We start from the raw sequence: 288,358 nt of genomic DNA, 5'->3' as shown, positions 1-288,358 counted from the left end.
TAGTCCCAGGAATTCCTGGAACTTTATGGTGTCCTTGGAACTTGCATTATCCTGCCACGCCGGTTTGACACTTTGACCTAAGAATACCTCTCGATAGCTGTTTCTTAAAGCCTGTTCTGAAGTTCTCCAGGCTAATGCCTTTCCCCCACTCAACGAATAGAAACATCTGTCCCCATTCTCTCATGCAGGATTTACCAAACAATCCTTTAATGTATTGATTTTCACCTGAGTTTCACCTAGCAGTTTTAATTCTCAAAACAATTAATACATTGCTTTATAGTTTATATTTTATGATTTTTTTTAAACTTTGAGTTGGTCCCCAAGCTGACTAATAACATTTCAGAACCTGAGACTTTGAGAGCTATTTTACGATCAATATATAGGTCGTGCAACCATGTCAACTTTGTAGTTGGTGGTTTTTGTCTTGAATACCAGGTGATTCTTGGAAATGCTGCTGGTTCTCAAGGAGATGTATATGGTAAGTTTACATCCTTACAAAATACCCACATATTATTTTGCTTCTTGTATATCTTATTCACATCCTTTTATTCCACATTAATGGTAAAAATCTTAAGATATAAACTAAATCCTTCAGTACATCATTTATTTAGTCCACACTGAATGCATAGTATATATAAATCCTAATGAATATGCCTTCATTTGAGGTGAACTTTGCATTACTTGGGGAAAGAGCATATCTGTAAGGCTTATTTAACCTATGCTTGCATCACCTATGGAAAATACTCAATGCTTTTTATTTCTTTCTATTCTTTTTTGTTTTATTCTATTTTGTCTTCCATTCTATTTTGTCTTAATTTTGATGAATAGGAATTCCTTATTTCCTTCAAATGTGAAACTAAGTTTATTGCAGTGTAGTTACCAGTGACTTATCTTTCTATATGACAAGTAGCTGTTTCAGTTCAGTTCCTGGTCCTCAGCTCTCACAATTACATCATTCATTTCTGTAAGTATTTCTTACTGTAGATGCTGCATTTAAAAAAGGAAAATGCAGTAAACTTAATTTCATTCTATTTAGTCTATACAACCAATATTGCTACCATTACAGCACATGACAGGCTTAAATCATTAATAAGGTGCCTTAGTTTATTTTGTTTTGGTTTTGTTTGTTTTTTCTGGAGAAATATCAATTTGCAATCATTTCTCCTCTTGATTCAGTGTCTCCTACCCAAGGTAACTTGGAAATGTTTAGAGATTGGGTGTCTAACATAAAGCTCATCAGAGAGCGACTGGCTATAAGCTGGTTGCTGAGATCTCTATGTGCTCTGCCTTATCTATATTCACATCCTCCAAGTAGACCCCACCTTCTTTGTTGTCCCCACATCTCCTGTGGGGACATAAGGCCTTATGTGCCTTATACTTTTTCTGGCCTTGGTAGTCTTAGGGCTTCCCTTCTGCACTTGCTCTCTCCATGTGCTCAGAAGTTAGTCAGATTTTTTTTTTCTTACAAATTCCCCAAAGATTCTTAAAATTCAGTTATAGAAACTGCTGGTCTATATTTCTGAATGAAATTTAGATGCACCAAGATGGGAAAGATGTCTTCTTCAACGCTGTCAAATACAAATAGCCAAAACATTAAGAATGTAACATTTATATAATCCCTGATTATTTCATAGTTCTTCTTGCCATGGGTAATACATATACATATACATATATATATACATATATAACAAATATAAAAAAATTAAAGTATGTGAACAAAAATAAAATAATTTTAAAAAAGAAACTCCTGGCCTTTCTTGAGCCAGAGGCCTAGAACATGTGTGCATCCATGTTGCTGACTGATTGCATTAAAGTGAACCAAGTACCAGCATAGATTTCAGCTTCTGGATAATGCACAAAGGCATAAACACCAGATGACATGACTTACTAGCGGACATTTTGGAGATCAGCATTCGAGGTGTGAGTGAGCCTCTCAGTAAATGTTTATGGCTCATCTTTTCCTTTATACTACAAGTGCCAACATCATATCCTATGATTCATTTGCCTCATGCTTCTACTACCAAATTTTACATATACAATAATAATGGTAATTACAATAAGCAGGCTGGATTAATGGAAAGCTATCTTGGTGAATTCCTAATGCGTTTCACAAAGATTATCACTGGAAAATCTTCATAATTGTGTGTTGTTATCTTAAGTACCAAATAGAGTGAAATTAAAAGGCAGGCCCAAGCATGGCTCACCTCATAAATTAAGAAGCTGGAAGGCAAATTTCACAGGCTTCCTGTTACCCAGCCCCTACTCACTGCTTTTAAGCCATTTAAGTGTTGAATTTATTGAGTCACACAAATTTTTCAGACAGAAAGGAAAACAAAATACAAAGAAGAAAGAGGCACAAAACTTTCCATGAAGGTGTCATGCTTGTTGCATATAATGCAATCTAATTAACTCAAGCTCCCTACAGTCCATAGTAATCACATTTTCTGTATGAAATGTCTTCATTCTCTTCTGTCTTACTCTTCTTTGCTCTCAATGTTGCCCTTTTTCTGATGGATGAAGTCCTGGTGGGTACTTGAAAACCTCTCTCAGTTTCCACCGGTTTCCTTTTAGAAGCCTCAGTGACAAGGCTCTGTCCAATCACCCAGGCATTCAGGGCTTTTGCTGCTGACCTCAGGCTCGTCCTCCTTTGTAATCAGGGAAGCGTTCTCTGTGACATTACTAGGTCCCTGAAACTTGATATGTTTGCATTCCATATTTTTCTTAGGGAAAGAAATCAGCTCTGACAAAGTAATGACCTCCACATAATTGTCCTTAACAAAAAGGTTACAGTGTTCTCACCAGTGCCAGAGTCAGGAATCAGTGGACATTGTACTTTGCTCTCAACTCTTTAAAACATAACAAATAATCATGCCTTATTAAGCACCTGCTCAATAAGACTGGGAAATCAGACTATGGCCACATTAAATTCTGCCCCTTGACCTCCTCTGTCAGATGCCAGAATGATTATTTCCACTGATCTTGGCTTGACGTTAGGGTGCAATTGGCTGAGCCTCACACTCTTCAAACTTGCTCTCAGGTCTCCTGCTAATGTCTGTCTTGTACTATGTCTTGGATTTATTATGATTTATTTACCATGTGGGGAAACAGTATCTCCTTTTATCTTTAAAAGGAATCATGTCTATATGGTTCTGTGCAGTAGTTCTCAAGGGAATGCAAGAAAGAAGTTTGAAACTTAAATAGGCTTTTATCTTTTTGTTTGGCTTCTTTTGCTGAAACAGAATTTAGTCAAGTAGAGATGGGTGAGATGAAAGTGTTTGAGTAAAATTATTGGTACTCCCACTTGCAGGGAATGTTGTAGGAAAAGAAATGTGAACTTGAATAGTTTTTCCCAAGAGTAGACTTAACATGCGTGTGTTGAAATGGAATCTCTTAACTATTAGTGTTTTTATAACAGAGTTGGTGTTGATATTGTCTTTGAGTTACAAGCTTGAGGAACATCAAAATTGTAAGTGATGTTAACCCAGTTTATGCTCAGAATGAAGTATCATGGTAAAAAAAAATTGTGCTAGGTCTGGAAGGAAGAAAAAACTTTCAGGAGATTATTTACTCCAAAAAATATATAAGAGCAAATTTCAGATTACTGGATCACCTGTTCTGTTTGAAACACTATGGTGAGGATACCAGAAATGAGAATTTGAGCAATGGCTGAAGAAAATGAGCTAGAACAGAAATATCAGAATAGAATAGAATGAAGACAACAGCATTGAATTGATGAGTTTATTCCAAAATCTGAGAAAATACATATATGTATCCATGAACATTTAAGTGGAGTACAGAGTGTTTTCTACTTACGGCAAGAGTTGGATCAAGTTAATGAGGTGACCATGTCTTTGGAAGCCATGCAGGGAGCCACAGCATTTCTATTGTTTACTACCACAAACTGAAATTGATTCACAATTCTGAATTTAGGACTTTCTGCTCCTGTTGATCTTCACAGTTTAATTTTGATTGATAATACCATAGGGTGACATTGGTAAATAATGAAGGGATTGGATACATAGCAACTGCCTTAGAGAAGAGAGAGAGAAGACAAAGGAAGAGCATGTGTAGAAGACCCTTTAGGAGACACATAGTGGCTACAATGAGAAATTACCAGAAAGGCAGAACTAATCAAAGCCAGAGGAAATAAAATGAGGCTAGTATGATACTAACCAAATTGGTGTTCATTTTTGGTTTTAGGATGGTTTATATTTATTTTATTTGTTTATTTCCTTCCTTCACTCTACACACCCCCCAAAAAAAAAAGAAAAAAAAAATGTCAAGACTGAAGTTCAATTTGGAAATGCTTTCATTGCATTCAGATATTTTTTTTAAAAAAAACTCAAAGAAAATCATTTAAAGTGAAAGTTCAATGGATTTGGTTTCAATTGACACATGTTTTAAATGTTGGGATTCACACAAATACCTACGAAGTAAAAAGAAATTATTTGGGAAGTTATAAATAAAAGTTTGCTTTCCTGGATTTCAGCATGGAAATCTAGTTGTGCACTATATTTACAAAGTTAGTGTTGAAGTTTTATCTTACCACATAAACACAGTAGTTATTCAATTATTCGTATGCAATACATCTGTAATGATGGTAGTGGTGCTGATAATGGTGAAAGATGGTGACAATCAAACCTACAGTTAAGGCATTTGACACTTGATGACCCTAGGGATTAAAATGCTAAAAGAGTTTTAGAAGAGTTTTAAGATAGTATCAGAAAAAATAAACTCGGAAGAGTATTGCATGAGATATTAAAAATAGAGAAATCCAGGGGCTATGGTAGGCTCTAAGGCATTGAGTTCAGATATTCACCAGAACCAGGTATATCATGAAAAACAGATACTGCCTGAATATCAGCATTGTTTTAATTCAGAGAGAATTGAGCTTTTTAATGCTACTACAGGTTAGTGAAATGTTAGATAACAAGGTTAAGTGATGCATTTTTTTCTACCTGGGATGTATTGATTTGTGTTCAGGATTTTCAGTCGTTACTGGGCCGGTAAATGACGGACAGGTGAGGTTCTGAGCACCTGTGTAGTTTGTAGACTATTTCCTGGGAAAGAACCCACCCCCACCCACCCACCCCCATATATGAAAACAATTGAGGTCGACAACTTTTAAAGTCTGACAGCAGCCTGTTCTGACCAGTGTGCTCACTGAATCAATGGAGCTTTTGCAGATCAAAATGTTTCCTTTTCTCTGGGTGGATGCAGGTTGACGGGACAAAATCCAAACATTGGCCAGCAACAAGCATGCTGTATTCAACCCTGAGGCTGAACTCATTCACCCGTTGCGTAACCATATGTCTTATATTTACACTTTACTATCGGCATTTTTCTCAGTTAATTTCATGACTACTCCAGTCAAATGGTTCCTTGGACTTATTACACTTCAGAAGTTGTTAGGTATATTCTTTGTCAGCATGAATTCTCTCTTTGGTCAATTTGTTACTTTACGTATGTTTTAAAGAAGAACATAAAAGTAGAAACTTTCCTCCCCTTGTGATATTTTATGTTATTAGTTTTATTTTTATATATTTCCTCAAAAACTAACTCATAAAGAAGTACATCTTCTGATGATTCACAGTGGTTTCAAAGCTGAATGTCCTTGACATACAAAACCCCACCTGTTGCATTTATTTCCTTTGCTACAGACACATGGGCTACCTAAAATATAAGCTTTGATGTAGTCAATTCCAGTAATTTTGCTTAGTCTGCATTATTCCAAGACAGGATTAAGAAGGCAAAATTTCTTTTTACTGAACAGTGTTAGGAGCAGCTGTTCAGTGGCAGAGTGCGTTAGGTAATCTTTTATTGAACTGCTGAGGTTATTAGCACCAATCTAGAGCTGTCATTGCCCTACAAAACAAAACATAGTCACTCCTTTTGTAAAATAGACAAAACATTATGAATGTAACATTTATATAATTACTAATTGTTTCATTGTCCTTCTTGATGTATGTAATTTATTGTGTATATTGTAACAATATAAATGTATATGTTAAGAGTAGAAAACAGTAAAAATATATAAACAAAAAGGTTGCTATTTTTGTAGTCGATTGTATTTTTGTAGTTACCTCTCCTTTATTTCAAGAATAAATGTAGAGGAGTCTTATTGTTTTTGTCAATTACAGTCTTCAAGGGTCTAGATCTGGTCATCATTTGTAGTCGGCAGTGGTAATTAATGCTCTTTGGAAGCACTACACCTAGCTACCAGCAGTCACCTGTCCATGAACTATCTTTTTCAATATCTAATCTTTTTTGAATGGTAGCATTCTCTGCTTGCTCACACCTCTTCATAAGAGATCTTCTAGAACTTGAGATTATTGACTACTAATCAAGGGACATGTGGAAGGTGGAATCCTGTTAAACACTACATTGGGTTTCTCTCTGATAAAAATATAGATACTATAACACACATATTGTATGGTATCAAAGATCCCAACTAGAGAGCACAGATAATGTCAGCATCAAAAAGTTATAGATGAGAATTTTCTCTGAGAAGCCTACTGATGACCTAACTGACCCTTTGGTGAGTGTGAGCACACAACTCAAGAATACATTCTCCCATTCCTCAGGATGGGCTAACCATTGAGATGTAATAAGAATAAATTAATAAAATATTAATAAAAAAGAAGAGGTAAATGTTTATGGACCAGTTACATTTACAAATAAAGTTGATTTATATTATTAGCAGAAAAAATAAGAATACATCAAGTATATTCTTTCTTGATGGATTACTCCAATCAGTTTGTTTATACTTTATGTTTTTTCTCTTGCATAAGTGATATTAGTGAGGCTTATTCTTCATAAATTTCCTCCTAATTGAAATAATAGGGGAAATATCAAATGCTTGCTTTATGGTATATCTCAAAATTATCAGCGGTCTAGGGACGTAATCCCCCTCAAGAACAGTCATAGGGGAGGGGAATAATGGGAAAATGGGGGGGGGGGGAGGAATGGGAGGATACAAGGGATGGGATAAACATTGAGATGTAACAAGAATAAATTAATAAAAAAAAAAAAAAAAAGAAACTACAGAGTATCTGGAAGGTGTCCAGTCACAAGAGTTTTTGTTTTTTATTAGTGTTGTTCCTTATTATTTTTATGTTATCTTGGTAATTTCTATTAAAACCAGTGAGGAGGGATGAGAATTTCATCATCTACAGAAATATATACAATTTCTAAAGATGGAAATCAGATACATTCATAATGCTTATTTAAATTTTTATAAGTAAATAGTTTTAGGTTCATAGTAGTTTTAAGATAGCCTACAAAATGGTATGGTTTAATGTAGCATCTTCTAATATTTTCTTGAAAATTTAATAAACTCCAAGTTCTTTGAGTTAGATGTACTCTGTGCCCCATTTTCTCAGGTGAGAAGAAAGTAGGCTTAAGAAAGAGACTTAATGACTCTGTTAGCAAGGCTGTTTGAAAAAAAAAAAAACTCAGTTATTACACAACCCAACAAGTCAGACATTGACTTTCCAAGAGACAGCATGTAGCTAACTGAAGACCTATGGCCTTTTTCTAAATGAAAGGTTTAGTCAATAGGAAATAATCTGATCTCATTCTTCAAACTGCCTATTGAGTGACCCTTGACACCAACTAGGGCACAGCAAAGAAACTTAGGCATTTTAATGACATTCCCAGAAAAAAAAAAACCACACAATTCAGTAGTAATAGAGGGACTCTACATATTTTGCAACCATTAGTGCCTGATGAAAACAAAATAACTTAAGATCATCCTTATTTCTGACATTATTCACTAATTGGAAGAGAGTGACAAGCGACACGTCATATGGGGTCTTTATGTTGTTTTTATTTTTTTAACATGAATTATCTTTTTTGAATTTTTATTAAATATTTTAAATTTTTACATATACATTTATATTATTACACACATATATAAAAACTACCTATAGCAAGAAGAACCATGACTCAATCAGAATTTATATAAGTGTTACATTCTCAGTGTTTTTGCTATCTGTATTTGACAGCCTTGAATTAAACATATTTCCTATCTTGGTCTTTAAACCCAGAACCATAAATTTTTTTCAAACTGAGGCAGATGTTAGAGGTCTTCTAGCTTACAAATGTTTTAAAAAGAAGATTTTGAAAAAGTTCCATCTTCAACTAAGTTTTTTAACTTTATAATCCACACCAAGAGTTAATTACAGCTTGAATTTACTTAGATTCTAATTTCTAGATAGGATCTGTGAATTTTAATATATAATAAAAAATGCAGATTCTGGATTTTCAGTTTACCCATCAATACCTTTTCAATTTCATGCATATTGGACTTTCCTATAAGAATATTTTGGAATGCGCTGTTAAGGAAATGCTATGCCAATCCTTGAATGAAACATTGGAGAGATAAGATACATGATGTGTGCATAGGCTGTGAATGTCAGTTCCTAGAATATATTCAGGATCTGTTTTCCAGACTAACTTTTCCAGTACATTACACAGGTCACACAAGCATCCATTACAGCATGAGACGGCCATTGTGAAGCATTCTTATATCCAGAGAACTGTCCTGTATATCTTTTTCTCTAGCGTATACAACAGATTTTTATATTCATATATGAATTGTATATTCACAAAATGAACTGAAACTGGAAAACTTGTTTTGCCTTTATCTATGTTTATCTATTTTTACGTTTATAAATACAAACTTATATACAAGTAAAATGATTAATAGGATTCTGAATCTAACATTGATCCATTGTGTAATGGAATGAAGTATGGGATGAAAGCTCTTGGTGAATTCATAATTTTGCTGTTAATCAAGGTAAACATTTCAATATCATACAAGTCATGCTAGTATTCTGAGGGAAAGTATCAGCTGTGAAAGTACGAGGAGCACTTGGCTCAGCAAACAAGACCAAACTGTAACTGCAACTGATAAAGACTGAGACAAAGGAGGAAACTGATAACATGTTTCTGCAAAATACATGAACATTCTCTTGGAGACCTTTTTATAACTGCATAGTAAATTAAATCGTAAATAAATTTCTTACCAGAAGATAATATAAAATACACTAAAAGTCTTATTGTTGTTATCAACAGGGACTGGGTTTTAAACCAAGATACAATTTTCATTAACTTCATTATCCTATACAATAATTGAATTATTGTCAAGTTTTTCAAAGGGAATATATTCTCTATTGTTTGTTTAAAAACAATAATTTGTAAGTGAGCACCATAAATTAACCTCAAGGAAAGGAAAGATTATCGAATGCCAGTAAAAGTTTAGTAAAGAACCATTTACTTTTCTCTTTTGGAATTTAAAGCAATGAAATTTCCAGTTCCTAAAACCCAGTAGCAGGCAACAAGCGGAGCCCAGAACCTTTCTCTCATGTGTCTTCTTTAATAGGTTCCTCCTCCCTTGCTATTAAGGTTTCCTTCTATGTGTTATATTTTCTTGCCTCAGCTGCGGATAGATGTTAAAGGAATTTAACATTTACCTATTCCATACTTCATTTCTTATGATCTACGTATTTAGCTCTATGAAGAGGCACTATCAATGGAGACCACTGGTATGATTCCCAAGGCCATAAATTAAGAGGAAAATTTTTTTAAAAACCACTCACACAACTAATTGTATTAAGTGTGCTGGGCTGTTCTGAAGAGGTCCATAAGGAGGGACTACCTGAAATTCACTCCCCATAAACAAGGCTACCAGGAAATGGATCTTTGATTTGTGTGAACAGTGGATAGTCCTTAAACACAGCTCACGCAATCTTATTTAACAAAATATACTGTGCTTAGACCCAAACTGCTTAATAAATAGTGTTAATACATGATTGTAGTTAATGCAGTGGTTCACAACCTTCCTAATCCTGAGTCCCTTTAAAATAGTTTCTCATGTTATAGTGACCTCCAACCATGAAATTGTTTTGTTGTTACTTCATATGTAATTTTTGCTACTGTTATGAACCATAATGTAAATATATGATATGCAGGATATCTGATATGTGATCTCCGAGGGGGTCACAACCCATAGGTTGAGAAACACTGTTCTAAGTAGAATAATGGGAATGTCTAGCAATGCAGCTCAATGATATAGAACTGGCATAGTATTTGCCAGGTCCTATATTTTAGAAGAGGGGAAAGAGGATGAGGAAGAAGGCAGGCAGGCAGGCAGTACACAGATGGACTAGATGGATGAAGTGAGGGTTCAGCTGCTAAAGCAGTTACTGTCCAGTGATGAAGGTCCAAGTCCAATTCACATAAAGAACTATGTGTGGTGACACACATTTGTCACCAGACTGGTTTAGAGGATTGAAGAGTTTCCCAGCATACCACAAAGCATATTGGAATGGGATGTCTCTCTTTTCCTTTATCTTTCATTCTTAGGTTTGGAGATAGTGGTTGAAAAGAAAGAAGGAAGAATATGGAGATATATAGGGATGGTAGGACAATAAGGGGATTAGCAAATCTAGTCCTCAACTTAATGCCGTAATTGCTACTCATGAGGTTATTTTTAATTCACTGGTATGGAATTTTGTACATAGATACAAAATGAGTTTAATTTTTGATACATTGGTATAGAACTGAAATTTAAGGTTATTCTTCATGCACATTGTACCCATACAACTTAAGTAGAATACAAGGATTACTTTCAAAAATTTGACAGTGCTATTGCAGGCTCTTTAGGATAAGTAAGTTATACCAGTTAATTGATAGTTGATCAAATCATGGTCAAATCAATTACTAGCCTATTTTTATACACCCTACGTTTAACAGATAGATATGAATCTATAGAAACATAATGTAAAATAGTTAGATAAGGTACTTAAAAACCTCAGAGCCATACAGAATATGGCATTTAGAGATGTTTTTATTTTTTTTTAAAGATTCATTGACAATGAGACAGGTTAACCCTAGGCAACACCCAGCCAAACTCAAAGAAGATGATGAGCATTAAAGAACCTCCTTATGGAGATGGCTTTGAATGTGGCAAACCAGCCAGTGGGTAAAATGTCCTCATTTCTACCATAGACATTTTAGCTTTCCTTGAACACAGGAAATACAAGACACAGAAGGAGAAATCAAAACTCTTAAGTGGATCTAAATGGAGGCAGGGCTTGATTCGTCCCTTGCATCAATATTATATTTGATCACTTATTTTATTTATATTTCCCAACTTAGTATTTTTATTGACTTTTTGGAAATTTTCTACAATGTATACCAATTATACTCAGCAATCCTCCCAGGTCTACCAGTCCACCTTGTATCCTCTCCAGTAAAAGCAGAAAAGAAAACAAATATACCAAGTCCAAATTGTGTGCCAATATACTCACTGAAGCATGGTCAAGCTACCAGTGACTAGCTCCTTAAAGATAACTGAGTCCTTCTGCACTGCCACCCAACCCACATCGGAATTCATCATGTGTAAAAAGAATCTTTACCAGAAACTTTAAAGACTCTCTTTAATGCATTCCTATCTGGACTGTTCCTTTTTAAAATTTCTTTTGGAGGGGAGTTGCCACAGAAGCCTCTGCTGGCTAACATTCTCAATTATGAGTCTTCAGTCATTGATATACCTGCAAAAGATGCTTTCTTGTCCATAACAGTCAGCAGCAGCATGGATCATCAAATCCCACACAGTTTCTGGTGGCTGTATGGAGCACGGAATTCCAGAACATGGATTTCAATATGTTCCCCAGTGTCAGCACAGACCACGGACATCAACATGTGCTATTACCAAAGGCCAGGTTGATGTCTGTTGTCTATGTTGCTGCCAGTAACCATGTTGGTTTCCATGGTCTGTGCTGCCATATGAGACCATGTTAATGTTTGTGGTGCTTGCTACTCCTGGAAGACATGGGACACCCATGGCTTGGGATGCCATGTGAGGCCTTGTTGGTCATTTTCTTTAAATTTCTCTGAACTCACAGGCTGTTGATCCAGTTCCTTCCCAACTCAACTCATGACTCTTTTTGTTTGTTTGTTTGTTTTTTGTTTTTTGTTTTATGTAGCCCAGGCACTCTCAGTATACAGACATCCTGAAAGGAAGTTTTGTTTGTGGCTCTACCTTTAAGAATCTCTTATATTATGTGGCTAATAGCTGCTTATGATTAAGTATATACCATATTGGGTTAGCTCACTCAGGATGACATTTTGTAGTTCTATCTATTTGCCTGCAAATTACAAGATTTCCCTGGGGTTTTTTGTTTGTTTGTTTGTTTGTTTGTTTATTTTGTTTTGTTTTTTAGTTTTTTGAGACAGAGAAACAGCCTTGGCTGTCCTAGACTTGCTTTGTAGATCAGGCTGGCCTCCAACTCACAACGATCCATTTGTCTCTGCCTCCCGAGTGCTGGGATTAAAGGTGTGCACCATGATGCACTGTGATTTCCTTGTCTTTAAAATAGCTGAGCAGTATTCCATTGTGTAAATGTACCACAGTTTCTTTATCTTTTCTTCAGTTGGGGGGGGGGCATCTAGATTGTTTTCAGATTCTGGTTAATATAAATAAAACTATTATGAACATGATTGAGCAAATATCCTTGTTATATGGTGGAACATCTTTAAGGTATATGCCTTGGCATAGTATGGCTGGGTCTTGAGGTAGAATTAGTCCTAATTTCCTGAGAAAGTGCCAGATTGATTTCCAAGGTGGTTATACAAGTTTGCACTCCCACCAGTAATGGAAGATTGGTCCTCTTTCTCCAAATCCTTGCCAACATGTGCTGTCACTTGAGTTTTTGATCATAGCCATTCAGATCGGTGTTGGTGGAATCTCAGAGACATTCTGATTTGCATTTCCCTGATGACTTAGGGGTGTTGAGCATTTTTTAATGTGTTTCTCAGCCCCCCTCTGTTGAGGATTTTCTAGCTCTGTACCCCTTGAAGACTAGATAGTTTAATTTTACAATTAATACTAGTTTTCTAGGGGTTTAGATTTTTTAGGTCTATATAGATGTTTTAAGTTGATAGAGATGAGATATGACCGATATTGACTTATATTCAGAATGTTAGAAGCACCAAGATAAAAAAGATATTTCTTCAAGGTTGCCAAATACAAATAGACAAAGCACTATGAATGTTTTACATAATGCCTGATTGTTTTGTGGTTCTTCTTGCTGTAGGTAGTTTATTGTAAATATTTGTAATAATATAAATGTGTTTGTAAAAAAAGATTTATTAAAAGGTCTCTCTCCCTCTCTCTTTCTCCCTCTCCCTCTCTCTCTCTCTCTCTCTCTCTCTCTCTCTCTCTCTCTCTCTCTCTCTCACACACACACACACACACACACACACACACACACACACATACACATATACATACACACACAAGATTTTGAAAGATATGGTTTAGTGATATTTTTTGCAGATTTGAAATAATCAGCTGTCCTGGCAGCATAATGTCACATTGTGACAGAGTTGGCTGATAAGTTCAAAATCCCAAACTTGACTTATTTTAGAGTAAAGCTTTCTATAGTCCAGGTCCTGAGTATGAATTGAAGTTCAACACCAATATCAAAATATGATACAGGGCAATGGAGGGTGTCATCAAAGGATGGAGGCTAATCTACAGTTTGTTTTAAATGCTATGATTATATTTAACAGCTTGTATTCTAGTATTAGTAAGCCATGAAATTATCTTTGAAAGATAATATTTGAAAGAATCTCTTCCTCCCCTCTGTTTATATCTTGCTCTTTCTTCAGTGATTATTCTCAGAGTAAAATGAAGTCATCATTTACTCTAGTTCCAGTACATACACATTTTCATAACATTTTTTAATAAATATTTTGACCATAAATGTGTCAGAGGGCAAATGAACATAACTTGCAAGCCCAAGGACCTGAGTTGCTACTGGATTCCACAAAAAAAAAAAAAAGTCAGATCTTATGGTACACTTCTGTAACTTCATCACTCTGTGTGAAATGAAAGATGGAGACAGTAGAACTGCCTGGAAGGAACTGGACTAGAGTAAAAAATGTGGCAGAAATAACAAGAGAAAGCCTGCTTCAACTCGATGGATTGCAAGATGGACTCTCAGTAATTCTCCTTGGACCCCCACATTCATGCCACAGTATGTGTCTGCCTCCATCCCACTCACACATCTCTCTCTCTCTCTCTCTGTCTCTCTCTCTCTGTCTCTCTCTCTCTCTCTCTCTCTCTCTCTCTCTCTCTCTCTCTCTCTCTCTCTCTCTCTCCATCTCTCTTTTTCCTCTGAATGTTTTTAGCAATATATTATGTGTCAAAAATTTTAAAGCCTTAGTAAATGGATAATCCAAAGAATAGAGTAACACCAACTAAAATTTACAGATTTAACTTACATTATTGGTCATATTAGCATTATATAAAGTCATTGTGAACACTATTAATTATTACTGACCCATGGCTCCTTTGGCAACATAGGGTTAGGGTCATAAAAATTTTTAATAATAATAAAGTTTTTTTCCCAATCAGGCAATATATTTTAATGTATTTTTAACTTAATATAATAGTTATTATATTATTATTATTTTAACACTGGACACTTGGAAACTAGGTTTATAATACAAGTCATTTCAGCACAAGCTTATTCATGTAACCACATTAAGTGAAGAAAAATGTTGTGAGCATTGACGTAAGTGCTACAAATAAGTTCTTTAAGTACATCAGATCCCAAATCCAAACTCCACAAATAATAAGAATTCACTATAAACTTCTATAAACATATTTTGTGAAAGAAGATTATCTCTAAGGATGATGTCTTGAGAGCTCAGGAAAGAATTCCATCATAAACGAATATTTTTTACATGAAAACATGGAAATTGGGCAGTCTAAATATAATAAATAGTATGTTTATAGTGGAGGAGTCAATGAAGAGGAACTTCATGCACTCTGATTGGGCAAGACGGGGGTCAAAAAGAATCCTGACTCCCATGTTTCCATGCTTATTGTAGAAATATTTATAATAATCAATGCATGAAATCATCCCATGTCTAATAGTGTATAAATGAATAAAGGAAATGTGGCACATATACATAATGCATTGCTGTTCTACCTATTTTTTTATTCTTTTTTCATTAATTTATTCAGATTAAATCTAAATTTTTATCCCCTTGCTTGTCTCCTCCAGGTCCTCCCTCCCTCCCTCTTTCACCCTATTCCCATCCCCTAGGTCTGTGACAGAAGGGGACCTCCTCCCCCACCTTATGGTCACAGCCTATCAAGTCTCATCTTGGTAAACTTCTTATTCTTTTTCTGGGTGCTACCCGGCCTCCCCACCAAAGGGAAGTGGTCAAATATGGAGCACCAGAATTCATGTCTGTGGATAATGTCCTGTCCCTTGGCTAGATCTGAGTAGGAGTTCAATATTTACTGTATGTATTGTCTTTGGTTGGTGGAGTATCTTGAGAACACACCCCCAGGTCCAGATTTGCCTATCATGATGTTCTTCTTGTAGGTTTCTAGGACCCTCTGGATCCTTCTATTTCCCTATTCTCCTGTACTTCTCTCACCCTAGTTCCAATAGGAGGTCTCCAAATCTACCCAATCTCCTGCTAAGTGAAGACTTTCAGGGGACATCCCTGTTGGGCTAGTGTCCAATTATAAGTGAGTATATACAACCTGAGTCTTTCTGAGTCTAGATTAACTCACTCAATATGATCATTTCTAGTTCCATCCATTTGCCCACAAATTGCAAGATTTTCTTGTTTTTAATAGCTGAGTAGTATTCCATCATGTAAATGTACCACAATTTCTTTATCCATTCTTTGACTGAGGGGCATTTAGGTTGTTTCCAGGTTCTGGCTATTACAAATAAGGCTGCTATGAACATGGTTAAGCATATGTCCTTGTGTGTGGTGAGGCATCTTTTGGGTATCTTCCAAGGAATGGATAAGCTGAGCCTTGAGGTAGCCCTGTTCCCAGTATTCTGAGAAAGTGCAAGATTGATTTCCAAAGTGGCTGTACAAGTTTGCATTCCCACCAGGAATGAAGGAGTGTTTCCTTTTTCCACATCCTCACCAGCATGTGCTGTCACTTGAGTTTTTGATCTTGGCCAGTGCTGTTCTGATCCTTAAATACTTGTGACAATATTCATGAACCGAATGGGTTTTATACTGTTGAAGAAAATAAGCAAAACAGAAAGACTAATACTATATAGTGTCATTTATAGATGAGATATAGAAAAGTCACATGTAGAAGCAGGGTGTATAAAGGTGTTATTAGGGGTTTGGTTAAGATGGGAACTTCAGAAGATATCGGTGAAAGAAAAAATAGTGAGATAAGGGAATAAGTTCAAGAGAATTACTGTAGAATATGGTAACTACAGTTAATAATAATGTAATATATATTTAAAATTGATGATTAGATTGTAATTGTTGTCAACACAGAAAAAGAATGTGAGAGCGATAATGGATGTGAAAATTTAGGATTTTTTAGCCACTCTATGTAATATACATATATAATCTAATTTAGGTTGCATACTAAAAATAGGTAGTGATTTTGTTTCATGTTATAAAGAATTGATTATAATAAAAAAAAACACATTTTATTCAAATCAAATGTGAAATTCATTCTGTTGCAGATACCAATCTCCGGTTTGTGGTAAGGGAACAAAACAAGACAGAAGAAAATATCCCTGTTGGACAGGCTTTCTCTGGTATGAAAAATGTAAATAATAAAAATGTGTCCCAATTTGTAGTGATTTCACCTTGGAAACACAAGATGGTCGAGGCTATGGCCAGAGTATTAGTCACTGATGTGGAAAACGAGACCTTTCAAAAGGCTAAAATGGATGACTTTGAAACTATGAGCAGACAGCATCAATTCCAAAGCATGTTTTAAATAATTCAGAATATATCTAGGTATAATACAGGTCAAGAGGAAGTTGAAAAATCTGTACCTGACAGATTTTCTATTACTTTGGGGAATGAAAAATGAATCATGTTTGTGTTTTAAAATTCTAGGGAGAAATATAAAAACCCTTGCCCTCTTTTTAAAACCCCCACATTTTTAATTTTGGAAATGCCTAAACATGGCTAGTGACTAGAATAGAAAGCTCCTGGTCAGGGAGGGGTGCTTGTCCCATATCTTCCCACCATGCTCTCAAGATTCATGAACCAAAGCTATAAATAAGTAGATCTTTTCTTAAAAAAACTAAGGTATTTTGCATAAAATAAAAATCAGTGCTTGCGAGAATTTGCTCATGGTGCTTTATTTCAGTAGTTCCGAAACAACCAAGACACTTGTCTAATGGGGAAGCATTTGGGAAGCATTACTTGTGTCTGCATATGCTCAGGAGAAAGCTAGAACACCACACTAAAGCATCAAATCTTCACTTGGTCATTTGTCTTTGGCCAGTCTGATTTCCTCTTCCTCCCACAGTTTTGATGTTGATGGTACAACAGCTAGACAATGCTCTTGGGGAAACAACTGAAAGCTTCAAACTCTGACAAAGCTGGCCAAGATAAAATTACCCATTAAAGTCAGCCTTTCTGCTCTACTAAAGACATTGCAGACTGGGACCTGTCCAAGTATGCAAGCAGAAAACACTGACTCATGCATTACCAACAGAATATAAGAGATGGAAGAGATAATCTCAGGCACTGAAGATATTATGGAAGAGACACATCAAAGAAAATGTTAAATCTAAAAGTTCCTGACACAAAACATTAAGTAAATCAGTGACAACATCAAAATACCAAAGTTAAGGATAATAGCAATAGAAGAAGGAGATTACAAACCCAAAAGCCCACCTAGAAAATATTTTCAAAAAAATCATAGAAGAAAAATTTCCTAATCTAAAGATGCCTATAAAAGTTAAAAAAAAAAAAAACTTACAGAACAACAAATAGACTGATTAAAGAAATTAAATCAAAGACCCAGATGTAAATCCGCACACCTACGTACAGCTGTCTATTTTAATAAAAGAATCCAGAATTACCCAATGGAAGAAAGAAAGTATCTTCAACAAACGCTGCTGGTCTAATTGAATGTCACCATGCAGAAGAATGCAAATTGACCCATATCTATCATCCTGCACAAAACTGAAGTTCTAGTGGATCAAAGACCTTAAGAAAAAACAAAATACCAGATTAGATAGAATAGAAACTGGAGAATAGCCTTGAAGGCATTAGCACAGGAGACAACTTTCAGAACAGAAGAATAGAGGGGTAACTAATATCACAATTAATAAATGGGACCTCATGAAATTGAAAAATTTTTGTAAGGCAAAGGATATCATCAAAAGAACAAAATGGCAGCCTGAAGAATAGAAATGGATTTTTACCAATGCTACATCAGACAGTGGACTTATTTTTAATATATATAAAGAACACAAGAAACTAGACAACAACAAACCAAAGAGTCCAATTTAAAAATGTGGTACAGGTCTAAAGAGAGAATTTTCAACAAAGGAATCTCAAATGGATGGCTGAGAAGCACTTGAAGAATTTTCAACATTCTTAGCCATCAGAAAAATACAAATCAAAACGACTCTGAGATTCCATCTCACAATTGTCAGAACGACTAAAATCAAAAACACAAGTGACAGCTGGTGAGGATGCAGAGCAAGGGTAACACTCCTCTATTGCTGGCAGTAATGCAAATTTGTACAACCATTTCAGAAATCAATCATGCTACCTCAAAACCAGCTATACCACTCCTGGGCATATACCCAAAAGCTGTTCCACCATATAACAAGGACATTTGCTCAACTATGTTCATAGTGGCATCACTTGTATAGCCCAAATTGGAAACAACCTAGATGTCTTTCAACTGCAGAATGGATAATGAAGTGGTATATTTACACAACAGAGTATTACTCAGCAGATAAAAACAATGACATCATCAAATTTTCAGACAAAAAGATGAAACTAGAAAAAAAAAAACCTGCTGAGTGTGGTAACCCAGTGTCAGAATAACAAACATGGTATCCATTCAATTATAAGTGGATATTAACTTCAAAGTAAAGAAAATCATGCTACACTCTACAGACCCAGAGAGACCAAGTAGCTAGGAAGGCTCAAAGGGGAATACATGGATCTCCCTGGTAGGGAGAAATAGAAGAGATATTGTCAGTAGACTGGGCGGGGGGGATGGAGACAGAAACATGAAGGTAGGGAGAGGATGGAAGGAGAGAGTACTGGGAAAGACAACTGGAATGGGGGGGGCAATTTGGGAGTAGTTAGAAACTTAATACAATGGAAACTCCAAGAAATCTATTAGGATGGCCCTAGCTAAGACTCATAGTAATGGGGGATACAGAGCCTGAACCAGCCATCTCCTACAACTACATAACATACCCACTGAGAGTTTAAGACACCAACCCATCCACAAAACCTTGGACCTAAAATCTGTCCTGCCAGCATGATGTTATGGGGTAAAGATGACACAGAAATTGTGGGAGTTACTAACCAGAGACTGGTCCAACTTGAGACCCATGCCATTAGAGGAAGCCTAGCCATGACAGTGACTGAAAGACCAGAAACCAGAAGCCCAATGGGACAGAAACCAAACATATTAGCACGCACATACACAAAAGGTCAATGAGAGGATGCCTAATGATATTCCATACTCATAGACAGGAGCCTAGCATAATCACCATCAGAGGGACTCATGCTTTGGCTTTACCTATTTCTTCTTGTTCTTCCAGCAGAGGTAAATTGCTTTCTCTAGAGGGCATATCCAAGGTTTTGATGTTGTGACATAAACATATCATCATCTACAAAGTTCATTATTTACAATTGTACAATTGATTACAAAAATAAATTTTAAAAATCTCATAATGTTTTACTTAAGTTTAAAAATTTGCATTTGGCCATAGTTATGGATAGTCTCTATGAATCCTTGGGCCAAAAGTTGAATATGCTTGTCAAAGTAAAAGGCTGTATTCATGCTAGCTCAATCAAAGTTGATGTATTTTCCATATTGTCGTCTGAAGTGCTAGTCCCCTGCTTATAATATGCCCACAACATCCTAAGAACTTAAGCACCGGATTTGAGGTCTTTGTTTCTTCCTTGCATTTAGCCTGGCTTCTCTCCCACCTCTGTTGTGTCTAAATGTAATTTCTTAGTTTCGCCAAATTTATTTTATTTTCCTCTTCCCCTTTCTCTACTCACTAGTCTTTAATTCTACTGGAATTCTTACAATGGTTAACATTTACAACACCTATTAGATGAGATTATCTTATACAGGTATGTGGTAATATGGTGGACAATAACACATGTAACTGATTATCTTCAGTAGATTCCATCATGTTCATCTTAGGAAAGTATGAGTTTTATAGAATTAATGTTGTGTCTCCTCTAAATTCATATATTGAAATCCTGTTTCCACTTTGAAGATATTTCAATGTGGGATCTTTGGGAGGTGATTAAGACTGAGAGCATAGCCTTCATGAATGGTACTAATACTTTTATAAGGAGGCCTGAGAACTCCTTTGCCCCTATCCTCCTTAGGTACAGGGAGAATATTGTGGTCTATGAGCAAGAATACCTGACTCTACCAGTCAACAAATACGCTGGCAATTTTGAATTGAGATGTTGTATTCTCCAGAAGTGTGTAAGTTTGCAATGTGATACTTATTAGTTGCAGAGTCCATAGGACCTTATTATTGAGGACCAAATGAACTAAGACAGGATGAAAAAACCAAATGAATGTATTGTTGAACATTTGCAACTTGCTAAACTTTGGAGGCACAGGCATAAAAAATACATAGCAAGAATATGTTAGAGGATCACACGGGAAAATATCAAGAAGAAGCCTCTGTCAAATGCTTGTTAAACTCAGATCTGCACAAAGAAGAAATTTCTGATTCCTTTGCTTGAGCAGATTCCTTTGTTGCTACATACATACACACACATACACACACACACACACACACACACAGCAGAGAGGGCAAAAAGGTAAATGAACCTTTTCTGTAAACAGTCTCACACAGTCTTATAGACATGTTATTTAAGAGTTGAGGGTCTGCCTCCTGTGGGAAGCAGGTCTAGTCCCATTGCTTTGGGACATCTCTCAATCTACAGAGTGTGGGAAATTTTCACATAAAAGTCCAAGGGGAAAGTGGAGACATAATTTAATATGTTTGTCTGTTACTTTGGTAAGTTTTCTAGTATTGGAGGATTTAAAAAAAAAACATTAATTCACAATGTATACACATAATGCATTCTTATTACATAAAACAATGATGGAGACAATTTGGAATAAAGAATAAAATAATGGTGAAAAATTGCCACATGACCACCACTACTAGAGAATCATTTATGACATTATTAGTCACCATCCTTATATAATTTCCCCCCTAGTTTTGCTCTAGTAAGTTGATGTCTCAGAACAAAGAATTCCCCTCCAGTCCATTGTTTTAAAAAATATGTGTTATATAAATACCTGTCACTTTCTTACAAAATCCACTTTTCTGTGTGTAATCAATTGAGTTTTCCCAGTCTTATACCATAGTTAGAGAGGAATACATTCATGAAGATGTGTATAATGTTCTTGAGAAACACACATCCTGCCCTCACTAATGGCATTGCTGACAAGCATCCTGCTTAGAAACTTGGCTTTCTTGACAGCCAGTGATCTATGCCTAGGCTGAGAGTAGAATTAAGTTTTCCATGCTTCCAGCAGAGGTGTACAGTATAATATGTCTCTTAAAGTAGAGTCATAATTCATTTAACTTCTACAGTTACTCTTATTCTTTAATTCTAGTCACAAGAGCAATAACTTTTAACCAACAGACATTGTCAGAGTTGACAAGGAACCTTTATCTGTTATTTATTTGATATTCATTCTGGATGATACAAGTGAGTTACAAAAAAATAATGTTAAAACAAAAGCAACTGAACATTAAAGAGAATGCCTGCAACTTTATCGATGTGGATGAAAAATGAAACAGAATATTAACAGAATTTGTTTTAAATATTTTACTTAGTGCCATATCTATTATCCTGTTTACTGCATATTATGTTTTTAACATCTATGGGAATGAAATGGTACAAAAAATAATCAGATAGTATGTAGGTAGACAAGGAAGTAAATGGACAGAGTCAGGGGATATTGTATGAAACATGTCTGTGTGTGTGTGTGTGTGTGTGTGTGTGTGTGTGTGTGTTGGATAATTATATGTGCTTTATTGTTTGTCAGTTGGATACAAGCTAGTGTTATGTGAGAAGAGGGAACCTCATGCCTTCATAAGACTGACCCATAAATCATTTTCTTGATTAACTTTTGATGTCTGAGCATCTAGACCATTTAACATTTATTGTTGTCTTTAGTACTAAACGGAGATTCTACAGTGTTCTCTGAACTTTTTAAGGTCTGCAGTATATATATTTTTATCATTTCACTATCCTATACAATACCATAAAAGAGCCTCATGCTATCTAATTGTAACTCAACACTTATTGGTCAACTTTTCCTTATGCCTCCCTCTCCAGAATATCTACTCTGCAAATTATGCTACACCCAGCTTCTATGAGACCAACTTTACATTGCGCACATCATGGAGACACTACTTTATTGTTCTTTTCTGACTTATTTCACATACATGGTGATCCCCACTTACTTCTATGGTGCTGAAAATAGCAGAAGTTAATCTTTTTGTGGCTGTGTATATGTGATGTTTCTTTGTTTGTTTTGTTGTTTTAAATTTTGTGAAAACTTATTTTATTGAAACAAAAAAGAATAGAAAAAATAATGACAACAGTAAATTCCTGGGAAGACAATAAATCAATCACACACTTCATTTATCATAAAACAGCAGTATATGTAAGTCAACATTTCAATAACACTGGCTATTAAACTGTTAACTACTCAGGTACATACACTTCATATTATTTCTTAAATGTATTTTCTCATACAGTCATATTGACATTTATCAAGCAAACCACACTTTGGTTAAGATGTTAATCCAATGCAGAGTCAGCTTCAGAACCGTTATTCAAACTAGAACTTCATGGACATGCATAGACTTTGGATCTAGTTAAGTTTGGTTTGCAAGTTTTTTATGATAAAGTTTATAAAATGTTATCAATGATAAAATAATCCAGTCTTAAATATAAATTGAAACGTACAAAGGCCTGCTTGATATTTATCTCAAGTCTCCACAAACAAGAATCACCTGAGTAGGTGGCCTCAATTGACCAATTACCCTGAGGGCCTTAATTGGTATTGGATGACCCACATCAAATATTCCCCCTTTGGCTGGCCTGGCGTTCCCTTTTGGCTTTCAGCTAATCTGCTCTTTGGCTGCTGCTGCTAGTAGAAAATATCAGTGTTTCTAGGCTTTCTTACATGACTGAAGACCAATGGCTTTCCAGAAAAAGCCCAGGTCTTTGACACCAGATTAGGACTGTGGAGGAAGAAAAAAATTAGACTGGGTGAATACCAAATTCCTGGCCTCTCTAGTGTGAGACAGATACTCTGAGTGAGGAAACACCCACCATCAAGGATGAGTAATATCTTCCAGATTCTCAGCTTATCAGGTGTAACTTAGTAACTGTTGCTATTTCAAAAGATGCTTTAACAAATCATTTCAATAAACATAACAATTATGTATACATTAACAAGTATATTGTGCACATTTACCTTATGAGCTTTGTTGTCTAGAGAACCTTGATTAGTATAAGAACCACATTTTCTTTATACATTCATCAGTTAATGTGAATTTAAGATGTATCCGCAATTTTGGATGTTGTGAATAGTGTCAGAGTAATTGTTTAAACTGGTACAGTATTTGTGGGCATTTCACAAACATTTTTAAACTATTGTTATTTTTCCATTTTTATTCTGATATTTTTTTATCTGCATACAACTTCTTCACAGTGTTGCACAAATATTGTTCTAGCTTATCAACATAGTCACATAACTTCAATTATGTTAATTACAGAAAATTATTAATATTTTATTTTTCTCAGAATTTATTTTTATTAAATCTTATTCATAAATATTGTTTACTATAAGTCAGATTTGTACATTTAATGCATTTTAAAATATTATAATTTCAGTTTAGTATTTTTATGGACCTCCTGAGTATGTGAAGGAGTGAGTCTCTGATTCTTGTGTCTTTGCTTGGAGCTCATTTCCATCTGTTAGCTTATTCTGTCCAATTTTGATGTGATGGTTTTCCTTTTCTCCAATTATATTGTATTTTATTATACAATAGAAACTTCTATGTTGAATACTCATTCTTTATATTTGTTTTCTAGCTTATATTTTAAATACCTGTTCTTATTAAATAATGATGCAAATTTGTTTCATAAACTTTGCTTCAATTGACCAGAGAACAACAGAACTGGCCAGAAAAGGCACAGTCTGCCCTAGGCCATTTGCATCAGGACCCCAACCCCCAACACTGCTCATTAAATATCTCTCAACATCAATGACTTCAACTGTCCCCAAGAAGGCTAACAGAATGGATGCAAAAACAGGACCCATCATTCAGCTGCATATAACAAACATACCTAAGGAACAAAGATAGACATTACTTCAGAATAAACGGATAAAAAGGGCTTTCCAAGCAGAGAGACCCAGGAAGCAAGCTGCAGTAGCCATTCTAGTGTCTAATAAAATAGACTTTCAACCAAAACTTCTCAAAAGAGATGGGATAGACACTTCATATTCATCAAGGGAAAAATACACCAAGAAGACATCTCAGTTTTGAAAATCTAGGTCCCAAATGTAAGGGTACCCACATTTATAAAAAAAAATTACTAAAGCTTATATCACACATCAAACCCCAGACATTAATAGTTGGAGACTTCAACACCCTACTCTCAACAACAGACAGATCATTGAGACAGAAACTAAATAGAGAAACAATAAATCTAATAGAGGTCATGAATCAAAATGACCTAAGCAATATCGACAGAACATTTCACTAGAACACAAAAGAATATACCTTCTTCTCCACACCCCTAGGAACCTTCTGCAAAACTGACTATATACTAGGTCACAAATCAAACTTCAATATATACAAGAAGATTGAAATAACACTTTATATCTTATGAGAGCAATATGCATTAAAGCTAGAACTCAACAACAACAGAAAGCTTTAAAACTCATGGAAACTGAATAACTCTATTCAGTGACCACTGGATCAGGATAAAATAAAGAAATTAAAGACTTTCTAGAATTCAATGAAAATGAAGCCACAACATACCTAGACTTATGGGACATAATGATAGCAGTGCTAAGAGGAAAGTTCATAGCACTAAGTTCTTTAATAAAGAAACTGGGTAGTTCCCATACTAACAACATAATAGCACAACTGAAAAAACTAGAACAAAAAGAAGCAAAGCCACCAAAGAGGGGTGCATCAAACTCATCAAACTCAGAACTGAAATCAATAAATTAGAAACAAAGAGAAAAATACAAAGATTCAATAAAACCAAGAGCTAGTTCTTTGAAAAAAATCAACAAGATAGACAAATTTTTCGCTAAAACCAACTAAAAGGGAGAAGGAGAATATCCAACTTAACAAAATTAGAAATGAAAATGGCATAACAACAAACTCTGAGAAAAATGAAAGAATCATTAGATCTTATTTCAAAAGCCTGTATTCCAGAAAATTGAAAGAATTTTAAAGAAGTGGATGATTTTCTTGATAAATTTCACTTACTTGAGTTAAATCAAGATCAGGTATACAGTGTAAACCATCCTATAAGGCCTGAGGAAATAGGAGCATTAATCAAAATTCTCCTAACCAAAAAAATCCCAGGGACAGATAGTTTTAGAGCAGAATTCTATCAGACATTCAAATATTCTACAAAATAGGAACAGAAGGAATATTACCAAACTCATTCTATGAAACCACAGTCACCCTGATACCTAAACCACACAGATACTTAACAAAGAAAGAGAATTTCAGATCAATTTCCCTTATGAACATTGATGCAAAAGTATTCAATAAACTACTCACAAACTGAATCCTAGAACGCATCAAGTATACTATCCACCATCATCAAGAAGCCTCCACCCCAGGAATGCAGGGATGGTTCAACATATAAAAATCCATCATTGTAATGTACCGTATAAAAAAGCTGAATGAAAATAAAATCACAAGATCATCTTATTAGGTACAGAAAAAGGTTTTGACAAAACCCAACACACCTTCATGATAAAAGCCTTAGAGATATCCTGGATACGAGGCATATGCCTAAACATAATAAAGACTATATATAGGAAGCCAATAGCTAGCATCGAGTTAAATGAAGAGAAACTCAAAGCAATTCCACTAACATCAAAGACTAGAAAAGGCTTCCCACATTCTCCAGATCTCTTCAATGTAGTACTTGAAGTTCTAGGTAGAGCAATATGATAATGAAAGGAGATCAAGATGATCCAATTGTAAAGGAAGAAGTCAAACTATCACTATTCACAGACGATATGATAGTATACATAAGTAATGCCAAAACTTCCACCAGAGTACTCCTATAGCTAATAACAAAACCTTGAACAAAGCGCCTGGGAATAAGATTAATTTATATAAAAAAAAAAATCCCTCCTGTGTACTAATGGCAAATGGGTTGAGAAATATTTTAACGAAACTATACCTTTCACAGTAGCCACAAATAATGTAATATATCTTGGTGCAACTCTAAACAAGCAAGTCTAAGGCCCACATGACAAGAACTTTAAGTCTCTGCAGAAGAAAATTGAAGAAGATATCAGAAGACGGAAAGATCTCCCATGCTTGTGGATTTACGAGATTAACAGTAAAAATGGCCACCTTACCAAAAGCACTCTACAGATTCCATGCAATCCCCATCAAAATACCAGCCTAATTCTGTACAGACCTTGAAAGAACAATTCTAAACTTCACACAGAAAAAACAAAACAAAAAAAACCCAAATTAGCTAAAACAATCCTACACAATAAAAGAACTTCTGAAGGTATCTCCCTCCCTGACTTCAAGCTATACTATAGAGCAATTGCTTTAAAAAAAAAAAAAAGCTGCACAGTGCTGTTGTAGAAATAGACAGGTTGATCAATTGAATTGAAGACTCAGAAATAAACCCACACATTATGGACAGTTGATTTTTGACAAAAGAGCTAAAACCATACAATGGGGAAAAAGACATCATCTTCACCAAATAGTGCTGGTAATTGGATGTCTTACGTGTAGAAAAATGAAAATAAATCCATATTTATCACCACGCACAACAGTCTAGTCCAAGTGTATCAAAGAACTCAACATAGAACCAGATACACTAAATCTGGGAGAGAAGGTGGGGGTAAAGGCTTGAACTCATTTGCAAAGGAGAGATCTTCCTTAACACAACATCAACAATTCAGGCTCCAAGATCAGCAATTAATAAATTAGATTCTTGAAACCGAAATTTTTCTATAAGGCCAAGTACACTGTCAATAGAATGAAATTACAGTCTACAGAATGAGACAAGCTCTTCACCAATTCCATATCTAACAAAGGGCTATTATCAAAATATATAAAGAACTCACCAAATTAAACACAAACAAACAAAATAACCCAATTTAAAAAATGGAGCACAAAGCTAAACAGAGAATTCTCAGCAGAGGAATCTCAAATGGTGATAAGCACTTAAAGTAATGCTCCATGTCTTTAGTCAGCAGGGAAATGCAATTCAAAATGATTCTGAGATTCCATCTTACACATGTGTGAATCACTAATATAAAAAACTCAAGCACATGCTGGTGAGGACATGGAGAAAGGGGAACACTCCTTCATTGCTGGAGGAAGTGCATATTTATACAACCACTTTGGAAATCAATCTGGTGCTTTCTCAGAAAATTGGGAATAGGGAATAGTGTTACCTCAAGCCCTAACTATACCACCATACAACAAGAACACTTGCTCAACAATGTTCATAGCAAATTTATTCATAATAGTCAGAATCTATATACAACCTAGATGTCTCTTAACCAAAGAATAGATAAACGAACTATGGTACATTGAAACAATGGAATACTACTAAGATATTAAAAACAAGGAAATCATGAAATTTGCAGGATGGAACTAGGAAAGATCATCCAGAGTGACGGAACCCAGATCCAGAAATGGACAGATGATATATACTCACATAGTGGATTTTAGCATTATAGTACAGAATAACCACACTTATAGTATCCACAGACCCAAAGAGAATAAATAACAAGGAAGATTCAAGGGAGAATACTTAAATCTCATTTAGAAGAGGAAATAGAGAAGGCAAAGGTAGTGGTTAAAGAGTGGGAACAAGATAGGAGAAGAAACACCAGATATGAAGGAGAAGATAAGAGCTGGGGAGAGCAGGGATAGGAGGACAAAAGGCCAGTAGAGAAAAGAGAAACTGGAGCTGTGGCATCTCTGTGACAAGCTGAAGACCTAAGTCAGAGTACGCTCCCAAGGACATATGAGAGGGACTTTAACAGAGACTCCTTGTAGCAGGAGCCATAGAGACTGAAGAGGATAACCTCTAGCTAGACAAGTGTCCTAGTAGAGGGAGGGGATCACCAGCCCATCCACAAAAACAGACTCAAAATTTACCCTGTGTACAAGATGTGCAGGGAGAGGGAGAAAGATCGAACAGATAGAGAAGAGATTGAGGGAATGTCCAATCAATGCCTGGCCCACTTCATGGGATAGAACCAACTCCTGACACTATTAACAATACTCTGCTGGGCTTTCAGACCAGAGCCTACCAGAGTTGTCTGTCCTCTGAGATGCTCCACCCAGAAGTACCTCGAAACAGATACTGAGACTCACAGCTAAAGTGATGCATAGAGAGCCTTGTGGGAAAAAAATGGTAGGGGATGGAATGAGGAGAAAAGGACCTGGAAGTGACAGGAGCCTCACAAGGAGACAAACAGAGCCAACTAACTAGGGCCCAGAGGGGCTAGCTGAGACTGAAGTACCAACCAAGGACCTTGAGTAGACCAGACCTAGGCCACCTACAGAGATGTAACAGATGTGCTGCTCCTGAGGCTTCAAGTGGATCCTCTAGTAAAAGGAGCAGGGGCTCTCTCTGACATGGACTCTCTTTCCAGCTTTTCAATTACTTCTCCCTGGTTAGACTGCCTTGCCAGGCCACAGGGGAAGAGGACATGCTCAGTCCTGATAGGTCTTGATAAAAGCTGGTGTAGATAGGAAAGGGGGTTCCCATTTTCTAAGGAATAACAGACGGTGATGGGGAGAGGGATGTAGGTTAGGACTGGGAGGCGAGGAGAGATGGGGCTATGACCCGGATGTAAAGTGAGCAAATAAATAAATGCTACATTTAATTATAAATATTTCTTAGTGATCATTATTTTTCATACTTAGCAAATAAATGTTTCCCAAATGTAAGACTTTTAAATATGTTTAATATTTTCTAGTTTTTATTCATTTATACTTAAAAGGTTAGTCTGTAGATATCAATCCTGGACATTTTTGAAATTTCTCTATAGATTAATGTTACATATTCTTGCATGCTTAAATGTGTATATTATCACTGGTTTTGCTATAATATTCTATGTTACATAGTTCACTGTATTCTACATTTAACTTTTGATTGCTGTAATACAAACTCCTTGGAACAATGTTCTCTATTAGCCAACAAAAAGTACAGATCCATGTTTTTTTTTTTATTTTACTAGTTATAAAATTATCATATGGTATATAATTCATGTAGTTTCAAAAAATATGTTCATATTTATATCATTATTCACAAATGTAAAGCTATTGTTTTCACTTATAACACATTAAAGCTTCTCCACTAGTAAAAGTTTAAAAGAACAAAGGTAGAACAAGAACAGTATATTAACAACCCTACAACCATTATATAGACTGAAAACAATTATTTCAAACATGGTTCCCAGTATGGTGTATTTACAGTCTATAATGCAACTCTGAGTTGCCAAGCTATGTGTAATCACAGTTGCCATGATAGCATCAGATTTTAATTTCCTTTCGACTAATTTTTCCCACTTTTTAATAGATGTTTTTACCAGTTTCATTTTTTTTACCAGTTTCATTTTTTCTATCACTTGTGCATAATTTCTTGATGGGAGCTTTTAAACCCCATCCTGATTTTTTATTTTTTTTAATTGATGACTCTATGTTTTATATTTATATATACATATATATATATATTAGAGCATGCTTAAGTTGTTTTATTTAATGTTTGAAGCATATGTCTTCCTTCTTTTTCTTCTCTTAGTTTTCCTTAAGTAAGAGTAATTTTCTCCTGTTGGTCCAGGTGAAGTTTCATTTTGTCTTCAGGACACACATCTCTGTGTAATCACTGTCCCTGTGTCCCTATGCTCATTAACATCTGTATTTGTTCATCAGTGTAATGAGAATTTAGTACTAAACTTCCTTTGTTCCCTATAATCTATTACACCATCATTTTCATATTTTCTCATGAAGTGTCCTTAGGGGGAACAGGAAGCGATAAGCCAGACCCTTGTCCAGTTTGCTGTGCTGGCATGAGATGCCAGCATTGACTTTTATAGGATTTGATTTCCTCAGGTGAGATTAAATTAGAAACAAAGATGAATTGTCTAAACATGTGCAGTGCAGAGCTCCTTTTCTGACTTCTCAGGTACATGTCAACATCCTATAAATCATAGACATGTCTTGACATACCAGATGGAATAATTCTACATATTTTTAAGTATTTTTGTTGTGTTTTGTTTTTATAGTTTTTTTGAGACAAGGTTTCTCTGTGTATCCTTGACTGTCCCGGACTCACTTTGTAGACCAGGCTGGCCTCAAACTCATAGCGATCTGCCTGCCTCTGCCTACTGAGTGCTGGGATTAAAGGCATGCGCCACCATGCCTGGCTTTTTTAAGTATTTTTATACTTAATATAAACAGTGCTTTATAAAAAAGGTTTGTAACCTTAAAGAATATTAAATGTAAAAGGTTGAATTATTTTGATCATTTTATTGTCCTTATAGAAACACAAAATAAAAGCTAGCCAAGTTTTATGAATGGCTAGGAATGTTTGTTTCTAAGTGACAGTCATAGAGCTTATTGGTCCTTATTACCTAATTGCAGGCATCCTTCGGGGTGCAAGTAAAGTCCAACTCTTTTGCACTAATACCTCACATTAGAGCTCACTTAACATAATGCATGTGAGTAGTTGTTAGGGAAGGAAAGTAATTGCACTTTATACTATTTAACCTGGAACTGTGTACATATGAATAACATGCCTAATTCAAATATATATTTAGACAACATAAATACACGAAAAATGTATGAGAAACAGTGCTGCAAGCTTTAGCTGGCACTCATTCAGAACCATAATTTGAAGGGCTTGTTTAATATTTATCTCAAGAAAATTCTGTAGTCCAAGACACAAAGTCTCCTTTAGATACAGAAGGGAAGTTGAGGAGAGTTTATCTGCTTGTGAGAGCACTTATACTCTGAACATCATCCCAGCTAAGGATTTCAGAGGAAAGGCTATAAAACAGGGGAGGAGGGGGGAGGAAGATAAAAGTGAGAGTACTACAATCTGGATGTAATGTGAATAAATTATAAAAAAAGAAAAAGAAAATAGAAATAAACACACACACAACTGAAGAAAATACAATTTTATTTGATGGAAAAATTAAAGAAGAGGAAGAAACAGAAACCTTTAATAGAGTAAAAATGAAGAGATACACACTGGAGGTTGCACACTGAGAAAGAGACCTGCATCCCCAGGCCCTTCTTCATTCATTTTAGTGTTTATTGAAAACATAATTGTCCTACTCCTGGGTGACAGGAGCCCTGTGTGCAAACTAGAATTTTTCATCCAGACCACAACCTTAATATTCTGGTAGTTTCCTAAGAATTGCTTATGTGACCTGATCTCAAAATGCATCTAAGGTAGGAAGGGATAATAGCTAAGTACGTTTATTTGCATCAGTTTACCCTTTTCAGCTTCTTTAACTTCAAGGAGAGAAGGAAGCCTTAATTCTGTTTCCTGTTGTCAGCTTACTCTTTACTTTAGAACCAGCTTAAAGCCTTCTCCCACTTTAAATCTTATAATGATCTTGGAAAGCTGTATGGCTTTAACATCCACTGCAAAACCAGTGAGAGTCACTTTTTAACATAGGAAAGAAAGCCAATGCATGAAGAAGAGCAAAAGGTAGGCTGGAAATTTTTCTCCTTTTCTCCTATTGGACCAGGTGAAGTTACATTTTATCTTCACGACACACATTTCTATGTAGTCACTGTCCCTGTGTCTCTGTGCTCATTAGCATCTGTATTTGCTGATCAGTGAGATGAGAAGTCTGTTTCCTTTTCTAAATCGCTGCTTCCTTAGTTCTCCTAACAAGGCAAGAATCACATGGGTAGAGATTTGAGGCAGAGCATATAAAGATACATACCTTATTAAAAGGACACTTACCTTTTCCATTTTTAATCCTCAAATATACTGTTACCTTTTCATTTTTGACTTTAGAATGATTGTTCTCTATAAGGGAAGAAGTTCCTCATCTTCTGGCTAGATGTTAGAGTGAGACACCTACTATAGGTGAATGTAGAAGGAGTTACTGACCACTGACCATGCCATGTGTGTCAGGGCATATTGACATACTGATATTCATATATACCAAGTGGCGCCTGGGAACCAGATGGCTGCAATGGCTCTTTCTCCTCTTTCTTCCTGCTTAACTTAACTGCTCAGTTCTATTCAAAACTTATGTGCCCTTGAAGGTAAATCAAACCAGAAAACACTAGGGCAAAAATAAAACAATTCAAAATACTAGGCAAGGATTGTCAGAAAAAAAATCTATCTGAACTTGAATGTGCCATGAATTTCAAGCTACAAAGCTTCCTTCAAAGACTGCTTTTAAGTGCCTATGTATAAAGAAAAATCCATTACAAATTATATGGACCTTTTGTCTATCAGGTTGAAGGTAGTTTATAGCCCCAAGTCCACCTGAATCAAAGGGAAGAAAGCAGAGAAGACAATAATACCATTTTATAATTGTTTTCTTTAAAACAGATGAATGCCTAAAATGAAAATAGGCCTTCATCAATTTACCGATTTGATTTAAAAAGAAGCACATGCGGAAGGAATTTTTAAAAATGTTTCCATTTGGTGGATTTTTTTCCTTAGTCATTTGTTAAATTATGAATCCTAATAGTATTGAGTGAACCTCTTTGCTACTTTGCCTCATGGTTCCGCTGTCATTTGTTGTAGAAACTGAACTAGATATCAAAAATAGAGATGTGCTCTCTAAGAATTTGTTTCCATTACTTAAAAAAAATCAAACAGAAAAAACTCCTACATTTTAAGCACTTTGATATCTTAAGGATATCGAAAATAAATAACGTATCTAAATATGCACTCTAATTTAGGTCCTATGTCCACTGGCCGTTCATTTCCTCTTTGCTTCTGTTCAGTGGACTCACTATTACATTGCTTGGGTTATTTAGAAGCCAGTGACCACAAACTCACCCTTAATTTCTATCTCTTGAACAGGAGCAACACTCCTCACATCACAAGCATAAGAGTCCATGACCTCCTATCTCTAATTCGTTTCTCTACTGTGTTTCCTGTTATTTTTAAAGCAAAGTGGCAATTCATGGAGTTGCAGAAGGTGGACATCATGGAGTCATTTTCACTATTTTGTGCTTATTTCTTATATGTAGATGGATAAATCTCCTTATGTCATGTGTTAAAAAATACCAACATGTCTTTATCTATAAAATTAAATTCAATGTAGGCTTAGAACATTCTTAAACAAAGCCTTGCCTTGTTGCTTAGTTTTCTGTAATTTGAATACATAAACTATGTGTAGGTAGTCTCAAGTCCAACTTTGCCTCTGGCCACCGAGTGCCTGAAAGACTACATGAAACACAGATCACCATGAGGGAGTCAAAGTATTTGTTTATCTTTCAATAGCAAAAACAACCAATAAGAGAGGGAGGTAATTATAATATAATTAAATAATTGGAGAAAATTGCCCAATAGTAGTTTTTTCAATATATTAAAAGTGTAGCCGTATGTGGCCAGGAAATAACCCCTTTCCTGATCTGGACAAGTGAGGTAAATATTTTCAGTTTCTTCTCAACTAGGGTTACATACTTTATAGCATTTGTCCCAAGTACATGAATTTACACTGTGCATTTATCTCTGCTAAATTCTCACCAACAGGAAGCATGAAACCTGAGAATTTGAAACATGGAAACTTTTAGAATATTTAGCCTATTCCTACACATAAGATATTTACCGCGGATCAAAAAGAGGAAGCAACATACATTCCTTAAGAAAATAATGATCTAGCCATGTATAATGGCACGTGCCTTTAATCCCAGCAGTCAGGGAGGCAGAGGCAGGTGAATAACTGTGAGTTCAAGGCAAGCATGGGCTACATAGCAACTCCAGGACAGCCAAAGCTACACAAAGAAACCCTGCCTTGAAGAGTAATAATTAATAATTAATAATAATAATAATAATAATAAATCTGAAAAATCATTTAAAGATATTTACCTAAGTGTAGATATGTTCCTACACCCTTACACAGAGTATACATTTTTTCTGTATTTTCTATATGAACCAGGGAAAAGAGATTCTATATTTTGAGATCATACTTGAATCTGAAATCCTACCAGTTCATTTTTGTGATTCATACACCATATTAAATGTGTAGTGTTGCATTGTGCATGCCTTAAGTATTCCCACAACAATAGGGTGGTACTTAGATGAATGGCTTATCCTGGGTCTGGATTCCTAAGGCCACTGAGATCCCAACTGATACACTTTTAAGATAGCCAGAGGTCAAGGAAAATCCTGTGTTGCAAGGCCATGTTTACAAAACCATGACTGCAATACAAACATTTTTGAATGAGCTTCTTTCCTCTCTTTACTTTCCTTGAACATTCTAAAGTTTACTGTAGAGGGATTTCTATTTTTATTGATATTTCTAACTCTGACCTACCTTTTGTCTCTATTACATATATAATTTACTTTCTAAATGCTATTCAAATACATAACATTGTATTCAGAATAGATTTTTTTAGGCAAAAGCCAATGTAGATGCTTCAACATTTTACTGTGTTAAATTTGGACATTTTTTAAATTAATGTATCTGAAAATGTTATACCTTCTTGTATTTTCATTCTCTGCTTTACATCTTAGTGGAAACTCTGGCTCTAATTAACTTCACCAGAAATTTTTTATATGTTTACTACTTGCATATGAATATTTACATATAAATGTAAATATTCATAAGCAGTATCATTTGCTTTTCTAAACTTGATAAATATTGTAAAATTCTGTTTGCATTTCTAAGATGTTTGAGTTGCTTTCCTTTGAAGTTGTTTCTGAGATCTTTTTGTTGATACATACAGCACTTCTTATTTAAATGCATGTACCCACTGAAAGACTGAACTTAAACTTATGCATTCTGCTTTACATGAACAGTGAGATCGTTCTTTTCTTGTTCTTATACTTAATCTTAAAGTATACATTCTTGAAAGTATCTACCATCCTTCATGTTGGAAAGTTCCTCCAAGTTGTCTATTACTTTTGGAAAGTTGATTCTTGGATTATGTTCACTCTTCACCAGTGAACACTACTCATTCTCCAAGATATGTTGAAGGCAACATATACTAATATATCTATATGGTATTCTCTATTAATAACCAGGGAGCCATAGTTTCCTCTTCTGAGTAAGGCTTCCTCAATGACTAAGGTCATGTAATACAAGCAGTGGATTGCCTGTAAATCCTTTCCATTCTCAACTTAATATTATACTTCTTTCTAGAGAATATCTAAATAACTTAATGTTTCAAGCTAACACTGAATGGAATGTAGGCTGTGCAACAAGGAAAACTGGCTTGGATCTACAGAGAAGTTGAGATGTGTTCCAACCTCAAAAATTTCAATCTTGAGAATCAGGATCTTTCCCTCCCTGTTCTGTGCCTGCCTGCCCCTGCCCAATAGCCCTGCGACCTTCTCCAGGCTGTGACATAGCCTAGTACGTGGAATTTCTCTCTATTCAAATGAAGCATTCCTAGTACCTGGGCCATAGTCAGTGATGTTTACCTGCCTGGAAAATGTCACCAATTTCTCCAAGGTTTATATAGCCTTTGTACCCACCAATAAAGAGCTGCTGTACCCTGAAAGGGCTGTGCTGCAGTCTCACTGGGAGAGTTATGACATTAAGATGACTGTAATACTAAAAGAGCTATTTCACTGAAAACACCTTGGAGAAGGCTTGCCATTCAATGTTGTACTGGAATTCTACAGACCATCCCACCCAGCTATGCTTCATTCATTTGAGCCCAGCACCTATACATATCAAAGCCTGGACATCCCAAAGAGAAGAAGTGGACCCCGGGTGCTGGGCAGACAAAACACCACTCACTTTTCTCAATGATTAACCTCATATCTTATTTACAGAAATATTTTATGCCTGATGTAAGATTTGAGAGTTCTGGCACATAGGAAATGTACCACCCAAGCTCAGCTCAGATGTTGAAATGCTAACTTCCAAATGATGGTATTAAGATGCTGGAAATGTTGTGAAGTGATTAGCTCATAAGTGTGAAGTCCTGAAAACACAGTCAATGATTTTTTAAAAGTAGAACAAAGGGTTTCTTTGCCTCTTGCCAGGCACAAAAGTTACAGTACCTTGAGGGTCTGGACTTCCCACCACCAGAACTCTAAGGAAAAAATTTCATGTAGACAAGCTACCACATTGATGGTAGTTTGTTTTAAATAGACTAAATCAGGGTTCTTCTAAACTATTTGCTACTATTAACTCATGTTTGAACTTTTTCAGGATCATCAGAAAAATTTATAATTTCCCCACAGTATCTCTAGATGTTTGTGGGACTATTATACTTTCATCTACTTGCAAAATAAAATATATTCCAAATAGGGGAAAATATGAGAAACTATAGTAAACCTCTTATATATATATATATATATATATATATATATATATATATATATATATATATCCACATTGATGTAGAGGTGAATAATTTATATTTTGACTTATGAGATACCATTTACGTGTGATCATTTTGCTGTGCTGCACTTTTTAAAAAAATCTAAATTATATCACAGTAAATCTCATGTAATTTTATCAAATGGAGAGGTGCTTTTTGTTGTTGTTTCACAAGAGATTATTGCATTCTTACAATAAAAAATATCTATTGAAAACTATCATCGGGGGATCCAAGATGGTGGCACCTCATACTCACGGTATCTGATCTGCGTGACAGAGACTAGGGATGCATCTGGGTTCTAAAAGACCACAAGACCTGGAAAGCCATAGGTGAGAGAGGTCCTCACAATGCAGAGCACAGGTGGGTCCAGCCTCAGGACATTCAACTGTCCCAGGGAGGACAAGTGCCCAGTCCCCAGAATCTGGACCTATACCTGCCTGCCAGCTGTGGCCATGCTCTATATCAAGGTTTCAGTTTCTGGGACTGAACTGTGGATAGTGAAGCACCAGAGTTGGATCTGCTGGCCTGGGGAGAACCCAGGAAATGGGTGGATCTGACCTCAGACCTCCCTGACACTCCACAGAAAGCACCAGGGACCAGCGAACATGTGGGTAAGGTATTCAAAGCCCTGCACAGCCTATCCTGCTGTGCCATACCTGCACTTCTTCTCTCTACCTCTCTGATATGTGGGCGACAGAGAAACATTATTAGTGTCTTCTGGCCCAGGGGTAGCCAAGTATGTGGATCTCAGATAGATCTGACCTCACAACCTCCCGCCAGTCCACAGAGGGACCCAGGGTGCACACAGGGGACCAGGGGACCAGGCGGCTGTGGACTACAGCTCTGTAGTCTACCTTGGGTAGACTGATCTAAGGTGGCACAGCCTAATGGATCAGGCAGAACCCTAGGCATCCACTCCAACCCAGCAGACTGTTCACACACACTTGGGCACAACTGAACTGGCCTAAGCAGATAGGGTGGAAGCATAATCTTTCACCACAACCCAGCAGGGGTTCCAGCTCTCTCAGAAGGGACTGAACTGGCCTGAATGGATCGAGCTGGCAGAAGCCTAGCCAGCTTCCCCAATCCAGAGAGCTATTCTCACACTCTTGTGTGGGACTGAACCAGCTAAAGGGATCGGTAGAAGCCTAACCTGTCACCCCAACCCAGCAGGAGTTCCTGAGCTCACACAGGTGGAAAGAATCAACCTGACTGGATCAAGCAGAAGCCTATCCAACTGCCACAGGGCAGTGGGGGTTCCTGCATTCTAGGACCCCAAAGAAAATAAATAAAACAGTTCAAGATCTAAAGATGAAAATTGAAACAATGATAAAAGCATAGACAGAAGAAAGCTGGGAGTGAAAGAATTTAGAGAAGAACGCAGGAAATGCAGAGGTAGCTTCTCTAACAGAATTCAAAAGATAGAGGAATGAATCTCAGGGGTAGAAGAGACAGTAGAAGAACTTGATGGAATCATCAAAGAAAATGTTAAAATCCAAAAAAATTCCTGACACAGAACATCTCAGAAATCATGGACACCGTGAAAAGACAAAATCTAAGCATAATAGAAATTGAGGAAAGAGAAGACACCTGGCTACAAGGCCCAGAAAATATTTATAACAAAATCATAGATGAAAATATCTCCAATTTAAAGAAGGAGATGCATATAAACATACAAGAAGCCTACAGAACACCAAATAGAATAGACAAGAAAAGAACATACTCCCACCACATATTAATCAAAACACAAATTCTGCAGAACAAAGAAAAAAAATTAAAAGTGGCAAGGGAAAAAGGCCAAGTAACATATAATGACAAACCTCTCAGAATTACACCTGAATTCTCAGCAGAGACCATAAATTCCCAAAGGCCTGGGCAGACGTCCTGCAAACCCTAAGAGACCACAGGGGCCAGTTCAGACTACTATACCCATCGAAACTTTCAATAACCATTGATGGAGAAAATATGAAATTTCATGACAAAATCAAATTCAAATAGTACTATACACAATTCTATCCCTACATATGTTAATAGAAGGAAAACTCCAACCCCAAATAACAAACTATATCCAAAATAACACAGGAAATAGATAACTTCACGGTTGCAAAAGGTAACCACACAAACACTCCACTACAACAACATCAAAATCAAGGCCTTATCAGTCACTGGTCATTAGTATCCCTCAGCGTCAATAGTCTCAATTCTCCAATAAAAAGACAGTGACTATCTGAATGGATGCATAAACAAGATCCAACATTCTTGTGCCTTCAAGAACACATCTCACTAAAAGGATTGACATCACTTCAGGGTAAAAGAGTGGAAAAAAGAAATTACAAGCAAACTGACACAAGAAGCACACTGGTGTAGCCATTTTAATATCTAATAAAATAGATTTTTAACCAAAATTAATCAAAAGAGATGAGGAAGGACACTTCATACTCATGAAAGGTAAATTCAACCAAGATGACATCACAATTCTGAACATCTACACCCCCCAATACTAGGGCACCCACATTAGTAAAATAAATATTAACAATGCTTAAACCACACATTAATAGGGGTAGACTTCTTCATCTCATTTTCACCAAAGGATAGCTCAACAAAATAGAATCTAAACTGAGAAATAATAACACTAACTGATGTCATGAATCAAATGGATGTAATAGGTATCTACACAACTTTTTACCCAAACACTTAAGATTATACTTTCTTCTCAGTACCTCATGGGACCTCCACCAAAACTGATCATATAGTAGGTCACAAAGCAAGCCTCAACAGATACAAGATTATTGAAATAATACCTTGTATGCTATCAGATCATCATGAACTAAAGCTAGACGTCAACAACAATGAAAATAACAAAAAGCCTACACACACATAGAAACTAAACAACTCTCTACTTAATGACAACTGGGTCAGGGAAGAAATAAAGAAAGATATTAAGGACTTCTTAAAATTCAATGAAAATGAAGGTACAACATACCCAAGTTTATGGGATGTATTGAAACCAGTGCTGAGAGAAAAATTCATAGCACTAAGTGCCTTCACAAAGAAGTAGAAAAAATCTTATTAGGCAACTTAATGACACATCTGGAAATCCTAGAAAAAAAGAAGGAGAAACACCCAAGATGGGTAGATATCTAGAAATAATCAAAATCAAGTCTGAAATCAATAATTAGAAACAAAAAGAAGAATTCAAAGAATCAACAAAGCCAAGAGCTGGTTCTTTGAGAAAATCAACAAGATAGAAAAACCATTTTTCAAACTAATTAATTAAATGGCAGAGAGACACTAGCCAAATCAACAAAATCAGAAATGAAAAGGGAGATGTAACAACAGACACTGAAGAAATGAGGTCCTACTTCAAAGAATCATTAGGTCCTACTTCAAATGCCTATATGCCACAAAATTTGAAAATCAAAAAGAAATGGTCTATTTTCTTGATCAATTCCACTTTCCTAAGGTGAATCAAGAGCATATAAACAAATTAAATAGTCAAATTTCTCATACAGAAAAGGAAGCAGTTAATAAAAGTCTCCCAAGCTAAAAAAGGCCAGGTTCATATGGTTTCAGCACTGAATTCTATCAGACCTTTCGAAAAGAGCTAATAGCGATACTCTTCAAGCTATTCCACAAAATAGAAATGGATAGAACATTACCAAACTCATTCTATGAGGCCCCAGTCACCTTGATACCTAAACCTCACAAAGACCCAACAAAGAAAGAGAATTTCAGACCAATTTCTCTTAGGAAAATTGGTGCAAAAATACTCAATAAAGTACTCACAAACTGAATCTAGGAATACATCTAAGATATCATTCACCATGACAAAGTAGGCTTTGTTCCTGGCATGTAGGGATGGTTCAATATACAGAAATCCATCAGTGTAATCCACCATATAAACAAAATGAAAGAAAAAACCCACATGATCATCTCCTTAGATGCAGAAAAAGCATTTGACAAAATCCAACACCCATTCATGTTTAATTTTTTCAGAGATCAGGGATACAAGGCACATACCTAAACATACCTAAACATAATAAAGGCTATATACGACAAACCAATAGCCAACATCAGATTAAATGGAGTGAAACTCAAGGAAATTCCTCTAAAATCAGGGACTAGACAAGGCTTCCCACTTTCTCTATATCTTAATACAGTTCTTGAAGTTCTAGCTAGAACAATAAGACAATAAAATAGATCAAGGGAATCCAAAAGGGAAAGGAGGAAGTCAAATTATCCCTATTCACAGATGATATGATAATGTATGTAAGTGACCACCAAAATTCCACCACAGAATACCTACACTGATAACACCTGCAGCAAAGTGGCTAGATACAAATTAACTCAAAAAAAGTCAATAGCTTTCCTTTATACAAGTGACAATCATGATGAGAAAGAAATTAGGGAAACTACACCTTTCGTGATAGCTACAAGTAATATAAAGTTTCTAGGAGTAACTCTAACCAAGCAAGTGAAAGACTTGTATGATAAAAACTTTATTTTTTTATTAATTTATTCATATTACATCTTGATTGTTAGCCCTTCCCCTGTTTCCTCCCATTCCTCCTTCCCTCCCACTTTTCCCCTTCTCCCCTCTCCTATGTCTGTGATTGAGGGAGACCTCCTCCCCCTATATATGCTCTTAGAATTTTGAGTCTCTTCTTGGTAACTAGCTATCCTTCCTCTGAGTGCCACCAGGCCTCCCCATCCAGGGGACGTGGTCAGAAAAGGGGCACCAGAGTTCGTGTGAGAGTCAGATCTCACTCTCCACTCAATGGTGGAGAATATCCTGTTCGTCGGCTAGGTCTTGGTAGGGGTTCGAAGTTTACTGCCTATATCTCCTTGACTGGTGCCTTAGTTTGAGGAGGACCCCAGGACCCAGATCTGCCTGTTCTTCTTGTAGGTTTCCAGGACCCTGTGGATCCTACTATTTCCGCATTCTTCCATGCTACCCTCGCCTAAAGTCTCAATAGGATGTCCTCTCCTCTGACCCACTTTCTTGGTAAGTAAAGTTATGAAAAAACTTTAAATCTCTGAAGAAGGAGATTGAAGTTGACATCAGAAGATGGAGAGATCTCCCTTGTTCATGGATCGAGAGAATTAACAAAGTAAAAATGGCCATCTTATCAAAATCAATTTATAGATTCAATGCAATCCCTATCAAAATGCCTATACAATTTTTAAAAGACATTGAAAGTTCAAATCTCAACTTCATATGGAAAAACAAAAAACCCAGAATAGCTAAAACAATCCTGTACAATAAAAGATTCTCAAGAAGAATCTCCATACCTGATCTCAAGTTGTACTCTAGAGAAACAGTAATTAAAACAGCATGGTACAGGCATAGCAATATCACGTTGATCAATAGAATGGGATAAAAAAAAAAACAAGAAATAAATGCACACCTAAGAACATTTTGTTTTTGAAAAAGAAGCCAAATCTATTCGATGGAATAAGGATAGCATTTCAACAAATGATATTGGTCTTACTGGATGTCTACAGGTAGCAAGTAGATCCATATTTATCACCATGCACAAAACTCAGGTCCAAGTGGATTAAAGACCTCAACGTAAAACCAGGAACTCTAAATTTGTTAGAAGAAAAAGTGGGGAAGAGTCTTGAACACATTGGCACAGGAGACAACTTCCTGAACAGAACACCAACAGCCCAGGCAATAAGTTCCACAATTAATAACCGGGACTTCATAAGACTGAGAAGCGTCTGTAAGGAAGAAGACACTGTCAACAGACTAAACTGACAGCCTACAGACTGGGAAAATGTCTTCACCAACCCTACCTCTGATAAAGGACTAATATCCAAAATATATACAGAGCTCAAGAAATTGAACACCACTAAACCAATTAACCCAATTAAGAAATGGGCCTCAGAGTTAAACAGAGAATATCAAGTGGCTGAGAAACACTTAAAGAAATGCTCAATGTCCTTAGTCATCAGAGAAATGCACATCAAAACGACTTTGAGATTCGATCTTACACATCAGAAGGGTTAAGATAAAAAAAAATCCAAGTGATAGCCCATCCTGGCAAGGATGTAGAGAAAGCAGAACACTCTTTCATTGCTGGTGGGAGTGCAAACTTGTACAACCACTTTGGAAATCAATCTGGCACTTTCTCAGAAAACTCGGAATAGGGCTACCTCAAGACCCAGCTATCCCACTCCTTGGAATATACCCAAAAGATGATCCATCATACAACATGGACATTTGCTCAACCATGTTCATAGCAGCCTTATTCATAATAGCCAGAATATGAAAACAACCTAAGTGCCCCTCAGTCAAAGAATGGATAAAGAAACTGTGGTACATTTATAATATGGAATACTACTCAGCTATTAAAAACAAGGAAATCCTGACATCTGCAGGCAAATGGATGGAACTAGAAATAACCATTCTGAATGAGTTAACACAGATCCAGCCAGATACACATGGTATATCCTCACTTATAATTGGACAGTATCTCAACAGGGATGTCCCCTGAAAGTGTTCTCTTAGCAGGAGTTTGGGATAGATACTGGGACTTCCTATTATGTCTGCAGGTTGATAGATATGGGAGAATGATGATATAGAAGGATCCAGAGGGTCCTAGAAACCTACAAGAAGACCATCAAGGATGGCGGATATGGACCCAGGTTGCTCTGCTCAAACTACTGTACCAACCAAGGACAATGCCTGCAGTAAACCCAGAACCCCTATTCAGAACTAACCAAAGCACACAACATTTTCCATAGTTGTGTAGAGAGCAGGGACTGATTCTGATATGGACTCTGGTGCCCCCTATTTGGCCACTTTTTTTGGTGTGGAGGCCTGGTGGCACTCAGAGGAAGGGTAGGCAGGCTACCAGGATGAGATCTGATAGGCTGTCATCATATGGTGGGGGAGGAGGTCCCCTTATGTCAAAGACCTATGGGAGGGGAATAGGGTGAAAAGGGAAGGAGGGGGAAATGGGAAGATACAAGTGAAGGCATAACAATTTAGATGTAATCTGAATAAATTATTTAAATAAAAGAAAACCATCAGGAATATCTTCTTTTATTTTATTTAGTTCAATTTACTATATAAAATCTTCTTGCCATATTTGGAGTTAAAAAAGGAAAATTTCATACATACGAACACTGTTTATCATAATAGAACACTGATGCTTGTGTTTTATTATAATATAAACAAAATATACATTTAACAATTTTAATTATGTTATACTACAAAACTACATTTATTTTGAAGTAGAGAGATTTAAAATTGATTGCTAACCACTGACAATGCTACGTGTAAAGATTAAATGTTGCTTCCAACAATGTTTTTGCTTTCCCAAAAAGTTATTTTCCAGACTTTCAATGAATACTTCACATTCCAAATATTAAACAAAAGTTTAAAAAAAAAACCTTTGCAGTCTTCTCTAGTTTGATTTTCAATGTGCAGAATCTGGGAATTTTAAATCTTATGCTGTTTTTAACCTCACACACAAACTCAAATAACAATGTTGTGATCATCTACTAGAGAAAAAAATATATTTCTATTCAAAAAAAGATCCTGTCTGCCCTGCCCAACCCTGCCCATGGCTTTTCAATTAAAACACACTGAGTGCTACAATGTGGCATTCTGAGATGGAATTCCCAATTTCACTTTCATTTATCTTAGAGAATTATGAGATACACGTTAGATATATATTTAAGAAAAAAATTAATGTTTACTGAATGTTCTTGTATAATTATTTTTTCTCGTGAATGAAATGAGACATGTTGTCTGGGAACTCAGTCTTGGTTATGTTACTCCAACAAGCAGCCACTCTTGTTGTCTTCTTTCTTAGGCCACTAACTCATTAGGAATAAGATGCAATAATGTAAATTGAAGAATTGAAGTACAGAAAAAAAAAATCAAAAGTGTTACCATATTATGGCCAGCATATCAGAAATGAATCTTACTTTAAAGAGAAGATGCTGGGATTACAAACGATACCTGGAGAGTTGCTGTGGCTTTCTGCAAAATGTTGATTTCTTTCTATGACTGTTTTGCATTTTGTTAGGTCATTTGACTATTTCTTCTGAAATGTTTATTCAATCATCTGCATGTAGGGTTTTGAGCTCTCTGGGAAAGAAAAACAAAGGACTTTACATAAATTTATTATTTAGATCATCCATGTCTAACCTAACTCTTAAAAGTCCCAATAAATTAAATGTAAATGAACTAAGATGGGCATGATTCCACTTAGCAGCACGAATGACTGGAATAAAAATGCAGCAATAACACACAAGGAAGTTGAAGAGGTGTATGGAAGACTGAGGAAAAATACATTAAAAACAGATAATTAGATATTTTAAAGTCTTTTCTGAGGGATATGGTTTATTTTTTATTTGAAACCCTGAGCAATATTCTGTTTTTTCATTATTTCAGTAAGATTTAGTTCAACACTATGAAAAGGAGTATAAATTGAATTTATCAATTTAGAGTGTTCATGCCCTCCCAAGTGTTTTGAAAAAGTAAAATAAGTGTAGTATAGATATAGTCGGTGTGTAAAAACACATAAAATTTAGCTCCTACTTTTATTATGTAACATTATTTTACTAATACCTTTGATAATGCATTTCAATCATCATTAGTAGTATTGTACACAAAGCACATGAAATGTCAAACCTTGGATGGAAAATAAATTTACAGAATGTTGATAGAATTTTCATTTCTAGTTTCATAAGTAATCAGAAAATAGTTGGGGCAGTATTATCTAGATAAAATTATTTTTCAGAAGTTAACACAAATGTTATAGCCTTGTACAATTTGTCAACGCTATCCATATTTGAGTATTACGCTTTGATACTGCATAACTTGGAAATTATTTCAAAGTGGAACATGCCCCCATTGACATGTTTGCTCTGAGTTTGTAGTACTCACAGTAATCCAATAGGTAATCACTTTTGTGTGACAACTGATTAGTAGTCTAAGCATGACAAAGTGTTTGTATGCATTTCTTCTGGAAATGTAATGCATTCTGGTTTACTTATTAAAATTGTTCCTTCACTTTTACTTTTCCTTAGAATGAAACATCCACAAATATTCATTATTATAGGAGACCCACACATTTCAGTGTTATGCCTTTGTCATCAGTCCCCTGTACAAATTAAATGAATTTAAAATACCAATGCCGCTTTGAACAAAGAGATTGTTGGTCTCCTTAACACTGGTCTTTAATCACACAGGCTTCTCACAGCCTTCTTTCAAAACATGTAGAATGCGTGAGAAACAAGCAAGGTCTGTTGGTTCTCTAAAAAGCTGCATTCTTTGTGAGGAAGTGACTAATTGTTCATTTCACACTATAAAGGGCGTGAAAAGGCAAAACAGAGGACCGCGAAGGGCTTTGAGCTCTAGGAAGAAAGATGATTTCTGCAGAGACTGGCAGGAAAGCACTGTTCAGAGGGAAAGTTGAATCTGAAACATACTAACAAAATACAAATGGTATTTATGTTAATTCTGTGAGTTTGTTTTCTTTACAAGTGGCAGACTTACTTTTGAAACTGCTAAAGCAGTGCTGCTAGAAAGTTTATGTAGAGAAAAGGGTGTCAAAGAGTTAATTTAACCCTTCCCGTCATCAAAAATTTGCACTTATCCATTCATTTAACAAATATATATAGCCCCACTCCCGACCTTGGTCATCTACTTAATACACATCGCTATGTATTACATATTGCCTTCTATTTACTCAAATATAATCAAATAGAGAATGTAAATGCAAACAATATACAGAATATGATAAATATTTAGAAAAAAGAGAACAAAGAAATACATTGATTATAAATAAAATATTGCCATCCCATATTTTTCTTTTTACAAATTTTGCTTTCACTGGAACTTTTGCTAACAGTTTGTTATAATCTAAATTGTTTTTAACTGAAGCATTACAAGTTGGCAGATACTTATACTCCAGTCAAAAGAATTCCATTGCATTCTTTCTACTTTGTGGTTTTCTTTCTTTTCATAGCCATGTAAGTTTTTCTCAAAGCTGGAATTTATAGCTGTCCTTCTGTCTCCTAACAACTCCCATCTACAGATTAAGATACAGTGTACATCATGTCACTCTTACTACATTAAGATACTGTACCCATTTGTTAAAGCAGGACCTGTGCACTCTGTCCCTATAATGATTAGCATATATATGTTCTAGAACAGACGTTTGGACTTCAGATTCTGTCTGTGAACCTGTTTCTCTTGACCAATCACAAGGAATTTTGTTAGGATCATTGATAGCCTCTCACAAGCCATTACTAGATGTAGCCCGGAACATGAAAGAGGGAAACACACCTTTTAAAATTCCCATACCTGCCTCCAGATGTGGGCTGATGGCTCCTTGAGTAAGCTTCTGTTATCCTGTTAGGAACATAAGCTGTTTTACTTTGTGACCTTTCCTCCAACTCCTGCATAATCACCTGTTCTAGAGTGGAATGACTTAGCTCCCTTTAAGAACAAAGCCAACTGCATGGTAAAGTCCATGCTTAATGGATATGCTTGAGAATCAATCACCTTATTCAGTGGTACTGGTGTTCCTTTAGCTTGCTTATTTACATGACATTAAATTCAAAACATAAAACATTTACAAATGTAAGGCCCCAAATTTTAGGACAATTTGTGACTTTGCTGATACAGGTTTTGTTCTCAGAAAGCTGGTTCAGATGATGTTATATCTACCATAGACGGTCTTATTTAGCATATCATTCTGTGCCCCAGTGAGACATCATGGGAAGCAGGTATGAATTAGAATAAGGGATGTACCAAACAGAAGACAGTATTTTGCAAACAAGTAAATAATTCTCTCTTTAAATTAAATAGAAAACTATGTAGCCACGGCTCTAAGAAGCTCTTCCAGGTCTCTGGGATGTCGTCGATTCCGTTTCTTCTTCATTTCCTGCATGTGCTTCCACTTTGGGCCGCCCTTGTTGCGCTGTCTCCGCTTCTCCCTGTACCACATCTGTTCACAGTACTGGTCCAGGCTGAAGTTTGGGCTGCTAAGGATTTGGATGTAGTCTTTGTATCTCAAGCGTGACTCAGCCAATAGATCCTTGACCTGCCCCTCCTGGTGCTCTGCCCTCTGGGTATTTTCCATCTGTTCATTCTCAATGACATTCAGAGTCAGCTTCACCACGGTGTGGATGAAAGTGTGCTCCTGTGCTTTGCAGTAATACAACCCAGAATCCTTCTTCTGCAGACTTCGAATCAGTAGCCCGTAGTCCGTTTTGATGATCCTTTCATCGGGTTTCAACTGCAGGTTGGAAAAAAAAAATGTAGGTAATAAATTAGAAACAGAGAGCCACAAGAAAATGAAAACAGATCACGTAGTTTCACTTAGATGAACCTAAAAGATATACTCTTCATCTGTCTGTCATCAAACATAACATTGTCAGCCAGAGTTGAAGATGGTTGAACAAAATGAAGGAAAAGAAAAATAAAATCAGCTGAAGTAAAAGCCCTCCAAGCCATACCCTGATTTCTCTACATTCACATTTTATTTAAGTCAAATGAAACTTGGAATATATTTAGTTTTTCTCCGCACTGTAAAGGTAAGAAGGAAGCACTGTAGGAAACAATAAGGAAAACCAAAGCTATTAAGTGACCTGTACAGATATTTCAGATGGAGATCAATGGCCTAAGTTCACAGTTTCAAGGGAGACTATAAGAAATCCCTTACATAGAAGACTCAGTGTGTGTACTATTTATGACAGACCGGAGAACAATGGTATTGACTCTACTTTCTACTTATCACCAAATAAATGATCTAGAGGGTGTGGATAAGAAAGAGAAACTGTACCTGTGAATAGTGAATAGGAAAAACCAGGTGCTGTAACTGAGCAGGCCTGTGCTGAGAAAGCTAGCATCGTTTTTTTTTTTTTTTTTTTTTTTTTTTTTTTAACTTTTTTTATTCTTGTTACATCTCAATGTTTATCCCATCCCTTGTATCCTCCCATTCTTCCCTCCCTCCCCTTTTCCCCTTATTTCCCTCCCCTATGACTGTCTTTGAGGGGGACTACCTCCCCCTGTATATGCTCATAGGGTATCAAGTCTCTTCTTGGCAACCTGCTAGCATTGTTTAAAGCTAATTTCCCTATTAACATCAAGTTGTGCAAGTGATTCATTGGACTGTAGCATCTGTGGAAAGTTCTACCATAGCTTGGATCCTCTGTCTAACATTTTGGTGTGATTTCAAGCGGGAGAAGTCACGACGACTAAAACGAAGCTCCCTTGAAATGTGATGGTCAAGTCTTTGAAGCAGTGCAGTGAGAGACAACTCTAATGTTAAATTTGCCTGGCTCACAGATGGTGAGAATAATGAGCTGTCTTCAATGTTGTAGGGGCGTGTTTATCAACACGGGGGCCCTGCTTAGGTGTGGAGTGTTGTTGAATGGCTAAGCACGGAGTATAAGAATAAAACAACAACGACAACAACAAACAAAACATTGAAAGTTTCCCAGCTTTCTTATCCGTCCCTGAATTGTAGACTTCTAGTTATGGAAAGGAAAGAGACATAAAGACAGCTAAATTAAATTTATTCACAGTGTGTGGACTATACTCCACATATATATGAAAAGAATGTTGGGGGGAAACTCTCCCTTATTCTGGAAATATGAGAAAAAGGAAAGAAACATCTTTGGCTAGCAGCCCAGCTAACTAACAACTATATGGCAAACCACCCCCTGTGCCAGAGAAGTGCAGCTGGCGGGGAACCATTTGAGGCCAAAGGCAGGTCACAGCTCAGATCCACGGCTAATGAGACTGAATGGTCTCCAGACCTGCCTTACACACTGCCCTGAGTCACAACATCAGGCTTTTGCTTGTTTGCGACCTTTCCTTTGCCCATTTGGTGAGCTAACTGGATATGTTTTCTTTGCCCAGCAGATTGACTCTAAAAGCCATGACATCTTAAAATGCTATTATAATACAAACTAACCTCAAGTCATTTTACATTCTCAAAATATAGGACAGTGTTTCTCAACCTTCCTAATGCTGCTGTGATCCTTTAATGCTGTTTCTCTTCCTGTGGTGACCCCCAACCATAAAATTATTTTCCTTACTCCCAACTGTAATTGACTACTGTCATGAGCTGTAATGTAAATATTGAATATGCGGGCTAAGCATCTGAGAAATGATTCTCATCTGAGATATGATTCCTGTGAAAGGGTTGTTGGGGCGGGGGGCGTTCACACTGCTGAACAAAAATAGCAGTCATATATTTCACACAGAACATGCATGCTTTCCTTTTAAATGATTTTATTGTAATTGTTTAAAAATAATAAGTATAATAGATCTTAGATCTCAAAATGCTAGCTCTATAAACTTGGATGCTGATCTCTGATATCATTTTATAATTCATCTTCCCCAATATTTGTTGTAGAAGTTTTGCGTTGTAATATATAAACATGTTTTTGTTTTAATCCCAGGTGTGGGGTGGGGGGGATGGGCTTTAGTTTGTCCACAGCTGATAATTGTCTTCTGCGGGTGTGGTCTACGCCAGCTGGAGTTAGTTGCATTCTGAAGACTCTGATGGGTATAAAAAAGACAGCATGAAGGGAGAAGACAGCGGTTTGGAGGCTACTGACTGAGGACTACCTGCTGCATTAGCTGTTGACAGCTGGGGTAGGTACTGCCTCCAAAAGAACTTGATTACACTACATCCCCTGTTTCGCTCTTTCTAACTTTCTTTCTCTCTTACCAAGGGTTGGCGGGTTGGAATGGAGATAAAGGTATTTTACCCCAAATAAGTTTGGTTTGTGAAAAATCTAAGTCTACACATAAATATTCTCCCACCTATCAGTTTCTGCATAACACATGGTAGATTTAGAAGTTAACATGCGAAGTATCAGTGGCATTATAACTGCCATGTTGCTTGAGTTGTGATGCCCAAAAAGTTTTGGTTTTCCATGCAGTTCCTTCGCCAAAATTGATCTGAGGCCATCAGCATGACACCATACCTAGCTGCAATTCTCATTTGTCTCGTCATCTCACAGATCTCCCTGGGGTCTGTATCTTTCCATTGCTCAGGCTACATTCATGTGGCCCTAGACACAATTACAGTTCTGACTACGTGTTATTTTTCTTGTTTTCTTTAATCTTCCAACAGGAAGAAATGATGACGCTAGCTTCATGAGCACTCGACACCACCCCATCATGGCTTTGTCTTTCTCTTTCTGCATCCTGTTTATGTAGCTTTGTCCTGAGACCGATTTCCCTTGTCTCCTTCTCACGTTACCTCAGTCCCTATGGGACTATACATTTCATAAACACCTGGCATTTCACTACTAGCTAATGACTCTTCATCTTCCCTTTCTTCTGTAGAACACTTTATCTATTCTTTGGGTTTTTGACCAACAGTTATAAATTGTGCCTTAAAATTGTGTGAGCTACATGGATTGACCTAAGCTCTATTAGATTGTTTAATAAGTTTTTGTTTCTCTTTTGAAGGTTCAGAAGCACAAGGTTAATGCAGTGGAATCTTTACTAACACACATCATGAATCCACACACGTAGAAGATTCTTACAATTCATAAATGAAGATCTGTGTCCCAGAAATGAGGTAGTTGATTAGAAGTCTCCTGCTTTCCACTCTTTCTCTGTAATGCTTTTGTTTGGGGCTGGGATAAGACACAGTACCAGGCTACTTCATGCAGTGAAATGGCAGCGCACACAACTTAGAAAGTCTATCTCTTCTCCAAGACTTCATTGCTGGCTACTGATTCAAATTCACGGAATTGTCTCCATTCTAGAAGTGCTAAGCAAAAACTTCCCTAAATTTTAAGAACTCAAACCATTCTTCAACTGAAGTCAGCTATCCATTTCCCTAATGTGGGTGAGGGTTATGTGCTTGGTATTGTTAAGTGGAACTCTTCATTGAAAATCAGTCCATTTCTCATGGGAAGAGCAAAGAATGGTGATGGTCATTTAGATCTGAACAGCAGGTTAAGATGAGGGGTGCTTTAGTCTCCGACAAGAGCAGCTGGGAAGGCCTAAAATAGTCTTCAGGTCTTCGAAGAAACTACAACTTCAGGGATGCTCCATTCTCCAGAATATAGAAAATATTGCCAGAGGGAAATTAATATTAAATAAGGGAAAATACTCACAGAATGAAAAATAAGAAAGTCTATAAACCTATTGTAAAATGAGGGGTTGTGTTTAAATAAAATGCTGAATACTTTTCTAATTTAATATGGGAAGAAGAAAAAAATATTGTACAGAAAGTTTGTGTACATATTTTTAGTTTTTTTCCAATTATGCTTACATGGTACTACACAATAAAAATTTATTAAAATAACAGAAAATCAATAATTAATCATTTATAGGCAAAAAGCAAAAGGAAAAATAGTGCTAATGCAACTGGTTCAATCTTTTAAGAAATAAAATTTATACATAAAGAACTGTTAGAATAAACTTTTACCTTTGAATAAATGTAAATCTTTAAACAGAAGGAATAAGTATAAAAAAAACCTGGAAAAACATATTGATGCTTATTGCGGAAGAAGTTTCTAAGCAGGATAGTTTGAATATTATGCACTTATAAGTAAGAAGCTTTGCCTATATCAAATGTAACACTTTTGTAGAAAAATTAAAAACTGTTAGAAAGAAAAGATATATAATTAATAGTTACATGTAATGTTTTAATATTGAAATATTGATTTCTGTACTGTATAAATGGCCTGAGGAAAATATTTTTAGGTGAAGAAACTAGTACCTCCCTAAACAATGTACACATAAGACACTTCACAGAAAATTAAGGAAAATCCACAGCAAAGAAACATGAGGATATTTGCTTACAAGTCCTATTATTAAACACAATGTACTGTTTTTCAAATTGCGAAAGGTTTCTTAAGTTGCGTATATGCTCTGTTTCTGTTAGGTGCATGTGACTTTCTGGTGATTTTGATGGACAAGGAGCATAATGTCCGGTGTCTCCGACTTCTTTAGATTTTTTGGACTTTGTACTACCTAAATACATATTTAGATATAAACACTTAAATATGAATGGATCCTTTTATTATCAGAAAACATGAGCAATTTAAAGAGCTTCTCTTTAACTGTGGGTTGTGTGTGGATGAAAGAGAGGTAACACCATGGTGTTTAGGCTAACAGGAAGAAGCAGAAAAAGGCTCCAAGGGTAATGTTGAGTACTGGAACTGAATAAACCAAACTATCACTCATGCCTATCTTCACTAAGTGGTCTCCTGGTTCTTTGTGTGTTATTCCAAGTTTAAACCCGTTTATTTGCTTTCATAACAAAAAAGAACAAAAGGGAAACAGAGACCTACAGATGGAAAATGCAGATACTTGAAAATGTTTTAAAAACATTAAACTCCACTAAGAAAAAACAGTATGGCAAACAGCATGAAGGATGGCTCCTTTTCTCCATTAAAACTACCCCAAAGTTCAACAGAAGCTCAGGGACTGCCCATTAACTTGCTAGCTACAGCCTAATCGCCATCAGTTCCAAGACCAGCCTTTTAAGAACGTCAGCAGATAACTGACTCATGACCTCCGCAGTGGCACCCAACTGTGATGGGGCTCAGTGAGGAAATCGGCTCCTCTTGGCACAGCATAACCTGGTGACAGCATCTGTAGCCCAGGAGATCATGGTCCATCCCTGGGGCTTTTTATGAGAAGAGGAAATAGTCCAAGCCTCGACCTTATGCATGAGGCACAAAAGGCATCCTGCAGGGCAACATACTTCAAGTGCAGCAGGGATATTGCTTTGTTCCTCAACTCAGGAAGCATTGCTGAGGGTCCTGGACAAGGGGAAACTAACTGCCCATTTGCAAAAACAGATGAAAATACCAGTTGAAACATTACAGGGAACATACTTTTCATCAAAATTCAATATATGGTATTTCTGCTCCATTGAAATTCATGGAGCATGGTACCATCAAGATATGTGATACAGTACTGGAAGGTACATTAAAATAATGCACAGATATTTCAGAGAAATTAAGGAGGTAGTCCACCAAAGGCAAATACAGGCATCTACAACTGGTATAATACCTCAAGTGTTTCATTCTAAATGTCAGATTTAAATTGCTATGCAGGACAAATAACTTTCTAAATAATTACATTTAATAGAAAGAGAAAAATCACACCCCAGTAGCTATAAAATCTAAAACTTGTTTCAACTCATGTAAAATTAATATATGAAAATGTAACTAAATTGAATATGTATCTTAAGTAGACAGCTTTTAATATTTTAGATAAAGTAAGATAAAGTAAAAGGAGCTAATATTTTGCAGTGGAATAATCATTACTCTATCAGATACAGTTCAAAATATAATAGAAAAATAGGACAGAATCAATATGAATATTGTGTATATCATCTATATTATGTTAGAACTTATGAGTAATGATACCAAATTTCATTGATATATAACCTTATAGTGAATATAGTCAACGGACATATGTAAATTTCCAGTTTTATGTATTTAAGTATTAAACTTCTGTCAACAGAGAGAAAAGTAATGTTTATTCTTTTATTTTTCTGTTAATGTTTTTAACACAGACTTGTGATTAAAATATGTTATAAATATTTAACGACATAAACAAGTCATATTCAATAGGGCCTCCAGAGCAACATTCGACTCAGAAAACATCTATTCTGAATTTCACACTCAGTTTTTTACTTACCACATTGATTTTAATGTAATATGTGAACTGTACATTCTATGAAAATATCACTAGAATCATTTTTTTAAATTCATATTTGTTTGGGCCTGGATGTATGCTGTGCCTTAGACGTCAGAAGAGGGCATCAAGTCCCTTGTAACATGAGTTTCAGCTAGTTACACCCAATGAGGTTGCTGCGAAGTGAATCTGGGCCCTATAGAAGAGTTAGCCAGTTCTCTTACTCACTGAACCAGCTCCGGCTCCACACTGACTTCTTATTTGTTCTTAAATAGTAAATATAACTACAATCATATCTACAATTATCTTTTGCTTCATAATATTGAGTGTCTAAGACTGCATAAAGCAATCTTACTACATTCTATAACATATATGATATATGTCATAAAATGTTTATAACATTTCAATCTCAAGTTTATCTTAAGAAAACTAACAGAAAAATAAATGAATAAACATTGCTTTTCTTTCTGTTGACTTAAGACTTAACACATAAATACATAAAATGGAAAAATCTGTATATCTAAAAATACTTATACAGTTGTTCCTATGATACAATATATGGGAATATATATTTCTGAAAACTCAGCACATTTCATTTGTAGATGAAACTAAATTAGATTAAACTCAATTTTAGCTAAAATTTAGAGATGTTACTATGGTTATGAAAATGTTGTTTCTCATCTTCAGTTAGAAATCGTCTTGAAATGTCTTAAGGAATAAAACTTCGAAAGAAAAATAATATGAATATTTTTAAAAATTATATATCAATGCTACATTTACATTAAATTGGCCTGTCCTTATCCCCAAACAACTGCAACCTGTGTTGTTAAAAGATTGTGTATCTTTCATAACCAATGGCTTGAATTCAGACTGACAGCAGCATCCTTGCTGATGATAGCTTACCTCCTCCCGATGCTCCTCTCCTGGACGCTGGATGTACCACTCAACAGAGGCTTGTTGGGATTTAGGTATACATTCCAAAAAGGTTGAATTAAATTCAATTCCGAAAATCACCTTTTCATCAGCTGTTTCATGACTAATGCCTAGAAAGCAAACAGAACATCGGAGATTAACCTTGACCTTATTTTAAAAGCAATGGAAAATAGACTGATTCAGAACAGATGCCCTCAGGGAAGAGCCATACACATTATTAAAAAGAAAGCAAATTCATGCATAATACTGTTACCTGAGAGTCAAACAATGTTCAACAGAGTGATGTTAGAACTATATCTGTATTACCCTTTTAATTTTTAATTGCCATATTATAGTTATTTTAAAGAAATGACAATTTACAAAATGTAACCCTTAACATTGTGTCTCTTAATAAATTTTGTCTTTTAATGTCATATCCTATTCTTAAGGTCAAATCACATTCCATTAGTTCTGGAAGAGTAATTTGTTTACATGTGTGTGTGTGTGTGTGCAAAATATGGAACATATTATGTATAATATTATATAATAATATTTATTTATAATATATTTAGTATATATAATTAAAAATAAACTTTAAAAATTCCATCCAGAGTACTAAAAACTGGGTTCCATGTGGAAAATAAAATTTGTAGCTCAAATTATTCGAGGAAAAATAATGATGAACTGCACAGCCTACCTCAAACACGCACTTTGTCATGATGTATTCAGATATTCAATTCTACAGATGAACCAACTTAGTATTTTAGGCATCAGCAAAAGACTAAGACTTATGGAACCTAGGGGAATCCCAGAGGAAACCACACAAAACAGACCATCAGAGAGATATGGGAGAGAGAGAGAGAGAGAGAGAGAGAGAGGAAGAAAATTTTTCACATAGGGTGGGTCGGAAGGTCTCTCTGAGGAACTGTTATAGTGGTATACAGTGAACGAATATGAAAGTGGAGCTGTGTGAGCTCTTGAGAGAGCAGGAGGTGATTGGTCCTCATTAAAAGTAGAGAGCCAGTGAGAGAACGGGGAAGCATTAGGGGAGGGAGGTTTACAAATGGACTGGCACAAGAGGGACTATCAGGGTCTTAGAAGCCAGGGGAAAGCTGTGAATTTTCCACTCATTATCTAAGAAGTTGGTGAAATGTTTCTGTTATGGCAGCGCCATAATCTAATTGTAGTTTTTTCAAAAGATTCTGGATGTTGAGTTGATTACAGACTGGGGAGGAACCAGGGTGGCAGCAGAGTCATTGGAAAACAGGCTACTGATGAGGAACCGCAGCTTCATTGTCACTGACTGGCAATAAGAGTTAAGCTTTAGAGTCAGAGGACTATCCACAAGGGTTTGCTAGAATGTGAAAAAGCGGCACCGGTAAGATGGCCAGCTGATTTTCAACTCAGCTCAGTGAGTGATGGTGTTAATATGAGACAGTTTGCAGAGCATGAGAACAAAAATTCATTCCCAGTCATTCACTGTGGATACTAACGGGCATTCAAGGGCATTTTTTTTTTTTTTTTTTTTTTTTTTTTTTTTTTTTTGAGTACGAACGCAGACAAGTATGCTAACAGGAAGGAAAGTTAACTGTGAGTTTGAGAGTCAAGTAATATCTATTCCTATGCTAAGGGAAACAGACAAGCAAACAAGCATAGAATGAGAAAGTGGCTTGCGGTGCTCCCACGCTGTCAGGAAGTTGAGAAACCATAGAAAGTGCAGTCCGCAAGATGAGAGGTCCGCCAGAAAGGCGCAGCACCACAGCGGTGTCAGTGTGCCGAATTCCAGCTCTCTGAGCACTAGTCCTGTCTCTTGGCTTTCTGATGTGGATTTCCAACCACTACTAACTCAAGCTAACAAGGAAGTAGAGGCAGCTCACAAAACTTCCTAACTGGTAAGCATCAGTGTTTCAAAGAGAAAGAGCTGCACATTGTTTAAAAGTTGAAACTGAGGATTTGCAATGGAAGAATTTGCCAGTGACCTCAACAGCAGTGGAATTTAAAGAGGTCTTGTGCAATGGTTTATAGCAGAAAAGGGACATGGGGAAAGGGAGGCAATTACTGCAAGTGCCTAAGGGATGACAGTTCTTTGTTCATTCTCTTTGCGCCACTTGTCATCATGTGACACAGTATTTATTTTTCCTGCCTTATGTTTGTACTTTACCATAACACACACTTGAATATAGAGTCTGGGGATACACAGATAGTATTCTGTTCGTTAGCATATCCTCAATACTCAAAGCGGCTCCTGAGATATCTTTTTATTTATACAAGTCAAGAATTGAATTCATAGAATTCAATGGTGTTCGCTGAACAATGGACATAAGAGCAAGTCATTTCCACATTAGAATAAGGAGATATGCACCCTATTTTATACCAGAACTTTCTTTGCAGAAGGATGAACTTATGAGTTAAAAACTCTGCTGTGTTTTCCAATGAAGAAGTGGCTACTGGATCATCAGTTATAAACTATGAAGAGGTCATTTTGGGTCAGTAACAAGATGATGAAAGAATCTTTCCCCACCCTGGGCAGGACTGTGTGTGTGTGTGTGTGTGTGTGTGTGTGTGTAATCTCGGCACTTAGGAGTCAGAAAAGGGGAATCTCTGTGAGATAAAAATCAGGCTGGTTTACATAGCTAATCAAGTGCCAGGGCAGCATGCCAGGCTACATAGTGAAACCCTGTCTCACAATAAATAAAAAGAATCAAAACCAAACCAAATGAAAACACCACCAAGGTGGGGATTTGAAAGTGAAAGGCCACAAGTAAAAATTGGAAGTTGTCTATTGTTTTTAGATTAACTTTTTCCCATGTTTTAACTCACTCACTGAACCTTATCTCCACAAAGCTACTTCCCTACTCATATTTTCAATACCTTCTGTTTTGTGAACCTTTTCTTCTGAATAATATAGCCTCTAGCAATGTCTCCTTCTATATTACTAATTATACCCTATGACATCTCCGCCAAAGGGCATAAGCACTCTAAGGAATTTCTTTGTCTCACAGTATACTAAGATCAATTAAATGCATATGGATTTCACTCAATGCACATTTACTCCTTGAATGTATACAAGATAAATGAACATAAACAAAATACAGACTACCTAAAACTTTTTTTCTAATAAGTACCAACATTTTTATCAGACCCTTCTGGGAGGTCTTCGAGTTTACTCAGGATGCTCAAAAAATCGGGGCTAAATCCTTGTTTGCCTCTAACAGATTCTTCAAACTTTACAAGGATGAATAAGGCACTAAAGAAGAAACATGCTATGGGCACAGGAATTTAAAAGACATATGAAACAAATCATGATTTAGCAAAAGATTATTCAGTTAGGCAAGTAGACAAGGAATTGGTTTATGCAACTCCTGTTGCTTTTCCAGAATTTAAGCATTACACAGAATGAGACAGTCATATATATGGTTGTTTAGATTCATATAGTAATTGTAAAAAGACACAGGAAGACCAGGCTTATCATTTTAAGTGGTAAGAAATGTGTACCAAGCCCATACTTACTATCTTCTACGTCCCAGCACTGAGTGATTGGGTCCCCGTACTTTACATCCTGGCGTCTAGCTCGCCTACAAAAAGAAGATTAAGCTAATCAGATCTTCAAAAATAATTGGAATATAGAAGGGCTGTGTCTCAAGTTAACACTGGCAGATGCAAACTATACTTGTGTTACTGTACAAGATAAATGCAGGTCTGCGTCCCTATCAATCAAACATTAATTTAAATTCTTGTGGTAGAAAAGTTCCAACACAATAAAACCCTGTTTTGCATTAAGATGTTCAGAATTCCTTTTAACTACCGACCTTTTTTTCTAACTTGACAAATTATTCAACAGAACAGGTTGGACATAACTAGGACCCAGCTTTATATACAAGACATGAAAATAACACTTCTTCCCGTCTTGCCTGTCCAAATCATAAAATAAAAAAGTGTTCCAAGGAGTAGGAATATACATATAAACACAGGAATAAATACTAGGCTTACTATATTATACATTTCATTCAATCAATTAGGTACAGCCAGAAACAGAACTACAAGTCCTGAATGGCATACATGCAGACATATTTTTCCTAAGAAAAATTGGTATCATATTTTCAAAAAATGATGGTTTTCTACTCAAAGTATGTCTTAAACTTTAATGTAGTTTCATTGGATTTGTCTATTTTTAATGTTAAAGAAAAGGTATTTTAATACCCACATAAAAGCCTAATGGCTGTACATATTAACTTGCTATTATATTATATTCTGATAACAGTACATATAATTGTAGGATGCTGAACTTGAGTTAAATGCATTTATCTCTCTAAATATTTTTTTTGAAAGAAGCACATTCAAAATTCCTTCTGGTTTGTTTGAACTGTCCATTATAGTGCTATTAACTGTAGTCTACACTGCCATAGCCCACCAGGATTTCTTATTCCTTTCTGATGGTTTTGTTAGGTCCTGTAGATCCCTCCTTCCCTAATCCTCTGTGCAGGCCATGCTGGCAGTTCAGAGATCAGAGACCAGCAGTAAACTTTCTCAGATGCTCAAGGTGCTCCCCAGGGCCAGAGTTGACCAGATGACAACCTTGAAAGAGAGTCATCCATTGTACACATCTGTAATCTCAGATGGACATTATGTTAGGTAAGGGAACAGATCACAGTGGCATGTCTGTAAGATCAGAGATACAGTCTTGGGAAATACAAGAAGAAAAAAATTATGACGCTATAAGGTACATAAGGTCATGAATGTTTTTAAATCTTGGCTTCTTCAGAAACTGGATCAATTAATCAAAGAGAACATTTATTGCCAAGTAATGAGCACTCTGGCTTTTCAGCTTCTAAAAAGGAATTCCCCAAAGACTCACTAAGATGAGCGTATTCTGGGCAGAAAGTGTAACAAAGTGTTGGCAACTTTTAATTTTTAATAAGCATATTTACCCACTTACGTTTAATTTAGGGACTTGAAAGAATACAAAGTATGTTTCAGTTTAAACCAATATTTGCAGATGTACAGTAAGTACCTTAATCTTTGAGTCCTAATATTTAGAATTTGACAAATCAGTGAAATATTTACATAAAATAAATGTCCATGTGGTAGTGAAACAAATACGTGCACGCCATTTAGAGCATCAAACACACAAAAACATAAGAAAAATAACATAAAAAGGAAATTAATCAAAAGCACACATAATTTGTTGACATTTTATCTAGAAGAACACATATTTTGAATAACACCTTATAAAATAGTTACTAATATATACATACAAACTAATGATGGTAAAATATTCATGTAACATGGGTATTATTGGTAAGCATTCATGTTATTTCTAATTAGTTTGCTATTAAAAATAGTATCAAACTGTTTATCTTACAACTCTGGGTAACTTTTACTTGTGTGTGTAGAATAAAACAATGCTTGAGTGTTCCTGACCATTTCCAGGTATTTGTAAAATAAAAAGGTACAAATGTTAATGACATAGTTTGTTGTTGAAGATTATGTGAGTGATAGAGAGAGAAAAATTATAATTATTAGAGTAAATATAAAGTTGAACCAAGTCACTAGATGTATTGTGGGCTATTTCTGCACTTCTACCAACATGTATATTTATAAATGGCTTACAAAACAATAAATGTGAATATGTGCATATTTAGAAAGTTAGAAGAAATGTAGTTAATAAGAACAATTTCTGGAGGTAGACAGAATGCCATTATGTAGCTCAAGCTATTCAGAAACTCATGGCAGTCATGTTGTCTCAGTCTCCTGAGTTGTGGTATTACAGGGATAAACTACCATGGATGATGTTAAGATGAAATTTAATGGTATTTTACATCAATGGAAGAAAATACTGTACTAAACTTACCAGATTTATAAAAATCCACATTGCACAATTTCAGAGAATCTGATACATCTTCACAACGTTAATTTAATAAAAACTGATTGGGCCTTTTAATTACAATATTTCTCCCACATATCAATGGTGTTTTGTTTTGTTTTGTTTTTAACTTAAACTACAAGACAAAGCCTTCTTGTAGGAAATTCATCATGGCAGAGGGAGGTATGGCCTGACCTTTTGGAAGTGGGTGCATATCTAGAGCAAGCATTTCCATCCCAAGCACAGTAAGGGTCTCTGGCCAGACAGCAATCAGCACAGGCTTTCCCGTAAGTGTCACATCTGTGCAAGGAGAGCTGAACCAATCCATCCCAGGAACCAACGTACAACTGTTGCTGAAAATCAAGAAGAACGGAGTCAGCAGTGTTGCTCACCTTAGTCTTGAGAACCACTTTCAGAAATATGGCAGGATAGCTCTAAATCTGTTGGCAGGTATCCTACTACCTGTAAACACTTGTGCAGAATGTGAGGAAGAGTAAGACAGCTCAAGGTCTTCTACCCTAGCCAGACACCATTTTGAATATGTTGGTACTGAAATGGGCAATATTCTAGAAAGCTAACATAGGTTTGCCAGTAACTTAAGAAGGTCAAAAACCAGCTGCTAGAATGTAGAATTGTGATGTCAGAACCTTTCTTAATTATAGAAGTTATAATCTGGAAGCTTCTAGCAAGCACAGACACTACAGGTAATATTGATGGTATTATGCCTCTGCCATGCCTCTCAACACAAGATCTGACTAAAAGAGACTCCGGACATTGTCTATTTTTAAGTAGCTATTTCATTTTGGTAATGATGAACTAATCCTAAAAAAAAAAAAAAAAAAAAAAAAAAAATGGATTAAAATTGGGAAGGTTGAATATTTGTTATCTCTGTGTGAACATCACGAAGTAGAATTGAACAATTCCACGCTGCAGGATACTGGAAACATACTGAATAAATGACACTTTGAAAGTCAGTTCTGAAATTCCTGCAATACTCCCCATACGCATTCATTTGTGTGTCACAGCAGAGGTCATGAGAAGGAAGAGTAAGCCAGCATGTGCTTTTAAATAACTTGTGATCAACTCTGGGGGACCAAGCTAAGCTTTTAATAAAGGAGGGACCTCACAGAAAGAGAAACATGGCATAAAAAGCACAGGGGTTCTCGACTTATAAAAACTGACCTTATACTTTATTATCTGTTATGTTCTGTTAAGGCTTTCATATCACTAACCACAATGAATCCTGTTATCTGTTTTTCCACAGTTCTCTGAAGTGCTTATTTTCATCAAAATTATACATTACTTTCCATCCATGCAACTCTAATCTGTCTCCACCTGCTTCCCACTGCAGAGGCCATCGCTTTGGTTTGTGTCATTGCTTTCTTAGAGTGTTTGCAAGAGTTCTATTTCCTCTGATGCCAGCCTTTCCGCATGACCCTCACCTCAGCAGAGGATCCACTCCATCCATCTTCCACAGACAGATCTTTATAAAATGATTGTCTTATCGTGACATTTCCCTGCCTAAAACCTGTAAGGATTTTGTCCTTAAATTGTTAAACATCATGGAGGACAGGTAGAGTCTAACATACCCGGACTGGCCTCTCCAAAGTTATTTTGAACTTCCTTTTACCCTCCACACACATATGTTTGGGGTCAAATTTTATACACACTTAATAGAAACCGGTGTAGATTCTTATTTTTCATTCTATGCTTCTGTTTATTTATCCGGTTCATTATAACAGCATTCGTGACTCAGTTTGTCCATGTCTTTCTTTATGACCCTTCTACTGATCTTTTTGGCTTCTTTTCTATGTACTTCTGTCCTTTGTTTTTGTGGCATATGCTTTAGTTATTACTCTCCATTGTTGGTATGCTTCTTCCTCTGTCAGCTTTGCCCAGGGCTTCCAGAATGGAAATGAATGCTACTCCAATCATGCCTATCTATATCTCCAAAGGACAATAGCAGGGATTAGAGTAATAAATGTTATTTAATGAGCAAATCATTGACAAAGACCACAGAAGGAAGCTAACTTAGAATTTCTTCTACTAACTGGGCTACCAGGCTTGATTGTAGCAATGCTTTAATGTAGATACTATATTATCAAATGACACTCTTTAATCTTCAGGGTATGTAGTGAAACGAAATGGTAGGTCTAAATCTAGGCAATTGAGATGTTGATTATAACACCAGGGAAATCATATGATGTGTGTGTGTGTGTGTGTGTGTGTGTGTGTGTGTGTGTGTGTATATATATATATATATATATATATATATATGATTAATAAAATTGGCTACCATTAACACATTGTTTTCTTAAAACATTGGCATATAGCATTATATTTAAACTGGAAGCAGGTTGAGGATATATCAATGACAGAAGAGATAAAGTTCTTGTCTAGTATTTGCAAGGGCCTAGGGTAAAACTCCAGCACTGAAAACAAACAAACAAACAAACTAACAAACAAAGGAAGAGCTTTTGCTCAAACCTATCAGCAAACACAGCACTCAGGAGGTGATATGAAATTAAAAAGAATGTGAGCTCTGGACCAGGATGAAGTACGTATTTTCACCCCAGAAGAACTTATTAGCTGACCTAGTATGTGGAAAACCCTGGGTTCAATCCCAAGTATCACTAATTAAATAGAATAAAATTAAACTCATAAGAAACAGGAAGCTTTCGAGATTTGTTGTTGAGAGAATTGATCTTGAGAGTTAGTTATTGAGTAGGGTGGGAGGGTGACACTTCAATGTTATGTAACAGAGTTCATATTTGAAATCAATGATTCATGAATTAAAAATCCTTCCTGATATCCGCGACTGGCATCGTAAATATATATCTTACGCCTTGAGCAGAAATACAAGCTCAGGAGAGCAGACATCCACTCATTTCCCTGGAGCCAAAGTAAGGGAGCACACACTATTTAATTTCCAGTCTGCTAAGGCAAGGTTGAAACTATGACTTCTAATCAATAGGAGGAGAAACAAGCAGCCTCAACTTTTTGCATCGCTAATGACTTAACTCCCAGTCTCCAGTTTCAATAGATTCTGCAAATGCACTTTGACTTAGAGAACTTCAGGCTTCTGAAGTTAATGGTTAAACAAAAAGTAGAAAGTACCTGCTTCAAGGACAACTCCATGTTCAAGATGGCTGTTGGGTGCTGCAAACAGAAGCAAAATATCAGTGAAAGCCATTCACAGCTTTATATTAATCAGTATGTTGTTTTAGCTATTACTAAACATGGCTGTTCAGACTCTCCATGAGAGGAGAAAATGACCTTATTGCTTATTATTTTCCTGTTGTGGGTATTAATTCTACATTACTAGATATGATGAAATGCTTAAGGCAGTATATCAGAGAGAAACTAACCTCATGAGAAAATGCCACGTTGAAAACGCACTTTAGTTATTCACAAGTTCTCACCTTGTTCTAAATCTGCTTATCGTGACCGCTAGTATATAATTCACACTAGTGCTGACAAGAATATCTCCATAATTATTTATTGCTCTGTTCTGATCTATCTAACATCGAAGATTTAAAACATGTTTAAGTAACAGGGTTTTGGAGTTATAGTTCTGTTTGTCGATTATAATAATCCTTATGTGACTCTGCATGATATCAAGGTGTGCAATTTCATGATACGGGTCAGATTTTATTTCTAAAGAAACCATAGGCATGAATATAAAATCAACTGAACATAAAAATCAGGGCATATAAAAAAGATACCTTACAATTCTATTATCTATTTAGTACTTATTTGTTTACTGCTTTTATGTACTGATTGACAGAGATTTAAGAATATCTATGAAAGAAAAAAACAAAGTTAAAAAAGTTAGTTTCTTTTTTTTAAAAGGTTATTCCAATTCCAATAATCTTTTGTTGTTCTTATTTTTAAAGACATGGCCATGCCCATCAAATTAAGTTTGGGTGTTTTTGTTTTGTTTTGTTTTTTATTGCATTTTTCCTCAATAAAGTTGTTAAAGAAGGAAAGGAAACATAGGTGGACAAGAGAATTTAAAGGTGAGGAGAGAGGACAAAGGGAAGAAAGGAGAAAGGCAGAGGAGAGAAGAAAATGAAGACAAGAGGAGAAAAGCAGAGACAAGAGGAAAGAAGAAAAGAAATCTAGTTATGTAACTCACTGGTGAGTTGTTTGCATGTGAGAGGACACAGGTTTCATCTCCAGCATAAAGGAAAGAAAGAAATGGATGGAGGGAGGGAGAGGGAGGGAGGGAGGGAGGGAAATGGATGAATGGGTAGGTGGATGGATGAAGGAATGGGTGGATGGGGGGGATGAGAGGAGGTTAAGAAGAGAAGAACAGGAACCATAAGCAACTGAGATAACAGTTCCTGAGATAACAGTGAATCTTTGACTCTAGCCAAGTCCCACAGCAGAAGATTAGTTCTCATGCACTATGTGTGTGATAGAAAGTCTTTATGCCTCTGCTTCCTTCACCGGTATGTTTAGCATCCAGTTTTCCCTTAGGAGCCACCCTAGGTTTTGTTTTGGTAGAGGCCAGATAGCAGGCCTTGTTCTAGTTAACTTCTTGACCACTATTATCATCACAAGGTAAACAGGAGCCTGCAACCCCCAGCATGATAATTAACTTTAGCCCTTCACAGTGGAGGACTTCACTCTCTGCAGGCAATCAATGTTTACAGAGAAACAGTTTTTAATAAACATTTTTAACGAAACAAAAACATATTTTCTAAGAAATGCAGCCATATTTCTTATTTTTCAGGAAATAACTCTAAATACCACAGAGTAGTTACAAAACAATGCCACACTAAATATGTATTTATTGTTAAAAGCAGAACTTAAAAACAAAAAAACTCTTCCTCCAGGCCTATAACTCTCTTTGAGAGGTGAAAGAATTGTATGCATAACTTGCAATCACTAAGTCATTTTTTCTTATTCTCCCTCTGTCTCTGTCTGTCTGTCTGTCTGTCTGTCTGTCTGTCTGTCTCTCTCTCTCTCTCTCTCTCTCTCTCTCTCTCTCTCTCTCTCTCTCTTTCTCTCTCTCATTATAGTAAACTGGGGCTCCTACACATGGTTCATAAACATTTCCAGGTTTTTTTTCAGATTTATTTGCAAAGTACCATTCATAAAGTAAAAAGGCATCTGTATAGTAAGAGACCCCAGACTTTTATTCAGTGTGGCAATTTGACTGACTATATTCTTGAAGAATGCAGTGAGGAGAGGCAGTTCGGCAGCTTCTGTCTGTGGTATTCAGCAGAGGAAGTGAGTGCCTTTCCCACTTGCACATGACCTGTTCCAATGCTTAGGCTAGAAAAACAGCTGAAGTTTGCTCCAAAGGCTTCTCCAGGAAAAACAGGGAAAAGACAAAAGAGACCAGTGAAAAGCACTGAGCAGTCATCTCACCCTCTGCTGGAGCCCTGGGACCCTTCTCACCTTGAATACCTGAAGCTCCTCCAGTACCACCTCTTCCATATTCCATTTCTCCTTGGAAATGCTGACAACTTTGAGGACTGTTCCAATGTCTGAAATAAAAACACGGACCCATAACCCACCATTTCTACTTCAATATTTAGTTGAATGCGTATTCCTAGAAATCTCAAATGTTCTGCTTGCTTTTTCTTCTAGATCCTTTCTAAGGAATCTGTCTAAATAAAATAGTGAGAAATGAAGATATGTATATGAAGAAATGTATATGATAATGCCTTTCAAAAGCAGATACTTATAGAGATTAAAAGCTAATATCACATTATACTTGTAACTACATATATATGACTAATTTAAAAATTAGTTGAAATAACAGAGGAGAAACAAAGCTTTTACTCATTAAACTATGTTAAGAAAAAAATATATATATTTTTCACTGCCATAAGATTTATTTAGTAATTATATGTAATGTATGATAAGTAGTAAGAAAATAAGATATATAGTCTTTTAAAAATGTTAACAAAGGTACGAGAAAACACTGGAAATGTTTCCATGAGAAAAGTAACTCTAAGCTCTTCACATACAAAATGCGTTCAGAAAAATTTGTAATGAGGTAAAAAATAAAGTTTACTCAAGCTATTTCAATTTAAACTTAAAACAAAATACAAGTTTAATAATATATAACAAAACAGTGTTTTGTATACTAATTAAATATAATGAATGCAGTGTGACTGTGTAGTATAGAAGTGTAGAAAGATAATCAAAACTACACAAGGAAAAATCAAAATGCAGTTGTTACTTTACAATTAGTCCACTGAAAAGAGGTTTTTATGCTTCTGAGCAGTGGGGCTGGAAAATAGGGACATATAGAATACCTCTATATGTAGAAAATTGCCTAGATTATTTAAATTTTTTAAATGACTCTAGGATGCTCAAAACTACTAAATACATTTTTACAATTAAAAAAATTGACTTTTAAAATGATCATCATATTTTTCTCAGGAAAGGTTAGGTAGTACCCCCTAGTGGCTGAGGTTATGGTAGTGAACTGTTAGGGACCTAAGAATGAGCTTTTCTGGACAATGAAAATTAAATTTAGCTCATGAGAATTAAAAGCTGACTAATTAAAGTTCTGACCCTTAAGTAGTCATCTCTGTAGTCTCAAAAATGGAACATCCCTTAGATTATCTGGGTTTTGCACTTGTCATCTGTAATGGCAGATATCAGGCCCAATAGCTGTCAGCCAAAGACCCTAGGAGTTGTGATACAGTCGTTCTCATAATAAGCCTAATATTGTTGAACCATTGTAGTACTTGAGATGTAAATAATTCTAAAATCATTTCACATTCTTAAGAACCTGTCCCAATAAAATATCTAGTATTTAAAACTCATTAATTTCTACTACAGAAATGCCCAGTTCATGTAGGAGAAAATATTGAGGGTGTATGCTGTTTTTACTGCCACTAGAACAATGTTATTACATAACAATTTTTGTAATTTTGTGAATCGCCAAATAAGCGATATTTTCTATGTAAAGTGTATGTGTATATATGTACATAAAAATGTTTGCATATATATGTGTCTGTATATGCATATATATTTCTGATCATTTATTAGCACAGAATATACAATTTTGGAAATCATTGGTAAGGTATTAACTGATATTTATTTGTTATATATATGTATATATATCAGCAGATAGATTAGATAGATGGATAGACAGTCAGACAGACAGACAGACAGATAGACAGACAGATAAAAAGTTCTTATGTATTCCTTAGGGAGGTCTTGGGCTTGTGATCCTCTTCTTTAGCATTACAAATGCTGAGATTATGGCATTCACTACCACACCTGGCTAAAAACATGTTATTTTACATTTTATGATTACAACGTTGACAAGTAATAAATGAAATGGCACGAATTACAGGAATAAAGATGCACAAAATTAATTTTAATCTATAAAATTCATGAAAAGAAAGCAAACTTTCAAAAAAATTTCATTTGAAAGTATTTACAAGTAGTACTTAATGATTCCAAAAACTGCCTTTAGGCCATCACGTCCCTGCTTTCCACAGTCTGGTGAAAGGGGAGCATTGTGGTAGAATTTACCAAGCACCCTGTGGTGTGAGCAGAAGGTGAACATGGAGACATGACTTCACTTTATTTACCTTTAGTCCTCAGTGGTTAGACAGACCTTTTTTTTGAGCAACTAATCCAGAATAGTGCCAAAAACATTATTTACAATACATGTATTTTAAAATTTCAGTGTGGATGGCAGGCATTGCTGGTCATCATTTAAAAGCACAGGCTACACAACTTCAGGAAATGCTGGCAAGGTATTAACTAATGTGCACTTGATTTTTGCCGACAAATATTTTGCAAGGTTTCGTCTTATTTATCCATTAATGAACAGTGTCTTTGACTGAAAGCGTGGTTTGAGCGTACCTGTCCCGAGAAACATGACATCATACTGTCCATCTTCAGCGACGACATGATCCACCACGATCTGTGTCAGTCTGTAGTCCACATTGACTCTCTTGAAGGTTGGTGCTCCCGCCACTGGGTAAACTGACTTGTACATCACTGGGTGCCGCCTTATAAAACTGATGACATCATCTGGAAAGTCTCGGGTGGACTTAATCAGTGGATCATAGGTTTTGCTTGGACACTGAAAAGGAATGTGAACAGGAATAAGCGTGCTGCATATGCACCTGAGAGATGTGTGCTGTGGATAACAGGAGACAGATGTTTGGGGGCCAGAGAGAGGGTTATCACATAGATGTGCAGTAAATGAAGTCCAGCCTCAACAGAGTTAAATCTGTGTTTCTTCATAAAAACAATCAAAATGATGTGACTTCACCTGCTTTTTCTCAAGTTTCTCCAATGTAAACTTCCTTTCTTAAAAGGATTATTGTTTTGAATAAAGGTTGATATTTTTTTATCATTGCACTATGCTGCGTCCCTGTCATTCCACAACATGGGCAGGACAGGAGGATCCAGGCTCAGGGGCAGACTAAAACAGAGTTCAAAGCCAGTCTATGTTATAGAATGAAGCCAGACACCATAAATCCCCCCAAAGATTTTAATGACAGTACTGGAAACGTAAATTGATGAAACTGTCAGAAATGATCGATCACCCAAAAAGTTACAGAAAGACTTCCAATTTTAAATAAATTTAGGAGTCCACTCAAATGTAACTACATTCATCAAAATTTAAAAGGAACAAAGCAACAAGTTACAACATTAGCTCCAAAAGAACTTTAAAGGTTTGAAATTATAATTTTAGATTTCTGTAAGAGGTGCTGTGAAAATTATCTGGTGCCATTTTCTGCAGCTCTTCTTCCAAGCCTGGGCTCTCTCAGAAGGCACCCTAAGCCATTTCCCACTCCTTCCTAGAAATGTTTCTGGGAGTGTTTATTAAAGAAAGAGTAAGCATCAACTGCCCTCTGGTGGTCACACACCAAGGCACAACAGGATATATAATCAATGAGTTTGATATACAGTTATTCAAAATAAAGAATGTAATGACACTATAATTTTAATATTTTACAAGGTATATACTATTTCCTATCATGTTTCATTTGTGTTTCAAAAGATACATCCTGGGAAGTTGTCCTTTGAAGAAAGATAAAATATTTACACTTCAATTCCTAGTTGTAAATGATCTTTTTGGAATGAAAACTAGTAATACAGGTACATAGAATAAAATTAACAACATCAGAGAAAGCCTATATTAAAATTCTCTGGATAATACCAAAATGAAATAAATCGAGCAATAAAAAATTAAATGTTCTAAAAAAATGATGAAAGGAAAAGAAGCTTCCACTGAACAAAGCCATTTAAACTAGGCACTATTAGCACCATAGCAGTGCTCCAAGGCCTCCTTCTAAGAGGTCAACAAGGGAATTGTTAGCTGCAGATTCTTGGGTAACAGATCCTGGGGTAACTCCAAATTTCATACCAGTAGAAGCATAATGATCCATTATGAAGGAGAATGTCCACCAAAGAAGTTGTACTAAGATATTAAAAGACCTGTTAGGGATTTCCTAATTATTCTGAGTGTAACCTTTATGAAAGTCTTGCATGTCTTCCATTAAGAAACTGATCCTTTCCTGGTATCTAGATATTTGCCCCAGGTCTCTATGAAAGAGAGCAGACCTGGCCTACATCACCAGCCATTAGGTACTTATTGTATGTATCTGCTAGGGAAGAATGGTCTGAAGATCGAAATCTGTGGGTTCCAGGACTGTTTTCAGGATTTACCCTTCCTTCCTGCACATGATAGTGGAAGAAACCGTTTGTTAAGTAGATTGAAACTGTAAGTGGATACAGACAAGATGATACTGAGCTCTTTCCTAATTCTAGGCTGCACATTTGACTTGTACTCACAGGCCATTCCCAAGGCGCTTATATCTCACAATACCTTCAGTTCAGTTTGATTGATTTACTATTAAAGGCAAGACTTTTTTTTAACACATTTTTATTGAAAGATAAAATATTCATATTACAACTCATTTTCTATCCCATCCCATACATCCTCCCATTCCTCCCTCCCTCCCACTTTCACCCCAATCCCCCCTCCCTATGACTGTGACCAAAGGGGACCTCCTCCCCCTGAATATGGTGCTAGAGTATCAAGTCTCTTCTTGGTAGTCTGCTATCCTTCCTCCGAGTGCCATTGGGCCTCCCCAACAAAAGGACATGGCCAAATATGGGGCACCAGAGATCCTGTGAAAGTCAGTCCCCAGTCTCCACTTAACTGTGGAGAATGTTCTGTCCCTTGGTTGGATCTGGGTAGGGGTTTGATGATGGTTGCATGTTTTGTCCTTGGTTGGTGCCTTTGATCAAGCAGAACCCCTGGGCTCAGACCCACCCATCATAATGTTCCTCTTGTAGGTTTCTAGGATCCTCTGGATCCACTTACTTCCCTATCCCCTATATTTTTCTCACTTAGAGTCTCAAGAGGATGTTCTCACCTCTATCCCACTTTCCTGGTAGGTGCAGATTTTGATGGGACCTGCCCCTTGGGCTAGTGTCCACTTATAAGTGAGTATATACCATTTGAGTCTTTCTGCTTCTGGGTTAGCTCACTCATTATGATCATTTCTAGTTCAATCCATTTGTCCACAAATTTCGGGAATTCCTTATTTTTAATAGCTGAGTAGTATTCCATAGTGTATATGTACCACAGTTTCTTTATCCATTCTTCTACTGATGGACACTTAGGCTGTTTCCATGTTCTGGCTATTATGAATAAGGCTGCTATGAACATGGTTGAACAAATTTTCTTGTTGTGTGCTGGAGCATCTTCTGGGTATATTCCAAGGAGTGCAATAGCTGGGTCTTGAGGAAGCCCTATTCCCAGTTTTCTAAGGTAGCACCAGATAGATTTCCAAAGTGGCTGTACTAGTTTGCATTCCCACCAGCAATGAAGGAGTGTTCCTCTCTCTCCACATCCTCGCCAGCATGTGTTGTCATGTGAATGTTTGATTTTAGCCATTCTGATGGGTGTAAGATGGAATCTCAGAGTTGTTTTGATTTGCATTTCTCTGATGACTAGAGATGTTGAGCATTTCTTTAAGTGTTTCTCAGCCATTTGATATTCCTCTGTTGAGAATTCTCTGTTTAATTCTGAGCCCCATTTCTCAATTGGGTTATTTGGTTTGGTGGCGTTTAATTTCTTGAGTTCTTTATAAAGTTTGGATATTAGACCTTTGTCAGATGCAGGGTTGGTGAAGATTATTTCCCAGTCTGTAGGCGGTCGCTTTGTTTTTTTGACAGTGTCTCCTGTAAAGGCAAGACTTGTCCATCACATATAGGAAAAAGCCCATCATCTTAAGAAAAGACATCGCCTTAGACTTTGCAGCTGTAGTTATACACTAACCAGGATTTCAAAAGATCTAACTCATGATAGTCAAGCCACAATTCTTGCTATAAAATTTAAGAATAATAACACATCTCACTGTAAGACAGCGCAACTAAACGACGATACAACATTTAGCCAACATGTATCACAGCTTGCTGCTAACAGAAAGGCTCACACGCAATAAAAACTAAGAGATAAAAAGAGAAGAGAAGGGGGGAAACCTAGTTTCTATTGACAGTTACAGGAAGACTTTTGTAAATATAATTGTCTTCTTATGGCAGCTTTCCTTGTGGCACACTGCCAGTGTTTGGCTGAGACCCTTGGCCCTTCGTTGCTAGGAGTGATCTCGGGTCCTTATCGCGGTGCTCACACAAGTGAAAGCGGTTTGGGAATGCTACACCCTGAGGTTTAATGCAGAAAAGTACAAACCAAACAGTATTGTTTTAGTACATTCAATCCCCTGATGCTTGCTGTAATGTCACACAACACACAACTTCAGATACCCAACAACTGCTCAGATAAACCAGGAAATAAAGTCCCAAGAAGAGCACACAAAGAGTGTAAAGAAATACTGCATCATAGACAAGCCACAATTTTCCTTCATAGATTCCCACTGAAGATGTATATCCTAGGTGTTAGTGTGGGGTATGTGCATATTCTTTTAAATATTTAAGTCTTGTCATAATTCATATAAATATTCTACCCCACATAGTTCCTTTCGTTTCATCCTGTGGTTTCCTATCATTTATTTCATGCCTATGAAAAGCAAAAATTCCGGCTAGTTAACCATTCCTCTTACAGCTCTCAAAAACTCTTATGAAAGGTTAAACTTTGAGAGAATAAAAAAAGAACAGAAAACTTTTGGTTAGACTTTAAAATGCCAACACATTTCTGGATACTTCTCAAAGGCTGAAGAGAAAAGAGATCCCGCCTAGACAAACCCTGAGATGCCAGGGTGCGGCCCACAGCAGCTGGCCATGCTGGCGTGGCAGTGTCAGGCAGCTGCAGTTAGCTAGGTGTTACCTCATATGCTCCGCAGAAGTTGCCATGGCAAGGCACCAGGCAGCTGTAGAAAGCCTATCCACTGGATGCTGCGAGCTGCTTTCTGCTTTCTCTAGGTCACGATTTCCTCTCACACAAATCAGAGCAATGACTAGTTGAGGAAAGTCATGGCACAAGCAAAGACCAAACAAGGCTTTTTATCTGGGCAAACCGGGGAAAGAAGCAGAACATTTTATGTGTGATGTGTAAGGGAAGTCTGATTTTTCTTATATTTGAAAATGCAAATTTTCTAAGTTGAATCTCATACCCCTCGTTATTCATCTAAGTATCAGTCTGGAATAAGATTGGCAAGGAAAGACTTTGCCAATTAGAGGTAAGAGAGAGGGAGGAGAGACTTGCTCAAATATATAGCCATTAGGGCATAATAAACCATGTAAAATTAATCTAAGAAACTTGAACTTTTTGAGCCCTGTACCCTCATGCCCTTCTTTCAGATTCTTTTCTCCTTATAGAGGAACAATCAAAATTCAAGTAGACATGGTTTGAAAATTGGAGGTTCCAGTTTAGAAGCTAAGGTTTTGCATTTTAAACAGCTGGAAACCAGGGGAAAAGGGGAATGAATGTAGTCTTTTCAGCCTTTAATAGAGGAATGACTTAAAACTGAAATTCAGCAAAGATGAAAAGAGCACAGGCTTTTACAAGGTAGATGTATAAGAAACATATGATTCACTATTTCTAAACTATGTTGCCCCTTGTTCTCAACTTTTCTATAAATTGTAATTCACTTTTAATTTCTTTCAAAATGACCACTGATTTTACTGTCAAAGTATTCTGCTTCATTTTTAACTATTAAAACACATTATGGTTTGTCCAGCTGTTTTCTTCAGACAGCAGAGGGCAGAAGAATCACAGAAGTAAAATATCTGTGCATGGCCAGGTGTATTAACATAGAACACTGGAGGGGAGTTGAGATTTGGCATTGGTCAACAGTGGTACAATATTAGCTAAAAACCAAGAAGGGTAAATGAGATGGGAATGACCCCATGTCTGTACGCATTTAACTGTGGTCCCTGCTGGGATATTAAATCAGTGTTAATCAAAAAAGTAATACAGATGCAGAAAATATGAAGTAAAGGCTCTAGCCAATGTATAGAAAACTAATTCAACATTCAGCACATCTTTCATTCAAGTTAGAAACATTTTTCTATGTTAAAATAAAAACATCAGGCATTAAAAGGCTACAAAATTTCATTATACATGTGTAGAGGACAGACCAAGCCAAAAGGAAACAATTCAAGATTGTAGTAGTAGTTATTGGTGTTGTTATCACTTAGAAGCTCTATATATGTAACTTTTCATATAGCTTATGGTAATTCTAAATTAATAAAAGGCTCCTCATTCAAAATTTATTTCATGCTGTGCCCATGCATAAATGGTCTTTAATATTTTCCTTATACACAACTATGCAAATGAATCAACACTATGTTGACATTCAAAGAGTGTATGAATTATGCTGGGGTGTTAGTACACATCGGTAATCTTAGCAATTGGCAGGGAGGAGCCAGAGGATCAAGAGTTCAAGACTATCTTTGAGTATGTAACAAGTTTGAGGATCTTTGTAAGATCTTGCCTCAAAACAATAGCAGAAAGAGCGAAATGAAATATCCTGGCAGTACATATGAAACTGTTTGAGGTATAAAAAAACCATTCAGTTATAATCGTATGGAGGAAAAAGACTATAGCTGTATAGTTTGTACTTTTAATAAGCACATGGAGGAGAGTGTGAGGGTAGAAGATATAAAATAAATATACCTAATTTTGGATAGGGGGTGTAGGCACGTATTTACAAGGGGAACATTAAGAAAGATGTGAATATTATATCAAAGAACAAGGAGAATTCTGATCATAAAACCTCACCCAGCAGCTCCCTCTCGTTCTGCTAGTTGGGTAATACGAGACTGGGTGTGTTATTTAGTTATTCTGGACACTGGTTTCCTCCAGTGTAATGAGAGGGTGAGTTATGATGTCTCTATCACTCCTTCCAGCTCTTACATTCTCAAGTTTTACAAGGGCAGTCACTTGATAGTCTGTGAAACTTAATTTCACTGATTTTATGAATGTGGTTACTTAAAATGGTAAGGTTCATTTGGTAAAAGCACTTGTGCAACAAATTTCCACATCAGATACATGATATTCTTAACTCAGCGTCAGCCTTAATGTTAAAACTAGATTCTAAATAAACCAAAAATAAAGAAGAGATTTGAAATGCAGGAACAGACTAATCATTATAAGCCAATAAAACAATACATAATCATTGAAAATAACTAAATAACTTTAGAAAAGAGAAGTAAAAACCCTATGCATTCTTTTAGTAATTATAATCTTAAAATTTGGTTATAGCTATTTTGAGTGTACAGTATTAGGGACCATCATTTTTGACACATGATGTTTCCTCTTTTGTCACTGATGAAATACACTAACATGCATTTTCTGATTTTGGAGAAGTGTGTTATTGCCATTTCAGAGATGTGGCTACATGCTTAGAAGTGACATATACAGTAAGTATTCTGTATGCCTTCCATAACATTTCCAGGTGCTTTAAGCAGTAGCTGAGAAAAGAGTGACAGCAAATCTCAAAAGTTTCTTTTATTTAATTGTAACTGTAAAGTAAAATACCTTTACATATTGGTATGTAGTCATTTTGATAATTGTAATAAATTAAGGAGTAGGATATTTGGGTGTGCCTGTGTATGAAATTACTCATTGTAATTAAGGTAGATTGCTCAAAATACCTCTACTTTTAATACTTAGATGACTGAGAATAAAACAAAACAAACCACAAAACAAAACAAAAATCCTGTAATGGCTTGAATTCAAGGAAGTACCTACAAGTGGTATCATCATTCTTGGGTTTGTTGCAATCCTATTCCAAGTAGCAAAGATGTGGAACAACTAAATGTAGCCTGACGGATGAATGGATAGTGAACACAGACACACAGACACACAGACAGACACACACACACTCACACACACACACACACACACAACTCTGAAATACTATTAACCAAGAAAAGAAAAGGAATTCTACCATACATAGCATGAAAGCACTTTCAGGATGATGCTGAGTAAAGCCATTTCTACACAGAAAGTCGGTGACTTACTAATATGAGGTACTGGTGTACTTAAATCATAGAACTGGAGAGCAACATAGTGGCTACCAGGGGATCGGGAGAAAAGAGAGAGCTGAAAACTATGGGCGTGTCTTTTTAGCCAAGATGAGTGAGTTTTACATGCCTGTTGTGCACTCTTTACCCTGATGCTTCATGGTAACATATTGCAAACTTAAACATTTAAGAGTTTGTATTACAGGTTACTTGTTTTGTTCATAGTAAAAAGAAAGAAACTAAAAAGTGATTGTTAAAAAAATCATATTATTTGAAAAATATTTTTCTATGGACATTGGTAATAGCAGCTCATTCCTGTAATACCAACAACCGTGAGTTGGATACGTGAGGGCTAAAGTTGTGTTTACGTTTTAATTACTGCGCTTAAGGGATTTATAAAACAAAAATATCTCTAACCTGTAAATTCACTCGCCCCAAAATAGACAACTTCCTGGAATGCTGGGGACTGGTCATGTAAGATAACAAGCTACATGTTTTACTTCTGTAAAGAAAACTGGTTGCTCCAACTGCCCAGGATGTGCTTGACTCCATGTAGGCTGAAGGTACATGGGCAGAAAGTACCTCAGGATGAACGCTTGGCCCTGATTAGACAAAGATGGGCAGTACTAGGTAGAATTGTGGGTTTTGTCTCTATAACCACTGGACTAACGTAATTTGGGGCCATACTCTGAGAATCCTCGGTATGGAACTGGTAAGTATCCATTATTTTGGCCAATATTTAATAAAGCTTGCTTCAAGTTTGGCTCAAAAACTGTGGCAGTAATCTTGTTCTCCCCAGGTGCGATTAACAGATACAGTTAGACTGCCTTAGTCCAAGGTCATCCTGGAGTATATAAGCAGCCCAGCCTGAGCATTGGTGTCGCTATTTCCTTCTCATTAAAACATTCATTCCTGGAGGAAGGATTGTGGCCCGTAAAATGTCAAAAGCTCACAAAATTTAGCAAACGGAGGAAGCTCTGGCAACTTACGAAGCCCATAAAGGCCCCATGTTTCCGTCAGCAAGAAGGAGTCACTGGGAAAGAGAAGACTTAAAGGAAACTAACTGCATATTCTCCCCAGAGCTCCGGAATTGTAGCCTTTGTGTGTCATCCCAGCACACGGTAAATTTCTCAGTGATGTCGTTGCTCAACAGTCACCCATGCTCCTGAAAGTAACTCCTCACCCGTGTGACACCAGAAAACTCACTGGTTCTGCAAGCTAGATACAGACATAGGTATTTCTTTGGTCTCTCATGGGATATGTCTAATCTTTTCTCATTTTCTCAGAAAAAAAGTCACACAAAATTGGACGACAAACCCTCTTTCCAAAGGCCAATAAATAGCAATATAATATAAATTCATACATATCCATAAAAATATTTAATACCTAATAATCAAAGTAAAACATCCTGAAAACAAATTATATTGAGGGATAATGAAAAGAAAATAGAAATAGTTGCAGAATAACACATACAAGTTTATTTATGCTACATACCAAGAAGACACGAAGATAATTTAAAAAGCACCTCTTCCAGTTATTTCCCCTTTAATAATAAGCAGAAAAAGTCAATATTAAGTAGAATTTGAAGGCTATATCAATTTCTTTTGATGGTTATCAAATATCTTGGTGGAAATATTTAGAATAATCCCTACATAGATATATAAGATATTAACTTCCTAGTAATTGAGTTTTGAAGAAGAAATTACTCTCATTTATAAAGAATAAACAGAAGAATACTCCGTAGTTATTGCTGTGCATATATGTATGTGTTCATGTGTGTGTTCATCTGCATGTGGAAGCCAGGATCAATATGGGTGTCTTCTTCAACTGCTGTATGCCTTGTTTCTGAAGATAGTCTCACTGATAATGAAGCTCAGGCATTTGGCTAGGTTGACTGGACAGAAAACCCAATGGTTAATCCTATCTCTCCCTATTCAGCAGTGGGATTATAGGACTGTACTACAACATCCAGCTTTTTAATTGGTTTCCAGGGATCTCGACATGACTGTACAGCTGCCTGAATCATCTCCTACACCCTGTTATTATTTTTAGGCAAATGCATGAATTCTAGAACACATCCTACTTTTTCTCATCTGTCCTTAAACACAGTTTTCACCATTTGATCATAATCTTAGCCTAAGGTGAGTCTTTCTGCTCCACCTCCATGGTCTTGGACCACGGGTCTCACTTTCTAGCCAGCATAAAGGCTTGTCTCAAGGTCAAAGTCTTCTTACTCCATCCTTTAGACTGCTCTTACTACATGTGCGTGTCATCAAAGTGTCTTGGACTTGGGTTATTTAGAATTCCTTCCACTCAAAGAATTGTATAGTATTTCAAAGTTCAGCATAATAAAGAAAAGACAGATGAATATCAAGAAAGGGGATTCTTTAAATGAAATGTTTTAAACAATAGAACCTTTCCAAAGAAGAGCCAGACTCTAAAATATTTTGGAGATGTAGGCAAGATATGTGCAGAGATGCCTCAACAGAACAATTGCTTAGTTGGCATTTCATCTAATTTACAAAATGTGCACTCTGGACAACTAAATTGACATATCTGAGTTAAATTCTGTAATTCTATCATAATGCAACCATCACAATATTGTCCAGTGAGTTCCTGCAAAAAGTCAAAATTTTTTAACTTCATTTGAATTATGGGAATACCAAAATGTCACGGTAAACAAACAGTTATTTCAAAATCAACAGCACATGTAGCTTTAAAGATGGCATAGTTGGTAATAATAGAATTAGAAAACAAATATGGAATTAGAAAAATAATTCAGTTATTCAGCTGAGTACATACCGTACCAGGTCGGGGATAAGGTATCCTCCCATCATACTGTACCCAACGATGGTCTGCACTTTCCTTATGAGCATAAGGACCATTAAAAACTGCTCTGATATCAGCCATGCTATATACACAGACAGCAGAGCCTTTGAAGATGGAGCTGAAAGAGAGGAACATGATTCATTCATTCACCCATTGAGCACATATCTGCACCTAAGAGATGCATGGAAAATACGTGGCACGGTCCTGTTAACAGGAACTGCAGAAATAATGTGCCTGTGTCTTGAAGGACCTTATAGGCAAGTAGTTCTGACTGACAAGTGATGAGGGTACTTAACTTACAGGTAGGTAGGAGAAACATGAATCAAGAATGGGCTACCAAATGAATTATCGGAGATCATTAGGGAACAGGTGAGGTCTACAATGACACCTAATTACTCATAAAAACCATGTAGAATAGTAGTTCTCAACCTTCCTAATGCTATGAACCTTTAATATAGTTCCTCACACTGTGGGAAACCCTCAACCATAAAATTATTTTTGCTGCTACATTATAACTCTAATTTTGCTACTGTTATTAATCACAATGTAAATATCTGATTGCAGGATATCTAATATAGGACCCCTGTGAATAGGTCATTTGACTCACAAATGGGACACAGCCTCCAGGTTGAGAACCACTGATCTAGAAAAAAATGTGTGATAGCAATGATTAGATATGGTTCTTACTCACATATTGCTTAATTTTTGAAATTATTATAATACTAAAAATATTAAAATTTGCATTATGTTTAAAACATTTGGATGTATGAAAAACAGTTCCATTTATCTATAGTTTTGAAACATTTTATTTTGTTTATTATTGTTGTTGTGTTTGTATATGACATGTAATTCTGAGTGAGGAACAAATTTGATGCTCTTCTTCAAGCATATGTGGAGGGGATAGAACTAAAGGTATCAGCCTTGTGCGGCAAGAGTCTATACTGGTTGAACCACATTCCTGGCCTTTATTCGTCTATTAGAAGTTATAGCACATCCCAATTTGCACATTGAATGTGTTGTTCACACAATTTTGTTCAAACAATTTTCATGGCAGAAATAAGCTGTTGTTTCTTGAATTGAGCTTATGAATTATAGTCATCTACTTAATACTTAATGTGATCTTAATCATGTGGTTTTAACAGAAATATTCAACAGATAAAACTTCCACAGGACTGCTAAAATTCTACAACACAGAGATGGCAGTCATTAGACATAACAAGTACTTTCTTTCTTGATGTTTTTCTGGAAAATAAAATACATTATCTAAGGCTAAGGCATTTTGGCGAGGCTGCTTCTTAAAACTAAGATGAACCTTTCTGACCAAATGACATCATCCTGACTTAATACAAGCAAGCTAATGATTCTCTAGGATGAGAAGCTAGATCAGTAATATTCTTGGAATGGTATCAGTGGGAAACATCAGAAAGTAAAAGTAAGCAGACACCTAGAAGAAAAATGATATTGTGATAATAATCACATATGTGCCTATTATATTTTAAAGAAATAATGTACCATTATTAAAGGTTAATTATGTTTTTTCACTAGACAATGGATAGGATTTGCATTCCAACATTACCTCAGTTTTCAGGGAAACATTAAAAATAAAACAACAAAGAACACCAGGAACAAAGAGCTGACTTGGAACTTCACACTCTGGGTGGGCAGAAACTTGATAGGAGAAGGAAAAAAATATTGGGGCTCTGTCTCCCTGGCATATGTCTACATCTTGTGTGTGGAATACAATGACTTCAAAGCAAGATTTTGAATGGAAAGGGGCCAAGAAAACTAGAGCTGAGACACTTGAACCACTAGGCCAACTGCTCCTCTTGAGTCTTTTTAAATGCATTGCATATTGATAGCAAAATGACTTCCCAAAACTGCAGCTCTTTGGGTGTCTTCTTAATGTCCAAATTAAAATCTTTCAACCTCAAAACTTCTAATGTATTCTAAATCCATAGACAATTTCAGCTCATGATAGCCTTGCCATGAGAAGAAATAAACTGAAATTTGCAAGAATTTATTCAAAGGGAAACACCAGAGTCATTTCTTTCCTTGTCGATAGCATTACGTTTAAGTCCTCCAATACTAATGTCAAAGCACACTGATAAAGAGTTAAGAGAAAATATGGGAAAAACTGTAAAGTATTCCAGGCATGCAGTGGAAGTAGCTGTATATTTTAAACACAGTCAAAAAGTAAGTAATTGAGTGAAATAAGAGGGAGACAGCAGGGAACACAACTCTATAAAGATCTGTACATGCTCCTACAAGCACATTGAAGTCACAGGGCCTCAATGATATATAAAAGATGGCGTTATTCAAAAAGCACACAAGAATATAGGCACAAAAATAAAGAAAAGCTTAGTCTAGCTTCATTGATAGGAATTGGTCACTTATCTTGGAGTATAAGTTTATAGAATGGCCATGCCTACTTGGGGTGACAAGGAGGTACACCTAGGACAGATTGTGATGTGATAAAGTTCCAAGTCAAGGGTACTTCATCTTGTGATAAATTACAGATTTGTCAGTGAACTCAGTCCTTTGAGTATTTCTTTCTTTAGAACCACCTCTTTAGTCACACACATAGAAAGCATTAACTATGAGCATCACGTGTGTATTCTTTCTGTACCTCACATTCTTATCCTGTGAGTTCATATTAGAGATATGATTATTCATGCATGCAGTGGCATGAAATCAGATGAGTCACTGATGAATCGTGTATAGCCAAAACAAAACAAACAAAAACAAAATACAAAATACACAAACAAACAAACAAAAACCAACAAAACAAAAAAGCCAACGGAAAACAACAGGGATGTTTAAAGAACTCTGAAAAAAATTATCTGTGGTAATCTGCATTAAGGCTACCATGCTGGTGTTAAAAGAAAAAATATAAGTAGATTTCTGAGAAACATATTTAAAAGGTCAAATGATAAAAAATGTGTCTTATGCAACTTTAAAGGAAAATGTGAAAGGTCACGTAGATATTGTTATAGTTTGATTACAAAGTATCCCTAACAGGCTCATGCTTTTTGAACAACTGGTCCCAAGTTGGCACTGATATTTTGGGTGATTGTACATCCTCAGGAGGTGGGACCTTACTGGAGAAAGTGGGTTTCTGGAAATAGACATTGACAAATACAGCTCAACTCTGCTTCTGGCCCTACTCCTGATTTCATTTATGATTCCCCCAAGTGTTCAAGCTCCTGGGGCATGCCTGCCATACCATAATGGGTCACATCTTTGAAAGGTGAGTTATTTCTCCTATAAGTTGTTTTTTGGGGGTATTTGGTCACAATGATGACAAAAGTAACTAATATAACTATGCTAGTTTGACGCTGATTATGTACACTAGTGGATGAGTATTAGCATGCACATGCCAGGGAAACAGATGTAAAGATGTAATGTCCTAAAGAATCAGATATAAAGAATTAGATGCCCTCTTCTGGCTTCTTTGGGCATCCACACACATGTGCACATATATACAGACATCAGCACATAAACAGTATGTGCTTGGGAGTGTCTGGGAGTAAACAAAACAAAATTTTATTTTGAGGGGTGGGTTATTTTTGTTTTGTTGTTGTTGTTGTTTTGTGTGGTTTTTTGTTTTTGTTTTTGGGTTTTGTTTTGGTTTGGTTTGGGTTTTTTTGGTTTTTCGAGACAGGGTTTTCCTGTGTAGCATTGTCTGTCCTGGACTCACTTTGTAGACGAGGCTAGCCTCGAACTGACAACGATCTGCCTGCCTCTGCCTCCGGAGTGCTGGGATTAAAGGCATGCGCCACCACACCTGGCTAACAAAACTTTTATTTAAAGCTTGAAGTAAGAAAGTACAGAACAGACTGTTATCAAAATGGCCGGTTATAGAGTTTGACATGCAGCTGAGAGCCTCCTTTCCAACACAGACAAGCCGCATTTACTGTGGTGCTCTTTCTGGTGTGTCAGCTTCATCCAATTAAAGTCCCCAACTATTCAAACACAAAACTAGTTACTCAGATGAATGTATTTAAGAGATATGATCAAAGTACTTAGTAGGTTGATATTTAGGGAGGTTTTCCTAAATAATCTGGGTGGACCTGATCAAACCAGATCCATAAGTCTTATGTATCCACAGATCTGCTGTTGCAGTCTTGGGCCCTGATGAGAATTCAGTTTCCCTGCCCTGTTCCCTGCAGCCGGCCTCTTGAGGTGTGGAATTGCCTAGCAAAATCTTATGATACTGTAACCTAATTCCTTACAATAAATCTCTTCACATGTCAAAAAAAAAAAAAAAAAAAAAAAAACTTTTAAAAAGACAGTGTGTTCAACCTACCTGGTTGTGGTAAAGACTCCATAAACTACAGGATTTCTTTCATCTCTTGTAGGGAGTAAATATATGTCCTCTGTTAATGGAAAGATAATTATTTAGCACATATTTGCTTTTTCAGTATTATTTTGCTTTTTAATACCATAAAATTCTTTGAGATGCTGAGCAGCATATAAAATAAAGATGAATCACTAAAATATTAAGTAATTATGGGTAAAAGCTTTTTCACCAGCTATGTGACATAACCTCTAGTGATATACGTTAAACAAGAATAAGTGGAGATGATTCAGTTGGCAGTCTACATGACTATTTCCAATTTAGAACCCATGATTTCATACAAAATCAGAACCAGAGACTAATGGAAGATTTACCCACCAGTTTAAAAACATGTTATTTTGTAATGGCTGCAACATAGTATTTCAATATGAAAATGGCTGCATGTGTAGGAAATGCAGCCCTGATTTAAAAGAAGCACTCTAATGCTTTATAGGATTATGTGAGATATGGGTGTGTTTATTTTCAATGTGAGTAAATCACATGATACTGATGAATTAACTGCAGGACTTAGTCATTTGGCATGCTTCATTAAAAAAAAAAAAGGCAAAAGGCTAACAATGTTGCTGTAATATGCAACTAAAGTCTTTCCAGAACTATATTTGAGAGGAATCAAAAGAAGAAATGAATTGAGATCTGTTTGTGGCCTCTCTGAATGAGTTGAGTCAGATGACCATGGTCAGCAAGTCTTCCATACTCCCCAGCAGAGGGCATCCTCAGAACAAGGAATCCAAGCTCTTCCTGTGTAAGAGTGCTTCCACCAAGGAAAAATGTAAGAAAGGGATTGTATAGGTAGAGTTGCTGGTCTCAGGGCTCATATCTTCTGATTACTGTAATTTTGTTTTCCTTATTAACTTCGAGGACATTTCAAATACAGAAATACTTCATTATGTTGTGCATGTAGCCTGAGATAAAAACATAGGCTCTGTGCGTGCAAGTGTCAATTTAATAAGAACAATTCCTTCAGGCTGTGATTATCTGTGTATGTGTGTATCTGAGTCTATGATGCTAAAACCACATAAATGGTGAATTACTTGAGTAAGTAGTTAGGCTTTCCTAAGAAACAAGGGACGTGTGACTTACGAAGCTCATCAAAATGAGTATCTGCGCCGTCGCTTCCAGGAATTGAGCAAACTAGTCTTGCCTTAAGAAAAGTAGTCCACTTATTTATTAGACTCCGTTGCCCACCTACATCATTCTAAAAGAGTGCAAAAGAGAAAAGCTAAAGGTTACCAATATGAATTACAACTAACTAAAACCAGTAGGCATTACAGGTAGTATCTTATTAATATTACCTTTTCCAAGGCATGAAGCCTGAATATTTACTTCAACTCCTCAGTAATGGAAACATTAGCATGTCACTCAACCATAAATGTTTTCTTATGCTTAAGTGAATGCAATGCAAGCAATTTAAGTCTCGTGAATGAGGAGATGCGTGCACGGCTGCGCTAATTAAAGCAGGCTGGGATCAATCCTATGTCTGCCAAGTTTTTGTTCCATGACCTATAAAATGCTAATAAAACTCTAGTTTGTCATTGATAAAATATGATGAATGTCTTGAAATCCAGTTATTTTGATGATCAAATGGAAAATTTAGTGTAAAATATTTAGTATAATGCCAGGCAACTTGAGTTTAATAGCCTTTAGATGACTTACGTACCATTTATGTATTTAAGAACAATATATTCATGTTTTAGAAATAGGCTTCATTATAGCTAAAAATAGTCTTTCCCAAACTAATGTATTACTAATTAAACATCAAGGAAACATAAGTATACACATGCATACATAAGAAAATAATTTTAAATATTAACCTACATTTTCATACAATACTTCAGCTCAGAAGTTTTTATTTAAAATGGTTTTTTAACATTAGGTCAAATATAAACATCCATATCCAGAAACAGAATTATGTCCCTTTGTTCATTAAGTTCATAAAAGTCAAAAAATGTATTTGGATAAGCAAGCTTTGTCTTATGCTCATAATAAATAAAATGCAAATGATTCATGGAATGCGCACATTAAACATTTTTTTCAACAAAACACTTTCTGCTAATCTACTTACATTTCACTATAAATTACCTAAATCCTTTGTCTTTTCTAATCCCAAATTCTGAAAGTTAATGAAAAGTTAAATGTCAAGCTTTGTTTTAGAGTATCTTGTACATACCTTCTCTGGCCTGCTTAATATGTATAATCTAGAACATACTGGAGGAACCTATCTGAATGACTACCCTAAGAAAGAATACACACACACACACACACACACACACACACACACACACACACACACACCTTATACTTAATGAATAAAACATAAAATTTCACAAATTTTTTTTCTGTCACTTGTTTTTCCTTTTAAAATTTTGACACAAGTTCTCATTTTATAGGCCATCTTGGCCTGGAACTCACTATGTAGACCATGTTGGCTTAAACTAGGGGAAATCTTCCTTCTTCTGCCTTCTGAGTTCCTGGATTAAGTGTGTGTACCACTACACTCAGCAACTGTCTCTTTCCTTTAAAGCTTACATGACTCCAAGGCATTATGAACAAAAGAATATATCTATAGTTTAGTAGATAGGTGCTTGAGGTTACATATGTAAATATTTATTTACCTGTATATGCATATATGCAATAAAAACACAATAGTATGGGCAGAAAGTGCTTAGAATCAAGAAAAACATAAGAGGACGGGGTTTGGCGAGGCGTTTTTGCTTTGTCAAGAAAGCAGTTTAGAATTTCTGCCTTTTAGTGATAATAATATCTATGATAACATTTCATTTTTAGATGTTTTAGGTGTTTTAAATTATCAAGTTCTTAGTCCATTCACCGATTAGAATATTTTCTGATGCAACTCCAATGAGATGCATAATAAATATGCTCAGTAGTTAAGAAATAACTACTATTACAAGTGGAATTAACAAAGTCCTTTAGAAAGGTTTAGGAAGCCAAGGAGATAGGACCTTGCTGAAGTTCCTGTACACTGAGAAAATGCCGAGAGGTATTTGGGGAGAGGCTGGATTGATGCCAGATCTTTACAAAGACAGGTGGTGTCAGGGTAAATGTGCAACGATTAGTTTCATACGTTGCCCAGGGGCAGAAAATTAGGGGGACATATGACAGAGCAGCCCAAAATATACTGAGAGAACCAAGACAAAGTTTGTGTACGTGAAAACTGGGATCAATTAAAATAGTGAAGGAAAATGTTAGAAAAGTAAATTAGGGGAAGACTAAGGAGGCTTGAATACAAGGCCAAGGTGCCTGGGAGTTGTTAAGTACACAAGAAGATGCGCACAGGGGTTGTAATTAAGAGAGAAGTAAAACATTTGCATTTGTTTTTAAGAAAACCGCATAGCATGCTTTATATAATGCCGCTCTAGTAACAGGCATATCTACAACTACTCTTAAGTTTCTATTGTGTATGTTTATTATTTGAGCATCATTGTTTAAACAACATTCTACCTAGCTTTTTGATGATTCTGCTGTCTCTGAAGATGTGAAGGTAGACTTATCCAAATGTAGCTTTCTAAACGCTCATATACCAGACAGTATCATTCTTTTCTTAATATGCTGGTGTATAAACTGTGTACAAATATTCCTATTCAAACATTTCCCTGTTCTATTTTCAATTCTCTTCTACAATAAACATGAGAAAATTCTAAGTTCCTAGCTCCAAATTTGTTAATTACAAAGAAAATTGTACTCTGTTTACTTTTTAACTAGGCAAGTAAAAATGGCACTCTTTTAAACAGAATAACCATTGAGTGCTCCTGCTTCTCTACCCAGAAGCCTTGTCTGATCCCTTTAGGAACTAAAGATAAACACAAACAAACAGAGAAACCCAGGTCAAAGATAAAAGCTACCTTCTGCCATCAGAGAAGCAAGCACAATATTGGCAAACTGCTCTCAATAAGCATTGAATGACTAGGAAGTAACTCTCAAACACACTGGATCACAGTGCAGGGAAGTCCCCTGTACTAGGCTTTGTCTTTCTTCTGCAAGAAAGTGTCAGTCTGATGTTGTTATCCAGTCCCCTGCCCCTGTGTTTGTTTGCTAATCCATAAAATCCCCTCTGAGAACTTTAATCCCCAAAGAGGGCTGAAAGGAGATAATCACTCTTGTACTAAATTGTCACAAGTCCTCGTTTATTTTTTTGTGAAGTTCTAAAGAAGTCAACAGTCTCACTAACACAAAAGATTTATTATTGAGATGTGAGGACCAACAGCTCCTGGTCACCAGTCACTTCGTCATGCCTCTATTCATCACAGCCTCTTTGTTGTGAGGTCCTGTACACTAAGATGCACATGAAAGAAACAAAGAGATAACGGTAAATAAGCCTGACCTTTTGTGCTCCATCTGGGTGGTGAGTAAAGAGTGTCTGCATTTAGTCATTTGCTGGGGTTTTGACCACATGTTATGAATTGTGTTGATCTAGTGATAAGTGGACCAGTCATGGTACAGCCCTAATGGATAGAACATATTTAGCCTGTGCAAGCAAATTTAGGTCCGTATAAATATTAAACAGACATGGGAAGTAGCTCAAGGCTCTCACACTCAAGCACTTATGAGCATGCCTCATGACCTTGGGATCACACTACTGGGCTCATACACTAAATATGGTTCAATCTGTGTATACTATCTCTTTTAAGTATCTCTCAGCATCTTATGTTGTCATATTTACCTATTTATAAAAGAAAGAGAATATATTAGCTGACATTAAATTTTAATGATAAATTCTGAAAAATCAATGAAATTCCCAAAGCATTTGAGAATATATTGAAATTGTATGTTCAGTAACATGAACTGAATCGTTGAATGCCCAGAAAGCATTTAAGAAGACATGTGTGTTTGGTTTTCTTCTTCTCTGTGGTACTTGTGGATGTACCGTTTTTGTGTCTCTTCTTTTAAGGTAGTTCAACTGTCAACTGTTAGTAGGTGGGTAATGAATCTTGGCTGTCAAGCTACCTGGAACTTGCTTGAGATTCCTAAGTGTCAGAACTGCCTCTAGCATCCTTGAAAGCAGTGGAGAGTTGGTCCCAAGAGATTGGATGTTTGTAAAGGGAAGAGGGGAGTCTCCCTAAAAGCCTCTTTTGCTAAAGACATGAGTCGCTATAACACCTGTTTCTCAAGAAAATAAATAATGGCGTCTTTCTTGTTGCATCTCATCCACTTCTATGTGAGTCACCAAGACTTCCACATTTGTTTCTACCACGCACCTGGAGGACTGCTGAGTATAATAATGTCATATGAAGATTTCATTGAGGCAGTTATAATTTGATATTACTATTTTTTTTGTTTGTTTGTTTGTTTGTTTTTGTTTTTCAAGACAGGGTTTCTCTGTGTAGCCTTGGCCATCTTGGACTCACTTTGTAGACCAGGCTGGCCTCGAACTCACAGCGATCCGCCTGCCTCTGCCTCCCGAGTGCTAGGATTAAAGGCGTGCGCCACCACGCCCAGCTCTTGATATTACTATTATATCAATATTTTACTTTGTATTTTCATTTTAAGTAGTGAAAATAGTTTTGTTGTTCTTGCCATGACCGATTCAGAAGAAACCACAGTTACAACTTACTGCAAAAGCAGACTGTAGAAAATGAGAGTGACATTGTATTCTCTTGTTCTAGGAGGTTATAATATCACTGTCATGCATTCGTTCTTGCAATATACAGAAATATCTTCATTAAAACTCTCCTTTTAGTGTCTTAATAAGATTTTAAAACATCTATTTTTATCTTGGGGAAGGACTTATAGGAGTCACAGCATGTATGTTTAGGTGAGAGGACAATTTGAATAAATCGCTTCTCTCCTTCGTCCAGTGGGTTCATGCTTGGTGGGAATTAACTCGCTGAGCCCTCTTACCCACGCCTAAAATATTGATATATTTTAATGTACACAGTCTATGTCAAATATGACTTTCAGGACCTTATTCCAGGTTTCATTTTATTCTCTAATGTTATGATTATAGTGTTAAGCTTTTGGTTTTCCCATATGATTGGGGTTATTTTTAACATCTTCCTTCACTCACAGAGAGCATATAGGTCATTTTCATTAAGTTTTCAAAATCCAGATTCTGTCCCTAGAGATAATGTAGTGAAGCCTGAGATGGTCCAGAGAGGAGTAAACTGGGCAGGTGCTGTTAAGGGCCTCACATCAACTCCTCGATCAGTGGCATTCTTTAGAACACTTAAGAGCACATTTCAGCACAGGACCATATAAGCCTGCTAGCTACATTGTATTACAAATAACTAATCAGATAAAGAATATGATATAGTAAAACATAGCATCCATTAAGTCATCCACAAAGGTACTAAGTTTTCCTAATGTAATCTGCTGACTTTGTAACAATGTTCTAGAGATGACCGGCGCAGTTGCTTCCAAGAGATAGAATCAGTGACAGAATAATATTTTCATTATCGGAAAACACTTTAAAATTCATATTACATTTCAAAACAAGGCCAGTTTTGTCACTTCCAAGTACAACAAAAGATTAAATGCTGTTGATGACAACAGCTAGAGAAGAGAACTCAGGAAAGACGTTTGTTTTTAAATGTTTCCGCGAATTCCCCTCTTTCCTTTGCACAAGAATATAGATGAAGGGCACTGGGCAAACACTGACATTTTATGCAAGGGTGAATTTATTACTCTATCTCTTATCATCCTAATTTCTTGAAGTGTATTATTTAGGTCTATAGACTTGAAATAGCTCTATGATCACAAAGTTAGTCCAGTAATACTAAAGAGATTTTTTTTGAAGCAGAGTTTCTTGTATCTCAGGCTGGCCTAGAACTCACTATGTAGCACAGGATGACTTGGAACTCCTGATCTTCCTGTCTATATCTCCCAAGTGCTAGGGTTGTAAGCATGTACCACCATGCCTAGTTTTAAACTATGTAAAAAGCCTACAGAGAGTTTCAACTCCAAGTTTTCTCACTGTTTTAGTTTGTTATTTTGTTTCTTAAATAATATTTACAGGCAACTGATTGTGATTTTCCACTGAAGATCATCAGTGTAAACAGGAAGAACTTGTTTCTGTAACTACTTCAAGAGCTCAGCAATATTATTAGAGACACTGGCTAACGTATTTTGCTAAATAACTTCATTTCTAAGCACTAGAAGGTTAGATTGGGTAAACGTAGGCATGCTTTTAGGTAGTACTGAAGCTCACTGATTTCTGTTTTAGGAGCTACAGCAAACATTATCAATCCCTTCCCAGGAATTTCTCTGACAGGAAAACAGATGGAAGTGCAGTGAAAGCACATCTGTAACCATGGGCACTAAATCTCTCACTTAGGTTGCAAGTGACACGCTAAAAGTAAGCACAAAAACCACAGCTCAGTGGAGATCGATAAATACAGAAAGTGTCATCAGGCTGAAAACACAAATCTTCAAAGGCAGGGATTGTCCAAATAGGGCCATATATCAAAACAGACAATGCAAGTGGAATTGAAGCAAACAGCTATTAATGAGACCCCTAGGCAAGTTATGTGACAAGGCCATCCAAATTGAATTCCTGGCATGGACAAAAGGAAATGCTCAAAACAAAAAGAGGATTGGCATAGCCTGCAGCTGGAACGCAGAGTGGTCTGCATAAGTAAGCCTGCCACAGTGCTCCCAAAAATGAAGGGAATCCAGGAGTAATCAAAACAGCCTTGAGGTGCATAGCTGCAAGCTCCCCTCACTAAAGGGGACTGGCATTCACACACACACACACACACACACACACAGAGAGAGAGAGAGAGAGAGAGAGAGAGAGAGGGAGGTGGAGTGCTGTATAGACACAGTGGTATCAGAAAATACTGAATTTCAAAATAAATAAACAGAAACCTTTCCATAGTGTATCTTATGCTGCTGTGACTTATCATTCAGTCAGTGTGCAACTCCTCACCATAGAGATCTATATAATTTATTCTCTATGACAGAAATTCTCCAGGGCGTACGATGGCCCACTTAGTGTCTCAAAATATTGACAGTTCCACAAGATTGAAGAATTAAATAGAGCTTAACAAAGATCTTAGAAAGCATTTGAGGCTAAGTATCCAATTTTAAATATGAAAAGGTTGCTAAATTGTTGAACTAGAAAGTCAGGATCTTATAAAAAGATAATTCATTAGGAAACATGCCTTGTATGACAGCAATCATTTTTAGCTTGAATGAGTGTCTTCATAAAAAGGTATTCTCCTCACCTCTTATTGATTAATAATGCCTTGTGAAATTAACTTCTCAGTTAAATGACATTGCTCCCTTCCATGTCTCCTGCCCAAAATTTATACTGTTCTCATTATTAATAAATGTTCACCATATATGGTCCCAAATTACTTTGTGTTCAGAAATGTTACACATTTACAAATTACACGTATTTTTTAAAAAATGAACACAAAACAAAGAACTGCAAGGATGACACAACAGTTAAAAGCATTGCTGCTCTTCCAATGAACCAGAGTTTGATTCCTAGCATCAGTCTCAGATGGCCCACAGCACCCTGTAATTCCAGCTCCAGGCGATTAAGTGACCTTCTAGCCTCCGTAAGTACCTGCAAACATGAAGCATCCACTCACACAGAAACACATTTACACATAAATACAGATAAAAAAATAAACCCTTTTTTTAAATGAAAGCAAAATAACAGTAATTTCCAGATTTATGAATGGCTAATTAAATATTAACTGAGCATGATGTTGCACATCTGGAATCTCGGCACTCACAAGGTGGAATAAGGGGATTGTGAGAGGTTTTGGTTGGTGTGAACCACACAGTGAGTTCCAGGCCAGCCTGACTGCCAAGGGAAATACTTTCTCCAATTCAACAAAACAAACAGAAATGTAATACAATGCTCTTTGTTGCCAATACAGTTTGTTAGCTAAGCCACAGACTATTACTGCCACCTTCTTCAGCAGTTGAAGAAGTTCCAAAAGTTGAACTGGATCTAAAAATACTATGTATATAATATATGATATGTGTGTGCACATTACTAGATACTATGACCAGGTATTTCATTTTTCACATGTAAATTTTCTACATTAGATTGACATGTGCTCACACCCAGAAATCTATGTCAATCATCATATGCAAATTTTAATGCTCTCACTTAAGCCTTACATTTTTTAATACAATAGTTATAGAAGATGTGGGTATGCACTTTGGGTGGATTAAAAATGGAAAATTCTCATGTATCAGTGGGATTAACATAGTAAACATTGTCATTTTACCAAAGGCAATCTACAGATTCAATGCAATTCCCATCAAAATGCCAAAACAATTCTTAAGAGAGCTTGAAAGAACAATTCTTCAATTCATATGGAAAAAACCCAGAATAGCTAAAACAATACTGTGCAATTAAAAATCTTCTAGGGGAGTCTCTATCACTGATCTCAAACTGTATTATATGGCATCAGTAATAAAAACTGCATCCTGGCATAGAAACAGACTGGTGGATCAAGGAAATGATAAACCAAAGACCCAGAAATAAACCACACACCTATGAACACAATTTTTGACAAAGAAGCTAAAACAATACAATGGAAAAAAGATAATGTCTTCAACAAATGGTGCTGATCTAGCTGGATTTCTACATGAAGAAAAATGCTAATACACCCATTTTTATCATCGTGCACAAAACTAGAGTCCAATGGGTTAAACACCTCAACATAAAAAAAAGTAAGGAAGAGCTTGAACTCATAGGCACTGTAGACAACTTCCTGAGAAGAACATCAACAACTCAGGATATAAGATCAACAATTAATAAATCGGGCCTCATGCAACTGAAAAACTTCTGTAAGGACTGACAGCCTACAAAATAGGAAAAGTTCTTCATCAGCCCTACATCCATCTGGCAGAGGGATAATACCCAAAATATATAAATAACTCAAGAAATTAAACACCACCAAACAAAATATTCCAATTGAAAAATGGGGTTCAGAGCTAAGTAGAGAATTCTTAACAGAAGAATATTGAATGGCCAAGAAACACTTAAAGGAATGCTCAAAGTCTTTAGTCAGCAGGGAAATGTAAGTCAAAGCAACTCTGATTCCATCTTACACCCATCAGAATGGCTAAGAACAAAAACTCAAGTGACTTGCTGGATCGGATGTGAAGAAAGGGGAACACTCTTCCATTGGTGGTGGGAGAGCAAACTTGTACAAACATTTTGGAAATCAATCTTTTCAGAAAACTGAAAAGAGTGCTATCTCAAGACCCAGCTATACTAATCCTGGGTATATACCAGAAAGATATTCACAACAAGGACATTTGCTGAACTATGTTCACTGCAGCTTTATTCATAATAGCCAGAATCTGGAAACAACCTAGATGTCCCTCAATTGAAGAATAGGTGTAGGAGGAATGAGACCTGCTTTGAGCGGGAACAAGGCTCACCTGGCAACAAGCATGAGCACAAGGGGGACTTCAAGTACAGTCGGCCCCAGACCTACCTGGACATGCCCAGGAATACCTGGACATGCCCAGAGATTGACTGCCCAGAGTCTGGTGACATCCAGATGGGAACAAAGGAGGAGGGTCCTCAGCAGCAGCTCACAGTTTGGGAGCCAATGGGACACTCAGAGGGAAACATAAAAGCTTGCACTATTTCAGCAATAAATGAGTCTGATTCTTCCTCCTGCATGACTCCTGGAGTCTGCGTCTTGGCTCTGCTCCAGCTCACCCCCACCCCAAGGGTCCTGGGTATGGATCCCAGCAATAAATGGGTAAAGAAACTGTGGTACATTTTCCCAATGGAATACTACTCAGCTATTAAAAAGAAGTATATCTTGAAATATGCATGGAAATGGCTGGAACTATAAATGATTATTGTGAGTGAGGTAAGCCAAGCCCAGAAAGACATGCATGTTATATGCTCACTTATAAGGGGATATTAGCCATATAATACAGATAACCATCCTATAATCCACAGACCTAAAGAAGCTAAATAACAGGGAGGACCTTAGGGAGGATGCTTAATTCTTCTTCAGAAAAGCAAGTAGAACAATAGCCATTGAAGCGAGAGAAGAGGACAGGAGCCTACCATAGATGTCCTGTAAAAGTGTGCACTTAGCAGGGGATTGAAACCAATGCTTAGACTCACAGCCAAACTTGGAGAAGAGTACAGGGAGCCTCATGGAACAGTTGAGGGATAGAATGTCCTGGAGTGGACAGGATCTCCATAAGAAAACCAACAGAGCCAACAAATCTGGGCCCAGGGGGTCACCTGGAGAGACTGATGCACCAACCAAGGACCATGCATGTAGAGGACATAGACTCCCTGGCCAGATGTAGTCTATAGGCAGCTCAGTCTCTATGTAAGTCCCCTAATATAGGGAACGGGTCTGTCTCTGCCATAGATTCAGTTGCCTGCTCTTGATCACTTCCGCCTGGTGAGGAGGCCTTGCCAGGCAACAGAGGAAGAGGATGTACAGTACTGATTAGACTTGATAGGTTGGGGTCAGATAGTATGAGAGGAGGGCTCCCCCTTTCTGAGGACTAGGGGAGGGAGGAGGGAGGGGGAGGGAGGGAGGTGGGGACCGAAAGGAGACAAGGGAGAAGGCTACATTTGGAACATAAAGTGAATAAATTAATAATAATAAATTATAAAAAATTAAAATAAATGGAGAAAGGGAGACTTAGGTAGGAGGTCATTAGTTAGGAGGAGGTTGGCTGACTGTCAAATCCTGGCTTTTAAATCCTGATTATACCTGATCTGTTGGACTATAACATCATTGAAAATTGCTTTGATTTCCTTTTTTTTATTATTGCTTCTTCTCCCTTCCCATCTGCTTACCATCTTCCTTCTCCATTGTGTCTCATTTGCCCGCCTAACACTCTTAAGTATTATGATTAGAGAAATGTATGTCTGCACATAGCAACTGCTTTTTTACAAATTAAAATATTATTACTTTGACTGGTGGTAATTATCCTTTCTATCCTATCACATTATGAAAATTCTTCTCCAATTGCCTTTGTAGATATTTACATTTTTCTTAAAATTGTATTGTCCCTCTGGATTCTGTCTTTGTGTTTCATCTTGCATACAAATGCTACTGAACAATTTCAGAAGTTTCTATGACTCAAGAGCCAACATATACCAGAGGCTTTAAAACTCAGTCATCCAGAATCTTCAGAGCCTTAGGTTCATGCTTTTAAGTAGCTTAACACGTTACCATATCCCAGAGCCACATCAACTACAGCATGTCCTGATAGAACATCTACGCTAGTTCCTCTCTCATAAGGAAATGCACTGTTCCACATTGTTTAGAACCATGCCTTGTCTTCTAAAGTCCAGTTAAAGGAATACAGGAGTACGTATCTATATGCTGTGACTTCTGGGATGTGCCTATGACATATGTATTATGTGGGGTCAATCTCATTTCATAAATGGAATCAGTAAAATGTTTTGTTAATTCAGTATTTGATCTCAATATTTATTTTTCAACATAACAGCATGTGATTACTGCATTAAATACTGCATAGGAATATGACCATAATCATAGACTGCACTAGTTTGTATTATTCTATCAATGAAATAATGGTAATTATTTACCCTTTATGTTTAAATAGAGTCTCTCTTAAATAACTCGTGAATATAACTCCACGTATTTATTCCTACCATATTGGATTTGACAGGCTTCCTAATCACACATATTTTTCAATCCAGATGAATTCTTTAAGTGTTGGTTAAATATACCCACCTTGTCCCTCTGTACCTCAAATAGTATTGCATATCGCACTACTGCCTACATAATAGTGTTCTTGTTTGCTGACATGAAGACAAGACGTTTTATCGCCTAATTTACAAGAAAGACATTGCTCCCCTGACACATGCCTTGAATTCTTGTTACAAGACTTCAGCCTTCTATGAACGGAATCTACAGTGACAAATGCTGTACAGAATGCCTGCCCTCCATTCTCCAGGTAGCCAAGTCCTGTTCACTCTGTAGGATTCACTACAGTTGTTTTCTTCATGTGATGTTCTCAAACTTCACTGATAGCCGGTACTCATGTCTCCTATTTATATCATATCTTATTATGAGTATACTTGGTGTATATCTCAGTGCACCTTGAGATTTTCTTGAAAAACTTAGTATAAATAGCAACTTAGTATCAGAAGTGTAGTGTGTTTTTGAGAGAAGTCATATCTTGTTACTTTTGGGAAAATATTCACAGATAACGCATGAAAAGATTACTACATTAGCTTTATCTTGAACAATATTTGGTTGTGTGTGTGTGTGTGTGTGTGTGTGTGTGTGTGTGAGAGAGAGAGAGGGAGAGAGAGAGAGAGAGAGAGAGAGAGAGAGAGAGAGAGAGAGAGAGAGTAGTCTACTACTGAAACTTCTTTCTTACCAATAACTTTATGTCAAATAAGTCAAGAAAGAAGATATTTAAGTTCATTATAACACCATTTCTTAAAGTTTAATAACAGAAGATGCATATAATTCTTAAACTGTCAACAGATCCTGTTTGTGCACAGTATTAGTTAAAAATGAAAGCTAACAATGCCAGCAAGAACAAAACCTTTGTATTTCCAAATATGGACTGTGGGAAAACATCAGCAGGAATAAAGGACTCCAATGCTATTAGAACAAAGCCTGGGAAAGTCAGAAGGGCTTCCATAGCTTACTTGTCATTCTGCCAATTGTGAAATCTTCCTTCTTGACTATGTCCTTATAATTATCAAACTCAATTTTGTCCCATGATAAAGATATGATTTTTGTTATTACTGGACAAATAATGAGAAATAAGATGATATTTAGGAAGTAAGGGAAATAAACTACACAAAGAATACATTCCAAATAATGTCAGAAGAATTCTGTCATGTGAAAATAACATATAAGGTAATAGTGAATATGTATCGAATGTGCTATAATTAAATTGCAAAGAGAGGACTTAGAAGAAGATATCATGAACATGTGACCATTTGATAAGAACTATACTGAGCAGTCCTAAGATCTCACTTGGTTCAAAGAATGATTAAGACATGAGACACACTGAGTGACAAAGTCAGTTCTGTTCAGTTAAACTAACCCACCACATGTCTTATTTAATCTCACAATTTTCTAGAATAAGAGGGTGACAGAATCTTACTGTGTAGTCTCAGAGAAGTTTTTTTTACTTGAGAAGATTCTTTTATTACATTTTTATTTTTTATTTTTGCCTTTTGAGTTTTCCAGGAGTTTGATCACAGCTTAAAGAGAATGTACCACGGTTAATGCTTACAGTCCTTCCTATAATTTCTATGTAAAAATTTATAACTGTGACAAATGCTAAGTATTCGTCTACCATTAAGATTCATTTACACATGAATGAAACCACTACTTCGTTAGAAATAAATTTCTATCAAATGGATTATACTCATTAAGAGAAAAGAAAGCATTGAAGCTATCCACAAGCAGCACACTTGTCGTGTATGTTTTTCAAAGAGATTCATGAGATGGATTCACTGCTTTTAAACGCCTTTTGACATAGTCAACATACTTCACTTAAACAAAGTGTCAATCTACCCCATGGCTTTCAGGGTCAGCGTACTGTTGTTATGTGGCGTGCTGCCGTAGACTAACACACCAGGAGCACTTCAGGCATAGCCATTCATCCCTAGCAGGAGGCATTAAGAGAAAACCTCATATTCTTGAACTCTGAGAGAATAAAAATGCTTCTTAGAGATCTGTCCCCTGTCCGGGGAAGAGGATCAGTGGGAGAGACAGCATTATTGACTAGGATAGGAGGTAAAGAATGGTCCATGCTCACAAGGTGGCTTCATCCAAAAAACATGTTGTCCTTAGCAATTTCAAGTATGGTGATGGTTTGTATATGTGTCCCTGGAAGTGTTCAGAAGCCTGAGGGCACAGAATGAAACAAAAGTGACAGGCTTATATAGAAGAAAATGAAAAGTTTGTTTAAGGCTGAAGAGAGATGCCTTGCAGACAGAATTTATTAGCTTAACAGCTCTTTCCCATAATAACTGATTTATGTCTTCTCAAGGAAGCTATCTCAGCAGAGGTAACTCTAGGAAGAATACATACATTGAGAAATCACGAGTTTGGCTCCAGTGCTTTCACTAGTCTATAACATCGATAGTCAATCAACTAAAAGCCTTGGTGGAACAAAATGTGTCTCAAGCAGTTAATGTGGTTACTATAATTTACATGAAATGGCAATATTCAAAACTAATTGCAGTATTCCTTAAAATAAACATTTTGTCTTTTCTTTTTTTTCTTAGAACTAGTCTAGGTTAATTGCAGAGGATGTGTTTAATATAATAAGATACAGCTATCTTTCAAACCAACTTGATCTAAACAAAATACACAGTTGTTAGATGTGTGGTAATATATTAATAACAACGTGGACATGATTTTGTTAGCATTTAAGTCACTCGTGATTATTTGTTTTAAGATGAGACTATTTAGCATTAAATAGAAACTTCCTTCTGAGGATCAAGAAAATGAGTTGTCTTTCTGAAAGAGCTGTAAGTGGCAGAAGCACAGTGGCAGAGTGCCAAGAGTGTGCAAGACTAGGAAGGTACACCAAGCACTGAAAATACAATTGGATATTTGAAAATAACTTGTTTTTGTTTTTCACAACGGCATCTGAAAAATTACACACAGTGTGAACTCATCTTTCATCTGTATCAACAATGGATGGTCCGCTTCACATCAACACTTAAGGTGAATTACCCCATGCATATAGACATATAAGACCATGGTTCTTAAAAAAAAAAAAAGTGAGTCTTGCCTTACAAACTCTTCCAACTCTTGAAAGAATGCTTCTGTCAGAAGTGCTGCCTTCCTGAGATGATTCCCGGAAGAAGAAATATATTTTATCATCATCCGGGTTATAGGTGTCCGGAATGGGGAATGTCCCAATAAATTTTGCTCCTGTGTGAAAAATATGACAGTTACAACTTAAAACTATAAAAATAACATAGCCAGAATGGTCTCTGTGACTTTTGTACATGAAACAACTAGCACAATTTTCAAAAAGGGGTCTGAGAGTTGAGTGTAGGAGACAAGATCTGCAGATGAACACAGTACATGGTGGAAGTATATGGTAACACAAAGAGCTAGTGAACAAGTCTGTGAGGAGTTTCAGCAATGGGCGACAAAATTACTCTTAGTGATTGCAAATAAATCAGTCACAGGACATATCCTGAGAAATGAACTATTTGATGATTTCATCATTACTCTGCAAACATGATAGAAAGTAGTTACAGGAACATAACTGGCCAGATGTCACTAGGTAATATAGTCTTGAGAGATCACATTCTGTACAGAGTATATATGGTCCACTGTGAACCAAATGTGCAGATGACTTGAGAGTTTTTTCTTAATCTCTAAGTACGCATGATTTTGTATTCTGTTTATAATGAGACTATCTCTTTTCAATAATTGTGTATTTGTAACTTAGGGAACCTGTACATGTCATTTATTATGATAATCGTGCCATCCTTTACTGTACTGTGTGAAATTCACCAGAGGTGTGATAAAATGACCAATACTGCCTAGGTTATGTGCAGCATATGCCCTAGAGACACTCTTCCTGAGCTTACATTTTAAATATGGTCTTAGGCAATTCGGTACACATGATCTTAGTCAAAATTCCAAGATGCTATATATGCCTCAATTTTGTTATACATAATATGAGACTCCTAATATTATTTTCTAGTAATATCAAATAGAATCCACTAGTGAGAGACTATACACAAAAGCACTTAGCAACTGGCAGTGTGAGGTAGTCAATTAACATGAATTACAGCTTGCCCTGGTAGCACGAACTTGTAATACCAGCTACTGTGGAGGCTAAGGCAAGAAGATCACAAGTACAAGGCCTACACAGTGAGTTCAGGGTTTACCTATGCAATTTAGTGAGATTCTGTCTTTAAAATAAAAAAAAAATAAAACAAAAACAAAAATAAACCAAAAATCTGTAGAAACCTCAGTGGAAAAGTGGTTTCTTAGCATGTGCCAAGTCTGGGTCCCATCACTACAAATTAGGAAAAGATTAATATGATTTATTATGACGGTGATGGTGATGATTCTGACTGCCATGGTTATGAGCGCAATGCGGCTAGGAAACCTGAGCACAGCATGTGCTTACAGGAGAGACATAGTTATTCAACGCCTCTTCTGACCTACAAAGGCATCCTTCATATATGGATAGTGACAAAACATTTGTAGCACAAGAAAAGCCTCTTTGTGCTGCTTCTAAGTCTGATACAGTTTCCTAATGTCTTGTTTAGAAAGCATTGGGTAGTTCACGCTGTGTTGTGTAACTGTAAATCAGCCTGATAACAGATCTGTATTTGGTTCAGTAGTAAGAGCAAAGAAGATAAACATGGCTCTCTAGGAGCAGAGGAACCAGCTGAGCTAAATAGAGCCCTGCAGGAATCACAGGGCTCCGGAAGCAGAAGAAAACAAAACATCACATTGTTCTTGATGCTTTATGCCTAAGGATAGGATTTTTATGTATCTCGTGAGTTTTGAAAAATCATTTTCCAGAAGATGGATGCAATTGATCCAAGGTCCCATAAAGAAAGCTTCATACTAGCCTTCTTCAAAAGGTGTAGTAGCACACATCTTAAATCGTAGCACTTGGATGGCAGAGGCTGGTGGGTCAGGAATTTGAGACCCTCCTTGCACATATGAGATCCTTTCTCAAAACAAAACAGCCAAAGAGCATGCATATGAACACACACACACACACACACACACACACACACACACACACACACATCAAGTAGTGGGTAGTTCTATTATTATCAGCCCAGCCTTCCCTGAACAGCCCTTTGTCTTTTGTCCAATCTCTTTTTGCCCTAGGAAAAGAAGGAAGAGAAATAACTACACTAACTAATTCTCTTTATTTGTTATTTTTCCAATCCACTCTTATATTCTTTGTAATACAGCTTTGGTCCAGACCCATAAAATTACAGGAAAGTTACCTTTAGAAAAGTACATGAGACCTGGATATTTTTAATTCTTCAATTTTTCTTAAATTGCCAAGGCTACATCACAGTTCCGCTCAGGATTTTGGTTTCCCTCTACCAGACTCACATTTTAGTTACTGATAAGTTACAGTGGATTTTAGACTTGAGGGATGTAAAAACAATCCCCTTTACTAACAAACAAACTCTTATGACCTGTTATTTAAATGTTTTCTTAAAAAGAAACATCACAGCGATGTGCAGTGGAGGGCATCTCTAATGCCAGCACTGGGGAGGTGGAGATCAAGATCATCCTGGTCTAAGTAGCAAATCTGAGGCCAGCTTGGAATACCGAAAACCCTGCTTCAAACAAACACCCAAACAACTAATTAATGATCAGATTCTAGAAAACATCATGCTTTTTTTTTCTATTTGTGTAATTGGGACTTTAAAAATTTAATGAAAAGAAATAATTAGCCAAGGACTACTAGGATCAAACAATAATTTATCTGTATGAACTGGCTTCAGTTTCTATCTAAAGTAGGTAAATATATGACGTGGCTAAGGAAATCAGTTCTGATGTTCCACTTACCTTAAAAGGAGCCTCAGTATAACATTCCTAAAGACATAGAAATGGGATGGGTGCTACTCTATCCAATGCTCTAACAGTCTCTGATGCGATGCTGCAAAACTATGACAGTCTCCAGTCATAGTTTAACTATGTGGGCATTGAAAGAAAACAACCCTCTATGAGAAGACTTTAATCATCTTAATTTATGAGTCATCGACATGGATAGGACCACTCTCTATAGAGATGGTTTGAGACTGGATGAGAATGAGGACTGAGTAAGTAAATCAATAAATAAGTCCTTAGGGTGAGCTCAAGGGAGGCTAGGAGAAATTATTTAGACCTCATAGGAATATGATTGTCTCTCTTCTTTTAGACCAACTTTAATGTCTAAACAGTAATCATTAAAGTTTAAAACAAACGTTAGTGTGAGCACAAATAGATTATAGCACTTAAATGTAACAGCAGGAACATGAATCACGATCACTCTTGAAATGTTATTATATTTTTGGATCTATGTAACTGACAAGTTTATTTCTTAATTTTAAACTTGTCATTTTTTGCATTCTATTATATTCTATTTTATTATGTGCATGGGTGTTTTGCTACCATATATATCTGTATAATATTTCCATGCATACTGCCCACAGACCGAGAAGAGGGCCTCAGATCGCCTGGAACTAGATATACCGTTGGTAGTAAGCTACTATGTTGGTGCTAGGAAGTGAACCCAGATCCTCTGGAAGAGCGTCCATTGATCTTGATTGCTGTGCCATCTCTCTAGCTTACTAATATAAATTTATGATGAAAACTTTAAATAACGGAATACATACAGTGCTACAAAATTCATATTTTGTAGGTATGGTGGCATATGTCTATAATCCTAGCAGTCAAGTGTGGGAGGTGGGGGATGGGGGTGAAAAGAGACAGGAGGATCTCCATGAGTTTGGAACCAATCTGGTCTACATAGTGAGTTCTAGGACAGCCAGAGCTAGGTAGTGAGTCTCTGTCCAAAAGAAAGCAAAACAAAAACAAGCCATCCAAACAAAGAAAAACACTGATACTTTATAATCCTTTCTCTAGAAAGAAAATGAGGACTTCACAATTTGATACAGAAAAGTACCAAGTAATAGTAAGATAAAATGAATGAAGGGAAGTATTTATTAAATATCCTTCAATCTGAACATGGTTACTCAAACCTGTAATCGCAGTATATTTTGAATGAAGGCAAAGGGGGATTGTGGAGTTCGAGGCAAGCTTATCCCACAGAGTAAGTCCTAGGATAGTTTGGGCTATAGAATTAACCCCTCTAGCATTAAACAAAAGGACAAAAATACATACAAACAAACAAAAAAGCCAGGCATGGTGACACACTCCTTTGATCCCAGAACTTGAGAGGCAGAACCAGATGGATCTCTGTGAGACCAGCCTGATCTACAGAGTGAGTTTGAAGACAGTTTCAGTTACACTGAGAAATCCTGCCTCAAAAAAAAAAAAAAAAAAAAAAAAAAAAATCTGTCTGTCTGAATAAGGTTTTGAAATGTGGGAGAATGGTTACTTGAAATGATTTGAGCCAACTGATCTCCACTTCATTTACATGAAAAAGTAGAATATTCAAGGTCTGGAGTGAGTGCAGAGACATGACGAATATTGAGGCTGTGCTACAGACATGCATGGCACAACCTTTTTGAAAATGAAAATATGTAGCTGCTGCCAGAGAGCACCCACTGAAACAACCAAAAGATAGGGCATGACAGTGGCCCACATTTCAGGAATTTGTATGACACCAATGGAGGAAATTATCATAATGTTGCAAGCACTGATCTTTAACTGTTAGATAACACATAACATGCAACATACATAACTTCGTGTTATTCAGTCATTGCTTAATTTTATTGAGTTCTTAAATGTGGCTCTTTTACAAGTCTTGGAGGAAAATTATTTTGAGGGCAAGTCTAAGCCAAATCTTCATTATATGAAGAAATCTAATTATGGAAAAGAAGAGTGAGTATCAAGCAGTGCTCTGTTCTGTGATTTAAACAATAAACATACTTACAAGCTAAAAATAAACACAAGTTTTGAGAATAGGGCATTTCTTTCTTGTAGATTATACTGAGGTCCTGTCTTAGAACACTGTTAGCATTTTACAATAGACGTTCTTTCCTGATTTACTGCCAAATTTGGGTAAAAAATAACTATCTTTAATTAGTCAGTGGATGTTGAATTCAATAATTTGGGCTTATAGCAATAGACACCTGGGCTTTATTATAACACATTCCCCTCTCCCTGGCATTTAAAACATATGTCCTAATAGGGACAGAGTTTGAAACTGCATTTTCACAACTAAACTTCTAGCATGACACCATGGGGCACTGCCAGCTGAAGATGACAGAAGCTCAGCCTGTGGAACACAGTACTTTTCATTCTCCCACAAGCATCTTTTGCACAGAGTGATCACACCTACCCCAGTACTTTACTGGCACTGATCTCTCTAATTGCCCTTTATTTCTTCTTCTGTCTTCTTCCAATTGTTTTAATTTCTCCTTCCATGTGGGAGAATTTACAGACAACAGAGAGTTTCAACAGAAACTTTAAATTAAAACCCCCTCTAATATGGTAAAAATGAAAATGTAAAACAAAAGCTCCCAGCTGCTTCAGAAAGAAAACAAAAACACATGCATCCAAGGTTCATTACTTGTGTTCATTTTCCAAGGGGTGACATTCTTTAGCTCCACCCTGAGATTCTAACAAACACTCAGCAGTGTTTCAGTAACCACCCTGATTTGTCCCTGTGTCCCTGTCTCTATGCATTTAAAGGTTATGTTGATGGAAAGTGAGATCAGCTTGAGCTGTACCTAGAACTGGGCACATGGTTTCAGTTATGCTATTCTGTTTCCTGATAGTCCATTTAAGAAAGAGCTTCAAGAAGGAGCTCAGCACTGAGCAAGCTAGGTCATGACAGGGGGATGGGCCGTCTGATCCTACAGACAGCCTGAACAGGAGAAAACTAAGTTGTTCTCACTGTGCCTGCTGCCAAGAGAGGCAGGACACAGCATGCTGTGCATGTAAGGACTTCAAACACCTTCAGTGCTCCAGCAGCTTAAATCTACTAAAAATAATCATATATATCACGTCAAAAACAATTGTTCAGGATATATATATATATGTCTTAACAAATACTCAATGAATATAGAACTTTCTTTTAATAGTTTGCTTAATCTAAGTGTTTCTTCAGGCTTCATGGAATTGAGAGTGTCACATGCATGTAAAAAAGAGGAAATTTGAACTGAAAAGAGAAGCAAGCACAAGAAGCAAAGATTAACATAGGATCCTTAATGTCACTCACAAGAAATAAATGATACACTGATATGACATATGCAGAAGTGGAAAGCACATTCTACCCTCAGCTGACTACTTGATACATTGACTATCACTTCTCTCAACCCAACAGTAGTCTTGTGAATCTATTTTTTAAATTTTTATTTAAGTAATTTATTCAGGTTACATCTTAATTGTTATCCCCTCACTTGTATCTTCCCATTCCCCCTCCCTCCCTCTTTCATCCTATTCTCCTCCCCTAAGTCTGTGACAGAAGGGGAGCTAGTTCCCCACTATAAGATCATAGTCTCTTCCTGGTAGCCTGCTTACTCTTCCTCAAAGTGCCACCAGGCTTCCCCACCAAGGCCTTAATTGTTACTCACAAATAGGGTTAATTTTGATTAATTAATATAAAATTTTGTATATTGATAAAGTAAGTTTAACTTGATACATTAAAATAAAATTCAAATGTACTATTTTTCTTCATATATTATATTTCTACTCTAGTATCAGGTATTGTACACATACAACTCAATACATAGTTTACTTCCAATAGTCTGATAGTGCTATTATAGGCTGTTTAGGATAATTACGTAATATAAGTCAAATGTTGATCAATTCATGGTCATGTCAAGTATAGAAATATACATGCTAGGTTTGACAGATATTATTCCATAGTTATATAAGAGACCTACAAAATATGACATTTAAAATGTTTTTATTATTTTAAAGTTTCTTTAACAATAAGGTTAACTCCTGACAACACCCTGCCTACCTCAAAAGAGATGATAAACATTAAGAAATCTCCTTGTAGAGATGACTTTGAGTGTGACAAAACAGCCATTGGACAAAAATGTCCTTCCTTCTCCCACAGAGATCTGCCTAAAATGAGCAAGGTTAGACACGCAGAGTTGATGGCCAAATGCTGCCAAAACAAGGTAAACAAGTCCTCAATAGTTCCTGCCTCACAAATATGTCTGTCTGATATACTGAGCCAAAAGATTTAAAAATGATACTCCAACATTATAGAGAGTGTTGAGTGTCTATTCAGACAGAAAACTATCTCTGTCATCTTTTTCATTTTAAAAACTACTAACCTACACCTCCCTTTTACTCAGGTAGTTAAATTTATTCCTTCTCAAGTCTCAGAGTTAAAGACCAAATAGTTAATTTTAAAATTAAGCTTAGTTGTTTAAAAATTTAAAAAATACTTTTAAGTCCAGATAGATACTTTTAGGTTGATAGATTTAAACTTTAATAGATGTTAATTTAGGTTCAAAACTTTAGATTTACCAAGATAAAATAGATACTATTTTCTACAAGTTTGCCAAATACGTTCTGATTAAAAATTATGTATGTAAGTCTTACCTATTCGTTTTTATAACTTTTCACAATTGTACTTTCTATATATTAAAAATGGCCTTTTTATTTAGACAGAAAAGAGGAGATGTTGGGAGGTGGTCTGATGTATTTCGATTCTAATTACTGCTTGCTGTCTCTGACACACCTTTTGCTTAATAAAACGCCATCCCACGTGGGCAGGACAAAGGAGATAGGTGGGGCTTAGAGAGAAAGGAATTCTGGAAAAAAAGAGAGACTGCCACAAAGAAAAAGAAGACCTAAAGGAAAGACAAGAAGGATGCCATGGGTTAGATGGAGGAGAAGCACATAGCCGGAGTGGGTAGAGAATCCAGCCCAGATGAAGAACATGAGCAAGTATATGGGATTATAGATGGGAGGTAGCTTAGTAGAGGTTATTAGAAGCAGATGGCATGGGGCTGAGACAGGGATCCCATTCCAGAGGCCCAAGTTAACTACGGCTATTTAAAAATATAACCAGTGTCTGTGTCTTAATTGATTACTAGCTGCGCCTCCAGGTAATACAGATAATACTGATAATATAAATAATACCTGTAATTTAAAACAATAGGAAGTAGTCAAATAGTGGGCACCAGAGTTCATGTTCAAGTCAGTCTCTGCTCTCCACACAATTGTGGAGAATGTGCTGTCCATTGACTAAATCTGGATAGGGTTTCAATGTTTACTGCATGCATTGTCTGTGATTGATACAGTATTTGAGCTGACCCACCTGGTCCAGATCCGCCAGCCTTAATGGTCTCCTGGTAGGTTTCTAGGACCCTCTGGATCCTTCTATTTCCCCATTGTCCCTTACTTCTCTCATCTGGAGTCCCAGTAGGAAATCCCAGTATGTAATCCAATTTTCTGGGTCTAGGTTAACTCATTCAAGATGATCATCTCTAGTTCCATCCATTTCCCTGCAAATTTCAGGATTTCCTAGTTTTTAATAACTGAGTAGTATTCCACAGTGTAAATGTACCACCGTTTCTTTATTATTTCTTCGACTGAAGAAAAGCCAGGAACTCATTGACACAGGAGACAACTTCCTGAACTGAACTCCAACAGCCCAGGCTCTAAAGTCAACAATAAATAAATGGGACCTCATGAGGCTGAGTAGCTTCTGTAAGGCAGAAGACACTGTCAACAGAACAAAGCAACAGCCTACAGACTGGGAAAAGATCTTCACCAACCCTACATCTGACAAAGCATCCAAAGTATATAAAGAGCTCAAGGAATTAAACACCACCAAACCAAATAACCCAATTAAGAAATGGGGCTCAGAATTAAACAGAAAATTCTCAACAGAGGAATATCGAATGACTGAGAAACACCTAAAGAAATGCTCAACATCCTTAGTTATCAGAGAAATACAAATCAAAATGACTCTGAGATTTTGTCTTACACCCATCAGAATGGCTAAGATCAAAAACTCAAATGACAGCATATGTTGCCAAAGATGTGGAGAAAGGGGAACACCTTTTCATTGCTGGTGGGAGTGCAAACTTGTACAACCACATTGGAAAGCAATCTGAACTGATTTTTTTTTCTATTTGTACTCTTCAAAATGATGTTGTCCTCAGCTCATATGGCCCTGAGCTGCTTCTGTATGTGGTGTGTGTGTGTGTGTGTGTGTGTGGTGTGTGTGTGTGTGTGTGTGTGTGTGTGTGTGTGTTTTAAGTTTTAGAGATTGAACCTAGTACTTGCTATTGGACATCTAAGTTTTAAACAGAGTAGCCCTTGGCTCTAGTCATTTTGTGACAAATCCAGAGTTAAATTAGAAATGGCTTTCATTCCCATAACTATTTCCAAAAAATCAGTCCACTTTCCAATTTTAGAACAGGCTAGGGGACTTGACCATATCCCTTCTGTACACTACATCTCAATTTGTGAAGTATGAGGTTAAAAAAATAGCTCCTAAGTTAACATTGATTGCCATCAATTAAGATAGTTCATCTGTGTTCTGGTCTTTACATTCCTAACTCAGCCAGAAAATCCCACTAGCTTTTGTCTCTGGGCCATGTACTGAATGTGTGCACAACATGGCCATTTCTCATCATGGAGGAGAGAAATGTTCCTTGACAACGCCATTTTTTTCCTGCCTTCATCTATCTGTTCTCTCCTCATTATAGGACTGTTACATAGTTGCTATAATTCCTTCCTTTGCTCTGGCCTAATTTCCATGGACCAAGGAAGTCCTGGCCGTTTGGGTTTCTGGAAGTGTCAGGCTCCTGTCACTCTAGCTTTCCTTTCACTCAGCAAATGGTTGACCTGTCGTTTATACTGACACAGCTCTGCCAAGAACCTTGGCCTCTCCCACTGCTGATCTAAACTCATTTTCTCTGTCAGTCTTGTCCTTTGTAGCCAGGCCCACATCCGTGGTTTGCTCTAGCACCACATGGAACATAGATATGGAACCTAAAAATGAAAACATTTTAAGGGCATGAACTCTTGCTTGTGCAGAGCAAGCCTGTATTACATATACTGGAAAGAGTTTACCATCCAGAACTAGACAGATAGTTTTCAATTTCAGTCTTACCTGAACCTTCTAGTTAAGTATCTAAGTCTCTGGCTTCCTGTAAGTAACAAGAAAACAGTAATTTCCTCAAGATTATATCATTAAACAAAAGTGTGCTATAAAAATGCCTAAGATAATGTCTAACATTCATGTTATATTAAAAAATGGAAAAGGAGACAAGAAAGTGAGGGAAATTAGTTAGGAAACAATCAAATAGGGGCAATAAAACATCTACAAGGCAATGAAACTTACAGGAGGATAGTGTCCATGGAAAGAACAAGGTCAAAAGAGGGTTTGAAGGAAATAGAGGTACCTACTGACAGATTAGATAAAGAACTTAAAGGAGAGGAAGGGATCAAAGATAAGTACAAGGTAAATAGGTGAAGGAAGCTAAAAAAAAATTTAAAAGAGATAACATCAGGAAACTGCCAGTGAGGAAGGACAGTTCAAACGGGAAAACAAGATAATGAAAAATGACTTACAGATTTTTAGATACAATTAAAGTGAAAGATTATTAAAAGAACCAAAAACCAGAGCAAGAATGATGGTTCATTTGGATTGCCATCTTGGACTTAATAATTACCATGGCTACAAACCACAAAGCCTGCCTGTGAGAGTTTTACAAATTAAGTTAAAAGTAAGTGACCCCATTCCTTGGCCTATGGTCCCAAACTGGATACAATGGAACAACAGAGTTGAGAACAGCCTTCATCTCTGGGGCTTCCTGACTGGAAAGGCAGTGTGAGCAGGTGCCTCAGTGCACCACACCCTTCAACTGTGAGCCACAAGAAACTGCTCCTCCCTCATGTTGCTTTTGTAGAGTTTTGTTTTGTTTTGTTTTGTTTTTTGTTTTGTTTTTTTGTTTGTTTGTTTGTTTGGTTTTTTTTTTTTTGCCTTAGCACTAAGAAAATTAATTCACACAGAAAGCTAGTTGTACACTCCCTGGATTTGAAACCATTAGTTCTCTCTAAAATGATTTAAACTCTAATCTAAGCTGAGACTGTAACAACCCATATAAACATTTCAAGGTCACCGAAAGGAAATGATTGGAGTTATAGTTTCAGGAAACAGAACATATTACAGAAAGATGAGCTCACTGAAGGAGGAGAAAAAGAATGTAAATGTATGCAATCATTTAAATGTTAAAGAGACATGGAGGAAAATCAAAGAATATTTAGGTTTTCTACATTGTGTCCTACTTCTCCCACTTTCAGGAATAATGATGTAGCCCTTAACTTTGTATTTTTATGATTAGTGTACTACTTAGAAGCCCTTGGGAATACATCACAAGAAGCCTTATCAGTTAACAAAGATTTAAATGCCAGAATATTTTGGCCAGAAGTGAAAATCAACATTTAAGTATAGGTTTTGGTGTTCAAATACGTGTGCACATGAGTGTGTGTGTGAACAGAGGCAGTTCAAGAATAGAATGATGACAGAAGTATCTGGAAATGCAAGTCAAGTCTTTTGATCACTTTGACTACTCACAGGTAAATATTGTCTCAAATAACTTTTCATGATTGTTAGTTTTCTTAATTCGTAGGGAAATTACTACAATACATCTTTTCTATTACCTTTAATTTTTCTATCTCTTGGCTTGTGCTTTAAACTCAGCTTATGTCCTTTGGGTTCTCCTATTCACAAACAAATATTGCTCATCTCACATTTGCTGCATATTTTCATATTCTTCTAACTATTGCTACTTTTATTTCTATTCTCTCTCATTTGTATTCATTTTCTCTATGGAATTGTCCTCAGGTTCACATCAGTGTCTTTTATTCTGTAGTATATGACTAGTTAACTTAAAGAAACACACACACACACACACACACACACACACACACAGTTACTCATAAATTTTCCTGATTAAAAAGTAAAATCATCAGTGTCTCTTTCCAATCCACCATCTGAAAGGGCCATCACCAAGATGCAGATTTTTGTTAAGACCTTATAGGGATGACCAAGGCTCCAGGTTGGGGCCTTGGATACTATAGAAAATGTAAAGGCCAAGACCAGGATAAAAAAGGAATTCTTCTTGACTAACAGAGGCTAATCTTTGCTGGTAAGCAGCTGGAAGATGGCCACACTTTGTCTGACTCCAAAATTCAAAAGTAGTCCACCCTTCATCTTGTGTCGAGACTTCGTGGTGGTGCTAAGAAAAGGAAGAAGATGTCTTACACCACTCCCAAGAAGAATAAGCATAAGAGGAAGAAGGTTAACTTAGCTGTGCTGAAATACCATAAGGTGAATGAAAATGGCAAAATTAGTCAACTTCGACAAGAGTATCCTTCTGATGACTGTGGTGCTGGAGTATTCATGGCTAGTTATTTTAACAGAAGTTACTGTGGCAAGTATTGTCTGATTTACTGCTTCAACAAACCAGAAGACAAGTAGTTGTGTATAAGCTAATAAAAAGAAGGAACTTGGGGGGAAAAAAGTAAAATATTCAATATCTTTCCTCAAGTTCATGAACATGTTTTCAACCTCCTTGTTCACTACCCTGACCCTCCACACTTAGCAGCAGATTCTTGTCTTTGTGCTCTGCCACCTTCCTCTGCCTGTCCATGTAGGTCTATTGGGTGGAGTAATACTCAGTATTATAAAAGCTCAGAAGCTGTTTAATAGGGAAGTGTCAGACTATTTGAAAAGTGTCTAACTATTTCAGAAAATTTTGTAATTGTACTCAAATACCACTGATAGTAATAGAATTTTAGGCAAATAAAAATCACATACATAGACTTCTTTATGGGCATGCCAAGATGAAGAATCACTAGACAATCACCTAAAGGACTCTCTCTTTGAGGACATTTGCCATCCCTAAACAGAAAGATGCAATTTTGTGCTTTATTTTAAAACCCTGAGACTATTTATCTAAGCAGGTACCAAAGGGAAAATCTATAATGTTGCTCCCAAATCAAGTAATTCTAAAACCAATTAATTTTCAGTAGATTTTTTTTTCCTTTTTGGTAAGTGTGGAAATGATTTTACTGTGTATACAGACTTATTTGAAGGTTCTTACAAAAGAAATGTTTTAGAAGTGTTTTTCCTTTTGTTTATATTGTCACTGTTTAAATGACACTCAGAGATAGGAAGATAGTCCTTTGGAAATCTCTGGCTTGGCTTTCTATGCTAACACCACTAATTTTGGTGGGAATGGTAAATGTGATCTGACTGTTTCAATAAAATTGTGTGTTATTTTCTCTTGTAAATGGAATAAAGCAATACAGTGGGTGAAATGGTCTTGTATTAGTCCTGGATGTAACCATATAAATTCCTTAGGGTTTTTTTTTTTAATTTTCCAGATTTTTAAACCACAAATACCATTTAGTATTTAAATAAAATAATAATTAGACCAATCATTTAAATATCAATATTTTAAAACAATTTAATGTGGCTCTAAACAGAAACATAATTTTAGCAGCAGAAGTTAGCATTAAACTTATCTATGTCAATATATAATAAGAAATGGAAATGATGATACTCTAATTTATACAAAGTATATACAATTATTAAAACATATATGACTTTATGCTACCATTAAATACAACAACGATGGTAGCATTGTTATCTGTTTCTTTTCTATAGGGCTAATAACCTTTATAATTAAAACACAGAACGCAAATATACATCTTAAATCCCAGCTCTGCAGCTGATAGATTGTGAGACCTTGTTCTAATCATTCAACTTTTCACATCTTTACTTTACTCATGTTTAAAATTAAGTGTGAAAGTGATAATGTCTCAAATGTCATTGTAAATCTTTAAAAAAAAATAACACCTTTATTAGAACACAAGAGTGCCAAGTATATAGGACACAATCAGTAAATATCAGCTGTGTAACACACACACACACACACACACACACACACACACACACTTTCTGAAGATTAGCCTAATTTGATGTGAAATCATTTCAAATATATTCTTAAATGCTGTACCATATCATCTTTCACAAACACATGGGAATGCATATTAACGAGCTTCTCATTTCTGCAAAAGCAAAGTCAAAACAAATAGAAGAGAAACATCACTAACCATTGAGCCAGTAGTGCTCTGAAATGTCAGTTCTGATGTAATGGTGGTCCTGTGTCAGCCCAAGGGACCTTGTGAATGCAGTGTCCTTGCCAAGGAAATCAGAAGCTGTTCCAGAGTAGAGATACTCATCTGTAAGAAGCAAAGCAAGTTCAACTGCTAAGATGACGGAAGTAGAAGCTGTCCAAATGACACCCAGCACATTGTCTGCTTAACACTACAATGTGTTGCTTCAGGCACTTTTTCAGATCCAGAAGAAATAGCTTAGGTGAAGAAATAACCCAATTAATATTGATAAGCAGAGGCTAGAAAGCTGAATATCCAAAAAGGTCAAGTGCTTCTGATTAAACAATACATGAACTGACTTCTCCTTGGATATATTCTTCCTTAACTTTTATCCACAAATAAGCAGAGAAAAATTATTAGGAATCCTCTGTGTAACAAACAACTCTCAAAAAACTAAAATTAAATGCCAAATTGAGACTGTATCGTGAAATTAGTATTTGCTTAACTGACACAACCTCCTTGCTCACAGCTTTTCCTTGTCCATCCCATGCTGAAAGGGAGCTGTCAACGCTGAAGTCATGCATTGTAATTATAACTCGCTGCACTCCTTGAGATGACCATGTCTCCAAAGCTCTGATAAACAAAGGGAGAATTGTGCTCTTGCTGCCTCTTAAACTTTTGGTCCTATATTCTATGAAGTGAATGTATCATCGAGGTAAGAAAGAGGAATATTAGAGAAGAGGAGAGAAAAAGGAGAATGAAGAGAGTAAGAAATGGAATGGCAGGAGAAGGTGAGAAGGGGGATGAGGAGAGAGAGAAAGCAAGAAACGTAGAAGTAGCAGGAGAAAGAGCAGGAACCAAGGGAAGGAGATAAGGAAGGGCCTGAATGGGTTTAGGGGTCAATGTCCTCTGCTTCCCACTGCCTGTCAGAGCACTGGGGAGAGAGGCAGGAAGAAGGCTGTCCCTGCTCCATGCTATGTCATCCTTTGTAGAACTATAATTAGGCTGTTCTAGACATTTTTTGCAGGAAACTTCTTTGGGTTGCACTGAAAACTATATAGTGAAAATGGCTAATCTGTGTAGATCATTTAAATTTCTTAATGCCTATATAATGGATAAAAACAATATCACCATTGATATGTAACTTATTTTTTGGAAGCATGATCTTTACAACTCTCTCTGTTTGTACAGCGATTAAAACACTTTTTAACTTCCCTGCTTATGTCTAAGAGCTTTTCACTGGGCCTCTTGGGATCCTTTAACCTACATGTCAGAGGCCGGCTACTAAAGGAAACAAAATCAGATGAAACCCAGTGACATACTCTCGGTGCACATAGCACACCTTCTCCACCATAGAAAGACATTTTTATAATAACAGATACATACCAATATTTCAATGTGAGTTAAAAGTTTAAATATAGAATAACAAATGATAATGTCAATAAACAAGCTTTATTAGGAACTTAAGAGAAAAGGAAGCAGTGTATCCCTTGAAATACACTACAAGCATGTCTACATTTTGTCAGAAAAAAATTCATCTGAATATCCAGGTATAAGAATTGTCCTGCTTATTTTTAGACATATATAAGGATTTCTAAGAGGGATGATCAGATTCAAAATGTGTGTGTGTGTGTGTGTGTGTGTGTGTGTGTGTGTGTGTTTGTGTTTATTAAGGGCTCCTCAATTCCACTTAACGTGAAAATCATTTATCTTATCTCCCAAGAAGAAATGACCATGGTGGTGGTATAACTTCAAAACACACTCACTTCAGAACAAGATTCCTGGGTCTCACTATGTGGAAATGAAAATGCCGTGGTGTGTCGCTCTTATCAGCTACTCAAACATTTGATAGACAAGCTACATAATAAGAGACTAAAGTCATGCACCAACCAAAACAAAGGCGTGTTTATAATGTTTACAATTCAGGGGCTCTGCCGATGTCCTTAGAAGACAATTCAGACCAGATGGCATTGCCTTCTTTCAACAAGGCAATCTCTTCTATGAGAACCTAAGATGTATGGAAAGCCAGACAGGGTAACATGCATGAGCAAAAAGTCCCTCACATTTGTATTAATAGAAATATGGGGGGGGGGGAATGCTTAGACTTTCTGTAACTTTATTCTGTAGCTTGATCCATTGTTTATTCATGGACCTATGTAAGAATTGCTATATATGACACTCCTCCTGTTAAGAAAGGTCAACGCTGAGTATTAGAAAAATCTCAGGTAAGGACGAGTCGTTTTAGAACAAAGAAGCATGACCTTTGCCTAGAGAGAATTCAGTCAGACTTTTGTTTAGAAAGCGTCTCTGCAGACGTGAAGGAATGCTGTCACCGCAGTCACTACTCAGATGATGATGTTCATAAGGGAAGACTGGCACCAACATGTGTGGAAGGGCTAATCCAAAATTATCTTCAATTCAGTCAGAAAATGTGCTTTAGTCTACACAGGCCCTGTCAGAAAGTTACTTAGACGTAAGGCTTGTTTGCACTGATCTTACCTGTCATTACCGAGGCAAAAGGCTGCTGAGGATCAAAGGGGCATTTCAGTCTGCCAGACTCCAAGTTATGCGTGTCTAGTTTAAATATGAGTTCCTGTGGTGAGAAATACAATGATGTTTTTAAATGTATCACAGTCACCAAGAACAAAGCAGATAAGAACAGGGTTCCCATTCATTAACTCAATAAAAATGAATTAAGCACAGTTCGTGCATCATGCTGTGATTTAACTGCACTTACTGCATCTTGCAAGACTCCTTGCCCATGTTTTCTTTCCTTTTGTCCAAGAGGTTCAGTAAGGTTGAAGTAACACTTTACTCAAAATTCATTTAGTCTGGACCATTTTCAATTAAAACGACAAAACAAAACCAAAAAACCCCAACAAAACAAAGCAACCAAAACAACACCAAACCAAACAAAACCCCAAAACATAGTACTTTCAAATATTAATTTTTTACTGTGTGCATTATATATGAGTGTGTATGTTTTAGCATGGTGTGTATATGTTCATGAGGGTGCCTACACATCTCTGTGCTCATAAATGTGGAGGCTAGACATTATTAAACCAAAATTTCTTGCACGATTTAAACGTGTGTGTGTGTGTGTGTGTGTGTGTGTGTGTGTGTGTGTGTTTGATTGTGCAACCATATGTTCCATGGAGCTATATGTGCGGAGGTCAGAGGATGGTACTGGTCCTCATTTTTCACCAGGGTTGAGATAGAGTCTGGGCAGTGAGCTTCCGAGGACATGCTCTTGTCTTTAACTCTGAATGCACAACAGGAAACACTGAGAATACAGTGTTTCTATGCTTAGCGTTATGTCGGTACTGGAGATCTAAACACTGTTCCTCACACTTATTTAGCACACTTGTTTACCCAATTAGTAATTTTCCAATCTCCAATTAACTTTCAAGAAATAAATGTGTAGCCAGGTGGTGGAGGTGCATGCCGATAATCCCAGCACTTGGGAGGCAGATCTCTGAGTTCAAGGCCAGCCTGGTCTACAAACTGAGTTCCAGGGTACACAATGCTACACAGAGAAACCTTGTATTTAAAAAATGTAGACAATTTAATAAATAAAATAGGGAGAGAGAGAGAGAGAGAGAGAGGGAGAGAGAGAGAGAGAGGGAGAGAGAGAGAGAGAGGGAGAGAGAGAGAGAGAGAGAGAGAGAGAGAGAGAGAGAGAGAGAGAGAGAGAGAGAGAGAGATTTGCTTTATGGAATGGTGTTATTCTCTGTATAATAGTTGTTATACAAAGAATTTTGTAATTACCTGTCTCAGAAACAAAACAAAACTATCCCATTTCAAAGAATACAGATTTTTTACATACTATTTATATTTTCACCATGATATTATTTATGTATCTATGCATTTTCAGTTATACCACATTGTCTAAGACTGGTGACTTTTAACAATGCTTAATGACATAAAAGTGTCCTCAAAAAGGCAGTGCAGCAGTGCATTTTTAGAGATGTTGACACATGTAGGGAAAAAAAATCTCGCTGTAGTATTTTCACTACTATGAAAACACTGTGCGTGAAAGAAACATAGTTATTTTGGCAGATGCATCTATTTTTATAATAGTGGCCACAGACAGAATGACATTGGCAGACTTTAGATATTCACGGAAAAGTCATCTTATGTGGAACTTTCCAAGAAAAATATGCATGCATAATGAATTCAGCCCCAAGATCCCTAGTGTCTCATAACAGTGACAACACCGCCTTCCAGCAGTTAGGAGATGACTCAGCCTATGCAGTCAAGAGAGAAACTCACATTGCAGGCAATCTAGGCGGCATATCTCTGTTACAGCAGCTCACTCTTGCATCAAGAACCACCCACTGCTTTCATATAGAAAGCAAGCAATGAAGCAAAAGGGACAGAGGACACCAGGCTATTTTCTGCATTATGCTGTCATTTGAGATCTCCTCCTTTTTTTACACAAGGCTAAAGTAACTATTGTCTCACTGAAAAAACAGAAGCAGCAATTTAAATGGGGCTGGTTAACAACTGGTATTCCATAAATGAAAACAGGCAATGTTTGAGTGCAAATAATAGCACTTAGAGTTCAAAGGGTATTAAAGAAGATTTAGTCACTTGCTCTCATTGCCTTCTGAATTCTCACTCCAAATCTGCCATGTAAATACAATAATAAATCCTGCTTTGCATTCAGAACTTTGAGAGAAGGAGGGCCAGGTTCTTGACGCAGTTTCATACAGCTATGGCTAGTAGTCTCAGAATTGCAAATCAATTGATTAAAAATCTACTAGATGTATATCTGAATGTGATCATGTGACACGGTCACACCCGAGAGCCTTTAATTTATTTGAGGTAGCCTAAGGAAAAAAAAGATAGTGGATCCTAGACTCAGAAAAAGTTCCAGCAAGAATGTACTTATGTTTCCCAGCTGTGACTGGAGAGTGACTGGGGGCAGGGCAGGGGGAGGTCTGTAGACACCTCTGTCACAGATGTTTACCTCTCATTAAAAGCACAATTTTTTTTTTAGCTGCTGGCTAAACAACCCTCATGACCCTAAGACATCAGATGAGATGATGGAGATGATAGAAAGGGAAAGGGGAACTAAATTCTGCTGCAGATCACACACACACACACACACACACACACACACACACATGAACACACACACATACATACACACACACATACATACACACACATACACACACACACATGAACACACACACATACACACACACACACACACACACACACACACATACACACACACACACACACATACACACGAGAAGGCCATAGTAATAGATAAATTGACAATTGCAAAGACTTTTATTTTTAAATACAACGCTATTAAATCACAAAGAGAAGGCCAGTCTTTATATTTGTAGGAATTGAGGACAAGGATTTTCTTGCAATCACTTAGAGAAAGGCACAGGAATAAGCTAGTCTACCAAAACAGTTCCAGAGAAAGAAAATGAAGTTAACTGATGATTTAATACCTATCCTGAGACAGGCTTAATTGCATACAACTCTAAGTCACTAAACCTCCATTTAGTAAGATATGCTTCACAAAAATCCCTCTAGTTTAATTAATTACCTAAGAATGTATGTCTTTGGGCTGCACATATAGAAATATTGTTAAAGGCTGGAAGATGACTCCACGGGTAAAGATGGCTCAGGAAATGTTGTAAAGCCTGCCAGCCAGAGTCTCATCCTCAGGACCCAATTGAGGAAGGCCACAACCTTCTTTCTAAATGTTAATTGTTGGCTTCTACATATGTTCCAAAGCACATAGCACACAAAGCTTCAGTCTCTCTCTCCCTCTCTCTCTCTCTTTCTCTCTCTCTCTCTCTGTCACTCTCTCTCTCTCTCTCCCTCCCTCCCTCCCTCTCTCTCTCCGAAGTAAGCATATATGAAGATCAAAGGGAAAAATTAATTACCGTATGAAACACAGTTGACTGTCAGCACCACACAACCCTTTTAAAGATGAGCTGTTTATTCTCTCTCTCTCTCTCTCTCTCTCTCTCTCTCTCTCTCTCTCTCTCTCTCTCTCTCTCTCTCTCTCTCTCTCTCTCTCTTTCTCATTAAGGTTGTGTCTCATACAGCTCTGGGTGATCTTGAACTGCTTCTTAAGTTATGATCTTCTTCAATGCCTTCTGACTCTCTTTTGTCTACCTTTAAACACTGGGACTATAGATGTGTACCACCATGCTTGGCAGACTCAACTATTAAATAGTCATTGAAATATTCCCAATGTTATAGACCATCAATATAATTTTATTTACTATACATTATGATATAGCTGTATAAATACATGCTATTTTATATATTGCATATGTTTGTAGAGAGGTTTTTGTCACTTTACCTTTTTATGCTGTTGTCAATAATGAGTAAATACTAAAATAAGCCAAAATATTTTCCTTATTATGTCTTCCTCTCCCTCTGCTCCTCCTAATTCCTCCTTACCTTCCCTCCTATGCAGATACACCTGCTTTCTGTCTCTCATTAAAAAAAAAACAGGCTTCTAAAAGGTAATAATAAAGTAAAAATGAGATAAAACAAAAATTAACACCTTGGAATTGGGCAAAACAAACAAATGGAAGAAGGCATAAGAAACAGAGACTGACTGATTCGTATACTAGAAATCCCATAAAAACTAAACTGGAAGCCTTGAAATATGTGGAAAGTACCTATGGGGTAAAAAAAAGAAAAAAAAGAAATTATATATAAGTAATAAAAAATATAATAATAGAGTTTTTAGAAGAAAAAAACCCTTTATGGCATATGAGACAAGGAACCTGCAAAGATGCCTCTGAGCTTTCCCTCTGCTTATTTCTGACCATCCACTGCTGGGCAGGAGGCCTGTCCTTAAGAATAGTCTGTTTGCCCAGTGAGACTTCCTTGGAGGAAACTAATTTTTCATTTGCAAGTGGTTGTCAATTGGAGATAGTTGCTGGGTTAGGGATGGGGCATGAGTCCACTTCTTTCAGCTCTAAGTCACCATCCAGTGAAGACTCGTGAAGCTCTTGGCATGCTTCCTCAGTTTCTGGAGGTGATATTGCTGTCAATACTGTTTTATCTGATAGTTAAAAATCACTCTATATGCACTTGCTTTTCTTATTATCATCAAGCAAAACCTTAGAAAGTTTATGTGTGCACAAAGTCATGGAACTGGTAAATAGTCAGACTTGATCCTTGAAAGTGCTGTTTGAAGATGTTGACAGTCACCTTTCCTCCCCCTACCCTACCGAGTTAAGGTCCAGTAGGCCCCTTGGAGCACCATGTTTAAATGCAGACTATGCAATTACTAGCTCACTACTTTCCCTACACACTAGTTACTGTTCTTATCTCAGTAAATAATGTCACGTGCCAACTCCCTGTCACCTTCCTGGCCTTCATTTTAGCTTTCCCTCTTTCTTCTCACTGTATTAACCACACAGCCTGTCTATCCCCACCCCACTCCTGGGGGTGGCTTCTTCCAGGCCTTTGCATACTCTGTTCCCTCTTCTCATTCTCTTACAGGGTAAACTTATGTATTTGAAATGGAAAGGGTTTGTAAACTTCTAGAAATGAAATTAGTAATATATATATTCAGTAAAACATGCATGGTAAAGTGCCTTGCCTGTTCTCTAGACCAGCTGAAAGTGCTGGGTCTCAGTATCCCACCTCTCTCATAAGTCTCTCATTACGAAAACTTGTAAATTGGACTGCACCTTCTTGACAAGTCCCAAGCTAAGTAATTAGCTACATCTAAATTCCCTTTTAGGAAGCTTGGCTTTAAGAGTTAGAGAATGAGACTCTGTGCTTCTCTGGGCAGGTTCTGAGTGCGGCCTTTGGCCTTGGGCCTAAGTACACACACAAGCTCTGGGGTGCTCCTGTAACTCTACCCTGGGCTGTGAGCTATTGTTATATACTGCCCTTCATCAAAGCTTGCCTGGAGAACATTACACCCGCAACAAGGAATGGTTGACACAGTTGCACGATCGCCTAGTGGTTCAGAATTTAACTGTCAGGGTGGCTTTCTTTACAAGCAGTTGAGTCAAGTCTGGTTAGAGGAGTTGGTTATAGAGGAAAATCTGTCTGGCCAGAGTTGTAGGTTTGATTTCTGCATGATCAGTTAAATTAACATAAAGAAACTTTTTTTCCTAAGGCCAGACTTTACTCTCAAGCACACTGACTGCAACTATGTATGGCTCTACACACAAAACACATGCATAAACATGAGAATAGTGGCTGCAAGGAAAAAGCACAGCACACATGTCTAAAACTGAGCTGGTCATCCTGGCTTTGGACACATACTGCCTTGCTTCAGCTCATTGCTGAAGACATTATTTTTGCTAACCTATCTATTAGCAATTACAATGGTGCTAACCTTGCTGTTTGTAAAATTTCAAAGGAAAAAAAATTCATGCAATGCACACGACAGTCTACAACACAGAGTACTTAAAATATTCATTTTAGTTAAAATTTTGAAATCTGCATGTTTCTCATTTATTAGAAATGCTCATTGATATCTGGAATAAATTAATCTTAACTAATATATCCTTTATTTCCACCCCATTAACTTAGCCCAGAAACCCAATGATTTCAGTGTGAGTGAATGCATAGACTCAAGAAAACTACCGAAGTTCTCTTTGTGTACTGTCCGTCATTGTTAACAAATGTGTCAGGTCAATTTCAAGGAACGAAATGAAAAATTTACAGCGTATAATTACATTATAAGATATTACATATAAGATGCATGTTTCACAGCATCATCATTTATAAATATATATATGTTTTAATGTATATGTGTTTATACAAATAGCATAAAAATGATAAATGAAGATATATGTAAAGTCCATAAAAACAGTTGCTTTTAAGATTTTATATTGCAAATTTTATTTTCTTTCATTATACCAAGTCTTAATAGAAAACACTTACTTGATAAGTAAAATGTATTAGTGTATAAAATGCTTAGAAACATGAATTCTTATACAGATCTTAGGTTATGTTGTATTTATACTCAAAGTTGTGCACTTTGTACTCTAGGCATTACGTAGCAAGGCATTGCCGTCAGTTATCATTTCTGCTGTTTGTTACCTCCTTGTTGGCTCCAAGGTCAATATATCCACACAGCGGGTGAAAGGCTCCAGTTCCACATACGTAAGCATGAGTCTTATTGTAGGGTTGAAGTACTCGGATGAAATTTGCGCATTCTGTCTATTGGGTAAAAAAATGAAAAGCATTAATATATAGCCAAAGACAATCCTTCATGTTCCTTATATTGAGAATGCAGCAATTATCCAAAATAAGGAAAATATGGAAAGATTTAAGAAAAAGTTTGAACACTTGACTTATAAAGTAGAAAGGCACATACATATATTGTGGCTAGAGAGTTAATTTAAAACTTCTTGACGTTATGCTTTTGCAGCTAATTAAAGCATTATGACACACACTCTAACTATATTCAGTGACACAGCAACTGCATATATAGAGCCTAGGAACAACACAAATTATCACAGCACGATGTTTCTCTTACTCTGATATGAACACACAACCCAGCCCCTGGAGGTCTACTGCCAACAACACCTACTGTCCAAGCTCCACCAATGAAAACAATGGACATACATGTTCATTCTTACATCTTCATCCTACCATAGGGTCCCTTTATTTTTAGAAATCAGGAAGCCTTTCATCTCAGATTATTTCCTGTAGTTCTTTCCTCAATTTTTCACATGAACACTTTTACGTCAGCAAATTATTGAAGACTCACATTTTTATTTTACACATACTTATACCGAAAATTTTATTTACATTTTCACTATCTTTAGAATTATTTCCTATAATTGATTTACCATTTACTAGTAAATAGCAATTCTCTGCTTTTTAGAATATTCAATTCACATCATTATAGACTATATTAATTCTACCTACTGCAATTGATTTCTTATCTCCACAAAATTTGTTAAAGTAATTTCTTATTTCGTTTTATCTTTTTAATTTGAGAGCAATAATCCCACAGTGTAGCCAAAGCCAGTCAAGAATTAACAATGCTGCCTTTACTTTCAGAACAGCTCAGCAGCCTTCCTCTTTGATGTACTGTGGTCAGAAGTGCATGATACCATGCCTGGTGGAAACATTTGCTTAACCATGGATCCATGGTTCATGACTCCACAGACTTACAGAATTTTTTACTCACACTTTTATTCCAGACATTTATCCTGGATACAAGGCAGGCAAGCATTCAATTAATAAGGAGGGAATTTTAGGAAAAGTCCAGTAGATGCCTGAACAGCCATCAATTCCTAACCAGTAAAGCATGGTAACATTTGAGCAGTGGGAGATCCTAACTACAGAAGATGCTCCCAGAATCCACTTGGTGGATTACAAGCAATAGAGTGACCCAGTTGTAAAACAGGATTCATATTAGGTTACAAATGACTTCAACCTTGCTCAACTGTTATCCTTCATCCCAGAAAGTATAGTCTGTCCTGTTTAGGCAAATAAATTCAGGAAGGAGGGGCTGTAGGAGAGACGTGGAACAATTTCCCCATTCTTTTCATTTATTTTTTTAATTTTTAAATTTTATTTACTTATTTATTCACTTTAAATGCCAATCACAGCCCCCTCCGCCCTTTCCCCCCAGTTCCACCCTCCTTTCTTCTTTCCTCCTCCACCTTTTCCTATTTCTCAGAAAAAAGGAGCATTGGCCCCTGCCTCCTGCCCACCCAACCCAGCTCATCAAGTTACACCAAGATTGAGCAAATCCTCCTTCCTTGTGGCCTGGCAAGGTAGCCCCTCCAGGGGGGAATGATAAAAAAGCAGGCAATGGAGTCCATAGCAGAGATAGCCGCCACAACCCCTCACTGGGGGAATCACATGAAACTCAAACTGCCCACCGGCTACATCTGAGTAGAGGGCCTACCTCCTGTCTTTTCTTGGGCCCTGGTTAGTTGGCTACATAGATCTTCCTGTGGAGCTCCTGTCGCCTCCAGGTCTTTCTATTCACCCCCCTTCCCCAATTCTTAAGCCCCTCACCTATCCTTACATAAGGATTGCAATTAGCTATTACCCCTGGCTGACCCTTCAGTTTCTGTGGACAGAGATTGACTTCTATTTGTGTGTTAATAAACACAGTTCCTTCTGTTGAAAGTTAGACTGATATCTGGTTTTCCTTCTATTTTACTATTTCTATTTCTATTTCTATTTACTATTTACTATTTCTAATCCCCTGTATCTCCAGCTCTAGCTGGTCTGATGCCTTCCTCTGGCTGCCTTGGGCAAGTGCTTGCACATACAGAGTATAACATACAGAAAAGCAGGCACACATATATTCACATAAATATTTTTTAAAATCTTATTTTAAAAAGGAAACAAAAGAGCAGTGACAGTTTTTGCCTGTTACTTTAGGCCTACGATGGCTAACTCGGGATGATGTATTCATAAGGAAAATATACTAACTAATGGTTTTGAACAACAGAGAAAAATTGATAGTAGAAGCCCAATGCAAAAATGCAAAATCGTTTGTAATCAGCAAATACATTTTAACAAAGACATCTTGGCTAAGAAGGGAGGATTACACATTCCTTGGCTTTTGCCTTGCTTCTGCATATTCCTTTTATCTGTGTTACTTTTATCTTTTCTTCTCCATCAGCAAAAATGCAGAGGCAGGAGATGAAAGTTGTATGGCTAGAAGGAGATAAAATTCACTCACGGCCCATTATTTAATCATTGAATCAAAAGCTTCATTTTACCACATACAATTTAGATGGCAAATTTGAAGATTCTTAAAGAAATATTTGCATAAAGAAATCAAACAACCCTCTTCCAGTTATCAACTGTAAACTTTGAGTGATATGGGTCTATGTGAGGCAGCATTGTTTAAAAAGGCAAGGAGTAGTTAGCATGAAGTTTTAGACATGTATGTGAGATTTTAGTGATTATAGAATAAAAGGCCCCAGAATCCTATCTAGACTATTCCCCATCCTTGACATTTCTAGGAGTTATTACAGGATTACATTTTCTGCTAGGCCAACACAAAAATGCAACCTAGTATACAGGAGACTTGGGTTACCTGCTACAGGTCATGGAATGTCATTCCTGCTTTGTGGAAGTGTTGTGTGTGTTGGAGCGGAGGTTGGCAGAGGGTGGTTCCCTAAGGAGCGGCATTGGTTGCCAAAGGGAAGGAAAGCTGTGATGATATTATAAAAAGATAAGATCTATGAGTTTCCACTTTGCCCAGAGCAGACATTTAAACAACCCGTACTGAAGGTGCTTTCCAATGGCCTTCTAATTCATGTCTTCGTGTTTTCACCTGCTGCTTTCTTTTTTATACACAAAGTTTTGCTTAAGTGGTATGATCAATAATTAACTCGGTTTAATTCACACAGTGACTTGCTAGGCTATTGATGGTAGTGTCGTTCTCTGAGGCATGAAGAAAGATGACTTTGAGAAGCAGTTTTTTAAACTTTCCCTGAACTGGCTGACTTGTCAGCCATTGCTTACAATGGCAATTGTTGCATGTAAGAGATAGAGTTTGAAAAAGCCTAAAATTTCTCTAGTTTTCTTTATTCTTCTTATCCAATTTTGTTTAGACTCAAACCAACATGCCCCTACTTGAAGAGGTGTGTGGGGTGGGATATGAACAATGAATAAACATACATTATTATTATTATCATTATTATTATTATCATCATCATTACTATCATATTTACAAATCTATTTGTATACTCTTTATTCTGTCTGTCTGTATATAATGTATGTGTGTGAGTATTGATATGCACATGAGCAATCCGCTGACCATAGTGCATGAGCTTAGGCCAGGATATAGATTGTGGGATTTTGTTCTCTCATCATGTGGGTTTTGTGGATTTAATTTAGATCCTCCCTCAGGCTTGGTAAATAGCATTTTTGCCCATTGGGCAAACTCACCAATCAATAGAAGCTTCTTAACTTGAGAATTTTACTCTACAACATTTAACGGTTTGCATATGATATGGTTCTATACACATAAAATTAAAAAGATGTAAAGTTAAGTTAATATTTGCACTAAAATATGCTGATGAAAAGTTAAAATTTTCTCCTGGGGAAAGCTAAACAGATATGAAATAACCAGCGGTACTTAGAAACTTTGAGTCCAATTTAAAGCAGCATAGCTTAGTGTATAATTCTGACTACTCACAAATGCTAAGTTGCATCATTTGTATGAACTGTGGGAAGACACTCATTGATTTAGAAGTCCTTGATGTGTTTGGACAATGTTGGGAATCCAAAGCTAGGATAACCTGGAACATGATACATAGATGCAGTACCACTAAGAGCTTCCCCAGGACCTTAGGGTCTGGCTTTATCTTTGAATGTATTCTACACAATATTGGACATGTGAATTTTTTTTTTTTTTTTAATTTTAGACTGAGTTTTATGCATCTCAAAATGGCTTTGAACTTTGCATGTAGCTGAGGCTGGTCTTACACTACAGACTATCCTTACTCAACCTCCCGAGTGTGGAGATTAAAAGCATGGGCCACCACACCTGGTGCTGATCTACTTTCTTGTCATCATTCCCCAGTTGCATTTCTCAGATGCAACCCTGTATGAAGAGAACTGCTTAGGACTTGGAATATGTAAACACATTCCCACAAAATAAATATATTAAAATCCAAATTCACAATTTTATTTAACAAAATTATTAATGTGAATATTAATTTAAAAAGAATATGTTTAGTAAAAGAGCAAAGGAAGCATTTTAAAAGAAAAGTGATAGATATTCCTATTTCAATATTTAAAATATAAACCTCAAGAAAACTGGGAATATCTCTCTAGGAGTGGAAATGTAAAAATAATCTTTGTAACATATTGAAACATATGTCACATAATAGTTTATCATAACATATACACACATACATGTCTACGTTTTATAATCAGGAGAATAGAAAACACTAAGACACAAGGAACTGCAGTGGTTAGCCACTAGAAGAACTAATGTTCCAATTATAAAAACAATTTGTACTGGTAGTTATTAAAGAATTTCAAGCTAAAACACAATAATTGTTCCCCTTTGTTTGAAAAAGATAAATATATTTGTTTTACATTCCCATATATGCACAATGATCACTGTATGCTGTACCCATCAATAGCCAGGACATGGAGAAATATATCTTTTTTTTTTTTTTCTGTTTCATCTTTTAACCATGGACTCTGCTTAGAGTATATCATCAGCTTACTGGAGGTCAGCTGCACCACATGGACTAAAGAAGTTTTAAGTCCTTTCCTAGTAAAAGATTACTCAGTAGTCATGTCTCCTCAATATTTACGTGTGAGGATTCTCACATGCACGATCCTTTGCAACAGTAAATACTAGATATGTATCAAGACTTTAACAATAGGACATTGTTGTAATCATAGGTAAAAGAATGCAGAGCTGCTTTTAAAAATGATGTCATAAAAGGTTTATGGCCGGGATAGGCTCTGCAAAGGGGAAAAGTCTATTCAATAAGACTATGTATGCAGCGATTTCATCCTGAAAACGAGTAAGTGAGTAAAGTCCAAGAATGCGCATTGCAATTCCACTAGCTCTCCTTGGCTAGGGATTACAGGAGAGCAGGTTATACCTGTGAGCAGCTCCTTATTTTCTCACATATACCTAATTAGTTTTATACTTTTAAAAACGGTAAACATAGAGCAGTATATAATTGTAGAATTTTATTTCTCTCTAGGCTGGCACCTTTCAGGCTAAGCTGACACTTAGCCTGGACTAACCTCTTCTTATCTTTCTTTTGCCTATATTAAACAGATTGATTCAAGTTTTATAGTCAAATCTAAAGTATTTCCTTGGTGTCCTTCTTTTAAACACCCTTCTTCAAAACAAAAACAAAACGTCATTAACCACATTCCTACCATCTCCCCTTCTTTGTGTTAAGCTGGATGACTGTTCAGAGAGTGTAATGGGCCCCACCCCTCCACCTCCATTCCCTCAAGGCCAATTAGTTCACTTTTGTTATGGTGAATGATTCACTATTTTGCAGTTACATAATACCTTTGTGTAAATGAACACTTGTTAATCCTAAACAAACTCTTTGGAAGTGGGTAAAAATTACTAGAAAGAGGGAAATGGAGGAGGGTTAAGAAGGAGTCAAGACAAGGAGTCAATGAAACCACAGATTTGTCTCAGTTCTCCAATGGTGAAAGTCTATGTCATACTATTCAAAATGAGAATCAATGTTATGGTTATATCAAGTAGAGAAGTGAATTGAAAAAATAGCTGCTTGATCTATTGTGGGTATTTTATAGTTTAAGGGAGCATATAGAATGTGCCCTGATTTCCAAATTCAGTTGTGAGCTTCAGGATTGGGCATGTGTGTGATATTGATTGTGGATGAAATGAGACCATATCTATAGGATGGAAAATAGTTCTTTAAACAGGTAACTGATACAAAACTGGGAGCCATTATCAACATCTCTACAATAGAACACTGGTGTAAAAGGATGTGCTGAAAATAGGGAAACAACCTTGTATGTCTACATGTGATCAACATTAATTCTTATCGACCACAGTCAAAAGGGGAAAAGCACCCTAATTTAACTCAAGGTTAGCAGTCATGTGCTTAAAAGTTAAAAGTGATTACTAGTTCACAAATAGTGCGCTTATGGACCCCCAGAGAAGTTAGTGCCCAGTTGTCTTAACTGAACAGGAGGAGCAATGCAGTCACTGTGTAACTTACTGAACAGACTGAAGGGAGAACACTCCCACAATGCAAATCCCCACTGGCTGATGTTCATTGTTCATCCCTCCTCTATCCCGTGGGAAAAGTGACATTAGTTATTGAAGTAAACTGAAAACACTTTTCTTTCCTTAGTTCTTCATCAAACACTCAACGTAGACGATTCACGAAACATCCCCAGTTGTTCTGCCACACTCCTAGTGCATCTTTCTCAAATGATTTTGAATCTGTGGTAACCAAATTATTTTATCCTCAAAGGTCAATAAAGAACTTAATTTTTCTCATACATGGAATCTGTCCACTGTGGAGATACTGCACAGGGTGAAGCTGTTCATGGCGGAGGAGGAAGTGGAATATGACCCAGAAGATTGGAATCCCTTTCTTTCTAGTACAATCAGTGTAAAACTGTCTTCTAACGCATTTGACACTAACATGTCCTGATCTACTTCTGTTAACCTAAATGTGCCTGAAAGTATGAGACTTAATGTGAAAGGAATATAAAATGATGAATGAGTGCACATTTGCTTTGTTTTGTTTTGATTATTGCGGTTTGAACACTTAATATGAAAAAGTGATCATGTGTGTCAGACCTCTGCTATATTGGATGATAGATTTATGTTTTACGTATTGTTACACATATATAGCCTCAGAATTTTTCTTTTATTATTTCCTTTTATTTTTAACAGTCTGGGAGATTAACTATGGGTCCTCATAGATGCTAACCAAGTGCTCTGCCACTAAGCTGGTTTGCCAGCCCTTTTTATTTTAGATAGGGTCTCACAAAATATCCCAGGCTAGCTGTCAATTTCTAATCCCGCTACTGCCACCTTCCAAGTAGCTGTACTTATAGGTAGCAATTGGTTTATTTAGGCTACTTAATGTTTCTATTGGATAAATAAATAGGTAAATAAGTAACACAGATAAACCCTGTCCCAAAAAACAAAACAAAACAACAACAACAACAAAACAAAAACAAAAACAAACAAACAAACAAACAAAAAAGCCCAAAAACCAATAAATAAATAAATAACTGAATGAGCCAATTTGACCTGGGTTTTTATTTTTCTGAGTTTCTGAGGGCATCTGGTATCTTGTGTTATGCTGTTGTGCTCTAATCACCATTAATTCTTAATCTATCCTTTCTCATAAAGGACCCTCTTTGTCATTATTATATATGAAAAACACACAGCTTAATACTCAACATTATTGTGGTTAAAGGATATTGCAAAAGAAGCCACAAGATGTTCATATTTTGGCCCAAGATTAGGACATCTGGTCATCTTCAGTGAAATTCAGGAATTTGTTCAAAAAGAACATTTCTCCCTATCAATCCAGTGCAAGAACTCAGGGCCCAGCACAGAATACTTGGCCTGATCAGAGCATGTGGATGAGGAAAGGAGGTAGTGAAAGGCATACCAAGGTTCAGTCACTGCTGCAGACACAACGAGCAAAACAATTGGGAACCCTGTAGTGCAACAGACCCACTATAAAAGAACCCAGACAAGGCTCAGCAACCACAAACAGTTCAGTCGACATGACTGAGGACCTGCAATGTTCTATATTTCAGTTTAAGCCTGACTTTTCCATTTTGCTTGTTTTATTTATTTTTTTTTTTTTTTGATAAAGGAGTGTATTCTGTACTTCAGGCTGGCCTTGGATGTGTGGAAATACTTCTGTCCCAGGCTCCCTAATTATGGTATTATAGCAAGAGCCACCACACAATTCTAGAATTTTCTGTTAAGACCACGTGCTTATGTTTTATGAGTAATTTTGTGCAGTTACTAAGGTTTAGATTAAGTTGCCTTTGATTCTTAAGCCATAATTCTGCACCTTTCTTCCTCAGCTGACTCTTGCCCTTTGTGTGCTACCACTGACAAGAAGCCATATGTGTGCTGTAAATCAGCCTCAGCTAAAATGAAAAGAATCATCAGCTGGAAATATATGATGTTAAGTGATGATTTTTCTTACACTTAAAAAAGACTTACACAAATATAAATTATAGATTAATAGAAATACAATTCTTCCTGGTGGTTTATATTCAAATACCTCAACTTGCTTCTAATCTAGGTTTCTGAAGAAAATAACAATACTTAGAGTTAATATGTTAGAATATGTTGTTCCACTATTTTTTGACTCCTGTGAATATTAGTGTTGCTCTTTGTAAGGTAGAAATACTTTATATCATATAAATATTCATTTCTGCTGTTCTTTTTTAATTTTTGCAATAGGTTTTTATGCAGTGTAGACTACTGTCAAACTCACTGCAATGCAGAGGCTAACCTTGAACTCCTGATTTTCCTGCCTTTACATCCAAATTTTGGAGTTACACATGGGAACTACCACCCATGTTTACCATAACAATCTTTACAGAGAATATTACATTAATAGAAAAGTAGTACACTATTGTTATTAATTCAATAAAAAATGAATATAAAAATTTACTACACTATTAGAATCCAATTTGAGGAGGTTATCTTAAAGTTTCATACTTACATTGGCATCTTTCCCAGCTAATTTACATAGTTCCACGCGTTCCTTTGCAGCAGGCCAATAAATCTGTAAAATATTTAAAGGTCAATAAGAATAGGTATATTGAAAGCAACTAATTCTGCTTAGAAAAGAGAATGAGTGACATAGAAAAGTAGACATCAACCATGGCCTTGGAGTCCAGACATAAATATTTCCCCAAATCTCTCTGGAAATGTTCTAAGTGGAAACAGTGAAGAGCCACACATTTTTCTTAACTTTCTTAATTTTGATGTATATCGTAACAAATAAATTATCTTCAGAGCCCTTACGCCCTTACTGTGATGTCAACAGAGCTTCAGTTTAGCATTTTTTGCATTCATCATGTTTTTCTGGTTTTCTCCAAGCCATGGTGCATGTTAGACATGTGTGGTGAGGTGATGGAAACTGCTCTCTATCACACGCACAAGCTGCTACCCTATGCCAAGGACTAGAATCAATTAGTTCCCCACATTTAGCATACATGGAGCCCAGACATATCTGAAAAATAGCTAAATATATTAGACTCATATCTGACTTAAGCATCACAATATCTCTAATAAATGGCTGTACTCCTGTTCTTCATTTTCATATCAGAAAGCTTCATCAGACAGCTATTAAATAAAACATAAAAGGCACAAAACTAGTTCATGATACTCTGACAAAATTTGATGTCACTAAATCTGAGAGATTTAGGTTATGCAGAATGTATTGTTTGGACAAAAGGCTGAAATGAAGGAAACCCACCACTGGCAGCACTTAATTATGTTTCATAAAATACTGTATGCTGATACCGTTTGTCTGTTTTTTTTCTTTCTTAAATAGAGTTCTCTACTCTGTCAGGACAGGTTTGCAACTCTGGGATCAAATCATATGGCAGTCCGTCATAATTTGCAGGGACAGACATTCTCTGTTGGCTGTGGCAAGAAGAAACAAGCAAGAAGCCACTGTCGGTGTTGAATGCATATGTGCCACTTGTTTTCATAGACGTTTACTATACTTTACATGGATATTTGCAGAAAAATGTTTTACTGGCTGAAGAGAAAAACATTTTGATGGTATTATAATGAAAGAACCTGGTTAAACTTGAAATATTTGAAGTATTTAGAAGCAGCATCTAAAACCCCTCCTTAAAGGATACATAGAATTGAATGTTCAGAAATTTTCAAACAAGGAAAGTCTGTTAGATATAGAGAAAATTGCTGTAATCTACAAAAGTGTGGTGTACACAGAACAATGGTGAGCAAACCATGTGCTCAGCTGATGAGCTCATCTTGCTGTCTGTGACAACAAGGGTCCATCTGTGCTACTTACTCAGAAATGCTTTAAAGTTATGCCATTTTCCTTTAATATAATTTTAGGTAATAGCCAGCAACCAAAAATCAGTGAGGGAAAGCCATGAAAAGAGATATGGAAGAAGAAGAAGAAGAAGAAGAAAAAAAAAAGGAATATGGAAGAAGCTTAGTGATATATTATTATGTGAATAGCAGTCCAAAATTACATAGTCATGACTCCGTTAGGATAAATAAAAACTAGTAACATGAAATAGAAACAACTTAGTTTTTATCTGAAGCAAAGGTTATACAAGTTGGGCGTGCTGCTACATGCTATAATCTCAGCACCAAGGAGGTTCATGTAAGAGGCTAGTGAGTTTGAACCAACCTGGGTTACATAAGACAATGTTTCCAAATATCACTGAAAGAAAAGGAGGTGAGGGAGATAGAGGGCAACCATATTTAGTTAGGAGGACAGGTCTACAAACCTAAATACTCCATTTCCATGGGAGACAAAGACTGAGAAGAAAGCATTCAGGAAGAAGCCACTAAACAAAGGGAGAATTAAGGAGCTCTCCTGGTGATCTTTCTTAATCCCTCCCTGGGGTGATTCTTTCAAAAAGGTGCTTCTAATAGTTTCACATCTAATGCCTTGCTTTGGTCATGCGCAATTTAATAGTTTAAATTTGTTTAGGAATTAAACACCAATAAAGCAATTGTATTTTTTTTGCATCTACAAATGAAAACAAATCTCCAAAGCATGTTTTAATATGCTTAAGACATATTTTTAGCTATTAACATTGAAACACATGATTATAAATTGAGTTGTTTCATCTTAGGTGGTGATGCAATAAAGCTAATTACAACTTGGAAGATTTTTTTTTTGACCTGCAGGTATATGTCGTGAAATCACTGATTTGTTGAATCACAGAAAGCATTTTTATATAAACCCTCTAATCTCTGCTAACATAACAGGATTCGGCCCACTTTCTTTTCATTATTCAAACTCACAGTGTTTATGGTTTAATAAAAATAGAAGCTCTCCTTTATTTATTTGCATAACGGCACAAGGATTCTAACACAATTCTACAAAGAAGACATTTTTTTCTTAAAGTAATAATCCAGTCTTCAAAATAAGGACCCATTGAAATTATGTATTAGTTTATTTTAGCAAAGTGATGTCAGTAACTTTGGATTCACAAACAGAATTACCTTAACAAATAAAAGTCTATGAGGAATTTGATTGTGTTTCAAAATCAAAATATTCTTAGAAGGAAAAAAGTACATTATGGCAATATTTAAGAGATTCCTTCTTAACTATGATCTAGCACAAGGTTTCCTTTTACTTTCTTGCAGTTATTAGAATCAAATGTCAATATTTTAAAATAATCTACCTCAACTGTCATTTAGGAAATTATCACCTTTAACTCCCACTCCACCTGCTGCTGGCTCCCAAGTTCTGGGATTTACAGAAGTGTGGCACCATACCAGCTCCTGTGAGTGGTGATTGGTAAATTAAAGAACAGAAATGTTCTTAATCATACGTATTATATGATATAAGACAAAAGGCACTTTCATATATTCTCAGTGCACACTTATGAATATTTATTTAGTGATAGCAAAAATACTCTTAAGTGACAATTTTGTATTTCAATAACTAATTGGAGTGACATTTAATGGGTATACATACACATAAACTAGCACTCTAATGTCTATATTCTCTAGTCAGAGAGAAAGACAGACAGATTGACAGAGAGAGAGAGAGAGAGAGAGAGAGAGAGAGAGAGAGAGAGAGAGAGAGAACACATTTCACACAGTCTCAAGTTTTATCGTTTTTATATGTAAATTCAAGAGAATTGCAGATCAAACAGTTCAGTGAGCATATATCAAGACATCCTAGTTTATTAGAATCCTGTTTAAGGATACAGTAGCATGTTTTAATTTAAATGTATTTTTATATTTTATTTACTTTACACCTTTACACCTTGACTGTAGCGCCTCCCTTGCCAGCTCTTCATCCCACTCTCTCAGAAAGGAGGAGCCCTCCTCCCTTACCAACTGAAGCCAGCCTATCAACTCTCATTAGGAATGCCTGGGTCCTCTTCCTGCCAGTTCTCTTAAAGTTAGGTAATGTGATTGGCTTTGAAACACTGGCTAACAGCATCCTTACTGCTAACTTGCTTAATATTAAAATGTAATGTGATTTTTTAAAATTTAGTACCTCATTCACAACCCCATCATATTAAAGTTTGCATTAAACAGGCTAAAACAACACATCTGTTCCAGAAATTTGTGTCCCTCATAGACACTCATTCATACATATTTTCTCTCACTCAGCAAAGACTCATATGGAAAGTAGTGTTATTCTTGACATTATTTCTGCATCTTGACTGTCCTGGAGTTTCCCCAGAGAGAACTAGTGTGACGTGCATTATGCACAAGCTATTCACTCTACCATCATTTGTTCCCATAGTCCTTGGAACTGTAGTTATATCACTGATTGCAAACCTGTATCTGGCTCTTCTCCTACAAGCAAGGCAGACAATGATCAGAGATATTTTCTGAGACTTTAGATGAGTCCAAAAATTTCTGTCTACTTAATAATCTGGAATGTTGGTATAACCACCACTAAACAAATAGAATTTAAAAAGTGGCTTAAACTTGAGTGGCAATTCTTGCACATTTACTTGATATAGAAAACTGGCAAACAGAAGTAAGTAAATTTGTAGAGTCCTGACTCTTTAAAACAAGTACAAACCAATACCCCATATTCTATAGTATACTGATTTAGCCATCTTAAATTACTACGTCTACATAGCCTTTCCAATATATCATAATTAATCATTTTAAAAGTATTATTCATGCTATCTAAGAGGGCTAAAACTCTGATATATAAAATACTTGTATAGTTTAATTTTAGATGTATGTAGTATAGATTGCCAACATCAATAGAGATCATTTTAAATAAATGAAAATATCTTCAGTTCCTCTTTAATTCCAATGATTAGCCTAAAATTATGTTTAAAAGAGATCTAATAATAATTTCACTGCATGAATTTGAATATATGACTCGTGTTCTAGTTGTATAAACGTGATATCAAAATAATATTTTGGGGGAGTGGATGCACTTCTGACTCTTTTGCCTGTTCTTGAGACTCTTTTCCTCCTACGGAGTTCATTGCCCATCCTTGATATGAGGGTTTTCTCCTTGTCTTGTTGTATCTTGTTTTGTCCAGTGTGGCTGTTGCCTCTTAAAGAACTGCTCTTTCCCGAAGAGGAAATGGGGCGGGGTGCATCATTTGTTATTTGAGTGTAGAAAAGCTACTCGTTTTTGTGAGTTAACTTTGTGTTCAGGCACTTTGGCGAAAGTACTTATCAGCTGTAGAAGTTTCCCAGTGTAATAGTTAGGGTCACATTGCATTTTGTTAATCATCTACAAATAAATATACAGAGATTTCTTCCTTTCCTAAGCACTCAAATGAAATTTAAAAAGTAGTTCCACTTTTTTTTTTTTTTTTTTTGAGCCTTTTTCTAGTTTTGAAAAAAATTAGTTTAGGAACTTCAAAATACTGCAAGGTCTCTATAATTATTACATCATTCATAAATTATGAGGTTCATTGGTATCATTTATTTACAACTCATATAATTCACTTGCAGTTGCCATTTATGAAGTGTCACACAATTCATTTTTAAGTGGTTAATGTTAGGGAAATTACAGAAACATTAAAATAATGATAAGCTTTTATGACAACATCCAAAGGAAATCCTAATTATATCTGTTCCATGTTTCATCTTTTAGAGGCTATTTAATTAACTCAAGTTAGCAAGCACAAGGTTGATCAAATCCCCTTTACCCTAATTCGGAGATGCCAAAGGCCTGAATAGGATACCAAAGAGGAAGTTGCAAAGTGTTCATAAAAATCTAATTAGAAAAAATAAAAAAATAAAAACCAGAACCCCAGAAACAGCGGACATTTCTATCAGCGGCAGGATGCACATGTAAGATTGATGTAACAAAGTTGGGAAAATAGAGAGCTAATGAGACATGGTAAAAGGATTTGAGCATCAAATAGAACAGGGAATGCTCTGGGTTCTGAGGAGACACTGAGGGAGATTTGACTTCATGAATATTGAAAAAGCAAAATGAGGGCAGCACCAAAGGTAAAGTTTGAGTGATTACAGCAGATGTGAGCAGGAACTGTTAAAGATGGAAAGTGAATACTCAATTACTTTTGTCTTTCCATTTCAGCTTATGCGTACAGGCAGAGCTACAAGGTTTCCCAGAATACCCTTCAGTTCACATGATGGGGCCTGGCTGAGCTTGTTGTACGGCTGCCTGTCTAACTCCTATGGATAATGGTGGTACAGACAGCTATCTGTCTCCTAACATCTTCCCAGGAAACCTTCTCTCATGAACAGTGGAAGTGCTTCCCAGAAATACCACCACAATTAAAAACAAATACAACAGCTTAAAAACATTTGTTTCTTTCTTCTTTGTCAACTATTTTCTTCTGTAGTAAGATGCATTGGGAAACTGAGAGCCTGGCCTGTTTAGCTTCTGTGATACCTGTAGCATCCACAAGAGTAGACGAATACAGGAGCAAATGTGTATGTTGCAAGGAGGAGAGAGAAACAGTAAAAAAAATTAAATTCTAAGAAGCACATTAATAGTCATTAATGTTCCTCTTATGGCCCTGTTGTTCTTGTCCATGTAAATGAAAGGAATACTGTTTGTATCTTGCATTTTCTTCATTTTAAATTCCAAAAAAAAATAGTTTTTAATTCTAAATTTAAAATTTATAACATTGATTAAAAAAAAAAAAAAACCTTTCAAACCAATAGACAACATGACATCAAAGTCAGCCAGATCCAACTACCTGAGAACTCGGTGAAGTGCTATACACTGAAAACAACCTTCAGGAATGGAAGGGTAGAGCTTGACACTAGGTCTTACACATTCAGTGGCCAATATATTTTTAGCACTTATCCACTACCAAAACCCAAAATATCCATGACTGTGGAGCAGATGTTTTCCTGAGTGGATGTGTATTTCTGACGCGAGGGCTGACATGTCAAGGAGCCCAAAGCCTCAGACTCAGAGAATGGCAGGATTTCTCCCTGGGCAGAACACTGGTGATGATAGTCTGTGCAGAAGATGTGGACCACAGCTTTTTCCTGGCATAGGACTACAGCCTGAGACTACTCCCCTGCAGAGACCTTGTGTGGAATTTGGGGGAATAGGCACTGTTTCTTCTTAACTTCTTTGCGACTTGTAGCCTATAATGTACATATAACTGAACATTCAAGAATCTTTTTTTTTTTTTGAGATTCCCTTGGAATTGGAAACACAAGGTTCTGGCCAGAGTTTTGGCAGGAGCCTGAGTAGTCTACCACTGATCTGACAGTCTATTACAGTGACCAGATGGGACCTGCATATCGGCACTGAGCTGCAGAGCCAGCACAACCATGAAGGAGGCGATTGTTCTGTGCTCCGATTACAGGACAGCACGTACTCAGTAGGCAATGGGACATGGTTAAACAGCATGACACTAAGTAGGGTCTCTCATATAAAACTTTTATTTATTCTATGCTATCCGTAAAGATTTATATTCTCTTCATTTTATGTATTAAATAAGAAAAAATGGACTATTGCCTTCACCAGTAGACTCCTCGGATGAAGAATGTATTTACTCCAATTCCCTTCTCTGTAAATAACAGGTTCACAGTGCAAAGCACTGTGTGCTGTGCTTTTGTCTGGCCAGAGGAATTAATAGGATTTCAGTCAGGGGACATTATTTATAAACGAATTTCTGATTGTACTCAACATAAAACAAGCAGAGCAGTATCCTCATGTATAGAACTTTGTTGTAAATTTTCCCAAGGAAAGGGAAATAGCAAAGGCCTTTTCATGTTAACAAAGCAGGGCACTTAAACACTCCAGCAAAAGTGTTGGATTTATAGTTACAAAGTCAGCTATTTCATAAGTGCTAAAAAATAAAGGAATAGTTTAATGAGCTTAATTACTTTTGTAATTACTCAGTTTTTACAGTAAGGGGAAGAAAATAGCAACTTTGTTATTGGGACAAGGAAGTAAAATCCCTCATATTGATAAACATCAAATCACTTAATAATCTCCTTAAAACTTTGCATTTTCTTAGAGTTTAGACATTTTAGCTTATAACTTATCTTTCATTTTAATTCATTTTTCCTCCTGAAGGATTCTGGTTTAGTTTGTTGTTGTTTGATAACCACAAAAATGAATTTCTTGAATAACTGTGAAGTTTCATGTTTTACTTTTGCAAAGCAAATTGTCTCAGGTTGTTTAACAAAAACAAGAAGTTCTGTTAGGAAGGATTTAAGATTTTTGATGCTGTTTTGATATATTGCCTTCTCATTTTGAAAAATCACAGGAAAGCTTTCTTTCTTTTGTCCAGAGCAGATTTATTATTTTTCACATTAAACAGTTTTACCCCCAAATGAAAAAAGTACTTTTACCTAAAAGATAAGTTTAAGATGCTGTCTAAAGAAAAACTTAAGCATTGTACTAAGTTTGCCTTTAAATAAAGTTTTAAGTCTCTATTTTTTCTGGGATCTAGTTAACAAGCTTTACTTTTACGTTACTTAAGATTGTTTTTGTGTGCTTGTGCATGTGCATGAGTGTACCTGTGGATATGTGTGCATGTGTGTGTGTGTGTGTGTGTGTGTGTGTGTGTGTGTGTGTGTGTGTCACAATATAGTTGAGGCTGTCCTGGCTCACATAGACTCCTCCTGACTCAACCTTCTTAGTGATAGAATTTTAAACATGCACAACAGCAACTTAAGAATGTCATTTTCTTTCTTTCTTTTTTTTTTTTATTTCTGTACTTTACCTTAGTTAAAAGGGCCAAGGGACACTGTGGATTACTTCTGCATCAATCCACCAAATAGTTTACTTATATTTAATTTTAAAATTCCAGTTTCAAGATACAAAATTAAATTAACTGAATAAAAGGATAAAGATGATTAGGCATTATTTCAAAATAAAAGCAAACTGTAGTTTAATTCTGGAGATTGTTTTTAAAACGGGCCAATGTGTGTACTATATTCTCTTTAGACAAAATTTCCAATTATAGTTCTCCCAGAAACCAACAAAGATACTACTGAAAATATCATAGGAAACAAGATACAAAAAAGAAAAATATATTTGATGAGCTTTATTAATATCTCAGAGGGTAACAACAAGGCTATTAGTGTTTTCTTACCCATGGGATTCCAAAGGGAACATGTTATGAATGACATGCAATAACTCTTCCGTGACATTTTAGGAGTTAAAGCAGCATTCTTTTGAGATCTTATTTTAAGGGTTGGATAGTATAATTTGATGATCAAAGGGAAATTTTAACTGAGGCAAAGTAGGAAGTGAGCTGTATCTGAAAGATGCAGAAATCTTCAAATTTGATAGGCAAGATTCATTTAGAGCTTCCCATCCATGTCCAACAAAAACAGGCATGGAAACCAGAGATCTGAATTTTCTGTTTTTCCCTTGAGGCATTTGTTTTTGTCTGAGCATGCTTGATCCTTGTGCTACAAGGCCCCTCTGAGAGCTTGTAGCATCAGCATCTTGGGGGATCATCAGAATGTTCTGGCTCTCCAGGTTTCCTGTGAGTTAATGTTGAAAGGGAAGGGATAATAAGTAGCAGGGAAATCACTGGACACGCTAGATGATTAAATTAGCATATGCCTTCACATCCAGACATATGATGATTATCTGTAATCAATCAGAGCTACCATAAAAGGCTCTCCATGGGACAGACAGAATCTATGATTCAAAGCATTATGTTGCAAGTAGCTGGTAGGTCTTTTCTTCTAAAACCTCCCCGCTTATTTCCTTTCTATGTCTCCTTCCATTGAGCAAAGCATGTTTACTCCAATGCTCTGAACTTTATGACTCATACTCAGAATCACTGTCCTTGGTCAAATCCCAGTGCAGCCATTTGCCAGCCTGCATTTCTGAACATGCTGGCTTTCTAGGATTCTACCTGAAAAGGTGTTGCTTTTTCTATTCCTTTCTCTTCTGTATCTCCTCCTGTCACTTGCTGAGATCTACAGATTCACTTCCTTCTTGTTTTCTCTTAAAAATCAAATAAAATTATTCTCCAGCTTAGGAAAACAGAGGAGAAATAATATTCCCCCTTCAAGTTGTGTTGAGTATCTCAAACATGACATGGAAGCTTGGGTTCATATTTCCTGAGAGGGAAGTTCATGCTGGATAGATGGTTCAGGTGCTAAGAGTACATACTGTTCCTTTAGAGAAACCCATTTCAATGGCTAGTAAGTTTTATCCAGCAACCCACAAGTGTCTCTAATTCCAGTTTTAGGGGCTCTAAATCTTTTGACTTATTCATCACCTGAATTCACAGGCACATATCCTCAAAGGCACAGAAACACAGAAAGATGACCAGTCAGAGAGATGGAGACACACACACACACACACACACACACACACACACACACACACACACACACACACACAATTTTGTATGTAGGGGTTTGTCAATGAAGTTATCTTAGGTCAATTTCAAAAAGGTCAAGTGAGGTTCTAGAAGTGACAGATGCTCAGTAGTATAATCCATCTCATAGTGAGGCTTCCAACTTCAGAGGAAAAGGGAAGTCACCCTTATGCAGAGAACTATAGAGAAAATAACTTCTTGCAGAGGAAATGCCCAAATCTTATCATCGAAACAAAGGTGCCTACTAAGAGTGAAAGTCAACTTTAAGTTTCTGACAAGAGTAGAAGACAGGAAGTGGCTTCTACAATAGTACCAGTAAAATAGACATTTCCTTGACACTTGTCTACACCTAGTTTCTACCCATACAAGCTTGAACTGCTTTAAAAGTAATACCATTTTCAGATGGAAAAATTCTCGAAACTTATTAACTTAGAAGTCTGACCAAGCTACATAACTAAACAAAAAATTAGTGTCAGCCATCCTGACAAAAAGTAAAGCACTGAAACCAAGGGAAAGAGTTAGCTTTGTATATTATGACTGAAGTTTACACACAATGAGCTCCAGCCCCATATGTATTATGGTTAGTCTGACCTAAAATTGACTGAGGAAGAGAAGGTTCATTTACAGTCACAGTGACAGATAATACACTTTAGAATCATTTATTTAGAAACCATCGTTCCTTCAGCTCTATTTAAAATGTCATATGTGGTCATTATTAGAAAGTCTTTTGTTGAACACGTTCTTACCAAGTCCTTTACAAAAGAGTAATAAACTGCCTGTGCATGGCTGATCACCTGTCCCAAACACCACAGAAACTCTTTGTACTTTCTCACTGCAGAGATATGGAAGGTTGTTGATTGCTTGGGGAAGGAAATCTCAGCTTCCTTAATACAATGTAAGAAGTGTATTCATGGAAAAGACAAGAAAAATCTTTTGCTGTTTTACTCCTTAAACATGTTTTAGCTATCCTAACTGCACATAGAAAGCAATACTTACCAAGACCAATTTCAAATATGAACTACTTAACATTAACTACTTTCTATTATTCAAAAAAATCTCTCATCTATATTAAATTAGTTTAAATCCCAGCATGACAGGACTTTTCTTCCTTTCTGTATTCCTCCTATGATATGGGATCTATTTCCACATGTTAGATATTTAGGTATTTTCTGATTTTTTTTATAGCTATGATATGTCTTGCTTAATTAACTAGAATTAATGAAGTTATTAATTATGTAAACATTTATATAAAACCTAAGTTTTATATTCTACTACCACACTCTTCATTCTTACTCAATTGGCTTAACAATGGAAAATAACTGTCTCATATAAGATACAAGAAAAATATTCAAAATCCAGTCATATATAAACTGTTACCATCTTTATTCCTGTAATAAACAACAGCCATTTCAGGCTCCAAGTTTACACAAACTAAATCAATCTAAGTGAGACCCTCTTATCTAAATTCTGCTAATGAATTTTAAGACAGAATAAACAATATGGCATCAGCCCTGCATTTAAGGAGTATGTACTTGGATGGAGACATTTTAAGAGTTAGACTATAAAGTAAAACATCAGGCATTCCTATGAGCACCTGGAATGCCACAGTACAGGGAGAGCATAACTGGAGGTGAGGCAAAGCCTTGGGGGGCAACTGTAACAAAAGAATACTATTGGATGAGAGCCCGCAGTAATCAAATGGGGACAGATTAAGTGTGAAGGCACAGGAAGGTGCAGAAAAGGAAAACTTTTGTAACTTGAATATTCATTTTGCAAAGAATAAACAGATTAGTTAGAGGAAATACAGGTAGAGAGGAAAGAAGGAAAGGGAGGAAGGGGGCAGAAGGGACACTGAGATGGTAGAGAGAAGAAGAGCCAAGGAGAGACAGAGCAAGTGAAGTGACATGGAAGCACTTAAGTAAAATGAGAAGCATTAGAACCTGGGTGGAAAATTAGTTGGGAGCCTTAGAAGCCCGAGAAGATGACTCAACACCGGAGGCAGAGCATAGATAGAGGAGCTATATACATAAGGGAAAGAGAGGATCTTTACAGGTTTTTAAAATTCTGGTGGCCATGGTGAATTGTTTGATATAAGAAAAATGAGCCACAATGAGTTGGTTCTAGCTGCTGAGGCTCTTGCTAGAACTGTACTGTACTTTATTCCTGATAGTTTGAAGCTTCCCTCTCCCAGGTGCTGAATTGAAGCACTCACTAATGGTTTACAAAATTATCTTCCTCTCAGTGTTGCTGTCTGAGGTCCTTGAATACACACACACACACACACACACACACACACACACACACACACACACACACACACACAAGAGCTAAATGATAGGTACAATTCCCTGTCCTTTCATTTTACTAGGATTACTTCTAGGTGATTGTAAATATCTATTTTGATCTGGTGTTGAAATAAGACAAGACAAAACTCAATGGCATTATGTGTCTCAAAACCGGTCCCAAAAGGAGACCATAGCCTACCCCCTTACTGAAGGACCAATTTGGGGAAATCCTGATTAAATTGTAAAAAATCACAACCTAGATACATATTAATTACACTTAAACCTTCATGGAATTCTATTTTCTACAGAAACAACCCTTCCCCTAAAAACACCAAACAACACAAAAAAGTAAGGATATGTCTTTTTGTCTAAATGCCAGAATATTTAAAAGAATACAATACCATATTCATAACATTTATTCTCTAGCTAGTTAAAATATTGCAAAAAAGCCTCAGTCCATTTCTGTATGATTCACTAGTGAGCTCAAAAGATAATGATCAAGATTAATGATAGTGCAGGGAATCATTCAGTACTTATTTCCAAACTCATTTTGTATATAACTCTGTTGTATTTTATGCTCTTACCATACTAAACAAATGTCTGTGTAAGTATGAGTAGTTCACACAGAAATTTTTGTAATTTCCCTGGGGAAAATATTAACAACCAGACACTCATAACTCAATTAGATTGCTTTAACTCTAAAGAGTACAAAGGACACTCTTTAGCCATCAGTCCCAACATGTGTGGTTTCCTGCATGGAGTAGTCTGGATCATTGCCCAAGGGCATTGAGCCAATGCAAACCCATAGGTCTAAACACTGAAGTACTACATCTCAACACTTACTGGCTACTGTGAAGTACCTTTTCACACTAGAGTGATTTATATAATTTGAAAGAGTGGATACCAACATAAACACAAGTTGTTTCTATTGCATATATGACTTTCTTATGAGTTATATATTATATAGAGGTATAAAGAAATTTCAGTTATGTGGAAACCTCTAATTGCATAAAGTACTCAAATAATCATTTATTACAAGAATGTCATAAAAGAGCTAGGTATGTCATAAACATTTACTTTATTAAATATTAGCACATTTTGAGGATGGACTAAGGCCAAAGAAAGTTCTGCTTAAAATAGTCACAAAAGGAAGTTGTGCTATCACAATTTATTTTAAGCAATGATCTAATACACTCAGTCCAGATAAATGAGCCTTTTCTTCTAATCCCTGAAGGCAAAGAAGAGAACAAGAACAGATTTGCCTTAAAAGCATGAATTGCTTTTTGTTATTATACTAAACCAAGGCATATTTGGGAAAATGCACTGTAATTCAGATTGAATAAAACCAAAATTGCAGAGTTAAAACATTTTCTTTAGTCTCATTTGCCGAAAGTGTCATCTTCTGGTAAGATATTTACTGATTGATAAATGAGATATCCAATAGCATTTATCTCTTCTAGACTATGAATTCTTTTAAAACAAATTCTTGAACAAAAATATAACCATAAGACCAAGTATAACAGACCCACAGTATCTGAGTGAAGAGCACCTCAAATTCTAGCAATATTCAACTGTTGATTAAATTGTACCTTAAATAACATATAGGCTATTGTATTAAATAGAATTTGAGAACAACTTCTGGCAATATTCTAATTTTGAGAATGATCATGCACTAATGGCATCTCTGTGTCTGGCTTATTTAATTTATCAGAATAATCTCCAATTCTATGCTCTTGAAAGTAAATGGGTTTTGTCATCTCAGTGGCTGAAATATTCCTTTTGTGTAAATAAACCACATCTTCATGTATTTGACAGTTTTTGGACTTTTTCTTTTTTTCCTGTTTTTGCTTTTGTTGTTATTATTGTAAAAGTTCTGTAAGAAGTAGGGGAGTGCTGAAATTATTTTGTCAGATTTATTTCCTTTAAATAATTACTGGATCACCTGTTTGTTTCTTTTTTAAAAGTGATGTATTTATTTTTATTTTATATATGTTGGTATTTTGCCTGTCTGTCTGTCTATGCCCCCCATGTATGCAGTACCTCTGCAGAGCATACAAGAGGCATCAGATCTTCTGGACCCAGAGTTCAGATGATTGTTAGGCACTGTGTGGGTGCTGAGAACTGAGCCACACTCTCTGAAAGAACACGTCCTTGTAACCAGGAGCTCTCTCAAAAACAATGGGAATTCTTTTAGTGCTTTGAAGAAGCACTATAGGTCTTTAATAGTAGCTGTAATAATGTACACTCTCATCAACGTTTTGTAAGGTCCCTCTTTTATCCATATCTCTAACTATCCTTTAAAAGAGTCATTCTTATTTGGGTGTTTTACATTTCCCTGAAAATTAATGATTTCAAGCAGTTTTAATACCAGCTGGTCGCGTTTCTGTTTGTTTTTCACATCCCTTCCTTTTTTCCCTATGAGTACTGAAAGTTGAATGTAAGCCTTCATACACACTTGGCAAGCAATTTGCCACTTAGCTATATTACCTAAATTTTTGTCCGCTTTTAATTGTATTTATTTATAGATATTAAACTATGAATTGAATATATTCAGAATATTTAAGTCACACATTAATAAGATCATACATTCTTCAATATAGTTTGAAGATATCTCGCATTCTTACATTATCTGTTCTCTTTGATTTTTGTTGTTCAGAAAAAACAATTTGATATAATTTCATTTGTCTAATTTTTTTCCTACTATAATATACGTTTTCTAAAAAGATATTAAAAAATTGCCTTTTCAAATATTCTGATGATTTTACTACAGTTCCTAGTTTTTTAATGTCTTATAATTAACTCTTTAGTCATTTCCATTTGATTTGTATCCCTAAAGATAGGTTTCTATCTCCAGTCTTCTGTATGTATGTAGACAATTTCACAGTATTATGTATTAAAAGTTTTCATTTTTCTTTTTTTTAAATTTTTTTCTTTTTTTATTAATTTATTCTAGTTACATCTCAATGTTTATTCCATCCCTTGTATCCTCCCATTCTTCCCTCCCCCCCCCATTTTCCCATTATTCCCCTCCCCTACGACTGTTCCTGAGGGGGATTACCTCCCCTGTATATGCTCATAGGGTATCAAGTCTCTTCTTGGCAACCTGCTGTCCTTCCTCTGAGTGCCACCAGGTCTCCCCCTCCAGGGGACATGGTCAAATGTGAGGGACTCAAATGGTATATACTCACTTACATCTGCATACTAGCCCAAGGGGCATGTCCCACAAAAGCCTTCACTTACCAGGAAACTGGGACAGAGGGGAGGACATCCTATTGGGACTCTAAATGAGAGAAGCATGGGAGAATAGCAAAGTAGAAGGATCCAGAGGGTCCTAGAAACCTACAAGTAGAACAATATGATAGGCAGATTTGGGCCCAGGGGTCCTGCTCAAACTAAGGCACCAGCCAAGGACAATACAGACGGTAAACTTTAAGCCCCTACCCAGATCTAGCCAATGGTCAGAACATTCTCCACAGTTGAGTGGACGGTGGGATATGACTTTCTCATGTACTCTGGTGCCTCACATTTGAGTTTTCATTTTTCAAATGAAGTTTCTTGAAGCTTTTATTAAAAGTCAGTTAAATGTGTACCAATGGGTTGCTTCTTGTCTCCTTTCTGTTCTCTTCCATTGGACTATTGTCTATTATTTTTGTCTGATGCCATTTTGGTGACCCTAGCTTCCGAGTAAAATTTCAACTGAGGTAGTTTGTACCTCTATATTTCTCCATTTTATTTAAGCAGAATTTCTGTTAAGATTTTAACTCTTTATAACTTGTTGGGACTTCTAGTAGCCTACCATCACACCTGAGAGATCTTTGTGCTGATGAGCATATATATACATATGGATGCTGGACAAAATGTGCTGTGGACATTTGTCAGGTTAAGGACTAGACATATCCGTTCATTTTTCTGCTAAATTCTGCTAAATTTCTGCTCATTTTTCTCTCTGAACGATCTATGTAGTGCTAAAACAGAGCATTAAAGTATCTAAAAATCACACACTAAAATTGATATTAAGTTGGCAGTTGCTCAATTTTAATAGCCACAAAACATGTATACTCTCTAGAGTGACCAAGATTTACATCATAACTGCTAAAGATACAGGAAAACACAAGTTAATTTCAATGGCATATTAGTTTCTGCTTGATATAGGATATGTTTAAAAGTACTGTCTTAGAGACCTTCCTTAGGGATAGCTGATCTTTCCCAGCTTTGGGCTGGGGCAGTATTTCTCACCTGTGTGTCATGACCCCTTTGGGGACTCCTATCAAATGCATGTCAGATGTTACAATTCATAACAGTCCCAAAATTACAATTATGAAGCTGCTTTTCTAATATATAAGTATCTATTTATAAACATTTTGTTACCATTATTTATATTTTCTATGGGTTTAATGTTATACTCCATGACTGAAGCTATGCATAATTACTAAATCTATCAAAACACAAATTGATATCAGAGATAAAATGTTTTTAAATGTCTTCTATTGTTTCAGGATACTGAGTCACTTAACACAGAGCAGGCAAAGGGTGCAGAAGAAATTTAGTGAATCCACAAATGATGCTTACAAACAAACTGACCTTTTTAAAGTTTTTGTTCAAGTCGACCAGACTGAGCAGGAAGACATGGTCTTTGGCTCCTAGCAGCAGCATGCCCCTCTCCTCATCCAAAAGCAGAGTCTGGAAATCTAGTCCTTCAGATGACCCCAAGAAAGGGATGCAGGTGTTTGAAAGCAGCAAGTCTGTGAAAAAGTAAAAAGAGTGAAAGAATGAGGATACCAAGAAGAGACTTGATACCCTATGAACATATACAGTGGGAGGAAATCCCCCTCAGGAACAGTCATAGGGGAGAGGAATAAGGGGAAAATGGGAGGGAGGGAAGAATGGGAGGATACAAGGGATGGGATAACCATTGAGATGTAACAAGAATAAATTAATAAAAAAAGAAAATATTCTTAGTATGAATGGTATTTCACTGACAAAATTCACATATTCATCTGCTTGTCAACCTACATATACAGCATGGAAGCTCTGACATAGACACATCCTTCAGAAATAGACACTTTGCCTTACATGTGTGATTAGCTCTATTCTGTGTATAATACACATGGTAAAATACTATAATACTTTGAATTATAAAATAAAAAATTTACTAAATCCAAATCTTCATTTTTACTTAAAGCATATTCCTGTAGCAGTATATTTGAAAGCTGATAAACTTAATTGCATCAACAAAATATAAAATGGTGTCATAAGTGTCACGGTATATCTAACTCTTGTGCTTTTTAAAAATTTTATTTGGCATAAAAATAATGAGGTTTTTATTACATTTTCATTCATACTTATAATTTCACATTACTTATATTCACCTATTCCTGTGTGTTGGCTTTCCCTCCATCCTTCTGAGCCTTTCCTTCTCCCTCCATAGGCCTCTTCAGTATTCATGTCAAAACTTTGTCATACTTGTTTCCATGAGTACTGTTTCCTTGTCTGCCTACATAGTAGTTTAGCCATTCACCCACAGAAGGCCTAAATTTGTTGCTTCCAACTTCTGGCAGCTACAAATGAAATGTATGCACACAAAGTTTTGTGTGCACACAAATTCTTGATTTTTTTTTTTTTGCATAAAGAAAGATAATACTTGGGTCACATATTTAGTTTGTTAGAAACTGTGCAACATACTTTCCAAGATGTTCAAATTAGTTTGTGTTTTTACGAGTGATAAGTGTGTGCTCCTGTTGCTCTCTGACTAACACCACTGTTGTCATCACTGTAGCCCTGTCTATCTTAGTAGGTGTATAGTGTTATGTTGTAGTACTTGGCATTTCTCTGATGATGCTGGTATGCATATAAGGTCATTTGTTTATTGGCTATTTGTATGTTCTTTTTTATTTTTCGAGACAGGGTTTTTCTGTGTAGTCCTGGCTGTCCTAGATTTGCTTCGTAGACCAGGCTGGCCTCAAACTCTCAGCGATCTGCCTGCCTCTGCCTCCTGAGTGCAAACACGTGTGCCACCATGCTCAGCTTTATTTGTATGCTCGTATTGGTGAGGTGGATGTTAATGCTTTAAGTTCTACATGTCATAAATTATGTTGTTTCTTGTCACCGAACTTTAGTAGATCTGTTTAGAGTTTAAATAATTGCCCATTATGAGATCAATGTTCTCAAATATTTACTTTCTTATCCATAACTTCTATTTTTTTCTTTTCCAACTTTGAAAATAAAATCTTTTATAAATATAATTTTACTTGAGAAGCTGGAAAAATAACATTGTATTAAAAACACCTGTTATGCTTGCATACAGATCTGGCTTAGGTTCCTCACTCACAGCCACCTGTAAAACTAGCTTCAGGTTTTTCTTTATGGCCCCTGCAGCTACCAGGCACACCAAGGGGACCCAGACAAACACACAGGCAAAACACTTTTAGACATAAAACAAATTTTAAAAATGTAACAAATTTTTGGGTATGGGGTATGTGTGTGTGTGTGTGTGTGTGTGTGTGTGTGTGTGTGTGTGTGTGTGTGTGTGTTGGGAGTGGTGGCGGTGGTATATAATATGACTTCAGAGAGGCTGAGAAATGAATTCATATCCTCCAGAATAACAGCATGCATTGTAAACTACTGAACTATTGCTCCATCACCTCTTTTTCCCAGTTTTGATAGTGTTTAGATTCATGAATTGTTTGAATGCTGGTAATATTAGGTTTTTTTTAAAGTTGTTGAGATTATAGTACAATTATATCTTTTATCCTTTCCATTTATCTCCTCTACACTCTCCCATATAGCCCTTCTCTTTCTTTTTCAAATTTATGGCCTCATTTTTCATTAATTGTTACAACCATGTATGTACTTACACATGTATTTACATATACAGTTCTAAATTCATAAGCGTAAGCTGATCAGTCTGCAGCTGACTTGGATGAATGTAGTCACAGTTGACCATTTAGTGTTAGATGACAAACTGGTGTGCTTTTTCCTTGGGAAGTTTATGCTTCTGTTTTCAGCAGTGCTTAGTTGTCTCCAGTTGTTTGTGTAAAGTTGAGGTCTCCTGTGCTCTCCCCATCCACCTTAGCGTGGCTGTTGTTTTCCGTATCCCTACTCATGTTTAGACAGCCTGTTGGTGAAACTCTATGGGCAGCCTTTGCAACAACAACAAAATCACTGAAGAAAACTGTAGCCAATCAAAACTAAGAGTTCTGAAGGCCAGTCTCAATGGGAACATCTATAAAACAAATCCCATGTCAATTGCTCATAGGCCATTTTGGAAAGATTGTATGAGGCAGCAGATCAGGGAGTTTGCTGTGTGACCATGTCTCCTAACAGTGCACACTTTCTTACTACTTCAGATATTGATTTCATGCTCAGATATATATTTCAGATAATGTTGGCAAACAAAAAGTTGAATTAATCCTTAAAGCAGTATGGCCTGAATCTGGAAATAGAATAAAAAATGTAAAACTAGAGGTGACCTTAAAATGGCTCAGTATAGATTTATAAGTTCACAAATGAAAGCAATTTATTCCTTTTTAAAATATTTTGTATTCACTTTACATCCTGGCCATAGCCCCATGCCTCCTCACCCCCCAATCCCACGCTCTCTCTCCCTTTCCCACATCCCTCTCCCTATTCCTCAGAGGAGGGGAGGCCCCTTCCCATCCACCTCAGCTCATTAAATCGCATCACGATTGAGTGTGGCAGGAGGAATTAATTGAAAAGCTGGCAAGAAAGTCCATGTCAGAGAGCGCTCCTGCTCCCCTTACCGAGGGACCCACATGAAGCCTGAGCCTCCATCAGCTACATCTTTGTAGAGGGCCTAGGTTCAGTCAATGTAAGGTCTGATGAAAGGTCAGTCTCAGAAGACTGCTCTGGGTCCTGGTTAGTTGGCTCTGTTGGCCTTCTTGTAACGATTCAGTCACCTCCATGACTTTTTTCTCTTTCTCCAAGATTTTCCACAAGGCTCCAAACACATTGCCTAACGTTTGGTCTTGAATCTTGGTATCTGTTTCAAGGTACTGCTGGGTGGAGCCATTCAGAGGACAACTCTGCTTGGCTCCATGTGTTCTTTCTGGGTATGGGTTACTTCACTGTGGATGATCTTTTCTATTTCCATTCATTTGCCTGTACATTTCATGATTTCTTTGTTTTTAATAGCTGAGTCGTACTCTATTGTGTAAAAGTACCACAGTTTCTTTATTCATTCTTTGGTTGAGGGACATCAAGGTTGTTTCCAGATTCTGGCTATTATGAACAAAGCTGCTGTGAACATAGTTGAGCAAATGTCCTTGTGTGGTGAAGCATCCTTTGGGCATATACCCAGGAGTGGTATAGCTGGTGGTAGAGCTGGTGGTAGAGCTGGTGGTAGAGCTATTCTGAATTTTCTGGAAAAAAAGCCAGGATGATTTCCAAAGTGGTTGTACAAGTTTGCACTCCCACCAGCAATGGAGGAGTGTTCCCCTTTCTCTAAATCCTCACCAGCATGTGCTGTCACTTGGTTTTTTATCTTAGCCATTCTAAGGGGTGTAAGATGGAATCTCAGAGTTGTTTTGATTTTCATTATGACTAAGGACATTGAACATTTCTTTAAGTGCTTCTGGTCCATTTGAGATTCCATGAAGTGAACATGCGCATCCCATAGTTATGCTGTGTAGTGCCAAATGTGATAGTTATACTGGATTTCTTAGTTTCATTCTCTTTGAGACCACTCTGTAGGCCCAATGGGTTTGGTTTACAACCATCATAAATAGACACTTCTAAGTATAGATCTTTGATCTTTGTAATAGATTTCTTTAACCATATAGATTTCTTAACCAAAGTAACTACAATAATATTTTAGACTTCTATAGTCTTGGATTGCTGATCACCACTAATGGAGCAATAACAAATTTATCACTTTACTAAAGTTGATTATGTGAAAATTTAAAAACAGATGATAATGTTGAAGTAATTAACTATTAATATGAGAAAGATTAAAAAAAAGGATAGTATCCTATAAGTAGACACATTGAAGTTTCTAAAAATATGGTAGTCTCAACTCCCTGTAAAATAAAACTTATTCCCTCAAATTCAATGACTATATTCAATGTAGGATATGTTTTTCTTATCACGACTCTTTTCTGCTTTCTCTGGGGTAATTGACATTCAGCTCAATTTCTAAGGTAGACTTGAAAAGTTTACAATGCTAAAAAAGGTGTGGCACAATTAAAATCTCAAGTGGCTATGGTCATCAAGCAAAACTCCTTTATTAATATTTATAAAGACATTTTCTGCACACTAGATTGACATTGAAATCTATGCTCATTTTTATTGAGGTAAATATCATTTTTCATATGAGGTACAATATTGCAATATAATTTTACAACTTAAATGCCAACGATCTGTGTTTTTGGCTCATTTCCAATGAACATTCCATACTGGTTGTAAGTAGAACTGAGAAAAAAAAAAAAAAAAAAAAAAAGAAACAGAATCAAGGGAATGGCTAAGAGAGACATGATTAAAGCCTTGTGAAAGAATACATTTCACACAAACCTTCATTCAATCAGGCAAATCTGTATCTTCCTTGGGATTTCCCTTAATAAAATTTGAAATGTGCAAAATCAAAAGTATCTGAAGAGACTCCCAGGAGTATGTTCTCACTTAGCTGGTAAAGTATTTTAAATGATACAAACCCACATTACTTCAAGTCTCCAAAACTAATGCTTATTCTGACACATGGATTGAAGTGAGATGTGGCCTAGTATAATGACTAATAAATAGGACAAATAGTGCAAGGGGCAGATCAAAGCAGCAGGATCCTATCTGTGGCTGCCATATCATTGGCAACATGACTGGTGATGTAGGGCAAGCTCCTTGACCTCAGTATCTCAGTTTTTTTGTTTTTTATTTTTGTTTTGTTTTGTTTTGTTTTGTTTTGTTTCAAGACAGAGTTTCTCTGTGTAGCTTTGACTGCCCTGGACTGGCACTCACAGCGATCCACCTGCCTCTGGCTTCTGAGTGCTGGGATTAAATTCGTGTGCCACCATGACCAGCCTGTATCTCAGTTTTTTTTATACAAAAATAAATGAAGATACTTGAAACTATATGGCAAATCAAAAGAACTACTGTGGGATTGGCATTAGAATATTGTTGGCACACATTATATGCTCTGTGTTTATCAGCTCCTACAGTGATAATGGTGATATGTTTGTTAAGTTAATGTAAAATATATGCAAAGAAATTATAATATTTCCCAGCTTATATAATTCTCTTGACAAGTAGAAGAGGTAATTTGTAGCATTTCTTAAAGCTATGACTGGTAAATAAGAAAACATTAGAAAAAAGATATTATCTTATTTTTAATAACCCAAGACCATGAAGGTTGAAACATATGTAAATTTATAATATTAGGAGAAGATTAAAATAATATTTATTACCTACATGTTTTTAAGATTTATTTATTTATTATGTGTACAGTATTCTGACTTCATGTATGAGTGCACACCAAAAAACAGCACCAGATCTCTTTGACGATGGTTGTGAGCCATAATCCAGTTGCTGGGAATTGAACTCAGGACCTCTGGAAGAGGGACCAGTGCTCTTAACCTCTAAGCAAATTCTCCATACCCCAAATATTTTTCTTATATAGCATATGTTAGCTAAGGAGCAGGATGCTCACATTATTGTAATAGAGAATCCTATAAGCAAAAGCTCCTGGGTCATTGAATACATATGTATGTGTGTATGTATGACATATATGAGTGTGTCTGTCTGTATGAAAGCATATATGTGTGTGTGTGTGTGTGTGTGTGTGTGTGTGTGTGTGTAAAGCATATAGATGAAAATAAAAAACAACACATATGGAAATACATTCTAAGGGAGGTCCAAATGTTTATTTTGATCCATACCTCGTCCAGCCTCTTCATAATTTGTTATTTACCTACCCTATATCCTCATGGCTTCAAAGTCACTTAAAGCAATGATTGCCTGATGAATCAGGTTACGATAGCCTAAGACTTAAATTGTACTCCAATCCCTGTACCATTCACATATTTTCATTATATCAGGCCAACACCATAACTTATATCATCACAAGATAGCCAAGTACCATTCAATAAGAAAATTGGGTAGAGACTGTACACACATGGTTTTTACTTCAGTTAATTATTATTCTATTTATTAGCATTGGTTCTGACTTTTACTACTCCTATATTATAAGTGTTTGGGCATATATGCCTAAAGCAATCATAATATAGGATATAGAGATATCACTATTTTTGGTAAATTTGTGATTCTTGTTGTCTTGAAGATGACTTCCAATGGGAAGTAAAAAGAACAAATCTGTCATCATTTTCCTTGAGATGCACTCAGCTTAGGACCACGACCAGCTCCCCAAGTCCTCCTTGTATTTAAATTTCCAGTAGTTATCTTAGAGTCTGGGAAATATAGTACATAATGACTACTTGTATCATGAAATTCAGTCTATTAAACATGGAACTATGTGGGACAACAAGAAGTGAAACTAGACACAGAGACACAGTCCAGTAGCCCAGGGCAACGTCAGGCAGGGGGGCTTGACTATTATATAGGTGACTGGAAGCTCTGAACATATTTTTTTTTAATTTCAAGGAAGTAGCAAGGACTCTGAGTGTTAGAGAGATAACTAAGCGTACAGTGTCCAGGATGGATGTGCATGGAACTTGGTGGCATCAGGAAGACTACCCAGAAATCTCTGAAACAAGGAGAGTCCTGAAATGCGTCCATGCCAGTGCAAGGAGGCGGGCATTTAAGAACTGTGTATTTTTTTTCCTGTACTTATACAAGGAGAAAAACAAAATTGATATATATTCATGTGCTGTATTCTATTTCACCATAACAAATTCTATTTGGTTTGGTTTCAAACAAACTGAACAAGAAAACAGCTGCAAAAATATTGACCAACCTGAACTAGCATCATTTCCAAATGATTTAACGTTGTGCTGTGACAAGGCTAGCATCAAAGTGATTAAAGCATGCCTCACCAACACTCAGCAGCCAAATAAAATAATTAGACTAAGGTATTACATATGAAAATGTCTTAGCCTGACAGACACATTAGGAAACGAGCTTAGCACAGAGATTGGAAGAGGTTCCTCTTTCCTAAAAATCTTATCTTTCTTGCCTTTTTGCCAAACCAAGCAAAGTATTTTTCTGTTTCCATGGGATCATCAACTGAAATCCAGAGGAAAATAGCTCCAAAGAATGTCTTCACTCCCAAAGTTAGTACACACCCTGGACTTCAGGAATCAAAGGTGGAGGCTGGCTGTTCTGGGTGCAAATGAAAGTTTTATTGTTTTCACCTGAACTGGAAATACTCAGCAATAGAGTTGCCAACATTGTTGTCATAGTTAAGCGAGAAATTCTGTAACCTGGTCAGGATTGCTTCCCTCTCCACCCTGTGTAAAAGGGCAAGTGCATCCCTTCCCCTGTCCCATGCTGAGGTCTCCTGTGAGCTTAGCTAATCAGAGTCACCCTTGCTGAGGATGTCAGCAGCATTTACATTTGGAATCTCAGTGGCTTGTTTGTTTGACCCATATAAACTCTGAGCTGATCCAACACAGCATCTGATTGTTTTTCTTGTCAGTGCATCAGTGCATTCTTATTCCACTCTTCCAGGTATGGAATTTCATCCAGATACTCAAATCCACACTATGTATGTACTAGAAATAGAATCTCAGAAAGCCTATAATCTAATTATCTTCTAAATAAATGAATTAAATATGTCAACATTTTTCTATTCATGTCTTAAAAGTGTTGACATCATCTTCTGCAGTGGATTTAATAGGAAGACAGGAGAGGTGTTCATGGTCCATAACACATTATAGCGAACAGGGAAGGGTTCTGAGTGTCAGAAGCATCATAAAGGTGACATTTTCGCAGGCCTGGGGGCACATGCACTTTTTTTTTCCTTCCTTCTTCTTTTTCCTTCCATCTTTCTTGTTTTCTTTTAGATTCCACCTCTTCTCTCTCTCTCGCGTGTGTGTGTGTGTGTGTGTGTGTGTGTGTGTGTGCATGACAGGTGTATGAGGGAAGGAAGAGGACAACATCATGACATCTACTTACTTTGGGTTTCTTGTTTGCTGCTAGCAGGCTCATAAGCTCTCAGAACTCATTTCTGCCTTCCATTCATCTCACTGTAGAAGCTCTGGGATCACAGATGCATGCTACCTCATCTGGTATACATGCATTCTGGGTATCTGACCGTAGGTCCTCACACCTGAGCAGTTATTTCCACGTCTAAATCTCTTACTAGACAGGACTCATGAAGCCCAGGCTGACTAAAGCTAGTATGATATCAAATATAATCATAATTTCTGATCCCTCCTCCACTTTACCTGGATGTTTCTGCCTAGGTCCTTGACATGTGCCCTGACACGCAACTGTATGTGTATTTCTCAAAAGAGAATTTTTGTAAGCTTTATCAACCTTTTTTAATATCTGGCCAAATGTGATAAGAAAAAAAACATGTCTCCCATACATACTCAGTATAATAAAGACGGTCAGCATTTTCATCAAATTTGATTTTGAAAGCTCTGATGAGTCTGAGCACCAGTGTCCTCCTGGAAAGAGCTGATATCATGGTGAAGACAACACTGGCAATCAACAATGCCATTTGAGTGCACAGCATAGTAGAGAAGAAACACTAACCCAGCGCTCAAAGGAGAAGTCACTGTGACAAGAGTCCTTAAATTAGTCATCCATGAAGTCTCTTTGGTAGAGACATGGGAAGGACTTGTTCTCTATAGATAATTCACCTAACCTAATGATGCTTCTTCAGCACCCTCCTCTCTGGGTGGAACTGAGTACCATAGTATTAACACTTCCAAAAGTTTGTTAAGATGTATGGCTTACCAAATAATAAATCAACTCATATCTGTACTCATGAATGCCATTTTTGCTCCTAAAAGTAGCCCTTGTCTTTTGGGGAAAATGCAAATAAGGTATTAAATAATTATAAATATGGGCGATCTTATGGATAATCCTGTGTGACTATCAGTTGTCAATCTACTTAAGATGGAAACACGCGGTGAGCACTATATTATGGATTTCCCCTTAGCGTTGGAGCCCTGCAGCAATAACTCCTCTCGGGTGAAATGGTCAGGTGTTCCTGCGTGTGAAGTGCAGGTTAAGGACAGGGCAATTCCTGGTTTTTATTGAAATAAATGCTTGCTTTGCAAAGAATTCCTTGTATTTCCTTTTTACTGTCCTTTAATACAATTGTTCACTCAGCCCAAAAGCTCATGTGACCTGATGATCTTCAATCTTCCTTTCTACCCCCTCAAAGGAAGGGAGTGGTGAGTAATTCTGAATCTAATAAATTTAGGATTAGGCAGCACAGACTTCCTCAGTTCGGGAGTGCTAAATGAACATGACCTTAAACTCTTGAAAATTAAATTTACTGCAAGAGAACCCAAACAGGGTGGAGTTGGCAGCTGACAAATGGCTCTGCACATCCTTTAAAAAGAGAGCCCTTTACTAGATTTCACACACACACACACACACACACACACACACACACACACACACACACACACACCCCAAGGTTGTGTATAAGTCACTTAAGAAGAAAGTTAGCTTCGAAGATTTAACCTCCTGCCAGTCTAAGGACCACAGGAGGAAATCTTGCATCTAAAAATAGATGCAAATCAAAGTGTAGCCACCTCTCTCTGCTAAGCCAGGAGAATCACCAGAAGTCCTTGCCCTGCCCTCTCTTCTGTATCCTCAAGGAAATAGTTGTCACATCACCATGGCTGAGAACTCGTAACCACAGCAGTATACATAGTGTCTTCCAAGAAATGCATTTAAATCATTTACATATACTCTTTTCAACATGTTTCTACTCCCACATTGATGTCAAGTGTAAACATTCCCCTAATTTTGAATTCCATGGACATTACATATTAGTGGCTGTCCTAAAATCTCCTCTTTGGGGTTACTTCAAAGGTTTTCCCAATCTTTCAAGAAAGAGTTTAGCTGTCTATCCCTCCCAAGCAAAGGTTTGCAAAAGAATTGAGGAGAAATAAAAAGAGAATTTGAGCAGAAACAGCAATATATACATTATAAAGTAAACATTGGCTCCCAGTATTATAGAATATTTTGTTCCTTCACCTTCTGTAGGTTTCTGCTTGTTTCTCTAGCTTTTTATATCTAGGCAAAACATTCCATTTGATTCAATACAGAAGAAATTATTACATAATGGCTCTACTTGACACACCATAACTTTTAAGAGTGTTGAAATCAAATGGCTTTTGGCTGTCAAGTAACTTGTGACTGTCTACAAAAAAAGGCCAATTACAATCAATATATTTGTGTTTAGTTATATACAGCCAAGTGTCCAAACAATACAAATATACAAAAGAAATAATTTTGTCAAAATTAAAATCCCACAAAGGATAACTTCAAATTTCTAGAAGTTACTATCAATTTGTGATAATTATCAAATTTTAGGTAACATGTTGAACATAAATACTTGTTTTCATAAATGCAAGTACAACTAGGAAAAGTAACAACAGCAGAATTAAATTCTCACTTGCTCTTCTGGAGTAGAATGTTGGATATAATTCTGTTCTTTAAGCTCTAGGATATTAAATAAGAACAAGAAAATTTCACTTACGGAAACTAGAATGGAAGTTGTTTGTATTATCAGATCTATGTTCCTATGAGGAGGAGATGTGAGGAGGAGTACAGTGGTTTTATCTTGTCATATTATGCACGGCCATACTTTTTAATCCCAGGGTTACTCTAAGTAGCTTAGATTTTAAACTGTGGATACTTCATATAAATTATATCACTTAAGAGTCATTTATGAATGTTTAAACCTATAGTTTCAATAATGAGTCTTTTTAAAATATTAAGAACTTGTTTTGATAGATAATTTCACATTGTTCTAGAGGAAAACCAGTCCTATGAATATGTAGCACTTCCCTGGGAGCAGTGCCACACATGGTGAACTTTCTCATAGGCACTGAGAGGATGGTTCTGTTGGAATTGGTTCTACCACAATTCTTTTCCTGGTTCCTTCAAGGCTTTTAGAGCTTCTAAGTTTTCAACAGGTGCTTGAAATCAAAATTCTACTTCAGAAATAAATGAGGAGTTCTAAAAGCCTTGAAGGAGTGGATGTAATAAAAAATTAAAACATTTTAAATGTCATATCTTAATACTTTTTAATACTCTTGACTTGGAGTTGTAAGGCAAATATAGCAAAATAAGAAGATTCCTCATAGTAACACCAACACAAAATAGAAAGCAAAGGGTTATACTCATTATTTTTTAAAAATTATATTTTCTAATTATTAAAATTTTAAAGTTAGATGAATGCATATCAAACTATGACAAAGTCATATGTGAGGCTTTGGTCACAGCTGAGATGTTTCACGCCATCTGCATCCCAAGCCTTTGAACATGCCTTCTGTTTTTCCTGGAAGTTGTTCAAACCATGTCCTCAGTCTTGCTATTGTGAAACTTAAAGTAATTTGCCACATATATGTCCTGTTTTCATTTATCATGCTGGTCACTTGTAACATTTGCTCCTAAATGTCCACTGATTTGGGGAAGTTTTCATATTAACTTTTCATTTAAATAGATGTCAATTATCTTTAGGGGTTTTCTCCAAATGATGGCCTCTGATCTTGGTAGAGGTGGTCAGAAGGCTGACATCATCCTTTTCATGCATGCCTACAACAGGGCGTTTCTCCAACTTGGGCAGTATTTACACAGTATGAGCAGTAAAACAATATTTCCCATTTACATTTTTATATTTACCACAAGTTGCATATGCCCCATAAACTTTTTGCTGTTAGTGGCCCCAAGTACATGTAAAGCCCCTGTACCTCTGATAAGTCTTAGTTCAGTTTCCTAGTTGTCAGCTTTGCCTCTAAACGTGTCATCCTTCTGTCCTTAATGACTCTAGAGACACAGACTCAATAGTTTACTCAGATTTAGTTTCCTTTTCTTATTTCTTTACTCTTCTTGGACTCCAGCTAACATCTGTCATTACCTCTACATCCATTTCACTTCCTGGACACCAATATCCCATGAAAATTGAAAATTCAAACAACCCATTTCTTTCTTTCTCACATATAGGTCAGACTAAGATTCACAATGTTCGTCCTCTAAATTACTTAAATATACTCAACAAATTATTTTGTTTACATCAATAACTACCTGTTACATCAATCTATACTAGATGATTCTTCCTTTTCCAGTTTTCCTAATAATCACAACTTATGTAAATTTTATAATAAAAAATCTTTAATGCTAATGGATACTTTACTCAAGTTATTTCAAACTTCTTCCAATATTCAAAGGTCAATTTCATACTATATTTGAAATTCATTAGAAAATTTTACTTTGTATATATTACATCTCTCATATTTTCATAATTATTCTGTGCATTCCTTTTGTCTCTTAAAGATCCTAACAGTCTGGCTGACAAGAAGATTCAGTACGTAGATGTCTTCAGCATCCTGCCTGAGCACTGGAAGCAGATACCTGGGTATTACATGGTGGAAAAGCAGAAAGACTCCTGAAATTCTTCCCTTGATCCTAACACACATACTTTGGCAAACACACACACACACACACACACACACACACACACTCATGAACACATACACACACACTCACAAACACAAACACACACACACAAGCACACACACACATGATCATGCACACACACATTTTGTTAGTAAGAGTAAATATCTAAATTATTGCTCTATGTCAACACATGAAGATCATAATAAAGATGTAAGTAATGAATTTTCAAAGTGATGTTTGTTTACATTGGTTATTTCTTATCACCCAAGGCCGACTTTGTCCAGATTGTTAGTAAAGTAGAGATGGTAATGTGCCATCTGGAATCCCAACTGTGCACTCCTGTGGCGACATCCACATGCTCATGGTCCACATGCTCATGTTGAAAGGCAAAAACATGGGAAACAAAACCGTCAAGAGGATGCTATCTCAGGATTTACCTTTCATTCAAGTTAGCTGTGATTCTTGTTAATACATAGACTCTCTGTGTAAGAGCAGCCCTGAGGTTTTGATTACTGAAGAACACCCAGATTATGCTGACTTTATTGATGCCTTGTAGCCTAGTTAGAACAGAAATGCAGGAAGGCACTGAAGTCCACTTTTACTTAGCTTGCTTGAATTAAAAAGCTGGAATCTTTCCTTTTTAAACAGAAATCCTCTCAAACTCTTATTCCTGACATGTTAATTTATCCAGTTTTAGAAAAATTGTATGATCTGTACACAACTAAGTGTTGTGTACAGCTAGTTGTTACAAGCACTAAACAACCTATTTCATTTAAACTAAAGATGTAAAACCTGTCACCAGCTCATGTCATCTAATACTACAGGGATGGATGTACATTTCTTTTGTATGGATAAACTCTCCTAGAGTGCTTGGTAGATTAGGATTAGTCACATGCTTTTTTAAAAAGGGGTTTGTTATTCTGTCTATGGCAACATTTCTGTCCCAAATCCTGAAATACCATTATGTATGTAAACATCAGAAATGTGCTTTATATATGTTTTCAAAAAACACATTATATTTAAACTCTGAGTACTGTCACAACTTTCGTTCAGTGATAACATCTGAGGAGCTATTTACCTGTTATTTAAATTTGCACTCAAGAAGAATCTACTATGCAGAGACCCAGCTTTCAGATGAGGAAACTTGGACCTGGATAGCAAGTGACTGGCTGATAGTCCACAGACAATGGATGTCAGAGAAAGGGCAGAAACCTCTGTGTCTTCCAATCTCTCACCTCTTGTGGATATGTTTTCTGTTTTAATATTTAGAATTAATATATAAGCAAGATGTTTTCTTACAAAAATATGCATACATTAGCATGAGTCGTCGGCTTTATTATTCCTTACATTACTGAAAGATTTGATGTGTAGATGGCTTTAGTAAAGCACACCTGCTAAGTGCCACCTTTCTTTGTAGTGAATTTATTCTAATGTATGCATATGTTGAATTAATAGAGTTTAAAGTATGTTTAAGGATTTTATTTTCCTCTTCTCTTCTCTTCCGCTCCCATCCCCTCCACTCTTCTCCTCACCTCTCTCCTCCTCTCTTTTTCTCTCCTCCTCTCTCCTCTCCTCTTTTCTTTTTTGTGGCTCAGGAACTCCAGTAGCACTAACTTATCTTGGTACTCCTGCCTTTCATTTATTTCACATCTAATAAGAGTAGTCAAGATATAGTTTCTGGTTTCAGTAGCTGAAACTTTTTTTTCACATTGAATTGAGAAAAACAGACAAGATATGGGATGAACCAAACCGAACTGGTTCTAGGAAGCACATCCAACACTTTATAACTATATGATTACTTTGGAAAAATTTGAAAAAAAATGGATTTATTTACTTAGGCATTTAAAATTTATGATAAAACAAAGAATAATTCAATTTGATAAGTCAAGATATTATCATAAAGTAGTAGGCAAAAAGTATGAAAGCACTTCAAGGTTTGGTTTTAATGTTTATGTATTTATTTATTATGTATACATTATTCTACCTGGATGTACACCTGCACACCAGAAGATGACACCAGATCTCATTATAGATGGTGGGTTTCTGGTAATTGAACTCAGGACTTTTTGGAAATACAGCCAGTGCTCTTAAACTTCTGAGTCATCTCTCTAGCCTTCCAGTTTTTATTTTTAATAAAAACTCATGTAAGTTTTGGTTTCTTACTATTTGAAGCTGTTGAAAACAATATATTATCTAAAGAGGTAGTGGTGACATCTAGGTGTTTGTTTTGTTTTTTCTTTAGTTTTTTGTATTAATTACAAATTAATCTGAATAGATTACATCTCAATTGTTTTCCCTTCACTTGTATCCTCCCATTCCTCCCTCCCTCTTTTACACTATTACCCTCCCCTAGGTCTGTGACAGAAGGGGACATCCTCCTCCCACCATATGGTCATCGCCTATCAAGTCTCATGTTGGTAGCCTGCTTATCCTTTCTCTGAGTGCCACCAGGCTTCCCCACCAAGGGGAAGTGGTCAAATATGGGGCATCAGAGTTTATGAACTCTGGTTTGGTATTTTTGTCTTGATTTTGTGCTCATGAATGTCATATTTCCCTCAAGCTCACAATCAGGAGATGGCTTTATGGGCCTTGTACTCAACAAATGCAAGAATGCAACTGGGTTCTGCTCTTTCAGAGCTTCTTGTGTCAGGACAAATCATTTAAGCTCTGTGGCCTCCTAAATCTTACCAGTTAAATGTGCCTTGAAGAAATCTTTCCCCAGAGTTGGCAAATTCACACAGTGATGAGGAATCTGAGTCGTGGGCTTTTTCACTCTTGTCATAGGCTCCCTATAACTTACACTTACTTGAAACAATCCCTGCTTGTATTTTCACCTATTCTTTGTGCACTGAGAAAATAAGTTCAAAGTGAGCAGTGACTTTTCTCTGAACTAGAACATTGCATGCCATAAAACTTTACCTTGCTGTTTACTTGTAAAATGGTTGTATATATCATAACTGCCACTAGGTTAATTTCTTTCCTTATATGTCTTATAATCACCCTTGTTTCTAGAGTTTTACACCTAATCACATTGTGAGATCGTGTTATATGGATAAATGTACACACACACATACACACAAATAAATAAATAAATAAATATATATATATATATATGTATATATATAACCTATAAAAACGAGTATACCTATTACATGGTCATTAACATTCATTTGAAAGAGAAAACAGTTATATTTTGAGACACTAAGTGGATCAGTTCTTAAAACTCTATTTTATAAGGTTGAGGGAGAATCAGTGGTAGAGCACCGGCCTGCACAGCCCTGGATTCAACTCACAACACAACATACAGAAATTTGAACTTAATAGGAATATGTATTCATATTCCTGTGTGTATAAATTACTGACATGTAAAGTTTGAGCACATAACTGAAATGTCAGTGCTTGGGAGGAGGAGGTCAGAAGATCATTCATTCATGCCCAGCTTGGTCTACACAGTGAGTTCCAGGCTATCTTAAGCTTCATGAAACTCAACTCTAAACACACTCACATACGCGCACGCACGCTCACACACACACACACACACACACACACACACACACACACACACACACACACCAAAACTAGAAATTTATTTTAAAATGGCAATACCACTGTAGAAGTCCCAATGAAAGTCCAATTTATAGGACAAATATAGGTAACACGTAATGAGCATTTTCACAAAATCAGAAATGTGACGACACTCCTACCTCTATCATCTCGGATTGACTCAGGAAAGAGACACAGTGTGGGTTTATATGTGAGATTCAAAACAGGAACAGCAGGACATCTCCTTATACAATAGGTCAAAATGAGTCCCTGAGGTTCAGGGGATGAAAGCCAAGTCTTTATTAAAGGACAGCCTTTGGATAGAATAGTTACAATTTTGTTAAATTTCAAGATATCCCTCAGAATGATCTTACAGCTGCTTCAAATAGCTTGGGCGTCTGCTGACTGTGTGGTGTATCCCTGAGGAGGTGAGACTTGTGGAATGCTACTGTAATCTTAAAACCAATTTTTTAAATCAAGGTATATATTTTCCATTTTGCTTGGTTTTTATCTTTCTACCTTTTCCTGGTAATTAAGGCACAGGCATGAACTTTTAGTCTGTACATACTATTTCTGCATAGTAAGTGGTCAGTTGATTTCAATTAATTTATCAGACTCTTTAGAGAAATAAAAGGACAATACCAACTGATGCTTGTGATTGAGAAATGAAGGCGTGGTCTACAAGCAATGCCCCTTAAAGTGATAAAAAAGTAACAGTAAATTTGTGTCCTATACTTTTCTTCAATGCAGGAAGAAGCCATTTTTAAAAACTGTATGTAAAAAATGAAATTACTTTCCTTTTATACACCTATATTCCATGTAGACAAAGTAAACAGAGATAATACTAGAGTTCCGGAAGCTGCTTAAAAATAGTCTTTTATTTTCTTTTTGAAAATTTTTATTTCTTATAATTTATTCACATTATATCCTGATTGTTATCCCCTCGTTTGTATCATCCCATGCCCACCAGCCCTCCCTATTCCACCCTATTTCGTTCCCCTCGACCTCTGACAAGCTGGGGAAAGGTGGGGAATGGCTCCTCCCTCACTGTCTTTTTTGTGTTAAACTACTGGCAACTTCTAAAGGAAACACTACATAATTTAAATTTGCAGGATTATTTCATAGCTGGCTCTGATATGCAGAGTTTTGTTTTAAGTTTACTGATACCAAGTTTAAAATATTTGCAGTTATTAGTTTAATATCCTGCCTAAGAAATATTTATTTGCTTATTTGAAGGTGCAAAAATGTTACTTCATGATTTAGGATCAACACTATATAATTTAGCTTCTATGCTTATGTTTATAATTCAATTTATATTTTGTAGTTTGTATATTTTACAGGATAAAGGTGGAAATTCCTTTTGATACATGGAAATCAAGTTGTTCCAATATTGTTTCATTTCATTTCATTTCCTCACTGAATTGTATACCTGTCTTTCATAAATCCAATATGTATAAAAGTTAAATGTGGTACACTGGATTACATAAAAATAGACATGATAATATTGCTGCATTACTATTTTTGCATAATTGAATTTCAGCCATCTGTCATTGGGAATTACAGGTTGCATAATCCCCTACATGAAAACAAGTCTACCTGCCACATCTCAAATAATAGTACCCTGTAGGAAATGTGTGTTTTCTACTTCCATAATGTTTGCAGAAATACAAGAGCTTGAGTCTCTAAGTTTCATTTGTGGAAGTCCAAACTACTCACGTGGAAGTGCTTCCTCAGAAAACACACAGATTGCGCATGAAGAAAGAGACACCACCCCTGATGCTCAGGACCTTTACTGTTCCAACACCAGCCAACACCTGACTATTTATATGGTACAGAGTCAGAGCTACACAGCCTACCCTCACCAGACTCTTCACCTTCAGAACCAGGTTTCAGTTGCTTATAGTACTGAGTGTGATGGTGGCATACTGTTATGTATCAGAAGTCACATTCTATTGATTCAAATTATTTTGATTTGCAACATGGAGTGCTGCTATTAATAAAACCATTAAAATGTAGCGTTGAGGATTGTCTTTCTGAACAATGGCACATCTAAGTCTTTGTATTTGTTTATGTGTGAGTGGACATTGGTTTTTCCCAGGCCAGAAGAGAGTGTGGGATGTCTTATTTTGTCATTCTTTCACGGTTTCTTTGAGGCAAGGTCTCTCCCTGAAGTTGTCTTTGCAGCTAATCTAGAAACCAGCAAGCCTCAGCAGTGCTCATTTTTTCTGTACTTCCATCCACCTCAAAGCTGTGGTTACAGAAGTTTTCAAGGTGGCCAGATTCTTTTACTTTGGGTCCTGGGATCTGAACTCTAAACCTCATCACTACAGATATCTTAGCTGCTGAGGCATCTTTCTAGATCAACTTAGGACTTTAAAGATACTGTCACAACATAGTTATGAAGAAACCCATGGAATGAAGAGGGGTCACAAACAGCATGACAGCCTTGGTGATATATGGCTATCCTCTCAGAACTCACCCATGGACATCATGGATATGAAGTGAGCCTCAGTTACATAGAGACACTGTGTCTCCAACCCTCGAGGGTAGAGTAGGGGAGTCCTTCCTACCGCCACAAGAAGAACTTTTTTACTCTGGTTTTATCTTGATAGACTGTCTAATTCCACAACAGCTGTCTGTTGTTATTATCTTTAATGTAAGCAACAGTATCATCTCCAGTTCAGATTTTAATACATGTTTGCTTTCCTTGTCATCATTACCACACCCCGTAAGTCTCTGCATGCATTGTGCCTGTTTAGTGTTGGGAGACTCTAGTTGTTAAAGTAAGGATCTGATTGTTTAGGTATCATATTTTAAAAATTGTTGATTTTTCCCTAAAAATTATTTTATTTACTTGTAATTCAAGATCTTTTTGCATAGAATTTGACAAATTTTGAGACAGATTTAGTATATATTTTCCTTTATAGATACAATAGTCCAATTATCTATCTTTATCTGTCTGTCTATCTATCTATCTGTCTATCTATCTATCATGTATATATCTACCTCATCTGTTTTCCTATCTATCATCTATAAATCTATCAACAATCTATATATATATTTGTACATATATTTATATACATATATAGTTTGTTTTATTTTTAAGCATATCTTTGTTATACAGCACAAGCTGTGCTTAATTTTCCATCTTTCTGCCTCAGGCTCATGAGTCCTGGGATTGCAGACATAAGAAACTGAACTATCAAATATGACTTTTGCAGTATGTTGTTTGAATGTTCAGAATGTTTAGTAGGGTCTTTTCATTATCCCCAATCTAAGCATATTTGACCTTCAATATAACAGTTTAGCCTCTAAAGTGTCTGTCTTTTCCATGCCTTACAATGTATGATCTTTATGTAGATCCTGTGTCTCATTCCTCTTGCTTGTTCAACACAATTAAGAAGAAAACTCAAGTAATAAAAGAAGTTATGGAAAAAGAGTATGCCAGTCATGGTGATACATAGCTGTAATCTCAGCACTCAGCAAGAAAGATCATAAATATGAGGTTAACATGGTCAAAATCTTTGGATTGGGTTTTAATTTTCAGACATACCTTACTTAATGCCAATGAGTTTTGAGAAAAAGATACAAAATAAAATATCTGTAATTAATTAATGGTATAATTTTCAAATGTATACTTTAATTAATAGTGAATCAAAATTCTAATAAATTATACCTCATAATGAGATCTATCAGTTATATAAAAATCTTACCCTATGTTTTTATACTCTAATTAAATGGCTTCATAATATGAGTAAATGAAAAATTTAAAAATCTTGACTCTTTAACATATGAAATGAAAAATCCAAATGAGAACATTTTGTTCATCTTTTCTGTTTTATTTTCAATATTGGAAGTTGAACCCAAGGTGCTGCACCCCAAACTAATGCCAATATATTAATCTGCAACAAGTAGAACATTAAGATTTTGTTTGTTTTTTCTATTTGAAAGACAGTTAAGTTTTATCACCAATACTAACTTTCACTAGAGGAAGATCATTTTAGAGACCAGAAGATGTTAAAATTACCAGTTTAATATTAATAGAAGTATAGAATCAAGTTTTTTGATTTCACTGAGGAGTTTTTAAATTTTATGGTAAGAAGACTAGTGTAAATCATAGGAAAGCAAATATAAATAAATAAAGACTTTAGTCATGAAATTTAGAAAGAAAGCTCTATACAGATCCCCACACCCACAAAAGGAATAACTACAACATTATGCTTTTATATTACCCATTCATATTAATTTTAATATTTAAAAATAATTATTTTAGATTTTGTTTTACTTATATCATTGGATTTTATACCTATGATACTCATTTTTCCAACTTCAAAATCTAGAGAACTGGTATCTTAACTATTTTAGACTGTGAAGCTTTTTTGATGTAATAATATTTTACTGTTCAAAATACACTTTCGCTTGGCATAGTAAACAGTAATTAGTAGCAGTTACATATAATTATATTTTTTATTTTTATACATTTGATTTCTTAATGCACACTAAGTATACCATGTGTACACTAAATTATTTATTATAAATATCAACTTAAAAAGTACTTTGGTAGGTTAAGTATCCTTCACTTCAAAAAAGTAGATAATTGTAGCTTATGTTCTAATGTACTGACTGATCTAACTTTGTACAAGTGAATACACCTTTCTAAATAAAAGAGACAAAGTATTCAAAGAAGACATTCACTTATCCCAGTGAAGACTGTAAAATATTTATATGCTTACCTTTATAGGTTAGTTTGAGCCGTGGAATATTTTGTTTCGATGTTTCAGTGACAGGAAGAAACAGCACCGTCATGATTAGCATCATCCAAGCATGAAAAAAGTGAAGATCTTGACTTCTGAACCTTGGGTTCTCATCTTTATTGACATTCATGATGAAAATATTGCCTTTCAAACACTGTTAACTCACCCTGAGAAGCAGAAAAAAGAAAATAAAAACACTACTCAAAGGCAATATTTTATATTTTCCTAGAATTAACAACAGTTTTCTGAATGTATAGCATGCTTCCAAAGCACACTCTGTTCTCTGGCTTTGTTTTCACAGACATGTTACAGACAGACTGAATCAGGAGTGATAAAATTCAAGTCTGTGTTTAGTTGGAGGAGTGAATACACTGGTAGAAATTCAACTATTTTGCTAATGAATAACTTTCTTCTCCTAAAGTTGTTTTATTGTTGTTTTTGTATAAATGCGTATCTCTGAGGAACCATCTTTTTTTCAGAGCTTGGTGAGTCTGTTTATAAAGTAGAAGTGCTCATAAGACTCTATTTGTTTTTCATGACAAGCCCCCATGGGGAAGGTACTCTAATAGGAATAGACAAAAGATAGTATTCCCCTTTTCTGGGTAACAAAGATTGACAGATGTTTAAGTTGTTAAAATTAGTGATTTCAAATTAGGGCCATAGTATGTAGGTAAAATTGGAGGTATGCCCTCTTCCATGACACATGACACAAATGTGCCACACACAGTGCAGGGTTACACAGAATATTACATTGTAAGTTATAAAATGTATGAGAGGAAAAAGATAGTTACTAACTAGACTGTGACAGGAAGCTGATTGGACATTCTTTACAATACACAGAAAATAGAAACACATATGTCAAACTAAACCGGTGATATAACCCAGTTCCAGAAAGACAGACATGGTATGAACTCACTTACAAGTGGATGTTAGCTATATAGTACAGATTAACATACTATAGTGCACAGCCCCAAAGAGATCCTCCACCAAGGAGGACCCAAGGCAGGATGCTTAATCTCACTCAGAAAAGGAAATAGATTAGACAGAGGTAGTGGTTGAATGAGGGAATAGGGAAGGAGAGGGAACACACAGAGATAGGAGAGTATCATCCTGTGATCTTCAAATTCGAAAGGAGTCCTTCATTTCTCTTTCCTTGTTGTTAAGGTATCATCTACTTTTCTAGTCAACAGTCAACAGGAAAGATAATGCCAGCTCGGGGCCCAGCAGGTATTCTGCATGTAGTGCCAGTTCTTCTTAATTACTATATGATAAATTGGTATTTCCTTGTGAATAGCTTCGTATGGATGAATGTGAATCCTATTTTAAGTAGAGTTGTGAATTATTGCACAGTCAGGATAAGCGGTTCAAGCTTATTTGTGTTATTTTTAGAATATTTAACTAAGGTTTATTTTTTTCTTCAGGGAGATCAATTATTCAGTTTTCTGAAATGTGTGACATATTTTTGTACGATAGTTCACCTTTTTGGCATTCTAGGTAGAAGCTTAGGCCTCATTCATGCTACGAAACTTTATACCAGTAAGGTATAGCCCAAATATAATAAAGAATTTCAATATTAAAGCTACTTTAAATGTCAGAAGGCAAATCTATTTCTGTAAGTAAAATACCATCAAATATTTAGGTAAATGAATTCATGCATATGCCTGATAGGCACTGAGAATTAATTTTTATGTAAATTTTCTTTATGTTTACTATATATGCTGAGTAAATTGTATTTTCTCAATTACTTTAATTATCTTCAATATATATATAGAAACAATACAATCCCTGTATATATATGATTTAGTTGTTATAGAGTATTGCATATGAATAATCAAATTTATTGACATATTTATTTGATAGTATTTTATATAATGTGCCACTTAGCACTATTTTATTCATATTTACTTGACATTTCCTGAAGTTTGTACCCAAGGGAATACAATGTAGTAGAAAAAATTTATGAAGGCTATTCATGGTTGTCAACTTGACTATATCTAGAATTAACTAAAACCCAAATGACCTACCTGTGAGGGATATTTTTCCTTAATAAAATTATTTGAAATTAGAAGACCCACTTCTAATCCAGATCTTTGAGGTGGGAAAATAAACCTCTAATCAAGATCCTTTGAGGTCGAAAGATCCACCTTTAATCTGGGCCACACCTTCTGGTGACAGCCTCAATAAAGGACACTGGAAAGGAAACTCTCTTCCTGCCCATTTGCCTTCTCTCCTGCTGGCAAGTCTATTCCTTTACTGGCATTAGGGTCTACTTCTTCAGATTCTGGCATATCCTGAAGACAAGCTGAGACATCCAGCCTTGAGGACTGAAGAACTGTTGGACTCTTGGAGCTTCTGTTTATAGGAAGCCATTGTTGGATTAGTTGGACCACAGCTTACAGACCACAGACCACAGCACACAGTCCACAGCTTGTAGCCATTCCAATAAATCTCCTTTACATAAATGTTCGTTCTGTATTAATTCTATTAATGCTGTTCCTCTACAGAACTTCACCTTCTAAGAAAAGAAATGACCTGATTAAAAAAGACACAAAAATGGGATGATAAAATCGTTTAGAGGGTAGAACTGCTTACTGCAGAAGCTTGATGAGTTCAATATTCAGAACCTACCTAAAAAGCTGGATGCTATGACATACATCTATACGCTTAGTCTCATATGGCAAGGTGGAAGAAGGATACAGGAGACTTTCTCAGAACCTTTTGGACCAGCTATCTGAGGATACAGGAGAAACAATAAGAGAGCCTCTCTCAACAAAGTTAAAGGCAAGAATCAACTCGTTAAAGTTGTCTTCTACTCTTCACTTGCAGACCATGATACAAATAAATGATGCCCTAAGATATTTTACACGAATGTATTAAAATTCAAATAATAAGTGAATCAGCATCCATTTACAAATGGATACAAAATATGCATATATTAAGGTAACATGAGAATGGAATCTTTGCTTAAATAATCAATTGAAGTAACTCTAAAATTTAAATTTTTAAAATAAAACTGTTGCATTTGTGTGTGTGTGTGTGTGTGTGTGTGTGTGTGTGTGTGTGTGTTCACTTGTGAGTAGGTACTGTCTGTGCAGAAGCCAGAGGACAATCTTTGGTGTTATTCCTCAGGTACTGTCCACATGAATTTTTTAGTTTATTTGTTTATTGCTGAGACTGGGTCTCTCTTACTGAACAGGCTAAGTTGACTGGCCAGCAAGTCTGAGGGTTTCTTCTTTCCTGACCTGGTATTTCAAAAGCATCCCACAATTCCTGGATTTTTATGTTAATATTGGTTATGGGACTTGAAATGGGGTGGTCATTTTACTGTCTAAATTATTTCTTCAGCCCACAGATTTTTTTAAAGCAGTGATTAAGCATTTTTACACTATTGAGACACGGCAATTCCATTTTCATAATCTGTTAAGCATATCAGATGTTTAATAATATAAATGTATATGTAAAAAATAAAAAGAAAGTTCAATAAAATGTTTTTTAAAAAATATCATATCCTATTTAATTATATTTTTAATTACTCAATGTCAAGTAAAGGAAGTCTTTCGACCTTATAGATTGTCTTATGCTGTGGTGAGTGACAGGTACTTGTCTCATACACTCACCTTATATATTGCTGTTTCTGACAATGCTTATCACAAGTTTGTGTTTGGCAATTTAATTCTAATAGATATTTTGATTTAACTATGTAAATCTCTCTTTCTGTCGCTCTCTATCTGTCTCTCTCTCTCTGTCTCTCTCTCTCTCTGTCTCTCTCTGTGTCTGTCTCTGTCTCTCTGTCTCTCTGTCTGTTTGTCTGTCTCTCTCTCGCTCTGTGTGTGTGTGTGTGTGTGTGTGTGTGTGTGTGCGTGTGTGTGTAAGTGTATGTATGCACTTATGAGTGGCGCCAGTGGAGGCCAGAGGCTCCTGGAGCTAGAGTTATAGGTTGTGAGCCACCTGATGTGGATGCTTGTAACTGAACTTATGTCCTCTGCAAGAGCAGTATGCATGTTGAACCACCGAGCTATCTACTGAATTTATCTGGAGACAGTGTCTTACAATGCAGCCCTTGCTGGCCCCATAGTTACAAATTAGCCAAGACTGTTCTCACACTAAAGGTTGCCCTTTTGCCTCTGATTCCTAGGTTTTTGGATATTAGGTGTGCCTCACCATACCTGGGTTAAATTTAATGTACATTCTAACTATATTTACATGATTTGAAATGACACTTGTATATCAATATGTATTTGCATATATTATATCTATTATATATATATCATTTATTTTGAGTTATTAACATCATAGCTTACCCTCAGTTTTATATATGAGGGGAATTTTACATTCATTCCTGTACTTCTTGTTGCTGTGAAAAGCACCAGAGTCAAAAGTAACTCAGGGAGGAATAGGTTTGTACAGTCTACAGTCCATCACTAAAGGGAGCCTGGGCAGGGGCTCAAGGTAGGAAAGTGGATGCAAGAAGTGAAATGGAGACCACGAAGAAAGGCTGTCTGCTTCCAGGTTCACCTTTACGACTTTTCTTATACAACTCAGGCCCACCTGGTCACAGCAAGCTAAGCCCTCCCCTATTAGTGAGCAATAAGGAAAACCATCCCCACCGACAGGTCTAAAGGAGAGATTTCCACAGTTAGGCTTCCTCAACTCCAATGTCTCTGGCTTGTATCAAGCTTGCAAAAACTAACTTGAACAATACACAAATGATTAAAGTACAACACATTACTTCTGAAACTCAAATATAAGAAATGCTGTAGGAAGCAGCTTAAAACACTCATAATCTTTTATTAATAAGTTTAAGGAAGACATGAATTATACCTTATTAATAAGTTTGATATGTACTCATGGAGGACAGAGAAAATGAAGAAAAATAGTAAGAGAAGATTCAAGAAATTCTCTGGGTTTTGGAAAAGCTAAGCGTGTAGCAAGCTAGCTTTTGGTAGTTGTCTATGAGCAGAAGGAATAAAGATTAGAATATAATCCAATGGGATATGATGAGAAGGATAAAAAAAAAAAAAACAAAAAACAAAAAGCTTTTAATTCTTAACTTTGTCTCATGCCATTTTGGAACCTAATGTGTGCATTGGGTCACTGTCCATTGTGTTTACCCAGTAATGTGTATTGGTCCCATCATGCCTTCAGTGCCTATCTCATTTTATTCCCATGGTTCGTTCACCTTTGTCATTATCTACAGGGTTCTCTCTATCTACCTTTGTCTTTATCTGATTCCATCTCACCAACAGTCTTGGTGTACAAGCATGTTACCTATACCCTCCGAAAACAGTGACAGGTTAGTGGAACAAATAGATGAGTAGTCTCAGATCTTCACTAAGTTCAGGATTTCAGAGGTTTTGGACATGTGAAGGACAACTTTCTTTTAGATATATAACAATGTGTGTAACAGGGATGTGTGTTTACATACATAGCAAAAAAGAGAACACACCATATGCGCATTTTATTAGCAATAATGACCTCAGTTTGGGACATTTTCTGGAAATTAATGACTAGTTGAGGTTAATGGCCCTTGGCTACGTATTGAGATAGCTACTCCTCCAACTGGTCATTAATCGCTAAGACATGCCCTGTGCCTCCAACATCGTCTGTTAAAAAGATTGATGCTTTGGTTTCAGTGAACAGTGGCCATACTGTTTCTTATAAACCCACTCATTCATAATGTTAAATAAGTTAAAAATCAAAGCATTGCATGCTTTACTATGATGACATTCTCTTAAGTGCAAACACGTGCTGAAACTTATACCAAAAGGCAGAAATAAAATATAGGAAAATGCTGAAGATGCTAGAACATAAAAAAATGAATATTTTCTGCTATTAAATTCATTCTCTATACACTGTTATTCCTGTCCCATGTGTTCTTCCCAACAGCCCTTTAAATTTAACATTTGATCTTTCATTTTAGGAGAAGATGAACATATGTTTTGTCCATGACATCCTACTGATACGTTGATATTTCCTATCTTCATGTGTGTACGTCTATATGCGAGTGTCCACATATACACACATACATGTGTATAAGCCTTACAGCTGGGAGGAATTATGAATAAATAGAAGTAGGTGTGAGTTACTCAAAGTGGGTGGATTTAGTGAATTGCATAGGTTATATTGCATGCTACTGTCTGTAACAAGCTCGACCTGGAGCCAATTAGCTGCATATAATCTATTCCAGATGTTCATTGAGACAAACAGCTCTCTTGGGGATCTTCAGATGTGGAGCCAATGGGGAGTGTTCTGATTATGAGATTTTTACACACTGTTCCACTAAATCAGAGGTCCAAAAGCACAATCTAACACTCAAGCAGCCCTGCCATTTCCCCAAGGAACATAAAAAGTCCAAAGCTTATTATATGGACGGTAACTCATCAAAAATTTTATTTGAGAAACAAGAAATATAAAATTTTATGTGAATGTCATTGATATGACTTATTTATTCATAACAACTTGCTACAAAGCTCATTAAGATAGGCTAATGAATTACTGGTATTGAAATTTTTTCTATATAAGGAGCAATAATTAAAGTTTACAGTAATTCTTCAGACATAAAGACTTGAAGCCCAGAACATTTAAATTTAGGATTCATTCTCAGGTGTGTGTGTGTGTGTGTGTGTGTGTGTGTGTGTGTGTGTGTGTGTGTGTGTGTGTGTGTGTGTCTGTGTGTGTGTGTACAGATAGGTTGAAGAGAGAAAACAGATGATTGCTTTCCATATTTTATTAGTACATAGAAGTAACCCTTATATATTTTGGTTCAAGTTATGATATAAGAAACTATATTAACCACAAATCAAAAGCAGTACCATTGCATTTTTAATACAAATAATATTTTAATACTTTAAAATAGTGAAGACTATGCATTCAGTGACATTGGGAATATATAATGGTAATGAGTTGAAGTCACATGACAGGAACTTTTTAAAAATTAAAATATCAACTCATCATTCCCCCATTACCTTTCTCTCTCTCCAGTATCTTTCATGTTATTTATCTTACTTTCTCTCAAATTCAGAGCCTCTTTACTTTCATTACTGTTTAAAAATGTAAATCTATTTTGATCATGTCCTTCTCCCCAAAGTCCTTCCAGATCTTCTCCCCCTCAACTTTGTTATTTTTTGAAATACAAAAACCTAACACAACAACAAATACCCTTCAAAACTAATCAAACAAAGTTGATAAAGATGGATATGATAGATATTTATTTACATATGCATTTGGCAAAATTCGCTGTCTTGGAGATATTAGGGATAAAAGAGACATACCTAAACATAATAAAGACAGTTTATAGCATGTCTATAGCCAAATTAAATTAAGTGGAGAGAAACTTACATCAATTCCACTATAATAAGGGACAAGAAAAGGCTGGGCACTCTCTCCATATCTACTTACTATAGTGCTTGAAATTCTAGCTAGAGCAATAAGACAAATGAAGTATACAAAGGGACTATACATGGGAAACGAAGAAGTCAAAGTATCATTATTTGTAGATTATATGATAATATACATAAGTAACCCAAAATATTGTACTAGGGAATTTTACAGATGATAAACACCTTTAGCACAGTAGCTGGATACAAGGTTAACTCAAATCAGTAGCCCTCTTGTATACAAATGAGAAAAGAACTAAGAAAGAAATCAGGAAAACAACACCCTTCACAATAGCCACAAACAATATAAAATATATAGGGGATAAAAGAATCATTTGACAAAACCTTCAAGACTTTGAAGAAAGAAATTGAAGAAGATATGAGAAAATGGAAAGATCTCTCATGCCGATAGATTGTTAGAATTAACAAATTTAAAATGGCCATTCTACCAAAAGCAATCTACAGATTCAGTGCAATCCCTATAGAAAATTCTAACACAATTCTTTACAGATATTGAAAGAGGAAAACTCAATTTCGTATGGAGAAGAAAAAAAAAAAAAAAAACAGAATAGCTAAAACTATACTGGTCATTAAAGGAACTTCTAAAGGTATCACCATCCCCAATTTCAAGCTCTACTACAGAGCTTCAGTAATAAAAACTATATGATATTGACATAAAAACAGGCAGGTTGAAGCTGAAAACCTTGTGCAAGGCAAAAGACACTAAACGATGAAACAGCAGCCTACAGACAATGAAGAGATTTTCACAATTTCATATCCAATAGAGGGTTAATATGCAAAATAAGGACCTCAAAAAAAAACAAGACACCAACAAATGAAATATTTCAATTAAATATAAGGTGCAGATCTCAACACAATTCTCAACAATAGAGTTTCAAATGGCTGAGAAACACTTACACAAATGTTCATTATCCTTAGCCATCAGGGAAATCAAAACTACTTTAAGATACCATCGTACAAATGTCAGATTGACTAAGATTAATAACACAAGTGACATCTCATGCTGGTAATGGTGAGGAACAACGGAACACTCCATGTCTGATGGGAGTGAAAACTTGTATAGTCATTATGAAAATCAACATGATGGTTCCTCAGAAATTAGGAGTCAATCTACCTCAAGACCCAACCATACCACTCTTGGATATATATATAGTTAAAAAAGATGTTTCATGCAAAGACACTTGCCCAACTATGTTCATGTGGGATTTACCTATAAAAGCTCCAAACTACAGGCAACTTAGATTTCCATCAAACAAGTAATTGATAGAGAAATTATGGTACATTTATATAATGGTGTATTACTCAGCTGTTAGAAAAAAATGCATCATGAAATTTTCAGGAAAATGAATGGACCTGAGGAAAAATACATCCTGAGCAAGGCAACCCAGACCTAGAAGAAAAACATGGTATGTTAATAGCGGATATTAGCTAATAAATAAGGATAATCATGCTACAAGTCACAGACTCAGAGAAACTAAGCAATAAGAAGGGCTCTAGGGTGAGATATATTCTGTGGGTGAACAGGAGACAAGTTGGGGATAGGAATAAGAAGGATAAGATGTGGGAGAAAGAGATGGATGGGGAGAGTATAGGAAAGCTTACTAGAATTAGAGCATTTGTGGAGCCATGTAGAAACCTAGAGTAATGGCAACTTCCAGGGACCCATGGGGGTAACCCTAGTAGACTCCTACTGATGGCAGATACAGAGGCTGAACTGGTCATCTTCTGTAACCAGACTAGGCTCCCAATGCTTATGCTGAGACACCAAGCCAGACACAAAACCTTTGACCCACAACCTGTTCTGCCAGCAAGATGTACTGGGGCAATGGTGGCTCAGATCTCCTGGGAGTTGCTAACAGCTGACTAGTCTAACTTGAGGCCTTAGCCAGGAGATTTAGCTCCTGCCCGACATTGACTGGATGGCCAGAAACTAGAAGCTGCATGGCTCAGAAAACTAAGGTAGAACCAAACATGACTGACAAAAAAAATCTAATGAAATGACTCTTTATGATAATCTGTTATACTCAGATGGGTCATCAATTTTCATCAGAGAGGCATCCTCCAACAACTAATAGAAGCAGGTTCAGAGACCCAAAGCCATACACTTGGCAGAGTGCATGGAACCCCATGGATGAAGGAGAAGAAGGATTGTATGAGCCAGAGGGGTCAAGGACACCAGAACATACCTGACAGAATCAAATAATCAGGAAACACAGGACCTTACAGAGACTGAAGCAATAGTCACGGAGCTTGCATGGGTTTGTATTAGGTCCCTGAATATACGTTCAATTTCTTTTAGCTTGATATTTTTGTGGTACTCATAACAGCGTAAGTGGGGTGTCCTGACTGTTTTGCATACTCTTAGGACCCTTTTCCTCCTACTGAGTTGCCCCATCTAGCCTTGATATGACGGTTTGTGCCTAATCTTATGAAATTTTATTATGATGTGGGCCTTCTCTTTTTTGAAGGGAAATGGAGAAATAGTGGATCTGTGGGAAAAGGGAGATAGTAGGTGAAACTGGGAGAAGTGGTGTGAGAGAGAATAAATAAAAATTAAAAAAAGGAAATAACTCATTTTATTATACAATGACTACACAACAATAAAGGAGATACAGTTAGTGTTATTATGCAACTTCTAAGTTATTTTATGTATTATTAAAAAGTTTGGCCTAATATAAATATTCCAAATATTAAACACACACACACACGCGCGCGCACGCACACAGGTGTAAGGTTATTGTGTAGTTTAAATATTGATTTTAGTATGCCCCATGTCTGGCTGAAAGTTTTGTTCTGAGAATTTACTGTCTAAATGTTGTATAAACTCTGCTCCCCAATTGTCTCCTTGAAGTATCAATAAAGCAGTGTACAGCCAATTGATGAGCAGAGGAGAGAATAGGGCTGGACTTCCTGCCAGCTAGGGGAGGAGGAGTTAGGAGAGGATGTTGGAGATTCAGCCATGGGTATAGGGCAAAGGAAGATCAGAAGGAAAGAGCTGGAGCCAAGAAAAGCTACAAAGTGCAAGTATCCCTGGGATATTTGCTGGGAGTAAGACAAAAAAACATAGAGGGTTAAAAATATACTTAAACTGCTCAAGATGATTTTGTGAAGCCTTGTATTTTAAAGAAATTCTGATTATTTGTGTGATAGCCAGGTTAAGAAATAAACTAAGAGAAACACTATTTTATAAAAATAACTTCAACAGGTCTTGCCCAGCTTGGGACATAATTTACAGTAATCTAGCAAGAACTCAAGTAAAAAATAAGACTATGGACCACTTTCTTAGTTCTGCTGAAAAAGAGAGGAACTGCAATTCCTAAAGCGGGAGCTCACAGTTTCCTGATAAGACAGATACCCACCACCACCACCACTCCACAGAGCAGCAAGGCCTTCAGCCTTCTACTAAAAACAAAAGCTGGTACATACATACAAAGCCCATAGTGACAAAGCAAAAGCAAAAAAAAAGTGGCCCTTGAAAATAAGCAAGTGTCTCAAAGTCAGACTTTCCTAAGCAAGGCAGGAAGCTTAATCCCTTTGAGAAGGGGCTGTTGCTGGCATGATTCATGGCGGCTGGAAGAGCAAACACTTGGATACCTAATTACTCCCAGAATGGCAGAGGGTTCAGGATCCAGTGAGGGAGGCAGGGGAAAAAAAGCCTCTCCCTGAAAGCAGGAGCCAGAGACCAGTTGAAAAACTTGAAGCCTCTGAACTGGTAAGGTCGAAAAGAGAAGCCTGGTCTAAGAAAGCCAAGTCCTTAGGGAGAGGTTTAGAGATTAAAGAAGATCGTTTTCTGCGTTGAAAATGAAAGAGGACAGTGATACAATGCTTCTGAATTCCACTTGAGTTTGTTTCTCTTAGTCTAAAAATAATTTTTTCAGTGATCATTTTTTTTTTAATCCTCTTTGGGAGATATGAGAATAAGACAGACTTAGAGAAAGAACAGACTGAGAAAATAGATGCTAAATTGAAGGCCATAGAAAAGAGGTATGAGGACTCTTTGAATTAAAATAGAGAACCTTCAGAAAAAGCCAATCTGGAACTTACAATAACACCAAAAGAGGTAGCTCCAGATGAGGAGAATCCACAAAGACTTCAGGAAATTGGAGAATGGCAGCCCACTGACGTGCTGGCTAGAAAGGTTTGGCTATAGCCAACACGGTCTGACATGATCTTGTATGTGTATTGTCAAGGTTCACTGACTGGATGGAGGTCTATATGCTAAAATTGAAATGTGGGTCCTGTTTTGTGTTGCCTGGAGATCTTGAATGCAGACAGATGGAAAGGAATCAAGAGAACTAAACAGGACAGGCAACAATTTGCTGATCCCTCCATATGGGAACACCTCTGAGACTGATACATGAAAATGTCTCCAACCAAGACTTTAGCTATGCATGGCCAATAAATATTTGCCTACAAAATCCTTAGGACTTATGATGCCATTCTTTTAAATTGCATAGATAAAAATTTATACTACATTTTGGTGCCTTACTTGCTCAAACAGAGAGCAGTGAAACATCTTTAACTGAACAATGCTCAGTGCACAGTCAATACATATATTAATACAAAATGTATAATACCTTTGAAAGTTTATATATTTTGCAGTGCAAGAGAACCAGATACCAAAAAAGACAAGTAGTGTAGGTGATCCTACGTCACAGACAGCCTCAATGATAATGTTTCCTTGAAAATGTTCACATGGGACAGTTTCAAAATGGATATGTAGATTGTCCAGCATCACAGACTGTTCCAGTCAGGACTTTAGTTAAGCTCTGAATTTTCTAAGTATTCTAAGACTGGACAACAAAAGTTTCAGCTAATTTTCTTAAGACTGACCAGTATCCTAATTTTCTTGGGCCCCCCCAAAAGAAAACTATGTGCCATTCCTATGGGGGGAGTGGATGGTTTTGGGTTGTTCTATGGGTTACAGATGTCTGTTATTGTTTAAAGGGGTTGCTTGGATGCAGGATATGTAAAGCTGTAGATTACTGAATCTACTTTTAGACCAAAGACCACTAATAAGCCAAAAATATTACATTGATAGAGATATTTGTATATTAAGATATATTTAAGATGATGTTGGGTTACAAAAATGCTAAGATAGTGTACCTATGTAATTCTCAGAACTTCAGTGTTAAGTTCTAGTCATTTTGAAAGCTACTATTATGAACTTTTTAGGATAAGTAGAAAATGTATATTAGTCAGACAATCGAATTCATGGTCATGTTAGATACTTGTTTAGTTAACTACAAATTATATTTTCTAGATTGACAGATGGAAAAAAAGCTAAAAACAAATTAGATACGATAGAAAAATGGTCTTCAAAGACCTCAGACATCGACAGAATATGGCATCTAAAGATTTAAATAAATTAATGTGTTTTTTGACAATGAGACAGGTCTGCTCCTGGCAGCATGCAGTTCTTCAAAGAGCATCAGACACAGACACACACACACACACACACACACACACACACACACACACACACACACGTCAAGTACATTATAAGTTGGTCAACATCTCCTGAATATGATGCCTGTCCTTGGAGTGATTGATACTATATTGGATAAAACTGAATGTCTTCTTCTGGCAGGTAAAAATGACAGTTTAGTTGTTAACCTTTATCGTAGTGGCAAGGTTTTTATGCATCCACGAATCCACCCATCCATCCATCCGTTTCTTTAAAAAATGTATAACAAAATAAAATGTAATAAAACTATTGCTTAGCAGTTGTAAAATACTTCTTTAGGGACTTTTTAATTAAAATAGTTACATGTACACAATTAATTCAAATGTATGTATAAATATATAAGTACAATCTGCTGAGTCCATTTAGTGTTGCTTGCATGTATATGATTTCAAGGCTGACTACTTAGTCTTGAATAACAAGTCAGGGTGTTCATCTCTGCGAAGGACTAAATTTCCCTTTTCTCTGTAGTCATTAGTTGTCTGTAGTCTTTTGTCTCAGGAGGGATCATGTGAAATTTCCCCCTTACAACCTAGTGGATATACTGATATTTTTATTTTTCAGATTTTGCTTAGGCATCCATATATTTGAGGTATTCTCTGTCATTTCTAGGAGACACAGTATCATAGCTGTTCTTGTTTTCTGACTTTGACAATCTTCCCACTCCTATTCTGCAATGTTCCTTGAGTCATAGCTGTAGTAATTGTGCTGCAGATGAATCCTTTGGAGTTGAGCATCCTGTGACCATTTGATCTGTGCATTTTAACTTCTTGTAACTTTATGTAATCTCCATTTGTTGCAAAGGAAGCTAGATTCTTCTTATGAGGGGTGAGGATTATAGTAATCTGATTGCATGAAGTTAACTGTTTAGAATGCAGTTAGAATTTATGGGAAACTAATAGTAGTATATTCTCCTGTAAGATCCACAACCTCACTGGCCTGGGTAGTTGGCTAAGTTTCAGTACCAAGCATTATTTCCCTCCAGTTGTGTGGGCTTTAAGTCAATTAAACAGCTGTTAGTTACCACTAATATATTTGTGCCACTATTGCATATTTAGAGATATTTTGCCATACTGATCCCATTGTGGTTCATAGATTGCAAAGTAGAAATGCTGATTGCTTCCTAGACCTCAAAGATGCTTTAAGGTAAAATCTAGCTCAAAGCTTCCAAGCGCTGAGTCCAAAGTAGTTGTTGTCTTAAGTAATAGGAACTTTCCTTTTATATCTAGGAAGCAACAAAGGTCAAAAGAAATAGTCTAAAATGTTTTCAAATGTTCTTCGTCTCCCAAACAAACTATAAAGGTTTCTTATGCTTGGTATTGGGATTGGGACTTTCCTTAGATAGTCTATAGCTTATGGCATTATATATAATTTTAACTAAATATAACATAATACAATGTATTCTTGTGGCATCTCAAAACATTTGATTGACAATTTATTAAATGTTAACCTAGTTTTAAACATCCTTATGATAATATCTCATGTTCTTTTCCTGAACACTAAAATAGTATGCACATCACTTCACCAGAAGTCATTCATAGAGCTGGGATAAGCCATTTGTTCCTAAAGATATATTAAAGTAGTATATGTGTTTTTATTGTGAAATGGCTTAAATGTGGTATTGTACTTCAAAAGGCACTGGGAGCATAATTTTCTATAAAAAAATTGCCCAACAAAACAGCATTACAGATTATTTGGATTTGCATTCTTGAAGCCATATCCTCATAGCCAGAAATATCTTTAGGAAATAAGCATTTTTTAGCAACTGAATTGTTCCATTTCCATAAGAAAAATAATTCAAATAATTAACTCATAAACATAACATATCTGAGGTCAAAAATAGACAGTATGTTCTCTAGGTTATCAAATGATAATGATGTGACATCATGTACTTAGTAATTGGCAAGCAACATAAGCATGCATATATATATATACACTTGATTAAATGTTAACGTAGCTGCAAACATCCTTGTGATAATACACATTGCTCTTGAGCATATAAATATATGCTTTAAACAAAGCACACAAAATTATCTTCAACAACATAAGCAGTGCTCTGGAAGAACTTGTAGAGTTCTGAAACCAAGTCTTCAAAACCGATTTGAATTTCAGATGTCACAAAGTAGAACTATTAATAACCATCCGGACTCCAACAAATCATTCTGCAGAGAGGAAGTTTTTCTCAGCACTCAGCAGTAATTGCACTTTAGTGATCATTGTTTATAGATATTGTTATGAAGACATATGTTCATGGGTTTCACTTGAGATTCACATGGCATTGTTATAACACCATTGCATTTCTAATTGAATCTATTTTAGATAAATATTCCAATATAATCTTGAAAATGTTTCTGCTTGAAACTGGGACTCTAGCATTCAATTATCCATAACAGAAATCTGCCTAGTGTTTCAGATGAGCTAATAGAATTCAAACTTCCCAAAACTCTGACCTAGTCAATACCCCTTCGTTAGCTTGGCTGTAATAATGAATACTACATTTCTAAACATTTTGTTTTTATTTTTAATTTGTTCCCTTTACTTCCTGGTTGTAGCGTCCTCCCTTGTTGCCTCCCGATTCCACCCTCCCTCCCTGCCCTAGTCCTCAGAAAGTGGAGCCCTCCTCCCCCAACATCTGACCTTTGCCTATCAAGTCTTCTGGACTGTCTGTATCTAAACATTTTTAAGCAAAACTTCACACTTAACACTATCCTGATACCATAGGTCTTACTGCTTAACATAATATAATTGTATTACTAAATTATTTTGATCTGAAAGTGCTGAGCTCTCCTCCCCCAGTTATATTCTCTGTAACCTTCCTGGGCCGTGGCTGAAGCATTTCCTCAGAGTGCTGGGGCACTGTCTTGAAGCTAAGTCTGTTGTGTACCTCCTGTTTGTCTATGGAGTAGTAACCCAGCAGCTGTGTCTCCCCACCCCTGACACTGTGGGTTGTCAGAATACTCAATGCATTAGTTGTAGGGATAAAACTCCCATGGCATAAAGCACTGAACACTATTTTAAGCAAGCCATATACTAGTGCTCATCATTTAGAATATTCATATTAAATTACCTTAATTTTCAATGAAAATTTCTTTCAAAATAACAATTTAAGCTTAAAACCAGTCATAATGGTCTGAAATAATGCTAACAATTCATTAGGCCTTAAAATGTTATTATTGTAGGAAAAATACTAGCTAACGTCCAATACTATAAAAACAAATAGAAAAATATTTTTGCAATACTTTTGCAGCATCAGTTACAATAACTTTTGTAAAAATTCAAGGGAAAAGTAGAATAATCCCTTTGAAGCCGACATAATGATTTATTTAATATTTCCACACTTGTATTAGAATGAAAAGGATCAAGCATCGCTTTCTCTTGGAATCCTTTCCATAGGAGGTATTATGAAAAGGGATTTAAATGATCCTGTGGGCTTTGTGAAACACAAAGGAATAAGTAGCCCAAGGTACAGGGAAAGGACAAGGACAGCATCCTCTGTATAAATCAGTCTGGTCCTTACAAGGAACTCTTCTATCAGCCCGTGACTACCCTTAACTGATACTTCTAAAATGTCATCGTTTTCCATCTCCTTTAAGTAAATTACTAATGTTTTTAATGTCACTTAAGACTTTTATTAATTTTATGTTTTATTGGTGGCTAACTCCTTCAATGTATGTATAGAATTATTTTATAAAGTTAGTTAGAATAATTTCCTTGACAATAAAAATGGCTGTATTTAACCTAAAATTTTTGTTAAGTGTTATTCTGGAGACCAAATCCAGTGCCATCCCTCATGCTAGAAAATGCTTTCTGACCTGAAGATTCACTTTCCAAAACCAAATTTTGGAAAATATTTTACTTGCTTAATTTTGTTGTTGTTGTTCATTGTTTTATGACCAAGTATATGTTGAAATCCACACTAGTTTATATAAGCTAGACAAACTTTGATAACAATATAATCCTAGGGGATTATATATTAAAGAAAAAGAACTCTACAACAGTACAAAAGTAATGTTTTTAGAGAAGACATGGTATTTGTCTTTCAGAAATACACATATTTAGCCTACATCCTTACTATATGTATTATATATAATGCTAGCTGCATTATGTTTTCAACAAATGTTATAAATTTCTTTCTTATTACAAAATAAAATTCTATTGTATATAGAAACTACAGTTTATTATCAGTCAAATTGTTGACAGACACATGGACTGATTTTTGAGACTCAGCTATGGTAAATAGTACTGCAATAAACACGACTGCTCTCATCTCTTTATAGTGTGTTCACTTAGACTCCTTGATATAGTCACCCGAGCGTGGCTTAACTGAGTCATATGGTAGTTCTGCCTTTAGAGTTTCTGGGAACCCTAATAGTGATTGGATTAGTTTACATTCCCACAAGCAGTGTAATAAAATTCTCCTTCTCTGCATTCTCACCAGCATTATTGTTTTTGCTGTCTGAGTTACAGTCAGTCTTTCAGGGGTAAGATAGAACCCATTTAATCTTCATTTGCATTTCACAGATGACTAGGAGGGAATATTAAATATTAAAAAAATATTTTAATGACATTTACAGCCATTTCAGATCTCCCAGCGTTCCAAGTATTATTTATAATAATTTTCAAAATGACTGGGTAGCATGACAACAGATTAAAGTTTTTAAGCATAGATTCCAAGAGTTACTTCATTCCTAATATCACTAAAATATGTCTGTTTTGTATTCTCTAATAAGGAATATCAAAACCACACACTAAATTTCTCTCATTTATATGTATTGTTTCTGTAGCATGAAGCTTCAAAATACAGAATTCAGCTAGTGGTAATTATTAATTGGTAAACAAAACTGTCAAAGTATTGTATCCTCTGAAGTTAAATTATTGTAAAATTATTAAATAGTGATCATGCAGTTGATACAAGTTTTAAATTATATTTATATGTACTTTCATATGACATAGTGTATTTTAAAATACATATGTAATATATTTTTAATACCACCAATGGATACGCTGATATGCAACATAGAAGGTTAATGTGTACTTTCTTTTTTTTTCTCTCTCTATATATATATATATGAATTTATTCATATTACATCTCAATTGTTATGCCATCCTTTGTATCTTCCCATTCCTCCCTTTCTCCCTCCACTTTCCCCCCATACCCCTCCCCTATGACTGTGACTGAGGGGGACTTCCTCCCCCTGTATATGCTCATAGGGTATCAAGTCTCTTCTTGGTAGCCAGCTATCCTTCCTCCGAGTGCCACGAGGCCTCCTCACCCAGGGCCCCATGACAGTAAAATGTGTACTTTCTTACAGAGCACTCTGAACTGGTGGAGAGTATACTGGCTAGCCAAGTACTGAGCGGCTACAGCAGAAGGGCCGTGAGGTCCAAGACAGCATGGTTACATCTTAACAACTGGACATAAAAGTCCACCATAGATTTCCCTGCTTCCAACAAGATCTTGAGTTAGGATAGGCTAGAGGCTCCAGGGATGAGCATACAGTTCTGAGGTACATTTCACCATTTTTAAAAAATACTTTTTTTCTAGCTGAGAGCTTCTACACTTTTTATTACAGGATCTCTTAATCTCTTCAATTGACTCCAATATCAAGGCAGTAATAAGGTCTGGATTTTGAAATGTAGAACTCAGTTTAGCAATTAATATTTTAAAGTCTTCAGTAATTAAACTCATTTAATTTTGTTATTTTCTGTTATAACTACAGAGAAATTCTAGAGTCTTCTATGGGTGGTGCAAGCGGCCTAATACAAACTGATTAATCTAAATTCTGATTATAAAACCTGTTTTAAGGTTTACAGGCTGTATCCTTTCATAGACTATACTTAATTTCTGGAAATTCAAACTCTTTCCTTACAGGAGTGGATCATCAGCTCTTATTAAATGTGATAGTGATGAGAATAAAGTGAGAGATTTTGTCTCTTGTCTGGCACATACTCAAAATATTAGCCTAGAGCACTTCCATATTTTAGACAGAGTATAATAGCAGCTATCTTTCTAAAGGTACTAAATGACTGTGAAATGTAAGAAGAAAGCTGGAAACTCCCATGCCCCTGTAATGCACATGAATGTATTTGTGTAACTTGGCATTAAATCCCCTGCTCTCATCCTACATTGTAAAATGGTTTTCAATGCACAATGAGATAAGCATCTTATTACATTAATAGTCAGACACCCATTTTCTCTGAACTTATTTCTATGGCCTCTATGTACTGTTAAAATTAAATCCTAACAAAAAGAAAAAATGCAAAGCAAAAAGAAATATTTACAATAATCTACCCTGGGATTACTGAATATCTTTGAACAAAATGTCTTTGGTGAGGTTTTAGTGATCATAATATTTAGAAGCTGTTGCAGCAGGAATCCAGCTTGAAGGTGCTTTTGATGGTTATTTGAATGTTATAATGGCTGAAGAGGTTGGTACAAACTTATAACTTCAGCTTTAATTATAATAATTGTACAGTTATTTTGGAGTATAGAAAACACTGAGCTTCCAAAATCAGTTTTCAATAATTTTCCAAAAATATTTAGGCAATTTTCTGCCTTTCAAAAAATTAAATGTTGCTACTTTTCAAAAAAACATTATCTCTAATGAACATATACTATTTATTTTTAAAAAAATATTTTACGTGTGTGTGTGTGTGTGTGTGTGTGTGATCTCACATGTGTCAGAACCGCTTCCAGGACTTAGGTTTCTCCTTCTACCATGTGATTCCCGAAGATATATCTCGAGGCATCAGATTTGGTGACAAATGTGTTATCCTCTGAGCCATCTAAAAAACACACATTCATTTTCTTTAGACTGTATGCATGCTAGACATCTTATATGACTGAATTCTAAAACCCAGCAAAGAGCTCATGTAGTGGCCAACTTCTTTCTATTTTCTTCATCAGATCACTTCTGTGATTAATGGTAGAGAAACTGAAATCCTTTAATCACAGAGACCTAAAAGCTTTACAGCCCTGAGTCCAGTAAACACAGAAATGTAGGAACTATAAAGGAATTACCTATGATGCCCTGTGATGTGTGTGTGTGTGTGTGTGTGTGTGTGTGTGTGTGTGTGTATGTGTGTATGTGTCTGTGTAGTGTGTGTGTGTGAAGGGCATTCTGAGTATCATTATTTGTTTTCATAAGGACTTTTTTTTCTCTCTTTCTTTCCTTCTTTCTTTTTTTTATCACTTGAAAACATGATAAGAACTTTTTGGATACAGAGAAAGCCCATGAAAGAATGGAAACAATTTGACCTTTAAAATCAGGTGGTTTTGAATAACAATGAATTCCAGTTTTATTCCCTTCTTCTTTTATTTTCTATAAACTATAAAATGGATATTCAGGATATGCAAATGATCACAAGTCATGGACTAATCTGTATTTTACATTGGCAAACTCTGCTCTCCCAAACTGTGTGATGCACCAAGGGATCAGGCTGGTATTCATCAATTATATTCAGAAAATTCTCCCTTACCAATATGAGAACTTTTGTTAAAGCTCTGTGTTTCCTATTAGCATTATTTCAGTGAAGAGAATTTTACGCTAAAGAATCAAGTTTTCCTGCAACTTTAGAATTGATTTTCTATTGTTTGCTTTTCTTCCTTTCATTTGCCATTTGTATGAAAATGAGAAAACAACACTGGACATAACAAGAAAGCACACTCCTGTTCAGAAACTACTCACCAAGCATACAAGCTGTGTCTGCAATGCCCACACTTGCTACAGTTACAGAACTGACCTATTCTAAATACATCCAGATCAGATTAAAAAAGGGACGGGAGAGCAGTGTCTAAGGGGTAAAATATGCAAGCAATTTAGAGGGAAAACTTAGTGATACAGAGATTATTGCTGTCTTGGGCAAGAAGGAATGTGAAGCTTGTCTGTAATGGAGTGTGCAAGCATCTTGGAAAGTGAAGGAAAACCCACAAATACTTGATATACAACAATGAAAGAAAGCTATGCTCTTAGCCTTCACATATCAATAAATCAGTCTTAGACAGCTCTTCAATAGCACGGCTATACTGTATTCCCTTGTAAAATTAAAGCATCTCAATTAACAAACAAACACTCAAGGGACATTCCCACTTAGCACTGACCTTCAGAGGCTCTGAAAATATCTGTATCCAGGAATTGCAGAACTTGGATTTTCTAAATTGTTTCATGTGAGTCACTTAAACTAAACATATTTCAATAAAAACATTATCTATCTCAATTGACCAAGCAATCAGTATACTGAAAATTTATAAAGTAATATTTTTAGGGAATATATTATAATCTACAACTTGTATTTTATGATTATATAAGCTTAGGGAAATTATCCCACATGTTTTTATTTCAAATATGATGAGAAATAAAATTATTGCAGTTAAAAAGTAAATTATACTTTATTGCTGTTTTTTTTTTAAAAAAAAAACCTTGTAACTGATCAGAAATTTGGGGGAGGGGGTGTTGTTGCTTTGTATTGGTCTCTTCACACAAATTGACCTTGTTACAATATGACTTTTGTACATATGTTAGGTTCCCGGGTGCATTTTTATTAAAGACAAAAAGAGAGGACAAGGAAGTAGCATGTGTGCCATGGTGAAAAGCATTACAAGCCGTAAGGCCTCCCTGAAAGCCTGACTTTAGTTCACACAAGGGGCTTGTGAGTTTGGGGAATGTAATTCACCTCTCAGGGTTGGGGAGCTAATATGTAAAATGGGCTATGCAGATATGTGTCATCAACACCACATGGATAGAAAATATATAAATTGTTTAATAATTAATGAATGATGGCCATAAAGATTTTTTTAAGGGATGAATTTTTCCATTAAGCTTTGCTCTCTTTGGGATGGATGTTACTAGAACATATCAAGTGAATTCATTTACAGAAAACCTGAGATTTATTATAAATTGTCAAAGAAATAACTTGCAGTTATGCATTCGCATACACACCACAGAAAGAACAATGAGGGAAAATAAGTTTTTTTTTTAACCAACATTGTCTCCTTTAGTGATGTACACACAGCATGCTGCCATTAATGAAACCTTCCTGCTCATGATCCTATAGCTGAGCTTTGCTGTGTCTGAAGATCTGAGGTCCTATAATTGATGCTCTGGACTGTGCCTGTATACATGAATCCAAAGGAGTGATTACTATTTCCAGACATTTTAAGTGTTTTCTTTCCAAATGGCATTTCTAATTTGAAATATAAACTCCTGAGCTTGAAATACAATTTCTGTCTTTAACCACATAAATTGCTTTCTCTCTGTTCTTTAACATGCACTCCTTGTTCCGGACAAAATGGTCAGTGAATGCATGCCATCCAAATCATGTGCATTTCTTCTCCCCGTGGGGGATGCTCTGTTCTGCCTCATCCAATATCATCCAAAAAGCCTTTCTGGATAAGTTTCAGGTCAAAGCACCGAGGCACTCCTTGCCAAGACAAGTATAGTAAGTTGTTCTTTATTACATTAATTTAGAAAATTTCCCATTAATGATCTTCAACTTATAATGCTTTCAGTTAGGATTTTTCAACTTCTCACTTTCCTACATGCATGTGTTATGCATTCAGTAGAAAGGTGCATCAGTTTGTGATTTGCATTTTCCCCATGTGAACAGCACATGGCAAGATATTATTTCCATATGGTAGGCAGGGACAGCAACCATCAGCTCCCTGTCCACCACCAGTCACCAAGGTAAAAAACAATGCATTACCTTGAGCTGCATTGCTAAGCTATGGTACTGGGCTAATGTTAGGCATGTTAAGTGTGCAGAGTAAATTTTCAACATGCAATGCTCTTTGTTATAATATACAATTTGGGCCTAACTCGGTCATTAATAAAGCTGTATAAAGCTTGACTGGCTTTTCCCCCCTAAGAATCAGCTATCTTTTAAGTTTCTAATTTAGGGTTAATTTGGTACCAACAGTCGTGAACTAACAAATTCCTGAGGGAAAAGGAGGGAGGGATTGAGAGATTGAGAGTTTGAGAGAGAGAGAGAGAGACTGACTAAGGAAATCAGGAGGATGTGATAAGATAGTCATGATGAAGGATGTAATCACTGGCCCACCCTGCTCCCTAGACAATTTCTATTCTTTTGCACCTCTTCTGTGCTCTGTGTTCTTAATAGTACACAAAAAATAGTTACTCTCTTATTATCTTTAAACTTTGTATACATTTTCTAACCTATTAATAAAAACATTAAATAATAGGATGCTACCAAATATTATTGTGTTTGAGTGAAAAGAGTCTGCCTAAGGCCAGGTGTTAAAGCACTAGTCTGCTTCTGTGATGCATTTGGAAGGCAGTGCAGCTCTGAGTATACACCGCCTTTCTGCAGGGAGTTAGGTCCCCAAAAAATACTCTTGAAAGGAATATGAAACCAGACCTGCTTCTTTCTCTGCTTTCAGGTTGCCATTAGGCAAGAAGATCTGCTGAGCAAGGCCATCAAGTGCCATTCCAGTGTAGGTCCCCAAACAGCAGAGCCAACCGACCATGAGCTGAAATCTGAAACTTGGAGCCAAAGTAAACCTTTATATCTTTTAATTGGATTTTCTCAGGTAATCCATAGCAGGCAGACAACCTTACAAAAATATTTGCCTTACAATTATTAGAATGGGGCTGGAGAGATGGCTCAGAGGTTAAGAACACTGGCTGTTCTTCCAGAGGTCCTGAGTTCAATTCCCAGCAACCACATGGTGGCTCACAACCATCTGTAATGAAATCTAGTGCCCTCTTATGGTGTGTACATGTAATAAATAAATAAACTATATTTTAAAAAAAAATTATTAGAATGTAGAGGTTCAGTGCCTTTCATTTGATCAGAGAATTGATTTAGCACATTAGATTAATTTATAGAAATTCTGATTCCCCTTGACCAAATATATTTCAACACAACTTAATAAAGTATTTTGTTTCTGTTTTACTTTCATGCTAAAAATGGTAATCTGGCTTTAATAGGAAGGCTCTCCAATATTGAAGTAATAATATTGCTATCATTAAAATACTAAAGAATAAGTGGATAGGAAGAGTGGGTAAAAAATGTGATAAGAATAATCATCCTGGGATTGAATAGAAGTTCGAAACAAAGGGTACGTGTGCAGACCACAGATGTAATTCATGGCTGCCATTTTTTAAGTCAAGGAGCATGATGATTGAAGTCTGATTCTATATACCATTCTATATATAAGAATGTGACAAAGTTACTCTGTGATCACCACCCCTTAATAGACCTTTGTAAACCATAAATTTTCTTTTAAAATATCCAATCTAATATAAACCAAGTGTCGTAGAATTCATGTTATAGAAGTATTTTAAACTAATTCATGAACATGAGGAGTTATCATGAAATCTGGAATACAGAAAACAAAATATACAGTTTATGAGGCCATACATGGGCCAAATAATAAATTTTGCCAGAACAAAAGAAATTATAAATGAATGAAAAATCATAGAAAGAGATAGTTTCAACTACGTGAGTATTGGTAGATCTAAGTTCATTCAACAATTATATATATATATATATATATATATATATACATATACATATATATTTAATAATGTAATAGAGACTCTTTTAGAAGTTGAAGTAAAACACAGAAGCAAAATTCCCCATCCACATGGCTCCCTTAAATATAGATATAGATGTTACACAGTAAACAAAGCATATATCACAATTGTGACAAGAGCTATGTGGCAAATTGTATAAATACTCTAGAGAATATTTCCCTTTAGATTTTAGTTTCACTTAGAGAAAGGCTTAAGATATTAAAGTGTAATAAAGATCTGAAAAACTTCCTTACATGGCAGATGAAACAGTATTAATTATGGAGGCAACAAAGTAAAAGACAGATTCTTATGCTGTAAAGTGTAGTTGACACCTACTAATATGCAATTTAGACATATGCTTTTCATGAAGAACAGTTAAAAGAAGATCACTGAAAGACGAAGATTTGGGCCTTGAACATGTCAATTGGATATCCTCCTGAAAGCAATGAGATGGCATCTGAGTTAAAAGCTGAAGAAGAGCACAGTAGCCACAGTAGATGCCCAACGTTGGTAGCAATCAGCCATAAGGAAGCATTAGAACAACTGGGGCGAGTTTGCTAGGACGAGTCCAGGAAGTTAAAAGAAGTAATAAGAAGACATGATCTTTGATGCAATCCATTATGCAAAGGCTAAAGAGCAGAGTGAATGCCAAGGACTGGGGAGGTGACCAGGAGTGTGTGGTGCTCTGGATTTGTATAAAACCTTAGGAGAAAAACGATTGATAAACTTATTCAATGAGCTTAATGTCATATGCAAGTAATATGTGATATGAGCATGATCATTAAAGTATGGATCACTCAATTTGAAATATAGATCCATTATGTCCATAAATGCTTTAAATTTACATCTTACAGCATCTTACAATTAGTCTCATCATCTGTATTTGTTTCTTTCTATAAAGTATTGTAAAAACTGTTTTTCAAAGGTCAAACCTCTTAATAATTCTGAAAGTAGTTACAAAAACCAAATTAATATTATTTATAGTATCTTTTAAAATTTTTATAAGATGCCACTTTAGTATACGTCATCATTTTGCGTTTACTGAGAAAAAGATGTGATTGAAGCTATGAAAATTCATTGATTAATTGTGTCACTAATATCAGAGTTATAGAATTAAGAAATGGTCCATCTACAGATTTCTGAGGTATTTTTGTATAATCATCTGTAAACCAAGGTATACATCTTAAATGACAAGTAGTATTTTTAATAAACAATTATTCCCAAAATACAATAGCACATGTACTTAATCAATAGTTGTTTTGTAGATGGAGATTAAACATTATATTAATAGCAAAAAACAAAGAAACATCAAAGCAAGTAACATTAGATAAACTTGTATGTGGCAATTACTGCAATAATATACAAATAGTATATTATTATAGATTGTTAATAAATATCCTATAATTTTCAAATTTTGTATAATGTATTACTAGCAGAGGCAAAATTATTTCTCATAGAAAGTTTTTTTGTTAAGTATTCAATATGGATACAAATATTCACTGTACTAGAGCTAATATTAAAGAAATGGCAAGAGCTATGACCCAGCAGGTAGAAGGACTTCCTAGTGAGGTAACTATCTAAGTTCAGTTACCAGGCCCCACAGTACCGAAGGGGAATCTACTCCAAGAAGGTGTCCCATGACCTCTCTAAACATGAGCTGTGGTGCTAAACATACTACAAACAAATAAATAAGTATAAAGGTTTAAATAATTAAGTAATAAAGCACTACTGAAAGTGTTAATTCATTTATGTATCATTCAAGAAACTATTTATTGGGTATCTTTTAACTGCTCCAAACCATTCTCAGTACTGTAGACATCACAAGGAGCACATGAGGAGGGATCCCCATGTAATTTACAGTGGAGTGATTAAGGCACAGAAAACAGACAAATAAACAAGATATATCATAAAGTGTAAAAATGTGATGAGTGTTACAAGCACCAAATCTGTCTGACAGGTTACAGTTATTTCCTAACTCTGACATCTATAATTTATTTCCTCTTATGCATAGTTTACAGCATGAAAAGCAAGCACATTATCAACCAATTTTAATTACCAAGGACTCCCTTTTAACAACAAAATCCATTTAACCCAGGTTTCCTCTGGTTCTCTCATGGTAATGGCTTCATAATGAGTAACTATATAGAATTATTAGTTGTAGTGAGGTAAAGATCTTGAAATATGCATTTTTTGGAGTGAGGTTTGTATGTTTGCTCCCCTAATACTAATTTGAGATTCATTGAGAACTATTAAAAACAGAAAAGGATAATATTAATTAGTTTCTTATTGTTTGTAAACAGATTTAATACTGTTGAGAAAATATGAATATACGGGGTTAAAAATCACTGGTGCACAAAAAGAGGACACTAAGATACCATATTTTTATCCATTTTCTAGCTTATATTTTTGCTCTAAATTTTTTTGTATCTTTATAAGTGTTTTGACTTATACATGCATACTTTGAGGTATATTTTACAGCAGTAATTGCATTAAACATTATAATTCAGAACCCAAATGAATTATTACTTATTATTATCAACTATTTTATTATTTAATAACTGATAATACATTAATTTTAAATGTCCTTCATAGATGCTTTTTCCAAGCATAGCATACTATACTTATTGTAGCTCTGTCTCTTTTTAGACCTAGCACATATATCAGGCATTCACTTTCCCACCTTATTCATGACATTCACTTCTTGATGAGAGAGACATTCAAGTTATTCTTTGGAGTGCTTTAGCCTCATCATGTTAAATCTCAAAGTGGTCACAGTGCATAATCTATGTCAGAAACATATGTTAATTAAGTATACAATATGCTTCATTTCTCAAAAATTTGTTGGAATCCAGAAAAAAAAATTCAATCATTGTACTATTGGGAATTCTATACTATTTTTTAAAGTTTGAGTGTTCCCTTGATCTTTGCCCCTGAGAGAAGGACATGATGCCTGCCTTCCCTGGCAGAGGATCACTGCTCCTCGAAAAGGAGCATGAAGGTGTCCTAAGGACACAGATTTAGTTATTACTTAAACAGACCCTTTTTTGTGGTTTCTATAAAGAAAGTCCCTCAAGTAGCCTTTCATCCATCAGAGTCAAATCTGAATGAGAACGTGTTCCTTTTGGGCTGAGTGGTACTAGTTTACCTAAATTAATGTTTATTTAGTATCTAATAATGTTTTCTGTTGGGACAAACTGGGCTCTGTTTTCTCAAGCTCTTTGCCAAGTCTCATAAATCTGGGGCAAGGCGGCCAGTCTTACCCCACTAATAACCAAAGTGGCCACACACAGAATAAACAAGAGCCAGGCTTATCCAGACATCACTGAGAGACTCTGTTGGGGTACATTCAGATTTTCGGCATTAATTTATGATGTGTGGAATGTACTTTTCACTCACAGAAAGGGAATTGGAAAAGAATACAAAGTACACATTTAAACAGAACTTCAAATATATACTGTTTAAGTATAATAATGAACTCTCACCACAAGAAGGGAAGGTGAAAAATAAAAGAAAAAACAACTATATTTCTGTAAGGAATATAGAAGTGAGCATTGCATTTTAGTTTAGTTTTATGTTAGAATTTCTAAGCCATTTTACACACCAGTGTCAATAAAAGGACAGTTTGTTAGATAAATTACTCTTCCATTTTAAAATAAATTATTCATTCATTTGAAGTTTGTGGAGTTGTTTTCTTTTACCCAATATAATAGATTCTTGAATCAAATCTTTCTAGTAAACCATTTTGCACATGTTTAGTTTTATCTACAACTTTGGATTTGGTCAGTTAATTCCACATGACGTTGATGGTTTTAAAATCCAAATTTCTTTCTCTACACCAGGAATTACAGTACTATTTTAAACTTCTTAATAACTTTCTAAAGATGTCATAATTTATTTACAAAAGACAGAGATTACATCGAGGGAATGAGGAATTTAGTTCATGGTGGTCCCATTTTAATTTAATCATTCTCCACGGTAATGCAGCATTTCCCCCAATTTGCATTGGGTTGAACCTCAAGAGCAAATGCAGGCAACTTTTTGAAAGAAATGGAAAAAGGATTTTTATATTTGTTTTTAGAGATCCCAGAAGGAGTTTACATAAGAAAGAGAAATTCCAAAAGAAAGGAAAAGGGGATGGCATTTTCGAGTGTCTGAAATACCCATAGATGTTTTCTTTAATTTTATGGTTTCTTTGCATTTTCACTAGAAAGTTTCCCAGACAAGCAATATGATGTGAATAGACTAACCTCTCTTTCTTGGTGGGGGCAATAGTTTCTCAAAATAAATATACATCATATACATTCTTTTCCTCCATCTTTCTATCTTGAACATATCCATGAGCTGAGCTGGTTTTCTCAGGGAAGGACAGATGTTAAGACAGGGCCACCTTGGTTACAAAGGTAACAACAAATGCCTGTCCACTCCAATCAACCTGACAAATCTTTCTCCTTTAGAATATTAACTTGTTTCACAAACCTTTAACATGCAGTAAAAGATGATTTCTACCAAGGACATCTTAGGAGCCACTGAGTCACAAGATAGTGAGTTGCTTCTGCATACCCATAATGATACAATTTGTAATTAGGACTAGAATTAGAATGATGTGGAGACCATAAAAACCAGACCACACAACTGAAGTGTCTGACTATGAATTCTGAAGTTAATAATAATAATAATAGTAGTAGTAGTAGTAGCAATAAAATTATAACACTAGTAAAAGCAGATGTCTACAGATTAAGATAAATAAGTAATATAAATATACTGAGTAAATAAAGTATACTACAAAGCATAATACATTATCATACTCCTTAATGAAATATAATGTGAGATATCTGATTTTAAGTTTTATTGAGCTAAAATTAAAAGTGTCATAGAATAAAGAAATTTTTATGTCTTTTATCATGTAATCAATCCAAATTATCATATCTATTTTTAATTCATATTTTAAATTTCAATGTGTGTATGAGTGTGTACAAATGCAGGCAGATGTTCTCACCTGTGTATGAAGGTTTGGAGGCCAGAGGCAGACACCATTTGTCTTGCTTTATTGTTTTCTACCTCATCATTATACAAATAATCATCATCAAGGTTGGCCACCTGGAAGCACCCGTCTCTACGAACAACACGAGGCTTTTAGGTGGGGAATCTTTAAACTGAGGGTCTCCATATGCAGCAAGCACTTTACCCACTGAGCCCTCAAAATATCACATGAACATGTTCAATCATTTTTTCAATTTTAGCCTCAGTTTTAAAAACAATCATATGTACATTATTATCATTTCCTCATGTGAATGTTATTTTTTATTTATTTGTTTTTGAGGAGTGTGTGTGTGTGTGTGTGTGTGTGTGTGTGTGTGTGTGTGTGTAGGCTAGATTGGAATTTGCTGTATAGTCCAGGCTGCCCTCACACTCACAATCACCTGCTTCATCCTTCCAGGTGCTGAGTAGTACAAGGTAGTACTGAGGTAGGGTATAAAATGAATGGAAGCTATGAAGTCATGGGGAGAAGAGAATCCCCTCAAATAAAGTCTGCTTGGAGACTCTAACCAGTTCAGAATAAAGAATTTCAACACAGATAACACTTGATGAAGGCTAAAGGCATTTTTCTCTTTCCAGATGTTAACCTGAAAACTTTTAGAAATCTGGATGTGTCTGCCTCCTTTCTGCAATCCCAGTGGCTCCTAACTTTGTCAGATTGCAAACCCACCCATGGCATGTCTGGAGCCACCCTATAAGAGGAAGAAATAAAGAAAGAACAATTCTTATCATCCAGCCTTTCCAATAAGACTGAAGAGGCATCAGAATTCTACTTATGCCCACTCCTAAGACACTAAGTGCAGCTGTTCTCTGAGAACCCCACACCCATGTTTTATTCTTTCCTTGAGCAACATTTCCTTTCTATTTTTGAGAAATTCCAACTCTATTTCACACTTTCTTGTTCTGAAACTCTTCTCTGCTTCCATTCTAATGACCTCATTTTATACCTGTTGAATGCAATGTATTGACTACCATGAAAGCAACAGAAAATGATGAGATAAATCTCACTAAGAAAAACAATGGAAATGTGTGCAACAACAAATTTATTGTAATCTAATAGCAAAAAGATATGTCAAGAAGGTTATAAAAATTTGTAATAAGATGCTATTTATTACATAATTACAAAACTCTGAAGGAAATTGTTAGAAATAGCTAACCTATTTCACATTAATAATTAAATTTCTTAATAATCAAGAGGAGTTTATATTCCTTTTCTATTTTCTTGCTTGTCCATGATTGTGTGTGTGTGTGTGTGTGTGTGTGTGTGTGTGTGTGTGTGTGTACAAGCACACACATCTTTACACACAGCATCACATTTCACATATGACATATTTTTAAATTGTGAATTATTTAGTTATTATTTAATTAATAAGAAAACACGCCATAGCATTAGTGTAAATTTAGTTACATTTTTGAAGAGAGAAACATGGCCTAGTAGTTGATCTCACAGATAAAAGAAATGGAAGAGTAAAACCTCCAATTACACCACTATTCCAAAAACCCCCAAACAACCATTAGTGTATATTTGTGGCAAATCCAAAGTAAAACTCCAGACTTTCTAATGATAATATATTATATGCCAGTAATGGTTAGCAGCCTATAAAATCACTGGTGGTACTTAAAAGATCAGTGTTTGACTATGGGCAATTCAAAAGACTTGTCTCTGGAATAGGAAGACCCAAAGAACCACACTGGTATAGCAATTCAGGTGAAGTAGGCTAAGGGACCGAATTTCATCCTTGGTGAACTGGTGCACATCACTGTACACCACAGTACTTACACTGTTCACTTGGAGTTGTAGTCTTGAGGGACAGATGATCTTTACCTAGAATCTTCTCTATTTCTAACTGCAAATACATCACTATCTATAGACATGCCACTAGCTACATAGATCATAGTTTATAATGATTGTGAAATAGAGAATGTAGCATATCTATATTTGGATATACATATATATGCCCCATATTTATAATATCTGGGTAATCAGATTATATGAAAATTGGAAAGGAACATACTTTTCTTCTAATACCTTTCCATTTTAATGTGAGTTATTCCATCAGTTTTTTTTCAATTTCCTAGATATTATTTTACTTGTCATGTATCATCTAATTGATTATTTCTGGGCTTGGCATTTTGTATGCATTAACAGTAATAAGTCTAAAGCTTACAATACAGGTAACATCTCCTTGTGATCCCCGGGGAGCCTCCATTCATGCAATTAACTCCCTGTACACCAACCTTCCCAGTAATAGTGGTGAGATTTTTTTTTAAGTTGAAAAATCTGCCCTATTTTAGGTATATGAATGTTTGTCTGGAATGTATGCATGTGCACCATGTATGTGCCTGGTACTTTCAGACGTTGACAGTGAATGTCAGTGTCCCCTGTATTGGAGTTAAGGAGGTTTGTGAGCCACCAAGTGGTTGCTGTTACCTCAGTCACCTACTGCCTGGTTGGTCATGACACTCAGAAGCAAGATAAGTTGCTGTAAATTGGGTTTAAAATGAATAGGTCGGAGGGGGAGGTGGGGAAATGAATGTGAAAATTTGAATTTAAAGTCACAAGAATGTCACTGAGAATTAGTATCAGTGTTAATGGTTAGCAGTATTGTATACTGTCTAAAATATTTTGAAATATTTTTGCAGAAATTTCTCTATCACCCTATTTGTTTTTCTTTGTACTTAGAATTCAGTTGATTTTCTTGACTATCCATCACTTTGCTTTAGTTTTCTGTTCTGAATTTTCAGTGAATGTGTCATGGTGCTCATGGTTTATTGAACAAGCAACAGAACTAACACTACTTAGTTTAGACTTTCACATTTGAGTTCTTTTATTAATGTACATGGAAATCCAAAAGGTCTTGAGCTGAGAGTAAATAAACATTTCTATAAGATTTTTGTTTTAAAGGGGGAATCAATGTATAGTGAACTGGATACTAAATCTAAAAATGAGATAAAATGGAAACTCATTCAAAACCCTTCTTTAGAGCACCACAGGGTTATAAATTAGGATATACACAGTATCAATCCTCCTTTCAATGAAATACATCTCATACCAACAGTTAACACAGGTAGCTCTCCTGAGTGAACAGTGGATCCACAAACTTTAGAAAACTCTTAAAAGTCCCATTTACCTCAAGACATGATGACCGTATTTCTGTACCATTCCCATGGACTGTTTCTAGGTAAACATTAGGGTTTTTTTTTTAATTATATGTAATTTAATTTTAAAATCTTTATAAAATATTTTATACAATTTATTCTGATTATACTTTCCCTCTTCTCCAACTCTTTTCAGATTTTCACTTTACCCACTCTGGAATGAGAGATTATTATTATATTGGATATCATGAGAGATATTTATTTTAATTGGACTCAGAAAATTAAACGATACCAAGATTAAACATTATGGTTCAGGGTTTATATGATTACTTCACAGTGTTTTCCATGTATTTTTATTATCATGGGCCTTTTGGTGTCTCAATTTTATGAATCGAGTTCTATAAGTCAGGGCATCAAGGAATTCTGTGATTCTAAAGCTGAGTACAGAAGGTGACTCGATGGTGATGAGTGGGTTTCTTAGCTGTGTAGGATGATGTGCTAAATATGCAAAACTGGACATCTGTCAGATACTACATGAACTTCTGGGCAGGAAACTCACTTTCCACATCAGGGACTACCACATTGCTTTCCAGGACATCCTAACTGTGTGGTGATGTCTTCTCAACAGGGAATAAGATGAGACCAAGTACTTCCTGGAGATCTAGTTGAAACAGAAAATTAGGTTTGCATTCTTCTATATAATCCAAAATGTAAGGAGTTGTGCTGTGTCCCACAGATACACAGATCTTATTAGTAAGTAACTCATAATTTCAGAATTAATTAAAATAATAATTATAGTTTCCAATCAAAGTCCTTAAAACAACAATACTTATTAAGCCATTTGGTTCCTTTATGTTGGCTTACTCATGAATGGCTTAAGTAAAAAGAACTAAAACACATTCTAAAAGTTTTCAAAGTCCTTCTTTTTCAACCTTGTGAAAATAAAAGAGAAATGTCCCTGTAAGCAGGATCACTCATTGAGTCAGTCCCTAAGGAGAATTTTGTATACACAATGTACTACTACACTTCCTACTTTAATCCTAATGTTCATTCTGATATTTTCTATGTGCTCCCGTATTTTCCAGCCCTTGTTAGATTTACGGGCAGCTTTTATAGTCACTAAGCTTTTCTGGGCTGGAATTTTATATGTTGATGTATATAAGTACATCAGGTAGGTAAAAACGTAGGGTAACAATGTCCTCATTGTGGTGCCACAATTAAGCTACACTGAAAAGAGTTCAGAGCTAACTTGTCTTACATTGACTTTGCTCTTAGGTGAGTAGCGTCATATTTACTCCTGTAAATTCTTTTCATTAAACATGTAAAACAAATAAAATGTTTTCAAGCAATGTTTACAAGTTTTAAACTATTTAACCAACGCAGAATATATGAAAGCTTACTATGAATATTGAATGTTTTTCAGTTGCTAAGCAATATGTTTACGTAGCACTCTGATCACAACTGTGTTTCCAGACTCTGGAACACAATGTCTGAAACATTTAAGACAATCTTGAGCGTTATATTATATTGTTAAAAAATCCTGTAGAAATAAAAATCATTGCTATAACTGCCATAGTTTTAGAGTGTCTATAAAAGGAATAAAAATTGTTTTGTTTTGTTGTTTACTTGACCAAAGTAACCTTGTCTTTTGTTTGCACATCACTGGTTTTATCAATGTGTCACGGGACTTCACATGTCTGCTTTATTTTCTCAGATAAAATTGCCTTATCTCATGGATTCCATGCCTGAACATATAAAAGGCAGGAGCCTGTCTGACTTTATACACATTGCTTGCTTTTATACTTGCTGTAGAAGCTTCGAGTTTCCTCTGACTTATTAACTGCTCATTTTCACTGTAATCTGCCCCTTATTTTGTACAACGCCTGTACCTACATCTTAGAACATTCATTTGTTTATTCAGAGTAGGAGCTGTTAAATCTTAGAAGTTTTGTCTAACTTAACTTTCTATTAGGCAAATTTTACTGCAGAGAGTTATAGCTGAATTACCTTTTATTTATTATTAGAAAACAAAAAGTTAAAAATGAATGGGTCATTCTTTGTAATGAGGAGCAGAGAGAAAACAGGTTTCTGCATGAAATTTGATCTTATATCACCAAGTGAAAAGACTTCATAATCACAAGGCATCCCTCTTCTTGCCCAAATTTGAGTAGAACTATTTATATGGTTTATGAAAGGCAAATTTGCAAATGTGAAAATGACCTCATCTGGGTAAAGGTATCACAGGTTATTGACAATCTTGGAAGAAGAAGAAAACTAAAATGAAAGTAGCTGCTGTGCCTTTATGACATTGAAAACAGTGAAATTGACAGAACATGCAGTACTGATTTTCTATATCTGGTAATAATTTGATAATAATAGAAATTTCTAAAGCTATGTAGCTGAAATGTATATGTATATATTATTCCATTAACATAATTCCTACCCAGAGTATGTTTTACAAAACCTGTTAGTAATGTAAGATTAAAATTTAGCAATTATTTGTTACCTACATGAAATATTTTATTATTCTATAAATGAGATGGAAGATCATACTTTTTAATCTTTTATTTGACTGTGTGTTCAAAAAATGAGAGCGAATAGAGGACGGTTTCATGTGCTGGATCATATGACTACAGAATTTATACGAATCTCTAGACTTGCAGTTGCTACCCACACACTCAGGAGAACTGACAGTGACAACCATATTAAGCTCACTAGGAGAAAAGATGTGTGGATCAGTCCTAGTCTGATGGCTTGTTATCAAGAAGCAAAATATGGTTCTACTTTGAATATGTGAATGTTCCAGTCCCAAGATTAGATAGATGGTTCACTTCAAGTCCAAAGGAAAAAGAATAAGAAACTTAAATGTAAAAATATTGCAGCTCAAGTGATTCAGGCAAAAGGAAATTCCTTCTTATTCATGGTGCGCCTGACCTTTTGTTCTCTTTGTATCTTCACTAGATGAATGAATACACCTAGATTTGGGAGGGCAATGTGTTTTACTTAGTCTATAAATTCATATATTAATCTTATCTACAAGAACTCTCACTGAAACACCCAGGGCAATGGTTGACCAGATGTCTGGGAATTTCTTAGTTCAGTTAAAACATAATCAGAGAAACAGATATTCCTGTTTCTACTCTATTGTGTTTATTTCCTGATTCTATTTAATTCTCAATGTTTCATAGATTGGTTCTTGCTGAACTTAAGTATACTTAGAGGTTATAGTCATCAAAGAACTGCTAGTATCATTTTCTGTTCATGTGTATTCATTTAGGGCTGTCTGGGACATTGCATTACTTACATAGTAACATTGTAACAAATAGTATTTACCTTTCGATAGACAACGTCAGTATTTTATCGAACTCATATGCGGGAGTAAAACATGAAAATGTCAACGGAAGGAAGCCTCCAGGAATGAGCTGTGAGGTGGACTCTTGAAAGTCTATGCAATCTTACACAGCCTCCACTGTGTGTAGAGTATGAGACTTTCTCAACACAAAGTTGTACAGACCTTCTCTTACAAAAAATGGGGAGTTGTAAAATACACTTGCACAGTTTGTGAATTTTATTGCTAATGAAGTCATGGTCAGAATGTCAATGGTTTGAAATACAGCAGTGAGATTGTTTCCCTTTTGGGGAGCTGGAGAGTGGCATAAAGAGCACTTCATAAAGGCACCAGAGAGCACTATAAAGAAGAATATGTTCTTTGAGTACATTACAACATAAGGTGATAACTTTAGGTTAGTCCTAAATAATAGACAACCATAAAAAGTAATTAGGATTGAACATGTAATCTACGGAAAAGGCTAAAATTCTTTTTTCAAAAAATGTGTAAACCTGAAATACATATGGATATTTAATTATTTTGATTTTAAAAGAGTACCTTTTTTTTTTTTTTTTTTTAAAAGAAGACTGCCTTATATGTTTCTGGTACAGAACTGTGCCACATTATTCCTGTCATCTCCATTTATATTTTATCAGGCTAACTGACTTTGAAGGTGATGCAATAATCTTTTATGATGAAAAAAATTTTCTGAAAATTTTATTATAAAAATGTTCATGATACAGAAAATATAAATTGTGCAAAAATATTCATGTATCTGTATGAGGATTCTAGAATCAGCTTTTTATATATGCTTATTAACTTGTACTTATTTATTTTGTGTGAGTGTAAGGGTGGCCACTAGTGCACTATGATGGGCATGTTGAGTCAGAGTACAGCTTGCAAGAATTGTTTCTCTCCTTTCATCATGTGCATGCCAGCGGTCAAACTCAGGCAATAAAGTTTAGCAATAACAATATTTAATCTCTGAGCCAAATGGCTAGCCCATTTTGTACCTCTTAAAAATCACATATCTGTACATCTTTCCCAATACAAAACCCAAAAAAAAAAAAATCTTCGAAGGATGAAGTCTACGTATTTTAGTAAAATCCAAATGCTTTTATTTTTTATAACAATTCAAAAGTTTATTGTTCAAAGATAGAAATAATAACAAATACATATCTTCCTCCTTATCAAATTACTTGAAAATATCTTCATTTTTTAAAGTAGTGTATGTACTGCCCATTGGGATAGTATGATCTTCTTTTATAGGTTTGGTTCATGAGTATTTTGTCTGCATGTATGCATGTGCACCACGTGCATGGCTGGTGCCCATGACAACCAGAAAATGGCATCAGATTCCCTGAAAAGGGAGGTAGCAATAGCATGTGGGTGCTAGAAAATGAACCTGGATGCTCTTCAAGAGCAGCAAGTGCTCTGCTCTAAACTGTTGAGCCATCTCACCCAAACCCTTGGATATGGTCTTAAGTTTATTGTTGCTCATGGGATAATTTGATATTTATTATATTTTTCTCAGGTACATATTATATCCATAATAACAGCAAAACTAAAAGTTTATGCATTTCTGACAAGAAGGAAACATGTATGAATATATGAATCCTTGGGGAGTAGGTTTCACTTGGAAGGTAGAGAGGGTCGTAATAATCATTTGTAAATGAATCACACATATTTAGTAGCTGAGGCACAGTTTTATTATTTTTAAAATAATGAAATAATAATAGAGCAATGACCTTCTATAGTTGATATATTTATAATTATACATGTTTTATTTTATTGTAGATGTATATTTCTAGCAAAGTTTAGTTGAATAATATAAAAGTATGAAATTATTCACTCTTACCAAAGTAATTTCTGAAACTGTCATGAAGTAATGAGTGAAAATGACCATGTCCCCTGGAAGGGGAGACCTGGTGGCACTCAGAGGAAGGCTAGCAGGTTACCAAGAAGAGACTTGATACCCTATGAGCATATACAGGGGGAGGAAATCCCCCTCACGAACAGTCACAGGGGAGGGGAATAAGGGGAAAATGAGAGGGAGGGAAGAATGGGAGGATACAAGGAAGTAAAACATTATGATAGGCAGATTTGGGCCCAGGGGTCCTGCTCAAACTAAGGCACCAGCCAAGGACAATACAGGCGGTAAACTTTAAACCCCTACCCAGATCTAGCCAATGGTCAGAACAGTCTCCACAGTTGAGTGGAGAGTGTGATATGACTTTCTCATGTACTCTGGTGCCTCACATTTGACCATGTCCCCTGGAGGGGGAGACCTGGTGCCACTCAGAGGAAGAACAGCAGGTTACCAAGAAGAGACTTGATACCCTATGAGCACATACAGGGGGAGGTACTCCCCCTCAGGAACAGTCATAGGGGAAGGGAATAATGGGAAAAGTGGAGGGAGGGAAGAATGGGAGGACACAAGGGATGGGATAACCATTGAGATGTAACAAGAATAAATTAATAATAAAATTTTTTTAAAAAGATAAAAACAAAACAAAAAAAAAAAACAAGAAAAAAATTTTTTAAAAATTCCTAGAGTTCTGTGAAGAACCTTGAAGTCTTAACCTGCAGAAATTAAGTGTTTATCTGTTAAAGATATAAATGAACAATATGACTTATAGTTAAATATGGTGAATATATTTAAAGACAAATATACATGGGTTTAAATTATGTTGACGTTCCTCCTGAAAATCAGTGGATTTGAATTACTTTGTGTGTGTGTGTGTGTGTGTGTGTGTGTGTGTGTGTGTGTGTGTGTGTGTCTGTGTGTGTTGGATTGTCTATGTAAGAGTGTGTGTGCAGCTATGTACAGTAGTGTTTGTATTTATGTATATGTAAGCTATGAAATGTTAAAAGTAGACTGAAAATTTAACATAATATTTCAAATGACAGTGAAAGTGGGGGGTGGATTCTAAAGATGGTGAGAAAACCTGTCTAATGTCTTCCAAAGAATGAGAAACTTGTTTAACAAACTAAACAAATAATTGTATTTTTCAGAATATAAAGTTTCAAAAATGTCTTTTTGGATAAAGACAAGTCTTTTAAAGACTTATAGGTTTTCCAGAATTAACAATCAATATAGAAACATTGCCAGAATGCACGCCACTCATGAACAAGCACCACTGCAGATGAGAGTTATTTTGCTCTCCACATTAAGCACCTATACATGATCTACACTTACTTAGTAGTGATGTGTACAAATGGTGACGAACAAATGGCAAACCTGCTTGGAAAATTTTAAAATAGAATTAATATAGTAGATACTAAGAAAAGAGTAGTAGTGCTGTGTGAACAATGTATAGACTAATGGTGCTTTATGGATATTCTCACAAGAATACACCACATGAAGGATGGTTCTAAATGGATTTTGTGTAAAGTACAATTGCCATTAACACTTGGCACTGCAGCTCCCAAATGAGAGTGCTTCTGAATACTGGTTTATTTTTTATTTACAAAGATAAACACAGTAGGCTACTGTTCAGAGAAGCTGACACACTTCCTGAATAAAAGTGACTTTGAAATAATAACAATAATAATTAAAAGATCTTGCTGTCCTTGGCACAGAACTACCATTTTAGCGGATGAAAAAAATAGATCTTAGATTTTACATTACTCTTTCCATAGTTTTAAATTTTATTTCTTATTTCTTTCAATAAATAAAGTCACACTAAGATCTTGGCAATCAGTAAACAGGGTCTGTTCATATTTTTTTAGGGTCTAAATGTTTAAACATTATTATAAAAACATCAGAGAATGAGCATAACCAAATGAAAGATTCTAGTTTTATTGTAAACATTAACAGACATTCAATTCATTTCTCAAAAAAAGAGTGAGTTCTTCAAAAAGATGCAGAAAGTGTGTGTGTGTGTGTGTGTGTGTGTGTGTGTGTGTGTGTGTGTACATGCATGCATGTGGATATGTACATGCAGTTCTCTATCTCTAGACAGACTCCCAGTATTCTTTTTTTTTTTCTTTTTGCCTATTTTTACACGTTATCTTTGTGTAACAGACATATGGTGCTCACTCTAACACCTTGATATTTGAATCTTTTTTGCTAATTCCTAGGATACTTTAAGTTTGTCACCAATTCTTTATTTTCTAAGCATTAAAAATGCACAAAAGGCCAAAATTTGTAGCTGCACATGTACATGATCAGAGTAAAACACAGGCAGTGAATTGACAGAGGTTGTGCTGGCAAGAGCTCAGTCAGCACTTAGCATCTTATCTCAGTCTCTTATGGTACAGTGATTTGTGTTAGCATTTAATGCTTTCTTTTTAAATATAATCAGAGAAAAATCATCTATGGCTCTTCCAAAATTTTCTTAAGGTTACTGCTTTCACACCTGATCTCCAGTGTGTTTGCTGTGTTCACTCCTTCTCTTCACCTTCATCTTAGGGGCTGATTTTCCTGAGAAACCCTATATTTAAATCAGAAATATATTCTGTTGTCCTTTTACCATACTTACCCAAGACCCTAAAGTTAGCTTATTTTGATAAGAATTATCTTTTACCACCAAATAACAAAGCCAGCAACAAGTATCTAAAGCACATGTGAAGGCTCTTAAAGTTCAGTTTTCTTTGCCCTCTGCACATGCCCCATTTGTAAAACCACAGAATGATGCTCAGGAGATCTGATTTACTATGAAAATACTCCAGTTAGTAAGACTCAATCAAACCACTTTTTACCAATCACCAATTTTAAAGACAGATCCTACATTATGGTTTTAAAGACTCAAAATTTCCTCCAGACTTTCATCATCTTATGTTTTTATTTCCAAATTCCTAGATTGTTAGGATAGTTTCCTAGTTCCTTTCCATTCTTTGTTACATAGAAACTACACTGAAAGGTGAAGGTGTTTTAACAACTCTGAGGTTCCATCTTACACCCATCAGAATAGCTAAGATCAAAACTTCAAGCGCCACCACATGCTGGTGAGGATGTGGGGACAGAGGAACACTCCTTCATTGCTGGTGGGAATGTAAATTAGTACAGCCACTTTGGAAATCTATCTGGTGCTATCTCAGAAAACTGGGAATAGGGTTTCCTCAAGACCCAGCTATTCCACTCCCTAGAATATACCCAGAAGATGCTCCAGCACACAATATGGACATATGCTCAACCACATTCATAGTGGCCTTGTTCATAATAGCCAGAACCTGGAAACAGCCTAAGTGTCCCTCAATAGAAGAATGGATAAAGAAACTACGGTACATTTACACTTTGGAATACTACTCAGCTATTACAAACAAGGATTTCCCAAAATTTGTGGACAAATGGATTGAACTAAAAATGATCATAATGAGTGAGTTAACCCAAAAGCAGAAGGAGTCAAATGGTATATACTCACTTATAACTGGACACTAGCCCAAGGGGCATGTCCCATGAAAGTCTTCACTTACCAGTAAAGTGGGACAGAGGGGAAGACATCCTATTGGGACTCTAGGTGAGAGAAGTATGGGAGAATGGGGAAATAGAAGGATCCAGAGGGTCCTAGACACCTACAAGAAGAACATTATGACAGGCAGATCTGGGCCCAGGGGTTCTGTTCAAATTATGGCACCAACCAAGGACAATACATGCAGTAAACTTCAAACTCCTACCCAGATCTAGCCAATAGACAGGACATTCTCCACAGATGAGTGAAGAGTGGGGACTGACTTTCACACAAACTCTGGTAGCACATTTTTGACCATGTCCCATTGATGGGAAGGAAGGCGCGGTGGCACTCAGAGAAAGGATAGCAGGCTACCAAGAAGAAACTTGATACCCTATGATCATGTACTGGGGGAGGAGGTCCCCCTCAGTCACAGTCATTGGGGAGGGGAGTAGGGTGAAAGTAGGAGTGAGGGAAGAATGGGAGGATACAATGGATGGGATAACAATTGAGATGTAATATGAATTAATTTTAAAAAGGTGAAGGTGGTTTAATAGAATTGTTCCAGTACACTGCTAGGATATTTAGCTGATTTTTCTAGCGGAAGAAAAAACATTTTAAGCTTCCAAGCTTCCTAATCACTCTTAGACTTTATTTAACTATCAATCATTCATTTTTTTGACTCATTCATGGGCAGACAGCTGTCTTATTGTCATTTAGTTATCATTTTGTTAAACTAAGCTCTTGTCACAAATGGAATTTAAGGTGACCGCAGCACTGTCCTTCATGTTAGTCATCAGACTAATCATTCGGAAGCTGGATAGAGAACACAGGTGCTGCATTCTTTCTCTATCGCTTTCTGCAGACTTGAAGAATGTCAGTAGGAATAAGACTGGAAGAAGGGAGCAGGGAGGGGAGCATAGAAGAGAGAAAAGAAAGAATGAATGAGTGACAGACTAGTACAAAACCCCCAGACCAAAAGCCATAACTGACACAGTGCCTATTTCAAAGATGCCACACCATCCTGTCAAAATTTTGTTATAAATTATGAATAAAATCTGAACTGTTACTAAATTTCAAACAATTAAAAAGATATAGTCCAATTGTGTGGACATTTTTGATAAATATTTTCATCTAAAATGATAAAAATCCAAACTGTATACCTACTGATTTAAAACATACACACATTTGCACAACACATACACACACATGAAAGAGAAAATAAAAAGATTAATATGCTTACAAAATGTGTGTGTGTGTAGGTAGGTAGGTAAGTATGTAAAGTGGAGAATTGCTGTATCCAGATGGTATTGAAGTCAGATCAAAATACATGATTGGGAATGATCAGAATTAAGTCTATGTGAATCAGGTAGTATGAATATATGAATATATAATATAACGTACAGGTATACACACACACAAACACACACACATGGGGGTAGAGAGAAGAGGAGGGAAGGAGGGACGGAGGGACAGAGAGAGAGAGAGAGAGAGAGAGAGAGAGAGAGAGAGAGGAGAGAGAGAGAGAGAGAGAGAGAGAGAGAGAGAGAGAGAGAGAGAGAGAGAGAGAGAGAGAGAGAGAGAAATTGAATTGTGATTTATAATCTGGAAAAGGGGTTAGCCAGAAGGCAGTTTCATGAGAGAAAAGTGTTGCAGCCATGCTTCGCCCTGCCTGTAGAGACAAGCATGCTCTCTAATGAGTACCTCAGGGTATGAGAAGCCTCGTGGTGCACTGAGGGTAATAGGACTTTGTAGGCAGGAGTGGTAGAGCTGCACCTGGTGTTCAGTAGTGGCACCTCATTATCCAGACATACAGAGAAGCTGGAAGGAGTTCAGAGGCCAGAGAGAGGAATGATTGAGATGCAGAGAAAGAAGATTTGTGGTGAAAGATTAAAGCATTAAATAAGCATAGCCTGGCTCAACAACAAAATGATGGGCTAAGAATTTATCTGTGAATAATCAACAACATACATACTTTGGAGAAAATGTACTGTTTAACCTGGTACCTGGAGAAGGGGTTATAAAAATAACTGCAATAAGGCAAAAACACAGTATAACTCCAAAGTTAGGAAAGAGAAGATAAATAAATACAAGTAGTAGATCTGTTATCATGCTAAGGAAGAAGACACAGGGCTGGGAAAAAGATTATGTCAATCTGCTGATATGAATAAAAAGAAGCCACACACACACACACACACACACACACACACACACACACACACAATAACACTTGATGCCAGGATTCAGAAAGTAAACACAATAAAAAGAAAAATAAAGAGATGTAAATATCACACTTACAATTCCAACTCACCATTCCAAAGAAAAATTTAACTTTATTCTCCATATTCTCTTCTTCAAAAGTCTTATCAATTAATAACCTGAGCTGGTAAATTAGCGTACTTTTTTCCCAGAAGGAAATCAATAAAATAAAAAGCTAGATCCTTTTAACATTACCCTCATTGATTAGGAGGGTTTTTTAGTGTGGTATTTTCAAATACTCAGCTATAAACAAATCACATATATGATAAGACAGGTGGATAGATATGAAACCTTGGGCTGCTTATCTGTCAGAGTCGATGGTGCATCAAAGAAGAAAGCAGAGAGCACCGAGGCAGAACTTGATCCACAATAGCACGTGTGCTGGACGCACTCCTAAGCCACTGTGTTTCCTCAGTGCGTCACTCTGCAATGTTCATCCCATGGGAAGAACCTGAACTGCCCACATGGATGTTGTATTTGGATCATAGTATTTATATCAATAGCTACACACATTTACAATAACACATAACATTATTTCATTAAACTCAGGGTTCAGTTTTGTGTATTTCAGGGCACACCATATACACAAGAAAAATAATGAATGGAAGCAGTTTCCTTGATCTATCGTGTATTGTATTTGTTGATGGTCTTTTATTTTGGAGTTTTGAGAGACAAATGAAATAATAATATGACCTTGTGGTGTACTTATTTACAACTTATAAAATGAATGTATGCCTTTTACTTCTGTTAAGACACATTTCCCTAGTTTCATATCACTCATTCTCCATTTGGCAAGCAGTGGAGCTGATAATCCAATAATAAGTAACTGAGACAGCAAAGTCAAAGACACAAGAAAAACCAAGAACATCAAAGACTTAAATCTTCTGCCTTTTGGCCCTGGTGTCTTCCTTCTGTGCTGATTATTACTAGATTTATAAACTCAATCACACTACCAGCATAAAACTAGCAGCACACTGCTTATTGCATAAAAACCACAGCCTTGCCATGAGGTACATGAAAATCGAAGACTATTTTTTCCTGCAGAGTGATGTACCGTACATGATTAAAATACACATCTTGTCATGATGGGTAAAAACAATAGAAAGTTTCAATAGTTTGATGTGCTTGGAATAATCAGGCACTCTGAAGGTGCAGCTGGGTGGAGCTGCAGAGGAAAAGAAAGATAATCAGGAGGTGTTCCAAGAGGGTGGGGCAAAACCTGAGGAATAATGCAGAAAAATAGAGAAAGCCATGTCAAGTTTCCAGACACACACACACACACACACACACACACACACACACACACACACACAAAAGCATCAGTGCAACAAGACACTTGGCAATGACTTCTCCAGATCACCAAGGAGCAATCTGCAGAACAGAAGGTTCCAGTAGCGGGAGGAAATTTCTTAGCACAGGCAAACAGCATCTTGGAACTGGCTGAAAGGAAAATAGCATTTAAATGAAAGACAGGAGCAAAGGAACTGAGTCAGGCATTGGACATCGGACACAGAGGTTTGGAGGCTGAGGACTTGCCAACAGTTGAGCCAATGACAACGAGAGACATGGTTGTGCCATGTTGGACAATGGAGGGTGGGCATATTCAGAAAAATGAATTTCTATGTTGAAGACAAGAAGAAAATACAGTGGAAACAGCAAGACTATAAATGAAATACATAGATATCTAAACCATGGAGGAGTATAAGACAAAATACAAACAAAAGACAAAAGTAATAACTGTTCAAAACTCTATGAAAGCCAGCCACTGTCTCTGTTACAGTGAGGGCTAAGGACCTGAAATCCAACTGCCTGGGTCCCTGTTCCATTTACAGCCCTTGGCAGGGGAAATCTGGAAAACTTATTTCATCTCCTCATGTCTTTTTTTTTTTTTTTTTTTTTTTTCACAAGTGGAAAGCAGAACATTGTACCAGTTGCCACAGATTAAGTCAGGAGAATTAAAATTTTAAAACAAAGAGCTTGTCAGAGACTGGAGCGCGAGATATGAAGTCAATTTCAAAAGTCATGGTAGTGCTTATGATGCTGGAAGGAGTGAAATGGGATTTAGGAGGGAAAAAAGTTATAAAAATAGTATTTTTAAAAAGAAAGTGTCCCCAAAGATAAGATAAAAGGAGAATGAGAAATAAAGTCTGCACTTTTTAAAAAAATGAGAAATGTTACTTAAAATGCATCAAATCCAAGAGAATTTATTATGAAAAATGTAAATTCATGGAAAACAGGCAAAGAAGTCACTTATTCCTGAAAGACCCAATTCAGAAAGACATCTTTAAAAATCATTCAAAGAGGCTCCCTTCTTCTCATTCCCAGAATTGCCTTAAAACAGCCAAATGTTTCAGCTTTGATTCAAATAAATAACCAAGCATTTCATGTCTGAATGCCTTTCAAAGGCAGCAAAGCAACTCCTTCTGAGTTGTGCCATCAGTCATAAATATTTACTTTGTGAATGTAACAATCAATAAAGACACTAATAGCCAAACTTTGGGATACCTACTATAAGTCAAACCTTACACATCTCATTTTCAGATGCTGGGGCAGGGGGATAGATATTCCTTTTAATCTCCACTGGCTTTTGCTAAAACTAATGAACACACAAACTTAAGCCAGTGTTTAAATCCTTCAGTCGTGCAGACACAGAGAATGGACTTGAATGGAAGTGTGTTTGAGGAAAAGTCTGCGTTTTTGGCAATGGTAATTTCCTCAAGAATAGCTTGAACTGAGCCTCCACATCCTTTTATTAAGTGGCCACCCATTATCCAGGATTTTAAATAGTTATTTCAGCTAGTTATTTCTGCTTAACTGACAGCTCCATCTCTGCCTTGTGTGTGTCATCCTATATGTGTGTATAAAGTCTTGTAGAACATGAGAAACCACATTCCTTGATCACTAAGTGGCTAGACAAAATTTAAGAAAAATCGTATTTTTCTCTTTTCTGGTGATCAAGCTAGGTAGGGCATCACCTATGCCAGGCAAGCAGTCTACCACTGATAGAAAGGCTGCCTTTAAATTGCCTAACCTTCATATTATTTTTTTAAATAAAATTCATCTCCTTGTTCATTTCTAGTTCTCACAGTCTGAGCATCCCTACAACTGCCTTTTTGTTTGTTTGTTTGTTTAATGACACATGGATCTTTTCATACAACATAGCCACACAAGTCAAGGCAGTAACATCATCTGTGGCTATTTTGAAGAAAGTGACTTGATACATTCTAGAAGAAAATATTCTGCTGCTTTTTCTTTCAGATACTACATATCAATCCCCAGGATAGCACTCAAAATATCTGATATTGCCTTAGAAACTTTTCAAGACATTGTACAGTACATAATTTTAACTTTCCATATTGTCTTTAAAAGAAAACCTATGTGATATTCAACTCCACTGTATTTAAAACTGAAGAGTAAATTGTTCTTTCACTCAGAAAGATAATGCACACAGTAAATTAAAGCATGTTCACAAATAGCTAAAATTGAGACAGAATGTATATACAACAGAAGATACACAAACAGTAATGAAATAATAATTTTCATGACTTACGAATCAAGAGTAATTTCATAGTAGGGATATCATTTTAGGTTGAATGTGAGACTACATAATATTTTCAAGAGACATATGAGAAAAGAATGCTGTAATGGTTTCACAAGGCTAAGATAAGCAAGGACAGACTGCAAAGGTAGATCTTGGCCTAGTCCAGAGAAGGCAAGGTGTTTACACTGGCTTCTGCCATCACCCATGTAGGTACAAATAATGATAACATTATTCAAGTGAGGCAACCAATTTATTAGGGACTTTCCTTAGCAAGAGGAAACCAGGTCTTACCTCCCATCACCTCACCGAAGCTACAGAGGTTTTATAATAACATGATAGAAATAGTAGCCACTTTTTATAATGGCATGATATATATCATCAAACCCATGTGAGGCCAAAGAATATCATCAAAAAGTCTTGACCTCTTAGAATAAATCAGGAACAAATTCAGTGTCTAGATTCTCTATGTATAGAAGATGAAGCTGAGAAAACATACCTTCAAAATTATAATTTTTTAAAACAATAGGTTTTCACAGAAACACTTAAAGACAATACTATTTAAAAGCAAAAGAAGGAAGAGAATAGGCAAGCTGCTTCATATGGGTTTAAAGGATAGATGGTCTTTTCTTCTTTGTCTTCGACATACTGAACATAATAAGCATAGATTTATTAAGTTAAAATGAGAAAAAACTTCTAAGAGTGGGAGGAACTGTAAGAGAGTAACACTCACAGATAGTCTTCCTATCATAAAATTCTATTACTACATATAATATTATGTTGTGGGCTTCAACTGCAGTTATGCTACCCACTTCCACAACCTAACAACAACACCCAAGAAAAATAGCATGAGATGACAAACGGTGTGTGTTCTGTTGTGGTGATGACCATGACGGCCAAAGTCAACTTGAGAGGAAAGGTCTATCTGGCTTCACTTCCAGATAACAGCCCATCATTTTTAGAGATGTGGGCAGAAATGCAAGCAGCAGCAGAGGCAAGAACTACAGCAGAAGTTGCTTATTAGCTTGTCCTCTCTGGGTTTCTCTGATAGATTTCTTATACAGCCTATGAATAGTTGCCCAGAGATGGCACCATCCTCAGTGGACTTGGCCAACCTATATCAATTAGCAGTCAAGAAACTATTCAACAGATACACCCACAGGCCAATCTGCTAGAGCCCAGATTCCAAAATCGAGGTTCTTACTTCCAAGTTCTGTCAAGTTGACAACCAAGATTAGCCAACACAATGAGTAATCACATGATCACATTTGATTTGTTTAATCATGTAACTTTCACTGTTGTTCAATAGCTCAGCATTTTGTATACCCAGATATATCGTATACACACACACACACACACACACACACACACACACACACACACACATAATAGTTCAGTATCATTTTTTAATTTTGTTTAAATTGTGTAATTTTCTGTGTGATTTAAATCTCACTGAATTCCTATCCAAGACAAGATTCTGAAATACACTCTATCACATTATACATGCCCTATGATAAAACATGAAAAAGAATGTGAGGGAAATTTTTGAAAAACTTGATGAACTGACTGAAAATACAGAACAAATAAAAGAGATAATAACAAGAGCTAATATTCAGTATGGCTTACCAGGACCCAGGCACTACTCTGAAGCATGAACACACTTTGACTCGTTGAATACCGTGGTGACCTCATTGTCAAAAAATGTTATTACTGTCATTTTTCTAATGTTGAAATGCAGGCATAGGGAGATGTCATAAGTTGTTAAAGACTGCAAGCAGTAAATATAAGAATCTGGATGCGATCTGGGACTGGAGACACATAGCACCTGTCTTACCTTGTTTTAGAGATGGCAGACAGGATTGTATCGGTCAAATTACTAGTTACATAGTAGTTACAGAAAAAAAGACATCAAATAGGCCTCTAAAATGAATAAATAAATAAAATGAATTAAATAAACAAAACTCTGGTTTATTCTTGGCATTTTGTTTTAAAGTCCTTGGACAACACAAAAGCAAGTGAGCAAATATGAGTTGGGTGTGTTTTATACATGAGGTTATTGAAGGTTCTGTCCAAAGCACCATGCTATAAAAAGTTCCAAGTGATGGTGTCAGTTCTCGGATATGTATATAGATTTTTCAATTGCTTTCTTCAAAATGCGGCTGAAAGAATGGCTGAAAACCAGCACAGATGAGTTGCTTTTAGAAAAGTATTTGCTAGTGCAGCCCGCTTGAAAAACAGTGTGTATTTCATAAGATACATGTGAACCACAACCTGATGATGATCCCAAAGGCAGAATGAGAACAGGCACCAACTCCAGGGTTTTGTAACAACTGCATAGCTAGGTCAAGGGTGAGGAGTTAAAATGAGCTCAAAGCTTGTGCTTCACATGCCTGAGCCAGAGGCTTTGGCTGGATGGAGGAAGTGATGCCCAGAGGTCAGGGCATTGTAAGAGAAGTAGAGGTATTCTAATAGAAACACAGAGCATTCTGGCAGGGAGGAAGAGATGAGCAAGATGGGGTAGGTGGCGAAATCACTGTACTGTACATTTTCTTCTCTATGTATAATTTCCCGTGATGCTGTTCCTGTTGTTGACTATCCATAGATTTTTGCAATTGGGGTAGTGTGAATGCCCTTGTAAAGTTCACTTGGGCTATTTTTATATAATAAAAGTAGCCTCAAATAGAACTACAAACACTCAGGGCTCCCTATGTAGATATAAAATAAAACAGAACTAAGTACAAGAAGAAAGAGTATGTTTTTCTATCATTTCAGCAGAATGTTTTAAGTTCATCTAAAATTTGGAGGGTTATTATTCCAGAAAGGATGGAATTTCCCTCTACAGGAAAATATCCACAACTGAAAGACATAATGCAATAAATAAATTTGTGATTTCAAAGAAAAATAAGACCGAACACCTGCTTCCTGGCAGGATTATGATGAGCACACTGGGAAATGCATCTTTTGTTTCTATGATTGAAGGTGACCACACCAAGGAAGAATGAGGTCGTGCAGGGGTATTATCTTTTACTTTGTTCACACCCAAATGAGAAATTAAAAGCAGCAGCTTTTCAGATAAGTCTGTACCTCCCACAAAGAGCTGCAGAAACAGACTGAGGCTGCATTCTGCCTGGTTAAATGCTTTTTTTTTTTTTTTTTTTTTTTTTTTTTTTATGAGGCCAGCTCTGAGGGCTGCTATAACTGAATAGTTTGAAAGTGTTCTGTACATTTTTTTTTTTGCCACAGTCCAGCAGCAAAAAGAGATCAACCAATGTGCAATACATGTAAAAGCAAAAAGCAAACCAAGGAACTATGTGAAAAAGCCACACCTCTGTGATCACACAAGCTCTACACATGACTGCACATTTGTGAGAAGAGGGATATATGTAGTTGGTCATCTTTTCTACAATGTACCCAGAAAAATATTCCATAATCAATACTTAATATCAAATGATACTTAAATTCAAACCAATCTTTTAAGTGTCTTAAATGAAGAAATGTCTATAAAATTAATAGATAAAAGCAATATAAGTTAGTCTATACTTACATATGACAGAAAAATAAAAGATAAGTTCACACTTGTTAGCTTTGTTGAGTATCCCTGAACATCCTAAGTTATCCAAAGCATTATGAAGGACACCTGAGACCTTTATCTGGCAATAGAATCAATAACACTGACAAGTTGTTATCTATACTGAGTGTATCAGTGCCAGTGTCTGAGAAGAAACCAGACTTGTGCCTTCTGCCCATGAGCTCTCTTCAGGATGGATGGCAAAAACTATTATATGTATTATATTTTATATGGCACAAAAGAACTTGCATTTTTGCCCTAGAATTTTTCCCCCACGTATTTTATTTCCTTAAAAATTTACTTAACTCTCAAAAAATTATCACTACCTTATATTTATTATATAACCCTTTATACCTATAATGTATAGTAATATATTATACATAAATCATAGTATTTTAATCGTATGTAAATACATGAACTCAGATACTGAACAATATATATATCCATTACATATATCCATATATTCTATAAATAAATGAACATAGACTTAGATAAATTAGAAAACTTCGTATGATCAACAAATTCCACACATTTAATTGCACTCATTTCTTGTTGTAAGTGAGCATAGCTAAATACAATTTATGAATGCAAAATAGGAACAATAATTTGTCCGTCTGGAAGTGATCACTGACAGGTGGGTAATAGTTCAACATCATCTGGCTCCAAATTTCAGCCACTTTTGCAGAAGTCACCACATTTCTAAAGTACTTGTTGGCATCCCCAAGGAGCAGAATGCTTGCCCTTTCTAGAAGTGTAGAAACTTCAGTTGAAACTTCTACCACGTGACTGATTTTCCAGTGTGTACCTCTGAGCACACTATAGCCAGTGTGTCCTAGCTGTGGATCAAAAACTACTCAAGCCGGGGGCTATTCCGCTTTGAATTCTCAGCACAGATCTTAAAATAGACAAGTTATCCATTCATGCTGAAGGAAGGAAGGAAGGGAGAGGGAGCGGGAAGGAAGAATAGAGGGTGGCAAAAGGCAAGCGGATGAAATTCACATCAGCATATCCCTAGTCCTCTGTGGAATTGAGAAATTGTAGCAGACACTTTCTCGGGCTGTTTTTTTTTTTTTTTTTTTTTTTACAAATCTGAAGTACAACGATTACGTGAATCAATTTAAACAATTTAAAAATCAAGATTTCTTAACTAGAAAGATTTCCAAGTAGACATCCTGAGACTGACATCATTAGGCTACATTCCAGTCATCTCCAGGGTTAGAACTTTAAAATAGGAAAAGGAGAAACACAAAGCCTCTGGTCCTCACTCTGACAAAGTTTATCAAAATATGCATTGTTGGAGGAGTTCCAAAGAGTTGGGTGTAGAGTCCATAAAATAACTTCCAGGGTTCTGTCATCTGAGGACTAAGAAATTGCCGGTGACTTTCACAATGTTGTGAATTTTTGCAACCTTTGAGCATTCTAGTCTACAGTAAAATTTGGTTAATGAGGAAGGAAGAAAAACAGAGCACTTATAAAATCCCATGCTTTATAAGCTTTCCCATATAGAGGATAACAGTTTATCCTTTGGAAAACATTTTTTAATTAAAACGACTGCCATCTAAGAGACTTATATCTCAATGATTTGCTGATTGTATCTTATTAAATATGAAAAAAGAAATCTAAAGAATCCATATCATTTTTATGAAAAATAATACTTCACTGATGTAACAAAAGATGAAACCCCCAAACTCTTTGCAAATTTAATTTCTTTTGTCTGTAATTACAAATCAGCCTGTACTGATAGCTCTATAAGGCATCAAAGGAGTAAGTGGGGTATCAAGAAGTAAATCTCTGCTCTAAGACACTAGCTTCTTAAAAACAAAAGACTTCCATATACTGTACTTTCAAGTTGAAGTGATGACAAGTGCACAATGTTCAAATGTGTGTCAAGGTACAAAAGGTCAGGATTTCTGTTTTCTGGATTGGCATACTGAAAAAGAAAAGAAGGCCTGAATCAGGGTTTTGACCACATCCCTTGGATGGGGAGACCTGGTGTCACTCAGAGGAAGGATAGCAGGCTATCAAGAGGAGACTTGATACCCTATGAGCATATAAAGGGGGAGGAGATCCCCCTCAGTCACAGTCATAGGGGAGGGGAGTAAGGGGAAAATGAGAGGGAGGGAGGAATGTGAGGATACAGGGGATGGGATAACCATTGAGACGTAATAAGAATAAATTAATAAAATTAAAAAAAAAGAAAAGTAGGACATCAACATGTGAAGGTGGAGAGGATGGAACAAATTTAACTCAGAATTGCTACTGTGAGCAGTGCTGTACCCAAGATTTTATAATGAGAACAAATGCGGCTTCATTTCACAAACTAAACATGGGCTAAAAGTGTCATTGGCTACTATTTCTCTTCTCATGGTGTGTCAGTGATGACAGAGCAAGAAGGGAGGAAAGGAGCCATCAGGGACAAGGAAGCAAGTACAGGATTCATCAAGTCAGTGCTACATGTCAGCTTGGTATCTCCTACCTTTTGTATCTGTTTTTAATCCAAGGTTAGAGACATAAAACAAGAACTGTTAACTTAATCAATGACAATCTCTTTTTAATGACTCTGAAACTACCCAATAATCACAAAATTAGCCTGGCAGGTCCTCTGGGAAAATTTAGATGTTATCATTTGAAAACAGATTCCCCTACTAAATATTAAGGGACGAAGCATGATTTATCCCATTTCTTTAAATAGCTTTGGAATGACAATTCATCAGACTTACACACACTAATACACGAATGAATAAATGAAATACCACAATGAAAGGGTAAATTTTAAAAGACAAAAACAGTAAGGACTCTGAAACACCATAAGGAATAAGGCATCATATTTTTATCTGTTCACTTAAAATTATACACAACACATATAAATCTATGTATCCATGTACATACATATAAAGATGGAGAAGATGGAACACATTTAAGTCTGAATTGGTACTGTGAGCAGTGTTGTACCCAAGATTTTATTCTGAAAACAATTTGGCATCATTTCAGAAACTAAAAGCCGGAAGGAAACTCTGAACGTTCCTATGAGAAACATGTGGCATTGGGGCCTGTGTTAGTTTGAAAATATTTAGAAAAGAGTTTATATCAACCCTGTTTGTAAAACATTTTATTTTTGTGAAATAGGTTCATATCATTTATACAATTTATACTGATAAACACTCAAAATTAAAAATGGTAACTGTGAGAAGAGACTTGCTTGCAGTAGCAAGAAAGTCACTCAAAAGTATTTGCCCATATAATTTCTGAACACTATTCACTTTCATGTCCACTTACTTAAAAGCTAACATGTCTCTGAAGTTCAATATTTGGAAGATATCATCGGTTAACATATTTGCCACTCCTGATCAGTTTTAAACCAGAAAATTGCCAAGCATGCGATGCAGCATATGATAACAACATGCTTTTCCTACTATAGTCTTTATAGATCCAGAGTGTTGAGGTTTATCTATGAGCTCTCGCTGGTACCACTTCTTGGCAGATGAAGACTTAGCAAGACCTGACAGGAAGATGTACAAGAACAAAGTAGTGGCCACACAGTGCATGTATTCTGGGCAAAAATGGTGATAATGAGACCAGGCACGCATTGGCAGGAAAAGGAACATTTATGCACAGACTTTTAAAGTAGTCTGTTCAGCAACATGTATCTGTATTTGGAAATAGAACTCTGCATCAAGGAAATAGGCAATGTTACAAACACAGCAATGGGAAGGAAAACGGTGTAATGTCACGAAAACAGGATGAAATTTAAAGGGGGATGTTTCAGAACACTATTACTTGACATTTAGTGTCCATAAATTACTGTGTCTTCCCTAACAATAGTAGGGAGGCACATTCCTGTTGGAATATCTATCTTGCATATTCTATTGTGTACAGTATGGTCATCATATTTCTGAGCAAGGAAGAAGAAAGAGCATGAACGGGAATTGGAAAAGGAGGAGCAGGAAGAAAAGGGTAAGTTTTGAAATACTATTCTGTTATCCAACTGTATGCTTGAATTAGCAATAAAAAAAACTGTTCCTTGAATAATTTCATCAGATAAACCAAGAAGACAGCACAAAAAAATACAGATGAAATGTAAATCTATATAAATGTGTAATATGCACAGCTTGTCACATCAAGGTGACATAGCAATTATAATGACACAGCATACAACATTTAGTGTCTCTGTACACAAGTATTTCTAAATATATTTCTAAATATAATCACTGAATTCCATGGGAGGAATTCAGTGATTCTGTTTTCCACCCAAAATGGAAACTTTTCACCCATGACACTCATGCCCTTTTTCCTGCCCTCTTTTGGCATTGCCTTCTGGAGATGTCACTCACATCTATTATATATGTTCACTATCCCCTTAAAATGTGAGCCCCATTTGATTCCCTTCAGTCTATTCACAAAGTCCTAAGGCAATTACACATTCATCAGTGAGATCTTCACACAAGCTGTCAGGTTGTGTGTGGTGTAAGGTTACTGTACATTTTACTGTATTACTGTAAGGTTAGTGTGATTTATGAATATCACCAAATGGAATAACAGACAAATCATCTAATCCTATGTGAATGACACCTAGAAAATGAACTCAGCCTGTTTTTAATCTTATAACTCATCAACTAAACCATTGCACCACATTCTCTACAAAACGTCAAACCCAGGTGAACATTACACTAATTATAGGCCCCAAAACTTTCACTTTATAACTCATAGTAGAGGGAAAGGAAGAATGACAGAATTAAGGAATAGGCTATAGGACTTCTCTGTTGAGGGCTGAGAAACATGCCAATCTGTAGACATAACAGTATGACAGTTGGAGAAATTTTATTTCTATATTCATTTAGCATAATAATAATAGCAGTAGATTTCCCCCTGGTCTAGTCCTGACCTCATTAACAAAGCATGTAGTGGGCTGCCTTACATCTAATTTTAAGAAGTGGTCGGTCAATCTCTCTACCAATTGTGTCACTGGTGAGTTGTACTTGCAAGCAGGTTGCTATGTTAGATAACCATTCATAGTTGGTTTTGTTTGCTGACTACAATGCTGAAGCTGTATAGCACCTTCTAGCACTGTGGACAGCAGTGGTGATGCTACACATTTAATACCAGCTAGATTTATCCATGTTATTTGTCATATGTATGTTGTGCCTTCAACAATAGGGTCTTACTATGAAGTTTCAGAGGGTAGCAAACAGCATTGGAAATAGATTTCAGTGTTTGGGATGTCAGTGGGACTAATTTGGCTAATGACTCAAAAAGATGTACCCCATTTGTTGGATTTGATAGAGAAGTTTGAATTGTTCCATGGTAGTGAATACCTACCTAAGGACAGAAGCTATGATTTTCATTGTGTTCCATCAGTGACTCTCATACAATGACCAATATCGAAGCCATTGAGTCAATAAATATTTCTTGAAGTAAAGAAAAGATGAAAGAGGAATTAAAGACAGATGGGCTGCAAGAATAAAAATACATGGGAAATATATTTGTGGGATAAGCTTTGAGATGAAGGAGTGTATTGCAAACTAAGCTTTGTGATGTATTCTATTTTCAAGCGAGCATGAAAAGAAAGAAAAGGCTGTAGATCATCTTCAGCTTGAGTATGAGTGAGGGAATGCTGACAGGATGATGGAGGAAAAATATACTGTAAACTGCCATCGAGTCCTTACCCTAGAGAAGCTTAGTCTGTTATTTTGGAAGAAGTGGGAAGGATGGATTAATATGATGAACAGGTGAGTAGGGGTGTAGTAAAAATTACTTCTTCAGGCAAGACTTATTGGATATGAGTTAACATATTTTAAGGATCAGCAGGGAAGTGGCCTTGAATTGACGGCTGGGATCAGAGTTGGCACCAAAAGACAACAAAACCATTCTAAGTCAATGGGGAACTAAGAACAACGATAGCCTCATGTGGAAAGAACATAGGGATTGGAGGCTCAAGTGTTTGCCTCAAGCGACTGACATTAGCTTGCTTTGTTTATTGACTTGGGACATGTGCAAGATTGTGTTTGTTCATTCTGATACCTATTAAAGTGTACACACAGACACACAGACACACAGACACACACACACACACACACACACACACACACACACACACACACCAGCAGTCTTTGTATATAGGTAAACTTATACAGAGAACATTGAGAGTAACTCAACATCTTCATTTCTGACTATTTGAAATAACACAGGATTGTGGGTATACAGAAGATGACTGTTGGTTGTCACAGGCATCGTGATTGTGTGACTGCTAATAACTGGGGGAAAGGAAACCCCAATGCAGTTGTTATTTTAATATCTCTGGAGAGAAAGTGTACAGGATATGAAATGACTGTTCATTACACACTAATAACTTTTGAATTATGAATAAAAATACCATTTCCTGAAATATGAAGAGAAGTGTGTTGATAGGGATACAACAAAAGAAGGCATTTAAACAATTAGAGTGCAGAACCTGGGTGGGGTCAGCAAACCCATAGTGTGTTAGCCCAGGCACTCTGAAGGTTTATTGAGTGCACATGTGTAAGCAGAGCATTCCTTTTCTGTGCAAGTCATTCCTGCCAAAAGCTTGCCCTTTTTAAAACCTGAACAACGACTGTTCTCTGCCAAACCTCATCACAGAGACGTCTAAGACAACAATCCCCATGGCTCTGCAAAATGTGAATTGAGCCAAAGAAAGGGAGAAGCCATTTGCTCATCTGTATATCTGGCAGAGATGCTTTTCAACAGGTACCACACAGGTGATAAAAGGCCTTAACTTCAAATGGGACACACACTTCCTTATTTGAATTAATTTTAATTCACCTAATTTTAATTAAGATGTAAATTATGACTTGTATACTCTTTTATCATGCATGCAGATAGTTTTGCATGCAGAAGAATATGGCTACATTTTTGGTCTACTAATCTGCATGGGAAGCAATTAATAAACACTAACTAGGTTATAAGATGGAAATATAACAAAAAGGGAAGATAGAAGATGATGTGGCAAAAAAGTAACTCTGTATTTGAAAATATATCAAGACCAAGATTAATAACCCCACAATATTATATTTACATTAAGAGAAATTGTCCTTTGGTACATAAAGTCAAATTTTAAAATAGATAATACTTGAAATGATTATTTCCATTTAAAAGAATATTTTAAAATATTAATTGGTTATTATTAAGTTTTCAGTAACCATCAATTACTTGAAAATATGTTGATAGGAGATAAGAGAAATAACATGATCATTAATGCAAAATACAAATTAAATTAACTATGTCTCCATCATTAAAATTAAATATGCATTTAAGAAACTTCAATCAGAATACTATATTGTTGCATTTCTATTTGGGACTGGAATAAATTATCATAGCTCAGACCATCACTTTTGTTTGTGTGGGTTTTTTGACATGGTCTCATGTACATAGCTGGCCTTGAATTTTACAATATAACCTCTGCTAGCCTTGAACTCTTGATCTTCCTGCCTCCCACTACTAAGTGTTAGAATTCTAGGTATATGCAATCATAGGACAAGATCAAATTTTAAGAAAGTTTTTATATCTTTTTCAACAGGGAAATCCAATATAAGATTCCAATGAGAATCCAGAGCATATTAGTCATTTTGACGTCAGTTTTTTTTCACAAGTTTTGTTATTCAGGGAATATATTGGGCTGACACCAGAGTTAGGCTCCTAGTCATGTATGCCACAAGCAGATCACCAGACTTTTCCCAAAAATTTCTTGTGTAGCATATGCTATGACTCATATAAACTAAAACCAGAAGAAGATGTGGGGGGGGGGAGCTGTTAGGGAAAAGGGTGTGATAAATTTTCAACAATTGAGATAGTAGAACACAAGCTCAACAGAGACTGTAAAACAGGCCATCACCAAACAGTTGTGAATATCAAATAACAATGAAGAGTAAAACAACAGGGCTTTTGGCTCAACTGTAAAGAAAGTTTCTTAAACAACAATAAGCCAGGTTTTCATTTGTTTGTTTGCTGTTGTTCACTTGCTTGCTTGTGATTCTAGAAATTGAATCTATGTCCTCACACATGCCAGGCAAGTAGTTTGTATTTTATTTTGAAAGAGTCCTCTTAATAAGTTGCCTAGGATAGCCTCAAGATTTTCCAACTTCCTGCCCTAGCCTCTCAATCAGCAGGGATTACAGGGATGTACCCTCACATTGAACAAGTATGTTTGAAAACAGAGCCAAACCTTCAAAACACACACATTAGAACTAAACTCAAAGCAACAATAAAAATGAAAATGTATCAAATTTAGACAAGAATATTGTAAGAAATGATGATGTTTTATTCATGAATATTTGTCCTTTGTGAAAGAAAGACAAAAGTAAAGGGATACATATGTGATTCATGTGTATGAATGCATATAATATAATCATATATAATATGCAAATACTTGAAAATATATACATGTAAATAAACATAAATATAAGTATATACTAAATATAATTGATCTGGTGGTAGGTAGAAGCCCTTTTTGTTGTCCTCTCTATATCAACTGGAATACAATATGTCTCAGCTTCTTTTAACTTTTATAGAAAGTTGAAAGCCCCTAGGAATCTTTCAACATTCAACATAATCATGTCATAGTTTTTACTCATATAGAATTTGATGGATAATAATGTTTAAACCATTTGACAGAGTGGGTTCCTAAGGTTGAAAGAGATAGGAAAAAAGTCTAAGTATTATTCAGTCACTTTGATAAGAATTTTGAAAGGCTAATGTTTATCTAGAATTGAACACATCTGGGAATGATAATGGATCTCAGCGATGTCAATAAGCATCAGAGATTCAGAGAGAAAATACCCCTTAAAACATGTAGAAATATTTTATTGATTGTTAACATAAAGCTTTATTTCCATGACAAACTATAATAATGGGATATATAAGATGTTCATAATTTGGCACTCTATATTACTTTGAAAAAGAAGTAATGATAAGGATAGCTAATTCCCAAGATTTGATTTTAAAAATGATAAGATTTATTATCTTTATTTCTAACAGAAAAAGCTAGTGGTATTAATAGAGTACGCTGAATTAGAGAAAACAGTCAAGCATTGGATTAAAAGATCTTAGAGAATGAGAGATGACTGAGCCATCAAGAGTACTTGATTTCCAGGACCCACATGGAAGCTCACAACCATCTGTAACTGCAGGGTGTCTGCTGCCTTCTCTTGACCTCCTTCACATCCACATATGGCACCTGCACAGATATACATATAGGCAAAACTCACACACACACACACACACACACACACACACACACACACACACACAAATTAAATAAATAAATTTATTGAAAATAAATAAATAATCATAACCTTTAATTCTGCTGGTCAGAGAATGGTTCACCTTCAGTATGTTTTTTTTTTTTTTCAATGAATGCTTTAACCATAATGCTCTAGAAGAGTTCTAGATTTCTAGGAACATTCAGGAAGTAGAGCAATTCCCCTAAAACCCACTTCAGCTTTCTGCCTTACCGACATTTTACATTCCTATGGACATTTGCTACAACTAATGAACCATTCAGGGTGTCTTATCAATTAACGAGTTCCAAATGTAGTCACTTCCTTACATGACATCTACAGTGCATTTTCATCACAGTCTTTAGCCAACTCTTGTCTGTAACAGTATCTCACACTTTCCTAATTATTGAAAATGACCACTAACCTTACTACATCCTGCTTTCTGTAACTTATTAATTTTGAATTTATGATCCTGAACAATTCTTTAAGGAAAATTTTTGAAATAAGAATTTTAGAAATCTCATAAGACTTTATGTGTTGCTTCAAAAACAACAACAACAAACTTAAATAGCATCATTTCTACTCATCTAAAAGTTAGTATCATAGGAGAACTTGGAGCCCTGACTATCTTTCTTTAAAATAAAGAATATTGTTCCCACAACTAAAAGTGCTACCTTTAATAAGAATACTATCCCTTTAAAAATTTTTTAATGCCTTATAGAAAACATGCTACTTCCATAGATTAATTACTTTATAAATGAGATCCAAAGAATCCCTGAAAATAACAATAATAATAAATACTAATCTTCAGAATATCTGAACTTAATACATCTAGGCAATTTTTAATAAGGATAAAAAAAAGAAAGAAAAAACTTATGCTAATTTCATAGTACTACAAAAGTTAGATTATGTAGATTTAACTTGAGATCACTCCATCATTAGGCATGTATCCAGCTGTGCCTTTTTAATATTTGAGAATTTCACACATGACTACTCTATTTGCATCATTTTCACTTTATCTTCTCCCTCCTCTAGCTCCCAGCTTCGCCCGTGCCCTCTCACACTCATGGCCCCTTCCTCTTTAGTAATTGTTACATATGTATACAAAAATGCCACAGACATATATACTTATACAATCCACTGAGTAAATTTACTGCTGCTTATAAACACGTGTGTTCCAGCATGACTTCCTGGGACTGGGTAACTCACTGGAACTTTCTAGCCCTGGAGAGAACTGATTCTCCCTTTCTCAGCAGTCACTGCTAGTCTGTAACTCCTCTTCATCTACGTGTGGGAACTCATGAAATGTCCACAGCCTATGTTGGCATGTTAGCTGGTTTTGTCATCATGCAGGTCTCATTGAGACAACCATATTTTGAGATCTCATGAGTACAATGTTTAAAGGACTTAAAAAAAAAATAAACTGAATAGGAGGCTTCTCTATGAGTGTCATCTTTAATAGTTCACACATGCTGAAGATAAGTTTATGGCCTATACTATTTCCCAGTCTCTTTATTATAGTAAGTCCAGACAATATCTTTACTGAGAAAGCTCCTATTGTAATTCCTGCTTTGCAATATAGTTGAAGTTATATATACTTAGCTTATTTACATAAACGGCCAGCACCATAATCCTTGAAGTCTGTTTAAAGTATTCAAGTTACTAAAGAGAAGGTGTAGTAAATTGTACGATTCAATTAAGAGAGAAAAAAAGGCAATCACCAGATGGTAGATCATCAATGTCACTTTCATACATACTTATACAACTTCACTTACCAAATAAGTTATCTTACTTTTTCAGGTTAAGAAGTCGTTAATTTGGTGTGTGTGTGTGTGTGTGTGTGTGTGTGTGTGTGTGTGTGTGTGCATTTTATTGACTTACTACTTTAGGATACGGTAAAATTCTTTTTTTTTAAAGAATTGTTTATTATGTATACAGTGTTCTTCCTGCATGTAACACCTGCATGCCAGAAGAGGGCACCAGATCTCATTATAGATGGTTGTAAGCCACTGCGTGGTTGCTGGGAATTGAACTCATAATCTTTGGAAGAGCAGACACTGTTCTTTTTTTTTTTTTTTTTTTTTCAAAAAATGCCGTACATTTATTTATAGGCTACTGTAGCTGTGAAGCAAACAGACACTGCTCTTAACCTCTGAGCCATCTCTCCAGCCCCTAGGATGCAGTAATTCTATTAGGATAAATTTTGCTTAGCTATAATAACATTTCCACTTTCTTGTGATTTGCCTGTGAAAGCATTACATAGCATTAATTATTGAAGTATCAGATTCTAAAGTTACTAGGACAACTCTCCTCTGGTAGAAACACAGGATTTAAAGGAAGTTGCTCCTCTTTTCCAAAGCAGAAGGTGACACAGGGAGGAAAAAACCCATGGTTTGTACAGGATATTCAGATTCATTCAGATAAGAATTCCAAGGTCACTGAGTTGCCTCAGACTTTGCTTTACTCATCACTTTCAGTTTACGTCTACAAAGTGTATATTACGGAATGTTACACTTGAATGATCACTCTGAATGAATTTACTAATAGAAGATTAGTAACCTGTTTGAAAATACCCTGGTTCACTACTATTAAAATGGTTTAACTTAAGCATTTATGTGGAAGTGCATGATCAGAGAATGATACTAATGGATCAAGATAATTAACAGATTTTTGTCGATGCACCTCTCTCTAAAAACACTTGTGTATACCTGTGGTTTAATAATTTAAAATATATAAAGGTGTTTAATAATTAGTCTCTCTTATTACCAAAATTCAAGAGAACTTTAGAAGTGTTGTGGCTGCTTATCACTATATTTTTTATTTAAAATTAATTTTATTTACTACTTTTTCTTCTAATATTTGGTTGATTAAAATTAAAATAAACTAGCATGCTCACAGATGACATAGATTAAAGCCTTCCTCAAAATACGTTCCTCCAAGAAGTCCAAGAATTTCAGAATTATGTTGTACAAAACTCTCTTAATTATTTGCATTTCTTGTGTCAGAATCATACCACCTTGTTTTGTTATTAGTAAACCCTTAGCTTTTAAATACTTTTTAAAGTGAAAGTGAAATTTCAGATACAAGAAAAATATATCCCTGCTATGATCAAGACAAAAGATGACCTTAGAGTCATTTAATCTCAATTGAGATTATAAACACCACAAACACAGAAAAACTATTGAATTATCTGACTGTAATAGGTAGAAGTGGAACTTCAAAGACACAAAAGTAAGGGAGGATTTGGCCAAAGTTTCCTAGAGAATGGGAAGTTCTAATAAACAAAATTCTGAGATGTGGACACATGTGGTCACCAAATATTGCCAAGTGTCGATCACCATTACTATTGTTGTTGCTACTTATTCCCTAAACGTGACTGTTTACTCTATTTTAATCTCAAGGCTTGTGACATGAAAGACACAAAGATTTTTTTACCTTAATTTGATACTATATGTAGCTCCATGTATTTGCAGAAAAAGAATATTAACCTTTGGCTACTCTTATTTAATAAATACATTATTAAATTAGAAGGATAATTTTCAGGAAATTTCCAAGATGGTGGCACCCGTCTCATGCCATACCTGAGTAGCAGAAGATCAGAGACTGCTGACCAAGGTTGTTACCTGGCTGCTGACTCAAAAAGCACCAAAATCTGTTTCCTGGACAAGAAGAGGTATCCTGGGAACTAGCAACTCACAGTTCCAGGTCCCTGTGGTGGACAGAGTCCTGGTCCAAGAGACACACACTGTCCTAGGCTCCCAGCCCCTGGAGCCTTCAGCCTACAAGACTTCCAAGTTTTAGAAACACACAGCTCCAGCATTCAGCCTCCTCTGACCTTCCAGAGGACACCTCACAGAAACAGGGACAGGATCTCAGCCTCCTCTGCTCCATGGTTCTATTGGTCCATGCAATGACCAGATGGATAACAGGAGCATAGAGGGTCCCCATTCCATGATGGTGACACCCAACAGAGTCTGAGTACCAGGAGCAGTATTAACCGGACAACCAAGCTAATGTGTTGCTGACTACAAATTGATGGCTATTGTTCCCAGAAAGAGAAGAGGATCAGGTACCAACTTCAGACCTCCCATCTACTCCTACAAATCTGAAGATTACTTCAGATTCCAGAGACATGCAGATTTGCTTATGATTCACGGCTCTACTAGCTGTCTTGAGGAGACTGGCAGGACCTCAGAGGATAACACAGGTTAGAAATCCACATTCTATTTCCTTGCCTGTAGGTCCAACTGGAACACGACCAACAGAGCAGAGCTGTAGGCCCCAGCCCACTACTTAGATCCCCTCCTTTCTGCCCAAGAAGCCCAGAAGGTTCCAGGAACAATCAGCCAACATTTGTTCAACTATGTTTATAACAGATTTATTTGTAATAGCCAGAATCTGGAAATAACTTAGATGTCCCTCAACTAAAGGATGATAAAGAAACTCTGGTACATTTGCACAATGAAATATTACTCATCTATTAAAAATAAGAAAATCATGAAATTTCCAGGCAAATAAATAGAACTAGAAAATATCATCCCAAATGAGACAACCCAGATAGAAAGACACACGTGGTTTATATTCATAAGTGGATTTTAGCCAAATAGTATAGTATAAGCAAGTTATAATTCGCAGACCCAGAGAAGATAATTAACAAAAAAGAACCAAGGGAGGATGCTTAAATCTCACTCAGAAGGAGAAAGAGAATAGACAATAGAAGTAGCTGAAGTGAGAAAACAAGGCAGGAGAGGAAGCACAGAGAGAAATGAAGATGAAGACCAGCCCTGGGGAGAGTGGGGACCAGAGGACAAAGAGCCTAGAGAGAGAAGAGAAACCTTAGGCAGGGGTATCTCTATGACAAGCTGGAGACCAAAGACAGGATAGGCTTCTAGGAGGATAAGAAGGTGACTTTGGCCTAACACCTGGTAGCAGTTGTCATGGAGACTGAATAGCACAACTTCAAACTACACAAGACTCCTAGTGGAGGGAGGGAATCACCAAATCCCCTACAAAAACTTCAACCCAGAATTTACCTTGCCTACAAGATGTACAGGGATAAATATAGATCAGAAATTGAGGGAATGTCCAACTATTTCCTGGCTCAACCTGAGACCCATCCCATGGGAAAGAGCCAATCACACTGACTCTATTAAGGATACTTTGCTATGCTTGCATGCTGGAGCCTAGCTTAGTCTGCCCCTGAGAGGCTCCACATAGCAGTGGATCAAAACAGATGCTGAGACTCATAGGCAAACATTGGGTGAAGCATAAAGAGTCTTGTGGAAAAGTGGGAGGAAGGATAGAAGAACCTGGAGATGACAGGAGCTCCACAAGAAGACTAACAGAGCCAACTAACCAGGGCATAGAGGGGACTGTGGGGACTGAAGCACAAACCAAGGCCATTTACAGACTGGATCTACGTCTCCTACAAAGAAGTAGCTGATGGCAGATCAGGATTTATGTGAATTCCCTAGTAAGTGGATCAGGGGCTTTCTCTGACATGGACTCTGTTGCCAACTTTCTGATCACTACCCTGTCCTCCAAGCAGGGCTGCCTTGCCTGGCTACAGGGGAAGAGGATGTGCTCAGTCTTGATGCAACTTTATGATTTGGGGTGGGAGGGTACAAAGAGGCTCCCCTTTTCTGAGGAACAGGGGAGGGAGGATGAGAAAGAGGGAAGAAGAGTGGGACTGAGAGGAGAGGAGGGAGGGGGCTAGGTTGGAATGCAATGTTTAAATAGTAAATAAAACATTTAAAAGTAAAAAATAAAAAAGAGAATAATTTCCAATGAACATGCCATGCATGAAAGTATTAAGCTTCCAAACTGAATGAGCAAATTTTAGTCAACTTCTGTTTTTCCCAAAATAATGAAGCTATTATAAACAAGCTGAAGATATACTGCTACTTCTTATGGTAGTAAGAACTGAAAGAATTTCCTTTTGAGATGAGTTGATAGTCCACAATCATAAACACATGGTGGAAACTTAGGTTAGCAATTCTAGTTAAGCAGTAAGGGAACGCTGGGCCATGAGATGCTGCTAGTCATGGAAAATATCTACTGGGATGCCTGGTGATTTCTGAAACCTATGGCAGGTAACATGCCATGTCCATGCAATGAACTGTATGAAACATGCCATGAAATGAGCTGTATGAAAGATAACAACTGGGCATCGTGAAAGATCCTGTCTTAATTTTACTATACGTCCAAATGAATCTGGAAGGGAGGATTGAAAACTGCCCGTGACTCAAGTTCAAGCCCAGGGCACTGTGTTGGTCTGGCAGAGGCACTTCCTTGCCTTTGTCATTGTTTATACTCTTGACTTTCCCTCACACTAAAAATAATCATATCTCTGACACAAAGCAGCCCTGCCCATACAAAATAAAAGACTACTGACAATGATGATAATAATAATAACAATAACAATAATACATTTACCTTTGTTCAACTTTCCACTACAAAAATGTAAAATTTGCTTATAAATCCAGTTCTTTGCAAGGGAAAGGAAAATCATAGTAGTTATTTTTCTATCATTAAACCTGGAGTTTCTACTCCTCTTTATTAGTTTCCAGATATTCTCAAGACATTTGCATTGACAGACATTTCTCACTAGGCTTCACCCTCAACAAGAGGGTGCCTGGAGATAAACTTTTACTTCTTTTTCTAACAAGCAGCAGACCCTTAAGAAGGTAAAATAATGGTGTCAACACATGGGACAGAGGAGACCTTCATTGAAAGAGGTATTCTGAATATAAGAATTGCTATTGGATAAGGATACTTTTTTCTTTTAAAAACAGTTAGCCGCCATAATTTCTAGAATATTCTATGTGAATACACTTGGAATTTTAATATTATAAGCATTATAGGTCTATTGGTGAGTTTATCTGTCTTCAAACAACTTTTAATTTTTAACATATTTAATTTTACTTTGTGTGCATTGGTATGAGGGTTTCAGATCCCTTGGAACTGGAGTTACAGACAATTACGAGCTGCCATGTGAGTGCTGGGAATTGAACTCTGGTACTTTGGAAGAGCAGATAGTGCTGTTAACCACTGTGCAATCTCCCCAGCCCTTCAATCAACTTCCTTAGTGTTCTTAACATATAAATGGCTTCTCATAGAGACCATTGAAAAAACTTCCCTTTCATTAGAGTCATGGGAAGCTATCTTAGGTTTCTTGAAGGAGATTCACCCACAATCAGACACACAATCTCCTACAGCCGCCCTATCTTTTTGCATCATATACTTGCTCACACAAATCAACACCATATTGACTCATTATTGTTGCGTCTAAAGCAAAAACTGATGATTTATTACATTCTCCTATCGTAGTTGTTAAGAATTATGATTATTTATTAAGGAATAAAAGCCAAATGGAACAATCCTAATTTCTCCTTTTTAATCATCAAGAGAACATTTACACAATATTGAGAGTATTAAAGCATTATACAGAGCACATGGACACAATGGATGTTTGATAAATGTCATTTCCCTTCTCCACCAATTTTCCATTTCATGAGTTGGTAAATTCCATGTGAAATTTTGGCAGTCCAAACCAGTACCATTTAATCATCTCTCAGCTACCTCCTGATGCTCTCCTTATCACATCACGCATCATTTCCTGGCCTTTCTTTTTAAGGGCCAAGGTCGGCTCCCGTCTCCGGACCTGGCCCATCAATTAGTAGCCTGCCAATAAGAACTCCACTGGCAAGGACTCCAAGGCAACAGGGGGCTGAGGCAACTGATGTTTGTGCCTGACCACTGCCAATTTGGATCCTTCCTGCTCATCTTTTGGCTTTAGAAAGACAGGGAGGGTGACAGGCTTTCACAGGGTGATGACATAAGCCTCCCTCCCTTCCTTATCCTTCACATTTTTCTTTCCACATGCCAAATGGAGAAGGCTCTGATTGCCCTTGCCCCCCCCCCCCAGCAGTTGCCACGGGTTACACAAAAGCTGCTTTGCTACTCAGAAGTGGGGAAGGGTGCGGCGGTGCAGCTCTTATCATCTATCTCCTTTATGTACATGTAAACATTTTCTCCAGGTTGAGTTCTCCATCTCCCCAATGCTTGTGCACATACTCAACAGAATCCTTTTCCTTGGAAGTTTAAAAGTTAGGTCCTCCAACAGCCCAGGCCTTAACGTCAACAATTAATAAATGGGACCTCATGAGGCTGAGAAGCTTTTGTAAGACAGGTGACACTGTCAAGAGAACAAAGTGACAGCCTACAGACTGGGAAAAGATCTTTATCAACCCTTCATCTGACAAAGGTCTAATATCCAAAATATATAAAGAACTCAAGAAATTAAACACCACCAAACCAAATAACCCAATAGAGAAATGGGGCTCAGAACTAAACAGAATTCTCAACAGAGGAATATCAAATGGCTGAGAAACACTTAAAGAAATGCTCGACCTCCTTAGTCATCAGAGAAATGCAAATCAAAACGACACTGAGATTCCATCAGAATGGCTAAGATCAATAATTCAACTGACACCACATGCTGGCAAGGATGTGGAGAAAGAGAAACACTCCTTCCTTGCTGGTGGGAATGCAAATTAGTACAACCACTTTGGAAATACATCTGGCGCTTTCTCAGAAAAATGGGAATAGGGCTTCCTCAAGACCCAGCTATTTCACTCCTTGGAATATACCCAGAAGATGCACTACCACACAACAGAGACATAAGCTCAACCATGTTCATAGCTGCCTTATTCATAATAGCCAGAACATGGAAACAGCCGACATGTCCCTCAGTAAAAGAATGGATAAAGAAACTGTGGTACATTTACACTATGCAATACTACTCACTATTAAAAACAAGGAATTCCTGAAATTTGTGGACAAATGGATTGAACTAGAAATTATCATAATGAGTGAGTTCACTCAGAAGCAAAAAGAGTTAAATGGTATATACTCACTTATATCGAGACACTAGTCCAAGGGGTACGTCCCCATGGAAAACTTCAGGTGTGAGAAGCCTGGGATAATGAGGAAATAGAAGGATCCAGAGGGTCCTGGGAAACTACAGGTGGGTCTGGGCCCTGGGGTCCTCCTCAAACTATGGCACCAGCCAAGGAAAATACAGGCAGTAAACTTCGAACCCCTACCCAGACTAGCCGATGGACAGGACATTCTCCACCGTTAAATGGAGAAGGAGATCTGACTTTCACACAAACTCTGGTGCCAAGGGACCATGTCCCTTGGATGGGGACGCCTGGTGGCACTCAGAGGAAGGAGAATAGGTCATCAAGAAGAGACTCGATACCCTATAAGCATATACAGGGGGAGGAGGTCCCCCTCAGTCACAGTCATAGGGGAGGGGAATGGGGGGGAAAGCAGGAGGGAGGGAGGAATGGCGAGGATACAAGGGATGGGCTAACAACTGAGATATAATATGAATAAATTAATAATAAAAAAAGGGGGAAAAAGTTATGTTCTTTCTCATTCCTGGTACTTGCTGCTGCTGCTTCTGGTGCAAATGGGGTTTCCCAGTTAGAGGGGGGGGTGTGATGTCAAGGATTTGGGTGGAGGAAGAAGAGTCCACATAGGAATACTGCATTTTATTAGAGTTTGACACTAAATGGTGAAAAGTTTCCCAGTTTGACTCTGACAACTTTAATACCTAATGCCTGAGGTCAGTGGGCCCCAGCTGCCAGGCATGTATCTCCAATCCAGTCCTCACATTCCAGATAGGGCTGCCAGAGCAGGGACGTCTCCTCCTCCTGTCTAGTTCCTCCTAGTGCCAGGATTTAAGCAAAGCCACGAGATTGAGCATAAGTCATCAGGAAAGTAGTATCAGTTGAGAAAACAGCTCTCCGGCTGCCAGGGAAGTAGGCTAACATGAGCAAGAATAGAGGGGACAGCTCCTTCGCGGTTAAATGCCCAGGAGGGGTCATTTCTGGGGCCGCCCCCGCGCTGTATTGGCTCCTGAGCACTAACCATAACTTCATTTCACAGCCAGCTAGCTTTGAGGCCGGTATCTGACTTCAAATCCTCCCAACCCCCTGCTCAAGCAAGAAGGATTCACACTTCCACAGACCCCCCAGTCTCTATTCCTTTGCAAGAAAAAAGGCAGTCTTATCTCTCTTTCCTACAACTAAACAACCACCCGGCTCTCATTTTCTGTGATCACAGTCGAAACGAAAAAGGACCAGCTGGACGCAGTTGCACTTTGCTTAATTCATGCGGAACCTCCCCTACTAACGCGGGTCCAGATGAACCTGTAGTCATTGGGAGTCTGGGAGCATGTCCCTAGGTTCCCCTGGCTATCCAGGCTAGGAAAAGAACCCCGGGAAGTGGAATCCAGGGCTAGGGCAGAGTTCTTAGGCTAGGCGCCCCAGGAAACAAACTTTGGGTGGCGCTGGCTGGCGGGACTTCGGAATGAGATTCTGAAGCACAGCAATGGGGTGGCACAGCGACCCAGATGTCTCTCTGTCTCCTGAGCGGAGCTTCTGGGCTCCCCAGCCGGTCCCCCGGCTCAACCGCTTCCCCTGTGCTCTCTAGAGCCTTATCAGACTCGGCATAGGTCCCTAGACCCCAGTAGCTAGTGATTACCACTTGGGATCCATAGTCACCTTCACATCCCTGCTTAAGACTCAGTCTCCAGAGCACCCTCCCACTGGAGTAGCAGGTGACCCGAAGCCAGACTTACCTTCCTGATAGCAACTTGGGTCGCTTTTCCTTTCCTCGGGACTCTGGTTCAGGAGAGAGGACAGACAGCCGGCAGAGGCCGAGAGGACAGCGACCCCAGGCACAGGCGTGAGTTCTTAGGAGCTGCAGCCCAGGCTGAACCACGGAGTGCCGGCGGCCCTGGCGGAGCGCGGAGGCCGCGGTTACTGCCCGGCGGGAAGGCAGGGGGCGCTCCTGTCCCCCGACCTTCTCTCCGCGCAGACGGCGGCCCGCCAGTAAGCGCTTTTGCCAGAGAGCTTGGTGAGGAAAGGCACGCTCCAAGCAGAAGGGTGGCTTTTAAGTTTGTGGTGTGACCGCAGCAGCTGTCCTGGGAGAGACTCCGTCTTTCTAAAAAAGGGATGCTCAAACGCCAGGGATTACCTCTCCCTCCAATCTCCTCCCCCAGCTCCGGGCCCCTTCCGATGTGCTGGCAATCCCTCAGAGCGCGCAGCCCTTCCCAGTCTAAGCCGCGCTGTCCAGGGTGGGTTCTGAGGTAGTTCCGGCCGGATCTGTGAGTGTTTGTAGGAGGATAGGGTATTCTGTCAGTCGGTAAAAACACCCTGTGACATTCTCAGTCTGGGTCTGAGTGATTTAGGAATCCGAGTATTCCCTTTTCTTTCAGGAAGTACCCTAAAGACCTCAGGCCGAACCAAAAGGCAGGGACAGAGGTTGACCACAAATGCCATCTTAAACATTCCAATCTTCTTGGAAGAAGAGTACAGGTGTTTCTTTGTAAAACTCCAGCCTACAGTTAGTTAGTGAAGGGTTCAGCGACTGGAATTAGTTCTCCACAGCAACTGACACCCGTGAAGGACCAGGTGTAACTATCATCACAGAATCTTCACCATTTCCTCACCTACCCTGAGATGCGGGTAGGGAGCGCCCCCCCCCCCTCTCTCTCTCTGTGTGTGTGTGTGTGTGTGTGTGTGTGTGTGTGTGTGTGTGTGTGTGAATTTTTGAAAACTTTGATCACATAACAAGAATATTGGAAGGAATAAGAGCACGAACCCTGGCCATATAATTTGTGGAAACTAAATCCCCCAATTTGGAGGGGAGAGCCTAAGAAAATCATGTATTAATAGCTTACTTTGACGGATTTCTTTAAAAGCAAGAAGTAGTGTAGAGCCAGCCACAAGGACATGGAAAGGGGCTGTACAACTGACTCTTGTAGACAGTTCCATGGCAAATTCTACCGCGAGTAGAAATCCACTTCTAACCATAGCCTTACTTGCCACATAAAGCTCCCTTGAATTAGTCCCACAGAAACCAAACAAGCAGGGATTTCTGAGTGTGTGCTGAGTTTAAATATAGGAGAGGCAAGGTTCCTTAGTAACCTTAGCAAATGACAGGGGTGTGTCTGTTAGTTGGGGGAATGGTCAGAAGACAAGGGCAAAATGATGGAAGAAATGAAGGCCATGAAAGAAAAGAGACTCTGAATTCAGCAGCCTCCTACCAGCCCAGAAAACAGGGGACCACAGAAGCTAAGTGAGTCACTTCATATTGTAGGTGGCTGGTGGCAGAGTCAGCCTAATGAGGGCATTAAGTTTCCCAGCTCTGACCAAGGTTCTGTAGTATGTCCCATGCTGCCCTTCTCTCTAACTTTGATTTTGCCTGTCACCAGCCGACCCCATAATTTTTCTCTTTACGTACAGAAAAATCAAAATCTTCACAGACTATTTCAACCCATACCAAATTCATTCTGAAAATTCCTTGTCACCATGCCATTCCTTTCATAATTGACCATAACTCTAGCATGTATCTTGCATTAACCTCTAGTTTTGTATTGTTTTATTTGCTTACATTCTTAACTAGTCATCAAAATTCCAAACAACTTTTAAGGGCCCAACCTCTTTTTAACTCCACAGCATAGCTTTGTGTTTTTTTCACATGGAGGATTTGTGGTAAGGCGTTCTCTACTTTAAAGAATTATTCACTAGTTCCTAAATATTTTGTCAGTTTATTGGGTAGAATTTGACATTTACCTAGGATTGCTGTTAACTCTTGATTTCCCCCTTTTCCTTCCTGTGTAAACCATGGAGCTCAACATCCTTACACGAAAGAGAATTTCCTCATTGCTACCATTTCCAGTCTTTCCACCGAGCCCCTACAGCATGACTCATTCCCTCCTGTTCTCCTAAAGCACTTCGATTCTGGTATTATTAGAAACCCTTTTCATGTTATATCATAATTAGTTAGGCATGTGCTTGCATGCAACACACCACGTTGGTTGTTTGTGTGTTTATTTCTATAGATAGACCCTAAATACAATGTGCATGAATTAGTTAGCTCATGTTTTAGTTTGCAGTACCCTCACTCCAAATTTAGGTTGAGTTTACAAGAGCCTTCTGAATGTACCATGAGAAAATAACATCTGGGATGTGAGTTCTGTGCTTTCTTGCCTTTTAATTACACTGAGCAGAGAGCAGGCAGAATCAACTGCAGAGTCCCAGATTATGATGAATGGTCTCAGCTGTGTCTGTAGCTTATAAGATGCCAAGTTCTTCCTAAGACGATCCAGAATGTGCTAGGTGTTCAGCAATCTGTGGACCTGGATACACTGATGAAAACAATGCATATGATGACACTCTGTTGCTGAACTTTCCCAACAAGGAAGTGTATTAACTGTACTGTATCCCAGCAGGATGTCTTTAAAAACTCAAGGAAGTGGGAGATTACTGTCTTCAAAAGAAATTGACTCCCTGTCCGATGGAATTATACACTATCTGAATTTTTGCAGTGACACTTACGATAGGGGAGTCACTTCATTGTCTGGCTAAAATATAAGGTACATTGTGTAGTTAAGCTTGTGCCCAGAGATTACTATTCAGGATTCAACAAGCAATCCTTAGTTAAAATGGAAAAAAATGTACATCATCATTTAGAACTCTCTAACTGCTGCTAGTGTGTCTGCTTCAGACTGAGGGGAAAATGTAGGGTAAAGAAAACACATATTTTTCAGGTATTAAATAACCTACTTAAGTAAATTGTGTATGGAGAATCGCTCCATACAGAAACAACAAGAAGAAGATAATTACTGGCTTCAGAATTTAGCCTAACAGACTCTCATAATTTAGATGTGTTCTTAGTAGAAGCTGCTAGATTGTGGCTCTTTTCAGCAAATTTACTGTCCTAGTTCCCTCCAACAATATTCTCAAACCAAATGTAACTTTGGTAATTTTGAAAAAAAGGAGGAGGGAGAGGGGGAGGATGAAAAATATGGTGAATAATTTATGCTCAGAGACAATGAAAGAAAATGCAATGTAAAACAACACCATTTACTGCTCATGTGCATAAAACTTGTTCTAGCCTGAACACACATAAGACTTATCAAAAATGCCATGTTATGAATGTTCTTTCACATATTAACATGTAAATATAGAAAGATAAGCCTGAAACTGAGGCATATGATAATTTATGTTTAATTAGAACAAATGATAGCATGAGTTAAATGTGGGTCACATACTTTATCTTCTGTAAGGCATTTCTCTTTGTAAGCATCAATTACCCCCACCCCCACCCCACCCCTACACAGTATTTCATTTGATCATTGAAATTCACTCTTCATGAGTTATTTAGATTTTCAAATCATCAAATCATTACATGCATTTAGGCAGTGATTGAAATTATCATAACTAACTTTTATCTTTTACATATTAATTTTACACACACACACACCTCTTTCTTGTTATCAGATAAGGACAGTAGATACTTATTAGTTAGTTAATTGGAAAGCAAAGCTATCTGAACTTCACTTTAAGTCTTCACTCTGAACTTTTCTATAACATGAATAATCGCACACATTTACAGTTAAGACCAACCACCTTACAGATCGCCTAATGAGAAATCTTCTGATAAGGAGACTAGGGCCAAGAGAGATGGAATGACCACCCAGATCTTTCAGGTTCCTGCCCTAATACCCTGTCTAGAATGTTTCACTATGTCATAGAGTCTTTTTTTTTTTTTTTTTAATCCACTGTTTTTCAAGACTTCCCAGGCTAGAATCTTAGGATTATATTTACTTAGCTGCGTTGGGGTGTGGTGAATAATTAAATTCAGCAGGAATGTGTTTCAAAATAAAAATAAAAACACAGCCCAACCCCTTTGGCACAAATCCTGAGACCTCAGAAAAGAAAAACCTCCTTGACTTTGAAATTTACTACAAGTTGGAAAGGTTTTCCATACTTGACATAGAGTCTACATGGATATTGAAGAAGGAGGAATTTTGAAGTTAGAAAAATGATTCTTTGTTTTTATTTGTAATGATATACTTATATCAATAAACAATCCGCAAGGACAGAGTTTAAAGAAAAATAATTTCTCGATCACTTGCAAAGAAATACATTTAAGTTTGCTTTTTTCCATTTTAGCATCCCTTCACCCTGAAAGTCTACATGAGGTACAGTGTATTCTTTTAGGAGAGTGGTAGAGATGGCTTCATCTGATACCTAACTGAAGAAATCCTTATTTGTACAAGGGTGATAAAATGAAGAAAAATATGCCCTCTTGTGGCTTATTTGTTCTGGTTCAAACCTAATCCACAAAGCTCTGTTATTTCCCCAAACCCAAACATACCTATGTCTCAAGTGGACTGAAACTATTCCTCTGTGCGTTACTGGCAAGCGCAGGTCAGTGGAGACAGCAGGCAGGCATTCCACGGCTTCTTCTTTGTTTAAGGTCGTAAGCAGCTGCTCAACCACAAAGAAATCAGTATCCATGAAAACACTGCATGATTTTCCAAAATAACCCACAGATCTGTCCAGATATGATCAAAATGCCTTCCACATAAGTGTGTTAGATAGAATTTCTCTTTATATGGTGAAGTTTGTGTTGGACAGACTTGAACTATCAATTTCCACAAATAGGAGAAAATTCACGATTTCCTCACTACTGTGTTTGTGCCTCTACTATTTCTTTGACCCTAAAACCATGGTTATTTTTTCCATTAAAATAGTAGGATACATATATGAGAATTGTGATTTTCATTCTCTGTCTGCTTTCCTTTCCCCCTGCCACTAGTTTACTCTAAAATACAGATCTAACAAGAGCGTTATGTTCTCTGATTCTAAAATATAATCAGTTCTACAGTATCACACAAGAAATTACTAATCCTATTTTTTTTTTTTTGTCTTGTTTTGTTTTTAAGAAAAAGACTCAGTGTAATGGAAAAGTGGTGCTTGTGTTAGTGAGTTTTCTTTCACTTTAAGAAAAAACCTGAGATAAGGGGAATATTTTGTCTCTTAGGTTGGGAGGCTGCATCCTGTGATTAATTACCACTGCTCCTCCGGTGCCTGTGCATAGCAGCACGTGCTGTAGGAATGTGCGATGAAACCACCTCAGGAGCTTATTTAGTTTTACTTCTTATCATTACTTAACTTTAGCCCTGTGTGTTTAATATGTCATCACATTATCACTGTTTTTCAGAAATGTTGCAATTTCATTTTCTAATCCATATCACTTTATGGCCAGGAATTGAAAAAGAGGACTCAGGAAGATGCCACAGTCCCCAAATTCCCTTCAGGACATGGCCCCACGCAACAGAAGGCTTTACACAATTCTGTACCTTTTAAAGATTTCATTGCATCCTGATGTGGTCAGGGCTTAGCACAGATGCCTCAGCTGTTTGAAAGAATAGGCTGCACACAAACAGTGAGTGAGTAATCTAGTAATTCAGTGAATATAAGAGGTACAGACCAGGCTAGATTGCTAAATGCCTAGTTCAATGTACAATAGTAACTATTATTATTAACATCATTATTATGTCATTATTCAGGCAACTGAAGTAAGTTAAAACCACACCACTTAGCAGGTTCTGCTTTGTGTAATAGTGGTCCAGTGGAGATTTCTTCTACCTAGCTTTAGTAAACAATTCAGCCAATAGAATTACCATTTGCAAAGAATGTTAATGAGCTAGACACTTTTATTTAATTAATAATGATAATGAATTTTTATAATACTATTTACATATAATATTGTCTTTTTAATTGACACTCTATTAAAAACAATTATTCTTTAAGCTAAAGTGTTGCTTCCCAAAATTTATTTTTGATCTTGTCAGAGGAATATCTACATTAAAGGGCTATCATAATGAATATAGTGGAAAACTTACCTCTAACTTCTTAGGAAAAGACAGTTGTTAAAAGAAGTAAAAGAGGTGGGCAAACTCATGTTAAACAAGATATAGTTCAGGGCTCATGAGATGGCACATAAAATTGTTTGCCATCAAGCCTCAAGATTGGTATTCAATTCCTTGGACCCATGTGGTGGAGAGGTAAATCAATTCCAAGAAGCTGTGCTCTGAACACCACATGTGCATAGCCCCCATCAAATAAATAAAGTAAAACAACAAAAATTAAGACGATTATATTGCTGTGAGTGTTCATTTGGCAACACTAGCCTTAGCCATCAATGTCTGATATATAGTGCTTAAACAACCATTTCACCACAACTTTGTAATTTTACCACTGAATTTATCTTTCTCCTATATATTCTAAAAGAGATGTACAAATCTTACATCCCAAGAGAGGGTAAGACAGATTGTTCTGGAACTCTTGGGTGGAAGGAGAGTACTGATTCCTGCAAGTTTTCTTTAGACCTTCAGACACCTGTCACCTCCCAAATAAGTAGTGAGTGTAAAAACGTAACTACTTAACCTCCATCCATCCCTGTTAGTTTAAAAAAAGTAAACCTTTGAGAAAGAGCTCTCTCTCTCTCTTTTTTAACCATCTTCTATTTTAAATTGTGTTATCTTTAAAATGTATCATAGTTACATAAAAATTGCTGGGAATACTATTTCAAATAAATTTGGGATACTTTACCAATTAAATATAAGTTTGGTTTCCATGACATTTGTGAACTTAAAATGAAGACTTTTGCACTGTTATCTTACCATAAAAGCATTATGTCACAAATACTTTAAGTATATATGTAGATAGATAGATGATAGATAGGTAGATATATATATATATATATATATATATATATATATTAGTCTACGTAATTTGTAGTTCACTGATAGTATAGTACTCAACCTTCCCCCTCCTAGTGTTTTTTCTTTTTCTTTGGTATTTGATACATGGCCTTCCTATTTGAATTGCTCAGCTTGCTCATACAGAGTTTCATATCTTTATTATATGTTAGAATGGCTAGTATTATAAATTATGCCTTTTGTGCCCTTTGACCTACTTTACATTTATGTTAACTGGATTTTAAGCGATACTTTATTATGTTTTCCTGGTATACATCTATTTGTCCCTTTAATTTTATTCTATCAAGATCACATTGTTTTAGGTTTGTTTCATGCATTCACCACAAAATGGAACGCTCCTCTGGGCCAGTTTAAAATTGTGCATCTTTTAATAGGTGACTTAAACCCATTACATTTAATATGAATGATGTATTTGACAAACCTCAGTCATCCATGTGTACTGTCTGAATGTATAATGTTACAGCACAATAATTTTTTCCTCATGCCGCTGGTTTTCTTGTCTTTTGTCCTTGACATTTAAAAAAAAAAATTGACATTGTTTGAATGGGAATGATCTTGTAAGGGCATCATGTGCCTCGTCACATAAAAACAAGGAAAAGGAAGCAAACGCATGGAGAAGAGAGAAATATGAGAGGTGCCTCTTTTACACAACCAGTCCTCACAGCTAATCCAGTCATTTGAGAAGGAAGACAGTGTACAGCAGTTAAGGCAGGAACTCATACCGAGAAAAAGAATAAATGTCTGTAGAGTGTCAAAGCCTAAATGGGACACCTATATCACATACCCCTCTCGAAGCTCCAGGAACTCTCTCAGGCAAGAGAACAGAAAGAATGTAAAAGCTAGAGAGCTGCAAGAAACAGACTAAAACGGTATCTTCTGGACATGACAAGCCCTCTGAAATTATGAACTCATACCTGCTGCCATTGCCCACACAGGGCCTGCACACGATCAAGCAAATAAACATTTCAGCCCAGAGAGGGGTAAGGCTCATGAGTCCCCAGCCCTGACTGAGGATGTATTGGCAAATGATGGCTTCTTTGGGAGATCAAGTTTTCTTGGAGCATGAGGGCCCTGATCATCCCGATAATGGCCCCACTCTCATGGGTATATGAGCACCATAAATTGGATTTCATCAGGGCATGTGGGTGGATATCGAAAGAAGTAAGGGAATAGTGGGGGTTGAATGCTACCAAAATGCGTTGCATGCATCTGTGGGATTTGTAGGGAATCAATACAAATATTATACTTTCAATTTGAGAATTAACATTGCCAGCAAAAGCATCACTAATCCTCTCATGAAAGTACTACCTCCATGGGTTAATCGCCTCTTTAAACTCTCATAACTTCTTTTATCATTACATGGGAATCATATTTTAGCATGGATTTCTTGGAGCACACATTACCATTGTATCACCAGTCTTTACCTTTTCTGTCTTTCTATTCGATGTCCATTGCATTCTTAGCCTTGGTGTATACTCTAGGTCTGTCTTACAAGTTGCATTTTCTGTCTTTTGTAGTTATGAGTAAAAGATGATTTCAGGTGCATTTATTCTTTTTCTACGTGGGTTATTAGAATTAATGTAGAGAGAGTTTAATGGAGATTTTCTGCCAACTACAGAAAACAAGACCATATTGCTTTTTGTTTTTCCCAAGAAGTCAGTAATACAAGTAGGATTATACTCCTCAAAGAGAATATAATTCTCAAGAGTTGGATGAGAACATTTGCAAGATAGAAAAGAGAGAGATTCCACCAAGTTGAAAAGCTATTTTTATTGAGAAGAAGCACAAGTCATATGTGGTAAAATGAGGCAGGACAGAATTAGGGCACAGAGAAGTAGGATGAAATGTAGATAATTCTACATAAAGATGTGAACCATTTTTATTAAATTGTTCCTATCAGAAATGTAGAACAATGGTTCCTGCATTATGGGAGGAGTATAGAGTATAATACAAAGAAGGAAAAGTATGTAACACACACTCACAAACACACACACACACACACACACAGAGAGAGAGAGAGAGAGAGAGAGAGAGAGAGAGGTGTGAATCATTCCACATTTCTATGCTCATTTAATTTGGAAACAAAAATGTATTGGTGCAACATGTATGTTCTATATCTTTTTAGGCACTAATTGGAGGAATTATTAGAATTTACTACAATTGCAGTTTTGACATTTATGCAGAGGAAAGAATAAATCTATACATGAAGGTCTACTGCTACTCAGCAGAAAAAAAATTGGTTCATAGCTGATGTTGTTCAAAATAGAAATTTTGGGTAAGTATATAAGTCAAATGCAATCATTATGAGTTTGGACCTAGATTGTGCCAAATGTGCAGTATACATGCACCTGCAATATTTGGGAGTAGGTGGAAAGTGTTAGGAGGTGAGACTATTTTATGAACAAAGCATCCAAATTATGTATATTCCTGAAACAGGACTACAGGCTTTGGGCTATGAGGAATACAGGAGTTCCCAATTCTTTCTGAAATAAGTAAATTCCAGTGAATGGATATGAAAAGGTATATGCAATTTGTAGATGCCAGACAAAGAAAACAGGACTTCACAACCTGAAAAAGAGAATGGCATTGGGGAAAAATAATAAAATATTCATGCACAGCAATTACATCAAGTCCCCTCCATCGAGTAGATGTAACCATGCAACAACAGCAGGAGGACTCAGTCAAAAAACGATCTTCCTAGAAAGTATTAAAATATTCTAGTATAATAGGGATGTGGTCAAAAGTACTGACCCATAAAATGGCAGGGACATTCAGCTAGGTAAAAGAGATAGTTCAGAATTACATGTCCTATGCAGTCTAGATTGAAAACAGGGGCATTTTAAAAGTAAATACATTTTATAACTAGTAATAAAAAACACTTTAAAACATTTAGGCTCCTAAAAAATGAATTCATAATTTGGCACTGGCAGGGAATAGATTCTTGCCAGACCAAAGTAGACTATAATTTAACTGACTTTTTCTGTTTAACTTCTTCCAAACTAGTGACCTTTCCAAGTTGCTAATGATATTTGATATCGACTGAGAATCACGTTAAGGGCTTGAATGAAGAGTCCCTATAATTACAGCTATTAATTTAATATAGTAAAAACACTGTCTGCCACTTATAAATAGCCATACAGTGTCATTTATTGATGTAATTGAACTTAGAGATAATTTTTTCCATGAAATAGTTTTTACCTGCTGGTTAAGTTCCAACAACTAAGAAAATTGAGCAGAACACAAATGTATGTGGCTGCAGTGCAGCGGAATCATCATGTTTATGTTTTCAGTGTGGTATGATTAGAGCAAGGCCCTTGCCTGAGCCATATAAAATGCTAGTCTATGTTGCTGCTCATCATTACAATCCATAAATTAAACTGGCTCAGCCGTTAAAGGCTAGACTCACAACCTTTCTAATTAAACTAAGAGGGGACCTCTGCATCCTTAGTAGAAGAACTTGAGATCATAGAAGGAAAAAATGTCTCCATCTGACTCATTACTATTTCCTCTAGCTGTGGGAGTGGCCCACCGTGCATCTTTTTTTCCTAACATTAGTCCTACTTGTCAGCATTCTAGACTCATTAAGACCCTTAACACATCATTACAGCTTTTCTTTGTGGCCTCTACAACTTAAAATAGCACAAATAGTTTGAAATAGTGTAATAAACGACAGCATCAGGGGCCAGAGAGGGTGCTTAACCTGAACAGCTTCCTTCTATGTTGGTGACAGCTGTTGTAACAAGTGTGAGGCATTAGCTATGTCAATGCCTTCAAATTGTGTTTTCCTCATGATTTAGATTATAGAGCTCATTTTCACCTCTTATTTGTTGGCCATGAATTCACTATGGCTAGAAGCTGTGCTCAGTATTGCAGCCCTGCATTTCAAGGACATATGATAATGATAGCTTGAGGAAGGGCTGTCCTGAATGTGTGTAGCTTTTACAACTTCATAAGGTTAAAAACTTGTGAGATAAAACATATTTAAAGTTACAGGGGATGGAATAACAATTGAGATGTAATATGAATAAATTAATAAAATATATTAAAAAAATAAAAACATTTAAAGTAAGGATGGTATTTATACAGATTAGAATAACTATTTTATTTAATAACTATTTTCTTTAATAACTTCTATCTATTATTTGTACTTATTTTATTTTATTTAATAACTATTATAATGATCACCATGCGTTAACAAGAGTATAGAGACCATCTATAAGATGAGAAGAAATGAAACTCACATTGCACATTGATAGGGTAATAAGGTTTAATGAAAGATGGGACAGGAAAGAGACAAACCCAATAACCCTTAAATACACGTAACTGATATGAGCAAACATCCTTAATGTTCAGATATTTTAAGCGTTTTCACCACAAAACAGGATAAATAGGTGAGGTGGTGGATTTATTAATCAGTTTTTTCAATCATTCTAGTAACAGTAATATGATTTATTATTTTAAAAGGCTCCCTTTTTTCTTTTCTTCTCTATTTTCTATTTTTTAAATAAAATAATTTATTTATTCACTTTAAGTCCTGATCCTGGCCTCTTCCCTCCTTTCCTCCTGGTGCCACCCTCCATCCCTCTTTGCCCCTCCCCCCCATGTTCCTCAGAGAAAGGGAGCAGCCCAACAACAGCAACCCACTCCATCTCATCATGTTGCACCTGTACTGAACACAACATCTTCCCCTGTGGTCTGGAGAAGCAGATCCACCAGGGGAAAGTGATCAAAAAAGAGGAAACAGAATCAATATCAGTGGCAGCCACTGCTTCCCCTACTAGGGGGCCCACATGAAACCTGAACTGCTCATCAGCTATGTCTCTGTAGGGGGCCTAGGTCCAGTCCAAGCATGGGCTTTGGTTTGTGCTTCAGTCTCTGCAAGCATCTCTGTGCCCTGGTTAGTTGACTATGTTGGTCTTCTTGTAGAACTCCTGTTATCTCTAGGTCCTTTCCTCGACTCTTCCACAAGACTCCCTACTCTTAGCCCATTGTTTGGCTGTAAGTCTCAGCATTTGTTTCCATTCACTGCTGGGTAGAGCCAATCAGAAAACAGCTGTACTAGGCTCCTATCTGCAAGCATAGCTGAGTATCATTAATAGTGTCAGGTGTTGGGTTTCTCCTGTGGGGTGAGTCTCAAGCTGGGCCAGGCATTGGTTGCATTTTCCCTCAATCTCTGCTCCATCTTAATCCTTGCATGTCTTGTAGATAGAGTATATTTTGGGTCAACGTTCTTGTGGGTGTGTTGGTGTTCCCCTCCCTCCACTAGGAGTCCTGTCTAGTTAGAAAGTTGGAGTGCAAACTGGCACAACCATTTTGGAAATCAATCTGGTGATTTCTCAGAAAATTGGGCATACACCCAAAAGAAGTTCTACCATACAACAAGGACAGTTGCTCAAGTATGTTCATAGTAGCCTTATTTGTAATAGCCAGAATCTAGAAACAACCTAGATTCCCCTCAACTGAAGAATGAATAAAGAACTGTGGTACATTTGCACAATGGAATAATACTTAGCTATTAAAAACAACGAACTCATAAAATTTGCAGGCAAATAAATGTAACTAGAAAAAAAAATCATCCTGAATGAGGTAACCCAGACCCAGAAAGACATACATGGTATGTACTTACTCATAAACAGATATTAGCCATATAGTGCAGAAAGACTACTACAATCCACAGACCAAAAGAAACTAAGTCACAAGGAGGGCCCAAGGAAGGATGCTAAATCTCATTCAGAATGGGAAATAGAATAGACACCAGAAGTAGTTGAAGTGAGGGAGGAAGGTAGGAGAAGGAGGACAGAGAAAAATGAGGGTGGAGATCAGACCTGGGAAAAATAGGTCAGGAGGACAGAGGGCCTGCAGAGAGAGGAGAAACTGTGGGAAGATGCATCTCTGACAGCCCTGGAAACCAAAGACAGGGTAAGCTTCTGGGAGGAGATGGGGGTGACTCTAACTATTTTCTATTTTTAAGCCATTCTTTTCTACCTTCTTTTCCTTGATTTACTTTAGTAGAAAGAAAGAAGGAAAGAAAGAGAGAAAGAAAGAAAGAAACATTTCTTTATAATGTCACAATGCTTGCACAGTCTGCTGCATATGAAGCATACCAAAATCCGTGAGTCTGTCTACAGCTTCTTCCCTTGATTTTTGAGCTTTTGTGGAACCGTTTCCATGTCTTTGCTATATCTCTTCATAAAATCCTATGAATTCTATAGTTGCCGGGTAAAGTGCAATGTCAGGAACTCACTCAGCAACAATCTGCTGCAAGTGAGCTGAAGTCTGCATAGAGTTGGGCAGAGCCTTTTGCACAGCGCCTCTCTGTGCATTAACTTATTATGTGTTTGGCTGTTTCTTGCTTTCATTTAATTTCATCTTCTCTTTTCTAATCTTCGTTATCTGAAAATGAATGTTTTCCTTCTTTGGATTTCCAAGTATATCTCTTGCTTAATCCTTTCTGTCTGTCCAACCAAGCTTGAGTCTGAACACGTTAAAAAATATAGGAAGGAACCGGCCTCTCTTTCAGGAACATCAGCAAAACATTTCCTAAAATCATTATTGAAAATTGTATCTATCAAGTTACTTATAAGTTATACCTGAAAAATAATTCAAATCTTCTTAACGCCAGCACTGATCACCTCAAAAGAAGGCCAAAGGATGGCAAAGGTGAAAAGGAAACACAAGAAGAAATTTAAAAAGTTTAGTTTCGTCCAGACAAAAATAGGACAGGAATGCAGATATGTAAAAGGATGCTTCTTAGACAAGAGTGTATCAGTTGCCAGGAGAAGAGGGAGGGAGGTGAGAACTCAGAAGAGGGGAACATGTAAAATGAATAAATAAATTAGGTAATTTTTAAAAATTATTTTTTTAAAAGAAGTGATTGGTAAACCTGCCAGACCTAGATGACATAATTTTTGTGAAAACTATGGAATGCACAGACATACAGAGTGTGGAGCTAAAAAGAATCCTGTTGATGCCAAATGTCTATCTAAGGCATTTACTTGTCCAGATACAGAAGCTAACTACATTAACTGAGGTGTTGGTCGATGGTATGATGTTGAAGATCACCAAGGAATGCAAAAGTTCCCAGCAAGAAGGAGAGTTCCTGAGTGCTTACTCCTGCTGGAAGCCGTGCTGGGGTCTTAGGTCTTCTAGGTAGATGGGAACTATATGGTGGTAATAATGGGATTGGTTACAGGCTGGGAGTGTGAGACTTCTACTGAGTTGGTATACAGTATAGAGCTGTGACTTGGTGTAACTGTGGAGAGAAAATGAAGTGGTGGAGCATCACTATGTCAGCTGCCAGCACGTGGGCCTTAGGGACTGTGAAGGAGACTGATCTGTAATATCACTCCTAACACCCAGGCTACCATTGGTTCTGAAATCCCCAAACCATTGCCCTTCAATGTAATTGTTCCTCCCTCCCTTGGTGCAGTCATAGCATGCAGGAAGGAGAGACAGTGGTAGATGAAACCAGTCTTTTCTTGAACTGGTGGTATAATAAATGCCATTTAAATACTTAAAAAAAGAAACTTTATCCTTGTTAAATATGCATAAGTATCTAGGTGTAGTTTAAAGCTCCAAAGATTAAAGCACGAATCCCAAATGCTTAAGATAACTTCCATTTGGAAGAAGATGATAAGGAAATTATTTCCACCACACTCCCTCACCAAAGTGTGTCTGTATCTTGATACTGTCCTGGAAAAGAGGAAGGTCAGCCTGACTGTGAAATGGGCTCCATCTCCAGTTTGCTGCACCTCTGTTTTTCAGATATCTACACAATCACTCAGTTCATGGTCATCAGACTGCCATCATACCCAGTATATTCTGCTTCTGCCTTAGTTCCTTACTCACAGACTTATTCATCTTGTCTAAAAGAAGCAACATAAAGTCTAAAGAAATACCCATTGAATGGGAATCAGTCATTACCATCTACTTCTCACAGACAATAAAACAAATGCAGTGAAGGTTATCATCCACTTATATATTAGAATCTCAGTTGTATCACTTTCTCTGATTAGCCATTTAGAAAGTGGTAAAAAGGGACTTATGACATAAGTACAAAGCTAGAGGGTGTTTTCTTCTTTGCTTTCAGTAAGAATGGCTTTATAATTGCTTTGCCATCTATGTATGCAAGAGTATAAAGAAGGTAGAATAACAACTGCCATGTTGAAAAGGTACTACAATAAGTGTCCAAATGCAGTATTTTCAGTTAGCAGCTGGGGATAAAGACATCACACAGTGAATTACAGAGAAATCACTTAGCTAAAGCAAACTTCAGGAGAAACCAAAAGTATATTTCTTCGGATTGTAAACATGTCTGATGATACTACCTGAGATCGAAGCTAATTATTCTACCTCAGAAAAGATACTGGCAAAATGAGCATTAAATACAATTGGGAATCAGAAGCAGGCGGATCTCATGAAGTTCTAGGCCAGCCTGGTCTACAGATCAAGTTCCTGGACAACCAAAGCTATACAGAGAAAGCTTCTCTCAAAAAAAACAAAAAAAAAAAAAAACAAAAAAAAAAAAAAAAAAAACAAAAAACAAAAGAAAGAAAGAAAGAAAGAAAGAAAGAAAAACAAGGGTGAGGGTCCAGATGGAAATTTTGTATATCCATTACTTTACTTTGTTGCCATCTATTTGGATACAAGGAATAAAATTATTCTTTCTAAGAGATATTCTGTGGTGTCAATGCATACAAATATAATTGAAAAGGGAATTCATATTAAAACTATAAAAATAGTAAATATATTTGTTCATTAGGAAGTGGAAAGTGCTACAATTGTATTTCAAATCTGATAGTTTTTTATTTACGATTTTATTTTATTTTTTGGCATCTACATTTCTATTATTACATGTAAATAGGAAAATTACATACAGCAAGAAGCACCATGAAACAATCAAGGATTATATGAATGTTACATTCAAGGTGTTTTGGTTAATTGCATTTGGCAACCTTGTAAAAAAATATCTTTCCTATCTTGGTGAGCCTAAAATTCTCATAGTTTTTATATAAGTGCTAATACTTAGGTTTTGTTTTATTTGAAATTTTCATTCAATATATTTTTCTTCCCCCAGCTCTTCCTGATATTCCCTACCTCCCTAATCGACCTTCATCCTTTCTCTTCCTCTGTCGCAGAAAAGGAAAAACTAAACAACAGCAGCAACAAATCCCAGAGTCCAAACAAGACAATTACACACAAACACACACACACACACGCACACACACACAAATGAAGCAATACAAGAAGCCACTCCCTGCCCTACAAAATCCATGCAGCTAATTTTGTGGTGACTAACTACTCCTGGCATGGGACCTGTCCTAGAGTCTGGTTGATATATCAGTGACCCTCCACTGGAGAAACTGACTTCCTCTTTCTCAGTGGGTATCAATTACAAATAGCTGATTGATTAAGGGTGGGAGCCTATGTCCACTTCCCTTCTCAGATTCTGGGCTTTTGTTTGCTTTTGTTTTGTTTTCTTTTTTGATTCACTTTTATTTATTTATTTAATTTTTAATTTTATTAATTTATTCATATTACAACTCAATTGTTATCCCATCACTTAATCCTCCCATTTCTCCCTCCCTCTCACTTTCACCCTATTCCCCTCCACTATGTCTAAGACCACGGGAGACCTCCTCCTCCACTATATGGCCATAGGCTATCAAGCCTCATCTTGGTATCCTGGTTATTCTTGGAGTGCCATCAGGCCTCCCCACCAAGGGAAGGTGGTCAAATATGGGGCACCAGAGTTCATGTCAGAGTCAGTCCCCACTCTCCACATAACTGTGGAGAGTGTCCTGTCCACTGGGTAGATCAGAGTAGGGGTTTAATGTTTACTACTTGTATTGCCCTTGGTCAGTGTAATAGTTGGAGCAGACCTTGCCCCAATCTACCAGTCAAAATGTTCTTCTTGTCGGTTTCTAGGACTCTCTGGGTCCCTCTATTTCCCCATCTCCTATATTTCTCTTACCTAGAGTCTCAGTAGGACTGCCTCACATCTATCCCAAACTGGTAAGTGAAGACTTTTGTAGGACATGCCTTTTGGGTGAGTGTCCAATTATAAGTGAGTATATACCATGTGAGTCTTTCTGCTTCTGGGTTAACTCACTCATTATGATCATTTTTAGTTCCATCCATTTGTCCACAAATTTCGGGATTTCCTTGTTTTTAATAGCTGAGTAGTATTCCAAGTGTAAATGTACCACAGTTTCTTTATTCATTCTTCAACTGAGGAACATTTAGGCTGTTTCCATGTTCTGGCTATTATGAATAAGGCAGCTATGAACATGGTTGAGCATATGTCCTTGTTGTGTGCTGGAGCATCTTCTGGGTATATTCCAAGGAGTGGAATAGCTGGGTCTTAAGGAGCCCTATTCCCAATTTTCTGAGAAAGCGGCAGATTGATTTCTAAAGTGGTTGACAAGTTCGCTTTCCCACCAGCAATGAAGGAGTGTTCCTCTTTCTCCACATCCTCGCCAGCATGTACTGTCACTTGAATTTTTGATCTTAGCCATTCTGATGGGTCTAAGATGGAATATCAGAGTCGTTTTGATTTGCATTTCTCTGATGACTAAAGATGTGGAATATTTCTTTAAGTGTTTCTCAGAAATTCGATATTCCTCTGTTGAGAATTCTCTGTTTAGTTCTGAGCCCCATTTCATATATATATATATATATGTATATATATATATATAATTTATTCATATTGCACCTCAATTGTTATCCCATCCCTTGTATCCTCCCATTCCTCCTTCATGTGGTCCCTTTATTAATTGTTGATCTTAAGGACAGGGCAATTGGTTCAGGAAGTTGTTTCCTGTGCCAATCTGTTCCAGGCTCTTCCCCACTTTTTTTCCAACCAATTTCGTGTGTCTGATTTTATGTTAAGGTCTTTAATCCACTTGGACTTGAGTTTTAAGCATGGTGACAAATATGGGTCTAATTGCATTTTTTTTTTTTTACATGTAGACATCCAGCTAGATCAGCACCATTTTTTGAAGATGTTATCCTTTTTCTATTGAATGGCTTTGGCTTCTTTGTCAAAAATCAAGTGACCATATGTGTGTGGATTCATTTCTGGGTCTTTGATTCGATTCCATTGGTCAACCAGCCAATTGCTGTGCCAGTATCATGCTTTTTAATTACTAATGCTCTATAATACGGCTTGAGATCGGGTATGGAGATTCCTCTAAAGGATCTTTTATTGTTTAGGATTGTTTTAGATATTCTGGGTTTTTTTCCAAATGAAGTTCAGAATTGATCTCTCAATGTCCCTAAAAAATTGTGTAGGTATTTTGATAGGGGTTGCACTAAATCTGTAAACTGCTTTTGTTAAGATGGCCATTTTTACTATGTTAATTCTCGCAATCCATGAACAAGGGAGACCCTTCCATCTTCTGCTGTTATGTTCAATCACGTCTGGGCTTTTGTTTGGTTTGAACCTGTACAACAGTTCTTGTACATGCTCTCAAAGTCTCTTTAATTTATCTGTGCCTCAGTCCTAAGGTGGTGTGATGACATTGCTACCATGGAATTATTCACCACCTCTGTCCTTTCAATCCCTGTTGTGCCTTCTTTTGCATAAATCCTTGAGCCTTAAGAGGAAGGCTTTCATAAAGGCATTCATATAGTGTTGAGTGCCACAAAGTCCCTCAATCTCTGTGTATTGTTTGGTTGTGGGCTTCTGGGTTAATTATCGTCTACTGATCCATGCAAATGTTTAATTTCTAGAGATAGTATGAAGACAAAACAAACCACTTATCCTTGTTATTTGCTTCTAAAGAAAAGTAGTTCAATCAGAGCATCACTAACAGCTGTGCTCACTGGAAATTGGAGGAAGAAAACGTGTTTCCCCCCAATGACTTCCGGAGTAAGTATCTGTTTTTCAATTCCTAAATTGCAAGTATTTAAAGTTATGAATCCTAATTTGTTCAGATTCAGAACTTGTATGTACAATGAAATAACACTCACTTTTTATCAATTGCAAACACCATATATATTAAATTTATATTATTATATTTGCTAAGGTAACTGTAAAATATTGTTTGACTTAAAATGTACCATATTTAATTGATATGCTTCTACCCTCTTTAATCATCAAATTATGAAAAATTAAATATTTCTCAAGATCCATCATAGAAATCAACAAGTTTGATCTTAAAGTATCCATATGGTAACAGAGAGCAAGCAAATATAAGCAAACACACAAGGAAAAAAAAAAAAAAAAACCAAGAACAGAGGTGCTATCAAAGCATCAAGAAATTAGTGAATTATTATATCAAACATAAAGAAAACCTAACCTATTGACATTTTTCTACAAGTAAAGTTTTAGGAAATTTTGTTTTATTTTCTTTCCAGAGATTGATTTTGTGAGTGTAAGATTCAGATTTAACTTTGTATTAAATGTTGATTTTTATTACTTGTAACATTTAGCATATTTCCAAAACATGAGTTCTGCAAGGTCTTCGCACAAAATCTGCAAACTGGAAATTTGAGCATGGAGAAGCCAGTGTTCGCTTGTAGAAGAAGATAAGCTTTCTCATGCTCACCTCCTTCATCAGGTCTCGCCCTGCACTGCCACTGGGAAATGTGAGACAGGGAGGGCTGTGAAGAAAGGAAGCAAGGGAAACGCTATTAGCAAAATCCTTCTATTACTCACATGTACATTTATTTAAATAAAGCTTTAAATAGAAACAAACCAACACATCATTACAAAACTTTGAGTATGTTGATTTCAGAAGGGTAAGTGGATCAGACTAATAATGAAAGACAAGTTAATGCGACAAACTATATTCAAGGACAAATGCAGTTTTATATACTTTAAGTCTTATTTAACTCCAGATTAAAGCGGCAACATTTTATATGGCCAACGTACCAATATAATGATGAGCAACAAAAAATATATTAAACTATGATTAGTAGACAGCATTGTTTCAACACTGAATGCCTTCTATATAAAATGCGCTCACTTTGTTTTTCTTTTATTGAAAATAGTTTTTTTTTTCATACAATATACTCTGATTGCAGTTCCTACTTCCCCAACCCACCACCCCTCTCCTCTTCAGACCCACAGCTTTTCTATCTCTAGTTAGAAAACAAACAGATACCTAGAGAATAATATAAAATAATAAAATAAAATAAAATAAAAAAATAAAAACTGGAATAGGACTAAACAAAGAGAAGCAAAAGAGCCAAAGAGAAAGTGCTAGAAACACATATTGACAGAGACATACATGCTCACACACACAGAAATGTAATAAAAATACAAAAACAGAAACCATAATATGTGTATGAAAAGTGCAGCTCCTCAGGATGGTGCGAATCCATCTACCTAAGGATCCAGCTGGATCACTCTGGAGCATATACACCAAAGAGGCTCCATTCTACTATAGAGATACTTTACTCTGTTCATTGTTGTTTTATTCAAAACAGCCAGAATTTGGGAGCAACCTAGATGTCTTTTAATTGATGAATGATAAAGAAAATGTGACACATTTACACAATAGAATACTATTCAATTTTTAAACAAATTTATGAAGTTTACGGGCAAATAGACAGAACTAGAAAAATCACCACTTATTTTTGTCACATGTAGAAGTATATATGTTATTGCTAAAACTGATGTGACGTACCAAAATTCTGGCAAAGTATTGTTATCACAGACTTCAAACATCATCTAGTCCAGTGAGAAGATTATAGTTACACATCCATCTGTGAATATTGATGTGGCTTCTGAAGAGATAGCTGAGTGGAGACTGTCGGTGCAAAATATGCTCATATGCTCATCAGTCAATGGACCAAAGCTTTTAAGAGCAAAATGAATGAGAATTCTTCATTGATCAGCTCCTTGTATTATTCTCCTCAATCCACCTTTCTTTTGATTCACATTTTATTGCTGTATATATTTTATATAAAACTGCCATCCAATATAATATGTAAAATTCAAACTTTCAAGCAGTATATCAAGATAATAATCAAATAGAATTTTTATCTCAGCTCATTTCACATGTAGCTTCAACATGTTCAATCTTGTGGATGTTGACTAAGAATATACTTAAAAGCAAAAAGAAAATCTCATTCTATGCTTCCTTTATCAAACTTATCTGGATTATTCTTAAATATTACAAACAATTACTACGTATCCTATTCAGTCTTAGAACAGGAAGCCTGGAAATATCAGAGAAAACTCTGACACTTTTGGATTTGAAGTTTATTGATCCAATCTCTTCATCTACTGATGAAAAATCTGAGGGTCAGCATTGTTTGTTAAAGGTCACATTTGCTAATGGGATATCCTAAATAACATCTATTATGTGCAAACTCTATTACATGCAGCAGTCATTCCCAGCAGATGCCAATTAGCTAATTCCATCGCAAACCTCTTTTATGAACACAAAATATGGGTCTCTACACTTGGCAAGATTAACTATTGATTATTTTCCCTTTTTCTTGTATTAAAACTAGTTAATCATTATGCAGCTTTAACATAAATGTTTTTAATGGGATATGCTCTTTTAAACTACCTTATTTATACAAAGTACACTTTTTCCTTTCTTTTCGGCTAACACTTTTAATGGATTTCCTGAGTGATCACTATTTGACATTCTAAAGTCTATTGAAAACCACCCATATGTGCCAGATAGTTTAGACTTTTCAGAAGATTTCCCATGGGAAAAATCAAAGGAACCATGATACTAACTAGCTATCTCAGAAAAATATATGCATGTATATATATAACCAGAGCTCTTATGAGCATTATAAAGTGAGACACAGAATGCTATGAGAGATTTCAAAAGTCTGTTCCATATTCTCTATAATTCAATTTCTCACATAGCAGTCATCAAAATGTATTCAACTAAAAATGATGGATGAATGTGATTAATAACAACCATAATTTAAGAGATTTTGAAATATTTCTATATATATATATATATTGTTTCCTAAAATTAGATTTAAAAACTCAGAGATAAATGGGACCCAGTTACATATCCTGGTTCTGTGTCTTTTCTATAATTCTCTTACAGTGCTCCTTCGTGATGACCATTTATCTTCTGGGTACCTTCCCTGAAATTCTTCACAGGTAACAAACAAAGCACAAATAACTTTTGTACCAGCATTTGCAGTGTGAGCATAAGAGCAGTCTACCAGTGGCAGTAGGAGACCTGTATGCATTTAGAGGGGACAAATATTTCTGTTCTTCCCCCATTGCTGGGCTTGTAGCTATGGCACCTATAACAAAACCCAGGATAACAAGAAGAAAATATACAGATGTACTACAAGTAAGGAGCTTGTCACAGGAGTTTTCTGCAGTGATGGCTTAAAAAGAAGCATGTGTTTTTAGGATTAGGTTGTATAAAGAAGTACGGAATCAGGGAGCAGCATGCTCAGTTGAATGGAACACACTCTAATGGTTCTAAATTGATGCTGGGAGGAGGTATGACAGGGACAGTTAGTTCAGATTCCCGAATACTGTGTTTTCAGAGGTTTAGTTGGGTTTGTTGTTTGTTTGTTACTCTTTTTCTTCTTTTTAAAAAGTCCATAAGCAGGGTACTTCTCAAGTGAAGGTCTAATGACCAGAATCCACAGAGAAGGAAGTATGATGGGGAAAGAACGCACTTCCCAGACTTTAGGACCTGCTTCTGCTGTTACTTCTGGTGTCACAGTGCCACCGTTTGTGGCTATGAACCTTAACTGTCTTCCATGGAAAAGCTTCAGCCTCAGATCAGCAGTGTGAACTTAGAAAACCAGTGGTCCACCCAGAGCAATGTGCAAAAATTATTGGCTCTTTTCATAACAATATAATAGGCACATATCATCTCTCCTACTTTAAACATGGACTTAGATTTAAGTTGAAGGAGAAGCTGTACATAAGTGTTCCTACTGCTGTGTGGATATATTTACATGGTTATACTTAAGAACATATTTTGAGTATAATGTTATATTATTAAAACAAACTTTTGTTTAATTATAGATGAAAATTCTTCTGGTATGAAAACCTCACATGTGCTTTGAAAACATCTACTAATACTTTCAAAATACACATTATTTACTCCTTTTTTCATTATTTTTTAATTCATATTGTATTAATTTTATATCAGGTTTCTACTGTGTTCATGATGTACTTTTAAATGATGCCCAATAACACTTTTGCTTAGATGACTCTCTTGAGCTAACATGCTGATCATTATAAAATTTATTTCGTCTGATATTAAAAGAAAACCTTGATATACCGGACTCATTCTACATGTTTATGATGTTGAGTTAATAACAATATATAATAGAATGAATGTACATACTGTGCATGACCAGATCACTTGGCTTAGACAGTAAACTAATTTAGTAGCAGGTTTTACAGAACATAATTTCGTGATTTGAAAGGCAGAGTTATCATCGTTGTCTTATGACATGTTTTGTCAGTAAGCAGTTTGTTAATAACAGTGCATAACTTATAGGCACATATAAAGTTGCAAAAATTTTCTTTGGTGCTCAGGAGCATGTGAAAAGATTTTGGTAGTTTTTTTTTTTTTTCACAAATGTTGAATGTATCAGAAGAACTCTTAAACTTAAGTATTAAACATTTATTTAAAATATGGACATTTAGGGGTCACACTTATTCTTCACTTTGTTCCTATAAATTATTACATCAGCTAAATATAAAGTTAAGTCAAACAGTGTTTTTCTTTTTTAAAATTGTTTTAAATTAATTAATTTATTTACTCACTTTACCTCCTGATCATTGTCTTTCCTTCCTCTTTTTCAAGTCCCTCTGTTTCTTTCCTGTTCCTCCATTCTCCCTCCCTATTCTGCAGAAAAAAGGAGCCCCCCACTACCTACCCACCCCAGGTCATTAAGTCTCATTGGGATGAAGAACATTCTCTTCCCCTGTGGCCAGGCAAGGCAGCCCAGCCTGGGGGATGATCAAAAAGCAGGCAGCAAAGTCCATATCAGACACTACTCCCCGACTAGGGATCCCATATGAAGCCCGAGCTGTCCATCTGCTACATCTGTGTAGGGGCCCTAGATCCAGTCCATGCATGGTCCTTGCTTGGTGCTTCATGAAACAGGGGTTTGTATTTGTTTCTTTCACTCCAACAAGTGTTTTGTTAGAATTATAGATGATGTATTTTTAACTTAAAATTTACATCTTTAGGGGACTCTGTGAATATTCAGTGTATCTATATTTCTGCATCTGCCACCATGTATTTCTGTACTGGTGGGTAAGCAGAGTTCTTTTGAGGTTGTGAGGCCTTTGAACAGGGACAGAAGGCAGGGTATACTAGGGCATTCGTCAGAAGCCTTAGGCCTAAGCTTCTTTAATGGAGGACTATTGATGCCTTTCACCCCTGTGACCCACAGAATGTGAGGACGCATTGGTTTTATTTTTAATTCTCATTTTGTTTGTACAGTATTACGCTAAAGTTAATTTAGTTTACATCAGCAACATCTCTAGATGTGGCTCTGTTTGGCTGCCTTTCAGTCTCATGGGCTATATAAAAATACATAAATTATTAAGCTTAGCATCATTGAAAACATGTGCATCTATATAAAAATGTCATACATTCGGTGGCTACCATCTGTGGCTACGGTAATATAAGCCCACAAACGTGCACAATCTGGTATATTGACTCAAATAAACAAAATCCACTTGAATACATAACCTGATATTGTGGTTTGGGTAGGTACCATTTCATTCTGTCAAACATCAAATGCAAGAGGAATAGAATACACATATTGTTTTGGTTAGCTGGCACTTTCTTTATCCAACAAGCATGATCCACTCTTTAGAGTAAAATCATGAATTCAGTACTGCAAAATGATAGCACCATAGATCTTGCCCACATTCCAACATTAGCATCATTGGAAAATATACTTTTACTGTGTATACACCATAATACAATGCTTGGACTGTGTTATTAATTGTGCTTAGGATGATATCTCTAGTACCAATTGTTAGGGTAGGAAAAAAATCAAGACTACTCATCAGAATCATGCTATGTAACTTTAGTTAAAGGGACTTAAAAGCATTAAGTGACTTATTTTCTAACTTTTAAAATGATAAGCTAAAGGTGATTTCTAAGTATCATCTAAATAGCAAACATTCTAAAGACTGGTCAGGGCATGTATATTTATTTATACAAATTCCTGTGATGTTTTGGCTTTTCACATAAAATATTTGTAGCATTTCCTACGGAAATAACAGAATTAATTAATTTGTTCCTTATAAAGATTTGCTCAAATTTTTATTCATTTTCAATAACTTAGGAAAGGTCCTCTGGAGATATTTGACATTTCTGCATCTAAGAGCATATAAATTTTAGGATTATGTTCAAATCTATGAGAAATTTGTAAAAGTTTTTCAAGTTTCTCACTATTTAAGAGCTTTACTGTTTGGGAACATTGGTTTATATTCACCACTGGAATCTATGAAATAGGTATTATTGATATGAGCACCAATTATGGTAATGCAGCTAGCGATCTGGAACAGTTTGGATTTTTATGTAGTCTCATTATAAGGCATTTGTCCCTCATTATCTTGCTCCTTAAAAGAAGATATTGGCATCAGAGAAAGGGAAAGGTCACCGACACCATTTTCCTCCCTCACTGTCTTTCTCATAGTAGTAATTCTCATATATTTTGTCTAAGGAATCCTGTATACTTGAAAAAAAAAAGAGTTTAATGGTAATTTTCACAGCTTCTGTTTCTGAGTGTTCTGTTTACCGTGGAGAATCCATGGGACATGGTGAAATGGTTCTTATGCATGCTGACTTAACATTTATTAAAAGTCTTCTAATTTGGGCTTCTTCTTATATTCGGCTAAAGGTATTTGCTACAGGCACATGGTTATTTCAGGAATTTTTACACCAAGGGCAGCATATAACCCTAACTCCCTCAGGACTGAGGTCTGAAAACAAACAGGTTAAGCAAAACTGCTATGTCTAAGACAGCCTTGTGTTCCTCACCTCTGAGGAACAGTGAAACAACGGACTCAAACCCGGATGGGGAGACCTGGTGGCACTCAGAGGAAGGATAGCTAGTTACCAAGAAGAGACTTGATATTCTGAGAGCATATATAGGGGGAGGAGGTCTCCCTCAGTCACAGACATAGGGGAGGGGAGAAGGGGAGAAATGGGAGGGAGGGAAGAATGGGAGGAACAGGGGAAGGGCTAACAACCGAGATGTAATATGAATAAATTAATAAAAAAAAAGAATGGGAAAAAAAAGAGTTAAAATCTCCCCATGAATGCCTGGTGAGAGAAGAGAAAGTGCAAAACCTGATGCTAGCCAAAGAAAGAGCTTGTTGGGCAGGAAGAAATTCCACACAGCTATGAGAAGGCCTAGGACAGAGCAGGCTGCTACAAGTATGGGTCAGTGATGGGCAGGAACAGCCCTGACTGGCATTGCTTAGCTATGCATACTTCCAGATCTTCATTTAAGCCAAATCTCAATTTATGACGCAGAAGATGGATTATGAGAATCACTGGACTCCTTTATTTGTTGATCATTCCAATATTTCCACATTGAATAAATCTTTCTTCTTCAAAAGAAACGAATAAATTTGGTTCTAAGAACAGGACTATCTTACATATCTGCAAATATTAGTAGCCTTTTCAGATACCTGTGGATAATTTTCTTTAAGACTCTACATAAACAGTGACATAATAATTCCAAAAATGTTACTTACTGTTGGAAATTAGAAACACAGTATATATTTCTGTTTCAACTATTTATCACATGCTATATTTCCTTCATTCAAAACTAGTGGTCCATTAAGTTATTTAAGTATTCTAAAGATAAACCTATTTTATTATTAGGTTTAACATTATCATCATAAATTTTATTAAAGAAGCCATAACTTTTGTGGTGCAAGATTTAAGCAAGATCTATTTATTTCCCTTGGGAGCTCTAGTTTATCAGAAACAAGCTTCCCTCTTCAGTCTCATAAAACATCAGCCAAGGCCTCAACCTGGGGTAAGAGTTGTGTGCCCGTTATTTGTTTTTCCATGTACAAATTATTTTTAATAAAATATCATCAGGTAAGCTGAACCTCAATATGAGTTTTTTTCTCAAAGAAACTATTATAGTTTCTTGTTTGAGTGTTTTTATATATATTACATTATATACTAAAAAGAAATTTGTCCAAAGGATGAAATACAATAAAATTATTTTAACATAGCTAGTGGTAAAGAGCACAATGAATCCTAATAAATTTTTATCTCTGATATCTGTTTTTATTCATAGTAAGGCATTAGAAATTTTACTAATTTTGATTTTTCAGTGGCAATATCAATCTAGTGAGACTGATAAAGTTTGGGTTATAAAGTTCTAGTGTGAAACAAAATTTTATTTATTTATTTATTTTTGTACTTTAAAACACTCACAGTATTTAGTTATTTCCAGTAAATGCAATGTATGGGCATTTCTTTTCTCTTTTAAAACACATTTTATTTTTATGTGTACATATTCATGTGTGTGTGCTATGGGTGGGGTGCACATATACGTGGATGTATGTGCACATATGTGCATGTGTCTAGTGTCTAGTAGCAAAAAGTTGACTCTTCAATCCTTTCCTGTTAGTTTTGAGACAGGATGTAAACTGGAGCTCACTGACCAGTTACACCGACTGTCCAGTGAGCAGAAAGGTTCCTCCTGTCTCCCCTGCCCAACACCTGGATTACCAGTGCATATTGCTGTTCTGTGCTTTTACATGGTTCCCGGGCATCCAAACTCTGATCCTCATGCTGTGCAGCTATTACTTTTCAAACTGAGCATCCCAACCCTGCAGTACTTAATATCATAGTTAATTTATTATTTATAATGCTGATTTTTTTTTCTTAAATGGCTCAGCCAGCATAGCTCCAGGGAGTTAGACATGATTGTGGCAGTGAGGAAAGGAAGAAAAGACAGACATGCAGGCAAACACAAGAACACACAGCACAGCAGGATTAGGTAGAATGGGATCACAGAGGGGAAAACTTCATCACCCTGGGAGCCCAGTGATTTCACTATATAGAGTTGAACTGGGAAGCAAGCTTATTGTGTAGAGATAAGAAAGGAGGTTGATGTACAGAAAGATCAAGGAGCAGGGCTTAACTAATCTCAGTAGCAGCAATGTCCATAGGGGAGAAGTCTTCAGGTAGTGAATAATTGGAGGAGGAGGAAGAGGAGCTGAAGGAGAAAGCGGTCAAGGGCATGTTTTGCAGATTGTCATCCACATAAGGACTAGAGGAAGGCTTTGCCGCTTCTCTCTGACCCTCACTTCCCAGGGAAGGTTTTTCCATTGTCCATGGGTCCTTGGTATGGCTGGCCCCTTGTCAACAACACACATTCACTCAGAAATTTACTTGTTCAGGACTTTCTCCGCTCTGTACGCTGAAAATCCTCTACTGCATTATAGACGCTTCAAGCTTTAATGATCTCTGATCATTAAATTGGATAAACTACTTAAATTTCTTAGTGTGATGTTCGGGCACAGCCACCTGATTCAAGCGTTCACTGTATTATATGTAATGCAAAAATAGAGCCATAATTATTTAGCTTTGAAAGTTTAATGAGGTTATAAAATTGTATAAAGTATGTAATGGATGCATTCCAACCATTACACAGTGTGTGTATGATCTCTTTATTGCCTGGCTGTTATCTATACTTGGGGCTGTAATGGTATAACAGGCGACTAGGTAAACACTTAAAACTTTATCCCAAACTAATATTTATTTTGACTCTGCATAAGTTACCACTAGTTGATCATTTCATATGTATATTACTAGGTTAGTCCAATATATTCATTCATTTATTTATCAGATATTTTCTAGTTACTTTTATGCATTTATAACAATAACCTGTAGTCTTGAAAACAATAGAAGGGTAACTGCTCTCACAGATAACTAGTCTCACAATAATAGATAAGTAATAAGTAAAGGAGTGGAATATATGTTTTGGGCACTTAGCCCAATAAAAAAAATTAGCAATGGAAGCTGAAGAAATGTTGCTGCTGTACATAAAGCGGAAGACTTATCCCATAGAAAGGAGTGTAGACCGAAGTGTGGTGGATCCCAGAAATCACTGTGTGGTTGTGCCTGTGCTGTGGAATCTTTTCTGGGGAATAGCTTTTGTGAGACACACCTAACAAATATCAGTTTGTTTGTTGATGATTAGTGAAAAAGCTCTCTCTTACAAGAACTTTTATGGCTGGCAAGTAATTATTTTCCTTTAAAGTGCTATTTATTCATTAATACATGGAGACAGTAACAGCTTTTGATGAATTCTTAGAAGGCTGTCTACACCAAAGTCGTTAAGAGCTTTGGTTTTCATTTACTGCAACACCCTGAACTCACCATTTTAGGATTTGGGTGCAGCACTCACAGCATTGGCTAAGATATCTGCTGGCACCTTGAAGATGTGTCTACAAAAGAGAAAGCTATCAAGGTTGTAAATCTGAGCCATGTCATCTGAGTAAGATTTCCCCCAAATTATGTTGTTTTCGTGTGATAAAAACTACTCAGCTATTAAAAACAAGGAATTCCTGAAATTTGTGGATAAATGGATTGAACTAGAAATGATCATAATGAGTGAGTTAACCCAGAAGCAGAAAGAATCAAATGGTATATACTCACTTATATCTGCATACTAGCCCAAGGGGCATGTCCCACGAAAGCCTTCACTTACCAGGAAACTGGGACAGAGGGGAAGGCATCCTATTGGGACTCTAAATGAGAGATGCATGGGAGAATAGCAAAATAAAAGGATCCAGAGGGTCCTAGAAATCTACAAGTAGAACAATATGATAGGCAGATTTGGGCCCAGGGGTCCCGCTCAAACTAAGGCACTAGCCAAGGACAATACAGGAGGTAAACTTTAAACCCCTACCCAGATCTAGCCAATGGTCAGAATATTCTCCACAGTTGAGTGGAGAGTGTGATATGACATTCTCACGTACTATGGTGCCTCACATTTGACCATGTCCCCTGGAGGGGGAGACCTGGTGGCACTCAGAGGAAAGACAGCAGGTAGCCAAGAAGAGACTTGATACCCTATGAGCATATACAGGGGGAGGGGAGGTAATCCCCCTCAGGAACAGTCATAGGGGAGGGGAATAATGGGAAAATGGGGGGGGGGGGAGGAATGGGAGGATACAAGGGATGGGATAAACATTGAGATGTAACAAGAATAAATTAATAAAAAAAATAAAATTAAAAAAAAACTATTCAGTAATTCTATATTAGTTGAACTTAAATCAATAAGAGTAGAGAAATTATAAAGAAATATGAAAAATTCTTACAAGACAAGATGTGGTGGTGGTGCATGCATACAGGCCTATAAGGTAGAAGACGGAGGCAAGAGGATTGTGATTCAACACCATTGCAGGGTATATAATATGACTTGCTCACAAACAAGAAAATTAGAAAAACTTAAGAAAGGAGATAGAACAAACCAGAAGTAGCTCTACTGCCTTCAGACATTTCTGGCTGAGGATCTACCTTACTAAAATGTATCTGATTATATAGCACAGTATTTGTATATTTAATTATATGTATATATGTATATATAATGTTGCACAGTATTAAAGAATGTAAACTGAAAAACATTTATATACTAGAAATAATATAATTATTAATAAGCAACATTGGAGTGGGAACCTTTTTGTGAAAGAATGCCAATATAAGTCATTGTGGTGACTTTATTTCAAATAGCCTGCAGTATTGTGGATATTTCCAGATGAATTCTTGAAATGATATTGCCACTAGTTTCGCTTGGTAAAGTGCAGTCCACAGCTTCTACTTCGGAGATGATAAGCCCGTGTCTTTAGAGTGTGTCTTGCTTTTGTCAATATTAATATTATGATCATCAAATTGTAGACTTAGAAGGATACAGTTGATTAAATTGTCTATTTCTTTTACATAAATATTAAAGTGTATAAATGTGGAACAATGTAAAACTTTCAAAAGCAAGTTACTGTTGCTGACTTACTTTAAAATTGTTATCTCATGAATTTATGTATCATTATGTATCATTAAGAACTATATTATGAAAATTTTTAAAGCAACTATTATCAATCAAAAAATTACTAAGTGCTCAAGTATGATAAATTCCTATTTTATAGGTCCTGAATAATAAATGCAAGATATGTTTTACCATATTTCTTAAATAATTCTAATACACATTTGAAGTTGCAAAGCAGAAAGTATAGATTCTATAATAGTCTATGTATACTTTGGAATACCTTATTTTTTCACTTAGTAAGCAAGGTTTACTGTACAACTCTTTGAAAAGAGATTTATTTTATTATTGGTGTGTGTGTGTGTGTGTGTGTGTGTGTGTGTGTGTGTGTGTGTGTGTGTGTGTGTATGTGTAGGAACCAGGCCCGACTGGGCTGCCTGACTGTTTTGCTGTTTCATGTCCTGTTTCTAGCAGCTTCCATGTCTGTGTTTATCTTGGTGGACTAGCCATGTTTACTGCTCTGAGAAATCGCCCCTCCCTACCTCGAGACTTGTCCTCCTGTGTGCAATCACCTCTTGAGCAATTTCACCTGGGAGGAGGATTCCTGTTTTGCTGCCTATAAGAAGGCTCTTTGGAACTCTGGACGAAAGAATAACAAACCGCTGCCTTGGCTGCTGCTGCGGCTGCTGCTCTCTTAGCACGAAGGACCCGCTGTGTTATTGTGTGTGTGTGTGTGTGTGTGTGTGTGTGTGTGTGTGTGTGTGTATGTGTGTGTGCATGAGTTAAATCCGCAGTCCCTCGCCCTTGACTCGGTACTGCGGTGGCACAGGCAACTGAATTACTATTCTCTAAAAGAGAAGAAAGCATTCAAGAATTCTTTCTTTTTTAATTTTAGTTTTATTAATTTATTCAGATTACAATTCAACTGTTATCCTATCACTTGTATCCTCCCATTCCTCCCTCCCTTCCTCCCCCTTTCACCCTATTCCCCTCCTGTAGGTCTAAGACCAAGGGGGACCTTCTCCCCCACTATATGGTCATAGACTATCAAGTCTCATCTTGGTAGCCTGCTTATTCTTTCTCTGAGTGCCATCAGGCCTCCGTACCAAGGGGAGGTGGTCAAATATGGGGCACCAGAGTTCATGTCAGAGTCAGTCCCTGCTCTTCACATAACTGTGGAGAATGTGCTGTCCATTGGGTAGAGCAGAGTAGGGGTTCAATGTTTACTATTATATTGTCCTTGGTTAGTGCAATAGTTTGAGCAGAGCCTCCTAGGCCCCGATCCACCCATCACAATATTCCTCTTGTGGGATTCTAGGACCCAGAGGGTCCTTCATTCTTAACCACCAAGCAATCTCTTTAAAGCTCTTAAATATAAAACAGCCTATGTCTCAAATTACGTAATAGCAAACAAGGGATGCACATATTAGAGCTCATGTCCTGTTCATAATGTGTACCAGAGGAAAGAGTTCTTCATGGCTGTTCCAGATAGAGTGAATGTAGATTGTGATCTAAAAAAATAAAAATAATACAAGATGATTCCTTTGGGACCAGAAGCATAGATTGGATGATTCTGGTGTGTTTTATTCCTGTTTCTATTTCAAAAACTTTTTCATTTTATTCATGTTAGTGAATTCATGTAAGATTTAAGATATTTTTGTTTAAGCAGTAATAAAATATATCAGTAATTCAACAGTTATCCCCTGTTGTAGTAACTATGTTTATAAGTATGCAGTTATATCCATCCATGTGAATGTATTTACATATACATATATATAATATACATGATGTAAGTATGTATATTTAATTTTGTTTCACAGATGAGATATGGCTAGTAAAATTAATTATATTAATCAGAGTGTCCAATTTTACATACTATCTCTACTAAAAATATACAGAATCATAGTACATATATGCACATAAGTTTATAAAGAGATGAACTATGCTATATTTTATAGAAGTCATTAAATGATTTATGTGTGATTATAGAATATGTTCATCAATTAATAGATAACAATAATAATAAATGTCATAATTCTATGATAAAATATGGAATATTTTGAATTTCACCTAACAATGAGTTCTAATATTTCCAAATTAAAAAAAATTAAAGAAGAAAAATAAAAATCTTAGTGAAGTGGTTTGAATTATAGATTATTCAGACATAAATAAAAACAAATGTGTAAAGTCCTCATCACATTAATGCTCATAGGATATTGTAATAAATATCAGTTCTGTTTTGTTGGTAGGAACTGTTAAATCCCCTGGGCTAAACTCTGCTTTTCATGTCTCTTTAGCAAACTGTCAAGAATTTCTCCACTCAAAAATATGTCTTCCTTGGTTTCAATATAGATAATAAACTTTGTTTCAGCATATTATTTTAAGTGTTGTATTCTTTATGTTAACAATAGACATTTGTTCTCCTTCTTTGAGTCAAGTCTGGGTACCATATGTTGTGGCAGTGTACCTAAACAGTTCATTCTTTCACTGACACTGGTTCGTTGGTCTATGTCAACAAACACCCTAAAATATTTCCATAAAAATATATAAAGGTATTTTAGTATATATAATTTTTCTCTCTGAACAATGTTATATTTCTAACTTTTTGTTCAAATTGTTAATATTTTACTTATGACTGTATTTCTGCCCCAACCCCAGTGAAACAAGTTTCTTAAATGTATATCCCTATTTAACTCATGATTTATGAGTAGCAAATATCAATAGTATAATTATTGGGAGAATGAAAATAATAGTTTCTGAATAAAAATAATAGTATTCTTTGCCTTTTTAACTTTATAAATAACTTTGTAGAAATGATTAACTCATTTCTTGTAAAATTAAAATGGTTATACTCTGCTTAAAGTAATGGATATATGTATGCTTTACATGGTCTTTAAAAAAGACTACTAATTTAACATTGATGTTTCATTTCTGACTAAAATGAAGATAGAATTTTTGGAAAGACAACTGTTAAAATGTGGTTGACAAAGACTAAAAAGTAGTCTGTTTTCTTCTTTGATCTAACTTGAGTGATGTTTAAAGCCATGCTATGGTCATTTGGTTCTGGTCAGAAAGGCCAGGACCCAACTATAGAGAAGTGTGTTACCCAAGTCACAAGACAAAGAATTCAAGAGATATGTGGGCCACGACAGTGCAGAAGTCAAGCTGCAAACTGAAGCTCTTTTTGTAAATAAGGAAGGGTCAGGGTGAGGTATAAAAGTGATGAGGGAGAGCAGAGGCCTCAGATCCTTCCAGGCAGAAATATGCTACAGTGTCATGACCCCAGCACAGAAACAGACACAGTCCACATGGACATTATTGAGTCACTATGGAAGAAAGTATGAGTCCATGTGTGGACTACCTGTTGTTGTGCTAGGGAATTTCATTTGGGACAGTAGAGACCTGTGTTAAGAAAGAAAAGAATGTTGGTTGCTGCCACGTAGAGAATATGGTTAACTTGATAATTAAGATGCAGAAGTACAGGAAACAGAAAATTAAATAATGCTACCCTGTTTGATGAAACTGCATATTTTAAAGGTTAAATTTACTTAAAACGCACAGGTGAGAAAAGCAACACTTGAGAATACGCTATCAGTCACATAATGACCAAGATTTGACTTCAAATTCTGTCTGATTTAAAGTGCTGAGTTCCTGATCTATAATGCTATCAGATATATTGTCAAGATGTTTTCACTTGCTGTTTATCAATGACTATGCTTATGAACTTGATTAATTCAATTAAATATAAACTACACTGGAAAGGATGTGATTTTCATTCACATAAAATGTATATGCTGATACTTGCTCATAGACAGAGTGGCTCACTCAAAATATTAAATGTTATGGATTTGGTTTTTTTATTTTTTTGTTATTGGGTTTTGTTTTGTTGCTTTTTTCTTTTTCTTTTTTGTTTTTTTAGGACAGGGTTTCTTTGTGTAGCATTGATTATCTTGGAACTCACTATGTAGAGCAGGTTGACCTCGAACTCACAGAGATCTACTTGCCTCTGCCTCCCAGGTACTGGGATTAAAGACATGTGCCACCATGCCCAGCATATTATGGACATCTTCAGGCAAAAGAAGGCAGATAAATCTACATTACAATAGAATCATCCCTTTTAATAGAACAAAAGTGTAAAGAAATAATTAATCTAATGTCAAATTTTCCTGATCAGCTAAAGTCTAAAATTACTGATTTCAACCCAGATTATTTGGTGCAACTTAAACTCCTTATATATAGGTGCTAGTGATAATGTCCTTTATGAAGGCAATACAGCCAAGTAAATGTAATAACCTTTGCATGTGACACATATGCCAAAATTTAAGTGAAATTAAGGAAACATTTTGATAAATTTCTAATCAGATATAGCTGTCTGTTATAGAAATGTGTACATTACTAATACAAATATATTAGTACACATTCTTATTTTGGATTCTTCCCCAAAATTAAAATAAATTCTGAAATTCTTTACTGCTAAGAAATAGATTTGATACTACTCTCCTCCCCTAAGGATTTGAGCTTCTCCATGCATCTCTGCTTTTGGCAGTAATTTGTTGTTTTATCTTAACGACATTCTTTTCAAATACCTCAATGTGAAAAAAACCTAATAAATAGAAAACTAATAATCCCAAACAATTTTAATTAATATGTAAACATACATGACTATAAAATGCATAATTTTGATATTTTTTTTTCTTCACTATGAGATTTCTTTAAAGGATGGATTAAGTTTTCTATGTGTGGAGTATATGAGACACTATACAATCATTAGCAGAACTGACTTACTTCTGAAACCCTGAGAAGCTCTTCTTTTAACTGTGGGCTCATCATTGTGAAGGCATCCACTCTTGTCCAGCTCACAGGAAGAAAGGTACCCTGTGATTCAACCACTGATGGAGACTTTGTCCTGAGAGTTCAGCAGCAGCAAGGAATGTGACCCTGGCTGGGGAGAAGGGTCCATATAAATGTGCACGTCTGCTGTCCTAGGCATGCGTTCAGGACAAGCGTTCTTGTACTACAATGACAAGGAAGGAAAGAATAATGAAATGTTACAGCCTCCTAAAAGTTATTAATGTGTCAGACATTTATTGCTCAGCTTCTTGGTAACACTTTGTGAATAAAGCTATGCACTTCATTCAGACGTTCATTATTGTTATATTTTCCATCCAAAACACACTAACCACAGTCAGTCCATGAAACTACTGCAAGGAAGTATTTCACCCTTATTTTTATTTTATAGATTTAACACTTGACCTGAGAACTTAAATAACCTTTTCCACTACCTGAAGGCTTTAGGGAAAACACCTAAAGTCCTGGTGGAAAGCTCACAGCTTGTGTATTTGTTCCATAGTACAATTGTTTTTCCTTTAAACAAATTCCTTACAACTTAGAAACCATCACTGCTTCTATCAGTGGAAATATGAAATGGGGGTACTATGACAGACAGTAACCTCAGAGTTAGCAGAATGAACATTCTTATTTTTCAGAGAAAAAATGTAGTGTAAGAAAAGCTGCTCAAATAACAGAATTTGCCTGAGTTAACAGTGATGGATGTGGACTATAAACACATGTGGACTAGCCTGCCATTCAACCCTCACAAGGTCATTGTCTAATGGGTCATTTTATTGAAAAATTAGGAAAATTTTGAGGACATTTTCTTCATCTTTTTTCTTCTCCATGTCACACACACCTTTTCCTCTGATGTGGGTCATTGTTTATTATTATATTATTAATAATTGTATATAATCTGGAATTTCTATGCCTTAGTCAAATTATTTTCTGCCAGCATGTCAGTCTGATACCACTGTTCTTGGTCCACGAGAATCTTCATGTATTCATCTTCTTGGCTCACTGACAACCTGCCGAAGTTTATAGATCAAAGCATCCATCTGGTAGAATGGATCATAAGCGGATATGGCCTACCCTCCTTAAGTGCTTTTTGGACACAATTAGCACACGTCTACTCCACTTGTGTTGCATTAGGACAAGCTAGCTAAGGAGTCATGCACAGATGTGATGAAGTGGATAGCACTTCAGCATGATCCCACTCAATGGTAAATGGAAAAGTGACTGAATTTAGTAGACAGACATTCATTCCCACTGAAAGACCACATAAGCAAAATGTTTCCGTTATCTTGTGTTTTGATTTTGTGTCACTCTAAACACAGCTTCCTAAATGGCAGAGCCGATTTGACAGTCATAACACTGTGTAGTAGCAAATGTTATAAAATACTTCTATTTTCTAAGTTTTTTTTTACTTTAGCTATAATGAGAACATGACTGAAATGAAATTCATTGTTTTATACTTTAAATTTTCAGTTTCTGCCTGAAGCTAACAACTTTTATGAAAGATGCTTTTTTTTTTCTGTAAAAATATAGTGCAGGATAACAAAGCCATACTTACATCAGACTGGAGCTCACATAGACTCAGTTGCATCTCACTGAATACACACGTTTGCATCTTCAACTCATCGCTGCTCCAAGCAATAATAAAAGACATGATTGCATATGCTTCTCAGTCTGAAATGTTACTAGCCTCCCTGCAACGTACTGAATAAGCATTAAAGCAATGGCCTAGCTGAGTGGAGTCTGAATATGCAGCGATGCAGCTTTGCTCTCAAGCAGCACTCACAGGGTCCCTCCATTGAATTTGCATCAAGCAAAAGAAAAAGGAAGTTGAAAAGAGCTCTTGCATCATTTGTGGATGTCATTCAAAGTTACTGTAAGGCTTACTGTACCTGAACGGTAATATCATAGACAACAAAATAGTGTACTGCTGTGGAAAATAAAATTTAATAAGGAGACCTCATTTTCTTGTTGTTGTTGTTGTTGTCAGAAAGGTATGGTAAAATCTAACCAAAAATGCTTGCAAAAATATTTATTTTATCATTATCTAATGCTAAGAAAGAAATAATGATTATTTAAATAAAAATCCAAATCAATGCATTTATTGATATTAGAAGAAATAATTCTTTAAATGTTAGGAATTATTTTTGAGCAAGTTTTAAATTTAGAAAGAAACAAGAATGCCAACAACACCAGTGCTAACCTGATCTTCTCTGGCAGTTCAGAGTTTTACTGTGGAGCAGGTAAAGCAGATCTGTTTCCCCCCTTCCCTCCCCCCCCCCCCCCCCCAGTTTCCCCCTCTGCTGTTGCTCTCCTCAGTCTGGAAGTGACAGCAGCCCCTCTAATCCTCTTGCTGTTACTGTTACTAAGGATGAAATAAATACATAAGGCAATTGGTAGGAATTAAATGTTACATAATGTATCTTTTGATATTGTACATTTCTGTAGCTATAAAAATATTAAAATGTGACCATTGATCTGTAATCACCAGTCATGCTACTATTTAATAATCATTAAACATTTCAAATCAATCTTCTTGATCATATAAGGTAAACATAGAAACAGATGTATTCAAACTAGTCCAATGTGTTTTTAGTTGGAAAATTTCATGCTTAAAATTAGGACACGACATTTTTAATCCCTTTCGTTTAAATGTCAGCAATAAGAATTCATTGTGTTCCTTCAGTTTAAACCTACACATTCCACAATTTCTTGGACAAAGTCATTTGATTTACTCAAAAATAAAATTTCTACCATTATTACTTTCTTGAATTTTCTTACTTGAAAGGTCAAATTCCAGAGGTTTCCTTTGTACTAAATTTTAGTATTTTCCATGACTTCTTCCATCTTTGGTATAACTGAGCATGTCCAAGGATGTTTTTCCAGGTGCCCTATGGGCGATTATAAATAAGGAAGGATGAGACGTGTGCTTACGTAGACAGATGACTAAGGTGTTGAATTGCCTTTTCTTAAAAGGAAGCCAAATTTGACCTTTGAACATATAAAAACACAGAAGTAATAAATGGTTATTGAGGAAAAAGAAAAAAATGAATGAATAGTTTTTTTAGAGAAACATTAAAACATTGAATAAATTGTGATCCACAACATAAGATGAAATTTAATTGAGTTTAATTTCTAAGAAGCAAGGCATATATGTATATAATATATTTCTTATATAAAATAATATCTTATTTATGTAGAATCTTGTTTACAACAAAAAATGTTTGTCTATGTGTGTATATATAAATATATAATCATTTTTAAAAATATAACATTTGTTCACATTTACTGGCATATAATGGATTTTTAAGATAATGGTTCATAAACAATATCTACTTTAAATAATTGAAATAATCATATTATACCCCACTTTATGTTTGTAAAGTAATGACTTGTTCAACCCTGTTTGGAATTAGGTGTATTTAAGGCTTTCATTTAACAAGTTTATAGCTGTAGCTTCTGGTATTCCTAGGAAGAACACTCTCAGAGAAACCTCCCTGGTCCAGTCTCTTAGACTCATTCTGCACTCTCTTGTACTGTGTTCCCTAAACCTTTGGTACCGGACTTACAATGTACATGTATGTTGGGAATGGGCTCCACATGTCTGCTTGTTGACTGCTTGTGGCTTTCCATAATGTTCTATATCATTTGCAGACAGATGTTTCCTGTATGAGAGGGAAGGAAAGGGAAATTATATAATTGAAGTATAACACAAAAACAATAAAATGTTTTTTAAATCATTGATACAATCACGGTAGTAGAGCATGACTTTAGAATGTAGGTGGTAGAGTGGCCAGCCTGGACATATCATGAGCTTAAGCCAACTAGAACCACATACTGAGAACCCGTATCAAAAAAAAAAAAATTTAAAATTCATTCTCATGACAGTTCTTTTTTTCATATACATTTATTTTGTTACACATGCATAAAGCAAACTACATACAGCAGGGTGAACCATGTGACAATCATAAGTTCTTTAAATGTTACATTCATAGTGATTTGGCTATTTGTATTTGTCAAACTTGAAGTAAGCATCTTTCCTGTCTAGTTGGATCTAAATTTCTAAAGGAAATTCAATATCTATCATATCTCTTCTCTGTTAACTCCTTTATCTTGATCTAAAAAGATATTATCCCCTAGCCAATGAAACTTGATTGAAAAACTAAACTATGTGATCTTCAACACACCTCAGAAACTTGAGAAGGAATAAAACTTAAATTCCTGAGTGCACCAGCAGTGCAGGTTAGCAGCTTCCAAAACACACAAAATGACTGAGGCAGTTTACTGCCTGAACAGTCACCCAACACTCTCTATAACACTGTAGCCTCATCTTCAGCCTTCTGGTCCGATGTCTCTGGCAGACTTATTCGCAAGGCAAGAACTATTGAGGACTTGCTGACCTTGTTTTGGCAGAGTTTGGCCATCGACTCTGCCTGTATCTAAGCTGCCCGTTTTTAGGCAGAATTCTGTTTATGGCAGGAACAAGGACATTTTGCCCAGTGGCTGGTTTGCCACATTTGAAGCCATCTCCATAAGGAGGTTCTGTGATTTTCATCATCTTCTTTGAGGTTGGCTGGGTGTTAAATACCTTTTGAAACTATTGCTTAAAGGAAATTGATTAATATCCTATGACCTTAGTGATGCTTGTTCTTTTTTTTTTTTTTGGTTTAGAATAGGGTCTACTTGGTTTTTTTTTTTTCTGTTTTTTTTTTTTTTTTTTTTGTTATTAATTTATTCAAATTACCTCTCAGTTGTTAGCCCATCCCTTGTATTCTCCCATTCCTCCCTCCGTCCCACTTCCCCCCCATTCACCTCCCCTATGTCTGTGACTGAGGGAGACCTCCTCCCCCTGTATATGCTCATAGGGTATCGAGTCTCTTCTTGATGACCTATCCTCCTTCCTCTGAGTGCCAACAGGCGTCTCCATCCAAGGGACATGGTCAAATATGGGGCACCAGAGTTTGTGTGAAAGTCAGATCTCCTTCTCCACTTAACGGTGGAGAATGTCCTGTCCATCAGCTAGTCTGGGTAGGGGTTCAAAGTTTACTGCTTATATTTTCCTTGGCTGGTGCCATAGTTTGAGGAGGACCCCAGGGCCCAGACCCGCCTGTAGTTTTCCAGGACCCTCTGGATCCTTCTATTTCCTCACTCTCCCAGGCTTCTCACACCTAAAGTCTCAATAGGATGTCCTTCCCTCTGGCCCACTTTCCTGGTAGGTAAAGTTTTCCATGGGGACGTACCCCTTGGACTAGTGTCTCGATATAAGTGAGTATATACCATTTAACTCTTTTTGCTTCTGGGTGAACTCACTCATTATGATAATTTCTAGTTCAATCCATTTGTCCACAAATTTCGGGAATTCCTTGTTTTTGATAGCTGAGTAGTATTCCATAGTGTAAATGTACCACAGTTTCTTTATCCACTCTTCTACTGAGGGACACTTAGGTTGTTTCCATGTTCTGGCTATTATGAATAAGGCAGCTATGAACATTCTTAAATATTGTTATAAGTTACTACACACACACACACACACACACACACACACACACACACATATATATATATATATAATTTTATTTGTTTGTATAAGAATTGAAACCAGTGCTGCTTACATTCTTAGCAAGCATTAATATTTGCTTTCATAAGAAAGTACTTTTACTGCTCACTTTATTCATTCTGACATACTCAAATACTTCAAACAAATTTTGAAAAAAAATGATAAGGAATTTAAAAATTCTACTATATAAGTATTCCAGATCTTGCTTGGTATAGGAGTTTTGCAATTTGGGCATATAGAGATGGAGATATATATGATGTAATGTATATGTCTACTATATATATGTATGTATATGCATAAGCCCATATGTAATGTGTATTTGTGTATATATGTATGCATTTGTGCATTTCTGTATATGTGAATAAATTCATATATGTCTGTGTTTGTATATATGTTTATGTTTATATATGTATATGTGTATTTGTATATACGTATATTTATTATATTATCTATTGTTTTTATATACATAAGCATATCTATGCACACAATGCCATATATTTATTACAACACATATATGGTAGAATTTAAGGAAATGGGAAATATCCTTGTCTTGAATTATTTGTGTGTCTTCGCTCCTTTTACCTGAAAAGATCTTTTTCATCCTACAAACTTCATAAACATTTACAAAATCAAGGCCAGAAAAAGATGTAGACTGTATGAGTGGAAATACTTATCCTTTATGGCAGCATTTTGTCATGCGTACTCCACTCCATAATTATGAAAGTTGTCATCTTTCATTCTTCCTCGCAACAAGGCCCACACTCTGGTGCAAGATGATTTTGAACAGCTTTCTTTTGAGTAGCTTGTATCATGAAGGCAAGATATTGTCTTCCTTTCTCAAACACATACTTATAAATTGGCTGGGATTTCAAACCATCAAATTTGAAGTTCCTTTTTATGCTTGAGAATCATTACTCTTGGTTATTCTATTCAATATAAAGAAAGTCGAGTTCTTACAGATTGTGGACTTTCATCTCTTCTCCTAACTTCCTCTCTTTTCCGTTTCTTCTCTTCCCTTGCCATCCCATTCCTTCCCTCATTTTCTTTTCTCTTTCTCTCTGAAGAATTCAGTGTTCAGTATTTAAGGTGAAGCAGAACACAGGTGTACATGCAGGTGTTGGTGCAGCCTCCTGGGGCATCATGCAAATATACAAAGAGAGAAAGGGAATTTTGTGGTGTCATTGGAGATGCAAAGTAAGGTTACTGGTTTTCAATATCTGTTAGATGGAAATGAATTTGTATGTGAATGAATAACATAAAATATAAATGTTATTACAGAGGCAGAACAGATTATAAGGGTAAATAAGATAATACCGGGGTAATTAGTTTGTATTCATGTGTCTGTGTTCTCTATTTTCATACAGGAAGCCTCATCTTCTACATTATTGGAAATTGTAGTCTGGCTAAGACTGTTTTAAACTATCTATCATTTGTTGATCTGGGCAATAATTATACTCTTTTAGTGCCATGGGCCTTATACGTTTTCTTCCCTGCTCTCCAGGATAAATGAGCTTTCCATATTCCTTTCACCTACTTTTACTAGAACAGTTGCTACTCTTGCGGTATGTCTTTCACACATCAACACTATATATCTCAATGAGTGCACAAGTGAGAAAAACTATCCTTTAGTTTCTTACAAATATTACCAGAGGGGACACTCATTAAAGCTTTTGAGCACATATTCGAAATTTTGTACAAGAAAGAATAGAAAGCATTAATGATGGAAGAATACAATATTGAGGATTATAGAATCTTAGGTTATAGCTTTATGCCAGTTATAAGGCCTTGTATACATTCCCTAGTTTTCTTGAGCCTGAGTTTCTTCATTAGAAAGTATTAGTTATTATCCTTTTTCTATTTACTTATAGCTAGTATAGTGATTTAAAAGAAAAATGGGCCACACAGGCCCCAGCACTTTAACCTGTTTTTCTATTTGGAGGCACTGTTTGAGAGGCTTGGGTGGTGGAGGACGTATACCACTGAAGGTAACGTTTGGATTATCTGGCCTTGCCCTATTTAGTTTGCTTTCTCTACTTCATGTTTGCATTTGAAGATGTGAGTTTTCAGCTTCCTACTCTTGTCCCCACACTTGACCCTGAAGTCATGTCTCATGGTCGTGATAGACTCTTATCTTTCTGGAACTTTAAATCAAGTAAACTCTTTCTCTAAATTGCTTTTGATCGTCGTATTTTGTCAAAGCTACCAAAAAGCTAATTAGAACCGTTCATGCTAGAATAGTTCATGCTTTGCCTTTTCTGCCAAGACTAGTTTATAATTTTTAATTATTTTTGCTATAAGTATACATTTATTTTTTTCTAAAAACTTTCTATGAAAGTCATGATTCTACCAAGCCCGTTTTCTAACCGTTTTATTTAAACCCAGCACACAGGTTGTTACGTACACATTCAATAGCACTTTGCATTCAAGATTTCATGTGTACTTTGATCAAAAATCTATTTGTAAAGATATGATGAAGGCTGTAAGGTAATTAGGCAAAACATAAAAGAATGCTGTTGAAAGCAAAGTGACTGGCAGCTGCTAACCTGCTAATGTTTTAGTAATTTACTTCTTTGTGTAAGTAGAATCCTTAACCAAATGTGGGCATGCCTCACCATCATATTTTATGTCTTCAATATTATCATCAATTGTTAAATAATTGTTAAAGAAGTAAAATACATTTTACTGTTTGATATTTTGAGCTTCAGTTTCTAAGGCAATGATATTTTCTAAAAAGCTTTCTGCACTGAAGAATACAATAGAAATTCCATCGCACACCATCTTATATCCCTATAAAGGACTAAAACCCTCCAAGTTGCACTACTTGTGCCTTGAAAGGAGCAGCATTTTATTCCTACCTCATATTTATTGTTTCTTTTTTTTTTTTTTTAATTTTTTTTTATTAATTTATTCTTGTTACATCTCAATGTTTATCCCATCCCTTGTATCCTCCCATTCCTCCCCCCCCCATTTTCCCATTATTCCCCTCCCCTATGACTGTTCCTGAGGGGGATTACGTCCCCCTATATATTCTCATAGGGTATCAAGTCTCTTCTTGGCTACTTGCTGTCCTTCCTCTGAGTGCTACCAGGTCTCCCCCTCCAGGGGACATGGTCAAATGTGAGGCACCAGAACACGTGAGAAAGTCGTATCACACTCTCCACTCAACTGTGGAGAATATTCTGACCATTGGCTAGATCTGGGAAGGGGTTTAAAGTTTACCTCCTGTATTGTCCTTGGCTGGTGCCTTAGTTTGAGCGGGACCCCTGGGCCCAAATCTGCCTATCATATTGTTCTACTTGTAGATTTCTAGGACCCTCTGGATCCTTTTATTTTGCTGTTCTCCAATGCGTCTCTGATTTAGAGTCCCAATAGGATGCCTTCCCCTCTGTCCCAGTTTCCTGGTAAGTGAAGGCTTTTGTGGGACATGCCCCTTGGGCTAGTATGCAGATATAAGTGAGTATATACCATTTGATTCTTTCTGCTTCTGGGTTAACTCACTCATTATGATCATTTCTAGCTCAATCCATTTATCCACAAATTTAGGGAATTCCTTGTTTTTAATAGCTGAGTAGTATTCCATAGTGTATATGTACCACAGTTTCTTTATCCACTCTTCTACTGAGGGACACTTAGGCTGTTTCCATGTTCTGGCTATTATGAATAAGGCTGCTATGAACATGGTTGAGCAAATTTTCTTGTTGTATGCTGGAGCATCTTCTGGGTATATTCCAAGGAGTGGAATAGCTGGGTCTTGAGGAAGCCCTATTCCCATTTTTCTGAGATAGCACCAGATAGATTTCCAAAGTGGCTGTACTAGTTTGCATTCCCACCAGCAATGAAGGAGTGTTCCTCTCTCCCCACATCCTCGCCAGCATGTGGTGTCGCTTGAATTTTTGATCTTAGCCATTCTGATGGGTGTAAGATGGAATCTCAGAGTTGTTTCTTTTTCTCAACTCCATCATTAAACTATCAAGAGTCTTCTCCAGCTTCTTTTCCCATAATTTCCTATTCCTTTACAAATATATTTTTATTTTCTTTCTTACAGTACAGTCTGTTTAAACTTCCATTGCTTCCACATTTTATCCATTCTCCCTTCTGTAAATATTCTTTACTCATTTGAGTTTATATGAGAGTTTGTTAAACTAAAAGCTGCTTTTCAATGAATGGAATGAGGAGTTTAGTTTTGAAGGGTCACTTTATCGTACAGGTGAAATTGGTAATCATTTGAAGATTTTCCCCTTAGTGCAGGGACAATGAGCTATACATGTTTTACTGTGAATGGTTTGTATTTTTGTTTAATGACACTTTTAATGTATACTTGATTCGCCTTCTTTCTTTATTGGAATATCATATTTGATTATAAATGATGGAGAAATTTCTTTTGATTTTTTAACTGTGGAAAGATCTCAGAAAGTATATCGTCAGGCTTTGTGAATGTGGTAGTAAAACAGGATTTTGAATCATAGTTGGCTGAGTGAATAGCTACAGCCAAAAGAAAGCAAATTTTCTAATTTTGCAATTGAAAACCTATGCTATGGAGATTTGCTCTATAAAGGACCAGGGAAAGACTTTGTATTGTAAGCCAAAGATTTGTGTCAAAATAATCAATATTGTTGAAACTGATGGCTAAACAGTCTCCTTTTGATTATAGAAAAAAATAGGTTAGAAGACAGATGTTTTCAGAGTGCATGTCCTCTAGTTCTTTATTGAGTTAATATTCTGGAATTTATGGTATCATAAAATTTATCTATACATCAGTAGGCAACTGAAAAAGCATTATGGTTCCTTAAAAAGCAAAAGGAGTAAGTACATCGACCTTTATGTTTTTTCAAATAAAAACAAAATTGAATTGTAAAGCAACAATTAAGATCCTATTCTGAAGTTTGGGATATTTGAAAGGTGGTATTGAGTTAATTGACGGATTTTTTTCTCTCTGAATTAATATATTTTACCATAAGATATTTATTCTGCTGGAAAGAATTTCTCTAAAAGTTATAAATGCACTGCCTATGAAAAATGAATTAAGACAAAACATGTTTGAATACATCACAAATAGCCACATGGTTATTCTTTGATATAGTTTTCATGTTTGTGTCTTCCCTGAATCCATACACTGCAGTCTAGTCACCAATGTGAGGAGGTAGGGACATGAAGAAATGATCAGTTGATGAAGGTCATTCTCCTGAGTCAGACTGATGAATGTACTGAACTTCTCCAGAAACTGCCTTTATCCATCTCACCAGGGAACCATGCATAATGCAGGAAGCAGGTTCCCTCTAAATGTTGACAACAGCTTTTTTGATCTTGGATATACCAGCTTCAAAGTTCTAAGAAACAGATCTCGATTGTTAATGCTATTTTTCTTCATAGGAGCCCAAACACATGGAAATAAACTTAAGATCACATTAATGTGAAAATATAAAAATGTATTAATTATGTAAAATAATCTAATACTGAACTGGGTTTCTTTAATATATATACATTAATTAAGTGATAAATTTTTATAAATATACTGCCTGTGAAATATGAATTAAGACAAAACATGTTTGACTACATCACAAACAGCCAACCTAGAAGTGCTTTCTCAACATTTGACAAACGAGGAATGTGAACACATGTAGAGATATGTGATAAGACTCCAAATGTTTACAGGCATACCATGGTTTAATAATTATATTCAGTGTAAGGTATGTAGATCTCGTCACAACCTGGTTGATACCTTCCAGGGTACAGGTTTGAAATTCTGTTATTTCTTTTTGAAATCTCCTGATTCCAGCCACATGTTTAGGAGTTAATGGGAGTTGGGAAGACCTTGCTACTTTTTCATGGTTTTGATCTTACCTATGTCTATTTTTATTGATTCTTCCATTTTATAACTACCATTTTTTTCTGACTCCATCATTCGTGTTTGTGATGGGAGTGTTTTGGATATATCAAGAATTATGAAAAGACGCAAGGGGTCTATTCATACTCTTTTGTTTTGGCCAGTGGGCAAGTAAGAACAATGAAAAACTGGGCAACATCTCCTGATCTATCTGTTTATAAAGTTTGTCAGTCCAAAGAAGAGGTAAAAATGTTGCCTTTATGGAAAACTGTATACAGAACACAAACTTAAAAGAGATTAATCAGATCCTGGCAAGATAACTTAGTTGGTATAGGTCTTTGCCTAGCTAGTAAGAGAAACTGTGTTTGATATGTAGATCCCACATAAAAAAGGCAACCTTAGTGGAATGTGCTGTAGTTGATCCCATTTTTTAATATATTTTAAAATATAGCATGCTGTTGAGCAGTCTTGTTGTTCCAAAATTTTCTTTTTAAAATAAAACCCTGTTTTCCTTAATGAAAATATCCATAATCTTCCCCTGAACTTCATTTATTACCATCCATCAGCACTTTTTGCTTCTGTACCACTGGTAACTACACTGGTTACAACACTGACTGAAATAGTAGAGATGGAGATCTCTGGAGATCATTGGTTAGGCAATTTAGCCTACTTGGCTAGGTGTAGACCAGAGAACAAATTTTCCCTCTTATTCTAAGGAAATTATGTAGCTCTGGCTGACCTTCGACTCAGAGGACACAATGGCCTTGAACTTACAGATATGGACCTGCTTCTGTTTCCCAGGGCTGGGATTAAAGTCATGTACCACTGTGCCCAGCTGAGTCTGTTTTAAGTAAACAAAAATAACAGGGAAGCAGAATCTGAGAAATGGCAATTCACCATAACACCAAAAGAGGAGAGGATCGCCTGTCATCTCTGCAGGATTACATATGAATGCACATCTGCACACACGTGTTGTCACGGCTAATCTTATTTCCCATTTTGATGAACTCTAG

General features: G+C 36.3%; 1 protein-coding gene and 1 pseudogene across 1 annotated transcript; one reads left to right on the top strand and one right to left on the bottom strand.

The window, feature by feature from the left end:
* Positions 1-47,540: 47,540 nt before the first annotated feature.
* On the bottom strand, positions 47,541-240,749 carry Sema3d (semaphorin 3D). The gene is made up of 18 exons (XM_051152072.1): positions 240,181-240,749; positions 169,641-169,828; positions 148,399-148,559; positions 131,758-131,820; positions 122,645-122,764; positions 116,087-116,180; positions 113,585-113,713; positions 99,606-99,748; positions 84,975-85,089; positions 83,844-83,913; positions 79,511-79,655; positions 69,122-69,344; positions 66,686-66,774; positions 64,394-64,435; positions 61,472-61,629; positions 58,924-58,988; positions 55,405-55,544; positions 47,541-48,112 (listed from the first exon to the last, which is right to left on the bottom strand). Exons 2-18 carry the CDS (start codon positions 169,789-169,791, stop codon positions 47,687-47,689), a joined length of 2,334 nt encoding a protein of 777 aa, XP_051008029.1. The 5' UTR covers positions 169,792-169,828; positions 240,181-240,749; the 3' UTR covers positions 47,541-47,686.
* On the top strand, positions 111,478-111,944 carry LOC127194585 (ubiquitin-40S ribosomal protein S27a-like; annotated as a pseudogene).
* Positions 240,750-288,358: the final 47,609 nt, after the last annotated feature.

This window comes from Acomys russatus, chromosome 10 (assembly GCF_903995435.1).
Source record: "Acomys russatus chromosome 10, mAcoRus1.1, whole genome shotgun sequence".
Taxonomy (NCBI): domain Eukaryota; kingdom Metazoa; phylum Chordata; class Mammalia; order Rodentia; family Muridae; genus Acomys; species Acomys russatus.
The sequence above is the reverse complement of the archived record's forward strand: the minus strand, read 5'-3'. Positions and strand labels throughout refer to the sequence as shown.

Coding starts and splice junctions, on each gene's coding strand:
- Sema3d (XM_051152072.1), bottom strand. CDS start 169,791: ATGAATGTCAATAAAGATGAGAACCCAAGGTTCAGAAGTCAAGATCTT. Junction 116,181..122,644: donor ACCTTGGAGCCAACAAGGAG/GTAACAAACAGC, acceptor TTCTCACCACAG/GAACTCATATTTAAACTAGA. Junction 48,113..55,404: donor GAGAGGAGCATCGGGAGGAG/GTAAGCTATCAT, acceptor TCCAACCTGCAG/TTGAAACCCGATGAAAGGAT.